We start from the raw sequence: 288,358 nt of genomic DNA on the forward strand, positions 1-288,358 counted from the left end.
AGCGTCCAAGTTTTACGTATTGAATGTAATTTTCTCACATAGAAACTGAAAATTTGGCACGGGCATTGATTATGTCATAAATAGGAAAAGCTAATGGGTCCTAACTAGATTATTCAATTATATGTGCAAAAGAAATAGCGTCTAAACTTTCCGTACGGAATGTATTTTTCTCACTTTCCAGTGTCATAGAAACGTGAAATTTGGTACGAGCATTGATTATGTCATAAACAAGAAAAGCTAATGGGTCCTAACTCGATTATTCAATTCTATGTGCAAAAGAATTAGCGTCCAAGTTTAACGTATGGAATGTAATTTTCTCACATAGAAACTTAAAATTTGGCACGGGCATTGATTATGTCATAAATAGGAAAAGCTAATGGGTCCTAACTCGATTATTCAATTCTATGTGCAAAAGAATTAGCGTCAAAATTTTACGTATGGAATGTATTTTTCTCACTTTCCAGTGTCATAGAAACGTGAAATTTGGCACGAGCATTGATTATGTCATAAATAGGAAAAGCTAATGGGTCCTAACTCGATTATTCAATTCTATGTGCAAAAGAATTAGCGTCCAAGTTTTACGTATGGAATGTAATTTTCTCACATAGAAACTTAAAATTTGGCACGGGCATTGATTATGTCATAAATAGGAAAAGCTAATGGGTCCTAACTAGATTATTCAATTCTATGTGCAAAAGAAATAGCGTCTAAATTTTACATACAGAATCCAATTTTCTCACATAGAAACTTGAAATTTAGCACGAGCATTGATTATGTCATAATTAGGAAAAGCTAATGGGTCCCAACTTCGGTATTTAATTCTATGCGCAAAAGAATTAGCACCCAAATGTTATGTACGGAATGTAATTTTTTCACATAGAAACTTAAAATTTGGAACGGGCATTGATTAAGTCATAAATAAGAAAAGCTAATGGGTCCTAACTCGATTTTTCAATTCTATGTGCAAAAGAATTAGCCTCCAAATTTTACGTACGGAATCCAATTTTCTCACATAGAAACTTGAAATTTGGCACGAGCATTGATTATGTCATAAATAGGAAAAACTAATGGGTCCCAACTCGATTATTCAATTCTATGTGCAAAAGAATTAGCCTCCAAATTTTACGTACGGAATCCAATTTTCTCACATAGAAACTTGAAATTTGGCACGAGCATTGATTATGTCATAAATAGGAAAAGCTAATGGGTCCCAACTCGATTATTCAATTCTATGCGCAAAAGAATTAGCGTCCACATTTTACGTACACAATCCAATTTTCTCACATAGAAACGTAAAATTTGGCACGGGCATTGAATATGTTCTAAATAGGAAAAACTAATGGGTCCCAACTCGATTATTCAATTCAATGCGCAAAAGAATTAGCGTCAAAATTTAACGTACGGAATGTATTTTTCTCACTTTCCAGTGTCATAGAAACGTGAAATTTGGCACGAGCATTGATTATGTCATGAATAGGAAAAGCTAATGGGTCCAACTCGATTATTCAATTCTATGTGCAAAAGAATTAGCGTCAAAATTTCACGTATGGAATGTATTTTTCTCACTTTCCAGTGTCATAGAAACATGAAATTTGGCACGAGCATTGATTATGTCATAAATAGGAAAAGCTAATGGGTCCCACCTCGATTATTCAATTCTATGTGCAAAAAAATTAGCCTCCAAATTTTATGTACGGAATCCAATTTTCTCACATAGAAACTTAAAATTTGGCACTAGCATTGATTATGTCATAAATAGGAAAAGCTAATGGGTCCCAACTCGATTTTTCAACTCTATGTGCAAAAGAATTAGCCTCCAAATTTTACGTACGGAATCCAATTTTCTCACATAGAAACTTGAAATTTGGCACGAGCATTGATTATGTCATAAATAGGAAAAGCTAATGGGTCCCAACTCGATTATTCAATTCTATGCGCAAAAGAATTAGCGTCTAAATTTTACGTACAGAATCCAATTTTCTCACATAGAAACTTAAAATTTGGCACGGGCATTGATTATGTCATTAATAGGAAAAGCTAATGGGTCCCAACTCGATTTTTCAACTCTATGTGCAAAGAATTAGCCTCCAAATTTTACGTACAGAATCCAATTTTCTCACATTGAAACTTAAAATTTGGCACGGGCATTGATTATGTCATTAATAGGAAAAGCTAATGGGTCCCAACTCGATTTTTCAACTCTATGTGCAAAAGAATTAGCCTCCGAATTTTACGTACGGAATCCAATTTTCTCACATAGAAACTTAAAATTTGGCACGGGTATTGTATATGTTCAAAATAGGAAAAACTAATGGGTCTCAACTCGATTATTCAATACTATGCGCAAAAGAATTAGCATCAAAATTTTCCGTACGGAATGTATTTTTCTCACTTTCCAGTGTCATAGAAACGTGAAATTTGGCACGAGCATTGATTATGTCATAAATAGGAAAAGCTAATGGGTCCTAACTCGATTATTCAATTCTATGTGCAAAAGAATTAGCGTCCAAGTTTTACGCATGGAATGTAATTTTCTCACATAGAAACTTAAAATTTGGCACGGGCATTGATTATGTCATAAATAGGAAAAGCTAATGGGTCCTAACTCGATTATTCAATTCTATGTGCAAAAGAAATAGCGTCTAAATTTTACATACGGAATCCAATTTTCTCACATAGAAACTTGAAATTTGGCACGAGCATTGATTATGTCATAAATAGGAAAAGCTAATGGGTCCCAACTCGATTATTCAATTCTATGTGCAAAAGAATTTGCCTCCAAATTTTACGTACGGAATCCAATTTTCTCACATAGAAATTTGAAATTTGGCACGAGCATTGATTATGTCATAAATCGGAAAAGCTAATGGGTCCCAACTCGATTATTCAATTCTATGCGCAAAAGAATTAGCGTCAAAATTTAACGTACGGAATGTATTTTTCTCACTTTCCAGTGTCATAGAAACGTGAAATTTGGCACGAGCATTGATTATGTCATAAATAGGAAAAGCTAATGGGTCCCAACTCGATTATTCAATTCTATGTGCAAAAGAATTAGCCTCCAAATTTTATGTACGGAATCCAATTTTCTCACTTAGAAACTTGAAATTTGGCACGAGCATTGAATATGTCATAAATAGGAAAAGCTAATGGGTCCCAACTCGATTTTTCAACTCTATGTGCAAAAGAATTAGCCTCCAAATTTTACGTACGGAATCCAATTTTCTCACATAGAAACTTGAAATTTGGCACGAGCATTGATTATGTCATAAATAGGAAAAGCTAATGGGTCCCAACTCGATTTTTCAACTCTATGTGCAAAAGAATTAGCTTCCAAATTTTACGTACAGAACCCAATTTTCTCACATAGAAACTTAAAATTTGGCACGGGCATTGTATATATTCAAAATAGGAAAAACTAATGGGTCTCAACTCGATTATTCAATTCTATGTGCAAAAGAATTAGCCTCCAAATTTTATGTACGGAATCCAATTTTCTCACATAGAAACTTGAAATTTGGCATGGGCATTGATTATGTCATAAATAGGAAAAGCTAAAGGGTCCCAACTCCGTTATTTAATTCTAGGCACAAAAGAATTAGCGTCCAAGTTTTACGTATTGAATGTAATTTTCTCACATAGAAACTTAAAATTTGGCACGGGCATTGATTATGTCATAAATAGGAAAAGCTAATGGGTCCTAACTAGATTATTCAATTATATGTGCAAAAGAAATAGCGTCTAAATTTTCCGTACGGAATGTATTTTTCTCACTTTCCAGTGTCATAGAAACGTGAAATTTGACACGAGCATTGATTATGTCATAAATAAGAAAAGCTAATGGGTCCTAACTCGATTATTCAATTCTATGTGCAAAAGAATTAGCGTCCAAGTTTAACGTATGGAATGTAATTTTCTCACATAGAAACTTAAAATTTGGCACGGGCATTGATTATGTCATAAATAGGAAAAGCTAATGGGTCCTAACTCGATTATTCAATTCTATGTGCAAAAGAATTAGCGTCAAAATGTTACGTATGGAATGTATTTTTCTCACTTTCCAGTGTCATAGAAACGTGAAATTTGGCACGAGCATTGATTATGTCATAAATAGGAAAAGCTAATGGGTCCCAACTCCGGTATTTAATTCTATGTGCAAAAGAATTAGCACCCAAATGTTATGTACGGAATGTAATTTTTTCACATAGAAACTTAAAATTTGGAACGGGCATTGATTAAGTCATAAATAAGAAAAGCTAATGGGTCCTAACTCGATTATTCATTTCTATGTGCAAAAGAATTAGCCTCCAAATTTTACGTACGGAATCCAATTTTCTCACATAGAAACTTGAAATTTGGCACGAGCATTGATTATGTCATAAATAGGAAAAGCTAATGGGTCCCAACTCGATTATTCAATTCTATGTGCAAAAGAATTAGCCTCCAAATTTTACGTACGGAATCCAATTTTCTCACATAGAAACTTGAAATTTGGCACGAGCATTGATTATGTCATAAATAGGAAAAGCTAATGGGTCCCAACTCGATTATTCAATTCTATGCGCAAAAGAATTAGCGTCCACATTTTACGTACACAATCCAATTTTCTCACATAGAAACGTAAAATTTGGCACGGGCATTGAATATGTTCTAAATAGGAAAAACTAATGGGTCCCAACTCGATTATTCAATTCAATGCGCAAAAGAATTAGCGTCAAAATTTAACGTACGGAATGTATTTTTCTCACTTTCCAGTGTCATAGAAACGTGAAATTTGGCACGAGCATTGATTATGTCATAAATAGGAAAAGCTAATGGGTCCCACCTCGATTATTCAATTCTATGTGCAAAAAAATTAGCCTCCAAATTTTATGTACGGAATCCAATTTTCTCACATAGAAACTTGAAATTTGGAACGAGCATTGATTATGTCATAAATAGGAAAAGCTAATGGGTCCCAACTCGATTTTTCAACTCTATGTGCAAAAGAATTAGCCTCCAAATTTTACGTACGGAATCCAATTTTCTCACATAGAAACTTGAAATTTGGCACGAGCATTGATTATGTCATAAATAGGAAAAGCTAATGGGTCCCAACTCGATTATTCAATTCTATGCGCAAAAGAATTAGCGTCCAAATTTTACGTACAGAATCCAATTTTCTCACATAGAAACTTAAAATTTGGCACGGGCATTGTATATGTTCAAAATAGGAAAAACTAATGGGTCTCAACTCGATTATTCAATTCTATGCGCAAAAAAAATTAGCGTCAAAATTTTCCGTACGGAATGTATTTTTCTCACTTTCCAGTGTCATAGAAACGTGAAATTTGGCACGAGCATTGATTATGTCATAAATAGGAAAAGCTAATGGGTCCTAACTCGATTATTCAATTCTATGTGCAAAAGAATTAGCGTCAAAATTTTACGTATGGAATGTATTTTTCTCACTTTCCAGTGTCATAGAAACGTGAAATTTGGCACGAGCATTGATTATGTCATAAATAGGAAAAGCTAATGGGTCCCAACTCGATTATTCAATTCTATGTGCAAAAGAATTAGCATCCAAATTTTACGTACGGTATCCAATTTTCTCACATAGAAACTTGAAATTTGGCACGAGCATTGATTATGTCATAAATAGGAAAAGCTAATGGGTCCCAACTCGATTATTCAATTCTATGCGCAAAAGAATTAGCATCAAAATTTAACGTACGGAAAGTATTTTTCTCACTTTCCAGTGTCATAGAAACCTGAAATTTGGCACGAGCATTGATTATGTCATAAATAGGAAAAGCTAATGGGTCCCAACTCGATTTTTCAACTCTATGTGCAAAAGAATTAGCCTCCGAATTTTACGTACGGAATCCAATTTTCTCACATAGAAACTTAAAATTTGGCACGGGCATTGATTATGTCATAAATAGGAAAAGCTAATGGGTCCTAACTCGATTATTCAATTCTATGTGCAAAAGAATTAGCGTCAAAATGTTACGTATGGAATGTATTTTTCTCACTTTCCAGTGTCATAGAAACGTGAAATTTGGCACGAGCATTGATTATGTCATAAATAGGAAAAGCTAATGGGTCCCCACTCCGGTATTTAATTCTATGTGCAAAAGAATTAGCACCCAAATGTTATGTACGGAATGTAATTTTTTCACATAGAAACTTAAAATTTGGAACGGGCATTGATTAAGTCATAAATAAGAAAAGCTAATGGGTCCTAACTCGATTATTCATTTCTATGTGCAAAAGAATTAGCCTCCAAATTTTACGTACGGAATCCAATTTTCTCACATAGAAACTTGAAATTTGGCACGAGCATTGATTATGTCATAAATAGGAAAAGCTAATGGGTCCCAACTCGATTATTCAATTCTATGTGCAAAAGAATTAGCCTCCAAATTTTACGTACGGAATCCAATTTTCTCACATAGAAACTTGAAATTTGGCACGAGCATTGATTATGTCATAAATAGGAAAAGCTAATGGGTCCCAACTCGATTATTCAATTCTATGCGCAAAAGAATTAGCGTCCACATTTTACGTACACAATCCAATTTTCTCACATAGAAACGTAAAATTTGGCACGGGCATTGAATATGTTCTAAATAGGAAAAACTAATGGGTCCCAACTCGATTATTCAATTCAATGCGCAAAAGAATTAGCGTCAAAATTTAACGTACGGAATGTATTTTTCTCACTTTCCAGTGTCATAGAAACGTGAAATTTGGCACGAGCATTGATTATGTCATAAATAGGAAAAGCTAATGGGTCCCACCTCGATTATTCAATTCTATGTGCAAAAAAATTAGCCTCCAAATTTTATGTACGGAATCCAATTTTCTCACATAGAAACTTGAAATTTGGCACGAGCATTGATTATGTCATAAATAGGAAAAGCTAATGGGTCCCAACTCGATTTTTCAACTCTATGTGCAAAAGAATTAGCCTCCAAATTTTACGTACGGAATCCAATTTTCTCACATAGAAACTTGAAATTTGGCACGAGCATTGATTATGTCATAAATAGGAAAAGCTAATGGTTCCCAACTCGATTATTCAATTCTATGCGCAAAAGAATTAGCGTCCAAATTTTACGTACAGAATCCAATTTTCTCACATAGAAACTTAAAATTTGGCACGGGCATTGTATATGTTCAAAATAGGAAAAACTAATGGGTCTCAACTCGATTATTCAATTCTATGCGCAAAAGAATTAGCGTCAAAATTTTCCGTACGGAATGTATTTTTCTCACTTTCCAGTGTCATAGAAACGTGAAATTTGGCACGAGCATTGATTATGTCATAAATAGGAAAAGCTAATGGGTCCTAACTCGATTATTCAATTCTATGTGCAAAAGAATTAGCGTCAAAATTTTACGTATGGAATGTATTTTTCTCACTTTCCAGTGTCATAGAAACGTGAAATTTGGCACGAGCATTGATTATGTCATAAATAGGAAAAGCTAATGGGTCCCAACTCGATTATTCAATTCTATGTGCAAAAGAATTAGCATCCAAATTTTACGTACGGTATCCAATTTTCTCACATAGAAACTTGAAATTTGGCACGAGCATTGATTATGTCATAAATAGGAAAAGCTAATGGGTCCCAACTCGATTATTCAATTCTATGCGCAAAAGAATTAGCATCAAAATTTAACGTACGGAAAGTATTTTTCTCACTTTCCAGTGTCATAGAAACCTGAAATTTGGCACGAGCATTGATTATGTCATAAATAGGAAAAGCTAATGGGTCCCAACTCGATTTTTCAACTCTATGTGCAAAAGAATTAGCCTCCGAATTTTACGTACGGAATCCAATTTTCTCACATAGAAACTTAAAATTTGGCACGGGCATTGATTATGTCATAAATAGGAAAAGCTAATGGGTCCTAACTCGATTATTCAATTCTATGTGCAAAAGAATTAGCGTCAAAATTTTACGTATGGAATGTATTTTTCTCACTTTCCAGTGTCATAGAAACGTGAAATTTGGCACGAGCATTGATTATGTCATAAATAGGAAAAGCTAATGGGTCCCAACTCCGGTATTTAATTCTATGTGCAAAAGAATTAGCACCCAAATGTTATGTACGGAATGTAATTTTTTCACATAGAAACTTAAAATTTGGAACGGGCATTGATTAAGTCATAAATAAGAAAAGCTAATGGGTCCTAACTCGATTATTCAATTCTATGTGCAAAAGAATTAGCCTCCAAATTTTACGTACGGAATCCAATTTTCTCACATAGAAACTTGAAATTTGGCACGAGCATTGATTATGTCATAAATAGGAAAAGCTAATGGGTCCCAACTCGATTATTCAATTCTATGTGCAAAAGAATTAGCCTCCAAATTTTACGTACGGAATCCAATTTTCTCACATAGAAACTTGAAATTTGGCACGAGCATTGATTATGTCATAAATAGGAAAAGCTAATGGGTCCCAACTCGATTATTCAATTCTATGCGCAAAAGAATTAGCGTCCACATTTTACGTACACAATCCAATTTTCTCACATAGAAACGTAAAATTTGGCACGGGCATTGAATATGTTCTAAATAGGAAAAACTAATGGGTCCCAACTCGATTATTCAATTCTATGTGCAAAAGAATTAGCGTCAAAATTTTACGTATGGAATGTATTTTTCTCACTTTCCAGTGTCATAGAAACGTGAAATTTGGCACGAGCATTGATTATGTCATAAATAGGAAAAGCTAATGGGTCCCAACTCGATTATTCAATTCTATGTGCAAAAGAATTAGCATCCAAATTTTACGTACGGTATCCAATTTTCTCACATAGAAACTTGAAATTTGGCACGAGCATTGATTATGTCATAAATAGGAAAAGCTAATGGGTCCCAACTCGATTATTCAATTCTATGCGCAAAAGAATTAGCATCAAAATTTAACGTACGGAAAGTATTTTTCTCACTTTCCAGTGTCATAGAAACCTGAAATTTGGCACGAGCATTGATTATGTCATAAATAGGAAAAGCTAATGGGTCCCAACTCGATTTTTCAACTCTATGTGCAAAAGAATTAGCCTCCGAATTTTACGTACGGAATCCAATTTTCTCACATAGAAACTTAAAATTTGGCACGGGTATTGTATATGTTCAAAATAGGAAAAACTAATGGGTCTCAACTCGATTATTCAATTCTATGCGCAAAAGAATTAGCATCAAAATTTTCCGTACGGAATGTATTTTTCTCACTTTCCAGTGTCATAGAAACGTGAAATTTGGCACGAGCATTGATTATGTCATAAATAGGAAAAGCTAATGGGTCCTAACTCGATTATTCAATTCTATGTGCAAAAGAATTAGCGTCCAAGTTTTACGTATGGAATGTAATTTTCTCACATAGAAACTTAAAATTTGGCACGGGCATTGATTATGTCATAAATAGGAAAAGCTAATGGGTCCTAACTCGATTATTCAATTCTATGTGCAAAAGAATTAGCGTCCAAGTTTTACGTATGGAATGTAATTTTCTCACATAGAAACTTAAAATTTGGCACGGGCATTGATTATGTCATAAATAGGAAAAGCTAATGGGTCCTAATTAGATTATTCAATTCTATGTGCAAAAGAAATAGCGTCTAAATTTTACATACAGAATCCAATTTTTTCACATAGAAAGTTGAAATTTGGCACGAGCATTGATTATGTCATAAATAGGAAAAGCTAATGGGTCCCAACCCTGTTATTTAATTCTATGCGCAAAAGAATTAGCGTCAAAATTTTACGTATGGAATGTATTTTTCTCACTTTCCAGTGTCATACAAACGTGAAATTTGGCACGAGCATTGATTATGTCATAAATAGGAAAAGCTAATGAGTCCTAACTCGATTATTCAATTCTATGTGCAAAAGAATTAGCGTCCAAGTTTTACGTATGGAATGTAATTTTCTCACATAGAAACTTAAAATTTGGCACGGGCATTGATTATGTCATAAATAGGAAAAGCTAATGGGTCCTAACTAGATTATTCAATTCTATGTGCAAAAGAAATAGCGTCTAAATTTTACATACAGAATCCAATTTTTTCACATAGAAAGTTGTAATTTGGCACGAGCATTGATTATGTCATAAATAGGAAAAGCTAATGGGTCCCAACTCCGTTATTTAATTCTATGCGCAAAAGAATTAGCGTCCAAATGTTACGTACGGAATGTAATTTTCTCACATAGAAACTTAAAATTTGGCACGGGCATTGATTATGTCATAAATAAGAAAAGCTAATGGGTCCTAACTCGATTATTCAATTCTATGTGCAAAAGAATTAGCCTTCAAACTTTACGTACGGAATCCAATTTTCTCACATAGAAACTTAAAATTTGGCACGAGCATTGATTATGTCATAAATAGGAAAAGCTAATGGGTCCCAACTCGATTATTCAATTCTATGTGCAAAAGAATTAACCTCCAAATTTTACGTACGGAATCCAATTTTCTCACATAGAAACTTGAAATTTGGCACGAGCATTGATTATGTCATAAATAGGAAAAGCTAATGGGTCCCAACTCGATTATTCAATTCTATGCGCAAAAGAATTAGCATCCAAATTTTACGTACACAATCCAATTTTCTCACATAGAAACGTAAAATTTGGCACGGGCATTGAATATGTTCTAAATAGGAAAAACTAATGGGTCCCAACTCGATTATTCAATTCTATGAGCAAAAGAATTAGCGTCAAAATTTAACGTACGGAATGTATTTTTCTCACTTTCCAGTGTCATAGAAACGTGAAATTTGGCACGAGCATTGATTATGTTATAAATAGGAAAAGCTAATGAGTCCAACTCGATTATTCAATTCTATGTGCAAAAGAATTAGCCTCCAAATTTTATGTACGGAATCCAATTTTCTCACATAGAAACTTGAAATTTGGCACGAGCATTGATTATGTCATAAATAGGAAAAGCTAATGGGTCCCAACTCGATTATTCAATTCTATGTGCAAAAGAATTAGCCTCCAAATTTTACGTACGGAATCCAATTTTCTCACATAGAAATTTGAAATTTGGCACGAGCATTGATTATGTCATAAATAGGAAAAGCTAATGGGTCCCAACTCGATTATTCAATTCTATGCGCAAAAGAATTAGCGTCAAAATTTAACGTACGGAATGTATTTTTCTCACTTTCCAGTGTCATAGAAACGTGAAATTTGGCACGAGCATTGATTATGTCATAAATAGGAAAAGCTAATGGGTCCCAACTCGATTTTTCAACTCTATGTGCAAAAGAATTAGCCTCCAAATTTTACGTACGGAATCCAATTTTCTCACATAGAAACTTGAAATTTGGCACGAGCATTGATTATGTCATAAATAGGAAAAGCTAATGGGTCCCAACTCGATTATTCAATTCTATGCGCAAAAGAATTAGCTTCCAAATTTTACGTACAGAACCCAATTTTCTCACATAGAAACTTAAAATTTGGCACGGGCATTGTATATGTTCAAAATAGGAAAAACTAATGGGTCTCAACTCGATTATTCAATTCTATGTGCAAAAGAATTAGCCTCCAAATTTTATGTACGGAATCCAATTTTCTCACATAGAAACTTGAAATTTGGCACGAGCATTGATTATGTCATAAATAAGAAAAGCTAATGGGTCCTAACTCGATTATTCAATTCTATGTGCAAAAGATTTAGCGTCCAAGTTTAACGTATGGAATGTAATTTTCTCACATAGAAACTTAAAATTTGGCACGGGCATTGATTATGTCATAAATAGGAAAAGCTAATGGGTCCTAACTCGATTATTCAATTCTATGTGCAAAAGAATTAGCGTCACAATTTTACGTATGGAATGTATTTTTCTCACTTTCCAGTGTCATAGAAACGTGAAATTTGGCACGAGCATTGATTATGTCATAAATAGGAAAAGCTAATGGGTCCCAACTCCGGTATTTAATTCTATGTGCAAAAGAATTAGCAGCCAAATGTTATGTACGGAATGTAATTTTTTCACATAGAAACTTAAAATTTGGAACGGGCATTGATTAAGTCATAAATAAGAAAAGCTAATGGGTCCTAACTCGATTATTCAATTCTATGTGCAAAAGAATTAGCCTCCAAATTTTACGTACGGAATCCAATTTTCTCACATAGAAACTTGAAATTTGGCACGAGCATTGATTATGTCATAAATAGGAAAAGCTAATGGGTCCCAACTCGATTATTCAATTCTATGTGCAAAAGAATTAGCCTCCAAATTTTACGTACGGAATCCAATTTTCTCACATAGAAACTTGAAATTTGGCACGAGCATTGATTATGTCATAAATAGGAAAAGCTAATGGGTCCCAACTCGATTATTCAATTCTATGCGCCAAAGAATTAGCGTCCACATTTTACGTACACAATCCAATTTTCTCACATAGAAACGTAAAATTTGGCACGGGCATTGAATATGTTCTAAATAGGAAAAACTAATGGGTCCCAACTCGATTATTCAATTCAATGCGCAAAAGAATTAGCGTCAAAATTTAACGTACGGAATGTATTTTTCTCACTTTCCAGTGTCATAGAAACGTGAAATTTGGCACGAGCATTGATTATGTCATAAATAGGAAAAGCTAATGGGTCCAACTCGATTATTCAATTCTATGTGCAAAAGAATTAGCGTCAAAATTTTACGTATGGAATGTATTTTTCTCACTTTCCAGTGTCATAGAAACGTGAAATTTGGCACGAGCATTGATTATGTCATAAATAGGAAAAGCTAATGGGTCCCACCTCGATTATTCAATTCTATGTGCAAATAAATTAGCCTCCAAATTTTATGTACGGAATCCAATTTTCTCACATAGAAACTTGAAATTTGGCACGAGCATTGATTATGTCATAAATAGGAAAAGCTAATGGGTCCCAACTCGATTTTTCAACTCTATGTGCAAAAGAATTAGCCTCCAAATTTTACGTGCGGAATCCAATTTTCTCACATAGAAACTTGAAATTTGGCACGAGCATTGATTATGTCATAAATAGGAAAAGCTAATGGGTCCCAACTCGATTATTCAATTCTATGCGCAAAAGAATTAGCGTCCAAATTTTACGTACAGAATCCAATTTTCTCACATAGAAACTTAAAATTTGGCACGGGCATTGTATATGTTCAAAATAGGAAAAACTAATGGGTCTCAACTCGATTATTCAATTCTATGCGCAAAAGAATTAGCGTCAAAATTTTCCGTACGGAATGTATTTTTCTCACTTTCCAGTGTCATAGAAACGTGAAATTTGGCACGAGCATTGATTATGTCATAAATAGGAAAAGCTAATGGGTCCTAACTCGATTATTCAATTCTATGTGCAAAAGAATTAGCGTCAAAATTTTACGTATGGAATGTATTTTTCTCACTTTCCAGTGTCATAGAAACGTGAAATTTGGCACGAGCATTGATTATGTCATAAATAGGAAAAGCTAATGGGTCCCAACTCGATTATTCAATTCTATGTGCAAAAGAATTAGCATCCAAATTTTACGTACGGTATCCAATTTTCTCACATAGAAACTTGAAATTTGGCACGAGCATTGATTATGTCATAAATAGGAAAAGCTAATGGGTCCCAACTGGATTATTCAATTCTATGCGCAAAAGAATTAGCATCAAAATTTAACGTACGGAAAGTATTTTTCTCACTTTCCAGTGTCATAGAAACCTGAAATTTGGCACGAGCATTGATTATGTCATAAATAGGAAAAGCTAATGGGTCCCAACTCGATTTTTCAACTCTATGTGCAAAAGAATTAGCCTCCGAATTTTACGTACGGAATCCAATTTTCTCACATAGAAACTTAAAATTTGGCACGGGTATTGTATATGTTCAAAATAGGAAAAACTAATGGGTCTCAACTCGATTATTCAATTCTATGCGCAAAAGAATTAGCATCAAAATTTTCCGTACGGAATGTATTTTTCTCACTTTCCAGTGTCATAGAAACGTGAAATTTGGCACGAGCATTGATTATGTCATAAATAGGAAAAGCTAATGGGTCCTAACTCGATTATTCAATTCTATGTGCAAAAGAATTAGCGTCCAAGTTTTACGTATGGAATGTAATTTTCTCACATAGAAACTTAAAATTTGGCACGGGCATTGATTATGTCATAAATAGGAAAAGCTAATGGGTCCTAACTAGATTATTCAATTCTATGTGCAAAAGAAATAGCGTCTAAATTTTACATACAGAATCCAATTTTTTCACATAGAAAGTTGAAATTTGGCACGAGCATTGATTATGTCATAAATAGGAAAAGCTAATGGGTCCCAACTCCGTTATTTAATTCTATGCGCAAAAGAATTAGCGTCCAAATGTTACGTACGGAATGTAATTTTCTCACATAGAAACTTAAAATTTGGCACGGGCATTGATTATGTCATAAATAAGAAAAGCTAATGGGTCCTAACTCGATTATTCAATTCTATGTGCAAAAGAATTAGCCTTCAAACTTTACGTACGGAATCCAATTTTCTCACATAGAAACTTGAAATTTGGCACGAGCATTGATTATGTCATAAATAGGAAAAGCTAATGGGTCCCAACTCGATTATTCAATTCTATGTGCAAAAGAATTAACCTCCAAATTTTACGTACGGAATCCAATTTTCTCACATAGAAACTTGAAATTTGGCACGAGCATTGATTATGTCATAAATAGGAAAAGCTAATGGGTCCCAACTCGATTATTCAATTCTATGCGCAAAAGAATTAGCATCCAAATTTTACGTACACAATCCAATTTTCTCACATAGAAACGTAAAATTTGGCACGGGCATTGAATATGTTCTAAATAGGAAAAACCAATGGGTCCCAACTCGATTATTCAATTCTATGAGCAAAAGAATTAGCGTCAAAATTTAACGTACGGAATGTATTTTTCTCACTTTCCAGTGTCATAGAAACGTGAAATTTGGCACGAGCATTGATTATGTTATAAATAGGAAAAGCTAATGAGTCCAACTCGATTATTCAATTCTATGTGCAAAAGAATTAGCCTCCAAATTTTATGTACGGAATCCAATTTTCTCACATAGAAACTTGAAATTTGGCACGAGCATTGATTATGTCATAAAAAGGAAAAGCTAATGGGTCCCAACTCGATTATTCAATTCTATGTGCAAAAGAATTAGCCTCCAAATTTTACGTACGGAATCCAATTTTCTCACATAGAAATTTGAAATTTGGCACGAGCATTGATTATGTCATAAATAGGAAAAGCTAATGGGTCCCAACTCGATTATTCAATTCTATGCGCAAAAGAATTAGCGTCAAAATTTAACGTACGGAATGTATTTTTCTCACTTTCCAGTGTCATAGAAACGTGAAATTTGGCACGAGCATTGATTATGTCATAAATAGGAAAAGCTAATGGGTCCCAACTCGATTATTCAATTCTATGTGCAAAAGAATTAGCCTCCAAATTTTATGTACGGAATCCAATTTTCTCACTTAGAAACTTGAAATTTGGCACGAGCATTGAATATGTCATAAATAGGAAAAGCTAATGGGTCCCAACTCGATTTTTCAACTCTATGTGCAAAAGAATTAGCCTCCAAATTTTACGTACGGAATCCAATTTTCTCACATAGAAACTTGAAATTTGGCACGAGCATTGATTATGTCATAAATAGGAAAAGCTAATGGGTCCCAACTCGATTATTCAATTCTATGCGCAAAAGAATTAGCTTCCAAATTTTACGTACAGAACCCAATTTTCTCACATAGAAACTTAAAATTTGGCACGGGCATTGTATATGTTCAAAATAGGAAAAACTAATGGGTCTCAACTCGATTATTCAATTCTATGTGCAAAAGAATTAGCCTCCAAATTTTATGTACGGAATCCAATTTTCTCACATAGAAACTTGAAATTTGGCATGGGCATTGATTATGTCATAAATAGGAAAAGCTAAAGGGTCCCAACTCCGTTATTTAATTCTAGGCACAAAAGAATTAGCGTCCAAGTTTTACGTATTGAATGTAATTTTCTCACATAGAAACTTAAAATTTGGCACGGGCATTGATTATGTCATAAATAGGAAAAGCTAATGGGTCCTAACTAGATTATTCAATTATATGTGCAAAAGAAATAGCGTCTAAATTTTCCGTACGGAATGTATTTTTCTCACTTTCCAGTGTCATAGAAACGTGAAATTTGGCACGAGCATTGATTATGTCATAAATAAGAAAAGCTAATGGGTCCTAACTCGATTATTCAATTCTATGTGCAAAAGAATTAGCGTCCAAGTTTAACGTATGGAATGTAATTTTCTCACATAGAAACTTAAAATTTGGCACGGGCATTGATTATGTCATAAATAGGAAAAGCTAATGGGTCCTAACTCGATTATTCAATTCTATGTGCAAAAGAATTAGCGTCAAAATTTTACGTATGGAATGTATTTTTCTCACTTTCCAGTGTCATAGAAACGTGAAATTTGGCACGAGCATTGATTATGTCATAAATAGGAAAAGCTAATGGGTCCTAACTCGATTATTCAATTCTATGTGCAAAAGAATTAGCGTCCAAGTTTTACGTATGGAATGTAATTTTCTCACATAGAAACTTAAAATTTGGCACGGGCATTGATTATGTCATAAATAGGAAAAGCTAATGGGTCCTAACTAGATTATTCAATTCTATGTGCAAAAGAAATAGCGTCTAAATTTTACATACAGAATCCAATTTTTTCACATAGAAAGTTGAAATTTGGCACGAGCATTGATTATGTCATAAATAGGAAAAGCTAATGGGTCCCAACTCCGTTATTTAATTCTATGCGCAAAAGAATTAGCGTCCAAATGTTACGTACGGAATGTAATTTTCTCACATAGAAACTTAAAATTTGGCACGGGCATTGATTATGTCATAAATAAGAAAAGCTAATGGGTCCTAACTCGATTATTCAATTCTATGTGCAAAAGAATTAGCCTTCAAACTTTACGTACGGAATCCAATTTTCTCACATAGAAACTTGAAATTTGGCACGAGCATTGATTATGTCATAAATAGGAAAAGCTAATGGGTCCCAACTCGATTATTCAATTCTATGTGCAAAAGAATTAACCTCCAAATTTTACGTACGGAATCCAATTTTCTCACATAGAAACTTGAAATTTGGCACGAGCATTGATTATGTCATAAATAGGAAAAGCTAATGGGTCCCAACTCGATTATTCAATTCTATGCGCAAAAGAATTAGCATCCAAATTTTACGTACACAATCCAATTTTCTCACATAGAAACGTAAAATTTGGCACGGGCATTGAATATGTTCTAAATAGGAAAAACTAATGGGTCCCAACTCGATTATTCAATTCTATGAGCAAAAGAATTAGCGTCAAAATTTAACGTACGGAATGTATTTTTCTCACTTTCCAGTGTCATAGAAACGTGAAATTTGGCACGAGCATTGATTATGTTATAAATAGGAAAAGCTAATGAGTCCAACTCGATTATTCAATTCTATGTGCAAAAGAATTAGCCTCCAAATTTTATGTACGGAATCCAATTTTCTCACATAGAAACTTGAAATTTGGCACGAGCATTGATTATGTCATGAATAGGAAAAGCTAATGGGTCCCAACTCGATTATTCAATTCTATGTGCAAAAGAATTAGCCTCCAAATTTTACGTACGGAATCCAATTTTCTCACATAGAAATTTGAAATTTGGCACGAGCATTGATTATGTCATAAATAGGAAAAGCTAATGGGTCCCAACTCGATTATTCAATTCTATGCGCAAAAGAATTAGCGTCAAAATTTAACGTACGGAATGTATTTTTCTCACTTTCCAGTGTCATAGAAACGTGAAATTTGGCACGAGCATTGATTATGTCATAAATAGGAAAAGCTAATGGGTCCCAACTCGATTATTCAATTCTATGTGCAAAAGAATTAGCCTCCAAATTTTATGTACGGAATCCAATTTTCTCACTTAGAAACTTGAAATTTGGCACGAGCATTGAATATGTCATAAATAGGAAAAGCTAATGGGTCCCAACTCGATTTTTCAACTCTATGTGCAAAAGAATTAGCCTCCAAATTTTACGTACGGAATCCAATTTTCTCACATAGAAACTTGAAATTTGGCACGAGCATTGATTATGTCATAAATAGGAAAAGCTAATGGGTCCCAACTCGATTATTCAATTCTATGCGCAAAAGAATTAGCTTCCAAATTTTACGTACAGAACCCAATTTTCTCACATAGAAACTTAAAATTTGGCACGGGCATTGTATATGTTCAAAATAGGAAAAACTAATGGGTCTCAACTCGATTATTCAATTCTATGTGCAAAAGAATTAGCCTCCAAATTTTATGTACGGAATCCAATTTTCTCACATAGAAACTTGAAATTTGGCATGGGCATTGATTATGTCATAAATAGGAAAAGCTAAAGGGTCCCAACTCCGTTATTTAATTCTAGGCACAAAAGAATTAGCGTCCAAGTTTTACGTATTGAATGTAATTTTCTCACATAGAAACTTAAAATTTGGCACGGGCATTGATTATGTCATAAATAGGAAAAGCTAATGGGTCCTAACTAGATTATTCAATTATATGTGCAAAAGAAATAGCGTCTAAATTTTCCGTACGGAATGTATTTTTCTCACTTTCCAGTGTCATAGAAACGTGAAATTTGGCACGAGCATTGATTATGTCATAAATAAGAAAAGCTAATGGGTCCTAACTCGATTATTCAATTCTATGTGCAAAAGAATTAGCGTCCAAGTTTAACGTATGGAATGTAATTTTCTCACATAGAAACTTAAAATTTGGCACGGGCATTGATTATGTCATAAATAGGAAAAGCTAATGGGTCCTAACTCGATTATTCAATTCTATGTGCAAAAGAATTAGCGTCAAAATTTTACGTATGGAATGTATTTTTCTCACTTTCCAGTGTCATAGAAACGTGAAATTTGGCACGAGCATTGATTATGTCATAAATAGGAAAAGCTAATGGGTCCTAACTCGATTATTCAATTCTATGTGCAAAAGAATTAGCGTCCAAGTTTTACGTATGGAATGTAATTTTCTCACATAGAAACTTAAAATTTGGCACGGGCATTGATTATGTCATAAATAGGAAAAGCTAATGGGTCCTAACTAGATTATTCAATTCTATGTGCAAAAGAAATAGCGTCTAAATTTTACATACAGAATCCAATTTTTTCACATAGAAAGTTGAAATTTGGCACGAGCATTGATTATGTCATAAATAGGAAAAGCTAATGGGTCCCAACTCCGTTATTTAATTCTATGCGCAAAAGAATTAGCGTCCAAATGTTACGTACGGAATGTAATTTTCTCACATAGAAACTTAAAATTTGGCACGGGCATTGATTATGTCATAAATAAGAAAAGCTAATGGGTCCTAACTCGATTATTCAATTCTATGTGCAAAAGAATTAGCCTTCAAACTTTACGTACGGAATCCAATTTTCTCACATAGAAACTTGAAATTTGGCACGAGCATTGATTATGTCATAAATAGGAAAAGCTAATGGGTCCCAACTCGATTATTCAATTCTATGTGCAAAAGAATTAACCTCCAAATTTTACGTACGGAATCCAATTTTCTCACATAGAAACTTGAAATTTGGCACGAGCATTGATTATGTCATAAATAGGAAAAGCTAATGGGTCCCAACTCGATTATTCAATTCTATGCGCAAAAGAATTAGCATCCAAATTTTACGTACACAATCCAATTTTCTCACATAGAAACGTAAAATTTGGCACGGGCATTGAATATGTTCTAAATAGGAAAAACTAATGGGTCCCAACTCGATTATTCAATTCTATGAGCAAAAGAATTAGCGTCAAAATTTAACGTACGGAATGTATTTTTCTCACTTTCCAGTGTCATAGAAACGTGAAATTTGGCACGAGCATTGATTATGTTATAAATAGGAAAAGCTAATGAGTCCAACTCGATTATTCAATTCTATGTGCAAAAGAATTAGCCTCCAAATTTTATGTACGGAATCCAATTTTCTCACATAGAAACTTGAAATTTGGCACGAGCATTGATTATGTCATGAATAGGAAAAGCTAATGGGTCCCAACTCGATTATTCAATTCTATGTGCAAAAGAATTAGCCTCCAAATTTTACGTACGGAATCCAATTTTCTCACATAGAAATTTGAAATTTGGCACGAGCATTGATTATGTCATAAATAGGAAAAGCTAATGGGTCCCAACTCGATTATTCAATTCTATGCGCAAAAGAATTAGCGTCAAAATTTAACGTACGGAATGTATTTTTCTCACTTTCCAGTGTCATAGAAACGTGAAATTTGGCACGAGCATTGATTATGTCATAAATAGGAAAAGCTAATGGGTCCCAACTCGATTATTCAATTCTATGTGCAAAAGAATTAGCCTCCAAATTTTATGTACGGAATCCAATTTTCTCACTTAGAAACTTGAAATTTGGCACGAGCATTGAATATGTCATAAATAGGAAAAGCTAATGGGTCCCAACTCGATTTTTCAACTCTATGTGCAAAAGAATTAGCCTCCAAATTTTACGTACGGAATCCAATTTTCTCACATAGAAACTTGAAATTTGGCACGAGCATTGATTATGTCATAAATAGGAAAAGCTAATGGGTCCCAACTCGATTATTCAATTGTATGCGCAAAAGAATTAGCTTCCAAATTTTACGTACAGAACCCAATTTTCTCACATAGAAACTTAAAATTTGGCACGGGCATTGTATATGTTCAAAATAGGAAAAACTAATGGGTCTCAACTCGATTATTCAATTCTATGTGCAAAAGAATTAGCCTCCAAATTTTATGTACGGAATCCAATTTTCTCACATAGAAACTTGAAATTTGGCATGGGCATTGATTATGTCATAAATAGGAAAAGCTAAAGGGTCCCAACTCCGTTATTTAATTCTAGGCACAAAAGAATTAGCGTCCAAGTTTTACGTATTGAATGTAATTTTCTCACATAGAAACTTAAAATTTGGCACGGGCATTGATTATGTCATAAATAGGAAAAGCTAATGGGTCCTAACTAGATTATTCAATTCTATGTGCAAAAGAATTAGCCTCCAAATTTTACGTACGGAATCCAATTTTCTCACATAGAAATTTGAAATTTGGCACGAGCATTGATTATGTCATAAAGAGGAAAAGCTAATGGGTCCCAACTCGATTATTCAATTCTATGCGCAAAAGAATTAGCGTCAAAATTTAACGTACGGAATGTATTTTTCTCACTTTCCAGTGTCATAGAAACGTGAAATTTGGCACGAGCATTGATTATGTCATAAATAGGAAAAGCTAATGGGTCCCAACTCGATTATTCAATTCTATGTGCAAAAGAATTAGCCTCCAAATTTTATGTACGGAATCCAATTTTCTCACTTAGAAACTTGAAATTTGGCACGAGCATTGAATATGTCATAAATAGGAAAAGCTAATGGGTCCCAGCTCGATTTTTCAACTCTATGTGCAAAAGAATTAGCCTCCAAATTTTACGTACGGAATCCAATTTTCTCACATAGAAACTTGAAATTTGGCACGAGCATTGATTATGTCATAAATAGGAAAAGCTAATGGGTCCCAACTCGATTATTCAATTCTATGCGCAAAAGAATTAGCTTCCAAATTTTACGTACAGAACCCAATTTTCTCACATAGAAACTTAAAATTTGGCACGGGCATTGTATATGTTCAAAATAGGAAAAACTAATGGGTCTCAACTCGATTATTCAATTCTATGTGCAAAAGAATTAGCCTCCAAATTTTATGTACGGAATCCAATTTTCTCACATAGAAACTTGAAATTTGGCATGGGCATTGATTATGTCATAAATAGGAAAAGCTAAAGGGTCCCAACTCCGTTATTTAATTCTAGGCACAAAAGAATTAGCGTCCAAGTTTTACGTATTGAATGTAATTTTCTCACATAGAAACTTAAAATTTGGCACGGGCATTGATTATGTCATAAATAGGAAAAGCTAATGGGTCCTAACTAGATTATTCAATTATATGTGCAAAAGAAATAGCGTCTAAATTTTCCGTACGGAATGTATTTTTCTCACTTTCCAGTGTCATAGAAACGTGAAATTTGGCACGAGCATTGATTATGTCATAAATAAGAAAAGCTAATGGGTCCTAACTCGATTATTCAATTCTATGTGCAAAAGAATTAGCGTCCAAGTTTAACGTATGGAATGTAATTTTCTCACATAGAAACTTAAAATTTGGCACGGGCATTGATTATGTCATAAATAGGAAAAGCTAATGGGTCCTAACTCGATTATTCAATTCTATGTGCAAAAGAATTAGCGTCAAAATTTTACGTATGGAATGTATTTTTCTCACTTTCAAGTGTCATAGAAACGTGAAATTTGGCACGAGCATTGATTATGTCATAAATAGGAAAAGCTAATGGGTCCTAACTCGATTATTCAATTCTATGTGCAAAAGAATTAGCGTCCAAGTTTTACGTATGGAATGTAATTTTCTCACATAGAAACTTAAAATTTGGCACGGGCATTGATTATGTCATAAATAGGAAAAGCTAATGGGTCCTAACTAGATTATTCAATTCTATGTGCAAAAGAAATAGCGTCTAAATTTTACATACAGAATCCAATTTTTTCACATAGAAAGTTGAAATTTGGCACGAGCATTGATTATGTCATAAATAGGAAAAGCTAATGGGTCCCAACTCCGTTATTTAATTCTATGCGCAAAAGAATTAGCGTCCAAATGTTACGTACGGAATGTAATTTTCTCACATAGAAACTTAAAATTTGGCACGGGCATTGATTATGTCATAAATAAGAAAAGCTAATGGGTCCTAACTCGATTATTCAATTCTATGTGCAAAAGAATTAGCCTTCAAACTTTACGTACGGAATCCAATTTTCTCACATAGAAACTTGAAATTTGGCACGAGCATTGATTATGTCATAAATAGGAAAAGCTAATGGGTCCCAACTCGATTATTCAATTCTATGTGCAAAAGAATTAACCTCCAAATTTTACGTACGGAATCCAATTTTCTCACATAGAAACTTGAAATTTGGCACGAGCATTGATTATGTCATAAATAGGAAAAGCTAATGGGTCCCAACTCGATTATACAATTCTATGCGCAAAAGAATTAGCATCCAAATTTTACGTACACAATCCAATTTTCTCACATAGAAACGTAAAATTTGGCACGGGCATTGAATATGTTCTAAATAGGAAAAACTAATGGGTCCCAACTCGATTATTCAATTCTATGAGCAAAAGAATTAGCGTCAAAATTTAACGTACGGAATGTATTTTTCTCACTTTCCAGTGTCATAGAAACGTGAAATTTGGCACGAGCATTGATTATGTTATAAATAGGAAAAGCTAATGAGTCCAACTCGATTATTCAATTCTATGTGCAAAAGAATTAGCCTCCAAATTTTATGTACGGAATCCAATTTTCTCACATAGAAACTTGAAATTTGGCACGAGCATTGATTATGTCATAAATAGGAAAAGCTAATGGGTCCCAACTCGATTATTCAATTCTATGTGCAAAAGAATTAGCCTCCAAATTTTACGTACGGAATCCAATTTTCTCACATAGAAATTTGAAATTTGGCACGAGCATTGATTATGTCATAAATAGGAAAAGCTAATGGGTCCCAACTCGATTATTCAATTCTATGCGCAAAAGAATTAGCGTCAAAATTTAACGTACGGAATGTATTTTTCTCACTTTCCAGTGTCATAGAAACGTGAAATTTGGCACGAGCATTGATTATGTCATAAATAGGAAAAGCTAATGGGTCCCAACTCGATTATTCAATTCTATGTGCAAAAGAATTAGCCTCCAAATTTTATGTACGGAATCCAATTTTCTCACTTAGAAACTTGAAATTTGGCACGAGCATTGAATATGTCATAAATAGGAAAAGCTAATGGGTCCCAACTCGATTTTTCAACTCTATGTGCAAAAGAATTAGCCTCCAAATTTTACGTACGGAATCCAATTTTCTCACATAGAAACTTGAAATTTGGCACGAGCATTGATTATGTCATAAATAGGAAAAGCTAATGGGTCCCAACTCGATTATTCAATTCTATGCGCAAAAGAATTAGCTTCCAAATTTTACGTACAGAACCCAATTTTCTCACATAGAAACTTAAAATTTGGCACGGGCATTGTATATGTTCAAAATAGGAAAAACTAATGGGTCTCAACTCGATTATTCAATTCTATGTGCAAAAGAATTAGCCTCCAAATTTAATGTACGGAATCCAATTTTCTCACATAGAAACTTGAAATTTGGCATGGGCATTGATTATGTCATAAATAGGAAAAGCTAAAGGGTCCCAACTCCGTTATTTAATTCTAGGCACAAAAGAATTAGCGTCCAAGTTTTACGTATTGAATGTAATTTTCTCACATAGAAACTTAAAATTTGGCACGGGCATTGATTATGTCATAAATAGGAAAAGCTAATGGGTCCTAACTAGATTATTCAATTATATGTGCAAAAGAAATAGCGTCTAAATTTTCCGTACGGAATGTATTTTTCTCACTTTCCAGTGTCATAGAAACGTGAAATTTGGCACGAGCATTGATTATGTCATAAATAAGAAAAGCTAATGGGTCCTAACTCGATTATTCAATTCTATGTGCAAAAGAATTAGCGTCCAAGTTTAACGTATGGAATGTAATTTTCTCACATAGAAACTTAAAATTTGGCACGGGCATTGATTATGTCATAAATAGGAAAAGCTAATGGGTCCTAACTCGATTATTCAATTCTATGTGCAAAAGAATTAGCGTCAAAATTTTACGTATGGAATGTATTTTTCTCACTTTCCAGTGTCATAGAAACGTGAAATTTGGCACGAGCATTGATTATGTCATAAATAGGAAAAGCTAATGGGTCCCAACTCCGGTATTTAATTCTATGTGCAAAAGAATTAGCATCCAAATGTTATGTACGGAATGTAATTTTTTCACATAGAAACTTAAAATTTGGAACGGGCATTGATTAAGTCATAAATAAGAAAAGCTAATGGGTCCTAACTCGATTATTCAATTCTATGTGCAAAAGAATTAGCCTCCAAATTTTACGTACGGAATCCAATTTTCTCACATAGAAACTTGAAATTTGGCACGAGCATTGATTATGTCATAAATAGGAAAAGCTAATGGGTCCCAACTCGATTATTCAATTCTATGTGCAAAAGAATTAGCCTCCAAATTTTACGTACGGAATCCAATTTTCTCACATAGAAACTTGAAATTTGGCACGAGCATTGATTATGTCATAAATAGGAAAAGCTAATGGGTCCCAACTCGATTATTCAATTCTATGCGCAAAAGAATTAGCGTCCACATTTTACGTACACAATCCAATTTTCTCACATAGAAACGTAAAATTTGGCACGGACATTGAATATGTTCTAAATAGGAAAAACTAATGGGTCCCAACTCGATTATTCAATTCAATGCGCAAAAGAATTAGCGTCAAAATTTAACGTACGGAATGTATTTTTCTCACTTTCCAGTGTCATAGAAACGTGAAATTTGGCACGAGCATTGATTATGTCATAAATAGGAAAAGCTAATGGGTCCCAACTCGATTATTCAATTCTATGCGCAAAAGAATTAGCGTCCAAATTTTACGTACAGAATCCAATTTTCTCACATAGAAACTTAAAATTTGGCACGGGCATTGTATATGTTCAAAATAGGAAAAACTAATGGGTCTCAACTCGATTATTCAATTCTATGCGCAAAAGAATTAGCGTCAAAATTTTCCGTACGGAATGTATTTTTCTCACTTTCCAGTGTCATAGAAACGTGAAATTTGGCACGAGCATTGATTATGTCATAAATAGGAAAAGCTAATGGGTCCTAACTCGATTATTCAATTCTATGTGCAAAAGAATTAGCGTCAAAATTTTACGTATGGAATGTATTTTTCTCACTTTCCAGTGTCATAGAAACGTGAAATTTGGCACGAGCATTGATTATGTCATAAATAGGAAAAGCTAATGGGTCCCAACTCGATTATTCAATTCTATGTGCAAAAGAATTAGCATCCAAATTTTACGTACGGTATCCAATTTTCTCACATAGAAATTTGAAATTTGGCACGAGCATTGATTATGTCATAAATAGGAAAAGCTAATGGGTCCCAACTCGATTATTCAATTCTATGCGCAAAAGGATTAGCATCAAAATTTAACGTACGGAAAGTATTTTTCTCACTTTCCAGTGTCATAGAAACCTGAAATTTGGCATGAGCATTGATTATGTCATAAATAGGAAAAGCTAATGGGTCCCAACTCGATTTTTCAACTCTATGTGCAAAAGAATTAGCCTCCGAATTTTACGTACGGAATCCAATTTTCTCACATAGAAACTTAAAATTTGGCACGGGTATTGTATATGTTCAAAATAGGAAAAACTAAAGGGTCTCAACTCGATTATTCAATTCTATGCGCAAAAGAATTAGCATCAAAATTTTCCGTACGGAATGTATTTTTCTCACTTTCCAGTGTCATAGAAACGTGAAATTTGGCACGAGCATTGATTATGTCATAAATAGGAAAAGCTAATGGGTCCTAACTCGATTATTCAATTCTATGTGCAAAAGAATTAGCGTCCAAGTTTTACGTATGGAATGTAATTTTCTCACATAGAAACTTAAAATTTGGCACGGGCATTGATTATGTCATAAATAGGAAAAGCTAATGGGTCCTAACTCGATTATTCAATTCTATGTGCAAAAGAATTAGCGTCAAAATTTTACGTATGGAATGTATTTTTCTCACTTTCCAGTGTCATAGAAACGTGAAATTTGGCACGAGCATTGATTATGTCATAAATAGGAAAAGCTAATGGGTCCCAACTCCGGTATTTAATTCTATGTGCAAAAGAATTAGCATCCAAATGTTATGTACGGAATGTAATTTTTTCACATAGAAACTTAAAATTTGGAACGGGCATTGATTAAGTCATAAATAAGAAAAGCTAATGGGTCCTAACTCGATTATTCAATTCTATGTGCAAAAGAATTAGCCTCCAAATTTTACGTACGGAATCCAATTTTCTCACATAGAAACTTGAAATTTGGCACGAGCATTGATTATGTCATAAATAGGAAAAGCTAATGGGTCCCAACTCGATTATTCAATTCTATGTGCAAAAGAATTAGCCTCCAAATTTTACGTACGGAATCCAATTTTCTCACATAGAAACTTGAAATTTGGCACGAGCATTGATTATGTCATAAATAGGAAAAGCTAATGGGTCCCAACTCGATTATTCAATTCTATGCGCAAAAGAATTAGCGTCCACATTTTACGTACACAATCCAATTTTCTCACATAGAAACGTAAAATTTGGCACGGACATTGAATATGTTCTAAATAGGAAAAACTAATGGGTCCCAACTCGATTATTCAATTCAATGCGCAAAAGAATTAGCGTCAAAATTTAACGTACGGAATGTATTTTTCTCACTTTCCAGTGTCATAGAAACGTGAAATTTGGCACGAGCATTGATTATGTCATAAATAGGAAAAGCTAATGGGTCCCACCTCGATTATTCAATTCTATGTGCAAAAAAATTAGCCTCCAAATTTTACGTACGGAATCCAATTTTCTCACATAGAAACTTGAAATTTGGCACGAGCATTGATTATGTCATAAATAGGAAAAGCTAATGGGTCCCAACTCGATTATTCAATTCTATGCGCAAAAGAATTAGCGTCCAAATTTTACGTACAGAATCCAATTTTCTCACATAGAAACTTAAAATTTGGCACGGGCATTGTATATGTTCAAAATAGGAAAAACTAATGGGTCTCAACTCGATTATTCAATTCTATGCGCAAAAGAATTAGCGTCAAAATTTTCCGTACGGAATGTATTTTTCTCACTTTCCAGTGTCATAGAAACGTGAAATATGGCACGAGCATTGATTATGTCATAAATAGGAAAAGCTAATGGGTCCTAACTCGATTATACAATTCTATGTGCAAAAGAATTAGCGTCAAAATTTTACGTATGGAATGTATTTTTCTCACTTTCCAGTGTCATAGAAACGTGAAATTTGGCACGAGCATTGATTATGTCATAAATAGGAAAAGCTAATGGGTCCCAACTCGATTATTCAATTCTATGTGCAAAAGAATTAGCATCCAAATTTTACGTACGGTATCCAATTTTCTCACATAGAAATTTGAAATTTGGCACGAGCATTGATTATGTCATAAATAGGAAAAGCTAATGGGTCCCAACTCGATTATTCAATTCTATGCGCAAAAGGATTAGCATCAAAATTTAACGTACGGAAAGTATTTTTCTCACTTTCCAGTGTCATAGAAACCTGAAATTTGGCACGAGCATTGATTATGTCATAAATAGGAAAAGCTAATGGGTCCCAACTCGATTTTTCAACTCTATGTGCAAAAGAATTAGCCTCCGAATTTTACGTACGGAATCCAATTTTCTCACATAGAAACTTAAAATTTGGCACGGGTATTGTATATGTTCAAAATAGGAAAAACTAAAGGGTCTCAACTCGATTATTCAATTCTATGCGCAAAAGAATTAGCATCAAAATTTTCCGTACGGAATGTATTTTTCTCACTTTCCAGTGTCATAGAAACGTGAAATTTGGCACGAGCATTGATTATGTCATAAATAGGAAAAGCTAATGGGTCCTAACTCGATTATTCAATTCTATGTGCAAAAGAATTAGCGTCCAAGTTTTACGTATGGAATGTAATTTTCTCACATAGAAACTTAAAATTTGGCACGGGCATTGATTATGTCATAAATAGGAAAAGCTAATGGGTCCTAACTCGATTATTCAATTCTATGTGCAAAAGAATTAGCGTCAAAATTTTACGTATGGAATGTATTTTTCTCACTTTCCAGTGTCATAGAAACGTGAAATTTGGCACGAGCATTGATTATGTCATAAATAGGAAAAGCTAATGGGTCCTAACTCGATTATTCAATTCTATGTGCAAAAGAATTAGCGTCCAAGTTTTACGTATGGAATGTAATTTTCTCACATAGAAACTTAAAATTTGGCACGGGCATTGATTATGTCATAAATAGGAAAAGCTAATGGGTCCTAACTAGATTATTCAATTCTATGTGCAAAAGAAATAGCGTCTAAATTTTACATACAGAATCCAATTTTTTCACAAAGAAAGTTGAAATTTGGCACGAGCATTGATTATGTCATAAATAGGAAAAGCTAATGGGTCCCAACTCCGTTATTTAATTCTATGCGCAAAAGAATTAGCATCCAAATGTTACGTACGGAATGTAATTTTCTCACATAGAAACTTAAAATTTGGCACGGGCATTGATTATGTCATAAATAAGAAAAGCTAATGGGTCCTAACTCGATTATTCAATTCTATGTGCAAAAGAATTAGCCTTCAAACTTTATGTACGGAATCCAATTTTCTCACATAGAAACTTGAAATTTGGCACGAGCATTGATTATGTCATAAATAGGAAAAGCTAATGGGTCCCAACTCGATTATTCAATTCTATGTGCAAAAGAATTAACCTCCAAATTTTACGTACGGAATCCAATTTTCTCACATAGAAACTTGAAATTTGGCACGAGCATTGATTATGTCATAAATAGGAAAAGCTAATGGGTCCCAACTCGATTATTCAATTCTATGCGCAAAAGAATTAGCATCCAAATTTTACGTACACAATCCAATTTTCTCACATAGAAACGTAAAATTTGGCACGGCATTGAATATGTTCTAAATAGGAAAAACTAATGGGTCCCAACTCGATTATTCAATTCTATGAGCAAAAGAATTAGCGTCAAAATTTAACGTACGGAATGTATTTTTCTCACTTTCCAGTGTCATAGAAACGTGAAATTTGGCACGAGCATTGATTATGTTATAAATAGGAAAAGCTAATGAGTCCAACTCGATTATTCAATTCTATGTGCAAAAGAATTAGCCTCCAAATTTTATGTACGGAATCCAATTTTCTCACATAGAAACTTGAAATTTGGCACGAGCATTGATTATGTCATAAATAGGAAAAGCTAATGGGTCCCAACTCGATTTTTCAACTCTATGTGCAAAAGAATTAGCCTCCAAATTTTACGTACGGAATCCAATTTTCTCACATAGAAACTTGAAATTTGGCACGAGCATTGATTATGTCATAAATAGGAAAAGCTAATGGGTCCCAACTCGATTATTCAATTCTATGCGCAAAAGAATTAGCGTCCAAATTTTACGTACAGAATCCAATTTTCTCACATAGAAACTTAAAATTTGGCACGGGCATTGTATATGTTCAAAATAGGAAAAACTAATGGGTCTCAACTCGATTATTCAATTCTATGCGCAAAAGAATTAGCGTCAAATTTTCCGTACGGAATGTATTTTTCTCACTTTCCAGTGTCATAGAAACGTGAAATTTGGCACGAGCATTGATTATGTCATAAATAGGAAAAGCTAATGGGTCCTAACTCAATTATTCAATTCTATGTGCAAAAGAATTAGCGACAAAATTTTACGTATGGAATGTATTTTTCTCACTTTCCAGTGTCATAGAAACGTGAAATTTGGCACGAGCATTGATTATGTCATAAATAGGAAAAGCTAATGGGTCCCAACTCGATTATTCAATTCTATGTGCAAAAGAATTAGCATCCAAATTTTACGTACGGAATCCAATTTTCTCACATAGAAACTTGAAATTTGGCACGAGCATTGATTATGTCATAAATAGGAAAAGCTAATGGGTCCCAACTCCGTTATTTAATTCTATGCGCAAAAGAATTAGCGTCCAAATGTTACGTACGGAATGTAATTTTCTCACATAGAAACTTAAAATTTGGCACGGGCATTGATTATGTCATAAATAAGAAAAGCTAATGGGTCCTAACTAGAGATGAGCGAACACCAAAATGTTCGGGTGTTCGTTATTCGTAACGAACTTCCCGTGATGCTCGAGGGTTCGTTTCGAACAACGAACCCCATTGAAGTCAATGGGCGACCAGAACATTTTTGTATTTCGCCGATGCTCGCTAAGGTTTTCATGTGTGAAAATCTGGGCAATTCAGGAAAGTGATGGGAATGACACAGTGACGGATAGGGCAGGCGAGGGGCTACATGTTGGGCTGCATCCTAAGTTCACAGGTCCCACTATTAAGCCACAATAGCGGCAAGAGTGGGCCCCCCCCCCCCCTCCCAACAACTTTTACTTCTGAAAAGCGCTCATTAGCATGGCATACCTTTGCTAAGCACCACACTACCTCCAACAAAGCACAATCACTGCCTGCATGACACTCCACTGCCACTTCTCCTGAGTTACATGCTGCCCAACCGCACCCCCTCCCCCCCACAGCGCACACCAAAGTGTCCCTGCGCAGCCTTCAGCTGCCCTCATGCCACACCACGCTCATGTCTATTTAGAATTGCGTCTGCCATGACGAGGGACCGCAGGCATACACTGCAGAGGTTGGCACGGCTAGGCAGCGACCCTCTTTAAAAGTGGCGGAGCGATAGCCCACAATGCTGTACAGAAGCAATGAGAAATAGAATCCTGTGCCACCGCCATCAGGAGCTGCACACGTGGGCATAGCAATGGGGAACCTATGTGCCACACACTATTCATTCTGTCAAGGTGTCTGCATGCCCCAGTCAGACCGGGCTTTTTAATTCATAGACACAGGCAGGTACAACTCCCTATTGTGAAGTCCCTGTCGACCCACAGCATGGGTGGCTCCCTGGAACCCACCGGCGGTACACAGAAATATCCCATTGCATTGCCCAACACAGCTGAGGTAGTAATGTCGTGCTTAATGCAGGTGGGCTTCGGCCCACACTGCATGCCCCAGTCAGACTGGGGTTCTTTACAAGTGGACACATGTAGGTTTAACTCCCTGTGGACCCACTGCCTGGGTGGGTGCCAGGAAGCCACCGGCGGTACATAGAAATATCCCATTGCATTGCCCAACACAGCTGAGGTAGTAATGTCGTGCGTAATACAGGTGGGCTTCGGCCCACACTGCATGCCCCAGTCAGACGGGTTCTTTAGAAGTGTACAGATGTATTAAAAACTCAGTGTGCACCTACAGCATGGGTGGCTCCCTGGAACCCACCGGCGGTACACAAAAATATCCCATTGCATTGCCCAACACAGCTGAGGTAGTAATGTCGTGCGTAATACAGGTGGGCTTCGGCCCACACTGCATGCCCCAGTCAGACGGGTTCTTTAGAAGTGTACAGATGTATTAAAAACTCAGTGTGCACCTACAGCATGGGTGGCTCCCTGGAACCCACCGGCGGTACACAAAAATATCCCATTGCATTGCCCAACACAGCTGAGGTAGTAATGTCGTGCGTAATACAGGTGGGCTTCGGCCCACACTGCATGCCCCAGTCAGACTGGGATTCTTTACAAGTGGACACATGTAGGTTTAACTCCCTGTGGACCCACTGCCTGGGTGGGTGCCAGGAAGCCACCGGCGGTACATAGAAATATCCCATTGCATTGCCCAACACAGCTGAGGTAACGTCAGCTGTAATGCAGGTGGGCTAAAAATTAATTTGATTACACTGTAGGCGAGGGCCCACAAAAATTGCTGTATCAACAGTACTAATGTACATCCCAAAAATTGGCCATGGCCAGCCAAGAGGGCAGGTGAAACCCATTAATCGCTTTGGTTAATGTGGCTTAAGTGGTAACTAGGCCTGGAGGCAGCCCAGTGTAACGAAAAATTGGTTCAAGTTAAAGTTCCAATGCTTTTAAGCGCATTGAAACTTATAAAAATTGTTCTGAAAAATTATTTGAGTGAGCCTTGTGGCCCTAAGAAAAATTGCCCGTTCAGCGTGATTACGTGAGGTTTCAGGAGGTGGAGCAGGAGGAGGAGGAGGAGGAATATTAGACACAGATTGATGAAGCAGAAATGTCCCCGTTTTGGATGGTGAGAGAGAACGTAGCTTCCATCCGCGGGTGCAGCCTACGTATTGCTTACGTATCGCTGCTGTCCGCTGGTGGAGAACAGAAGTCTGGGGAAATCCAGCCTTTGTTCATCTTGATGAGTGTTAGCCTGTCGGCACTGTCGGTTGACAAGCGGCTACGCTTATCTGTGATGATTCCCCCAGCCGCACTAAACACCCTCTCCGACAACACGCTAGCCGCAGGACAAGCAAGCACCTCAAGGGCATACAGGGCTAGTTCAGGCCACGTGTCCAGCTTCGACACCCAGTAGTTGTAGGGGGCAGAGGCGTCACCAAGGATGGTCGTGCGATCCGCTACGTACTCCCTCACCATCCTTTTGCAGTGCTCCCGCCGACTCAGCCGTGACTGGGGAGCGGTGACACAGTCTTGGTGGGGAGCCATAAAGCTGGCCAGGCCCTTAAAGACTGTTGCACTGCCTGGGATGTACATGCTGCTCGATCTACGCACATCCCCTGCAACATGGCCCTCGGAACTGCGCCTTCTGCCACTAGCGCTGTCGGCTGGGAATTTTACCATCAGCTTGTCCGCAAGGGTCCTGTGGTATAGCAACACTCTCGAACCCCTTTCCTCTTCGGGAATCAGAGTGGGCAGGTTCTCCTTATACCGTGGATCGAGCAGTGTGTACACCCAGTAATCCGTAGTGGCCAGAATGCGTGCAACGCGAGGGTCACGAGAAAGGCATCCTAACATGAAGTCAGCCATGTGTGCCAGGGTACCTGTACGCAACACATGGCTGTCTTCACTAGGAAGATCACTATCAGGATCCTCCTCCTCCTCCTCCTCCTCAGGCCATACACGCTGAAAGGATGACAGGCAATCAGCCGGTGTACCGTCAGCAGCGGGCCAAGCTGTCTCTTCCCCCTCCTCCTCATCCTCCTCATGCTCCTCCTCCTCCTCCTGTACGCGCTGAGAAATAGACAGGAGGGTGCCCTGACTATCCAGCGGCATACTGTCTTCCCCCGCCCCCGTTTCCGAGCGCAAAGCAGCTGCCTTTATGGTTTGCAGGGAATTTCTCAAGATGCATAGCAGAGGAATGGTGACGCTAATGATTGTAGCATCGCCGCTCACCACCTGGGTAGACTCCTCAAAATTACCAAGGACATGGCAGATGTCTGCCAACCAGGCCCACTCTTCTGAAAGGAATTGAGGAGGCTGACTCCCACTGCGCCGCCCATGTTGGAGTTGGTATTCGACTATAGCTCTACGCTGTTCATAGAGCCTGGCCAACATGTGGAGCGTAGAGTTCCACCGTGTGGGCACGTCGCACAGCAGTCGGTGCACTGGCAGCTTAAAGTGATGTTGCAGGGTGCGCAGGGTGGCAGCGTCCGTGTGGGACTTGCGGAAATGTGCGCAGAGCCGGCGCGCCTTTACGAGCAGGTCTGACAAGCGTGGGTAGCTTTTCAGAAACCGCTGAACCACCAAATTAAAGACGTGGGCCAGGCATGGCACGTGCGTGAGGCTGCCGAGCTGCAGAGCCGCCACCAGGTTACGGCCGTTGTCACACACGACCATGCCCGGTTGGAGGCTCAGCGGCGCAAGCCAGCGGTCGGTCTGCTGTGTCAGACCCTGCAGCAGTTCGTGGGCCGTGTGCCTCTTATCGCCTAAGCTGAGTAGTTTCAGCACGGCCTGCTGACGCTTGCCCACCGCTGTGCTGCCACACCGCGCGACACCGACTGCTGGCGACATGCTGCTGCTAACACATCTTGATTGTGAGACAGAGGAGGAGGAGGAGGGTGCTTTAGTGGAGGAAGCATACACCTCCGCAGATACCAGCACCGAGCTGGGGCCCGCAATTCTGGGGGTGGGTAGGACGTGAGCGGTCCCAGGCTCTGACTCTGTCCCAGCCTCCACTAAATTCACCCAATGTGCCGTCAGGGAGATGTAGTGGCCCTGCCCGCCTGTGCTTGTCCACGTGTCCGTAGTTAAGTGGACCGTGGCAGTAACCGCGTTGGTGAGGGCGCGCACAATGTTGCGGGAGACGTGGTCGTGCAGGGCTGGGACGGCACATCGGGAAAAGTAGTGGCGACTGGGAACTGAGTAGCGCGGGGCCGCCGCCTCCATGATACTTTTGAAGGACTCCGTTTCCACAACCCTATACGGCAGCATCTCAAGGCTGATGAATTTTGCGATGCGGACGGTTAACGTTTGAGCGTGCGGGTGCGTGGCGGCGTACTTGCGCTTGCGCTCGAACACTTGCGCAAGCGACGGCTGAACGGTGCGCTGAACTACACTGCTGGATGGGGCCGAGGACAGCGGAGATGAGGGTGTGGGTGCAGGCCATGAGGCGGTAGTGCCTGTGTCCTGAGAGGGGGGTTGCATCTCAGTGGCAGGTTGGGGCACAGGGGGAGAGGCAGGGGTGCAAACCGGAGGCGGTGAACGGCCTTTGTCCCACCTTGCGGGGTGCTTGGCCATCATATGTCTGCGCATGGTGGTGGTGGTGAGGCTGTTGGTGTTGGCTCCCCGGCTGAGCTTTGCGCGACAAAGGTTGCACACCACTGTTCGTCGGTCGTCAGGCGTCTCTGTGAAAAACTGCCAGACCTTAGAGCACCTCGGCCTCCACAGGGTGGCATGGCGCGAGGGGGCGCTTTGGGAAACACTTGGTGGATTATTCGGTCTGGCCCTGCCTCTACCCCTGGCCACTGCACTGCCTCTTGCAACCTGCCCTGCTGATGCCCTTGACTCCCCCTCTGAAGACCTGTCCTCCTGAGTAAGCGTTGCACACCAGGTGGGGTCAGTCACCTCATCGTCCTGCTGCTCTTCCTCCGAATCCTCTGTGCGCTGCTCCCTGGGACTTACTGCCCTTACTACTACCTCACTGCAAGACAACTGTGTCTGATCGTCATCGTCCTCCTGACCCACAGAAAGTTGTTGAGACAGTTGGCGGAAGTCCCCAGCCTCTTCCCCCGGACCCCGGGAACTTTCGAATGGTTGGGCATCAGTGACGATAAACTCCTCTGGTGGGAGAGGAACCGCTGCTGCCCAATCTAAGCAGGGGCCCGAGAACAGTTCCTGGGAGTGTTCCCGCTCCTGAGCAGGTGTCATTGTAGTGGAGTGAGGAGGCTGGGAGGAAGGAGGAGCAGCAGACAGAGGATTCGGATTGGCAGCAGTGGACGGCGCAGAACTGCGGGTAGACGATAGGTTGCTCGAAGCACTTTCTGCCATCCAGGACAGGACCTGCTCACACTGCTCATTTTCTAATAACCGTCTCCCGCGTGGACCCATTAATTGGGCGATGAATGTGGGGACGCCAGAAACGTGCCTCTCTCCTAATCGCGCAGCAGTCGGCTGCGACACACCTGGATCAGGAGCTTGGCCTGTGCCCACACCCTCACTTGGCCCTCCGCGTCCTCGGCCGCGTCCACGTCCTCTAGGCCTACCCCTACCCCTCAGTATGCTGTATTACCAGTGATTTGATTTCACAGGCAGGAAATAAATTGGCGCAAGACTGCAGGCCAAATATAATTTTTGCCCTTTTTGGAAAACGAAAGGCCCCACTGCCTCTAGTGAATGAATTATCTAAGTTTAATAACTGTGCTGTGTCCCTGCTTATGTGTCACAGAACGTGAGGGTAGCAGAGTTATTATAACTCTTGGAGAGCAGGTATTTTTTTTCCCAATTAAGGAAAGCAAATGGCGAACCCAGCAGTAAAGCGTAGCTGGCTGCGTATGATTTAGCAATGTTTTTCACGCAGCTCACACGTCTCCACAGGCGTAAGGACGGACACAGGCTGGACAAATAGATTTGTTTTCAGTTTTTTCCCACCAACAGGCAGCACTGCGTATATTCAATGAACCTGAGAAGTTTAATAACTGTGCTGTGTCCCTGCTTATGTGTCACAGAACGTGAGGGTAGCAGAGTTATTAACTGTGGCAGAGCAGGTATTTTTTTTCCCAATTAAGGAAAGCAAATGGCGAACCCAGCAGTAAAGCGTAGCTGGCTGCGTATGATTTAGCAATGTTTTTCACGCAGCTCACACGTCTCCACAGGCGTAAGGACGGATACAGGCTGGACAAATAGATTTGTTTTCAGTTTTTTCCCACCAACAGGCAGCACTGCGTATATTCAATGAACCTGAGAAGTTTAATAACTGTGCTGTGTCCCTGCTTATGTGTCACAGAACGTGAGGGTAGCAGAGTTATTAACTGTGGCAGAGCAGGTATTTTTTTTCCCAATTAAGGAAAGCAAATGGCGAACCCAGCAGTAAAGCGTAGCTGGGTGCGTATGATTTAGCAATGTTTTTCACGCAGCTCACACGTCTCCACAGGCGTAAGGACGGACACAGGCTGGACAAATAGATTTGTTTTCATTTTTTTCCCACCAACAGGCAGCACTGCGTATATTCAATGAACCTGAGAAGTTTAATAACTGTGCTGTGTCCCTGCTTATGTGTCACAGAACGTGAGGGTAGCAGAGTTATTAACTGTGGCAGAGCAGGTATTTTTTTTCCCAATTAAGGAAAGCAAATGGCGAACCCAGCAGTAAAGCGTAGCTGGGTGCGTATGATTTAGCAATGTTTTTCACGCAGCTCACACGTCTCCACAGGCGTAAGGACGGACACAGGCTGGACAAATAGATTTGTTTTCAGTTTTTTCCCACCAACAGGCAGCACTGCGTATATTCAATGAACCTGAGAAGTTTAATAACTGTGCTGTGTCCCTGCTTATGTGTCACAGAACGTGAGGGTAGCAGAGTTATTATAACTCTTGGAGAGCAGGTATTTTTTTTCCCAATTAAGGAAAGCAAATGGCGAACCCAGCAGTAAAGCGTAGCTGGCTGCGTATGATTTAGCAATGTTTTTCACGCAGCTCACACGTCTCCACAGGCGTAAGGACGGACACAGGCTGGACAAATAGATTTGTTTTCAGTTTTTTCCCACCAACAGGCAGCACTGCGTATATTCAATGAACCTGAGAAGTTTAATAACTGTGCTGTGTCCCTGCTTATGTGTCACAGAACGTGAGGGTAGCAGAGTTATTAACTGTGGCAGAGCAGGTATTTTTTTTCCCAATTAAGGAAAGCAAATGGCGAACCCAGCAGTAAAGCGTAGCTGGGTGCGTATGATTTAGCAATGTTTTTCACGCAGCTCACACGTCTCCACAGGCGTAAGGACGGACACAGGCTGGACAAATAGATTTGTTTTCAGTTTTTTCCCACCAACAGGCAGCACTGCGTATATTCAATGAACCTGAGAAGTTTAATAACTGTGCTGTGTCCCTGCTTATGTGTCACAGAACGTGAGGGTAGCAGAGTTATTATAACTCTTGGAGAGCAGGTATTTTTTTCCCAATTAAGGAAAGCAAATGGCGAACCCAGCAGTAAAGCGTAGCTGGCTGCGTATGATTTAGCAATGTTTTTCACGCAGCTCACACGTGTCCACCGCCCGTAAGGACGGACAGAGGCTGGACAAATAGATTTGTTTTCAGTTTTTTCCCACCAACAGGCAGCACTGCGTATATTCTATGAATAATAACTGTGTTGTGGCCCTGCCTATACAATTCTTTCCCTGCAGTATCAATGGAGGGTGGAATGCTCTGCAGAGGCGATTTTGAGAAGCCCAAAAAAAATGCAGCACAGCCAACAGCAGCCTGGACAGTACTGCACACGGATAAATATGGCCCTAGAAAGGACCGTTGAGGTTCTTGAAGGCTACACTCACTCCTAACACTCTCCCTGCCTATGCAGCACTTCTGTCCCTAATGCCAGGTGCAACGGTCTGCAGAGGCGATTTTGAGAAAAAAAAAAATCCCACTGCTAACAGCAGCCAACACACAGCTATCAGTGGCCCTAATAAGGACCTTTGGGGGGTCTTGAAGCCTACACTAACTACCAATTCTTTCCCTACAGCAGCTCCGGTATAAACAGCACTGTCCCTCATCTAACTCACACCGCATCTGAGGCGAGCCGCGGGAGGGGCCGACTTTTATATTAGGCGAACACCTGATCTCGCCAGCCACTCACAGCAGGGGGGTGGTATAGGGCTTAAACGTTGCAGGGGGAAGTTGTAATGCCTTCCCTGTCTTTCAATTGGCCAGAAAAGCGCGCTAACGTCTCAGGGAAGGAAGTGAAAGTAACCAGAACACCGCATGGTGTTCGTCACGAATAACGAACATCCCGAACACCCTAATATTCGCACGAATATCAAGCTCGGACGAACGCGTTCGCTCATCTCTAGTCCTAACTCGATTATTCAATTCTATGTGCAAAAGAATTAACCTTCAAATTTTACGTACGGAATCCAATTTTCTCACATAGAAACTTGAAATTTGGCACGAGCATTGATTATGTCATAAATAGGAAAAGCTAATGGGTCCCAACTCGATTATTCAATTCTATGTGCAAAAGAATTAGCCTCCAAATTTTACGTACGGAATCCAATTTTCTCACATAGAAACTTGAAATTTGGCACGAGCATTGATTATGTCATAAATAGGAAAAGCTAATGGGTCCCAACTCGATTATTCAATTCTATGCGCAAAAGAATTAGCGTCCAAATTTTACGTACACAATCCAATTTTCTCACATAGAAACGTAAAATTTGGCATGGGCATTGAATATGTTCTAAATAGGAAAAACTAATGGGTCCTAACTCGATTATTCAATTCTATGTGCAAAAGAATTAGCGTCAAAATTTTACGTATGGAATGTATTTTTCTCACTTTCCAGTGTCATAGAAACGTGAAATTTGGCACGAGCATTGATTATGTCATAAATAGGAAAAGCTAATGGGTCCCAACTCGATTATTCAATTCTATGTGCAAAAGAATAAGCATCCAAATTTTACGTACGGTATCCAATTTTCTCACATAGAAACTTGAAATTTGGCACGAGCATTGATTATGTCATAAATAGGAAAAGCTAATGGGTCCCAACTCCGTTATTTAATTCTATGCGCAAAAGAATTAGCGTCCTAATTTTACGTACAGAATCCAATTTTCTCACATAGAAACTTAAAATTTGGCACGGGCATTGTACATGTTCAAAATAGGAAAAACTAATGGGTCTCAACTCGATTATTCAATTCTATGCGCAAAAGAATTAGCGTCAAAAGTTTCCGTACGGAATGTATTTTTCTCACTTTCCAGTGTCATAGAAACGTGAAATTTGGCACGAGCATTGATTATGTCATAAATAGGAAAAGCTAATGGGTCCTAACTCAATTATTCAATTTTATGTGCAAAAGAATTAGCGTCAAAATTTTACGTATGGAATGTATTTTTCTCACTTTCCAGTGTCATAGAAACGTGAAATTTGGCACGAGCATTGATTATGTCATAAATAGGAAAAGCTAATGGGTCCCAACTCGATTATTCAATTCTATGTGCAAAAGAATTAGCCTCCAAATTTTATGTACGGAATCCAATTTTCTCACATAGAAACTTGAAATTTGGCACGAGCATTGATTATGTCATAAATAGGAAAAGCTAATGGGTCCCAACTCAATTTTTCAACTCTATGTGCAAAAGAATTAGCCTCCAAATTTTATGTACGGAATCCAATTTTCTCACAAAGAAACTTGAAATTTGGCACGAGCATTGATTATGTCATAAATAGGAAAAGCTAATGGGTCCCAACTCGATTTTTCAACTCTATGTGCAAAAGAATTAGCCTCCAAATTTTACGTACGGAATCCAATTTTCTCACATAGAAACTTGAAATTTGGCACGAGCATTGATTATGTCATAAATAGGAAAAGCTAATGGGTCCCAACTCGATTATTCAATTCTATGCGCAAAAGAATTAGCGTCCAAATTTTACGTACAGAATCCAATTTTCTCACATAGAAACTTAAAATTTGGCACGGGCATTGATTATGTCATAAATAGGAAAAGCTAATGGGTCCCAACTCGATTTTTCAACTCTATGTGCAAAAGAATTAGCCTCCAAATTTTACGTACGGAATCCAATTTTCTCACATAGAAACTTGAAATTTGGCACGAGCATTGATTATGTCATAAATAGGAAAAGCTAATGGGTCCTAACTCGATTATTCAATTCTATGTGCAAAAGAATTAGCGTCAAAATTTTACGTATGGAATGTATTTTTCTCACTTTCCAGTGTCATAGAAACGTGAAATTTGGCACGAGCATTGATTATGTCATAAATAGGAAAAGCTAATGGGTCCCAACTCGATTATTCAATTCTATGTGCAAAAGAATTAGCATCCAAATTTTACGTACGGTATCCAATTTTCTCACATAGAAACTTGAAATTTGGCACGAGCATTGATTATGTCATAAATAGGAAAAGCTAATGGGTCCCAACTCGATTATTCAATTCTATGCGCAAAAGAATTAGCATCAAAATTTAACGTACGGAAAGTATTTTTCTCACTTTCCAGTGTCATAGAAACCTGAAATTTGGCACGAGCATTGATTATGTCATAAATAGGAAAAGCTAATGGGTCCCAACTCGATTTTTCAACTCTATGTGCAAAAGAATTAGCCTCCGAATTTTACGTACGGAATCCAATTTTCTCACATAGAAATTTAAAATTTGGCACGGGTATTGTATATGTTCAAAATAGGAAAAACTAATGGGTCTCAACTCGATTATTCAATTCTATGCGCAAAAGAATTAGCATCAAAATTTTCCGTACGGAATGTATTTTTCTCACTTTCCAGTGTCATAGAAACGTGAAATTTGGCACGAGCATTGATTATGTCATAAATAGGAAAAGCTAATGGGTCCTAACTCGATTATTCAATTCTATGTGCAAAAGAATTAGCGTCCAAGTTTTACGTATGGAATGTAATTTTCTCACATAGAAACTTAAAATTTGGCACGGGCATTGATTATGTCATAAATAGGAAAAGCTAATGGGTCCTAACTCGATTATTCAATTCTATGTGCAAAAGAATTAGCGTCAAAATTTTACGTATGGAATGTATTTTTCTCACTTTCCAGTGTCATAGAAACGTGAAATTTGGCACGAGCATTGATTATGTCATAAATAGGAAAAGCTAATGGGTCCCAACTCGATTATTCAATTGTATGTGCAAAAGAATTAGCCTCCAAATTTTATGTACGGAATCCAATTTTCTCACATAGAAACTTGAAATTTGGCACGAGCATTGATTATGTCATAAATAGGAAAAGCTAATGGGTCCCAACTCAATTTTTCAACTCTATGTGCAAAAGAATTAGCCTCCAAATTTTATGTACGGAATCCAATTTTCTCACAAAGAAACTTGAAATTTGGCACGAGCATTGATTATGTCATAAATAGGAAAAGCTAATGGGTCCCAACTCGATTATTCAATTCTATGCGCAAAAGAATTAGCGTCCAAATTTTACGTACAGAATCCAATTTTCTCACATAGAAACTTAAAATTTGGCACGGGCATTGTATATGTTCAAAATAGGAAAAACTAATGGGTCTCAACTCGATTATTCAATTCTATGCGCAAAAGAATTAGCGTCAAAATTTTCCGTACGGAATGTATTTTTCTCACTTTCCAGTGTCATAGAAACGTGAAATTTGGCACGAGCATTGATTATGTCATAAATAGGAAAAGCTAATGGGTCCTAACTCGATTATTCAATTCTATGTGCAAAAGAATTAGCGTCAAAATTTTACGTATGGAATGTATTTTTCTCACTTTCCAGTGTCATAGAAACGTGAAATTTGGCACGAGCATTGATTATGTCATAAATAGGAAAAGCTAATGGGTCCCAACTGGATTATTCAATTCTATGTGCAAAAGAATTAGCCTCCAAATTTTATGTACGGAATCCAATTTTCTCACATAGAAACTTGAAATTTGGCACGAGCATTGATTATGTCATAAATAGGAAAAGCTAATGGGTCCCAACTCAATTTTTCAACTCTATGTGCAAAAGAATTAGCCTCCGAATTTTATGTACGGAATCCAATTTTCTCACAAAGAAACTTGAAATTTGGCACGAGCATTGATTATGTCATAAATAGGAAAAGCTAATGGGTCCCAACTCGATTTTTCAACTCTATGTGCAAAAGAATTAGCCTCCAAATTTTACGTACGGAATCCAATTTTCTCACATAGAAACTTGAAATTTGGCACGAGCATTGATTATGTCATAAATAGGAAAAGCTAATGGGTCCCAACTCGATTATTCAATTCTATGCGCAAAAGAATTAACCTCCAAATTTTACGTACGGAATCCAATTTTCTCACATAGAAACTTAAAATTTGGCACGGGCATTGTATATGTTCAAAATAGGAAAAACTAATGGGTCTCAACTCGATTATTCAATTCTATGCGCAAGAGAATTAGCGTCAAAATTTTCCGTACGGAATGTATTTTTCTCACTTTCCAGTGTCATAGAAACGTGAAATTTGGCACGAGCATTGATTATGTCATAAATAGGAAAAGCTAATGGGTCCTAACTCGATTATTCAATTCTATGCGCAAAAGAATTAGCGTCCAAATTTTACGTACAGAATCCAATTTTCTCACATAGAAACTTAAAATTTGGCACGGGCATTGTATATGTTCAAAATAGGAAAAACTAATGGGTCTCAACTCGATTATTCAATTCTATGCGCAAAAGAATTAGCGTCAAAATTTTCCGTACGGAATGTATTTTTCTCACTTTCCAGTGTCATAGAAACGTGAAATTTGGCACGAGCATTGATTATGTCATAAATAGGAAAAGCTAATGGGTCCCAACTCGATTATTCAATTCTATGCGCAAAAGAATTAGCGTCCAAATTTTACGTACAGAATCCAATTTTCTCACATAGAAACTTAAAATTTGGCACGGGCATTGTATATGTTCAAAATAGGAAAAACTAATGGGTCTCAACTCGATTATTCAATTCTATGCGCAAAAGAATTAGCGTCAAAATTTTCCGTACGGAATGTATTTTTCTCACTTTCCAGTGTCATAGAAACGTGAAATTTGGCACGAGCATTGATTATGTCATAAATAGGAAAAGCTAATGGGTCCTAACTCGATTATTCAATTCTATGTGCAAAAGAATTAGCGTCAAAATTTTACGTATGGAATGTATTTTTCTCACTTTCCAGTGTCATAGAAACGTGAAATTTGGCACGAGCATTGATTATGTCATAAATAGGAAAAGCTAATGGGTCCCAACTGGATTATTCAATTCTATGTGCAAAAGAATTAGCCTCCAAATTTTATGTACGGAATCCAATTTTCTCACATAGAAACTTGAAATTTGGCACGAGCATTGATTATGTCATAAATAGGAAAAGCTAATGGGTCCCAACTCAATTTTTCAACTCTATGTGCAAAAGAATTAGCCTCCGAATTTTATGTACGGAATCCAATTTTCTCACAAAGAAACTTGAAATTTGGCACGAGCATTGATTATGTCATAAATAGGAAAAGCTAATGGGTCCCAACTCGATTTTTCAACTCTATGTGCAAAAGAATTAGCCTCCAAATTTTACGTACGGAATCCAATTTTCTCACATAGAAACTTGAAATTTGGCACGGGCATTGTATATGTTCAAAATAGGAAAAACTAATGGGTCTCAACTCGATTATTCAATTCTATGCGCAAGAGAATTAGCGTCAAAATTTTCCGTACGGAATGTATTTTTCTCACTTTCCAGTGTCATAGAAACGTGAAATTTGGCACGAGCATTGATTATGTCATAAATAGGAAAAGCTAATGGGTCCTAACTCGATTATTCAATTCTATGTGCAAAAGAATTAGCGTCAAAATTTTACGTATGGAATGTATTTTTCTCACTTTCCAGTGTCATAGAAACGTGAAATTTGGCACGAGCATTGATTATGTCATAAATAGGAAAAGCTAATGGGTCCCAACTCGATTATTCAATTCTATGTGCAAAAGAATTAGCATCCAAATTTTACGTAAGGTATCCAATTTTCTCACATAGAAACTTGAAATTTGGCACGAGCATTGATTATGTCATAAATAGGAAAAGCTAATGGGTCCCAACTCGATTATTTAATTCTATGCGCAAAAGAATTAGCATCAAAATTTAACGTACGGAAAGTATTTTTCTCACTTTCCAGTGTCATAGAAACCTGAAATTTGGCACGAGCATTGATTATGTCATAAATAGGAAAAGCTAATGGGTCCCAACTCGATTTTTCAACTCTATGTGCAAAAGAATTAGCCTCCGAATTTTACGTACGGAATCCAATTTTCTCACATAGAAACTTAAAATTTGGCACGGGTATTGTATATGTTCAAAATAGGAAAAACTAATGGGTCTCAACTCGATTATTCAATTCTATGCGCAAAAGAATTAGCATCAAAATTTTCCGTACGGAATGTATTTTTCTCACTTTCCAGTGTCATAGAAACGTGAAATTTGGCACGAGCATTGATTATGTCATAAATAGGAAAAGCTAATGGGTCCTAACTCGATTATTCAATTCTATGTGCAAAAGAATTAGCGTCCAAGTTTTACGTATGGAATGTAATTTTCTCACATAGAAACTTAAAATTTGGCACGGGCATTGATTATGTCATAAATAGGAAAAGCTAATGGGTCCTAACTCGATTATTCAATTCTATGTGCAAAAGAATTAGCGTCAAAATTTTACGTATGGAATGTATTTTTCTCACTTTCCAGTGTCATAGAAACGTGAAATTTGGCACGAGCATTGATTATGTCATAAATAGGAAAAGCTAATGGGTCCCAACTCGATTATTCAATTCTATGTGCAAAAGAATTAGCCTCCAAATTTTATGTACGGAATCCAATTTTCTCACATAAAAACTTGAAATTTGGCACGAGCATTGATTATGTCATAAATAGGAAAAGCTAATGGGTCCCAACTCAATTTTTCAACTCTATGTGCAAAAGAATTAGCCTCCAAATTTTACGTACGGAATCCAATTTTCTCACATAGAAACTTGAAATTTGGCACGAGCATTGATTATGTCATAAATAGGAAAAGCTAATGAGTCCCAACTCGATTATTCAATTCTATGCGCAAAAGAATTAGCGTCCAAATTTTACGTACAGAATCCAATTTTCTCACATAGAAACTTAAAATTTGGCACGGGCATTGTATATGTTCAAAATAGGAAAAACTAATGGGTCTCAACTCGATTATTCAATTCTATGCGCAAAAGAATTAGCGTCAAAATTTTCCGTACGGAATGTATTTTTCTCACTTTCCAGTGTCATAGAAACGTGAAATTTGGCACGAGCATTGATTATGTCATAAATAGGAAAAGCTAATGGGTCCTAACTCGATTATTCAATTCTATGTGCAAAAGAATTAGCGTCAAAATTTTACGTATGGAATGTATTTTTCTCACTTTCCAGTGTCATAGAAACGTGAAATTTGGCACGAGCATTGATTATGTCATAAATAGGAAAAGCTAATGGGTCCCAACTGGATTATTCAATTCTATGTGCAAAAGAATTAGCCTCCAAATTTTATGTACGGAATCCAATTTTCTCACATAGAAACTTGAAATTTGGCACGAGCATTGATTATGTCATAAATAGGAAAAGCTAATGGGTCCCAACTCAATTTTTCAACTCTATGTGCAAAAGAATTAGCCTCCAAATTTTATGTACGGAATCCAATTTTCTCACAAAGAAACTTGAAATTTGGCACGAGCATTGATTATGTCATAAATAGGAAAAGCTAATGGGTCCCAACTCGATTTTTCAACTCTATGTGCAAAAGAATTAGCCTCCAAATTTTACGTACGGAATCCAATTTTCTCACATAGAAACTTGAAATTTGGCACGAGCATTGATTATGTCATAAATAGGAAAAGCTAATGGGTCCCAACTCGATTATTCAATTCTATGTGCAAAAGAATTAACCTCCAAATTTTACGTACGGAATCCAATTTTCTCACATAGAAACTTAAAATTTGGCACGGGCATTGTATATGTTCAAAATAGGAAAAACTAATGGGTCTCAACTCGATTATTCAATTCTATGCGCAAAAGAATTAGCGTCAAAATTTTCCGTACGGAATGTATTTTTCTCACTTTCCAGTGTCATAGAAACGTGAAATTTGGCACGAGCATTGATTATGTCATAAATAGGAAAAGCTAATGGGTCCTAACTCGATTATTCAATTCTATGTGCAAAAGAATTAGCGTCAAAATTTTACGTATGGAATGTATTTTTCTCACTTTCCAGTGTCATAGAAACGTGAAATTTGGCACGAGCATTGATTATGTCATAAATAGGAAAAGCTAATGGGTCCCAACTCGATTTTTCAACTCTATGTGCAAAAGAATTAGCCTCCGAATTTTACGTACGGAATCCAATTTTCTCACATAGAAACTTAAAATTTGGCACGGGTATTGTATATGTTCAAAATAGGAAAAACTAATGGGTCTCAACTCGATTATTCAATTCTATGCGCAAAAGAATTAGCATCAAAATTTTCCGTACGGAATGTATTTTTCTCACTTTCCAGTGTCATAGAAACGTGAAATTTGGCACGAGCATTGATTATGTCATAAATAGGAAAAGCTAATGGGTCCTAACTCGATTATTCAATTCTATGTGCAAAAGAATTAGCGTCCAAGTTTTACGTATGGAATGTAATTTTCTCACATAGAAACTTAAAATTTGGCACGGGCATTGATTATGTCATAAATAGGAAAAGCTAATGGGTCCTAACTAGATTATTCAATTCTATGTGCAAAAGAAATAGCGTCTAAATTTTACATACAGAATCCAATTTTTTCACATAGAAAGTTGAAATTTGGCACGAGCATTGATTATGTCATAAATAGGAAAAGCTAATGGGTCCCAACTCCGTTATTTAATTCTATGCGCAAAAGAATTAGCGTCCAAATGTTACGTACGGAATGTAATTTTCTCACATAGAAACTTAAAATTTGGCACGGGCATTGATTATGTCATAAATAAGAAAAGCTAATGGGTCCTAACTCGATTATTCAATTCTATGTGCAAAAGAATTAGCCTTCAAACTTTACGTACGGAATCCAATTTTCTCACATAGAAACTTGAAATTTGGCACGAGCATTGATTATGTCATAAATAGGAAAAGCTAATGGGTCCCAACTCGATTATTCAATTCTATGTGCAAAAGAATTAACCTCCAAATTTTACGTACGGAATCCAATTTTCTCACATAGAAACTTGAAATTTGGCACGAGCATTGATTATGTCATAAATAGGAAAAGCTAATGGGTCCCAACTCGATTATTCAATTCTATGCGCAAAAGAATTAGCATCCAAATTTTACGTACACAATCCAATTTTCTCACATAGAAACGTAAAATTTGGCACGGGCATTGAATATGTTCTAAATAGGAAAAACCAATGGGTCCCAACTCGATTATTCAATTCTATGAGCAAAAGAATTAGCGTCAAAATTTAACGTACGGAATGTATTTTTCTCACTTTCCAGTGTCATAGAAACGTGAAATTTGGCACGAGCATTGATTATGTTATAAATAGGAAAAGCTAATGAGTCCAACTCGATTATTCAATTCTATGTGCAAAAGAATTAGCCTCCAAATTTTATGTACGGAATCCAATTTTCTCACATAGAAACTTGAAATTTGGCACGAGCATTGATTATGTCATAAAAAGGAAAAGCTAATGGGTCCCAACTCGATTATTCAATTCTATGTGCAAAAGAATTAGCCTCCAAATTTTACGTACGGAATCCAATTTTCTCACATAGAAATTTGAAATTTGGCACGAGCATTGATTATGTCATAAATAGGAAAAGCTAATGGGTCCCAACTCGATTATTCAATTCTATGCGCAAAAGAATTAGCGTCAAAATTTAACGTACGGAATGTATTTTTCTCACTTTCCAGTGTCATAGAAACGTGAAATTTGGCACGAGCATTGATTATGTCATAAATAGGAAAAGCTAATGGGTCCCAACTCGATTATTCAATTCTATGTGCAAAAGAATTAGCCTCCAAATTTTATGTACGGAATCCAATTTTCTCACTTAGAAACTTGAAATTTGGCACGAGCATTGAATATGTCATAAATAGGAAAAGCTAATGGGTCCCAACTCGATTTTTCAACTCTATGTGCAAAAGAATTAGCCTCCAAATTTTACGTACGGAATCCAATTTTCTCACATAGAAACTTGAAATTTGGCACGAGCATTGATTATGTCATAAATAGGAAAAGCTAATGGGTCCCAACTCGATTATTCAATTCTATGCGCAAAAGAATTAGCTTCCAAATTTTACGTACAGAACCCAATTTTCTCACATAGAAACTTAAAATTTGGCACGGGCATTGTATATGTTCAAAATAGGAAAAACTAATGGGTCTCAACTCGATTATTCAATTCTATGTGCAAAAGAATTAGCCTCCAAATTTTATGTACGGAATCCAATTTTCTCACATAGAAACTTGAAATTTGGCATGGGCATTGATTATGTCATAAATAGGAAAAGCTAAAGGGTCCCAACTCCGTTATTTAATTCTAGGCACAAAAGAATTAGCGTCCAAGTTTTACGTATTGAATGTAATTTTCTCACATAGAAACTTAAAATTTGGCACGGGCATTGATTATGTCATAAATAGGAAAAGCTAATGGGTCCTAACTAGATTATTCAATTATATGTGCAAAAGAAATAGCGTCTAAATTTTCCGTACGGAATGTATTTTTCTCACTTTCCAGTGTCATAGAAACGTGAAATTTGGCACGAGCATTGATTATGTCATAAATAAGAAAAGCTAATGGGTCCTAACTCGATTATTCAATTCTATGTGCAAAAGAATTAGCGTCCAAGTTTAACGTATGGAATGTAATTTTCTCACATAGAAACTTAAAATTTGGCACGGGCATTGATTATGTCATAAATAGGAAAAGCTAATGGGTCCTAACTCGATTATTCAATTCTATGTGCAAAAGAATTAGCGTCAAAATTTTACGTATGGAATGTATTTTTCTCACTTTCCAGTGTCATAGAAACGTGAAATTTGGCACGAGCATTGATTATGTCATAAATAGGAAAAGCTAATGGGTCCTAACTCGATTATTCAATTCTATGTGCAAAAGAATTAGCGTCCAAGTTTTACGTATGGAATGTAATTTTCTCACATAGAAACTTAAAATTTGGCACGGGCATTGATTATGTCATAAATAGGAAAAGCTAATGGGTCCTAACTAGATTATTCAATTCTATGTGCAAAAGAAATAGCGTCTAAATTTTACATACAGAATCCAATTTTTTCACATAGAAAGTTGAAATTTGGCACGAGCATTGATTATGTCATAAATAGGAAAAGCTAATGGGTCCCAACTCCGTTATTTAATTCTATGCGCAAAAGAATTAGCGTCCAAATGTTACGTACGGAATGTAATTTTCTCACATAGAAACTTAAAATTTGGCACGGGCATTGATTATGTCATAAATAAGAAAAGCTAATGGGTCCTAACTCGATTATTCAATTCTATGTGCAAAAGAATTAGCCTTCAAACTTTACGTACGGAATCCAATTTTCTCACATAGAAACTTGAAATTTGGCACGAGCATTGATTATGTCATAAATAGGAAAAGCTAATGGGTCCCAACTCGATTATTCAATTCTATGTGCAAAAGAATTAACCTCCAAATTTTACGTACGGAATCCAATTTTCTCACATAGAAACTTGAAATTTGGCACGAGCATTGATTATGTCATAAATAGGAAAAGCTAATGGGTCCCAACTCGATTATTCAATTCTATGCGCAAAAGAATTAGCATCCAAATTTTACGTACACAATCCAATTTTCTCACATAGAAACGTAAAATTTGGCACGGGCATTGAATATGTTCTAAATAGGAAAAACTAATGGGTCCCAACTCGATTATTCAATTCTATGAGCAAAAGAATTAGCGTCAAAATTTAACGTACGGAATGTATTTTTCTCACTTTCCAGTGTCATAGAAACGTGAAATTTGGCACGAGCATTGATTATGTTATAAATAGGAAAAGCTAATGAGTCCAACTCGATTATTCAATTCTATGTGCAAAAGAATTAGCCTCCAAATTTTATGTACGGAATCCAATTTTCTCACATAGAAACTTGAAATTTGGCACGAGCATTGATTATGTCATGAATAGGAAAAGCTAATGGGTCCCAACTCGATTATTCAATTCTATGTGCAAAAGAATTAGCCTCCAAATTTTACGTACGGAATCCAATTTTCTCACATAGAAATTTGAAATTTGGCACGAGCATTGATTATGTCATAAATAGGAAAAGCTAATGGATCCCAACTCGATTATTCAATTCTATGCGCAAAAGAATTAGCGTCAAAATTTAACGTACGGAATGTATTTTTCTCACTTTCCAGTGTCATAGAAACGTGAAATTTGGCACGAGCATTGATTATGTCATAAATAGGAAAAGCTAATGGGTCCCAACTCGATTATTCAATTCTATGTGCAAAAGAATTAGCCTCCAAATTTTATGTACGGAATCCAATTTTCTCACTTAGAAACTTGAAATTTGGCACGAGCATTGAATATGTCATAAATAGGAAAAGCTAATGGGTCCCAACTCGATTTTTCAACTCTATGTGCAAAAGAATTAGCCTCCAAATTTTACGTACGGAATCCAATTTTCTCACATAGAAACTTGAAATTTGGCACGAGCATTGATTATGTCATAAATAGGAAAAGCTAATGGGTCCCAACTCGATTATTCAATTCTATGCGCAAAAGAATTAGCTTCCAAATTTTACGTACAGAACCCAATTTTCTCACATAGAAACTTAAAATTTGGCACGGGCATTGTATATGTTCAAAATAGGAAAAACTAATGGGTCTCAACTCGATTATTCAATTCTATGTGCAAAAGAATTAGCCTCCAAATTTTATGTACGGAATCCAATTTTCTCACATAGAAACTTGAAATTTGGCATGGGCATTGATTATGTCATAAATAGGAAAAGCTAAAGGGTCCCAACTCCGTTATTTAATTCTAGGCACAAAAGAATTAGCGTCCAAGTTTTACGTATTGAATGTAATTTTCTCACATAGAAACTTAAAATTTGGCACGGGCATTGATTATGTCATAAATAGGAAAAGCTAATGGGTCCTAACTAGATTATTCAATTCTATGTGCAAAAGAATTAGCCTCCAAATTTTACGTACGGAATCCAATTTTCTCACATAGAAATTTGAAATTTGGCACGAGCATTGATTATGTCATAAAGAGGAAAAGCTAATGGGTCCCAACTCGATTATTCAATTCTATGCGCAAAAGAATTAGCGTCAAAATTTAACGTACGGAATGTATTTTTCTCACTTTCCAGTGTCATAGAAACGTGAAATTTGGCACGAGCATTGATTATGTCATAAATAGGAAAAGCTAATGGGTCCCAACTCGATTATTCAATTCTATGTGCAAAAGAATTAGCCTCCAAATTTTATGTACGGAATCCAATTTTCTCACTTAGAAACTTGAAATTTGGCACGAGCATTGAATATGTCATAAATAGGAAAAGCTAATGGGTCCCAGCTCGATTTTTCAACTCTATGTGCAAAAGAATTAGCCTCCAAATTTTACGTACGGAATCCAATTTTCTCACATAGAAACTTGAAATTTGGCACGAGCATTGATTATGTCATAAATAGGAAAAGCTAATGGGTCCCAACTCGATTATTCAATTCTATGCGCAAAAGAATTAGCTTCCAAATTTTACGTACAGAACCCAATTTTCTCACATAGAAACTTAAAATTTGGCACGGGCATTGTATATGTTCAAAATAGGAAAAACTAATGGGTCTCAACTCGATTATTCAATTCTATGTGCAAAAGAATTAGCCTCCAAATTTTATGTACGGAATCCAATTTTCTCACATAGAAACTTGAAATTTGGCATGGGCATTGATTATGTCATAAATAGGAAAAGCTAAAGGGTCCCAACTCCGTTATTTAATTCTAGGCACAAAAGAATTAGCGTCCAAGTTTTACGTATTGAATGTAATTTTCTCACATAGAAACTTAAAATTTGGCACGGGCATTGATTATGTCATAAATAGGAAAAGCTAATGGGTCCTAACTAGATTATTCAATTATATGTGCAAAAGAAATAGCGTCTAAATTTTCCGTACGGAATGTATTTTTCTCACTTTCCAGTGTCATAGAAACGTGAAATTTGGCACGAGCATTGATTATGTCATAAATAAGAAAAGCTAATGGGTCCTAACTCGATTATTCAATTCTATGTGCAAAAGAATTAGCGTCCAAGTTTAACGTATGGAATGTAATTTTCTCACATAGAAACTTAAAATTTGGCACGGGCATTGATTATGTCATAAATAGGAAAAGCTAATGGGTCCTAACTCGATTATTCAATTCTATGTGCAAAAGAATTAGCGTCAAAATTTTACGTATGGAATGTATTTTTCTCACTTTCCAGTGTCATAGAAACGTGAAATTTGGCACGAGCATTGATTATGTCATAAATAGGAAAAGCTAATGGGTCCTAACTCGATTATTCAATTCTATGTGCAAAAGAATTAGCGTCCAAGTTTTACGTATGGAATGTAATTTTCTCACATAGAAACTTAAAATTTGGCACGGGCATTGATTATGTCATAAATAGGAAAAGCTAATGGGTCCTAACTAGATTATTCAATTCTATGTGCAAAAGAAATAGCGTCTAAATTTTACATACAGAATCCAATTTTTTCACATAGAAAGTTGAAATTTGGCACGAGCATTGATTATGTCATAAATAGGAAAAGCTAATGGGTCCCAACTCCGTTATTTAATTCTATGCGCAAAAGAATTAGCGTCCAAATGTTACGTACGGAATGTAATTTTCTCACATAGAAACTTAAAATTTGGCACGGGCATTGATTATGTCATAAATAAGAAAAGCTAATGGGTCCTAACTCGATTATTCAATTCTATGTGCAAAAGAATTAGCCTTCAAACTTTACGTACGGAATCCAATTTTCTCACATAGAAACTTGAAATTTGGCACGAGCATTGATTATGTCATAAATAGGAAAAGCTAATGGGTCCCAACTCGATTATTCAATTCTATGTGCAAAAGAATTAACCTCCAAATTTTACGTACGGAATCCAATTTTCTCACATAGAAACTTGAAATTTGGCACGAGCATTGATTATGTCATAAATAGGAAAAGCTAATGGGTCCCAACTCGATTATTCAATTCTATGCGCAAAAGAATTAGCATCCAAATTTTACGTACACAATCCAATTTTCTCACATAGAAACGTAAAATTTGGCACGGGCATTGAATATGTTCTAAATAGGAAAAACTAATGGGTCCCAACTCGATTATTCAATTCTATGAGCAAAAGAATTAGCGTCAAAATTTAACGTACGGAATGTATTTTTCTCTCTTTCCAGTGTCATAGAAACGTGAAATTTGGCACGAGCATTGATTATGTTATAAATAGGAAAAGCTAATGAGTCCAACTCGATTATTCAATTCTATGTGCAAAAGAATTAGCCTCCAAATTTTATGTACGGAATCCAATTTTCTCACATAGAAACTTGAAATTTGGCACGAGCATTGATTATGTCATAAATAGGAAAAGCTAATGGGTCCCAACTCGATTATTCAATTCTATGTGCAAAAGAATTAGCCTCCAAATTTTACGTACGGAATCCAATTTTCTCACATAGAAATTTGAAATTTGGCACGAGCATTGATTATGTCATAAATAGGAAAAGCTAATGGGTCCCAACTCGATTATTCAATTCTATGCGCAAAAGAATTAGCGTCAAAATTTAACGTACGGAATGTATTTTTCTCACTTTCCAGTGTCATAGAAACGTGAAATTTGGCACGAGCATTGATTATGTCATAAATAGGAAAAGCTAATGGGTCCCAACTCGATTATTCAATTCTATGTGCAAAAGAATTAGCCTCCAAATTTTATGTACGGAATCCAATTTTCTCACTTAGAAACTTGAAATTTGGCACGAGCATTGAATATGTCATAAATAGGAAAAGCTAATGGGTCCCAACTCGATTTTTCAACTCTATGTGCAAAAGAATTAGCCTCCAAATTTTACGTACGGAATCCAATTTTCTCACATAGAAACTTGAAATTTGGCACGAGCATTGATTATGTCATAAATAGGAAAAGCTAATGGGTCCCAACTCGATTATTCAATTCTATGCGCAAAAGAATTAGCTTCCAAATTTTACGTACAGAACCCAATTTTCTCACATAGAAACTTAAAATTTGGCACGGGCATTGTATATGTTCAAAATAGGAAAAACTAATGGGTCTCAACTCGATTATTCAATTCTATGTGCAAAAGAATTAGCCTCCAAATTTAATGTACGGAATCCAATTTTCTCACATAGAAACTTGAAATTTGGCATGGGCATTGATTATGTCATAAATAGGAAAAGCTAAAGGGTCCCAACTCCGTTATTTAATTCTAGGCACAAAAGAATTAGCGTCCAAGTTTTACGTATTGAATGTAATTTTCTCACATAGAAACTTAAAATTTGGCACGGGCATTGATTATGTCATAAATAGGAAAAGCTAATGGGTCCTAACTAGATTATTCAATTATATGTGCAAAAGAAATAGCGTCTAAATTTTCCGTACGGAATGTATTTTTCTCACTTTCCAGTGTCATAGAAACGTGAAATTTGGCACGAGCATTGATTATGTCATAAATAAGAAAAGCTAATGGGTCCTAACTCGATTATTCAATTCTATGTGCAAAAGAATTAGCGTCCAAGTTTAACGTATGGAATGTAATTTTCTCACATAGAAACTTAAAATTTGGCACGGGCATTGATTATGTCATAAATAGGAAAAGCTAATGGGTCCTAACTCGATTATTCAATTCTATGTGCAAAAGAATTAGCGTCAAAATTTTACGTATGGAATGTATTTTTCTCACTTTCCAGTGTCATAGAAACGTGAAATTTGGCACGAGCATTGATTATGTCATAAATAGGAAAAGCTAATGGGTCCCAACTCCGGTATTTAATTCTATGTGCAAAAGAATTAGCATCCAAATGTTATGTACGGAATGTAATTTTTTCACATAGAAACTTAAAATTTGGAACTGGCATTGATTAAGTCATAAATAAGAAAAGCTAATGGGTCCTAACTCGATTATTCAATTCTATGTGCAAAAGAATTAGCCTCCAAATTTTACGTACGGAATCCAATTTTCTCACATAGAAACTTGAAATTTGGCACGAGCATTGATTATGTCATAAATAGGAAAAGCTAATGGGTCCCAACTCGATTATTCAATTCTATGTGCAAAAGAATTAGCCTCCAAATTTTACGTACGGAATCCAATTTTCTCACATAGAAACTTGAAATTTGGCACGAGCATTGATTATGTCATAAATAGGAAAAGCTAATGGGTCCCAACTCGATTATTCAATTCTATGCGCAAAAGAATTAGCGTCCACATTTTACGTACACAATCCAATTTTCTCACATAGAAACGTAAAATTTGGCACGGACATTGAATATGTTCTAAATAGGAAAAACTAATGGGTCCCAACTCGATTATTCAATTCAATGCGCAAAAGAATTAGCGTCAAAATTTAACGTACGGAATGTATTTTTCTCACTTTCCAGTGTCATAGAAACGTGAAATTTGGCACGAGCATTGATTATGTCATAAATAGGGAAAGCTAATGGGTCCCACCTCGATTATTCAATTCTATGTGCAAAAAAATTAGCCTCCAAATTTTACGTACGGAATCCAATTTTCTCACATAGAAACTTGAAATTTGGCACGAGCATTGATTATGTCATAAATAGGAAAAGCTAATGGGTCCCAACTCGATTATTCAATTCTATGCGCAAAAGAATTAGCGTCCAAATTTTACGTACAGAATCCAATTTTCTCACATAGAAACTTAAAATTTGGCACGGGCATTGTATATGTTCAAAATAGGAAAAACTAATGGGTCTCAACTCGATTATTCAATTCCATGCGCAAAAGAATTAGCGTCAAAATTTTCCGTACGGAATGTATTTTTCTCACTTTCCAGTGTCATAGAAACGTGAAATTTGGCACGAGCATTGATTATGTCATAAATAGGAAAAGCTAATGGGTCCTAACTCGATTATTCAATTCTATGTGCAAAAGAATTAGCGTCAAAATTTTACGTATGGAATGTATTTTTCTCACTTTCCAGTGTCATAGAAACGTGAAATTTGGCACGAGCATTGATTATGTCATAAATAGGAAAAGCTAATGGGTCCCAACTTAATTATTCAATTCTATGTGCAAAAGAATTAGCATCCAAATTTTACGTACGGTATCCAATTTTCTCACATAGAAATTTGAAATTTGGCACGAGCATTGATTATGTCATAAATAGGAAAAGCTAATGGGTCCCAACTCGATTATTCAATTCTATGCGCAAAAGGATTAGCATCAAAATTTAACGTACGGAAAGTATTTTTCTCACTTTCCAGTGTCATAGAAACCTGAAATTTGGCACGAGCATTGATTATGTCATAAATAGGAAAAGCTAATGGGTCCCAACTCGATTTTTCAACTCTATGTGCAAAAGAATTAGCCTCCGAATTTTACGTACGGAATCCAATTTTCTCACATAGAAACTTAAAATTTGGCACGGGTATTGTATATGTTCAAAATAGGAAAAACTAAAGGGTCTCAACTCGATTATTCAATTCTATGTGCAAAAGAATTAGCATCAAAATTTTCCGTACGGAATGTATTTTTCTCACTTTCCAGTGTCATAGAAACGTGAAATTTGGCACGAGCATTGATTATGTCATAAATAGGAAAAGCTAATGGGTCCTAACTCGATTATTCAATTCTATGTGCAAAAGAATTAGCGTCCAAGTTTTACGTATGGAATGTAATTTTCTCACATAGAAACTTAAAATTTGGCACGGGCATTGATTATGTCATAAATAGGAAAAGCTAATGGGTCCTAACTCGATTATTCAATTCTATGTGCAAAAGAATTAGCGTCAAAATTTTACGTATGGAATGTATTTTTCTCACTTTCCAGTGTCATAGAAACGTGAAATTTGGCACGAGCATTGATTATGTCATAAATAGGAAAAGCTAATGGGTCCCAACTCCGGTATTTAATTCTATGTGCAAAAGAATTAGCATCCAAATGTTATGTACGGAATGTAATTTTTTCACATAGAAACTTAAAATTTGGAACGGGCATTGATTAAGTCATAAATAAGAAAAGCTAATGGGTCCTAACTCGATTATTCAATTCTATGTGCAAAAGAATTAGCCTCCAAATTTTACGTACGGAATCCAATTTTCTCACATAGAAACTTGAAATTTGGCACGAGCATTGATTATGTCATAAATAGGAAAAGCTAATGGGTCCCAACTCGATTATTCAATTCTATGTGCAAAAGAATTAGCCTCCAAATTTTACGTACGGAATCCAATTTTCTCACATAGAAACTTGAAATTTGGCACGAGCATTGATTATGTCATAAATAGGAAAAGCTAATGGGTCCCAACTCGATTATTCAATTCTATGCGCAAAAGAATTAGCGTCCACATTTTACGTACACAATCCAATTTTCTCACATAGAAACGTAAAATTTGGCACGGACATTGAATATGTTCTAAATAGGAAAAACTAATGGGTCCCAACTCGATTATTCAATTCAATGCGCAAAAGAATTAGCGTCAAAATTTAACGTACGGAATGTATTTTTCTCACTTTCCAGTGTCATAGAAACGTGAAATTTGGCACGAGCATTGATTATGTCATAAATAGGAAAAGCTAATGGGTCCCACCTCGATTATTCAATTCTATGTGCAAAAAAATTAGCCTCCAAATTTTACGTACGGAATCCAATTTTCTCACATAGAAACTTGAAATTTGGCACGAGCATTGATTATGTCATAAATAGGAAAAGCTAATGGGTCCCAACTCGATTATTCAATTCTATGCGCAAAAGAATTAGCGTCCAAATTTTACGTACAGAATCCAATTTTCTCACATAGAAACTTAAAATTTGGCACGGGCATTGTATATGTTCAAAATAGGAAAAACTAATGGGTCTCAACTCGATTATTCAATTCTATGCGCAAAAGAATTAGCGTCAAAATTTTCCGTACGGAATGTATTTTTCTCACTTTCCAGTGTCATAGAAACGTGAAATTTGGCACGAGCATTGATTATGTCATAAATAGGAAAAGCTAATGGGTCCTAACTCGATTATTCAATTCTATGTGCAAAAGAATTAGCGTCCAAGTTTTACGTATGGAATGTAATTTTCTCACATAGAAACTTAAAATTTGGCACGGGCATTGATTATGTCATAAATAGGAAAAGCTAATGGGTCCTAACTCGATTATTCAATTCTATGTGCAAAAGAATTAGCGTCAAAATTTTACGTATGGAATGTATTTTTCTCACTTTCCAGTGTCATAGAAACGTGAAATTTGGCACGAGCATTGATTATGTCATAAATAGGAAAAGCTAATGGGTCCTAACTCGATTATTCAATTCTATGTGCAAAAGAATTAGCGTCCAAGTTTTACGTATGGAATGTAATTTTCTCACATAGAAACTTAAAATTTGGCACGGGCATTGATTATGTCATAAATAGGAAAAGCTAATGGGTCCTAACTAGATTATTCAATTCTATGTGCAAAAGAAATAGCGTCTAAATTTTACATACAGAATCCAATTTTTTCACAAAGAAAGTTGAAATTTGGCACGAGCATTGATTATGTCATAAATAGGAAAAGCTAATGGGTCCCAACTCCGTTATTTAATTCTATGCGCAAAAGAATTAGCATCCAAATGTTACGTACGGAATGTAATTTTCTCACATAGAAACTTAAAATTTGGCACGGGCATTGATTATGTCATAAATAAGAAAAGCTAATGGGTCCTAACTCGATTATTCAATTCTATGTGCAAAAGAATTAGCCTTCAAACTTTACGTACGGAATCCAATTTTCTCACATAGAAACTTGAAATTTGGCACGAGCATTGATTATGTCATAAATAGGAAAAGCTAATGGGTCCCAACTCGATTATTCAATTCTATGTGCAAAAGAATTAACCTCCAAATTTTACGTACGGAATCCAATTTTCTCACATAGAAACTTGAAATTTGGCACGAGCATTGATTATGTCATAAATAGGAAAAGCTAATGGGTCCCAACTCGATTATTCAATTCTATGCGCAAAAGAATTAGCATCCAAATTTTACGTACACAATCCAATTTTCTCACATAGAAACGTAAAATTTGGCACGGCATTGAATATGTTCTAAATAGGAAAAACTAATGGGTCCCAACTCGATTTTTCAACTCTATGTGCAAAAGAATTAGCCTCCAAATTTTACGTACGGAATCCAATTTTCTCACATAGAAACTTGAAATTTGGCACGAGCATTGATTATGTCATAAATAGGAAAAGCTAATGGGTCCCAACTCGATTATTCAATTCTATGCGCAAAAGAATTAGCGTCCAAATTTTACGTACAGAATCCAATTTTCTCACATAGAAACTTAAAATTTGGCACGGGCATTGTATATGTTCAAAATAGGAAAAACTAATGGGTCTCAACTCGATTATTCAATTCTATGCGCAAAAGAATTAGCGTCAAATTTTCCGTACGGAATGTATTTTTCTCACTTTCCAGTGTCATAGAAACGTGAAATTTGGCACGAGCATTGATTATGTCATAAATAGGAAAAGCTAATGGGTCCTAACTCAATTATTCAATTCTATGTGCAAAAGAATTAGCGACAAAATTTTACGTATGGAATGTATTTTTCTCACTTTCCAGTGTCATAGAAACGTGAAATTTGGCACGAGCATTGATTATGTCATAAATAGGAAAAGCTAATGGGTCCCAACTCGATTATTCAATTCTATGTGCAAAAGAATTAGCATCCAAATTTTACGTACGGAATCCAATTTTCTCACATAGAAACTTGAAATTTGGCACGAGCATTGATTATGTCATAAATAGGAAAAGCTAATGGGTCCCAACTCCGTTATTTAATTCTATGCGCAAAAGAATTAGCGTCCAAATGTTACGTACGGAATGTAATTTTCTCACATAGAAACTTAAAATTTGGCACGGGCATTGATTATGTCATAAATAAGAAAAGCTAATGGGTCCTAACTAGAGATGAGCGAACACCAAAATGTTCGGGTGTTCGTTATTCGTAACGAACTTCCCGTGATGCTCGAGGGTTCGTTTCGAACAACGAACCCCATTGAAGTCAATGGGCGACCAGAACATTTTTGTATTTCGCCGATGCTCGCTAAGGTTTTCATGTGTGAAAATCTGGGCAATTCAGGAAAGTGATGGGAATGACACAGTGACGGATAGGGCAGGCGAGGGGCTACATGTTGGGCTGCATCCTAAGTTCACAGGTCCCACTATTAAGCCACAATAGCGGCAAGAGTGGGCCCCCCCCCCCCCCCTCCCAACAACTTTTACTTCTGAAAAGCGCTCATTAGCATGGCATACCTTTGCTAAGCACCACACTACCTCCAACAAAGCACAATCACTGCCTGCATGACACTCCACTGCCACTTCTCCTGAGTTACATGCTGCCCAACCGCACCCCCTCCCCCCCACAGCGCACACCAAAGTGTCCCTGCGCAGCCTTCAGCTGCCCTCATGCCACACCACGCTCATGTCTATTTAGAATTGCGTCTGCCATGACGAGGGACCGCAGGCATACACTGCAGAGGTTGGCACGGCTAGGCAGCGACCCTCTTTAAAAGTGGCGGAGCGATAGCCCACAATGCTGTACAGAAGCAATGAGAAATAGAATCCTGTGCCACCGCCATCAGGAGCTGCACACGTGGGCATAGCAATGGGGAACCTATGTGCCACACACTATTCATTCTGTCAAGGTGTCTGCATGCCCCAGTCAGACCGGGCTTTTTAATTCATAGACACAGGCAGGTACAACTCCCTATTGTGAAGTCCCTGTCGACCCACAGCATGGGTGGCTCCCTGGAACCCACCGGCGGTACACAGAAATATCCCATTGCATTGCCCAACACAGCTGAGGTAGTAATGTCGTGCTTAATGCAGGTGGGCTTCGGCCCACACTGCATGCCCCAGTCAGACTGGGGTTCTTTACAAGTGGACACATGTAGGTTTAACTCCCTGTGGACCCACTGCCTGGGTGGGTGCCAGGAAGCCACCGGCGGTACATAGAAATATCCCATTGCATTGCCCAACACAGCTGAGGTAGTAATGTCGTGCGTAATACAGGTGGGCTTCGGCCCACACTGCATGCCCCAGTCAGACGGGTTCTTTAGAAGTGTACAGATGTATTAAAAACTCAGTGTGCACCTACAGCATGGGTGGCTCCCTGGAACCCACCGGCGGTACACAAAAATATCCCATTGCATTGCCCAACACAGCTGAGGTAGTAATGTCGTGCGTAATACAGGTGGGCTTCGGCCCACACTGCATGCCCCAGTCAGACGGGTTCTTTAGAAGTGTACAGATGTATTAAAAACTCAGTGTGCACCTACAGCATGGGTGGCTCCCTGGAACCCACCGGCGGTACACAAAAATATCCCATTGCATTGCCCAACACAGCTGAGGTAGTAATGTCGTGCGTAATACAGGTGGGCTTCGGCCCACACTGCATGCCCCAGTCAGACTGGGATTCTTTACAAGTGGACACATGTAGGTTTAACTCCCTGTGGACCCACTGCCTGGGTGGGTGCCAGGAAGCCACCGGCGGTACATAGAAATATCCCATTGCATTGCCCAACACAGCTGAGGTAACGTCAGCTGTAATGCAGGTGGGCTAAAAATTAATTTGATTACACTGTAGGCGAGGGCCCACAAAAATTGCTGTATCAACAGTACTAATGTACATCCCAAAAATTGGCCATGGCCAGCCAAGAGGGCAGGTGAAACCCATTAATCGCTTTGGTTAATGTGGCTTAAGTGGTAACTAGGCCTGGAGGCAGCCCAGTGTAACGAAAAATTGGTTCAAGTTAAAGTTCCAATGCTTTTAAGCGCATTGAAACTTATAAAAATTGTTCTGAAAAATTATTTGAGTGAGCCTTGTGGCCCTAAGAAAAATTGCCCGTTCAGCGTGATTACGTGAGGTTTCAGGAGGTGGAGCAGGAGGAGGAGGAGGAGGAATATTAGACACAGATTGATGAAGCAGAAATGTCCCCGTTTTGGATGGTGAGAGAGAACGTAGCTTCCATCCGCGGGTGCAGCCTACGTATTGCTTACGTATCGCTGCTGTCCGCTGGTGGAGAACAGAAGTCTGGGGAAATCCAGCCTTTGTTCATCTTGATGAGTGTTAGCCTGTCGGCACTGTCGGTTGACAAGCGGCTACGCTTATCTGTGATGATTCCCCCAGCCGCACTAAACACCCTCTCCGACAACACGCTAGCCGCAGGACAAGCAAGCACCTCAAGGGCATACAGGGCTAGTTCAGGCCACGTGTCCAGCTTCGACACCCAGTAGTTGTAGGGGGCAGAGGCGTCACCAAGGATGGTCGTGCGATCCGCTACGTACTCCCTCACCATCCTTTTGCAGTGCTCCCGCCGACTCAGCCGTGACTGGGGAGCGGTGACACAGTCTTGGTGGGGAGCCATAAAGCTGGCCAGGCCCTTAAAGACTGTTGCACTGCCTGGGATGTACATGCTGCTCGATCTACGCACATCCCCTGCAACATGGCCCTCGGAACTGCGCCTTCTGCCACTAGCGCTGTCGGCTGGGAATTTTACCATCAGCTTGTCCGCAAGGGTCCTGTGGTATAGCAACACTCTCGAACCCCTTTCCTCTTCGGGAATCAGAGTGGGCAGGTTCTCCTTATACCGTGGATCGAGCAGTGTGTACACCCAGTAATCCGTAGTGGCCAGAATGCGTGCAACGCGAGGGTCACGAGAAAGGCATCCTAACATGAAGTCAGCCATGTGTGCCAGGGTACCTGTACGCAACACATGGCTGTCTTCACTAGGAAGATCACTATCAGGATCCTCCTCCTCCTCCTCCTCCTCAGGCCATACACGCTGAAAGGATGACAGGCAATCAGCCGGTGTACCGTCAGCAGCGGGCCAAGCTGTCTCTTCCCCCTCCTCCTCATCCTCCTCATGCTCCTCCTCCTCCTCCTGTACGCGCTGAGAAATAGACAGGAGGGTGCCCTGACTATCCAGCGGCATACTGTCTTCCCCCGCCCCCATTTCCGAGCGCAAAGCAGCTGCCTTTATGGTTTGCAGGGAATTTCTCAAGATGCATAGCAGAGGAATGGTGACGCTAATGATTGTAGCATCGCCGCTCACCACCTGGGTAGACTCCTCAAAATTACCAAGGACATGGCAGATGTCTGCCAACCAGGCCCACTCTTCTGAAAGGAATTGAGGAGGCTGACTCCCACTGCGCCGCCCATGTTGGAGTTGGTATTCGACTATAGCTCTACGCTGTTCATAGAGCCTGGCCAACATGTGGAGCGTAGAGTTCCACCGTGTGGGCACGTCGCACAGCAGTCGGTGCACTGGCAGCTTAAAGTGATGTTGCAGGGTGCGCAGGGTGGCAGCGTCCGTGTGGGACTTGCGGAAATGTGCGCAGAGCCGGCGCGCCTTTACGAGCAGGTCTGACAAGCGTGGGTAGCTTTTCAGAAACCGCTGAACCACCAAATTAAAGACGTGGGCCAGGCATGGCACGTGCGTGAGGCTGCCGAGCTGCAGAGCCGCCACCAGGTTACGGCCGTTGTCACACACGACCATGCCCGGTTGGAGGCTCAGCGGCGCAAGCCAGCGGTCGGTCTGCTGTGTCAGACCCTGCAGCAGTTCGTGGGCCGTGTGCCTCTTATCGCCTAAGCTGAGTAGTTTCAGCACGGCCTGCTGACGCTTGCCCACCGCTGTGCTGCCACACCGCGCGACACCGACTGCTGGCGACATGCTGCTGCTAACACATCTTGATTGTGAGACAGAGGAGGAGGAGGAGGGTGCTTTAGTGGAGGAAGCATACACCTCCGCAGATACCAGCACCGAGCTGGGGCCCGCAATTCTGGGGGTGGGTAGGACGTGAGCGGTCCCAGGCTCTGACTCTGTCCCAGCCTCCACTAAATTCACCCAATGTGCCGTCAGGGAGATATAGTGGCCCTGCCCGCCTGTGCTTGTCCACGTGTCCGTAGTTAAGTGGACCGTGGCAGTAACCGCGTTGGTGAGGGCGCGCACAATGTTGCGGGAGACGTGGTCGTGCAGGGCTGGGACGGCACATCGGGAAAAGTAGTGGCGACTGGGAACTGAGTAGCGCGGGGCCGCCGCCTCCATGATACTTTTGAAGGACTCCGTTTCCACAACCCTATACGGCAGCATCTCAAGGCTGATGAATTTTGCGATGCGGACGGTTAACGTTTGAGCGTGCGGGTGCGTGGCGGCGTACTTGCGCTTGCGCTCGAACACTTGCGCAAGCGACGGCTGAACGGTGCGCTGAACTACACTGCTGGATGGGGCCGAGGACAGCGGAGATGAGGGTGTGGGTGCAGGCCATGAGGCGGTAGTGCCTGTGTCCTGAGAGGGGGGTTGCATCTCAGTGGCAGGTTGGGGCACAGGGGGAGAGGCAGGGGTGCAAACCGGAGGCGGTGAACGGCCTTTGTCCCACCTTGCGGGGTGCTTGGCCATCATATGTCTGCGCATGGTGGTGGTGGTGAGGCTGTTGGTGTTGGCTCCCCGGCTGAGCTTTGCGCGACAAAGGTTGCACACCACTGTTCGTCGGTCGTCAGGCGTCTCTGTGAAAAACTGCCAGACCTTAGAGCACCTCGGCCTCCGCAGGGTGGCATGGCGCGAGGGGGCGCTTTGGGAAACACTTGGTGGATTATTCGGTCTGGCCCTGCCTCTACCCCTGGCCACTGCACTGCCTCTTGCAACCTGCCCTGCTGATGCCCTTGACTCCCCCTCTGAAGACCTGTCCTCCTGAGTAAGCGTTGCACACCAGGTGGGGTCAGTCACCTCATCGTCCTGCTGCTCTTCCTCCGAATCCTCTGTGCGCTGCTCCCTGGGACTTACTGCCCTTACTACTACCTCACTGCAAGACAACTGTGTCTGATCGTCATCGTCCTCCTGACCCACAGAAAGTTGTTGAGACAGTTGGCGGAAGTCCCCAGCCTCTTCCCCCGGACCCCGGGAACTTTCGAATGGTTGGGCATCAGTGACGATAAACTCCTCTGGTGGGAGAGGAACCGCTGCTGCCCAATCTAAGCAGGGGCCCGAGAACAGTTCCTGGGAGTGTTCCCGCTCCTGAGCAGGTGTCATTGTAGTGGAGTGAGGAGGCTGGGAGGAAGGAGGAGCAGCAGACAGAGGATTCGGATTGGCAGCAGTGGACGGCGCAGAACTGCGGGTAGACGATAGGTTGCTCGAAGCACTTTCTGCCATCCAGGACAGGACCTGCTCACACTGCTCATTTTCTAATAACCGTCTCCCGCGTGGACCCATTAATTGGGCGATGAATGTGGGGACGCCAGAAACGTGCCTCTCTCCTAATCGCGCAGCAGTCGGCTGCGACACACCTGGATCAGGAGCTTGGCCTGTGCCCACACCCTGACTTGGCCCTCCGCGTCCTCGGCCGCGTCCACGTCCTCTAGGCCTACCCCTACCCCTCAGTATGCTGTATTACCAGTGATTTGATTTCACAGGCAGGAAATAAATTGGCGCAAGACTGCAGGCCAAATATAATTTTTGCCCTTTTTGGAAAACGAAAGGCCCCACTGCCTCTAGTGAATGAATTATCTAAGTTTAATAACTGTGCTGTGTCCCTGCTTATGTGTCACAGAACGTGAGGGTAGCAGAGTTATTATAACTCTTGGAGAGCAGGTATTTTTTTTCCCAATTAAGGAAAGCAAATGGCGAACCCAGCAGTAAAGCGTAGCTGGCTGCGTATGATTTAGCAATGTTTTTCACGCAGCTCACACGTCTCCACAGGCGTAAGGACGGACACAGGCTGGACAAATAGATTTGTTTTCAGTTTTTTCCCACCAACAGGCAGCACTGCGTATATTCAATGAACCTGAGAAGTTTAATAACTGTGCTGTGTCCCTGCTTATGTGTCACAGAACGTGAGGGTAGCAGAGTTATTAACTGTGGCAGAGCAGGTATTTTTTTTCCCAATTAAGGAAAGCAAATGGCGAACCCAGCAGTAAAGCGTAGCTGGCTGCGTATGATTTAGCAATGTTTTTCACGCAGCTCACACGTCTCCACAGGCGTAAGGACGGATACAGGCTGGACAAATAGATTTGTTTTCAGTTTTTTCCCACCAACAGGCAGCACTGCGTATATTCAATGAACCTGAGAAGTTTAATAACTGTGCTGTGTCCCTGCTTATGTGTCACAGAACGTGAGGGTAGCAGAGTTATTAACTGTGGCAGAGCAGGTATTTTTTTTCCCAATTAAGGAAAGCAAATGGCGAACCCAGCAGTAAAGCGTAGCTGGGTGCGTATGATTTAGCAATGTTTTTCACGCAGCTCACACGTCTCCACAGGCGTAAGGACGGACACAGGCTGGACAAATAGATTTGTTTTCATTTTTTTCCCACCAACAGGCAGCACTGCGTATATTCAATGAACCTGAGAAGTTTAATAACTGTGCTGTGTCCCTGCTTATGTGTCACAGAACGTGAGGGTAGCAGAGTTATTAACTGTGGCAGAGCAGGTATTTTTTTTCCCAATTAAGGAAAGCAAATGGCGAACCCAGCAGTAAAGCGTAGCTGGGTGCGTATGATTTAGCAATGTTTTTCACGCAGCTCACACGTCTCCACAGGCGTAAGGACGGACACAGGCTGGACAAATAGATTTGTTTTCAGTTTTTTCCCACCAACAGGCAGCACTGCGTATATTCAATGAACCTGAGAAGTTTAATAACTGTGCTGTGTCCCTGCTTATGTGTCACAGAACGTGAGGGTAGCAGAGTTATTATAACTCTTGGAGAGCAGGTATTTTTTTTCCCAATTAAGGAAAGCAAATGGCGAACCCAGCAGTAAAGCGTAGCTGGCTGCGTATGATTTAGCAATGTTTTTCACGCAGCTCACACGTCTCCACAGGCGTAAGGACGGACACAGGCTGGACAAATAGATTTGTTTTCAGTTTTTTCCCACCAACAGGCAGCACTGCGTATATTCAATGAACCTGAGAAGTTTAATAACTGTGCTGTGTCCCTGCTTATGTGTCACAGAACGTGAGGGTAGCAGAGTTATTAACTGTGGCAGAGCAGGTATTTTTTTTCCCAATTAAGGAAAGCAAATGGCGAACCCAGCAGTAAAGCGTAGCTGGGTGCGTATGATTTAGCAATGTTTTTCACGCAGCTCACACGTCTCCACAGGCGTAAGGACGGACACAGGCTGGACAAATAGATTTGTTTTCAGTTTTTTCCCACCAACAGGCAGCACTGCGTATATTCAATGAACCTGAGAAGTTTAATAACTGTGCTGTGTCCCTGCTTATGTGTCACAGAACGTGAGGGTAGCAGAGTTATTATAACTCTTGGAGAGCAGGTATTTTTTTCCCAATTAAGGAAAGCAAATGGCGAACCCAGCAGTAAAGCGTAGCTGGCTGCGTATGATTTAGCAATGTTTTTCACGCAGCTCACACGTGTCCACCGCCCGTAAGGACGGACAGAGGCTGGACAAATAGATTTGTTTTCAGTTTTTTCCCACCAACAGGCAGCACTGCGTATATTCTATGAATAATAACTGTGTTGTGGCCCTGCCTATACAATTCTTTCCCTGCAGTATCAATGGAGGGTGGAATGCTCTGCAGAGGCGATTTTGAGAAGCCCAAAAAAAATGCAGCACAGCCAACAGCAGCCTGGACAGTACTGCACACGGATAAATATGGCCCTAGAAAGGACCGTTGAGGTTCTTGAAGGCTACACTCACTCCTAACACTCTCCCTGCCTATGCAGCACTTCTGTCCCTAATGCCAGGTGCAACGGTCTGCAGAGGCGATTTTGAGAAAAAAAAAAATCCCACTGCTAACAGCAGCCAACACACAGCTATCAGTGGCCCTAATAAGGACCTTTGGGGGGTCTTGAAGCCTACACTAACTACCAATTCTTTCCCTACAGCAGCTCCGGTATAAACAGCACTGTCCCTCATCTAACTCACACCGCATCTGAGGCGAGCCGCGGGAGGGGCCGACTTTTATATTAGGCGAACACCTGATCTCGCCAGCCACTCACAGCAGGGGGGTGGTATAGGGCTTAAACGTTGCAGGGGGAAGTTGTAATGCCTTCCCTGTCTTTCAATTGGCCAGAAAAGCGCGCTAACGTCTCAGGGAAGGAAGTGAAAGTAACCAGAACACCGCATGGTGTTCGTCACGAATAACGAACATCCCGAACACCCTAATATTCGCACGAATATCAAGCTCGGACGAACGCGTTCGCTCATCTCTAGTCCTAACTCGATTATTCAATTCTATGTGCAAAAGAATTAACCTTCAAATTTTACGTACGGAATCCAATTTTCTCACATAGAAACTTGAAATTTGGCACGAGCATTGATTATGTCATAAATAGGAAAAGCTAATGGGTCCCAACTCGATTATTCAATTCTATGTGCAAAAGAATTAGCCTCCAAATTTTACGTACGGAATCCAATTTTCTCACATAGAAACTTGAAATTTGGCACGAGCATTGATTATGTCATAAATAGGAAAAGCTAATGGGTCCCAACTCGATTATTCAATTCTATGCGCAAAAGAATTAGCGTCCAAATTTTACGTACACAATCCAATTTTCTCACATAGAAACGTAAAATTTGGCATGGGCATTGAATATGTTCTAAATAGGAAAAACTAATGGGTCCTAACTCGATTATTCAATTCTATGTGCAAAAGAATTAGCGTCAAAATTTTACGTATGGAATGTATTTTTCTCACTTTCCAGTGTCATAGAAACGTGAAATTTGGCACGAGCATTGATTATGTCATAAATAGGAAAAGCTAATGGGTCCCAACTCGATTATTCAATTCTATGTGCAAAAGAATAAGCATCCAAATTTTACGTACGGTATCCAATTTTCTCACATAGAAACTTGAAATTTGGCACGAGCATTGATTATGTCATAAATAGGAAAAGCTAATGGGTCCCAACTCCGTTATTTAATTCTATGCGCAAAAGAATTAGCGTCCAAATGTTACGTACGGAATGTAATTTTCTCACATAGAAACTTAAAATTTGGCACGGGCATTGATTATGTCATAAATAAGAAAAGCTAATGGGTCCCAACTCGATTATTCAATTCTATGTGCAAAAGAATTAACCTCCAAATTTTACGTACGGAATCCAATTTTCTCACATAGAAACGTAAAATTTGGCACGGGCATTGAATATGTTCTAAATAGGAAAAACTAATGGGTCCCAACTCGATCATTCAATTCTATGAGCAAAAGAATTAGCGTCAAAATTTAACGTACGGAATGTATTTTTCTCACTTTCCAGTGTCATAGAAACGTGAAATTTGGCACGAGCATTGATTATGTTATAAATAGGAAAAGCTAATGGGTCCAACTCGATTATTCAATTCTATGTGCAAAAGAATTAGCCTCCAAATTTTATGTACGGAATCCAATTTTCTCACATAGAAACTTGACATTTGGCACGAGCATTGATTATGTCATAAATAGGAAAAGCTAATGGGTCCCAACTCGATTTTTCAACTCTATGTGCAAAAGAATTAGCCTCCAAATTTTACGTACGGAATCCAATTTTCTCACATAGAAACTTGAAATTTGGCACGAGCATTGATTATGTCATAAATAGGAAAAGCTAATGGGTCCCAACTCGATTATTCAATTCTATGCGCAAAAGAATTAGCGTCCTAATTTTACGTACAGAATCCAATTTTCTCACATAGAAACTTAAAATTTGGCACGGGCATTGTACATGTTCAAAATAGGAAAAACTAATGGGTCTCAACTCGATTATTCAATTCTATGCGCAAAAGAATTAGCGTCAAAAGTTTCCGTACGGAATGTATTTTTCTCACTTTCCAGTGTCATAGAAACGTGAAATTTGGCACGAGCATTGATTATGTCATAAATAGGAAAAGCTAATGGGTCCTAACTCAATTATTCAATTTTATGTGCAAAAGAATTAGCGTCAAAATTTTACGTATGGAATGTATTTTTCTCACTTTCCAGTGTCATAGAAACGTGAAATTTGGCACGAGCATTGATTATGTCATAAATAGGAAAAGCTAATGGGTCCCAACTCGATTATTCAATTCTATGTGCAAAAGAATTAGCCTCCAAATTTTATGTACGGAATCCAATTTTCTCACATAGAAACTTGAAATTTGGCACGAGCATTGATTATGTCATAAATAGGAAAAGCTAATGGGTCCCAACTCAATTTTTCAACTCTATGTGCAAAAGAATTAGCCTCCAAATTTTATGTACGGAATCCAATTTTCTCACAAAGAAACTTGAAATTTGGCACGAGCATTGATTATGTCATAAATAGGAAAAGCTAATGGGTCCCAACTCGATTTTTCAACTCTATGTGCAAAAGAATTAGCCTCCAAATTTTACGTACGGAATCCAATTTTCTCACATAGAAACTTGAAATTTGGCACGAGCATTGATTATGTCATAAATAGGAAAAGCTAATGGGTCCCAACTCGATTATTCAATTCTATGCGCAAAAGAATTAGCGTCCAAATTTTACGTACAGAATCCAATTTTCTCACATAGAAACTTAAAATTTGGCACGGGCATTGTATATGTTCAAAATAGGAAAAACTAATGGGTCTCAACTCGATTATTCAATTCTATGCGCAAAAGAATTAGCGTCAAAATTTTCCGTACGGAATGTATTTTTCTCACTTTCCAGTGTCATAGAAACGTGAAATTTGGCACGAGCATTGATTATGTCATAAATAGGAAAAGCTAATGGGTCCTAACTCGATTATTCAATTCTATGTGCAAAAGAATTAGCGTCAAAATTTTACGTATGGAATGTATTTTTCTCACTTTCCAGTGTCATAGAAACGTGAAATTTGGCACGAGCATTGATTATGTCATAAATAGGAAAAGCTAATGGGTCCCAACTCGATTATTCAATTCTATGTGCAAAAGAATTAGCATCCAAATTTTACGTACGGTATCCAATTTTCTCACATAGAAACTTGAAATTTGGCACGAGCATTGATTATGTCATAAATAGGAAAAGCTAATGGGTCCCAACTCGATTATTCAATTCTATGCGCAAAAGAATTAGCATCAAAATTTAACGTACGGAAAGTATTTTTCTCACTTTCCAGTGTCATAGAAACCTGAAATTTGGCACGAGCATTGATTATGTCATAAATAGGAAAAGCTAATGGGTCCCAACTCGATTTTTCAACTCTATGTGCAAAAGAATTAGCCTCCGAATTTTACGTACGGAATCCAATTTTCTCACATAGAAATTTAAAATTTGGCACGGGTATTGTATATGTTCAAAATAGGAAAAACTAATGGGTCTCAACTCGATTATTCAATTCTATGCGCAAAAGAATTAGCATCAAAATTTTCCGTACGGAATGTATTTTTCTCACTTTCCAGTGTCATAGAAACGTGAAATTTGGCACGAGCATTGATTATGTCATAAATAGGAAAAGCTAATGGGTCCTAACTCGATTATTCAATTCTATGTGCAAAAGAATTAGCGTCCAAGTTTTACGTATGGAATGTAATTTTCTCACATAGAAACTTAAAATTTGGCACGGGCATTGATTATGTCATAAATAGGAAAAGCTAATGGGTCCTAACTCGATTATTCAATTCTATGTGCAAAAGAATTAGCGTCAAAATTTTACGTATGGAATGTATTTTTCTCACTTTCCAGTGTCATAGAAACGTGAAATTTGGCACGAGCATTGATTATGTCATAAATAGGAAAAGCTAATGGGTCCCAACTCGATTATTCAATTGTATGTGCAAAAGAATTAGCCTCCAAATTTTATGTACGGAATCCAATTTTCTCACATAGAAACTTGAAATTTGGCACGAGCATTGATTATGTCATAAATAGGAAAAGCTAATGGGTCCCAACTCAATTTTTCAACTCTATGTGCAAAAGAATTAGCCTCCAAATTTTATGTACGGAATCCAATTTTCTCACAAAGAAACTTGAAATTTGGCACGAGCATTGATTATGTCATAAATAGGAAAAGCTAATGGGTCCCAACTCGATTATTCAATTCTATGCGCAAAAGAATTAGCGTCCAAATTTTACGTACAGAATCCAATTTTCTCACATAGAAACTTAAAATTTGGCACGGGCATTGTATATGTTCAAAATAGGAAAAACTAATGGGTCTCAACTCGATTATTCAATTCTATGCGCAAAAGAATTAGCGTCAAAATTTTCCGTACGGAATGTATTTTTCTCACTTTCCAGTGTCATAGAAACGTGAAATTTGGCACGAGCATTGATTATGTCATAAATAGGAAAAGCTAATGGGTCCTAACTCGATTATTCAATTCTATGTGCAAAAGAATTAGCGTCAAAATTTTACGTATGGAATGTATTTTTCTCACTTTCCAGTGTCATAGAAACGTGAAATTTGGCACGAGCATTGATTATGTCATAAATAGGAAAAGCTAATGGGTCCCAACTGGATTATTCAATTCTATGTGCAAAAGAATTAGCCTCCAAATTTTATGTACGGAATCCAATTTTCTCACATAGAAACTTGAAATTTGGCACGAGCATTGATTATGTCATAAATAGGAAAAGCTAATGGGTCCCAACTCAATTTTTCAACTCTATGTGCAAAAGAATTAGCCTCCGAATTTTATGTACGGAATCCAATTTTCTCACAAAGAAACTTGAAATTTGGCACGAGCATTGATTATGTCATAAATAGGAAAAGCTAATGGGTCCCAACTCGATTTTTCAACTCTATGTGCAAAAGAATTAGCCTCCAAATTTTACGTACGGAATCCAATTTTCTCACATAGAAACTTGAAATTTGGCACGAGCATTGATTATGTCATAAATAGGAAAAGCTAATGGGTCCCAACTCGATTATTCAATTCTATGCGCAAAAGAATTAACCTCCAAATTTTACGTACGGAATCCAATTTTCTCACATAGAAACTTAAAATTTGGCACGGGCATTGTATATGTTCAAAATAGGAAAAACTAATGGGTCTCAACTCGATTATTCAATTCTATGCGCAAGAGAATTAGCGTCAAAATTTTCCGTACGGAATGTATTTTTCTCACTTTCCAGTGTCATAGAAACGTGAAATTTGGCACGAGCATTGATTATGTCATAAATAGGAAAAGCTAATGGGTCCTAACTCGATTATTCAATTCTATGTGCAAAAGAATTAGCGTCAAAATTTTACGTATGGAATGTATTTTTCTCACTTTCCAGTGTCATAGAAACGTGAAATTTGGCACGAGCATTGATTATGTCATAAATAGGAAAAGCTAATGGGTCCCAACTCGATTATTCAATTCTATGTGCAAAAGAATTAGCATCCAAATTTTACGTAAGGTATCCAATTTTCTCACATAGAAACTTGAAATTTGGCACGAGCATTGATTATGTCATAAATAGGAAAAGCTAATGGGTCCCAACTCGATTATTTAATTCTATGCGCAAAAGAATTAGCATCAAAATTTAACGTACGGAAAGTATTTTTCTCACTTTCCAGTGTCATAGAAACCTGAAATTTGGCACGAGCATTGATTATGTCATAAATAGGAAAAGCTAATGGGTCCCAACTCGATTTTTCAACTCTATGTGCAAAAGAATTAGCCTCCAAATTTTATGTACGGAATCCAATTTTCTCACAAAGAAACTTGAAATTTGGCACGAGCATTGATTATGTCATAAATAGGAAAAGCTAATGGGTCCCAACTCGATTATTCAATTGTATGTGCAAAAGAATTAGCCTCCAAATTTTATGTACGGAATCCAATTTTCTCACATAGAAACTTGAAATTTGGCACGAGCATTGATTATGTCATAAATAGGAAAAGCTAATGGGTCCCAACTCAATTTTTCAACTCTATGTGCAAAAGAATTAGCCTCCAAATTTTATGTACGGAATCCAATTTTCTCACAAAGAAACTTGAAATTTGGCACGAGCATTGATTATGTCATAAATAGGAAAAGCTAATGGGTCCCAACTCGATTATTCAATTCTATGCGCAAAAGAATTAGCGTCCAAATTTTACGTACAGAATCCAATTTTCTCACATAGAAACTTAAAATTTGGCACGGGCATTGTATATGTTCAAAATAGGAAAAACTAATGGGTCTCAACTCGATTATTCAATTCTATGCGCAAAAGAATTAGCGTCAAAATTTTCCGTACGGAATGTATTTTTCTCACTTTCCAGTGTCATAGAAACGTGAAATTTGGCACGAGCATTGATTATGTCATAAATAGGAAAAGCTAATGGGTCCTAACTCGATTATTCAATTCTATGTGCAAAAGAATTAGCGTCAAAATTTTACGTATGGAATGTATTTTTCTCACTTTCCAGTGTCATAGAAACGTGAAATTTGGCACGAGCATTGATTATGTCATAAATAGGAAAAGCTAATGGGTCCCAACTGGATTATTCAATTCTATGTGCAAAAGAATTAGCCTCCAAATTTTATGTACGGAATCCAATTTTCTCACATAGAAACTTGAAATTTGGCACGAGCATTGATTATGTCATAAATAGGAAAAGCTAATGGGTCCCAACTCAATTTTTCAACTCTATGTGCAAAAGAATTAGCCTCCGAATTTTATGTACGGAATCCAATTTTCTCACAAAGAAACTTGAAATTTGGCACGAGCATTGATTATGTCATAAATAGGAAAAGCTAATGGGTCCCAACTCGATTTTTCAACTCTATGTGCAAAAGAATTAGCCTCCAAATTTTACGTACGGAATCCAATTTTCTCACATATAAACTTGAAATTTGGCACGAGCATTGATTATGTCATAAATAGGAAAAGCTAATGGGTCCCAACTCGATTATTCAATTCTATGCGCAAAAGAATTAACCTCCAAATTTTACGTACGGAATCCAATTTTCTCACATAGAAACTTAAAATTTGGCACGGGCATTGTATATGTTCAAAATAGGAAAAACTAATGGGTCTCAACTCGATTATTCAATTCTATGCGCAAGAGAATTAGCGTCAAAATTTTCCGTACGGAATGTATTTTTCTCACTTTCCAGTGTCATAGAAACGTGAAATTTGGCACGAGCATTGATTATGTCATAAATAGGAAAAGCTAATGGGTCCTAACTCGATTATTCAATTCTATGTGCAAAAGAATTAGCGTCAAAATTTTACGTATGGAATGTATTTTTCTCACTTTCCAGTGTCATAGAAACGTGAAATTTGGCACGAGCATTGATTATGTCATAAATAGGAAAAGCTAATGGGTCCCAACTCGATTATTCAATTCTATGTGCAAAAGAATTAGCATCCAAATTTTACGTAAGGTATCCAATTTTCTCACATAGAAACTTGAAATTTGGCACGAGCATTGATTATGTCATAAATAGGAAAAGCTAATGGGTCCCAACTCGATTATTTAATTCTATGCGCAAAAGAATTAGCATCAAAATTTAACGTACGGAAAGTATTTTTCTCACTTTCCAGTGTCATAGAAACCTGAAATTTGGCACGAGCATTGATTATGTCATAAATAGGAAAAGCTAATGGGTCCCAACTCGATTTTTCAACTCTATGTGCAAAAGAATTAGCCTCCAAATTTTATGTACGGAATCCAATTTTCTCACAAAGAAACTTGAAATTTGGCACGAGCATTGATTATGTCATAAATAGGAAAAGCTAATGGGTCCCAACTCGATTATTCAATTCTATGCGCAAAAGAATTAGCGTCCAAATTTTACGTACAGAATCCAATTTTCTCACATAGAAACTTAAAATTTGGCACGGGCATTGTATATGTTCAAAATAGGAAAAACTAATGGGTCTCAACTCGATTATTCAATTCTATGCGCAAAAGAATTAGCGTCAAAATTTTCCGTACGGAATGTATTTTTCTCACTTTCCAGTGTCATAGAAACGTGAAATTTGGCACGAGCATTGATTATGTCATAAATAGGAAAAGCTAATGGGTCCTAACTCGATTATTCAATTCTATGTGCAAAAGAATTAGCGTCAAAATTTTACGTATGGAATGTATTTTTCTCACTTTCCAGTGTCATAGAAACGTGAAATTTGGCACGAGCATTGATTATGTCATAAATAGGAAAAGCTAATGTGTCCCAACTGGATTATTCAATTCTATGTGCAAAAGAATTAGCCTCCAAATTTTATGTACGGAATCCAATTTTCTCACATAGAAACTTGAAATTTGGCACGAGCATTGATTATGTCATAAATAGGAAAAGCTAATGGGTCCCAACTCAATTTTTCAACTCTATGTGCAAAAGAATTAGCCTCCAAATTTTATGTACGGAATCCAATTTTCTCACAAAGAAACTTGAAATTTGGCACGAGCATTGATTATGTCATAAATAGGAAAAGCTAATGGGTCCCAACTCGATTTTTCAACTCTATGTGCAAAAGAATTAGCCTCCAAATTTTACGTACGGAATCCAATTTTCTCACATAGAAACTTGAAATTTGGCACGAGCATTGATTATGTCATAAATAGGAAAAGCTAATGGGTCCCAACTCGATTATTCAATTCTATGCGCAAAAGAATTAACCTCCAAATTTTACGTACGGAATCCAATTTTCTCACATAGAAACTTAAAATTTGGCACGGGCATTGTATATGTTCAAAATAGGAAAAACTAATGGGTCTCAACTCGATTATTCAATTCTATGCGCAAAAGAATTAGCGTCAAAATTTTCCGTACGGAATGTATTTTTCTCACTTTCCAGTGTCATAGAAACGTGAAATTTGGCACGAGCATTGATTATGTCATAAATAGGAAAAGCTAATGGGTCCTAACTCGATTATTCAATTCTATGTGCAAAAGAATTAGCGTCAAAATTTTACGTATGGAATGTATTTTTCTCACTTTCCAGTGTCATAGAAACGTGAAATTTGGCACGAGCATTGATTATGTCATAAATAGGAAAAGCTAATGGGTCCCAACTCGATTATTCAATTCTATGTGCAAAAGAATTAGCATCCAAATTTTACGTAAGGTATCCAATTTTCTCACATAGAAACTTGAAATTTGGCACGAGCATTGATTATGTCATAAATAGGAAAAGCTAATGGGTCCCAACTCGATTATTTAATTCTATGCGCAAAAGAATTAGCATCAAAATTTAACGTACGGAAAGTATTTTTCTCACTTTCCAGTGTCATAGAAACCTGAAATTTGGCACGAGCATTGATTATGTCATAAATAGGAAAAGCTAATGGGTCCCAACTCGATTTTTCAACTCTATGTGCAAAAGAATTAGCCTCCGAATTTTACGTACGGAATCCAATTTTCTCACATAGAAACTTAAAATTTGGCACGGGTATTGTATATGTTCAAAATAGGAAAAACTAATGGGTCTCAACTCGATTATTCAATTCTATGCGCAAAAGAATTAGCATCAAAATTTTCCGTACGGAATGTATTTTTCTCACTTTCCAGTGTCATAGAAACGTGAAATTTGGCACGAGCATTGATTATGTCATAAATAGGAAAAGCTAATGGGTCCTAACTCGATTATTCAATTCTATGTGCAAAAGAATTAGCGTCCAAGTTTTACGTATGGAATGTAATTTTCTCACATAGAAACTTAAAATTTGGCACGGGCATTGATTATGTCATAAATAGGAAAAGCTAATGGGTCCTAACTCGATTATTCAATTCTATGTGCAAAAGAATTAGCGTCAAAATTTTACGTATGGAATGTATTTTTCTCACTTTCCAGTGTCATAGAAACGTGAAATTTGGCACGAGCATTGATTATGTCATAAATAGGAAAAGCTAATGGGTCCCAACTCGATTATTCAATTCTATGTGCAAAAGAATTAGCCTCCAAATTTTATGTACGGAATCCAATTTTCTCACATAAAAACTTGAAATTTGGCACGAGCATTGATTATGTCATAAATAGGAAAAGCTAATGGGTCCCAACTCAATTTTTCAACTCTATGTGCAAAAGAATTAGCCTCCAAATTTTACGTACGGAATCCAATTTTCTCACATAGAAACTTGAAATTTGGCACGAGCATTGATTATGTCATAAATAGGAAAAGCTAATGAGTCCCAACTCGATTATTCAATTCTATGCGCAAAAGAATTAGCGTCCAAATTTTACGTACAGAATCCAATTTTCTCACATAGAAACTTAAAATTTGGCACGGGCATTGTATATGTTCAAAATAGGAAAAACTAATGGGTCTCAACTCGATTATTCAATTCTATGCGCAAAAGAATTAGCGTCAAAATTTTCCGTACGGAATGTATTTTTCTCACTTTCCAGTGTCATAGAAACGTGAAATTTGGCACGAGCATTGATTATGTCATAAATAGGAAAAGCTAATGGGTCCTAACTCGATTATTCAATTCTATGTGCAAAAGAATTAGCGTCAAAATTTTACGTATGGAATGTATTTTTCTCACTTTCCAGTGTCATAGAAACGTGAAATTTGGCACGAGCATTGATTATGTCATAAATAGGAAAAGCTAATGGGTCCCAACTGGATTATTCAATTCTATGTGCAAAAGAATTAGCCTCCAAATTTTATGTACGGAATCCAATTTTCTCACATAGAAACTTGAAATTTGGCACGAGCATTGATTATGTCATAAATAGGAAAAGCTAATGGGTCCCAACTCAATTTTTCAACTCTATGTGCAAAAGAATTAGCCTCCAAATTTTATGTACGGAATCCAATTTTCTCACAAAGAAACTTGAAATTTGGCACGAGCATTGATTATGTCATAAATAGGAAAAGCTAATGGGTCCCAACTCGATTTTTCAACTCTATGTGCAAAAGAATTAGCCTCCAAATTTTACGTACGGAATCCAATTTTCTCACATAGAAACTTGAAATTTGGCACGAGCATTGATTATGTCATAAATAGGAAAAGCTAATGGGTCCCAACTCGATTATTCAATTCTATGCGCAAAAGAATTAACCTCCAAATTTTACGTACGGAATCCAATTTTCTCACATAGAAACTTAAAATTTGGCACGGGCATTGTATATGTTCAAAATAGGAAAAACTAATGGGTCTCAACTCGATTATTCAATTCTATGCGCAAAAGAATTAGCGTCAAAATTTTCCGTACGGAATGTATTTTTCTCACTTTCCAGTGTCATAGAAACGTGAAATTTGGCACGAGCATTGATTATGTCATAAATAGGAAAAGCTAATGGGTCCTAACTCGATTATTCAATTCTATGTGCAAAAGAATTAGCGTCAAAATTTTACGTATGGAATGTATTTTTCTCACTTTCCAGTGTCATAGAAACGTGAAATTTGGCACGAGCATTGATTATGTCATAAATAGGAAAAGCTAATGGGTCCCAACTCGATTATTCAATTCTATGTGCAAAAGAATTAGCATCCAAATTTTACGTAAGGTATCCAATTTTCTCACATAGAAACTTGAAATTTGGCACGAGCATTGATTATGTCATAAATAGGAAAAGCTAATGGGTCCCAACTCGATTATTTAATTCTATGCGCAAAAGAATTAGCATCAAAATTTAACGTACGGAAAGTATTTTTCTCACTTTCCAGTGTCATAGAAACCTGAAATTTGGCACGAGCATTGATTATGTCATAAATAGGAAAAGCTAATGGGTCCCAACTCGATTTTTCAACTCTATGTGCAAAAGAATTAGCCTCCGAATTTTACGTACGGAATCCAATTTTCTCACATAGAAACTTAAAATTTGGCACGGGTATTGTATATGTTCAAAATAGGAAAAACTAATGGGTCTCAACTCGATTATTCAATTCTATGCGCAAAAGAATTAGCATCAAAATTTTCCGTACGGAATGTATTTTTCTCACTTTCCAGTGTCATAGAAACGTGAAATTTGGCACGAGCATTGATTATGTCATAAATAGGAAAAGCTAATGGGTCCTAACTCGATTATTCAATTCTATGTGCAAAAGAATTAGCGTCCAAGTTTTACGTATGGAATGTAATTTTCTCACATAGAAACTTAAAATTTGGCACGGGCATTGATTATGTCATAAATAGGAAAAGCTAATGGGTCCTAACTCGATTATTCAATTCTATGTGCAAAAGAATTAGCGTCAAAATTTTACGTATGGAATGTATTTTTCTCACTTTCCAGTGTCATAGAAACGTGAAATTTGGCACGAGCATTGATTATGTCATAAATAGGAAAAGCTAATGGGTCCCAACTCGATTATTCAATTCTATGTGCAAAAGAATTAGCCTCCAAATTTTATGTACGGAATCCAATTTTCTCACATAAAAACTTGAAATTTGGCACGAGCATTGATTATGTCATAAATAGGAAAAGCTAATGGGTCCCAACTCAATTTTTCAACTCTATGTGCAAAAGAATTAGCCTCCAAATTTTACGTACGGAATCCAATTTTCTCACATAGAAACTTGAAATTTGGCACGAGCATTGATTATGTCATAAATAGGAAAAGCTAATGGGTCCCAACTCGATTATTCAATTCTATGCGCAAAAGAATTAGCGTCCAAATTTTACGTACAGAATCCAATTTTCTCACATAGAAACTTAAAATTTGGCACGGGCATTGTATATGTTCAAAATAGGAAAAACTAATGGGTCTCAACTCGATTATTCAATTCTATGCGCAAAAGAATTAGCGTCAAAATTTTCCGTACGGAATGTATTTTTCTCACTTTCCAGTGTCATAGAAACGTGAAATTTGGCACGAGCATTGATTATGTCATAAATAGGAAAAGCTAATGGGTCCTAACTCGATTATTCAATTCTATGTGCAAAAGAATTAGCGTCAAAATTTTACGTATGGAATGTATTTTTCTCACTTTCCAGTGTCATAGAAACGTGAAATTTGGCACGAGCATTGATTATGTCATAAATAGGAAAAGCTAATGGGTCCCAACTGGATTATTCAATTCTATGTGCAAAAGAATTAGCCTCCAAATTTTATGTACGGAATCCAATTTTCTCACATAGAAACTTGAAATTTGGCACGAGCATTGATTATGTCATAAATAGGAAAAGCTAATGGGTCCCAACTCAATTTTTCAACTCTATGTGCAAAAGAATTAGCCTCCAAATTTTATGTACGGAATCCAATTTTCTCACAAAGAAACTTGAAATTTGGCACGAGCATTGATTATGTCATAAATAGGAAAAGCTAATGGGTCCCAACTCGATTATTCAATTCTATGCGCAAAAGAATTAACCTCCAAATTTTACGTACGGAATCCAATTTTCTCACATAGAAACTTAAAATTTGGCACGGGCATTGTATATGTTCAAAATAGGAAAAACTAATGGGTCTCAACTCGATTATTCAATTCTATGCGCAAAAGAATTAGCGTCAAAATTTTCCGTACGGAATGTATTTTTCTCACTTTCCAGTGTCATAGAAACGTGAAATTTGGCACGAGCATTGATTATGTCATAAATAGGAAAAGCTAATGGGTCCTAACTCGATTATTCAATTCTATGTGCAAAAGAATTAGCATCAAAATTTTACGTATGGAATGTATTTTTCTCACTTTCCAGTGTCATAGAGACGTGAAATTTGGCACGAGCATTGATTATGTCATAAATAGGAAAAGCTAATGGGTCCCAACTCGATTATTCAATTCTATGTGCAAAAGAATTAGCATCCAAATTTTACGTACGGTATCCAATTTTCTCACATAGAAACTTGAAATTTGGCACGAGCATTGATTATGTCATAAATAGGAAAAGCTAATGGGTCCCAACTCGATTATTCAATTCTATGCGCAAAAGAATTAGCATCAAAATTTAACGTACGGAAAGTATTTTTCTCACTTTCCAGTGTCATAGAAACCTGAAATTTGGCACGAGCATTGATTATGTCATAAATAGGAAAAGCTAATGGGTCCCAACTCGATTTTTCAACTCTATGTGCAAAAGAATTAGCCTCCGAATTTTACGTGCGGAATCCAATTTTCTCACATAGAAACTTAAAATTTGGCACGGGTATTGTATATGTTCAAAATAGGAAAAACTAATGGGTCTCAACTCGATTATTCAATTCTATGCGCAAAAGAATTAGCATCAGAATTTTCCGTACGGAATGTATTTTTCTCACTTTCCAGTGTCATAGAAACGTGAAATTTGGCACGAGCATTGATTATGTCATAAATAGGAAAAGCTAATGGGTCCTAACTCGATTATTCAATTCTATGTGCAAAAGAATTAGCGTCCAAGTTTTACGTATGGAATGTAATTTTCTCACATAGAAACTTAAAATTTGGCACGGGCATTGATTATGTCATAAATAGGAAAAGCTAATGGGTCCTAACTCGATTATTCAATTCTATGTGCAAAAGAATTAGCGTCAAAATTTTACGTATGGAATGTATTTTTCTCACTTTCCAGTGTCATAGAAACGTGAAATTTGGCACGAGCATTGATTATGTCATAAATAGGAAAAGCTAATGGGTCCCAACTCGATTATTCAATTCTATGTGCAAAAGAATTAGCCTCCAAATTTTATGTACGGAATCCAATTTTCTCACATAAAAACTTGAAATTTGGCACGAGCATTGATTATGTCATAAATAGGAAAAGCTAATGGGTCCCAACTCAATTTTTCAACTCTATGTGCAAAAGAATTAGCCTCCAAATTTTACGTACGGAATCCAATTTTCTCACATAGAAACTTGAAATTTGGCACGAGCATTGATTATGTCATAAATAGGAAAAGCTAATGGGTCCCAACTCGATTATTCAATTCTATGCGCAAAAGAATTAGCGTCCAAATTTTACGTACAGAATCCAATTTTCTCACATAGAAACTTAAAATTTGGCACGGGCATTGTATATGTTCAAAATAGGAAAAACTAATGGGTCTCAACTCGATTATTCAATTCTATGCGCAAAAGAATTAGCGTCAAAATTTTCCGTACGGAATGTATTTTTCTCACTTTCCAGTGTCATAGAAACGTGAAATTTGGCACGAGCATTGATTATGTCATAAATAGGAAAAGCTAATGGGTCCTAACTCGATTATTCAATTCTATGTGCAAAAGAATTAGCGTCAAAATTTTACGTATGGAATGTATTTTTCTCACTTTCCAGTGTCATAGAAACGTGAAATTTGGCACGAGCATTGATTATGTCATAAATAGGAAAAGCTAATGGGTCCCAACTGGATTATTCAATTCTATGTGCAAAAGAATTAGCCTCCAAATTTTATGTACGGAATCCAATTTTCTCACATAGAAACTTGAAATTTGGCACGAGCATTGATTATGTCATAAATAGGAAAAGCTAATGGGTCCCAACTCAATTTTTCAACTCTATGTGCAAAAGAATTAGCCTCCAAATTTTATGTACGGAATCCAATTTTCTCACAAAGAAACTTGAAATTTGGCACGAGCATTGATTATGTCATAAATAGGAAAAGCTAATGGGTCCCAACTCGATTATTCAATTCTATGCGCAAAAGAATTAACCTCCAAATTTTACGTACGGAATCCAATTTTCTCACATAGAAACTTAAAATTTGGCACGGGCATTGTATATGTTCAAAATAGGAAAAACTAATGGGTCTCAACTCGATTATTCAATTCTATGCGCAAAAGAATTAGCGTCAAAATTTTCCGTACGGAATGTATTTTTCTCACTTTCCAGTGTCATAGAAACGTGAAATTTGGCACGAGCATTGATTATGTCATAAATAGGAAAAGCTAATGGGTCCTAACTCGATTATTCAATTCTATGTGCAAAAGAATTAGCATCAAAATTTTACGTATGGAATGTATTTTTCTCACTTTCCAGTGTCATAGAAACGTGAAATTTGGCACGAGCATTGATTATGTCATAAATAGGAAAAGCTAATGGGTCCCAACTCGATTATTCAATTCTATGTGCAAAAGAATTAGCATCCAAATTTTACGTACGGTATCCAATTTTCTCACATAGAAACTTGAAATTTGGCACGAGCATTGATTATGTCATAAATAGGAAAAGCTAATGGGTCCCAACTCGATTATTCAATTCTATGCGCAAAAGAATTAGCATCAAAATTTAACGTACGGAAAGTATTTTTCTCACTTTCCAGTGTCATAGAAACCTGAAATTTGGCACGAGCATTGATTATGTCATAAATAGGAAAAGCTAATGGGTCCCAACTCGATTTTTCAACTCTATGTGCAAAAGAATTAGCCTCCGAATTTTACGTGCGGAATCCAATTTTCTCACATAGAAACTTAAAATTTGGCACGGGTATTGTATATGTTCAAAATAGGAAAAACTAATGGGTCTCAACTCGATTATTCAATTCTATGCGCAAAAGAATTAGCATCAGAATTTTCCGTACGGAATGTATTTTTCTCACTTTCCAGTGTCATAGAAACGTGAAATTTGGCACGAGCATTGATTATGTCATAAATAGGAAAAGCTAATGGGTCCTAACTCGATTATTCAATTCTATGTGCAAAAGAATTAGCGTCCAAGTTTTACGTATGGAATGTAATTTTCTCACATAGAAACTTAAAATTTGGCACGGGCATTGATTATGTCATAAATAGGAAAAGCTAATGGGTCCTAACTCGATTATTCAATTCTATGTGCAAAAGAATTAGCGTCAAAATTTTACGTATGGAATGTATTTTTCTCACTTTCCAGTGTCATAGAAACGTGAAATTTGGCACGAGCATTGATTATGTCATAAATAGGAAAAGCTAATGGGTCCTAACTCGATTATTCAATTCTATGTGCAAAAGAATTAGCGTCCAAGTTTTACGTATGGAATGTAATTTTCTCACATAGAAACTTAAAATTTGGCACGGGCATTGATTATGTCATAAATAGGAAAAGCTAATGGGTCCTAACTAGATTATTCAATTCTATGTGCAAAAGAAATAGCGTCTAAATTTTACATACAGAATCCAATTTTTTCACATAGAAAGTTGAAATTTGGCACGAGCATTGATTATGTCATAAATAGGAAAAGCTAATGGGTCCCAACTCCGTTATTTAATTCTATGCGCAAAAGAATTAGCGTCCAAATGTTACGTACGGAATGTAATTTTCTCACATAGAAACTTAAAATTTGGCACGGGCATTGATTATGTCATAAATAAGAAAAGCTAATGGGTCCTAACTCGATTATTCAATTCTATGTGCAAAAGAATTAGCCTTCAAACTTTACGTACGGAATCCAATTTTCTCACATAGAAACTTGAAATTTGGCACGAGCATTGATTATGTCATAAATAGGAAAAGCTAATGGGTCCCAACTCGATTATTCAATTCTATGTGCAAAAGAATTAACCTCCAAATTTTACGTACGGAATCCAATTTTCTCACTTAGAAACTTGAAATTTGGCACGAGCATTGATTATGTCATAAATAGGAAAAGCTAATGGGTCCCAACTCGATTATTCAATTCTATGCGCAAAAGAATTAGCATCCAAATTTTACGTACACAATCCAATTTTCTCACATAGAAACGTAAAATTTGGCACGGGCATTGAATATGTTCTAAATAGGAAAAACTAATGGGTCCCAACTCGATTATTCAATTCTATGAGCAAAAGAATTAGCGTCAAAATTTAACGTACGGAATGTATTTTTCTCACTTTCCAGTGTCATAGAAACGTGAAATTTGGCACGAGCATTGATTATGTCATAAATAGGAAAAGCTAATGGGTCCTAACTCAATTATTCAATTTTATGTGCAAAAGAATTAGCGTCAAAATTTTACGTATGAAATGTATTTTTCTCACTTTCCAGTGTCATAGAAACGTGAAATTTGGCACGAGCATTGATTATGTCATAAATAGGAAAAGCTAATGGGTCCCAACTCGATTATTCAATTCTATGTGCAAAAGAATTAGCCTCCAAATTTTATGTACGGAATCCAATTTTCTCACATAATAACTTGAAATTTGGCACGAGCATTGATTATGTCATAAATAGGAAAAGCTAATGGGTCCCAACTCAATTTTTCAACTCTATGTGCAAAAGAATTAGCCTCCAAATTTTATGTACGGAATCCAATTTTCTCACAAGGAAACTTGAAATCTGGCACGGGCATTGTATATGTTCAAAATAGGAAAAACTAATGGGTCTCAACTCGATTATTCAATTCTATGCGCAAAAGAATTAGCGTCAAAATTTTCCGTACTGAATGTATTTTTCTCACTTTCCAGTGTCATAGAAACGTTAAATTTGGCACGAGCATTGATTATGTCATAAATAGGAAAAGCTAATGGGTCCTAACTCGATTATTCAATTCTATGTGCAAAAGAATTAGCGTCAAAATTTTACGTATGGAATGTATTTTTCTCACTTTCCAGTGTCATAGAAACGTGAAATTTGGCACGAGCATTGATTATGTCATAAATAGGAAAAGCTAATGGGTCCCAACTCGATTATTCAATTCTATGTGCAAAAGAATTAGCATCCAAATTTTACGTACGGAATCCAATTTTCTCACATAGAAACTTGAAATTTGGCATGAGCATTGATTATGTCATAAATAGGAAAAGCTAATGGGTCCCAACTCCGTTATTTAATTCTATGCGCAAAAGAATTAGCGTCCAAATGTTACGTACGGAATGTAATTTTCTCACATAGAAACTTAAAATTTGGCACGGGCATTGATTATGTCATAAATAAGAAAAGCTAATGGGTCCTAACTCGATTATTCAATTCTTTGTGCAAAAGAATTAGCCTTCAAATTTTACGTACGGAATCCAATTTTCTCACATAGAAACTTGAAATTTGGCATGAGCATTGATTATGTCATAAATAGGAAAAGCTAATGGGTCCCAACTCGATTATTCAATTCTATGTGCAAAAGAATTAGCCTCCAAATTTTACGTACGGAATCCAATTTTCTCACATAGAAACTTGAAATTTGGCACGAGCATTGATTATGTCATAAATAGGAAAAGCTAATGGGTCCCAACTCGATTATTCAATTCTATGCGCAAAAAAATTAGCGTCCAAATTTTACGTACACAATCCAATTTTCTCACATAGAAACGTAAAATTTGGCACGGGCATTGAATATGTTCTAAATAGGAAAAACTAATGGGTCCCAACTCGATTATTCAATTCTATGCGCAAAAGAATTAGCGTCAAAATTTAACGTACGGAATGTATTTTTCTCACTTTCCAGTGTCATAGAAACGTGAAATTTGGCACGAGCATTGATTATGTCATAAATAGGAAAAGCTAATGGGTCCAACTCGATTATTCAATTCTATGTGCAAAAGAATTAGCCTTCAAATTTTATGTACGGAATCCAATTTTCTCACATAGAAACTTGAAATTTGGCACGAGCATTGATTATGTCATAAATAGGAAAAGCTAATGGGTCCCAACTCGATTATTCAATTCTATGTGCAAAAGAATTAGCCTCCAAATTTTACGCACGGAATCCAATTTTCTCACATAGAAATTTGAAATTTGGCACGAGCATTGATTATGTCATAAATAGGAAAAGCTAATGGGTCCCAACTCGATTATTCAATTCTATGCGCAAAAGAATTAGCGTCCACATTTTACGTACACAATCCAATTTTGTCACATAGAAACGTAAAATTTGGCACGGGCATTGAATATGTTCTAAATAGGAAAAACTAATGGGTCCCAACTCGATTATTCAATTCAATGCGCAAAAGAATTAGCGTCAAAATTTAACGTACGGAATGTATTTTTCTCACTTTCCAGTGTCATAGAAACGTGAAATTTGGCACGAGCATTGATTATGTCATAAATAGGAAAAGCTAATGGGTCCAACTCGATTATTCAATTTTATGTGCAAAAGAATTAGCGTCAAAATTTTACGTATGGAATGTATTTTTCTCACTTTCCAGTGTCATAGAAACGTGAAATTTGGCACGAGCATTGATTATGTCATAAATAGGAAAAGCTAATGGGTCCCAACTCGATTATTCAATTCTATGTGCAAAAGAATTAGCCTCCAAATTTTATGTACGGAATCCAATTTTCTCACATAGAAACTTGAAATTTGGCACGAGCATTGATTATGTCATAAATAGGAAAAGCTAATGGGTCCCAACTCGATTTTTCAACTCTATGTGCAAAAGAATTAGCCTCCAAATTTTATGTACGGAATCCAATTTTCTCACAAAGAAACTTGAAATTTGGCACGGGCATTGTATATGTTCAAAATAGGAAAAACTAATGGGTCTCAACTCGATTATTCAATTCTATGCACAAAAGAATTAGCGTCAAAATTTTCCGTACGGAATGTATTTTTCTCACTTTCCAGTGTCATAGAAACGTGAAATTTGGCACGAGCATTGATTATGTCATAAATAGGAAAAGCTAATGGGTCCTAACTCGATTATTCAATTCTATGTGCAAAAGAATTAGCGTCAAAATTTTACGTATGGAATGTATTTTTCTCACTTTCCAGTGTCATAGAAACGTGAAATTTGGCACGAGCATTGATTATGTCATAAATAGGAAAAGCTAATGGGTCCCAACTCGATTATTCAATTCTATGTGCAAAAGAATTAGCATCCAAATTTTACGTACGGTATCCAATTTTCTCACATAGAAACTTGAAATTTGGCACGAGCATTGATTATGTCATAAATAGGAAAAGCTAATGGGTCCCAACTCCGTTATTAAATTCTATGCGCAAAAGAATTAGCGTCCAAATGTTACGTACGGAATGTAATTTTCTCACATAGAAACTTAAAATTTGGCACGGGCATTGATTATGTCATAAATAAGAAAAGCTAATGGGTCCTAACTCGATTATTCAATTCTATGTGCAAAAGAATTAGCCTTCAAATTTTACGTACGGAATCCAATTTTCTCACATAGAAACTTGAAATTTGGCACGAGCATTGATTATGTCATAAATAGGAAAAGCTAATGGGTTCCAACTCGATTATTCAATTCTATGTGCAAAAGAATTAGCATCCAAATTTTACGTACGGTATCCAATTTTCTCACACAGAAACTTGAAATTTGGCACGAGCATTGATTATGTCATAAATAGGAAAAGCTAATGGGTCCCAACTCCGTTATTTAATTCTATGCGCAAAAGAATTAGCGTCCAAATGTTACGTACGGAATGTAATTTTCTCACATAGAAACTTGAAATTTGGCACGAGCATTGATTATGTCATAAATAGGAAAAGCTAATGGGTCCCAACTCCGTTATTTAATTCTATGCGCAAAAGAATTAGCGTCCAAATGTTACGTACGGAATGTAATTTTCTCACATAGAAACTTAAAATTTGGCACGGGCATTAATTATGTCATAAATAAGAAAAGCTAATGGGTCCTAACTCGATTATTCAATTCTATGTGCAAAAGAATTAGCCTTCAAATTTTACGTACGGAATCCAATTTTCTCACATAGAAACTTGAAATTTGGCACGAGCATTGATTATGTCATAAATAGGAAAAGCTAATGGGTCCCAACTCGATTATTCAATTCTATGTGCAAAAGAATTAACCTCCAAATTTTACGTACGGAATCCAATTTTCGCACATAGAAACTTGAAATTTGGCACGAGCATTGATTATGTCATAAATAGGAAAAGCTAATGGGTCCCAACTCGATTATTCAATTCTATGCGCAAAAGAATTAGCGTCCAAATTTTACGTACACAATCCAACTTTCTCACATAGAAACGTAAAATTTGGCACGGGCATTGAATATGTTCTAAATAGGAAAAACTAATGGGTCCCAACTCGATTATTCAATTCTATGAGCAAAAGAATTAGCGTCAAAATTTAACGTACGGAATGTATTTTTCTCACTTTCCAGTGTCATAGAAACGTGAAATTTGGCACGAGCATTGATTATGTTATAAATAGGAAAAGCTAATGGGCCCAACTCGATTATTCAATTCTATGTGCAAAAGAATTAGCCTCCAAATTTTATGAACGGAATCCAATTTTCTCACATAGAAACTTGAAATTTGGCACGAGCATTGATTATGTCATAAATAGGAAAAGCTAATGGGTCCCAACTCGATTTTTCAACTCTATGTGCAAAAGAATTAGCCTCTAAATTTTACGTACGGAATCCAATTTTCTCACATAGAAACTTTAAATTTGGCACGAGCATTGATTATGTCATAAATAGGAAAAGCTAATGGGTCCCAACTCGATTATTCAATTCTATGCGCAAAAGAATTAGCGTCCAAATTTTACGTACAGAATCCAATTTTCTCACATAGAAACGTAAAATTTGGCACGGGCATGGAATATGTTCTAAATAGGAAAAACTAATGGGTCCCAACTCGATTATTCAATTCAATGCGCAAAAGAATTAGCGTCAAAATTTAACGTACGGAATGTATTTTTCTCACTTTCCAGTGTCATAGAAACGTGAAATTTGGCACGAGCATTGATTATGTCATAAATAGGAAAAGCTAATGGGTCCTAACTCGATTATTCAATTCTATGTGCAAAAGAATTAGCGTCAAAATTTTACGTATGGAATGTATTTTTCTCACTTTCCAGTGTCATAGAAACGTGAAATTTGGCACGAGCATTGATTATGTCATAAATAGGAAAAGCTAATGGGTCCTAACTCGATTATTCAATTCTATGTGCAAAAGAATTAGCGTCAAAATTTTACGTATGGAATGTATTTTTCTCACTTTCCAGTGTCATAGAAACGTGAAATTTGGCACGAGCATTGATTATGTCATAAATAGGAAAAGCTAATGGGTCCCAACTCGATTATTCAATTCTATGTGCAAAAGAATTAGCATCAAAATTTTACGTACGGTATCCAATTTTCTCACATAGAAACTTGAAATTTGGCACGAGCATTGATTATGTCATAAATAGGAAAAGCTAATGGGTCCCAACTCCGTTTTTTTTATTCTTTGAGCAAAAGAATTAGCGTCCAAATGTTACGTACGGAATGTAATTTTCTCACATAGAAACTTAAAATTTGGCACGGGCATTGATTATGTCATAAATAAGAAAAGCTAATGGGTCCTAACTCGATTATTCAATTCTATGTGCAAAAGAATTAGCCTTCAAATTTTACGTACGGAATCCAATTTTCTCACATAGAAACTTGAAATTTGGCACGAGCATTGATTATGTCATAAATAGGAAAAGCTAATGGGTCCCAACTCGATTATTCAATTCTATGTGCAAAAGAATTAACCTCCAAATTTTACGTACGAAATCCAATTTTCGCACATAGAAACTTGAAATTTGGCACGAGCATTGATTATGTCATAAATAGGAAAAGCTAATGGGTCCCAACTCGATTATTCAATTCTATGCGCAAAAGAATTAGCGTCCAAATTTTACGTACACAATCCAATTTTCTCACATAGAAACGTAAAATTTGGCACGGGCATTGAATATGTTCTAAATAGGAAAAACTAATGGGTCCCAACTCGATTATTCAATTCTATGAGCAAAAGAATTAGCGTCAAAATTTAACGTACGGAATGTATTTTTCTCACTTTCCAGTGTCATAGAAACGTGAAATTTGGCACGAGCATTGATTATGTTATAAATAGGAAAAGCTAATGGGTCCAACTAGATTATTCAATTCTATGTGCAAAAGAATTAGCCTCCAAATTTTATGTACGGAATCCAATTTTCTCACATAGAAACTTGAAATTTGGCACGAGCATTGATTATGTCATAAATAGGAAAAGCTAATGGGTCCCAACTCGATTTTTCAACTCTATGTGCAAAAGAATTAGCCTCCAAATTTTACGTACGGAATCCAATTTTCTCACATAGAAACTTTAAATTTGGCACGAGCATTGATTATGTCATAAATAGGAAAAGCTAATGGGTCCCAACTCGATTATTCAATTCTATGCGCAAAAGAATTAGCGTCCAAATTTTACGTACAGAATCCAATTTTCTCACATAGAAACGTAAAATTTGGCACGGGCATTGAATATGTTCTAAATAGGAAAAACTAATGGGTCCCAACTCGATTATTCAATTCAATGCGCAAAAGAATTAGCGTCAAAATTTAACGTACGGAATGTATTTTTCTCACTTTCCAGTGTCATAGAAACGTGAAATTTGGCACGAGCATTGATTATGTCATAAATAGGAAAAGCTAATGGGTCCAACTCGATTATTCAATTTTATGTGCAAAAGAATTAGCGTCAAAATTTTACGTATGGAATGTATTTTTCTCACTTTCCAGTGTCATAGAAACGTGAAATTTGGCACGAGCATTGATTATGTCATAAATAGGAAAAGCTAATGGGTCCCAACTCGATTATTCAATTCTATGTGCAAAAGAATTAGCCTCCAAATTTTATGTACGGAATCCAATTTTCTCACATAGAAACTTGAAATTTGGCACGAGCATTGATTATGTCATAAATAGGAAAAGCTAATGGGTCCCAACTCGATTTTTCAACTCTATGTGCAAAAGAATCAGCCTCCAAATTTTATGTACGGAATCCAATTTTCTCACATAGAAACTTGAAATTTGGCACGGGCATTGTATATGTTCAAAATAGGAAAAACTAATGGGTCTCAACTCGATTATTCAATTCTATGCGCAAAAGAATTAGCGTCAACATTTTCCGTACGGAATGTATTTTTCTCACTTTCCAGTGTCATAGAAACGTGAAATTTCGCACGAGCATTGATTATGTCATAAATAGGAAAAGCTAATGGGTCCTAACTCGATTATTCAATTCTATGTGCAAAAGAATTAGCGTCAAAATTTTACGTATGGAATGTATTTTTCTCACTTTCCAGTGTCATAGAAACGTGAAATTTGGCACGAGCATTGATTATGTCATAAATAGGAAAAGCTAATGGGTCCCAACTCGATTATTCAATTCTATGTGCAAAAGAATTAGCGTCAAAATTTTACGTACGGTATCCAATTTTCTCACATAGAAACTTGAAATTTGGCACGAGCATTGATTATGTCATAAATAGGAAAAGCTAATGGGTCCCAACTCCGTTATTTAATTCTATGCGCAAAAGAATTAGCGTCCAAAAGTTACGTACGGAATGTAATTTTCTCACATAGAAACTTAAAATTTGGTACGGGCATTGATTATGTCATAAATAAGAAAAGCTAATGGGTCCTAACTCGATTATTCAATTCTATGTGCAAAAGAATTAGCCTTCAAATTTTACGTACGGAATCCAATTTTCTCACATAGAAACTTGAAATTTGGCACGAGCATTGATTATGTCATAAATAGGAAAAGCTAATGGGTCCCAACTCGATTATTCAATTCTATGTGCAAAAGAATTAACCTCCAAATTTTACGTACGGAATCCAATTTTCTCACATAGAAACTTGAAATTTGGCACGAGCATTGATTATGTCATAAATAGGAAAAGCTAATGGGTCCCAACTCGATTATTCAATTCTATGCGCAAAAGAATTAGCGTCCAAATTTTACGTACACAATCCAATTTTCTCACATAGAAACGTAAAATTTGGCACGGGCATTGAATATGTTCTAAATAGGAAAAACTAATGGGTCCCAACTCGATTATTCAATTCTATGAGCAAAAGAATTAGCGTCAAAATTTAACGTACGGAATGTATTTTTCTCACTTTCCAGTGTCATAGAAACGTGAAATTTGGCACGAGCATTGATTATGTTATAAATAGGAAAAGCTAATGGGTCCAACTCGATTATTCAATTCTATGTGCAAAAGAATTAGCCTCCAAATTTTATGTACGGAATCCAATTTTCTCACATAGAAACTTGAAATTTGGCACGAGCATTGATTATGTCATAAATAGGAAAAGCTAATGGGTCCCAACTCGATTTTTCAACTCTATGTGCAAAAGAATTAGCCTCCAAATTTTACGTACGGAATCCAATTTTCTCACATAGAAACTTGAAATTTGGCACGAGCATTGATTATGTCATAAATAGGAAAAGCTAATGGGTCCCAACTCGATTATTCAATTCTATGCGCAAAAGAATTAGCGTCCAAATTTTACGTACAGAATCCAATTTTCTCACATAGAAACTTAAAATTTGGCACGGGCATTGTATATGTTCAAAATAGGAAAAACTAATGGGTCTCAACTCGATTATTCAATTCTATGCGCAAAAGAATTAGCGTCAAAATTTTCCGTACGGAATGTATTTTTCTCACTTTCCAGTGTCATAGAAACGTGGATTTGGCACGAGCATTGATTATGTCATAAATAGGAAAAGCTAATGGGTCCTAACTCAATTATTCAATTCTATGTGCAAAAGAATTAGCGTCAAAATTTTACGTATGGAATGTATTTTTCTCACTTTCCAGTGTCATAGAAACATGAAATTTGGCACGAGCATTGATTATGTCATAAATAGGAAAAGCTAATGGGTCCCAACTCGATTATTCAATTCTATGTGCAAAAGAATTAGCATCCAAATTTTACGTACGGAATCCAATTTTCTCACATAGAAACTTGAAATTTGGCACGAGCATTGATTATGTCATAAATAGGAAAAGCTAATGGGTCCCAACTCCGTTATTTAATTCTAGGCGCAAAAGAATTAGCGTCCAAATGTTACGTACGGAATGTAATTTTCTCAAATAGAAACTTAAAATTTGGCACGGGCATTGATTATGTCATAAATAAGAAAAGCTAATGGGTCCTAACTCGATTATTCAATTCTATGTGCAAAAGAATTAGCCTTCAAATTTTACGTACGGAATCCAATTTTCTCACATAGAAACTTGAAATTTGGCACGAGCATTGATTATGTCATAAATAGGAAAAGCTAATGGGTCCCAACTCGATTATTCAATTCTATGTGCAAAAGAATTAACCTCCAAATTTTACGTACGGAATCCAATTTTCTCACATAGAAACTTGAAATTTGGCACGAGCATTGATTATGTCATAAATAGGAAAAGCTAATGGGTCCCAACTCGATTATTCAATTCTATGCGCAAAAGAACTAGCGTCCAAATTTTACGTACACAATCCAATTTTCTCACATAGAAACGTAAAATTTGGCACGGGCATTGAATATGTTCTAAATAGGAAAAACTAATGGGTCCCAACTCGATTATTCAATTCTATGAGCAAAAGAATTAGCGTCAAAATTTAACGTACGGAATGTATTTTTCTCACTTTCCAGTGTCATAGAAACGTGAAATTTGGCACGAGCATTGATTATGTTATAAATAGGAAAAGCTAATGGGTCCAACTCGATTATTCAATTCTATGTGCAAAAGAATTAGCCTCCAAATTTTATGTACGGAATCCAATTTTCTCACATAGAAACTTGAAATTTGGCACGAGCATTGATTATGTCATAAATAGGAAAAGCTAATGGGTCCCAACTCGATTTTTCAACTCTATGTGCAAAAGAATTAGCCTCCAAATTTTACGTACGGAATCCAATTTTCTCACATAGAAACTTGAAATTTGGCACGAGCATTGATTATGTCATAAATAGGAAAAGCTAATGGGTCCCAACTCGATTATTCAATTCTATGCGCAAAAGAATTAGCGTCCAAATTTTACGTACAGAATCCAATTTTCTCACATAGAAACTTAAAATTTGGCACGGGCATTGTATATGTTCAAAATAGGAAAAACTAATGGGTCTCAACTCGATTATTCAATTCTATGCGCAAAAGAATTAGCGTCAAAATTTTCCGTACGGAATGTATTTTTCTCACTTTCCAGTGTCATAGAAACGTGGATTTGGCACGAGCATTGATTATGTCATAAATAGGAAAAGCTAATGGGTCCTAACTCAATTATTCAATTCTATGTGCAAAAGAATTAGCGTCAAAATTTTACGTATGGAATGTATTTTTCTCACTTTCCAGTGTCATAGAAACATGAAATTTGGCACGAGCATTGATTATGTCATAAATAGGAAAAGCTAATGGGTCCCAACTCGATTATTCAATTCTATGTGCAAAAGAATTAGCATCCAAATTTTACGTACGGAATCCAATTTTCTCACATAGAAACTTGAAATTTGGCACGAGCATTGATTATGTCATAAATAGGAAAAGCTAATGGGTCCCAACTCCGTTATTTAATTCTAGGCGCAAAAGAATTAGCGTCCAAATGTTACGTACGGAATGTAATTTTCTCACATAGAAACTTAAAATTTGGCACGGGCATTGATTATGTCATAAATAAGAAAAGCTAATGGGTCCTAACTCGATTATTCAATTCTATGTGCAAAAGAATTAGCCTTCAAATTTTACGTACGGAATCCAATTTTCTCACATAGAAACTTGAAATTTGGCACGAGCATTGATTATGTCATAAATAGGAAAAGCTAATGGGTCCCAACTCGATTATTCAATTCTATGTGCAAAAGAATTAACCTCCAAATTTTACGTACGGAATCCAATTTTCTCACATAGAAACTTGAAATTTGGCACGAGCATTGATTATGTCATAAATAGGAAAAGCTAATGGGTCCCAACTCGATTATTCAATTCTATGCGCAAAAGAATTAGCGTCCAAATTTTACGTACACAATCCAATTTTCTCACATAGAAACGTAAAATTTGGCACGGGCATTGAATATGTTCTAAATAGGAAAAACTAATGGGTCCCAACTCGATTATTCAATTCTATGAGCAAAAGAATTAGCGTCAAAATTTAACGTACGGAATGTATTTTTCTCACTTTCCAGTGTCATAGAAACGTGAAATTTGGCACGAGCATTGATTATGTTATAAATAGGAAAAGCTAATGGGTCCAACTCGATTATTCAATTCTATGTGCAAAAGAATTAGCCTCCAAATTTTATGTACGGAATCCAATTTTCTCACATAGAAACTTGAAATTTGGCACGAGCATTGATTATGTCATAAATAGGAAAAGCTAATGGGTCGCAACTCGATTTTTCAACTCTATGTGCAAAAGAATTAGCCTCCAAATTTTACGTACGGAATCCAATTTTCTCACATAGAAACTTGAAATTTGGCACGAGCATTGATTATGTCATAAATAGGAAAAGCTAATGGGTCCCAACTCGATTATTCAATTCTATGCGCAAAAGAATTAGCGTCCAAATTTTACGTACAGAATCCAATTTTCTCACATAGAAACTTAAAATTTGGCACGGGCATTGTATATGTTCAAAATAGGAAAAACTAATGGGTCTCAACTCGATTATTCAATTCTATGCGCAAAAGAATTAGCGTCAAAATTTTCCGTACGGAATGTATTTTTCTCACTTTCCAGTGTCATAGAAACGTGGATTTGGCACGAGCATTGATTATGTCATAAATAGGAAAAGCTAATGGGTCCTAACTCAATTATTCAATTCTATGTGCAAAAGAATTAGCGTCAAAATTTTACGTATGGAATGTATTTTTCTCACTTTCCAGTGTCATAGAAACATGAAATTTGGCACGAGCATTGATTATGTCATAAATAGGAAAAGCTAATGGGTCCCAACTCGATTATTCAATTCTATGTGCAAAAGAATTAGCATCCAAATTTTACGTACGGAATCCAATTTTCTCACATAGAAACTTGAAATTTGGCACGAGCATTGATTATGTCATAAATAGGAAAAGCTAATGGGTCCCAACTCCGTTATTTAATTCTAGGCGCAAAAGAATTAGCGTCCAAATGTTACGTACGGAATGTAATTTTCTCACATAGAAACTTAAAATTTGGCACGGGCATTGATTATGTCATAAATAAGAAAAGCTAATGGGTCCTAACTCGATTATTCAATTCTATGTGCAAAAGAATTAGCCTTCCAATTTTACGTACGGAATCCAATTTTCTCACATAGAAACTTGAAATTTGGCACGAGCATTGATTATGTCATAAATAGGAAAAGCTAATGGGTCCCAACTCGATTATTCAATTCTATGTGCAAAAGAATTAACCTCCAAATTTAACGTACGGAATCCAATTTTCTCACATAGAAACTTGAAATTTGGCACGAGCATTGATTATGTCATAAATAGGAAAAGCTAATGGGTCCCAACTCGATTATTCAATTCTATGCGCAAAAGAATTAGCGTCCAAATTTTACGTACACAATCCAATTTTCTCACATAGAAACGTAAAATTTGGCACGGGCATTGAATATGTTCTAAATAGGAAAAACTAATGGGTCCCAACTCGATTATTCAATTCTATGAGCAAAAGAATTAGCGTCAAAATTTAACGTACGGAATGTATTTTTCTCACTTTCCAGTGTCATAGAAACGTGAAATTTGGCACGAGCATTGATTATGTTATAAATAGGAAAAGCTAATGGGTCCAACTCGATTATTCAATTCTATGTGCAAAAGAATTAGCCTCCAAATTTTATGTACGGAATCCAATTTTCAAACATAGAAACTTGAAATTTGGCACGAGCATTGATTATGTCATAAATAGGAAAAGCTAATGGGTCCCAACTCGATTTTTCAACTCTATGTGCAAAAGAATTAGCCTCCAAATTTTACGTACGGAATCCAATTTTCTCACATAGAAACTTAAAATTTGGCACGGGCATTGATTATGTCATAAATAGGAAAAGCTAATGGGTCTCAACTCGATTATCCAATTCTATGCGCAAAAGAATTAGCGTCAAAATTTTCCGTACGGAATGTATTTTTCTCACTTTCCAGTGTCATAGAAACGTGAAATTTGGCACGAGCATTGATTATGTCATAAATAGGAAAAGCTAATGGGTCCTAACTCGATTATTCAATTCTATGTGCAAAAGAATTAGCGTCAAAATTTTACGTATGGAATGTATTTTTCTCACTTTCCAGTGTCATAGAAACGTGAAATTTGGCACGAGCATTGATTATGTCATAAATAGGAAAAGCTAATGGGTCCCAACTCTATTATTCAATTCTATGTGCAAAAGAATTAGCGTCCAAAGTTTACGTACGGAATCCAATTTTCTCACATAGAAACTTGAAATTTGGCACGAGCATTGATTATGTCATAAATAGGAAAAGCTAATGGGTCCCAACTCCGGTTTTTAATTCTAGGCACTAAAGAATTAGCGTCCAAGTTTTACGTACGGAATGTAATTTTCTCACATAGAAACTTAAAATTTGACACGGGCATTGATTATGTCATAAATAGGAAAAGCTAATGGGTCCTAACTCGATTATTCAATTCTATGTGCAAAAGAATTAGCCTCCAAATTTTATGTACGGAATCCAATTTTCTCACATAGAAACTTGAAATTTGGCACGGGCATTGATTATGTCATAAATAGGAAAAGCTAAAGGGTCCCAACTCCGTTATTTAATTCTAGGCACAAAAGAATTAGCGTCCAAGTTTTATGTATGGAATGTAATTTTCTCACATAGAAACTTAAAATTTGGCACGGGCATTGATTATGTCATAAATAGGAAAAGCTAATGGGTCCTAACTAGATTATTCAATTCTATGTGCAAAAGAAATAGCGTCTAAATGTTACATACAGAATCCAATTTTCTCACATAGAAACTTGAAATTTGGCACGGGCATTGATTATGTCATAAATAGGAAAAGCTAATGGGTCCCAACTCCGTTATTTAATTCTAGGCACTAAAGAATTAGCGTCCAAGTTTTACGTACGGAATGTAATTTTCTCACATAGAAACTTAAAATTTGGCACGGGCATTGATTATGTCATAAATAGGAAAAGCTAATGGGTCCTAACTAGATTATTCAATTCTATGTGCAAAAGAAATAGCGTCTAAATTTTACATACAGAAATCAATTTTCTCACATAGAAACTTGAAATTTAACACGAGCATTGATTATGTCATAAATAGGAAAAGCTAATGGGTCCCAACTCGATTTTTCAACTCTATGTGCAAAGAATTAGCCTCCAAATTTTACGTACGGAATCCAATTTTCTCACATAGAAACTTGAAATTTGGCACAAGCATTGATTATGTCATAAATAGGAAATGCTAATGGGTCCCAACTCGATTATTCAATTCTATGCGCAAAAGAATTAGCGTCCAAATTTTACGTACAGAATCCAATTTTCTCACATAGAAACTTAAAATTTGGCACGGGCATTGTATATGTTCAAAATAGGAAAAACTAATGGGTCACAACTCGATTATTCAATTCTATGCGCAAAAGAATTAGCATCAAAATTTTATGTACGGAATCCAATTTTCTCACATAGAAACTTGAAATTTGGCACGGGCATTGATTATGTCATAAATAGGAAAAGCTAAAGGGTCCCAACTCCGTTATTTAATTCTAGGCACAAAAGAATTAGCGTCCAAGTTTTATGTATGAAATGTAATTTTCTCACATAGAAACCTAAAATTTGGCACGGGCATTGATTATGTCATAGATAGGAAAAGCTAATGGGTCCTAACTAGATTATTCAATTCCATGTGCAAAAGAAATAGCGTCTAAATTTTACATACAGAATCCAATTTTCTCACATAGAATCTTGAACTTTGGCACGGGCATTGATTATGTCATAAATAGGAAAAGCTAATGGGTCCCAACTCCGTTATTTAATTCTAGGCACTAAAGAATTAGCGTCCAAGTTTTACGTACGGAATGTAATTTTCTCACATAGAAACTTAAAATTTGGCATGGGCATTGATTATGTCATAAATAGGAAAAGCTAATAGGTCCCAACTCGATTTTTCAATTCTATGTGCAAAAGAATTAGCCTCCAAATTTTATGTACGGAATCCAATTTTCTCACATAGAAACTTGAAATTTGGCACGGGCATTGATTATGTCATAAATAGGAAAAGCTAAAGGGTCCCAACTCTGATATTTAATTCTAGGCACAAAAAAATTAGCGTCCATGTTTTACGTATGGAATGTAATTTTCTCACATAGAAACTTAAAATTTGGCACGAGCATTGATTATGTCATAAATAGGAAAAGCTAATGGGTCCCAACTCGATTTTTCAACTCTATGTGCAAAAGAATTAGCCTCCAAATTTTACGTACGGAATCCAATTTTCTCACATAGAAACTTGAAATTTGGAACGAGCATTGATTATGTCATAAATAGGAAAAGCTAATGGGTCCCAACTCGATTATTCAATTCTATGCGCAAAAGAATTAGCGTCCAAATTTAACGTACAGAATCCAATTTTCTCACATAGAAACGTGAAATTTGGCACGGGCATTGTATATGTTCAAAATAGGAAAAACTAATGGGTCACAACTCGATTATTCAATTCTATGCGCAAAAGAATTAGCATCAAAATTTTACGTACGGAATGTATTTTTCTCACTTTCCAGTGTCATAGAAACGTGAAATTTGGCACGAGCATTGATTATGTCATAAATAGGAAAAGCTAATGGGTCCAACTCGATTATTCAATTCTATGTGCAAAAGAATTAGCCTCCAAATTTTATGTACGGAATCCAATTTTCTCTCATAGAAACTTGAAATTTGGCACGAGCATTGATTATGTCATAAATAGGAAAAGCTAATGGGTCCCAACTCGATTATTCAATTCTATGTGCAAAAGAATTAGCATCCAAATTTTACGTATGGTATCCAATTTTCTCACACAGAAACTTGAAATTTGGCACGAGCATTGATTATGTCATAAATAGGAAAAGCTAATGGGTCCCAACTCCGTTATTTAATTCTATGCGCAAAAGAATTAGCGTCCAAATGTTACGTACGGAATGTAATTTTCTCACATAGAAACTTAAAATTTGGCACGGGCATTGATTATGTCATAAATAAGAAAAGCTAATGGGTCCTAACTCGATTATTCAATTCTATGTGCAAAAGAATTAGCCTTCAAATTTTACGTACGGAATCCAATTTTCTCACATAAAAACTTGAAATTTGGCACGAGCATCGATTATGTCATAAATAGGAAAAGCTAATGGGTCCAACTCGATTATTCAATTCTATGTGCAAAAGAATTAGCCTCCAAATTTTATGTACGGAATCCAATTTTCTCACATAGAAACTTGAAATTTGGCACGAGCATTGATTATGTCATAAATAGGAAAAGCTAATGGGTCCCAACTCGATTATTCAATTCTATGCGCAAAAGAATTAGCATCAAAATTTAACGTACGGAATGTATTTTTCTCACTTTCCAGTGTCATAGAAACGTGAAATTTGGCACGAGCATTGATTATGTCATAAATATGAAAAGCTAATGGGTCCCAACTCGATTATTCAATTCTATGCGCAAAAGAATTAGCATCAAAATTTAACGTACGGAATGTATTTTTCTCACTTTCCAGTGTCATAGAAACGTGAAATTTGGCACGAGCATTGATTATGTCATAAATAGGAAAAGCTAATGGGTCCCAACTCGATTATTCAATTCTATGCGCAAAAGAATTAGCGTCCAAATTTTACGTACACAATCCAATTTTCTCACATAGAAACGTAAAATTTGGCACGGGCATTGAATATGTTCTAAATAGGAAAAACTAATGGGTCCCAACTCGATTGTTCAATTCTATGCGCAAAAGAATTAGCATCAAAATTTAACGTACGGAATGTATTTTTCTCACTTTCCAGTGTCATAGAAACGTGAAATTTGGCACGAGCATTGATTATGTCATAAATAGGAAAAGCTAATGGGTCCCAACTCGATTATTCAATTCTATGTGCAAAAGAATTAGCCTCCAAATTTTATGTACGGAATCCAATTTTCTCACATAGAAACTTGAAATTTGGCACGAGCATTGATTATGTCATAAATAGGAAAAGCTAATGGGTCCCAACTCGATTTTTCAACTCTATGTGCAAAAGAATTAGCCTCCAAATTTTATGTACGGAATCCAATTTTCTCACATAGAAACTTGAAATTTGGCACGGGCATTGTATATGTTCAAAATAGGAAAAACTAATGGGTCTCAACTCGATTATTCAATTCTATGCGCAAAAGAATTAGCGTCAAAATTTTCCGTACGGAATGTATTTTTCTCACTTTCCAGTGTCATAGAAACGTGAAATTTGGCACGAGCATTGATTATGTCATAAATAGGAAAAGCTAATGGGTCCTAACTCGATTATTCAATTCTATGTGCAAAAGAATTAGCGTCAAAATTTTACGTATGGAATGTATTTTTCTCACTTTCCAGTGTCATAGAAACGTGAAATTTGGCACGAGCATTGATTATGTCATAAATAGGAAAAGCTAATGGATCCCAACTCGATTATTCAATTCTATGTGCAAAAGAATTAGCATCCAAATTTTACGTACGGTATCCAATTTTCTCACATAGAAACTTGAAATTTGGCACGAGCATTGATTATGTCATAAATAGGAAAAGCTAATGGGTCCCAACTCCGTTATTTAATTCTATGCGCAAAACAATTAGCGTCCAAATGTTACGTACGGTATGTAATTTTCTCACATAGAAACTTAAAATTTGGCACGGGCATTGATTATGTCATAAATAAGAAAAGCTAATGGGTCCTAACTCGATTATTCAATTCTATGTGCAAAAGAATTAGCCTTCAAATTTTACGTACGGAATCCAATTTTCTCACATAGAAACTTGAAATTTGGCACGAGCATTGATTATGTCATAAATAGGAAAAGCTAATGGGTCCCAACTCGATTATTCAATTCTATGCGCAAAAGAATTAGCGTCCAAATTTTACGTACACAATCCAATTTTCTCACATAGAAACGTAAAATTTGGCACGGGCATTGAATATGTTCTAAATAGGAAAAACTAATGGGTCCCAACTCGATTATTCAATTCTATGAGCAAAAGAATTAGCGTCAAAATTTAACGTACGGAATGTATTTTTCTCACTTTCCAGTGTCATAGAAACGTGAAATTTGGCACGAGCATTGATTATGTTATAAATAGGAAAAGCTAATGGGTCCAACACGATTATTCAATTCTATGTGCAAAAGAATTAGCCTCCAAATTTTATGTACGGAATCCAATTTTCTCACATAGAAACTTGAAATTTGGCACGAGCATTGATTATGTCATAAATAGGAAAAGCTAATGGGTCCCAACTCGATTTTTCAACTCTATGTGCAAAAGAATTAGCCTCCAAATTTTACGTACGGAATCCAATTTTCTCACATAGAAACTTGAAATTTGGCACGAGCATTGATTATGTCATAAATAGGAAAAGCTAATGGGTCCCAACTCGATTATTCAATTCTATGCGCAAAAGAATTAGCGTCCAAATTTTACGTACAGAATCCAATTTTCTCACATAGAAACTTAAAATTTGGCACGGGCATTGTATATGTTCAAAATAGGAAAAACTAATGGGTCTCAACTCGATTATTCAATTTTATGCGCAAAAGAATTAGCGTCAAAATTTTCCGTACGGAATGTATTTTTCTCACTTTCCAGTGTCATAGAAACGTGAAATTTGGCACGAGCATTGATTATGTCATAAATAGGAAAAGCTAATGGGTCCTAACTCAATTATTCAATTCTATGTGCAAAAGAATTAGCGTCAAAATTTTACGTATGGAATGTATTTTTCTCACTTTCCAGTGTCATAGAAACATGAAATTTGGCACGAGCATTGATTATGTCATAAATAGGAAAAGCTAATGGGTCCCAACTCGAATATTCAATTCTATGTGCAAAAGAATTAGCATCCAAATTTTACGTACGGAATCCAATTTTCTCACATAGAAACTTGAAATTTGGCACGAGCATTGATTATGTCATAAATAGGAAAAGCTAATGGGTCCCAACTCCGTTATTTAATTCTATGCGCAAAAGAATTAGCGTCCAAATGTTACGTACGGAATGTAATTTTCTCACATAGAAACTTAAAATTTGGCACGGGCATTGATTATGTCATAAATAAGAAAAGCTAATGGGTCCTAACTCGATTATTCAATTCTATGTGCAAAAGAATTAGCCTTCAAATTTTTCGTACGGAATCCAATTTTCTCACATAGAAACTTGAAATTTGGCACGAGCATTGATTATGTCATAAATAGGAAAAGCTAATGGGTCCCAACTCGATTATTCAATTCTATGTACAAAAGAATTAACCTCCAAATTTTACGTACGGAATCCAATTTTCTCACATAGAAACTTGAAATTTGGCACGAGCATTGATTATGTCATAAATAGGAAAAGCTAATGGGTCCCAACTCGATTATTCAATTCTATGCGCAAAAGAATTAGCGTCCAAATTTTACGTACACAATCCAATTTTCTCACATAGAAACGTAAAATTTGGCACGGGCATTGAATATGTTCTAAATAGGAAAAACTAATGTGTCCCAACTCGATTATTCAATTCTATGCGCAAAAGAATTAGCGTCAAAATTTAACGTACGGAATGTATTTTTCTCACTTTCCAGTGTCATAGAAACGTGAAATTTGGCACGAGCATTGATTATGTCATAAATAGGAAAAGCTAATGGGTCCTAACTCGATTATTCAATTCTCTGTGCAAAAGAATTAGCGTCAAAATTTTACGTATGGAATGTATTTTTCTCACTTTCCAGTGTCATAGAAACGTGAAATTTGGCACGAGCATTGATTATGTCATAAATAGGAAAAGCTAATGGGTCCCAACTCTATTATTCAATTATATGTGCAAAAGAATTAGCGTCCAAAGTTTACGTACGGAATCCAATTTTCTCACATAGAAACTTGAAATTTGGCACGGGCATTGATTATGTCATAAATAGGAAAAGCTAAAGGGTCCCAACTCCATTATTTAATTCTAGGCACAATAGAATTAGCGTCCAAGTTTTATGTATGGAATGTAATTTTCTCACATAGAAACTTAAAATTTGGCACGGGCATTGATTATGTCATAAATAGGAAAAGCTAATGGGTCCCAGCTCGATTATTCAATTCTATGTGCAAAAGAATTAGCCTCCAAATTTTATGTATGGAATCCAATTTTCTCACATAGAAACTTGAAATTTGGCACGGGCATTGATTATGTCATAAATAGGAAAAGCTAAAGGGTCCCAACTCCGTTATTTAATTCTAGGCACAAAAGAATTAGCGTCCAAGTTTTATGTATGGAATGTAATTTTCTCACATAGAAACTTAAAATTTGGCACGGGCATTGATTATGTCATAAATAGGAAAAGCTAATGGGTCCTAACTAGATTATTCAATTCTATGTGCAAAAGAAATAGCGTCTAAATTTTACATACAGAATCCAATTTTCTCACATAGAAACTTGAAATTTGGCACGGGCATTGATTATGTCATAAATAAGAAAAGCTAATGGGTCCTAACTCGATTATTCAATTCTATGTGCAAAAGAACTAGCCTTCAAATTTTTCGTACGGAATCCAATTTTCTCACATAGAAACTTGAAATTTGGCACGAGCATTGATTATGTCATAAATAGGAAAAGCTAATGGGTCCCAACTCGATTATTCAATTCTATGTACAAAAGAATTAACCTCCAAATTTTACGTACGGAATCCAATTTTCTCACATAGAAACTTGAAATTTGGCACGAGCATTGATTATGTCATAAATAGGAAAAGCTAATGGGTCCCAACTCGATTATTCAATTCTATGCGCAAAAGAATTAGCGTCCAAATTTTACGTACACAATCCAATTTTCTCACATAGAAACGTAAAATTTGGCACGGGCATTGAATATGTTCTAAATAGGAAAAACTAATGTGTCCCAACTCGATTATTCAATTCTATGCGCAAAAGAATTAGCGTCAAAATTTAACGTACGGAATGTATTTTTCTCACTTTCCAGTGTCATAGAAACGTGAAATTTGGCACGAGCATTGATTATGTCATAAATAGGAAAAGCTAATGGGTCCTAACTCGATTATTCAATTCTCTGTGCAAAAGAATTAGCGTCAAAATTTTACGTATGGAATGTATTTTTCTCACTTTCCAGTGTCATAGAAACGTGAAATTTGGCACGAGCATTGATTATGTCATAAATAGGAAAAGCTAATGGGTCCCAACTCTATTATTCAATTATATGTGCAAAAGAATTAGCGTCCAAAGTTTACGTACGGAATCCAATTTTCTCACATAGAAACTTGAAATTTGGCACGGGCATTGATTATGTCATAAATAGGAAAAGCTAAAGGGTCCCAACTCCATTATTTAATTCTAGGCACAATAGAATTAGCGTCCAAGTTTTATGTATGGAATGTAATTTTCTCACATAGAAACTTAAAATTTGGCACGGGCATTGATTATGTCATAAATAGGAAAAGCTAATGGGTCCCAGCTCGATTATTCAATTCTATGTGCAAAAGAATTAGCCTCCAAATTTTATGTACGGAATCCAATTTTCTCACATAGAAACTTGAAATTTGGCACGGGCATTGATTATGTCATAAATAGGAAAAGCTAAAGGGTCCCAACTCCGTTATTTAATTCTAGGCACAAAAGAATTAGCGTCCAAGTTTTATGTATGGAATGTAATTTTCTCACATAGAAACTTAAAATTTGGCACGGGCATTGATTATGTCATAAATAGGAAAAGCTAATGGGTCCTAACTAGATTATTCAATTCTATGTGCAAAAGAAATAGCGTCTAAATTTTACATACAGAATCCAATTTTCTCACATAGAAACTTGAAATTTGGCACGGGCATTGATTATGTCATAAATAGGAAAAGCTAATGGGTCCCAACTCCGTTATTTAATTCTAGGCACTAAAGAATTAGCGTCCAAGTTTTACGTACGGAATGTAATTTTCTCACATAGAAACTTAAAATTTGGCATGGGCATTGATTATGTCATAAATAGGAAAAGCTAATGGGTCCCAACTCGATTTTTCAATTCTATGTGCAAAAGAATTAGCCTCCAAATTTTATGTACGGAATCCAATTTTCTCACATAGAAACTTGAAATTTGGCACGGGCATTGATTATGTCATAAATAGGAAAAGCTAAAGAGTCCCAACTCTGATATTTAATTCTAGGCACAAAAGAATTAGCGTCCAAGTTTTACGTATGGAATGTAATTTTCTCACATAGAAACTTAAAATTTGGCACGAGCATTGATTATGTCATAAATAGGAAAAGCTAATGGGTCCCAACTCGATTTTTCAACTCTATGTGCAAAAGAATTAGCCTCCAAATTTTACGTACGGAATCCAATTTTCTCACATAGAAACTTGAAATTTGGCACGAGCATTGATTATGTCATAAATAGGAAAAGCTAATGGGTCCCAACTCGATTTTTCAACTCTATGTGCAAAGAATTAGCCTCCAAATTTTACGTACGGAATCCAATTTTTTCACATAGAAACTTGAAATTTGGCACGAGCATTGATTATGTCATAAATAGGAAATGCTAATGGGTCCCAACTCGATTATTCATTTCTTTGCGCAAAAGAATTAGCGTCCAAATTTTACGTACACAATCCAATTTTCTCACATAGAAACTTAAAATTTGGCACAGGCATTGTATATGTTCAAAATAGGAAAAACTAATGGGTCACAACTCGATTATTCAATTCTATGCGCAAAAGAATTAGCATCAAAATTTTATGTACGGAATCCAATTTTCTCACATAGAAACTTGAAATTTGGCACGGGCATTGATTATGTCATAAATAGGAAAAGCTAAAGGGTCCCAACTCCGTTATTTAATTCTAGGCACAAAAGAATTAGCGTCCAAGTTTTATGTATGGAATGTAATTTTCTCACATAGAAACTTAAAATTTGGCACGGGCATTGATTATGTCATAAATAGGAAAAGCTAATGGGTCCTAACTAGATTATTCAATTCTATGTGCAAAAGAAATAGCGTCTAAATTTTACATACAGAATCCAATTTTCTCACATAGAAACTTGAAATTTGGCACGGGCATTGATTATGTCATAAATAAGAAAAGCTAATGGGTCCCAACTCCGTTATTTAATTCTAGGCACTAAAGAATTAGCGTCCAAGTTTTATGTACGGAATGTAATTTTCTCACATAGAAACTTAAAATTTGGCACGGGCATTGATTATGTCATAAATAAGAAAAGCTAATGGGTCCTAACTCGATTATTCAATTCTATGTGCAAAAGAATTAGCCTTCAAATTTTACGTACGGAATCCAATTTTCTCACATAGAAACTTGAAATTTGGCACGAGCATTGATTATGTCATTAATAGGAAAAGCTAATGGGTCCCAACTCGATTATTCAATTCTATGTGCAAAAGAATTAACCTCCAAATTTTACGTACGGAATCCAATTTTCTCACATAGAAACTTGAAATTTGGCACGGGCATTGTATATGTTCAAAATAGGAAAAACTAATGGGTCTCAACTCGATTATTCAATTCTATGCGCAAAAGAATTAGCGTCAAAATTTTCCGTACGGAATGTATTTTTCTCACTTTCCAGTGTCATAGAAACGTGAAATTTGGCACGAGCATTGATTATGTCATAAATAGGAAAAGCTAATGGGTCCTAACTCGATTATTCAATTCTATGTGCAAAAGAATTAGCGTCAAAATTTTACGTATGGAATGTATTTTTCTCACTTTCCAGTGTCATAGAAACGTGAAATTTGGCACGAGCATTGATTATGTCATAAATAGGAAAAGCTAATGGGTCCAACTCGATTATTCAATTCTATGTGCAAAAGAATTAGCCTCCAAATTTTATGTACGGAATCCAATTTTCTCACATAGAAACTTGAAATTTGGCACGAGCATTGATTATGTCATAAATAGGAAAAGCTAATGGGTCCAACTCGATTATTCAAATCTATGTGCAAAAGAATTAGCGTCAAAATTTTACGTATGGAATGTATTTTTCTCACTTTCCAGTGTCATAGAAACGTGAAATTTGGCACGAGCATTGATTATGTCATAAATAGGAAAAGCTAATGGGTCCCAACTCGATTATTCAATTCTATGTGCAAAAGAATTAGCCTCCAAATTTTATGTACGGAATCCAATTTTCTCACATAGAAACTTGAAATTTGGCACGAGCATTGATTATGTCTAGAGATGAGCGAACGCGTTCGTCCGAGCTTGATATTCGTGCGAATATTAGGGTGTTCGGGATGTTCGTTATTCGTAACGAACACCATGCGGTGTTCTGGTTACTTTCACTTCCTTCCCTGAGACGTTAGCGCGCTTTTCTGGCCAATTGAAAGACAGGGAAGGCATTACAACTTCCCCCTGCAACGTTTAAGCCCTATACCACCCCCCTGCTGTGAGTGGCTGGCGAGATCAGGTGTTCGCCTAATATAAAAGTCGGCCCCTCCCGCGGCTCGCCTCAGATGCGGTGTGAGTTAGATGAGGGACAGTGCTGTTTATACCGGAGCTGCTGTAGGGAAAGAATTGGTAGTTAGTGTAGGCTTCAAGACCCCCCAAAGGTCCTTATTAGGGCCACTGATAGCTGTGTGTTGGCTGCTGTTAGCAGTGGGATTTTTTTTTTCTCAAAATCGCCTCTGCAGACCGTTGCACCTGGCATTAGGGACAGAAGTGCTGCATAGGCAGGGAGAGTGTTAGGAGTGAGTGTATCCTTCAAGAACCTCAACGGTCCTTTCTAGGGCCATATTTATCCGTGTGCAGTACTGTCCAGGCTGCTGTTAGCTGTGCTGCATTTTTTTTGGGCTTCTCAAAATCGCCTCTGCAGAGCATTCCACCCTCCATTGATACTGCAGGGAAAGAATTGTATAGGCAGGGCCACAACACAGTTATTATTCATAGAATATACGCAGTGCTGCCTGTTGGTGGGAAAAAACTGAAAACAAATCTATTTGTCCAGCCTCTGTCCGTCCTTACGCCTGTGGAGACGTGTGAGCTGCGTGAAAAACATTGCTAAATCATACGCACCCAGCTACGCTTTACTGCTGGCTTCGCCATTTGCTTTCCTTAATTGGGAAAAAAATACCTGCTCTGCCAGAGTTATAATAACTCTGCTACCCTCACGTTCTGTGACACGTAAGCAGGGACACAGCACAGTTATTAAACTTCTCATGTTCATTGAATATACGCAGTGCTGCCTGTTGGTGGGAAAAAACTGAAAACAAATCTATTTGTCCAGCCTCTGTCCGTCCTAACGCCTGTGGACACGTGTGAGCTGCGTGAAAAACATTGCTAAATCATACGCACCCAGCTACGCTTTACTGCTGGCTTCGCCATTTGCTTTCCTTAATTGGGAAAAAAATACCTGCTCTGCCAGAGTTATAATAACTCTGCTACCCTCACGTTCTGTGACACATAAGCAGGGACACAGCACAGTTATTAAACTTCTCATGTTCATTGAATATACGCAGTGCTGCCTGTTGGTGGGAAAAAACTGAAAACAAATCTATTTGTCCAGCCTCTGTCCGTCCTTACGCCTGTGGAGACGTGTGAGCTGCGTGAAAAACATTGCTAAATCATACGCACCCAGCTACGCTTTACTGCTGGCTTCGCCATTTGCTTTCCTTAATTGGGAAAAAAATACCTGCTCTGCCAGAGTTATAATAACTCTGCTACCCTCACGTTCTGTGACACATAAGCAGGGACACAGCACAGTTATTAAACTTCTCATGTTCATAGAATATACGCAGTGCTGCCTGTTGGTGGGAAAAAACTGAAAACAAATCTATTTGTCCAGCCTCTGTCCGTCCTTACGCCTGTGGAGACGTGTGAGCTGCGTGAAAAACATTGCTAAATCATACGCACCCAGCTACGCTTTACTGCTGGCTTCGCCATTTGCTTTCCTTAATTGGGAAAAAAATACCTGCTCTGCCAGAGTTATAATAACTCTGCTACCCTCACGTTCTGTGACACATAAGCAGGGACACAGCACAGTTATTAAACTTCTCATGTTCATAGAATATACGCAGTGCTGCCTGTTGGTGGGAAAAAACTGAAAACAAATCTATTTGTCCAGCCTCTGTCCGTCCTTACGCCTGTGGAGACGTGTGAGCTGCGTGAAAAACATTGCTAAATCATACGCACCCAGCTACGCTTTACTGCTGGCTTCGCCATTTGCTTTCCTTAATTGGGAAAAAAATACCTGCTCTGCCAGAGTTATAATAACTCTGCTACCCTCACGTTCTGTGACACATAAGCAGGGACACAGCACAGTTATTAAACTTCTCATGTTCATTGAATATACGCAGTGCTGCCTGTTGGTGGGAAAAAACTGAAAACAAATCTATTTGTCCAGCCTCTGTCCGTCCTTACGGGCGGTGGAGACGTGTGAGCTGCGTGAAGAACAGTGCTAAATCATACGCACCCAGCTACGCTTTACTGCTGGCTTTGCCATTTGCTTTCCTTAATTGGGAAAAAAATACCTGCTCTCCATGAGTTATAATAACTCTGCTACCCTCACGTTCTGTGACACATAAGCAGGGACACAGCACAGTTATTAAACTTAGATAATTCATTCACTAGAGGCAGTGGGGCCTTTCGTTTTCCAAAAAGGGCAAAAATTATATTTGGCCTGCAGTCTTGCGCCAATTTATTTCCTGCCTGTGAAATCAAATCACTGGTAATACAGCATGCTGAGGGGTAGGGGTAGGCCTAGAGGACGTGGACGCGGCCGAGGACGCGGAGGGCCAAGTCAGGGTGTGGGCACAGGCCAAGCTCCTGATCCAGGTGTGTCGCAGCCGACTACTGCGCGATTAGGAGAGAGGCACGTTTCTGGCGTCCCCACATTCATCGCCCAATTAATGGGTCCACGCGGGAGACGGTTATTAGAAAATGAGCAGTGTGAGCAGGTCCTGTCCTGGATGGCAGAAAGTGCTTCGAGCAACCTATCGTCTACCCGCAGTTCTGCGCCGTCCACTGCTGCCAATCCGAATCCTCTGTCTGCTGCTCCTCCTTCCTCCCAGCCTCCTCACTCCACTACAATAACACCTGCTCAGGAGCGGGAGCACTCCCAGGAACTGTTCTCGGGCCCCTGCTTAGATTGGGCAGCAGCGGTTCCTCTCCCACCAGAGGAGTTTATCGTCACTGATGCCCAACCATTCGAAAGTTCCCGGGGTCCGGGGGAAGAGGCTGGGGACTTCCGCCAACTGTCTCAACAACTTTCTGTGGGTCAGGAGGACGATGACGATCAGACACAGTTGTCTTGCAGTGAGGTAGTAGTAAGGGCAGTAAGTCCCAGGGAGCAGCGCACAGAGGATTCGGAGGAAGAGCAGCAGGACGATGAGGTGACTGACCCCACCTGGTGTGCAACGCTTACTCAGGAGGACAGGTCTTCAGAGGGGGAGTCAAGGGCATCAGCAGGGCAGGTTGCAAGAGGCAGAGCGGTGTCCAGGGCCAGGGGTAGAGGCAGGGCCAGACCGAATAATCCACCAAGTGTTTCCCAAAGCGCCCCCTCGCGCCATGCCACCCTGCGGAGGCCGAGGTGCTCTAAGGTCTGGCAGTTTTTCACAGAGACGCCTGACGACCGACGAACAGTGGTGTGCAACCTTTGTCGCGCAAAGCTCAGCCGGGGAGCCAACACCAACAGCCTCACCACCACCACCATGCGCAGACATATGATGGCCAAGCACCCCGCAAGGTGGGACAAAGGCCGTTCACCGCCTCCGGTTTGCACCCCTGCCTCTCCCCCTGTGCCCCAACCTGCCACTGAGATGCAACCCCCCTCTCAGGACACAGGCACTACCGCCTCATGGCCTGCACCCACACCCTCATCTCCGCTGTCCTCGGCCCCATCCAGCAGTGTAGTTCAGCGCACCGTTCAGCCGTCGCTTGCGCAAGTGTTCGAGCGCAAGCGCAAGTACGCCGCCACGCACCCGCACGCTCAAACGTTAACCGTCCGCATCGCAAAATTCATCAGCCTTGAGATGCTGCCGTATAGGGTTGTGGAAACGGAGTCCTTCAAAAGTATCATGGAGGCGGCGGCCCCGCGCTACTCAGTTCCCAGTCGCCACTACTTTTCCCGATGTGCCGTCCCAGCCCTGCACGACCACGTCTCCCGCAACATTGTGCGCGCCCTCACCAACGCGGTTACTGCCACGGTCCACTTAACTACGGACACGTGGACAAGCACAGGCGGGCAGGGCCACTACATCTCCCTGACGGCACATTGGGTGAATTTAGTGGAGGCTGGGACAGAGTCAGAGCCTGGGACCGCTCACGTCCTACCCACCCCCAGAATTGCGGGCCCCAGCTCGGTGCTGGTATCTGCGGAGGTGTATGCTTCCTCCACTAAAGCACCCTCCTCCTCCTCCTCTGTCTCACAATCAAGATGTGTTAGCAGCAGCATGTCGCCAGCAGTCGGTGTCGCGCGGTGTGGCAGCACAGCGGTGGGCAAGCGTCAGCAGGCCGTGCTGAAACTACTCAGCTTAGGCGATAAGAGGCACACGGCCCACGAACTGCTGCAGGGTCTGACACAGCAGACCGACCGCTGGCTTGCGCCGCTGAGCCTCCAACCGGGCATGGTCGTGTGTGACAACGGCCGTAACCTGGTGGCGGCTCTGCAGCTCGGCAGCCTCACGCACGTGCCATGCCTGGCCCACGTCTTTAATTTGGTGGTTCAGCGCTTTCTGAAAAGCTACCCACTCTTGTCAGACCTGCTCGTAAAGGCGCGCCGGCTCTGCGCACATTTCCGCAAGTCCCACATGGACGCTGCCACCCTGCGCACCCTGCAACATCACTTTAAGCTGCCAGTGCACCGACTGCTGTGCGACGTGCCCACACGGTGGAACTCTACGCTCCACATGTTGGCCAGGCTCTATGAACAGCGTAGAGCTATAGTCGAATACCAACTCCAACATGGGCGGCGCAGTGGGAGTCAGCCTCCTCAATTCCTTTCAGAAGAGTGGGCCTGGTTGGCAGACATCTGCCATGTCCTTGGTAATTTTGAGGAGTCTACCCAGGTGGTGAGCGGCGATGCTACAATCATTAGCGTCACCATTCCTCTGCTATGCATCTTGAGAAATTCCCTGCAAACCATAAAGGCAGCTGCTTTGCGCTCGGAAACGGGGGCGGGGGAAGACAGTATGCCGCTGGATAGTCAGGGCACCCTCCTGTCTATTTCTCAGCGCGTACAGGAGGAGGAGGAGGAGCATGAGGAGGATGAGGAGGAGGGGGAAGAGACAGCTTGGGCCGCTGCTGACGGTACACCGGCTGATTGCCTGTCATCCTTTCAGCGTGTATGGCCTGAGGAGGAGGAGGAGGAGGAGGAGGAGGATCCTGAAAGTGATCTTCCTAGTGAAGACAGCCATGTGTTGCATACAGGTACCCTGGCACACATGGCTGACTTCATGTTAGGATGCCTTTCTCGTGACCCTCGCGTTGCACGCATTCTGGCCACTACGGATTACTGGGTGTACACACTGCTCGATCCACGGTATAAGGAGAACCTGCCCACTCTGATTCCCGAAGAGGAAAGGGGTTCGAGAGTGTTGCTATACCACAGGACCCTTGCGGACAAGCTGATGGTAAAATTCCCAGCCGACAGCGCTAGTGGCAGAAGGCGCAGTTCCGAGGGCCATGTTGCAGGGGATGTGCGTAGATCGAGCAGCATGTACATCCCAGGCAGTGCAACAGTCTTTAAGGGCCTGGCCAGCTTTATGGCTCCCCACCAAGACTGTGTCACCGCTCCCCAGTCACGGCTGAGTCGGCGGGAGCACTGCAAAAGGATGGTGAGGGAGTACGTAGCGGATCGCACGACCATCCTTGGTGACGCCTCTGCCCCCTACAACTACTGGGTGTCGAAGCTGGACACGTGGCCTGAACTAGCCCTGTATGCCCTTGAGGTGCTTGCTTGTCCTGCGGCTAGCGTGTTGTCGGAGAGGGTGTTTAGTGCGGCTGGGGGAATCATCACAGATAAGCGTAGCCGCTTGTCAACCGACAGTGCCGACAGGCTAACACTCATCAAGATGAACAAAGGCTGGATTTCCCCAGACTTCTGTTCTCCACCAGCGGACAGCAGCGATACGTAAGCAATACGTAGGCTGCACCCGCGGATGGAAGCTACGTTCTCTCTCACCATCCAAAACGGGGACATTTCTGCTTCATCAATCTGTGTCTAATATTCCTCCTCCTCCTCCTCCTGCTCCTCCTCCTGAAACCTCACGTAATCACGCTGAACGGGCAATTTTTCTTAGGGCCACAAGGCTCACTCAAATAATTTTTCAGAACAATTTTTATAAGTTTCAATGCGCTTAAAAGCATTGGAACTTTAACTTGAACCAATTTTTCGTTACACTGGGCTGCCTCCAGGCCTAGTTACCACTTAAGCCACATTAACCAAAGCGATTAATGGGTTTCACCTGCCCTCTTGGCTGGCCATGGCCAATTTTTGGGATGTACATTAGTACTGTTGATACAGCAATTTTTGTGGGCCCTCGCCTACAGTGTAATCAAATTAATTTTTAGCCCACCTGCATTACAGCTGACGTTACCTCAGCTGTGTTGGGCAATGCAATGGGATATTTCTATGTACCGCCGGTGGCTTCCTGGCACCCACCCAGGCAGTGGGTCCACAGGGAGTTAAACCTACATGTGTCCACTTGTAAAGAACCCCAGTCTGACTGGGGCATGCAGTGTGGGCCGAGGCCCACCTGTATTACGCATGACATTACTACCTCAGCTGTGTTGGGCAATGCAATGGGATATTTTTGTGTACCGCCGGTGGGTTCCAGGGAGCCACCCATGCTGTAGGTGCACACTGAGTTTTTAATACATCTGTACACTTCTAAAGAACCCGTCTGACTGGGGCATGCAGTGTGGGCCGAAGCCCACCTGTATTACGCACGACATTACTACCTCAGCTGTGTTGGGCAATGCAATGGGATATTTCTATGTACCGCCGGTGGCTTCCTGGCACCCACCCAGGCAGTGGGTCCACAGGGAGTTTAACCTACATGTGTCCACTTGTAAAGAAACGCAGTCTGACTGGGGCATGCAGTGTGGGCCGAAACCCACCTGCATTAACCCTTTCCAGTCCACTGTGTGACCTGTGAAGACATTAGGGTTTAAGGCTGTACAGCTCCGTTGTTGGTAGACGTCCGTCGGGGTTCTCTTACTGTATATTGCCAGCCTCTCTGCTGTCGGAGCCTATCCTACGTGTCAGCTCATGCAGTACTGGCTTTAGCCAGCATATAGCGCCGTTGTATAACAGCAGAAAAAGAGTAAGCCCCCTAGGAAAACCATATACAAATTGGATTGGAAAGGGTTAAGCACAACATTACTACCTCAGCTGTGTTGGGCAATGCAATGGGATATTTCTATGTACCGCCGGTGGCTTCCTGGCACCCACCCATGCTGTAGGTGCACACGGAGTTTTTACTACATCTGTACACTTATAAAGAACCCCAGTCAGACTGGGGCATGCAGTGTGGGCCGAAGCCCACCTGCATTAAGCACGACATTACTACCTCAGCTGTGTTGGGCAATGCAATGGGATATTTCTGTGTACCGCCGGTGGGTTCCAGGGAGCCACCCATGCTGTGGGTCGACAGGGACTTCACAATAGGGAGTTGTACCTGCCTGTGTCTATGAATTAAAAAGCCCGGTCTGACTGGGGCATGCAGACACCTTGACAGAATGAATAGTGTGTGGCACATAGGTTCCCCATTGCTATGCCCACGTGTGCAGCTCCTGATGGCGGTGGCACAGGATTCTATTTCTCATTGCTTCTGTACAGCATTGTGGGCTATCGCTCCGCCACTTTTAAAGAGGGTCGCTGCCTAGCCGTGCCAACCTCTGCAGTGTGTGCCTGCGGTCCCTCGTCATGGCAGACGCAATTCTAAATAGACATGAGCGTGGTGTGGCATGAGGGCAGCTGAAGGCTGCGCAGGGACACTTTGGTGTGCGCTGTGGGGGGGAGGGGGGGCGGTTGGGCAGCATGTAACCCAGGAGAAGTGTCAGTGGAGTGTCATGCAGGCAGTGATTGTGCTTTGTTGGAGGTAGTGTGGTGCTTAGCAAAGGTATGCCATGCTAATGAGGGCTTTTCAGAAGTAAAAGTTGTTGGGAGGGGGGGGGGCCCACTCTTGCCGGTATTGTGGCTTAATAGTGGGACCTGGGAACTTGAGATGCAGCCCAACATGTAGCCCCTCGCCTGCCCTATCCGTCACTGTGTCATTCCCATCACTTTCCTGAATTGCCCAGATTTTCACACATGAAAACCTTAGCGAGCATCGGCGAAATACAAAAATGTTCTGGTCGCCCATTGACTTCAATGGGGTTCGTTGTTCGAAACGAACCCTCGAGCATCACGGGAAGTTCGTTACGAATAACGAACACCCGAACATTTTGGTGTTCGCTCATCTCTAATTATGTCATAAATAGGAAAAGCTAATGGGTCCCAACTCGATTTTTCAACTCTATGTGCAAAAGAATTAGCCTCCAAATTTTATGTGCGGAATCCAATTTTCTCACATAGAAACTTGAAATTTGGCACGGGCATTGTATATGTTCAAAATAGGAAAAACTAATGGGTCTCAACTCGATTATTCAATTCTATGCGCAAAAGAATTAGCGTCAAAATTTTCCGTACGGAATGTATTTTTCTCACTTTCCAGTGTCATAGAAACGTGAAATTTGGCACGAGCATTGATTATGTCATAAATAGGAAAAGCTAATGGGTCCTAACTCGATTATTCAATTCTATGTGCAAAAGAATTAGCGTCAAAATTTTACGTATGGAATGTATTTTTCTCACTTTCCAGTGTCATAGAAACGTGAAATTTGGCACGAGCATTGATTATGTCATAAATAGGAAAAGCTAATGGGTCCCAACTCGATTATTCAATTCTATGTGCAAAAGAATTAGCATCCAAATTTTACGTACGGTATCCAATTTTCTCACATAGAAACTTGAAATTTGGCACGAGCATTGATTATGTCATAAATAGGAAAAGCTAATGGGTCCCAACTCCGTTATTTAATTCTATGCGCAAAAGAATTAGCGTCCAAATGTTACGTACGGAATGTAATTTTCTCACATAGAAACTTAAAATTTGGCACGGGCATTGATTATGTCATAAATAAGAAAAGCTAATGGGTCCTAACTCGATTATTCAATTCTATGTGCAAAAGAATTAGCCTTCAAATTTTACGTACGGAATCCAATTTTCTCACATAGAAACTTGAAATTTGGCACGAGCATTGATTATGTCATAAATAGGAAAAGCTAATGGGTCCCAACTCGATTATTCAATTCTATGTGCAAAAGAATTAACCTCCAAATTTTACGTACGGAATCCAATTTTCGCACATAGAAACTTGAAATTTGGCACAAGCATTGATTATGTCATAAATAGGAAAAGCTAATGGGTCCCAACTCGATTATTCAATTCTATGAGCAAAAGAATTAGCGTCCAAATTTTACGTACACAATCCAATTTTCTCACATAGAAACGTAAAATTTGGCACGGGCATTGAATATGTTCTAAATAGGAAAAACTAATGGGTCCCAACTCGATTATTCAATTCTATGAGCAAAAGAATTAGCGTCAAAATTTAACGTACGGAATGTATTTTTCTCACTTTCCAGTGTCATAGAAACGTGAAATTTGGCACGAGCATTGATTATGTTATAAATAGGAAAAGCTAATGGGTCCAACTCGATTATTCAATTCTATGTGCAAAAGAATTAGCCTCCAAATTTTATGTACGGAATCCAATTTTCTCACATAGAAACTTGAAATTTGGCACGAGCATTGATTATGTCATAAATAGGAAAAGCTAATGGGTCCCAACTCGATTTTTCAACTCTATGTGCAAAAGAATTAGCCTCCAAATTTTACGTACGGAATCCAATTTTCTCACATAGAAACTTTAAATTTGGCACGAGCATTGATTATGTCATAAATAGGAAAAGCTAATGGGTCCCAACTCGATTGTTCAATTCTATGCGCAAAAGAATTAGCGTCCAAATTTTACGTACAGAATCCAATTTTCTCACATAGAAACGTAAAATTTGGCACGGGCATTGAATATGTTCTAAATAGGAAAAACTAATGGGTCCCAACTCGATTATTCAATTCAATGCGCAAAAGAATTAGCGTCAAAATTTAACGTACGGAATGTATTTTTCTCACTTTCCAGTGTCATAGAAACGTGAAATTTGGCACGAGCATTGATTATGTCATAAATAGGAAAAGCTAATGGGTCCAACTCGATTATTCAATTTTATGTGCAAAAGAATTAGCGTCAAAATTTTACGTATGGAATGTATTTTTCTCACTTTCCAGTGTCATAGAAACGTGAAATTTGGCACGAGCATTGATTATGTCATAAATAGGAAAAGCTAATGGGTCCCAACTCGATTATTCAATTCTATGTGCAAAAGAATTAGCCTCCAAATTTTATGAACGGAATCCAATTTTCTCACATAGAAACTTGAAATTTGGCACGAGCATTGATTATGTCATAAATAGGAAAAGCTAATGGGTCCCAACTCGATTTTTCAACTCTATGTGCAAAAGAATTAGCCTCCAAATTTTATGTACGGAATCCAATTTTCTCACATAGAAACTTGAAATTTGGCACGGGCATTGTATATGTTCAAAATAGGAAAAACTAATGGGTCTCAACTCGATTATTCAATTCTATGCGCAAAAGAATTAGCGTCAACATTTTCCGTACGGAATGTATTTTTCTCACTTTCCAGTGTCATAGAAACGTGAAATTTCGCACGAGCATTGATTATGTCATAAATAGGAAAAGCTAATGGGTCCTAACTCGATTATTCAATTCTATGTGCAAAAGAATTAGCGTCAAAATTTTACGTATGGAATGTATTTTTCTCACTTTCCAGTGTCATAGAAACGTGAAATTTGGCACGAGCATTGATTATGTCATAAATAGGAAAAGCTAATGGGTCCCAACTCGATTATTCAATTCTATGTGCAAAAGAATTAGCATCCAAATTTTACGTACGGTATCCAATTTTCTCACATAGAAACTTGAAATTTGGCACGAGCATTGATTATGTCATAAATAGGAAAAGCTAATGGGTCCCAACTCCGTTATTTAATTCTATGCGCAAAAGAATTAGCGTCCAAATGTTACGTACGGAATGTAATTTTCTCACATAGAAACTTAAAATTTGGCACGGGCATTGATTATGTCATAAATAAGAAAAGCTAATGGGTCCTAACTCGATTATTCAATTCTATGTGCAAAAGAATTAGCCTTCAAATTTTACGTACGGAATCTAATTTTCTCACATAGAAACTTGAAATTTGGCACGAGCATTGATTATGTCATAAATAGGAAAAGCTAATGGGTCCCAACTCGATTATTCAATTCTATGTGCAAAAGAATTAACCTCCAAATTTTACGTACGGAATCCAATTTTCTCACATAGAAACTTGAAATTTGGCACGAGCATTGATTATGTCATAAATAGGAAAAGCTAATGGGTCCCAACTCGATTATTCAATTCTATGCGCAAAAGAATTAGCGTCCAAATTTTACGTACACAATCCAATTTTCTCACATAGAAACGTAAAATTTGGCACGGGCATTGAATATGTTCTAAATAGGAAAAACTAATGGGTCCCAACTCGATTATTCAATTCTATGAGCAAAAGAATTAGCGTCAAAATTTAACGTACGGAATGCATTTTTCTCACTTTCCAGTGTCATAGAAACGTGAAATTTGGCACGAGCATTGATTATGTTATAAATAGGAAAAGCTAATGGGTCCAACTCGATTATTCAATTCTATGTGCAAAAGAATTAGCCTCCAAATTTTATGTACGGAATCCAATTTTCTCACATAGAAACTTGAAATTTGGCACGAGCATTGATTATGTCATAAATAGGAAAAGCTAATGGGTCCCAACTCGATTTTTCAACTCTATGTGCAAAAGAATTAGCCTCCAAATTTTACGTACGGAATCCAATTTTCTCACATAGAAACTTAAAATTTGGCACGGGCATTGATTATGTCATAAATAGGAAAAACTAATGGGTCTCAACTCGATTATCCAATTCTATGCGCAAAAGAATTAGCGTCAAAATTTTCCGTACGGAATGTATTTTTCTCACTTTCCAGTGTCATAGAAACGTGAAATTTGGCACGAGCATTGATTATGTCATAAATAGGAAAAGCTAATGGGTCCTAACTCGATTATTCAATTCTATGTGCAAAAGAATTAGCGTCAAAATTTTACGTATGGAATGTATTTTTCTCACTTTCCAGTGTCATAGAAACGTGAAATTTGGCACGAGCATTGATTATGTCATAAATAGGAAAAGCTAATGGGTCCCAACTCTATTATTCAATTCTATGTGCAAAAGAATTAGCGTCCAAAGTTTACGTACGGAATCCAATTTTCTCACATAGAAACTTGAAATTTGGCACGAGCATTGATTATGTCATAAATAGGAAAAGCTAATGGGTCCCAACTCCGGTTTTTAATTCTAGGCACTAAAGAATTAGCGTCCAAGTTTTACGTACGGAATGTAATTTTCTCACATAGAAACTTAAAATTTGGCACGGGCATTGATTATGTCATAAATAGGAAAAGCTAATGGGTCCCAACTCGATTATTCAATTCTATGTGCAAAAGAATTAGCCTCCAAATTTTATGTACGGAATCCAATTTTCTCACATAGAAACTTGAAATTTGGCACGGGCATTGATTATGTCATAAATAGGAAAAGCTAAAGGGTCCCAACTCCGTTATTTAATTCTAGGCACAAAATAATTAGCGTCCAAGTTTTATGTATGGAATGTAATTTTCTCACATAGAAACTTAAAATTTGGCACGGGCATTGATTATGTCATAAATAGGAAAAGCTAATGGGTCCTAACTAGATTATTCAATTCTATGTGCAAAAGAAATAGCGTCTAAATTTTACATACAGAATCCAATTTTCTCACATAGAAACTTGAAATTTGGCACGGGCATTGATTATGTCATAAATAGGAAAAGCTAATGGGTCCCAACTCCGTTATTTAATTCTAGGCACTAAAGAATTAGCGTCCAAGTTTTACGTACGGAATGTAATTTTCTCACATAGAAACTTAAAATTTGGCACGGGCATTGATTATGTCATAAATAGGAAAAGCTAATGGGTCCTAACTAGATTATTCAATTCTATGTGCAAAAGAAATAGCGTCTAAATTTTACATACAGAATCCAATTTTCTCACATAGAAACTTGAAATTTGGCATGGGCATTGATTATGTCATAAATAGGAAAAGCTAATGGGTCCCAACTCGATTATTCAATTCTATGCGCAAAAGAATTAGCGTCCAAATTTTACGTACAGAATCCAATTTTCTCACATAGAAACTTAAAATTTGGCACGGGCATTGTATATGTTCAAAATAGGAAAAACTAATGGGTCACAACTCGATTATTCAATTCTATGCGCAAAAGAATTAGCATCAAAATTTTATGTACGGAATCCAATTTTCTCACATAGAAACTTGAAATTTGGCACGGGCATTGATTATGTCATAAATAGGAAAAGCTAAAGGGTCCCAACTCCGTTATTTAATTCTAGGCACAAAAGAATTAGCGTCCAAGTTTTATGTATGGAATGTAATTTTCTCACATAGAAACTTAAAATTTGGCACGGGCATTGATTATGTCATAAATAGGAAAAGCTAATGGGTCCTAACTAGATTATTCAATTCTATGTGCAAAAGAAATAGCGTCTAAATTTTACATACAGAATCCAATTTTCTCACATAGAATCTTGAAATTTGGCACGGGCATTGATTATGTCATAAATAGGAAAAGCTAATGGGTCCCAACTCCGTTATTTAATTCTAGGCACTAAAGAATTAGCGTCCAAGTTTTAAGTACGGAATGTAATTTTCTCACATAGAAACTTAAAATTTGGCATGGGCATTGATTATGTCATAAATAGGAAAAGCTAATAGGTCCCAACTCGATTTTTCAATTCTATGTGCAAAAGAATTAGCCTCCAAATTTTATGTACGGAATCCAATTTTCTCACATAGAAACTTGAAATTTGGCACGGGCATTGATTATGTCATAAATAGGAAAAGCTAAAGGGTCCCAACTCTGATATTTAATTCTAGGCACAAAAGAATTAGCGTCCAAGTTTTACGTATGGAATGTAATTTTCTCACATAGAAACTTAAAATTTGGCACGAGCATTGATTATGTCATAAATAGGAAAAGCTAATGGGTCCCAACTCGATTTTTCAACTCTATGTGCAAAAGAATTAGCCTCCAAATTTTACGTACGGAATCCAATTTTCTCACATAGAAACTTGAAATTTGGAACGAGCATTGATTATGTCATAAATAGGAAAAGCTAATGGGTCCCAACTCGATTATTCAATTCTATGCGCAAAAGAATTAGCGTCCAAATTTAACGTACAGAATCCAATTTTCTCACATAGAAACGTGAAATTTGGCACGGGCATTGTATATGTTCAAAATAGGAAAAACTAATGGGTCACAACTCGATTATTCAATTCTATGCGCAAAAGAATTAGCATCAAAATTTTACGTACGGAATGTATTTTTCTCACTTTCCAGTGTCATAGAAACGTGAAATTTGGCACGAGCATTGATTATGTCATAAATAGGAAAAGCTAATGGGTCCAACTCGATTATTCAATTCTATGTGCAAAAGAATTAGCCTCCAAATTTTATGTACGGAATCCAATTTTCTCACATAGAAACTTGAAATTTGGCACGAGCATTGATTATGTCATAAATAGGAAAAGCTAATGGGTCCCAACTCGATTATTCAATTCTATGCGCAAAAGAATTAGCGTCAAAATTTAACGTACGGAATGTATTTTTCTCACTTTCCAGTGTCATAGAAACGTGAAATTTGGCACGAGCATTGATTATGTCATAAATAGGAAAAGCTAATGGGTCCCAACTCGATTATTCAATTCTATGCGCAAAAGAATTAGCGTCAAAATTTAACGTACGGAATGTATTTTTCTCACTTTCCAGTGTCATAGAAACGTGAAATTTGGCACGAGCATTGATTATGTCATAAATAGGAAAAGCTAATGGGTCCCAACTCGATTATTCAATTCTATGTGCAAAAGAATTAGCATCCAAATTTTACGTATGGTATCCAATTTTCTCACACAGAAACTTGAAATTTGGCACGAGCATTGATTATGTCATAAATAGGAAAAGCTAATGGGTCCCAACTCCGTTATTTAATTCTATGCGCAAAAGAATTAGCGTCCAAATGTTACGTACGGAATGTAATTTTCTCACATAGAAACTTAAAATTTGGCACGGGCATTGATTATGTCATAAATAAGAAAAGCTAATGGGTCCTAACTCGATTATTCAATTCTATGTGCAAAAGAATTAGCCTTCAAATTTTACGTACGGAATCCAATTTTCTCACATAGAAACTTGAAATTTGGCACGAGCATCGATTATGTCATAAATAGGAAAAGCTAATGGGTCCAACTCGATTATTCAATTCTATGTGCAAAAGAATTAGCCTCCAAATTTTATGTACGGAATCCAATTTTCTCACATAGAAACTTGAAATTTGGCACGAGCATTGATTATGTCATAAATAGGAAAAGCTAATGGGTCCCAACTCGATTATTCAATTCTATGCGCAAAAGAATTAGCATCAAAATTTAACGTACGGAATGTATTTTTCTCACTTTCCAGTGTCATAGAAACGTGAAATTTGGCACGAGCATTGATTATGTCATAAATATGAAAAGCTAATGGGTCCCAACTCGATTATTCAATTCTATGCGCAAAAGAATTAGCGTCAAAATTTAACGTACAGAATGTATTTTTCTCACTTTCCAGTGTCATAGAAACGTGAAATTTGGCACGAGCATTGATTATGTCATAAATAGGAAAAGCTAATGGGTCCCAACTCGATTATTCAATTCTATGCGCAAAAGAATTAGCGTCCAAATTTTACGTACACAATCCAATTTTCTCACATAGAAACGTAAAATTTGGCACGGGCATTGAATATGTTCTAAATAGGAAAAACTAATGGGTCCCAACTCGATTATTCAATTCTATGCGCAAAAGAATTAGCATCAAAATTTAACGTACGGAATGTACTTTTCTCACTTTCCAGTGTCATAGAAACGTGAAATTTGGCACAAGCATTGATTATGTCATAAATAGGAAAAGCTAATGGGTCCCAACTCGATTATTCAATTCTATGTGCAAAAGAATTAGCCTCCAAATTTTATGTACGGAATCCAATTTTCTCACATAGAAACTTGAAATTTGGCACGAGCATTGATTATGTCATAAATAGGAAAAGCTAATGGGTCCCAACTCGATTTTTCAACTCTATGTGCAAAAGAATTAGCCTCCAAATTTTATGTACGGAATCCAATTTTCTCACATAGAAACTTGAAATTTGGCACGGGCATTGTATATGTTCAAAATAGGAAAAACTAATGGGTCTCAACTCGATTATTCAATTCTATGCGCAAAAGAATTAGCGTCAAAATTTTCCGTACGGAATGTATTTTTCTCACTTTCCAGTGTCATAGAAACGTGAAATTTGGCACGAGCATTGATTATGTCATAAATAGGAAAAGCTAATGGGTCCTAACTCGATTATTCAATTCTATGTGCAAAAGAATTAGCGTCAAAATTTTACGTATGGAATGTATTTTTCTCACTTTCCAGTGTCATAGAAACGTGAAATTTGGCACGAGCATTGATTATGTCATAAATAGGAAAAGCTAATGGGTCCCAACTCGATTATTCAATTCTATGTGCAAAAGAATTAGCATCCAAATTTTACGTACGGTATCCAATTTTCTCACATAGAAACTTGAAATTTGGCACGAGCATTGATTTTGTCATAAATAGGAAAAGCTAATGGGTCCCAACTCCGTTATTTAATTCTATGCGCAAAACAATTAGCGTCCAAATGTTACGTACGGTATGTAATTTTCTCACATAGAAACTTAAAATTTGGCACGGGCATTGATTATGTCATAAATAAGAAAAGCTAATGGGTCCTAACTCGATTATTCAATTCTATGTGCAAAAGAAATAGCGTCTAAATTTTACATACAGAATCCAATTTTCTCACATAGAATCTTGAAATTTGGCACGGGCATTGATTATGTCATAAATAGGAAAAGCTAATGGGTCCCAACTCCGTTATTTAATTCTAGGCACTAAAGAATTAGCGTCCAAGTTTTACGTACGGAATGTAATTTTCTCACATAGAAACTTAAAATTTGGCATGGGCATTGATTATGTCATAAATAGGAAAAGCTAATAGGTCCCAACTCGATTTTTCAATTCTATGTGCAAAAGAATTAGCCTCCAAATTTTATGTACGGAATCCAATTTTCTCACATAGAAACTTGAAATTTGGCACGGGCATTGATTATGTCATAAATCGGAAAAGCTAATGGGTCCCAACTCGATTATTCAATTCTATGCGCAAAAGAATTAGCATCAAAATTTAACGTACGGAATGTATTTTTCTCACTTTCCTGTGTCATAGAAACGTGAAATTTGGCACGAGCATTGATTATGTCATAAATATGAAAAGCTAATGGGTCCCAACTCGATTATTCAATTCTATGCGCAAAAGAATTAGCGTCAAAATTTAACGTACAGAATGTATTTTTCTCACTTTCCAGTGTCATAGAAACGTGAAATTTGGCACGAGCATTGATTATGTCATAAATAGGAAAAGCTAATGGGTCCCAACTCGATTATTCAATTCTATGCGCAAAAGAATTAGCGTCCAAATTTTACGTACACAATCCAATTTTCTCACATAGAAACGAAAATTTGGCATGGGCATTGAATATGTTCTAAATAGGAAAAACTAATGGGTCCCAACTCGATTATTCAATTCTATGCGCAAAAGAATTAGCATCAAAATTTAACGTACGGAATGTATTTTTCTCACTTTCCAGTGTCATAGAAACGTGAAATTTGGCACGAGCATTGATTATGTCATAAATAGGAAAAGCTAATGGGTCCCAACTCGATTATTCAATTCTATGTGCAAAAGAATTAGCCTCCAAATTTTATGTACGGAATCCAATTTTCTCACATAGAAACTTGAAATTTGGCACGAGCATTGATTATGTCATAAATAGGAAAAGCTAATGGGTCCCAACTCGATTTTTCAACTCTATGTGCAAAAGAATTAGCCTCCAAATTTTATGTACGGAATCCAATTTTCTCACATAGAAACTTGAAATTTGGCACGGGCATTGTATATGTTCAAAATAGGAAAAACTAATGGGTCTCAACTCGATTATTCAATTCTATGCGCAAAAGAATTAGCGTCAAAATTTTCCGTACGGAATGTATTTTTCTCACTTTCCAGTGTCATAGAAACGTGAAATTTGGCACGAGCATTGATTATGTCATAAATAGGAAAAGCTAATGGGTCCTAACTCGATTATTCAATTCTACGTGCAAAAGAATTAGCGTCAAAATTTTACGTATGGAATGTATTTTTCTCACTTTCCAGTGTCATAGAAACGTGAAATTTGGCACGAGCATTGATTATGTCATAAATAGGAAAAGCTAATGGGTCCCAACTCGATTATTCAATTCTATGTGCAAAAGAATTAGCATCCAAATTTTACGTATGGTATCCAATTTTCTCACACAGAAACTTGAAATTTGGCACGAGCATCGATTATGTCATAAATAGGAAAAGCTAATGGGTCCAACTCGATTATTCAATTCTATGTGCAAAAGAATTAGCCTCCAAATTTTATGTACGGAATCCAATTTTCTCACATAGAAACTTGAAATTTGGCACGAGCATTGATTATGTCATAAATAGGAAAAGCTAATGGGTCCCAACTCGATTATTCAATTCTATGCGCAAAAGAATTAGCATCAAAATTTAACGTACGGAATGTATTTTTCTCACTTTCCTGTGTCATAGAAACGTGAAATTTGGCACGAGCATTGATTATGTCATAAATATGAAAAGCTAATGGGTCCCAACTCGATTATTCAATTCTATGCGCAAAAGAATTAGCGTCAAAATTTAACGTACAGAATGTATTTTTCTCACTTTCCAGTGTCATAGAAACGTGAAATTTGGCACGAGCATTGATTATGTCATAAATAGGAAAAGCTAATGGGTCCCAACTCGATTATTCAATTCTATGCGCAAAAGAATTAGCGTCCAAATTATACGTACACAATCCAATTTTCTCACATAGAAACGAAAATTTGGCACGGGCATTGAATATGTTCTAAATAGGAAAAACTAATGGGTCCCAACTCGATTATTCAATTCTATGCGCAAAAGAATTAGCATCAAAATTTAACGTACGGAATGTATTTTTCTAACTTTCCAGTGTCATAGAAACGTGAAATTTGGCACGAGCATTGATTATGTCATAAATAGGAAAAGCTAATGGGTCCCAACTCGATTATTCAATTCTATGTGCAAAAGAATTAGCCTCCAAATTTTATGTACGGAATCCAATTTTCTCACATAGAAACTTGAAATTTGGCACGAGCATTGATTATGTCATAAATAGGAAAAGCTAATGGGTCCCAACTCGATTCTTCAACTCTATGTGCAAAAGAATTATCCTCCAAATTTTATGTACGGAATCCAATTTTCTCACATAGAAACTTGAAATTTGGCACGGGCATTGTATATGTTCAAAATAGGAAAAACTAATGGGTCTCAACTCGATTATTCAATTCTATGCGCAAAAGAATTAGCGTCAAAATTTTCCGTACGGAATGTATTTTTCTCACTTTCCAGTGTCATAGAAACGTGAAATTTGGCACGAGCATTGATTATGTCATAAATAGGAAAAGCTAATGGGTCCTAACTCGATTATTCAATTCTATGTGCAAAAGAATTAGCGTCAAAATTTTACGTATGGAATGTATTTTTCTCACTTTCCAGTGTCATAGAAACGTGAAATTTGGCACGAGCATTGATTATGTCATAAATAGGAAAAGCTAATGGGTCCCAACTCGATTATTCAATTCTATGTGCAAAAGAATTAGCATCCAAATTTTACGTACGGTATCCAATTTTCTCACATAGAAACTTGAAATTTGGCACGAGCATTGATTATGTCATAAATAGGAAAAGCTAATGGGTCCCAACTCCGTTATTTAATTCTATGCGCAAAAGAATTAGCGTCCAAATGTTACGTACGGTATGTAATTTTCTCACATAGAAACTTAAAATTTGGCACGGGCATTGATTATGTCATAAATAAGAAAAGCTAATGGGTCCTAACTCGATTATTCAATTCTATGTGCAAAAGAATTAGCCTTCAAATTTTACGTACGGAATCCAATTTTCTCACATAGAAACTTGAAATTTGGCACGAGCATTGATTATGTCATTAATAGGAAAAGCTAATGGGTCCCAACTCGATTATTCTTTTCTATGTGCAAAAGAATTAACCTCCAAATTTTACGTACGGAATCCAATTTTCTCACATAGAAACTTGAAATTTGGCACGAGCATTGATTATGTCATAAATAGGAAAAGCTAATGGGTCCCAACTCGATTATTCAATTCTATGCGCAAAAGAATTAGCGTCCAAATTTTACGTACACAATCCAATTTTCTCACATAGAAACGTAAAATTTGGCACGGGCATTGAATATGTTCTAAATAGGAAAAACTAATGGGTCCCAACTCGATTATTCAATTCTATGAGCAAAAGAATTAGCGTCAAAATTTAACGTACGGAATGTATTTTTCTCACTTTACAGTGTCATAGAAACGTGAAATTTGGCACGAGCATTGATTATGTTATAAATAGGAAAAGCTAATGGGTCCAACACGATTATTCAATTCTATGTGCAAAAGAATTAGCCTCCAAATTTTATGTACGGAATCCAATTTTCTCACATAGAAACTTGAAATTTGGCACGAGCATTGATTATGTCATAAATAGGAAAAGCTAATGGGTCCCAACTCGATTTTTCAACTCTATGTGCAAAAGAATTAGCCTCCAAATTTTACGTACGGAATCCAATTTTCTCACATAGAAACTTGAAATTTGGCACGAGCATTGATTATGTCATAAATAGGAAAAGCTAATGGGTCCCAACTCGATTATTCAATTCTATGCGCAAAAGAATTAGCGTCCAAATTTTATGTACAGAATCCAATTTTCTCACATAGAAACTTTAAATTTGGCACGGGCATTGTATATGTTCAAAATAGGAAAAACTAATGGGTCTCAACTCGATTATTCAATTTTATGCGCAAAAGAATTAGCGTCAAAATTTTCCGTACGGAATGTATTTTTCTCACTTTCCAGTGTCATAGAAACGTGAAATTTGGCACGAGCATTGATTATGTCATAAATAGGAAAAGCTAATGGGTCCTAACTCAATTATTCAATTCTATGTGCAAAAGAATTAGCGTCAAAATTTTACGTATGGAATGTATTTTTCTCACTTTCCAGTGTCATAGAAACATGAAATTTGGCACGAGCATTGATTATGTCATAAATAGGAAAAGCTAATGGGTCCCAACTCGAATATTCAATTCTATGTGCAAAAGAATTAGCATCCAAATTTTACGTACGGAATCCAATTTTCTCACATAGAAACTTGAAATTTGGCACGAGCATTGATTATGTCATAAATAGGAAAAGCTAATGGGTCCCAACTCCGTTATTTAATTCAATGCGCAAAAGAATTAGCGTCCAAATGTTACGTACGGAATGTAATTTTCTCACATAGAAACTTAAAATTTGGCACGGGCATTGATTATGTCATAAATAAGAAAAGCTAATGGGTCCTAACTCGATTATTCAATTCTATGTGCAAAAGAATTAGCCTTCAAATTTTTCGTACGGAATCCAATTTTCTCACATAGAAACTTGAAATTTGGCACGAGCATTGATTATGTCATAAATAGGAAAAGCTAATGGGTCCCAACTCGATTATTCAATTCTATGTACAAAATAATTAACCTCCAAATTTTACGTACGGAATCCAATTTTCTCACATAGAAACTTGAAATTTGGCACGAGCATTGATTATGTCATAAATAGGAAAAGCTAATGGGTCCTAACTCGATTATTCAATTCTATGTGCAAAAGAATTAGCGTCAAAATTTTACGTATGGAATGTATTTTTCTCACTTTCCAGTGTCATAGAAACGTGAAATTTGGCACGAGCATTGATTATGTCATAAATAGGAAAAGCTAATGGGTCCCAACTCTATTATTCAATTCTATGTGCAAAAGAATTAGCGTCCAAAGTTTACGTACGGAATCCAATTTTCTCACATAGAAACTTGAAATTTGGCACGGGCATTGATTATGTCATAAATAGGAAAAGCTAAAGGGTCCCAACTCCGTTATTTAATTCTAGGCACAAAAGAATTAGCGTCCAAGTTTTATGTATGGAATGTAATTTTCTCACATAGAAACTTAAAATTTGGCACGGGCATTGATTATGTCATAAATAGGAAAAGCTAATGGGTCCCAACTCGATTATTCAATTCTATGTGCAAAAGAATTAGCCTCCAAATTTTATGTACGGAATCCAATTTTCTCACATAGAAACTTGAAATTTGGCACGGGCATTGATTATGTCATAAATAGGAAAAGCTAAAGGGTCCCAACTCCGTTATTTAATTCTAGGCACAAAAGAATTAGCGTCCAAGTTTTATGTATGGAATGTAATTTTCTCACATAGAAACTTAAAATTTGGCACGGGCATTGATTATGTCATAAATAGGAAAAGCTAATGGGTCCTAACTAGATTATTCAATTCTATGTGCAAAAGAAATAGCGTCTAAATTTTACATACAGAATCCAATTTTCTCACATAGAAACTTGAAATTTGGCACGGGCATTGATTATGTCATAAATAGGAAAAGCTAATGGGTCCCAACTCCGTTATTTAATTCTAGGCACTAAAGAATTAGCATCCAAGTTTTACGTACGGAATGTAATTTTCTCACATAGAAACTTAAAATTTGGCATGGGCATTGATTATGTCATAAATAGGAAAAGCTAATGGGTCCCAACTCGATTTTTCAATTCTATGTGCAAAAGAATTAGCCTCCAAATTTTATGTACGGAATCCAATTTTCTCACATAGAAACTTGAAATATGGCACGGGCATTGATTATGTCATAAATAGGAAAAGCTAAAGAGTCCCAACTCTGATATTTAATTCTAGGCACAAAAGAATTAGCGTCCAAGTTTTACGTATGGAATGTAATTTTCTCACATAGAAACTTAAAATTTGGCACGAGCATTGATTATGTCATAAATAGGAAAAGCTAATGGGTCCCAACTCGATTTTTCAACTCTATGTGCAAAAGAATTAGCCTCCAAATTTTACGTACGGAATCCAATTTTCTCACATAGAAACTTGAAATTTGGCACGAGCATTGATTATGTCATAAATAGGAGAAGCTAATGGGTCCCAACTCGATTTTTCAACTCTATGTGCAAAGAATTAGCCTCCAAATTTTACGTACGGAATCCAATTTTCTCACATAGAAACTTGAAATTTGGCACGAGCATTGATTATGTCATAAATAGGAAATGCTAATGGGTCCCAACTCGATTATTCAATTCTATGCGCAAAAGAATTAGCGTCCAAATTTTACGTACACAATCCAATTTTCTCACATAGAAACTTAAAATTTGGCACGGGCATTGTATATGTTCAAAATAGGAAAAACTAATGGGTCACAACTCGATTATTCAATTCTATGCGCAAAAGAATTAGCATCAAAATTTTATGTACGGAATCCAATTTTCTCACATAGAAACTTGAAATTTGGCACGGGCATTGATTATGTCATAAATAGGAAAAGCTAAAGGGTCCCAACTCCGTTATTTAATTCTAGGCACAAAAGAATTAGCGTCCAAGTTTTATGTATGGAATGTAATTTTCTCACATAGAAACTTAAAATTTGGCACGGGCATTGATTATGTCATAAATAGGAAAAGCTAATGGGTCCTAACTAGATTATTCAATTCTATGTGCAAAAGAAATAGCGTCTAAATTTTACATACAGAATCCAATTTTCTCACATAGAAACTTGAAATTTGGCACGGGCATTGATTATGTCATAAATAGGAAAAGCTAATGGGTCCCAACTCCGTTATTTAATTCTAGGCACTAAAGAATTAGCGTCCAAGTTTTACGTACGGAATCCAATTTTCTCACATAGAAACTTGAAATTTGGCACGAGCATTGATTATGTCATTAATAGGAAAAGCTAATGGGTCCCAACTCGATTATTCAATTCTATGTGCAAAAGAATTAACCTCCAAATTTTACGTACGGAATCCAATTTTCTCACATAGAAACTTGAAATTTGGCACGAGCATTGATTATGTCATAAATAGGAAAAGCTAATGGGTCCCAACTCGATTATTCAATTCTATGCGCAAAAGAATTAGCGTCCAAATTTTACGTACACAATCCAATTTTCTCACATAGAAACGTAAAATTTGGCACGGGCATTGAATATGTTCTAAATAGGAAAAACTAATGGGTCCCAACTCGATTATTCAATTCTATGCGCAAAAGAATTAGCATCAAAATTTAACGTACGGAATGTATTTTTCTCACTTTCCAGTGTCATAGAAACGTGAAATTTGGCACGAGCATTGATTATGTCATAAATAGGAAAAGCTAATGGGTCCAACTCGATTATTCAATTCTATGTGCAAAAGAATTAGCCTCCAAATTTTATGTACGGAATCCAATTTTCTCACATAGAAACTTGAAATTTGGCACGAGCATTGATTATGTCATAAATAGGAAAAGCTAATGGGTCCAACTCGATTATTCAAATCTATGTGCAAAAGAATTAGCGTCAAAATTTTACGTATGGAATGTATTTTTCTCACTTTCCAGTGTCATAGAAACGTGAAATTTGGCACGAGCATTGATTATGTCATAAATAGGAAAAGCTAATGGGTCCCAACTCGATTATTCAATTCTATGTGCAAAAGAATTAGCCTCCAAATTTTATGTACGGAATCCAATTTTCTCACATAGAAACTTGAAATTTGGCACGAGCATTGATTATGTCTAGAGATGAGCGAACGCGTTCGTCCGAGCTTGATATTCGTGCGAATATTAGGGTGTTCGGGATGTTCGTTATTCGTAACGAACACCATGCGGTGTTCTGGTTACTTTCACTTCCTTCCCTGAGACGTTAGCGCGCTTTTCTGGCCAATTGAAAGACAGGGAAGGCATTACAACTTCCCCCTGCAACGTTTAAGCCCTATACCACCCCCCTGCTGTGAGTGGCTGGCGAGATCAGGTGTTCGCCTAATATAAAAGTCGGCCCCTCCCGCGGCTCGCCTCAGATGCGGTGTGAGTTAGATGAGGGACAGTGCTGTTTATACCGGAGCTGCTGTAGGGAAAGAATTGGTAGTTAGTGTAGGCTTCAAGACCCCCCAAAGGTCCTTATTAGGGCCACTGATAGCTGTGTGTTGGCTGCTGTTAGCAGTGGGATTTTTTTTTTCTCAAAATCGCCTCTGCAGACCGTTGCACCTGGCATTAGGGACAGAAGTGCTGCATAGGCAGGGAGAGTGTTAGGAGTGAGTGTAGCCTTCAAGAACCTCAACGGTCCTTTCTAGGGCCATATTTATCCGTGTGCAGTACTGTCCAGGCTGCTGTTAGCTGTGCTACATTTTTTTTGGGCTTCTCAAAATCGCCTCTGCAGAGCATTCCACCCTCCATTGATACTGCAGGGAAAGAATTGTATAGGCAGGGCCACAACACAGTTATTATTCATAGAATATACGCAGTGCTGCCTGTTGGTGGGAAAAAAATGAAAACAAATCTATTTGTCCAGCCTCTGTCCGTCCTTACGGGCGGTGGACACGTGTGAGCTGCGAGAAAAACATTGCTAAATCATACGCACCCAGCTACGCTTTACTGCTGGCTTCGCCATTTGCTTTCCTTAATTGGGAAAAAAATACCTGCTCTGCCAGAGTTATAATAACTCTGCTACCCTCACGTTCTGTGACACGTAAGCAGGGACACAGCACAGTTATTAAACTTCTCATGTTCATTGAATATACGCAGTGCTGCCTGTTGGTGGGAAAAAACTGAAAACAAATCTATTTGTCCAGCCTCTGTCCGTCCTAACGCCTGTGGACACGTGTGAGCTGCGTGAAAAACATTGCTAAATCATACGCACCCAGCTACGCTTTACTGCTGGCTTCGCCATTTGCTTTCCTTAATTGGGAAAAAAATACCTGCTCTGCCAGAGTTATAATAACTCTGCTACCCTCACGTTCTGTGACACATAAGCAGGGACACAGCACAGTTATTAAACTTCTCATGTTCATTGAATATACGCAGTGCTGCCTGTTGGTGGGAAAAAACTGAAAACAAATCTATTTGTCCAGCCTCTGTCCGTCCTTACGCCTGTGGAGACGTGTGAGCTGCGTGAAAAACATTGCTAAATCATACGCACCCAGCTACGCTTTACTGCTGGCTTCGCCATTTGCTTTCCTTAATTGGGAAAAAAATACCTGCTCTGCCAGAGTTATAATAACTCTGCTACCCTCACGTTCTGTGACACATAAGCAGGGACACAGCACAGTTATTAAACTTCTCATGTTCATTGAATATACGCAGTGCTGCCTGTTGGTGGGAAAAAACTGAAAACAAATCTATTTGTCCAGCCTCTGTCCGTCCTTACGGGCGGTGGAGACGTGTGAGCTGCGTGAAGAACAGTGCTAAATCATACGCACCCAGCTATGCTTTACTGCTGGCTTCGCCATTTGCTTTCCTTAATTGGGAAAAAAAATACCTGCTCTGCCAGAGTTATAATAACTCTGCTACCCTCACGTTCTGTGACACATAAGCAGGGACACAGCACAGTTATTAAACTTCTCATGTTCATTGAATATACGCAGTGCTGCCTGTTGGTGGGAAAAAACTGAAAACAAATCTATTTGTCCAGCCTCTGTCCGTCCTTACGGGCGGTGGAGACGTGTGAGCTGCGTGAAGAACAGTGCTAAATCATACGCACCCAGCTACGCTTTACTGCTGGCTTCGCCATTTGCTTTCCTTAATTGGGAAAAAAATACCTGCTCTCCAAGAGTTATAATAACTCTGCTACCCTCACGTTCTGTGACACATAAGCAGGGACACAGCACAGTTATTAAACTTAGATAATTCATTCACTAGAGGCAGTGGGGCCTTTCGTTTTCCAAAAAGGGCAAAAATTATATTTGGCCTGCAGTCTTGCGCCAATTTATTTCCTGCCTGTGAAATCAAATCACTGGTAATACAGCATGCTGAGGGGTAGGGGTAGGCCTAGAGGACGTGGACGCGGCCGAGGACGCGGAGGGCCAAGTCAGGGTGTGGGCACAGGCCAAGCTCCTGATCCAGGTGTGTCGCAGCCGACTACTGCGCGATTAGGAGAGAGGCACGTTTCTGGCGTCCCCACATTCATCGCCCAATTAATGGGTCCACGCGGGAGACGGTTATTAGAAAATGAGCAGTGTGAGCAGGTCCTGTCCTGGATGGCAGAAAGTGCTTCGAGCAACCTATCGTCTACCCGCAGTTCTGCGCCGTCCACTGCTGCCAATCCGAATCCTCTGTCTGCTGCTCCTCCTTCCTCCCAGCCTCCTCACTCCACTACAATAACACCTGCTCAGGAGCGGGAGCACTCCCAGGAACTGTTCTCGGGCCCCTGCTTAGATTGGGCAGCAGCGGTTCCTCTCCCACCAGAGGAGTTTATCGTCACTGATGCCCAACCATTCGAAAGTTCCCGGGGTCCGGGGGAAGAGGCTGGGGACTTCCGCCAACTGTCTCAACAACTTTCTGTGGGTCAGGAGGACGATGACGATCAGACACAGTTGTCTTGCAGTGAGGTAGTAGTAAGGGCAGTAAGTCCCAGGGAGCAGCGCACAGAGGATTCGGAGGAAGAGCAGCAGGACGATGAGGTGACTGACCCCACCTGGTGTGCAACGCTTACTCAGGAGGACAGGTCTTCAGAGGGGGAGTCAAGGGCATCAGCAGGGCAGGTTGCAAGAGGCAGTGTGGTGTCCAGGGCCAGGGGTAGAGGCAGGGCCAGACCGAATAATCCACCAAGTGTTTCCCAAAGCGCCCCCTCGCGCCATGCCACCCTGCGGAGGCCGAGGTGCTCTAAGGTCTGGCAGTTTTTCACAGAGACGCCTGACGACCGACGAACAGTGGTGTGCAACCTTTGTCGCGCAAAGCTCAGCCGGGGAGCCAACACCAACAGCCTCACCACCACCACCATGCGCAGACATATGATGGCCAAGCACCCCGCAAGGTGGGACAAAGGCCGTTCACCGCCTCCGGTTTGCACCCCTGCCTCTCCCCCTGTGCCCCAACCTGCCACTGAGATGCAACCCCCCTCTCAGGACACAGGCACTACCGCCTCATGGCCTGCACCCACACCCTCATCTCCGCTGTCCTCGGCCCCATCCAGCAGTGTAGTTCAGCGCACCGTTCAGCCGTCGCTTGCGCAAGTGTTCGAGCGCAAGCGCAAGTACGCCGCCACGCACCCGCACGCTCAAACGTTAACCGTCCGCATCGCAAAATTCATCAGCCTTGAAATGCTGCCGTATAGGGTTGTGGAAACGGAGTCCTTCAAAAGTATCATGGAGGCGGCGGCCCCGCGCTACTCAGTTCCCAGTCGCCACTACTTTTCCCGATGTGCCGTCCCAGCCCTGCACGACCACGTCTCCCGCAACATTGTGCGCGCCCTCACCAACGCGGTTACTGCCACGGTCCACTTAACTACGGACACGTGGACAAGCACAGGCGGGCAGGGCCACTACATCTCCCTGACGGCACATTGGGTGAATTTAGTGGAGGCTGGGACAGAGTCAGAGCCTGGGACCGCTCACGTCCTACCCACCCCCAGAATTGCGGGCCCCAGCTCGGTGGTGGTATCTGCGGAGGTGTATGCTTCCTCCACTAAAGCACCCTCCTCCTCCTCCTCCTCCTCTGTCTCACAATCAAGATGTGTTAGCAGCAGCATGTCGCCAGCAGTCGGTGTCGCGCGGTGTGGCAGCACAGCGGTGGGCAAGCGTCAGCAGGCCGTGCTGAAACTACTCAGCTTAGGCGATAAGAGGCACACGGCCCACGAACTGCTGCAGGGTCTGACACAGCAGACCGACCGCTGGCTTGCGCCGCTGAGCCTCCAACCGGGCATGGTCGTGTGTGACAACGGCCGTAACCTGGTGGCGGCTCTGCAGCTCGGCAGCCTCACGCACGTGCCATGCCTGGCCCACGTCTTTAATTTGGTGGTTCAGCGCTTTCTGAAAAGCTACCCACGCTTGTCAGATCTGCTCGTAAAGGCGCGCCGGCTCTGCGCACATTTCCGCAAGTCCCACATGGACGCTGCCACCCTGCGCACCCTGCAACATCACTTTAAGCTGCCAGTGCACCGACTGCTGTGCGACGTGCCCACACGGTGGAACTCTACGCTCCACATGTTGGCCAGGCTCTATGAACAGCGTAGAGCTATAGTCGAATACCAACTCCAACATGGGCGGCGCAGTGGGAGTCAGCCTCCTCAATTCCTTTCAGAAGAGTGGGCCTGGTTGGCAGACATCTGCCATGTCCTTGGTAATTTTGAGGAGTCTACCCAGGTGGTGAGCGGCGATGCTACAATCATTAGCGTCACCATTCCTCTGCTATGCATCTTGAGAAATTCCCTGCAAACCATAAAGGCAGCTGCTTTGCGCTCGGAAACGGGGGCGGGGGAAGACAGTATGCCGCTGGATAGTCAGGGCACCCTCCTGTCTATTTCTCAGCGCGTACAGGAGGAGGAGGAGGAGCATGAGGAGGATGAGGAGGAGGGGGAAGAGACAGCTTGGGCCGCTGCTGACGGTACACCGGCTGATTGCCTGTCATCCTTTCAGCGTGTATGGCCTGAGGAGGAGGAGGAGGAGGAGGAGGAGGAGGAGGAGGAGGAGGAGGATCCTGAAAGTGATCTTCCTAGTGAAGACAGCCATGTGTTGCGTACAGGTACCCTGGCACACATGGCTGACTTCATGTTAGGATGCCTTTCTCGTGACCCTCGCGTTGCACGCATTCTGGCCACTACGGATTACTGGGTGTACACACTGCTCGATCCACGGTATAAGGAGAACCTGCCCACTCTGATTCCCGAAGAGGAAAGGGGTTCGAGAGTGTTGCTATACCACAGGACCCTTGCGGACAAGCTGATGGTAAAATTCCCAGCCGACAGCGCTAGTGGCAGAAGGCGCAGTTCCGAGGGCCATGCTGCAGGGGATGTGCGTAGATCGAGCAGCATGTACATCCCAGGCAGTGCAACAGTCTTTAAGGGCCTGGCCAGCTTTATGGCTCCCCACCAAGACTGTGTCACCGCTCCCCAGTCACGGCTGAGTCGGCGGGAGCACTGCAAAAGGATGGTGAGGGAGTACGTAGCGGATCGCACGACCATCCTTGGTGACGCCTCTGCCCCCTACAACTACTGGGTGTCGAAGCTGGACACGTGGCCTGAACTAGCCCTGTATGCCCTTGAGGTGCTTGCTTGTCCTGCGGCTAGCGTGTTGTCGGAGAGGGTGTTTAGTGCGGCTGGGGGAATCATCACAGATAAGCGTAGCCGCTTGTCAACCGACAGTGCCGACAGGCTAACACTCATCAAGATGAACAAAGGCTGGATTTCCCCAGACTTCTGTTCTCCACCAGCGGACAGCAGCGATACGTAAGCAATACGTAGGCTGCACCCGCGGATGGAAGCTACGTTCTCTCTCACCATCCAAAACGGGGACATTTCTGCTTCATCAATCTGTGTCTAATATTCCTCCTCCTCCTCCTCCTGCTCCTCCTCCTGAAACCTCACGTAATCACGCTGAACGGGCAATTTTTCTTAGGGCCACAAGGCTCACTCAAATAATTTTTCAGAACAATTTTTATAAGTTTCAATGCGCTTAAAAGCATTGGAACTTTAACTTGAACCAATTTTTCGTTACACTGGGCTGCCTCCAGGCCTAGTTACCACTTAAGCCACATTAACCAAAGCGATTAATGGGTTTCACCTGCCCTCTTGGCTGGCCATGGCCAATTTTTGGGATGTACATTAGTACTGTTGATACAGCAATTTTTGTGGGCCCTCGCCTACAGTGTAATCAAATTAATTTTTAGCCCACCTGCATTACAGCTGACGTTACCTCAGCTGTGTTGGGCAATGCAATGGGATATTTCTATGTACCGCCGGTGGCTTCCTGGCACCCACCCAGGCAGTGGGTCCACAGGGAGTTAAACCTACATGTGTCCACTTGTAAAGAACCCCAGTCTGACTGGGGCATGCAGTGTGGGCCGAGGCCCACCTGTATTACGCACGACATTACTACCTCAGCTGTGTTGGGCAATGCAATGGGATATTTTTGTGTACCGCCGGTGGGTTCCAGGGAGCCACCCATGCTGTAGGTGCACACTGAGTTTTTAATACATCTGTACACTTCTAAAGAACCCGTCTGACTGGGGCATGCAGTGTGGGCCGAAGCCCACCTGTATTACGCACGACATTACTACCTCAGCTGTGTTGGGCAATGCAATGGGATATTTCTATGTACCGCCGGTGGCTTCCTGGCACCCACCCAGGCAGTGGGTCCACAGGGAGTTAAACCTACATGTGTCCACTTGTAAAGAACCCCAGTCTGACTGGGGCATGCAGTGTGGGCCGAAACCCACCTGCATTAACCCTTTCCAGTCCACTGTGTGACCTGTGAAGACATTAGGGTTTAAGGCTGTACAGCTCCGTTGTTGGTAGACGTCCGTCGGGGTTCTCTTACTGTATATTGCCAGCCTCTCTGCTGTCGGAGCCTATCCTACGTGTCAGCTCATGCAGTACTGGCTTTAGCCAGCATATAGCGCCGTTGTATAACAGCAGAAAAAGAGTAAGCCCCCTAGGAAAACCATATACAAATTGGATTGGAAAGAGTTAAGCACAACATTACTACCTCAGCTGTGTTGGGCAATGCAATGGGATATTTCTATGTACCGCCGGTGGCTTCCTGGCACCCACCCATGCTGTAGGTGCACACGGAGTTTTTACTACATCTGTACACTTATAAAGAACCCCAGTCAGACTGGGGCATGCAGTGTGGGCCGAAGCCCACCTGCATTAAGCACGACATTACTACCTCAGCTGTGTTGGGCAATGCAATGGGATATTTCTGTGTACCGCCGGTGGGTTCCAGGGAGCCACCCATGCTGTGGGTCGACAGGGACTTCACAATAGGGAGTTGTACCTGCCTGTGTCTATGAATTAAAAAGCCCGGTCTGACTGGGGCATGCAGACACCTTGACAGAATGAATAGTGTGTGGCACATAGGTTCCCCATTGCTATGCCCACGTGTGCAGCTCCTGATGGCGGTGGCACAGGATTCTATTTCTCATTGCTTCTGTACAGCATTGTGGGCTATCGCTCCGCCACTTTTAAAGAGGGTCGCTGCCTAGCCGTGCCAACCTCTGCAGTGTGTGCCTGCGGTCCCTCGTCATGGCAGACGCAATTCTAAATAGACATGAGCGTGGTGTGGCATGAGGGCAGCTGAAGGCTGCGCAGGGACACTTTGGTGTGTGCTGTGGGGGGGAGGGGGGGCGGTTGGGCAGCATGTAACCCAGGAGAAGTGTCAGTGGAGTGTCATGCAGGCAGTGATTGTGCTTTGTTGGAGGTAGTGTGGTGCTTAGCAAAGGTATGCCATGCTAATGAGGGCTTTTCAGAAGTAAAAGTTGTTGGGAGGGGGGGGGGCCCACTCTTGCCGGTATTGTGGCTTAATAGTGGGACCTGGGAACTTGAGATGCAGCCCAACATGTAGCCCCTCGCCTGCCCTATCCGTCACTGTGTCATTCCCATCACTTTCCTGAATTGCCCAGATTTTCACACATGAAAACCTTAGCGAGCATCGGCGAAATACAAAAATGTTCTGGTCGCCCATTGACTTCAATGGGGTTCGTTGTTCGAAACGAACCCTCGAGCATCACGGGAAGTTCGTTACGAATAACGAACACCCGAACATTTTGGTGTTCGCTCCTCTCTAATTATGTCATAAATAGGAAAAGCTAATGGGTCCCAACTCGATTTTTCAACTCTATGTGCAAAAGAATTAGCCTCCAAATTTTATGTGCGGAATCCAATTTTCTCACATAGAAACTTGAAATTTGGCACGGGCATTGTATATGTTCAAAATAGGAAAAACTAATGGGTCTCAACTCGATTATTCAATTCTATGCGCAAAAGAATTAGCGTCAAAATTTTCCGTACGGAATGTATTTTTCTCACTTTCCAGTGTCATAGAAACGTGAAATTTGGCACGAGCATTGATTATGTCATAAATAGGAAAAGCTAATGGGTCCTAACTCGATTATTCAATTCTATGTGCAAAAGAATTAGCGTCAAAATTTTACGTATGGAATGTATTTTTCTCACTTTCCAGTGTCATAGAAACGTGAAATTTGGCACGAGCATTGATTATGTCATAAATAGGAAAAGCTAATGGGTCCCAACTCGATTATTCAATTCTATGTGCAAAAGAATTAGCATCCAAATTTTACGTACGGTATCCAATTTTCTCACATAGAAACTTGAAATTTGGCACGAGCATTGATTATGTCATAAATAGGAAAAGCTAATGGGTCCCAACTCCTTTATTTAATTCTATGCGCAAAACAATTAGCGTCCAAATGTTACGTACGGTATGTAATTTTCTCACATAGAAACTTAAAATTTGGCACGGGCATTGATTATGTCATAAATAAGAAAAGCTAATGGGTCCTAACTCGATTATTCAATTCTATGTGCAAAAGAATTAGCCTTCAAATTTTACGTACGGAATCCAATTTTCTTACATAGAAACTTGAAATTTGGCATGAGCATTGATTATGTCATTAATAGGAAAAGCTAATGGGTCCCAACTCGAAAATTCTTTTCTATGTGCAAAAGAATTAACCTCCAAATTTTACGTACGGAATCCAATCTTCTCACATAGAAACTTGAAATTTGGCACGAGCATTGATTATGTCATAAATAGGAAAAGCTAATGGGTCCCAACTCGATTATTCAATTCTATGCGCAAAAGAATTAGCGTCCAAATTTTACGTACACAATCCAATTTTCTCACATAGAAACGTAAAATTTGGCACGGGCATTGAATATGTTCTAAATAGGAAAAACTAATGGGTCCCAACTCGATTATTCAATTCTATGAGCAAAAGAATTAGCGTCAAAATTTAACGTACGGAATGTATTTTTCTCACTTTCCAGTGTCATAGAAACGTGAAATTTGGCACGAGCATTGATTATGTTATAAATAGGAAAAGCTAATGGGTCCAACACGATTATTCAATTCTATGTGCAAAAGAATTAGCCTCCAAATTCTATGTACGGAATCCAATTTTCTCACATAGAAACTTGAAATTTGGCACGAGCATTGATTATGTCATAAATAGGAAAAGCTAATGGGTCCCAACTCGATTATTCAATTCTATGCGCAAAAGAATTAGCGTCAAAATTTTCCGTACGGAATGTATTTTTCTCACTTTCCAGTGTCATAGAAACGTGAAATTTGGCACGAGCATTGATTATGTCATAAATAGGAAAAGCTAATGGGTCCCAACTCGATTTTTCAACTCTATGTGCAAAAGAATTAGCCTCCAAATTTTACGTACAGAATCCAATTTTCTCACATAGAAACTTAAAATTTGGCACGGGCATTGTATATGTTCAAAATAGGAAAAACTAATGGGTCTCAACTCGATTATTCAATTCTATGCGCAAAAGAATTAGCGTCAAAATTTTCCGTACGGAATGTATTTTTCTCACTTTCCAGTGTCATAGAAACTTGAAATTTGGCACGAGCATTGATTATGTCATAAATAGGAAAAGCTAATGGGTCCCAACTCCTTTATTTAATTCTATGCGCAAAACAATTAGCGTCGAAATGTTACGTACGGTATGTAATTTTCTCACATAGAAACTTAAAATTTGGCACGGGCATTGATTATGTCATAAATAAGAAAAGCTAATGGGTCCTAACTCGATTATTCAATTCTATGTGCAAAAGAATTAGCCTTCAAATTTTACGTACGGAATCCAATTTTCTCACATAGAAACTTGAAATTTGGCATGAGCATTGATTATGTCATTAATAGGAAAAGCTAATGGGTCCCAACTCGATTATTCTTTTCTATGTGCAAAAGAATTAACCTCCAAATTTTACGTACGGAATCCAATTTTCTCACATAGAAACTTGAAATTTGGCACGAGCATTGATTATGTCATAAATAGGAAAAGCTAATGGGTCCCAACTCGATTATTCAATTCTATGCGCAAAAGAATTAGCGTCCAAATTTTACGTACACAATCCAATTTTCTCACATAGAAACGTAAAATTTGGCACGGGCATTGAATATGTTCTAAATAGGAAAAACTAATGGGTCCCAACTCGATTATTCAATTCTATGAGCAAAAGAATTAGCGTCAAAATTTTCCGTACGGAATGTATTTTTCTCACTTTCCAGTGTCATAGAAACGTGAAATTTGGCACGAGCATTGAGTATGTTATAAATAGGAAAAGCTAATGGGTCCAACACGATTATTCAATTCTATGTGCAAAAGAATTAGCCTCCAAATTTTATGTACGGAATCCAATTTTCTCACATAGAAACTTGAAATTTGGCACGAGCATTGATTATGTCATAAATAGGAAAAGCTAATGGGTCCCAACTCGATTATTCAATTCTATGCGCAAAAGAATTAGCGTCAAAATTTTCCGTACGGAATGTATTTTTCTCACTTTCCAGTGTCATAGAAACGTGAAATTTGGCACGAGCATTGATTATGTCATAAATAGGAAAAGCTAATGGGTCCCAACTCGATTTTTCAACTCTATGTGCAAAAGAATTAGCCTCCAAATTTTACGTACAGAATCCAATTTTCTCACATAGAAACTTAAAATTTGGCACGGGCATTGTATATGTTCAAAATAGGAAAAACTAATGGGTCTCAACTCGATTATTCAATTCTATGCGCAAAAGAATTAGCGTCAAAATTTTCCGTACGGAATGTATTTTTCTCACTTTCCAGTGTCATAGAAACGTGAAATTTGGCACGAGCATTGATTATGTCATAAATAGGAAAAGCTAATGGGTCCTAACTCAATTATTCAATTCTATGTGCAAAAGAATTAGCGTCAAAATTTTACGTATGGAATGTATTTTTCTCACTTTCCAGTGTCATAGAAACATGAAATTTGGCACGAGCATTGATTATGTCATAAATAGGAAAAGCTAATGGGTCCCAACTCGATTTTTCAACTCTATGTGCAAAAGAATTAGCATCCAAATTTTACGTACGGAATCCAATTTTCTCACATAGAAACTTGAAATTTGGCACGAGCATTGATTATGTCATAAATAGGAAAAGCTAATGGGTCCCAACTCCGTTATTTAATTCTATGCGCAAAAGAATTAGCGTCCAAATGTTACGTACGGAATGTAATTTTCTCACATAGAAACTTAAAATTTGGCACGGGCATTGATTATGTCATAAATAAGAAAAGCTAATGGGTCCTAACTCGATTATTCAATTCTATGTGCAAAAGAATTAGCCTTCAAATTTTTCGTACGGAATCCAATTTTCTCACATAGAAACTTGAAATTTGGCACGAGCATTGATTATGTCATAAATAGGAAAAGCTAATGGGTCCCAACTCGATTATTCAATTCTATGTGCAAAAGAATTAACCTCCAAATTTTACGTACGGAATCCAATTTTCTCACATAGAAACTTGAAATTTGGCACGAGCATTGATTATGTCATAAATAGGAAAAGCTAATGGGTCCCAACTCGATTATTCAATTCTATGCACAAAAGAATTAGCGTCCAAATTTTACGTACACAATCCAATTTTCTCACATAGAAACGTAAAATTTGGCACGGGCATTGAATATGTTCTAAATAGGAAAAACTAATGTGTCCCAACTCGATTATTCAATTCTATGCGCAAAAGAATTAGCGTCAAAATTTAACGTACGGAATGTATTTTTCTCACTTTCCAGTGTCATAGAAACGTGAAATTTGGCACGAGCATTGATTATGTCATAAATAGGAAAAGCTAATGGGTCCAAACTCGATTATTCAATTCTATGTGCAAAAGAATTAGCGTCAAAATTTTACGTATGGAATGTATTTTTCTCACTTTCCAGTGTCATAGAAACGTGAAATTTGGCACGGGCATTGATTATGTCATAAATAGGAAAAGCTAATGGGTCCCAACTCTATTATTCAATTCTATGTGCAAAAGAATTAACGTCCAAAGTTTACGTACGGAATCCAATTTTCTCACATAGAAACTTGAAATTTGGCACGGGCATTGATTATGTCATAAATAGGAAAAGCTAAAGGCTCCCAACTCCGTTATTTAATTCTAGGCACAAAAGAATTAGCGTCCAAGTTTTATGTATGGAATGTAATTTTCTCACATAGAAACTTAAAATTTGGCACGAGCATTGATTATGTCATAAATAGGAAAAGCTAATAGGTCCCAACTCGATTATTCAATTCTATGTGCAAAAGAAATAGCGTCTAAATTTTACATACAGAATCCAATTTTCTCACATAGAAACTTGAAATTTGGCACGGGCATTGATTATGTCATAAATAGGAAAAGCTAATGGGTCCCAACTCCGTTATTTAATTCTAGGCACTAAAGAATTAGCGTCCAAGTTTTACGTACGGAATGTAATTTTCTCACATAGAAACTTAAAATTTGGCATGGGCATTGATTATGTCATAAATAGGAAAAGCTAATGGGTCCCAACTCGATTTTTCAATTCTATGTGCAAAAGAATTAGCCTCCAAATTTTATGTACGGAATCCAATTTTCTCACATAGAAACTTGAAATTTGGCACGGGCATTGATTATGTCATAAATAGGAAAAGCTAAAGAGTCCCAACTTTGATATTTAATTCTAGGCACAAAAGAATTAGCGTCCAAGTTTTACGTATGGAATGTAATTTTCTCACATAGAAACTTAAAATTTGGCACGAGCATTGATTATGTCATAAATAGGAAAAGCTAATGGGTCCCAACTTGATTTTTCAACTCTATGTGCAAAAGAATTAGCGTCCAAATTTTACGTACAGTATCCAATTTTCTCACATAGAAACGTGAAATTTGGCACGGGCATTGTATATGTTCAAAATAGGAAAAACTAATGGGTCACAACTCGATTATTCAATTCTATGCGCAAAAGAATTAGCATCAAAATTTAACGTACGGAATGTATTTTTCTCACTTTCCAGTGTCATAGAAACGTGAAATTTGGCACGAGCATTGATTATGTCATAAATAGGAAAAGCTAATGGGTCCAACTCGATTATTCAATTCTATGTGCAAAAGAATTAGCCTCCAAATTTTACGTACGGAATCCAATTTTCTCACATAGAAACTTGAAATTTGGCACGAGCATTGATTATGTCATAAATAGGAAAAGCTAAAGGGTCCAACTCGATTATTCAATTCTATGTGCAAAAGAATTAGCCTCCAAATTTTATGTGCGGAATCCAATTTTCTCACATAGAAACTTGAAATTTGGCACGGGCATTGTATATGTTCAAAATAGGAAAAACTAATGGGTCTCAACTCGATTATTCAATTCTATGCGCAAAAGAATTAGCGTCAAAATTTTCCGTACGGAATGTATTTTTCTCACTTTCCAGTGTCATAGAAACGTGAAATTTGGCACGAGCATTGATTATGTCATAAATAGGAAAAGCTAATGGGTCCTAACTCGATTATTCAATTCTATGTGCAAAAGAATTAGCGTCAAAATTTTACGTATGGAATGTATTTTTCTCACTTTCCAGTGTCATAGAAACGTGAAATTTGGCACGAGCATTGATTATGTCATAAATAGGAAAAGCTAATGGGTCCCAACTCGATTATTCAATTCTATGTGCAAAAGAATTAGCATCCAAATTTTACGTACGGTATCCAATTTTCTCACATAGAAACTTGAAATTTGGCACGAGCATTGATTATGTCATAAATAGGAAAAGCTAATGGGTCCCAACTCCTTTATTTAATTCTATGCGCAAAACAATTAGCGTCCAAATGTTACGTACGGTATGTAATTTTCTCACATAGAAACTTAAAATTTGGCACGGGCATTGATTATGTCATAAATAAGAAAAGCTAATGGGTCCTAACTCGATTATTCAATTCTATGTGCAAAAGAATTAGCCTTCAAATTTTACGTACGGAATCCAATTTTCTCACATAGAAACTTGAAATTTGGCATGAGCATTGATTATGTCATTAATAGGAAAAGCTAATGGGTCCCAACTCGATTATTCTTTTCTATGTGCAAAAGAATTAACCTCCAAATTTTACGTACGGAATCCAATTTTCTCACATAGAAACTTGAAATTTGGCACGAGCATTGATTATGTCATAAATAGGAAAAGCTAATGGGTCCCAACTCGATTATTCAATTCTATGCGCAAAAGAATTAGCGTCCAAATTTTACGTACACAATCCAATTTTCTCACATAGAAACGTAAAATTTGGCACGGGCATTGAATATGTTCTAAATAGGAAAAACTAATGGGTCCCAACTCGATTATTCAATTCTATGAGCAAAAGAATTAGCGTCAAAATTTAACGTACGGAATGTATTTTTCTCACTTTCCAGTGTCATAGAAACGTGAAATTTGGCACGAGCATTGATTATGTTATAAATAGGAAAAGCTAATGGGTCCAACACGATTATTCAATTCTATGTGCAAAAGAATTAGCCTCCAAATTTTATGTACGGAATCCAATTTTCTCACATAGAAACTTGAAATTTGGCACGAGCATTGATTATGTCATAAATAGGAAAAGCTAATGGGTCCCAACTCGATTATTCAATTCTATGCGCAAAAGAATTAGCGTCAAAATTTTCCGTACGGAATGTATTTTTCTCACTTTCCAGTGTCATAGAAACGTGAAATTTGGCACGAGCATTGATTATGTCATAAATAGGAAAAGCTAATGGGTCCCAACTCGATTTTTCAACTCTATGTGCAAAAGAATTAGCCTCCAAATTTTACGTACAGAATCCAATTTTCTCACATAGAAACTTAAAATTTGGCACGGGCATTGTATATGTTCAAAATAGGAAAAACTAATGGGTCTCAACTCGATTATTCAATTCTATGCGCAAAAGAATTAGCGTCAAAATTTTCCGTACGGAATGTATTTTTCTCACTTTCCAGTGTCATAGAAACGTGAAATTTGGCACGAGCATTGATTATGTCATAAATAGGAAAAGCTAATGGGTCCTAACTCAATTATTCAATTCTATGTGCAAAAGAATTAGCGTCAAAATTTTACGTATGGAATGTATTTTTCTCACTTTCCAGTGTCATAGAAACATGAAATTTGGCACGAGCATTGATTATGTCATAAATAGGAAAAGCTAATGGGTCCCAACTCGATTTTTCAACTCTATGTGCAAAAGAATTAGCATCCAAATTTTACGTACGGAATCCAATTTTCTCACATAGAAACTTGAAATTTGGCACGAGCATTGATTATGTCATAAATAGGAAAAGCTAATGGGTCCCAACTCCGTTATTTAATTCTATGCGCAAAAGAATTAGCGTCCAAATGTTACGTACGGAATGTAATTTTCTCACATAGAAACTTAAAATTTGGCACGGGCATTGATTATGTCATAAATAAGAAAAGCTAATGGGTCCTAACTCGATTATTCAATTCTATGTGCAAAAGAATTAACCTCCAAATTTTACGTACGGAATCCAATTTTCTCACATAGAAACTTGAAATTTGGCACGAGCATTGATTATGTCATAAATAGGAAAAGCTAATGGGTCCCAACTCGATTATTCAATTCTATGCGCAAAAGAATTAGCGTCCAAATTTTACGTACACAATCCAATTTTCTCACATAGAAACGTAAAATTTGGCACGGGCATTGAATATGTTCTAAATAGGAAAAACTAATGGGTCCCAACTCGATTATTCAATTCTATGAGCAAAAGAATTAGCGTCAAAATTTAACGTACGGAATGTATTTTTCTCACTTTCCAGTGTCATAGAAACGTGAAATTTGGCACGAGCATTGATTATGTTATAAATAGGAAAAGCTAATGGGTCCAACACGATTATTCAATTCTATGTGCAAAAGAATTAGCCTCCAAATTTTATGTACGGAATCCAATTTTCTCACATAGAAACTTGAAATTTGGCACGAGCATTGATTATGTCATAAATAGGAAAAGCTAATGGGTCCCAACTCGATTATTCAATTCTATGCGCAAAAGAATTAGCGTCAAAATTTTCCGTACGGAATGTATTTTTCTCACTTTCCAGTGTCATAGAAACGTGAAATTTGGCACGAGCATTGATTATGTCATAAATAGGAAAAGCTAATGGGTCCCAACTCGATTTTTCAACTCTATGTGCAAAAGAATTAGCCTCCAAATTTTACGTACAGAATCCAATTTTCTCACATAGAAACTTAAAATTTGGCACGGGCATTGTATATGTTCAAAATAGGAAAAACTAATGGGTCTCAACTCGATTATTCAATTCTATGCGCAAAAGAATTAGCGTCAAAATTTTCCGTACGGAATGTATTTTTCTCACTTTCCAGTGTCATAGAAACGTGAAATTTGGCACGAGCATTGATTATGTCATAAATAGGAAAAGCTAATGGGTCCTAACTCAATTATTCAATTCTATGTGCAAAAGAATTAGCGTCAAAATTTTACGTATGGAATGTATTTTTCTCACTTTCCAGTGTCATAGAAACATGAAATTTGGCACGAGCATTGATTATGTCATAAATAGGAAAAGCTAATGGGTCCCAACTCGATTTTTCAACTCTATGTGCAAAAGAATTAGCATCCAAATTTTACGTACGGAATCCAATTTTCTCACATAGAAACTTGAAATTTGGCACGAGCATTGATTATGTCATAAATAGGAAAAGCTAATGGGTCCCAACTCCGTTATTTAATTCTATGCGCAAAAGAATTAGCGTCCAAATGTTACGTACGGAATGTAATTTTCTCACATAGAAACTTAAAATTTGGCACGGGCATTGATTATGTCATAAATAAGAAAAGCTAATGGGTCCTAACTCGATTATTCAATTCTATGTGCAAAAGAATTAGCCTTCAAATTTTTCGTACGGAATCCAATTTTCTCACATAGAAACTTGAAATTTGGCACGAGCATTGATTATGTCATAAATAGGAAAAGCTAATGGGTCCCAACTCGATTATTCAATTCTATGTGCAAAAGAATTAACCTCCAAATTTTACGTACGGAATCCAATTTTCTCACATAGAAACTTGAAATTTGGCACGAGCATTGATTATGTCATAAATAGGAAAAGCTAATGGGTCCCAACTCGATTATTCAATTCTATGCACAAAAGAATTAGCGTCCAAATTTTACGTACACAATCCAATTTTCTCACATAGAAACGTAAAATTTGGCACGGGCATTGAATATGTTCTAAATAGGAAAAACTAATGTGTCCCAACTCGATTATTCAATTCTATGCGCAAAAGAATTAGCGTCAAAATTTAACGTACGGAATGTATTTTTCTCACTTTCCAGTGTCATAGAAACGTGAAATTTGGCACGAGCATTGATTATGTCATAAATAGGAAAAGCTAATGGGTCCAAACTCGATTATTCAATTCTATGTGCAAAAGAATTAGCGTCAAAATTTTACGTATGGAATGTATTTTTCTCACTTTCCAGTGTCATAGAAACGTGAAATTTGGCACGGGCATTGATTATGTCATAAATAGGAAAAGCTAATGGGTCCCAACTCGATTATTCAATTCTATGTGCAAAAGAATTAGCCTCCAAATTTTACGTACGGAATCCAATTTTCTCACATAGAAACTTGAAATTTGGCACGAGCATTGATTATGTCATAAATAGGAAATGCTAATGGGTCCCAACTCGATTATTCAATTCTATGCGCAAAAGAATTAGCGTCCAAATTTTACGTACAGAATCCAATTTTCTCACATAGAAACTTAAAATTTGGCACGGGCATTGTATATGTTCAAAATAGGAAAAACTAATGGGTCACAACTCGATTATTCAATTCTATGCGCAAAAGAATTAGCATCAAAATTTTATGTACGGAATCCAATTTTCTCACATAGAAACTTGAAATTTGGCACGGGCATTGATTATGTCATAAATAGGAAAAGCTAAAGGGTCCCAACTCCGTTATTTAATTCTAGGCACAAAAGAATTAGCGTCCAAGTTTTATGTATGGAATGTAATTTTCTCACATAGAAACTTAAAATTTGGCACGGGCATTGATTATGTCATAAATAGGAAAATCTAATGGGTCCTAACTAGATTATTCAATTCTATGTGCAAAAGAAATAGCGTCTAAATTTTACATACAGAATCCAATTTTCTCACATAGAAACTTGAAATTTGGCACGGGCATTGATTATGTCATAAATAGGAAAAGCTAATGGGTCCCAACTCCGTTATTTAATTCTAGGCACTAAAGAATTAGCGTCCAAGTTTTACGTACGGAATGTAATTTTCTCACATAGAAACTTAAAATTTGGCATGGGCATTGATTATGTCATAAATAGGAAAAGCTAATGGGTCCCAACTCGATTTTTCAATTCTATGTGCAAAAGAATTAGCCTCCAAATTTTATGTACGGTATCCAATTTTCTCACATAGAAACTTGAAATTTGGCACGAGCATTGATTATGTCATAAATAGGAAAAGCTAATGGGTCCCAACTCCGTTATTTAATTCTATGCGCAAAACAATTAGCGTCCAAATGTTACGTACGGAATGTAATTTTCTCACATAGAAACTTAAAATTTGGCACGGGCATTGATTATGTCATAAATAAGAAAAGCTAATGGGTCCTAACTCGATTATTCAATTCTATGTGCAAAAGAATTAGCCTTCAAATTTTACGTACGGAATCCAATTTTCTCACATAGAAACTTGAAATTTGGCACGAGCATTGATTATGTCATTAATAGGAAAAGCTAATGGGTCCCAACTCGATTTTTCAATTCTATGTGCAAAAGAATTACCCTCCAAATTTTACGTACGGAATCCAATTTTCTCACATAGAAACTTGAAATTTGGCACGAGCATTGATTATGTCATAAATAGGAAAAGCTAATGGGTCCCAACTCGATTATTCAATTCTATGCGCAAAAGAATTAGCGTCCAAATTTTACGTACACAATCCAATTTTCTCACATAGAAACGTAAAATTTGGCACGGGCATTGAATATGTTCTAAATAGGAAAGACTAATGGGTCCCAACTCGATTATTCAATTCTATGAGCAAAAGAATTAGCGTCAAAATTTAACGTACGGAATGTATTTTTCTCACTTTCCAGTGTCATAGAAACGTGAAATTTGGCACGAGCATTGATTATGTTATAAATAGGAAAAGCTAATGGGTCCAACACGATTATTCAATTCTATGTGCAAAAGAATTAGCCACCAAATTTTATGTACGGAATCCAATTTTCTCACATAGAAACTTGAAATTTGGCACGAGCATTGATTATGTCATAAATAGGAAAAGCTAATGGGTCCCAACTCGATTTTTCAACTCTATGTGCAAAAGAATTAGCCTCCAAATTTTACGTACGGAATCCAATTTTCTCACATAGAAACTTGAAATTTGGCACGAGCATTGATTATGTCATAAATAGGAAAAGCTAATGGGTCCCAACTCGATTATTCAATTCTATGCGCAAAAGAATTAGCGTCCAAATTTTACGTACAGAATAAAATTTTCTCACATAGAAACTTAAAATTTGGCACGGGCATTGTATATGTTCAAAATAGGAAAAACTAATGGGTCTCAACTCGATTATTCAATTCTATGCGCAAAAGAATTAGCGTCAAAATTTTCCGTACGGAATGTATTTTTCTCACTTTCCAGTGTCATAGAAACGTGAAATTTGGCACGAGCATTGATTATGTCATAAATAGGAAAAGCTAATGGGTCCTAACTCAATTATTCAATTCTATGTGCAAAAGAATTAGCGTCAAAATTTTACGTATGGAATGTATTTTTCTCACTTTCCAGTGTCATAGAAACATGAAATTTGGCACGAGCATTGATTATGTCATAAATAGGAAAAGCTAATGGGTCCCAACTCGATTTTTCAACTCTATGTGCAAAAGAATTAGCATCCAAATTTTACGTACGGAATCCAATTTTCTCACATAGAAACTTGAAATTTGGCACGAGCATTGATTATGTCATAAATAGGAAAAGCTAATGGGTCCCAACTCCGTTATTTAATTCTATGCGCAAAAGAATTAGCGTCCAAATGTTACGTACGGAATGTAATTTTCTCACATAGAAACTTAAAATTTGGCACGGGCATTGATTATGTCATAAATAAGAAAAGCTAATGGGTCCTAACTCGATTATTCAATTCTATGTGCAAAAGAATTAGCCTTCAAATTTTTCGTACGGAATCCAATTTTCTCACATAGAAACTTGAAATTTGGCACGAGCATTGATTATGTCATAAATAGGAAAAGCTAATGGGTCCCAACTCGATTATTCAATTCTATGTGCAAAAGAATTAACCTCCAAATTTTACGTACGGAATCCAATTTTCTCACATAGAAACTTAAAATTTGGCACGAGCATTGATTATGTCATAAATAGGAAAAGCTAATGGGTCCCAACTCGATTATTCAATTCTATGCACAAAAGAATTAGCGTCCAAATTTTACGTACACAATCCAATTTTCTCACATAGAAACGTAAAATTTGGCACTGGCATTGAATATGTTCTAAATAGGAAAAACTAATGTGTCCCAACTCGATTATTCAATTCTATGCGCAAAAGAATTAGCGTCAAAATTTAACGTACGGAATGTATTTTTCTCACTTTCCAGTGTCATAGAAACGTGAAATTTGGCACGAGCATTGATTATGTCATAAATAGGAAAAGCTAATGGGTCCAAACTCGATTATTCAATTCTATGTGCAAAAGAATTAGCGTCAAAATTTTACGTATGGAATGTATTTTTCTCACTTTCCAGTGTCATAGAAACGTGAAATTTGGCACGGGCATTGATTATGTCATAAATAGGAAAAGCTAATGGGTCCCAACTCTATTATTCAATTCTATGTGCAAAAGAATTAACGTCCAAAGTTTACGTACGGAATCCAATTTTCTCACATAGAAACTTGAAATTTGGCACGGGCATTGATTATGTCATAAATAGGAAAAGCTAAAGGGTCCCAACTCCGTTATTTAATTCTAGGCACAAAAGAATTAGCGTCCAAGTTTTATGTATGGAATGTTATTTTCTCACATAGAAACTTAAAATTTGGCACGAGCATTGATTATGTCATAAATAGGAAAAGCTAATAGGTCCCAACTCGATTATTCAATTCTATGTGCAAAAGAAATAGCGTCTAAATTTTACATACAGAATCCAATTTTCTCACATAGAAACTTGAAATTTGGCACGGGCATTGATTATGTCATAAATAGGAAAAGCTAATGGGTCCCAACTCCGTTATTTAATTCTAGGCACTAAAGAATTAGCGTCCAAGTTTTACGTACGGAATGTAATTTTCTCACATAGAAACTTAAAATTTGGCATGGGCATTGATTATGTCATAAATAGGAAAAGCTAATGGGTCCCAACTCGATTTTTCAATTCTATGTGCAAAAGAATTAGCCTCCAAATTTTATGTACGGAATCCAATTTTCTCACATAGAAACTTGAAATTTGGCACGGGCATTGATTATGTCATAAATAGGAAAAGCTAAAGAGTCCCAAGTCTGATATTTAATTCTAGGCACAAAAGAATTAGCCTCCAAATTTTACGTACGGAATCCAATTTTCTCACATAGAAACTTGAAATTTGGCACGAGCATTGATTATGTCATAAATAGGAAAAGCTAATGGGTCCCAACTCGATTATTCAATTCTATGCGCAAAAGAATTAGCGTCCAAATTTTACGTACAGTATCCAATTTTCTCACATAGAAACGTGAAATTTGGCACGGGCATTGTATATGTTCAAAATAGGAAAAACTAATGGGTCACAACTCGATTATTCAATTCTATGCGCAAAAGAATTAGCATCAAAATTTTACGTACGGAATGTATTTTTCTCACTTTCCAGTGTCATAGAAACGTGAAATTTGGCACGAGCATTGATTATGTCATAAATAAGAAAAGCTAATGGGTCCAACTCGATTATTCAATTCTATGTGCAAAAGAATTAGCCTCCAAATTTTACGTACGGAATCCAATTTTCTCACATAGAAACTTGAAATTTGGCACGAGCATTGATTATGTCATAAATAGGAAAAGCTAATGGGTCCCAACTCGATTATTCAATTCTATGCGCAAAAGAATTAGCGTCAAAATTTAACGTACGGAATGTATTTTTCTCACTTTCCAGTGTCATAGAAACGTGAAATTTGGCACGAGCATTGATTATGTCATAAATAGGAAAAGCTAATGGGTCCCAACTCGATTATTCAATTCTATGCGCAAAAGAATTAGCGTCAAAATTTAACGTACGGAATGTATTTTTCTCACTTTCCAGTGTCATAGAAACGTGAAATTTGGCACGAGCATTGATTATGTCATAAATAGGAAAAGCTAATGGGTCCCAACTCGATTATTCAATTCTATGTGCAAAAGAATTAGCATCCAAATTTTACGTATTGTATCCAATTTTCTCACACAGAAACTTGAAATTTGGCACGAGCATTGATTATGTCATAAATAGGAAAAGCTAATGGGTCCCAACTCCGTTATTTAATTCTATGCGCAAAAGAATTAGCGTCCAAATGTTACGTACGGAATGTAATTTTCTCACATAGAAACTTAAAATTTGGCACGGGCATTGATTATGTCATAAATAAGAAAAGCTAATGGGTCCTAACTCGATTATTCAATTCTATGTGCAAAAGAATTAGCCTTCAAATTTTACGTACGGAATCCAATTTTCTCACATAGAAACTTGAAATTTGGCACGAGCATTGATTATGTCATAAATAGGAAAAGCTAAAGGGTCCAACTCGATTATTCAATTCTATGTGCAAAAGAATTAGCCTCCAAATTTTATGTACGGAATCCAATTTTCTCACATAGAAACTTGAAATTTGGCACGAGCATTGATTATGTCATAAATAGGAAAAGCTAATGGGTCCCAACTCGATTATTCAATTCTATGCGCAAAAGAATTAGCGTCAAAATTTAACGTACGGAATGTATTTTTATCACTTTCCAGTGTCATAGAAACGTGAAATTTGGCACGAGCATTGATTATGTCATAAATAGGAAAAGCTAATGGGTCCCAACTCGATTATTCAATTCTATGCGCAAAAGAATTAGCGTCAAAATTTAACGTACAGAATGTATTTTTCTCACTTTCCAGTGTCATAGAAACGTGAAATTTGGCACGAGCATTGATTATGTCATAAATAGGAAAAGCTAATGGGTCCCAACTCGATTATTCAATTCTATGTGCAAAAGAATTAGCATCCAAATTTTACGTACGGTATCCAATTTTCTCACACAGAAACTTGAAATTTGGCACGAGCATTGATTATGTCATAAATAGGAAAAGCTAATGGGTCCCAACTCGATTATTCAATTCTATGCGCAAAAGAATTAGCGTCCAAATTTTACGTACACAATCCAATTTTCTCACATAGAAACGTAAAATTTGGCACGGGCATTGAATATGTTCTAAATAGGAAAAACTAATGGGTCCCAACTCGATTATTCAATTCTATGCGCAAAAGAATTAGCGTCAAAATTTAACGTACGGAATGTATTTTTCTCACTTTCCAGTGTCATAGAAACGTGAAATTTGGCACGAGCATTCATTATGTCATAAATAGGAAAAGCTAATGGGTCCAACTCGATTATTCAATTCTATGTGCAAAAGAATTAGCCTCCAAATTTTATGTACGGAATCCAATTTTCTCACATAGAAACTTGAAATTTGGCACGGGCATTGATTATGTCATAAATAGGAAAAGCTAATGGGTCCCAACTCCGTTATTTAATTCTAGGCACAAAAGAATTAGCGTCCAAGTTTTATGTATGGAATGTAATTTTCTCACATAGAAACTTAAAATTTGGCACGAGCATTGATTATGTCATAAATAGGAAAAGCTAATGGGTCCCAACTCGATTATTCAATTCTATGTGCAAAAGAAATAGCGTCTAAATTTTACATACAGAATCCAATTTTCTCACATAGAAACTTGAAATTTGGCACGGGCATTGATTATGTCATAAATAGGAAAAGCTAATGGGTCCCAACTCCGTTATTTAATTCTAGGCACTAAAGAATTAGCGTCCAAGTTTTACGTACGGAATGTAATTTTCTCACATAGAAACTTAAAATTTGGCATGGGCATTGATTATGTCATAAATAGGAAAAGCTAATGGGTCCCAACTCGATTTTTCAATTCTATGTGCAAAAGAATTAGCCTCCAAATTTTATGTACGGAATCCAATTTTTTCACATAGAAACTTGAAATTTGGCACGGGCATTGATTATGTCATAAATAGGAAAAGCTAAAGAGTCCCAACTCTGATATTTAATTCTAGGCACAAAAGAATTAGCGTCCAAGTTTTACGTACGGAATGTAATTTTCTCACATAGAAACTTAAAATTTGGCACGAGCATTGATTATGTCATAAATAGGAAAAGCTAATGGGTCCCAACTCGATTATTCAATTCTATGTGCAAAAGAATTAGCATCCAAATTTTACGTACGGTATCCAATTTTCTCACATAGAAACTTGAAATTTGGCACGAGCATTGATTATGTCATAAATACGAAAAGCTAATGGGTCCCAACTCGATTATTCAATTCTATGTGCAAAAGAATTAGCCTCCAAATTTTACGCACGGAATCCAATTTTCTCACATAGAAATTTGAAATTTGGCACGAGCATTGATTATGTCATAAATAGGAAAAGCTAATGGGTCCCAACTCGATTATTCAATTCAATGCGCAAAAGAATTAGCGTCAAAATTTTCCGTACGGAATGTATTTTTCTCACTTTCCAGTGTCATAGAAACGTGAAATTTGGCACGAGCATTGATTATGTCATAAATAGGAAAAGCTAATGGGTCCAACTCGATTATTCAATTCTATGTGCAAAAGAATTAGCGTCAAAATTTTACGCATGGAATGTATTTTTCTCACTTTCCAGTGTCATAGAAACGTGAAATTTGGCACGAGCATTGATTATGTCATAAATAGGAAAAGCTAATGGGTCCCAACTCGATTATTCAATTCTATGTGCAAAAGAATTAGCCTCCAAATTTTATGTACGGAATCCAATTTTCTCACATAGAAACTTGAAATTTGGCACGAGCATTGATTATGTCATAAATAGGAAAAGCTAATGGGTCCCAACTCGATTTTTCAACTCTATGTGCAAAAGAATTAGCCTCCAAATTTTACGTACGGAATCCAATTTTCTCAGATAGAAACTTGAAATTTGGCACGGGCATTGTATATGTTCAAAATAGGAAAAACTAATGGGTCTCAACTCGATTATTCAATTCTATGTGCAAAAGAATTAGCGTCAAAATTTTACGTATGGAATGTATTTTTCTCACTTTCCAGTGTCATTGAAACGTGAAATTTGGCACGAGCATTGATTATGTCATAAATAGGAAAAGCTAATGGGTCCCAACTCGATTATTCAATTCTATGTGCAAAAGAATTAGCATCCAAATTTTACGTACGGTATCCAATTTTCTCACATAGAAACTTGAAATTTGGCACGAGCATTGATTATGTCATAAATAGGAAAAGCTAATGGGTCCCAACTCCGTTATTTAATTCTATGTGCAAAACAATTAGCGTCCAAATGTTACGTACGGAATGTAATTTTCTCACATAGAAACTTAAAATTTGGCACGGGCATTGATTATGTCATAAATAAGAAAAGCTAATGGGTCCCAACTCGATTATTCAATTCTATGTGCAAAAGAATTAACCTCCAAATTTTACGTACGGAATCCAATTTTCTCACATAGAAACTTGAAATTTGGCACGAGCATTGATTATGTCATAAATAGGAAAAGCTAATGGGTCCCAACTCGATTTTTCAACTCTATGAGCAAAAGAATTAGCGTCAAAATTTAACGTACGGAATGTATTTTTCTCACTTTCCAGTGTCATAGAAACGTGAAATTTGGCACGAGCATTGATTATGTTATAAATAGGAAAAGCTAATGGGTCCAACTCGATTATTCAATTCTATGTGCAAAAGAATTAGCCTCCAAATTTTATGTACGGAATCCAATTTTCTCACATAGAAACTTGAAATTTGGCACGAGCATTGATTATGTCATAAATAGGAAAAGCTAATGGGTCCCAACTTCGTTATTTAATTCTATGCGCAAAAGAATTAGCGTCCAAATTTTACGTACAGAATCCAATTTTCTCACATAGAAACTTAAAATTTGGCATGGGCATTGTATATGTTCAAAATAGGAAAAACTAATGGGTCCCAACTCGATTATTCAATTCTATGTGCAAAAGAATTAGCATCCAAATTTTACGTACGTAATCCAATTTTCTCACATAGAAACTTGAAATTTGGCACGAGCATTGATTATGTCATAAATAGGAAAAGCTAATGGGTCCCAACTTCGTTATTTAATTCTATGCGCAAAAGAATTAGCGTCCAAATTTTACGTACAGAATCCAATTTTCTCACATAGAAACTTAAAATTTGGCATGGGCATTGTATATGTTCAAAATAGGAAAAACTAATGGGTCCCAACTCGATTATTCAATTCTATGTGCAAAAGAATTAGCATCCAAATTTTACGTACGGAATCCAATTTTCTCACATAGAAACTTGAAATTTGGCACGAGCATTGATTATGTCATAAATAGGAAAAGCTAATGGGTCCCAACTCCGTTATTTAATTCTATGCGCAAAAGAATTAGCGTCCAAATGTTATGTACGGAATGTAATTTTCTCACATAGAAACTTAAAATTTGGCGCGGGCATTGATTATGTCATAAATAAGAAAAGCTAATGGGTCCTAACTCGATTATTCAATTCTATGTGCAAAAGAATTAGCCTTCAAATTTTTCGTACGGAATCCAATTTTCTCACATAGAAACTTGAAATTTCGCACGAGCATTGATTATGTCATAAATAGGAAAAGCTAATGGGTCCCAACTCGATTATTCAATTCTATGTGCAAAAGAATTAACCTCCAAATTTTACGTACGGAATCCAATTTTCTCACATAGAAACTTGAAATTTGGCACGAGCATTGATTATGTCATAAATAGGAAAAGCTAATGGGTCCCAACTCGATTATTCAATTCTATGCGCAAAAGAATTAGCGTCCAAATTTTACGTACACAATCCAATTTTCTCACATAGAAACGTAAAATTTGGCACGGGCATTGAATATGTTCTAAATAGGAAAAACTAATGTGTCCCAACTCGATTATTCAATTCTATGCGCAAAAGAATTAGCGTCAAAATTTAACGTACGGAATGTATTTTTCTCACTTTCCAGTGTCATAGAAACGTGAAATTTGGCACGAGCATTGATTATGTTATAAATAGGAAAAGCTAATGGGTCCAACTCGATTATTCAATTCTATGTGCAAAAGAATTAACCTCCAAATTTTACGTACGGAATCCAATTTTCTCACATAGAAACTTGAAATTTGGCACGAGCATTGATTATGTCATAAATAGGAAAAGCTAATGGGTCCCAACTCGATTATTCAATTCTATGTGCAAAAGAAATAGCGTCTAAATTTTACATACAGAATCCAATTTTCTCACATAGAAACTTGAAATTTGGCACGGGCATTGATTATGTCATAAATAGGAAAAGCTAATGGGTCCCAACTCCGTTATTTAATTCTAGGCACTAAAGAATTAGCGTCCAAGTTTTACGTACGGAATGTAATTTTCTCACATAGAAACTTAAAATTTGGCATGGGCATTGATTATGTCATAAATAGGAAAAGCTAATGGGTCCCAACTCGATTTTTCAATTCTATGTGCAAAAGAATTAGCCTCCAAATTTTATGTACGGAATCCAATTTTTTCACATAGAAACTTGAAATTTGGCACGGGCATTGATTATGTCATAAATAGGAAAAGCTAAAGAGTCCCAACTCTGATATTTAATTCTAGGCACAAAAGAATTAGCGTCCAAGTTTTACGTACGGAATGTAATTTTCTCACATAGAAACTTAAAATTTGGCACGAGCATTGATTATGTCATAAATAGGAAAAGCTAATGGGTCCCAACTCGATTATTCAATTCTATGTGCAAAAGAATTAGCATCCAAATTTTACGTACGGTATCCAATTTTCTCACATAGAAACTTGAAATTTGGCACGAGCATTGATTATGTCATAAATACGAAAAGCTAATGGGTCCCAACTCGATTATTCAATTCTATGTGCAAAAGAATTAGCCTCCAAATTTTACGCACGGAATCCAATTTTCTCACATAGAAATTTGAAATTTGGCACGAGCATTGATTATGTCATAAATAGGAAAAGCTAATGGGTCCCAACTCGATTATTCAATTCAATGCGCAAAAGAATTAGCGTCAAAATTTTCCGTACGGAATGTATTTTTCTCACTTTCCAGTGTCATAGAAACGTGAAATTTGGCACGAGCATTGATTATGTCATAAATAGGAAAAGCTAATGGGTCCAACTCGATTATTCAATTCTATGTGCAAAAGAATTAGCGTCAAAATTTTACGCATGGAATGTATTTTTCTCACTTTCCAGTGTCATAGAAACGTGAAATTTGGCACGAGCATTGATTATGTCATAAATAGGAAAAGCTAATGGGTCCCAACTCGATTATTCAATTCTATGTGCAAAAGAATTAGCCTCCAAATTTTATGTACGGAATCCAATTTTCTCACATAGAAACTTGAAATTTGGCACGAGCATTGATTATGTCATAAATAGGAAAAGCTAATGGGTCCCAACTCGATTTTTCAACTCTATGTGCAAAAGAATTAGCCTCCAAATTTTACGTACGGAATCCAATTTTCTCAGATAGAAACTTGAAATTTGGCACGGGCATTGTATATGTTCAAAATAGGAAAAACTAATGGGTCTCAACTCGATTATTCAATTCTATGTGCAAAAGAATTAGCGTCAAAATTTTACGTATGGAATGTATTTTTCTCACTTTCCAGTGTCATTGAAACGTGAAATTTGGCACGAGCATTGATTATGTCATAAATAGGAAAAGCTAATGGGTCCCAACTCGATTATTCAATTCTATGTGCAAAAGAATTAGCATCCAAATTTTACGTACGGTATCCAATTTTCTCACATAGAAACTTGAAATTTGGCACGAGCATTGATTATGTCATAAATAGGAAAAGCTAATGGGTCCCAACTCCGTTATTTAATTCTATGTGCAAAACAATTAGCGTCCAAATGTTACGTACGGAATGTAATTTTCTCACATAGAAACTTAAAATTTGGCACGGGCATTGATTATGTCATAAATAAGAAAAGCTAATGGGTCCCAACTCGATTATTCAATTCTATGTGCAAAAGAATTAACCTCCAAATTTTACGTACGGAATCCAATTTTCTCACATAGAAACTTGAAATTTGGCACGAGCATTGATTATGTCATAAATAGGAAAAGCTAATGGGTCCCAACTCGATTTTTCAACTCTATGAGCAAAAGAATTAGCGTCAAAATTTAACGTACGGAATGTATTTTTCTCACTTTCCAGTGTCATAGAAACGTGAAATTTGGCACGAGCATTGATTATGTTATAAATAGGAAAAGCTAATGGGTCCAACTCGATTATTCAATTCTATGTGCAAAAGAATTAGCCTCCAAATTTTATGTACGGAATCCAATTTTCTCACATAGAAACTTGAAATTTGGCACGAGCATTGATTATGTCATAAATAGGAAAAGCTAATGGGTCCCAACTTCGTTATTTAATTCTATGCGCAAAAGAATTAGCGTCCAAATTTTACGTACAGAATCCAATTTTCTCACATAGAAACTTAAAATTTGGCATGGGCATTGTATATGTTCAAAATAGGAAAAACTAATGGGTCCCAACTCGATTATTCAATTCTATGTGCAAAAGAATTAGCATCCAAATTTTACGTACGTAATCCAATTTTCTCACATAGAAACTTGAAATTTGGCACGAGCATTGATTATGTCATAAATAGGAAAAGCTAATGGGTCCCAACTTCGTTATTTAATTCTATGCGCAAAAGAATTAGCGTCCAAATTTTACGTACAGAATCCAATTTTCTCACATAGAAACTTAAAATTTGGCATGGGCATTGTATATGTTCAAAATAGGAAAAACTAATGGGTCCCAACTCGATTATTCAATTCTATGTGCAAAAGAATTAGCATCCAAATTTTACGTACGGAATCCAATTTTCTCACATAGAAACTTGAAATTTGGCACGAGCATTGATTATGTCATAAATAGGAAAAGCTAATGGGTCCCAACTCCGTTATTTAATTCTATGCGCAAAAGAATTAGCGTCCAAATGTTATGTACGGAATGTAATTTTCTCACATAGAAACTTAAAATTTGGCGCGGGCATTGATTATGTCATAAATAAGAAAAGCTAATGGGTCCTAACTCGATTATTCAATTCTATGTGCAAAAGAATTAGCCTTCAAATTTTTCGTACGGAATCCAATTTTCTCACATAGAAACTTGAAATTTCGCACGAGCATTGATTATGTCATAAATAGGAAAAGCTAATGGGTCCCAACTCGATTATTCAATTCTATGTGCAAAAGAATTAACCTCCAAATTTTACGTACGGAATCCAATTTTCTCACATAGAAACTTGAAATTTGGCACGAGCATTGATTATGTCATAAATAGGAAAAGCTAATGGGTCCCAACTCGATTATTCAATTCTATGCGCAAAAGAATTAGCGTCCAAATTTTACGTACACAATCCAATTTTCTCACATAGAAACGTAAAATTTGGCACGGGCATTGAATATGTTCTAAATAGGAAAAACTAATGTGTCCCAACTCGATTATTCAATTCTATGCGCAAAAGAATTAGCGTCAAAATTTAACGTACGGAATGTATTTTTCTCACTTTCCAGTGTCATAGAAACGTGAAATTTGGCACGAGCATTGATTATGTTATAAATAGGAAAAGCTAATGGGTCCAACTCGATTATTCAATTCTATGTGCAAAAGAATTAACCTCCAAATTTTACGTACGGAATCCAATTTTCTCACATAGAAACTTGAAATTTGGCACGAGCATTGATTATGTCATAAATAGGAAAAGCTAATGGGTCCCAACTCGATTTTTCAACTCTATGAGCAAAAGAATTAGCGTCAAAATTTAACGTACGGAATGTATTTTTCTCACTTTCCAGTGTCATAGAAACGTGAAATTTGGCACGAGCATTGATTATGTTATAAATAGGAAAAGCTAATGGGTCCAACTCGATTATTCAATTCTATGTGCAAAAGAATTAGCCTCCAAATTTTATGTACGGAATCCAATTTTCTCACATAGAAACTTGAAATTTGGCACGAGCATTGATTATGTCATAAATAGGAAAAGCTAATGGGTCCCAACTCGATTTTTCAACTCTATGTGCAAAGAATTAGCCTCCAAATTTTACGTACGGAATCCAATTTTCTCACATAGAAACTTGAAATTTGGCACGAGCATTGATTATGTCATAAATAGGAAAAGCTAATGGGTCCCAACTCGATTATTCAATTCTATGCGCAAAAGAATTAGCGTCCAAATTTTACGTACAGAATCCAATTTTCTCACATAGAAACTTAAAATTTGGCATGGGCATTGTATATGTTCAAAATAGGAAAAACTAATGGGTCTCAACTCGATTATTCAATTCTATGCGCAAAAGAATTAGCATCCAAATTTTACGTACGGAATCCAATTTTCTCACATAGAAACTTGAAATTTGGCACGAGCATTGATTATGTCATAAATAGGAAAAGCTAATGGGTCCCAACTTCGTTATTTAATTCTATGCGCAAAAGAATTAGCGTCCAAATTTTACGTACAGAATCCAATTTTCTCACATAGAAACTTAAAATTTGGCATGGGCATTGTATATGTTCAAAATAGGAAAAACTAATGGGTCCCAACTCGATTATTCAATTCTATGTGCAAAAGAATTAGCATCCAAATTTTACGTACGGAATCCAATTTTCTCACATAGAAACTTGAAATTTGGCACGAACATTGATTATGTCATAAATAGGAAAAGCTAATGGGTCCCAACTCCGTTATTTAATTCTATGCGCAAAAGAATTAGCGTCCAAATGTTATGTACGGAATGTAATTTTCTCACATAGAAACTTAAAATTTGGCGCGGGCATTGATTATGTCATAAATAAGAAAAGCTAATGGGTCCTAACTCGATTATTCAATTCTATGTGCAAAAGAATTAGCCTTCAAATTTTTCTTACGGAATCCAATTTTCTCACATAGAAACTTGAAATTTCGCACGAGCATTGATTATGTCATAAATAGGAAAAGCTAATGGGTCCCAACTCGATTATTCAATTCTATGTGCAAAAGAATTAACCTCCAAATTTTACGTACGGAATCCAATTTTCTCACATAGAAACTTGAAATTTGGCACGAGCATTGATTATGTCATAAATAGGAAAAGCTAATGGGTCCCAACTCGATTATTCAATTCTATGCGCAAAAGAATTAGCGTCCAAATTTTACGTACACAATTCAATTTTCTCACATAGAAACGTAACATTTGGCACGGGCATTGAATATGTTCTAAATAGGAAAAACTAATGTGTCCCAACTCGATTATTCAATTCTATGCGCAAAAGAATTAGCGTCAAAATTTAACGTACGGAATGTATTTTTCTCACTTTCCAGTGTCATAGAAACGTGAAATTTGGCACGAGCATTGATTATGTTATAAATAGGAAAAGCTAATGGGTCCAACTCGATTATTCAATTCTATGTGCAAAAGAATTAGCCTCCAAATTTTATGTACGGAATCCAATTTTCTCACATAGAAACTTAAAATTTGGCACGGGCATTGATTATGTCATAAATAGGAAAAACTAATGGGTCTCAACTCGATTATCCAATTTTATGTGCAAAAGAATTAGCGTCAAAATTTTCCGTACGGAATGTTATTTTCTCACTTTCCAGTGTCATAGAAACGTGAAATTTGGCACGAGCATTGATTATGTCATAAATAGGAAAAGCTAATAAGTCCTAACTCGATTATTCAATTCTATGTGCAAAAGAATTAGCGTCAAAATTTTACGTATGGAATGTATTTTTCTCACTTGCCAGTGTCATAGAAACGTGAAATTTGGCACGAGCATTGATTATGTCATAAATAGGAAAAGCTAATGGGTCCTAACTAGATTATTCAATTCTATGTGCAAAAGAAATAGCGTCTAAATTTTACATACAGAATCCAATTTTCTCACATAGAAACTTGAAATTTGGCACAAGCATTGATTATGTCATAAATAGGAAAAGCTAATGGGTCCCAACTCCGTTATTTAATTCTAGGCACTAAAGAATTAGCGTCCAAGTTTTACGTACGGAATGTAATTTTGTCACATAGAAACTTAAAATTTGGCATGGGTATTGATTATGTCATAAATAGGAAACGCTAATGGGTCCCAACTCGATTTTTCAATTCTATGTGCAAAAGAATTAGCCTCCAAATTTTATGTACGGAATCCAATTTTCTCACATAGAAACTTGAAATTTGGCACGGGCATTGATTATGTCATAAATAGGAAAAGCTAAAGGGTCCCAACTCTGATATTTAATTCTAGGCACAAAAGAATTAGCGTCCAAGTTTTACGTATGGAATGTAATTTTCTCACATAGAAACTTAAAATTTGGCACGAGCATTGATTATGTCATAAATAGGAAAAGCTAATGGGTCCCAACTCGATTTTTCAACTCTATGTGCAAAGAATTAGCCTCCAAATTTTATGTACGGAATCCAATTTTCTCACATAGAAACTTGAAATTTGGCACGAGCATTGATTATGTCATAAATAGGAAATGCTAATGGGTCCCAACTCGATTATTCAATTCTATGCGCAAAAGAATTAGCGTCCAAATTTTACGTACAGAATCCAATTTTCTCACATAGAAACTTAAAATTTGGCACGGGCATTGTATATGTTCAAAATAGGAAAAACTAATGGGTCACAACTCGATTATTCAATTCTATGCGCAAAAGAATTAGCATCAAAATTTTATGTACGGAATCCAATTTTCTCACATAGAAACTTGAAATTTGGCACGGGCATTGATTATGTCATAAATAGGAAAAGCTAAAGGGTCCCAACTCTGATATTTAATTCTAGGCACAAAAGAATTAGCGTCCAAGTTTTATGTATGGAATGTAATTTTCTCACATAGAAACTTAAAATTTGGCACGGGCATTGATTATGTCATAAATAGGAAAAGCTAATGGGTCCTAACTAGATTATTCAATTCTATGTGCAAAAGAAATAGCGTCTAAATTTTACATACAGAATCCAATTTTCTCACATAGAAACTTGAAATTTGGCACGGGCATTGATTATGTCATAAATAGGAAAAGCTAATGGGTCCCAACTCCGTTATTTAATTCTAGGCACTAAAGAATTAGCGTCCAAGTTTTACGTACGGAATGTAATTTTCTCACATAGAAACTTAAAATTTGGCATGGGCATTGATTATGTCATAAATAGGAAAAGCTAATGGGTCCCAACTCGATTTTTCAATTCTATGTGCAAAAGAATTAGCCTCCAAATTTTATGTACGGAATCCAATTTTCTCACATAGAAACTTGAAATTTGGCACGGGCATTGATTATGTCATAAATAGGAAAAGCTAAAGGGTCCCAACTCTGATATTTAATTCTAGGCACAAAAGAATTAGCGTCCAAGTTTTACGTATGGAATGTAATTTTCTCACATAGAAACTTAAAATTTGGCACGAGCATTGATTATGTCATAAATAGGAAAAGCTAATGGGTCCCAACTCGATTTTTCAACTCTATGTGCAAAAGAATTAGCCTCCAAATTTTACGTACGGAATCAAATTTTCTCACATAGAAACTTGAAATTTGGCACGAGCATTGATTATGTCATAAGTAGGAAAAGCTAATGGGTCCCAACTCGATTTTTCAACTCTATGTCCAAAGAATTAGCCTCCAAATTTTACGTACGGAATCCAATTTTCTCACATAGAAACTTGAAATTTGGCACGAGCATTGATTATGTCATAAATAGGAAAAGCTAATGGGTCCCAACTCGATTATTCAATTCTATGCGCAAAAGAATTAGCGTCCAAATTTTACGTACAGAATCCAATTTTCTCACATAGAAACGTGAAATTTGGCACGGGCATTGTATATGTTCAAAATAGGAAAAACTAATGGGTCACAACTCGATTATTCAATTCAATGCGCAAAAGAATTAGCATCAAAATTTTACGTACGGAATGTATTTTTCTCACTTTCCAGTGTCATAGAAACGTGAAATTTGGCACGAGCATTGATTATGTCATAAATAGGAAAAGCTAATGGGTCCAACTCGATTATTCAATTCTATGTGCAAAAGAATTAGCCTCCAAATTTTATGTACGGAATCCAATTTTCTCACATAGAAACTTGAAATTTGGCACGAGCATTGATTATGTCATAAATAGGAAAAGCTAATGGGTCCCAACTCGATTATTCAATTCTATGCGCAAAAGAATTAGCGTCAAAATTTAACGTACGGAATGTATTTTTCTCACTTTCCAGTGTCATAGAAACGTGAAATTTGGCACGAGCATTGATTATGTCATAAATAGGAAAAGCTAATGGGTCCCAACTCGATTATTCAATTCTATGCGCAAAAGAATTAGCGTCAAAATTTAACCTACGGAATGTATTTTTCTCACTTTCCAGTGTCATAGAAACGTGAAATTTGGCACGAGCATTGATTATGTCATAAATAGGAAAAGCTAATTGGTCCCAACTCGATTATTCAATTCTATGTGCAAAAGAATTAGCATCCAAATTTTACGTACGGTATCCAATTTTCTCACACAGAAACTTGAAATTTGGCACGAGCATTGATTATGTCATAAATAGGAAAAGCTAATGGGTCCCAACTCCGTTATTTAATTCTATGCGCAAAAGAATTAGCATCCAAATGTTACGTACGGAATGTAATTTTCTCACATAGAAACTTGAAATTTGGCACGAGCATTGATTATGTCATAAATAGGAAAAGCTAATGGGTCCCAACTCGATTATTCAATTCTATGCGCAAAAGAATTAGCGTCCAAATTTTACGTACACAATCCAATTTTCTCACATAGAAACGTAAAATTTGGCACGGGCATTGAATATGTTCTAAATAGGAAAAACTAATGGGTCCCAACTCGATTATTCAATTCTATGCGCAAAAGAATTAGCGTCAAAATTTAACGTACGGAATGTATTTTTCTCACTTTCCAGTGTCATAGAAACGTGAAATTTGGCACGAGCATTCATTATGTCATAAATAGGAAAAGCTAATGGGTCCAACTCGATTATTCAATTCTATGTGCAAAAGAATTAGCCTCCAAATTTTATGTACGGAATCCAATTTTCTCACATAGAAACTTGAAATTTGGCACGGGCATTGATTATGTCATAAATAGGAAAAGCTAATGGGTCCCAACTCCGTTATTTAATTCTAGGCACAAAAGAATTAGCGTCCAAGTTTTATGTATGGAATGTAATTTTCTCACATAGAAACTTAAAATTTGGCACGAGCATTGATTATGTCATAAATAGGAAAAGCTAATGGGTCCCAACTCGATTATTCAATTCTATGTGCAAAAGAAATAGCGTCTAAATTTTACATACAGAATCCAATTTTCTCACATAGAAACTTGAAATTTGGCACGGGCATTGATTATGTCATAAATAGGAAAAGCTAATGGGTCCCAACTCCGTTATTTAATTCTAGGCACTAAAGAATTAGCGTCCAAGTTTTACGTACGGAATGTAATTTTCTCACATAGAAACTTAAAATTTGGCATGGGCATTGATTATGTCATAAATAGGAAAAGCTAATGGGTCCCAACTCGATTTTTCAATTCTATGTGCAAAAGAATTAGCCTCCAAATTTTATGTACGGAATCCAATTTTTTCACATAGAAACTTGAAATTTGGCACGGGCATTGATTATGTCATAAATAGGAAAAGCTAAAGAGTCCCAACTCTGATATTTAATTCTAGGCACAAAAGAATTAGCGTCCAAGTTTTACGTACGGAATGTAATTTTCTCACATAGAAACTTAAAATTTGGCACGAGCATTGATTATGTCATAAATAGGAAAAGCTAATGGGTCCCAACTCGATTATTCAATTCTATGTGCAAAAGAATTAGCATCCAAATTTTACGTACGGTATCCAATTTTCTCACATAGAAACTTGAAATTTGGCACGAGCATTGATTATGTCATAAATACGAAAAGCTAATGGGTCCCAACTCGATTATTCAATTCTATGTGCAAAAGAATTAGCCTCCAAATTTTACGCACGGAATCCAATTTTCTCACATAGAAATTTGAAATTTGGCACGAGCATTGATTATGTCATAAATAGGAAAAGCTAATGGGTCCCAACTCGATTATTCAATTCAATGCGCAAAAGAATTAGCGTCAAAATTTTCCGTACGGAATGTATTTTTCTCACTTTCCAGTGTCATAGAAACGTGAAATTTGGCACGAGCATTGATTATGTCATAAATAGGAAAAGCTAATGGGTCCAACTCGATTATTCAATTCTATGTGCAAAAGAATTAGCGTCAAAATTTTACGCATGGAATGTATTTTTCTCACTTTCCAGTGTCATAGAAACGTGAAATTTGGCACGAGCATTGATTATGTCATAAATAGGAAAAGCTAATGGGTCCCAACTCGATTATTCAATTCTATGTGCAAAAGAATTAGCCTCCAAATTTTATGTACGGAATCCAATTTTCTCACATAGAAACTTGAAATTTGGCACGAGCATTGATTATGTCATAAATAGGAAAAGCTAATGGGTCCCAACTCGATTTTTCAACTCTATGTGCAAAAGAATTAGCCTCCAAATTTTATGTACGGAATCCAATTTTCTCAGATAGAAACTTGAAATTTGGCACGGGCATTGTATATGTTCAAAATAGGAAAAACTAATGGGTCTCAACTCGATTATTCAATTCTATGTGCAAAAGAATTAGCGTCAAAATTTTACGTATGGAATGTATTTTTCTCACTTTCCAGTGTCATTGAAACGTGAAATTTGGCACGAGCATTGATTATGTCATAAATAGGAAAAGCTAATGGGTCCCAACTCGATTATTCAATTCTATGTGCAAAAGAATTAGCATCCAAATTTTACGTACGGTATCCAATTTTCTCACATAGAAACTTGAAATTTGGCACGAGCATTGATTATGTCATAAATAGGAAAAGCTAATGGGTCCCAACTCCGTTATTTAATTCTATGTGCAAAACAATTAGCGTCCAAATGTTACGTACGGAATGTAATTTTCTCACATAGAAACTTAAAATTTGGCACGGGCATTGATTATGTCATAAATAAGAAAAGCTAATGGGTCCCAACTCGATTATTCAATTCTATGTGCAAAAGAATTAACCTCCAAATTTTACGTACGGAATCCAATTTTCTCACATAGAAACTTGAAATTTGGCACGAGCATTGATTATGTCATAAATAGGAAAAGCTAATGGGTCCCAACTCGATTTTTCAACTCTATGAGCAAAAGAATTAGCGTCAAAATTTAACGTACGGAATGTATTTTTCTCACTTTCCAGTGTCATAGAAACGTGAAATTTGGCACGAGCATTGATTATGTTATAAATAGGAAAAGCTAATGGGTCCAACTCGATTATTCAATTCTATGTGCAAAAGAATTAGCCTCCAAATTTTATGTACGGAATCCAATTTTCTCACATAGAAACTTGAAATTTGGCACGAGCATTGATTATGTCATAAATAGGAAAAGCTAATGGGTCCCAACTCGATTTTTCAACTCTATGTGCAAAGAATTAGCCTCCAAATTTTACGTACGGAATCCAATTTTCTCACATAGAAACTTAAAATTTGGCATGGGCATTGTATATGTTCAAAATAGGAAAAACTAATGGGTCTCAACTCGATTATTCAATTCTATGCGCAAAAGAATTAGCATCCAAATTTTACGTACGTAATCCAATTTTCTCACATAGAAACTTGAAATTTGGCACGAGCATTGATTATGTCATAAATAGGAAAAGCTAATGGGTCCCAACTTCGTTATTTAATTCTATGCGCAAAAGAATTAGCGTCCAAATTTTACGTACAGAATCCAATTTTCTCACATAGAAACTTAAAATTTGGCATGGGCATTGTATATGTTCAAAATAGGAAAAACTAATGGGTCCCAACTCGATTATTCAATTCTATGTGCAAAAGAATTAGCATCCAAATTTTACGTACGGAATCCAATTTTCTCACATAGAAACTTGAAATTTGGCACGAGCATTGATTATGTCATAAATAGGAAAAGCTAATGGGTCCCAACTCCGTTATTTAATTCTATGCGCAAAAGAATTAGCGTCCAAATGTTATGTACGGAATGTAATTTTCTCACATAGAAACTTAAAATTTGGCGCGGGCATTGATTATGTCATAAATAAGAAAAGCTAATGGGTCCTAACTCGATTATTCAATTCTATGTGCAAAAGAATTAGCCTTCAAATTTTTCGTACGGAATCCAATTTTCTCACATAGAAACTTGAAATTTCGCACGAGCATTGATTATGTCATAAATAGGAAAAGCTAATGGGTCCCAACTCGATTATTCAATTCTATGTGCAAAAGAATTAACCTCCAAATTTTACGTACGGAATCCAATTTTCTCACATAGAAACTTGAAATTTGGCACGAGCATTGATTATGTCATAAATAGGAAAAGCTAATGGGTCCCAACTCGATTATTCAATTCTATGCGCAAAAGAATTAGCGTCCAAATTTTACGTACACAATCCAATTTTCTCACATAGAAACGTAAAATTTGGCACGGGCATTGAATATGTTCTAAATAGGAAAAACTAATGTGTCCCAACTCGATTATTCAATTCTATGCGCAAAAGAATTAGCGTCAAAATTTAACGTACGGAATGTATTTTTCTCACTTTCCAGTGTCATAGAAACGTGAAATTTGGCACGAGCATTGATTATGTTATAAATAGGAAAAGCTAATGGGTCCAACTCGATTATTCAATTCTATGTGCAAAAGAATTAACCTCCAAATTTTACGTACGGAATCCAATTTTCTCACATAGAAACTTGAAATTTGGCACGAGCATTGATTATGTCATAAATAGGAAAAGCTAATGGGTCCCAACTCGATTTTTCAACTCTATGAGCAAAAGAATTAGCGTCAAAATTTAACGTACGGAATGTATTTTTCTCACTTTCCAGTGTCATAGAAACGTGAAATTTGGCACGAGCATTGATTATGTTATAAATAGGAAAAGCTAATGGGTCCAACTCGATTATTCAATTCTATGTGCAAAAGAATTAGCCTCCAAATTTTATGTACGGAATCCAATTTTCTCACATAGAAACTTGAAATTTGGCACGAGCATTGATTATGTCATAAATAGGAAAAGCTAATGGGTCCCAACTCGATTTTTCAACTCTATGTGCAAAGAATTAGCCTCCAAATTTTACGTACGGAATCCAATTTTCTCACATAGAAACTTGAAATTTGGCACGAGCATTGATTATGTCATAAATAGGAAAAGCTAATGGGTCCCAACTCGATTATTCAATTCTATGCGCAAAAGAATTAGCGTCCAAATTTTACGTACAGAATCCAATTTTCTCACATAGAAACTTAAAATTTGGCATGGGCATTGTATATGTTCAAAATAGGAAAAACTAATGGGTCTCAACTCGATTATTCAATTCTATGCGCAAAAGAATTAGCATCCAAATTTTACGTACGGAATCCAATTTTCTCACATAGAAACTTGAAATTTGGCACGAGCATTGATTATGTCATAAATAGGAAAAGCTAATGGGTCCCAACTTCGTTATTTAATTCTATGCGCAAAAGAATTAGCGTCCAAATTTTACGTACAGAATCCAATTTTCTCACATAGAAACTTAAAATTTGGCATGGGCATTGTATATGTTCAAAATAGGAAAAACTAATGGGTCCCAACTCGATTATTCAATTCTATGTGCAAAAGAATTAGCATCCAAATTTTACGTACGGAATCCAATTTTCTCACATAGAAACTTGAAATTTGGCACGAACATTGATTATGTCATAAATAGGAAAAGCTAATGGGTCCCAACTCCGTTATTTAATTCTATGCGCAAAAGAATTAGCGTCCAAATGTTATGTACGGAATGTAATTTTCTCACATAGAAACTTAAAATTTGGCGCGGGCATTGATTATGTCATAAATAAGAAAAGCTAATGGGTCCTAACTCGATTATTCAATTCTATGTGCAAAAGAATTAGCCTTCAAATTTTTCTTACGGAATCCAATTTTCTCACATAGAAACTTGAAATTTCGCACGAGCATTGATTATGTCATAAATAGGAAAAGCTAATGGGTCCCAACTCGATTATTCAATTCTATGTGCAAAAGAATTAACCTCCAAATTTTACGTACGGAATCCAATTTTCTCACATAGAAACTTGAAATTTGGCACGAGCATTGATTATGTCATAAATAGGAAAAGCTAATGGGTCCCAACTCGATTATTCAATTCTATGCGCAAAAGAATTAGCGTCCAAATTTTACGTACACAATTCAATTTTCTCACATAGAAACGTAACATTTGGCACGGGCATTGAATATGTTCTAAATAGGAAAAACTAATGTGTCCCAACTCGATTATTCAATTCTATGCGCAAAAGAATTAGCGTCAAAATTTAACGTACGGAATGTATTTTTCTCACTTTCCAGTGTCATAGAAACGTGAAATTTGGCACGAGCATTGATTATGTTATAAATAGGAAAAGCTAATGGGTCCAACTCGATTATTCAATTCTATGTGCAAAAGAATTAGCCTCCAAATTTTATGTACGGAATCCAATTTTCTCACATAGAAACTTAAAATTTGGCACGGGCATTGATTATGTCATAAATAGGAAAAACTAATGGGTCTCAACTCGATTATCCAATTTTATGTGCAAAAGAATTAGCGTCAAAATTTTCCGTACGGAATGTTATTTTCTCACTTTCCAGTGTCATAGAAACGTGAAATTTGGCACGAGCATTGATTATGTCATAAATAGGAAAAGCTAATAAGTCCTAACTCGATTATTCAATTCTATGTGCAAAAGAATTAGCGTCAAAATTTTACGTATGGAATGTATTTTTCTCACTTGCCAGTGTCATAGAAACGTGAAATTTGGCACGAGCATTGATTATGTCATAAATAGGAAAAGCTAATGGGTCCTAACTAGATTATTCAATTCTATGTGCAAAAGAAATAGCGTCTAAATTTTACATACAGAATCCAATTTTCTCACATAGAAACTTGAAATTTGGCACAAGCATTGATTATGTCATAAATAGGAAAAGCTAATGGGTCCCAACTCCGTTATTTAATTCTAGGCACTAAAGAATTAGCGTCCAAGTTTTACGTACGGAATGTAATTTTGTCACATAGAAACTTAAAATTTGGCATGGGTATTGATTATGTCATAAATAGGAAACGCTAATGGGTCCCAACTCGATTTTTCAATTCTATGTGCAAAAGAATTAGCCTCCAAATTTTATGTACGGAATCCAATTTTCTCACATAGAAACTTGAAATTTGGCACGGGCATTGATTATGTCATAAATAGGAAAAGCTAAAGGGTCCCAACTCTGATATTTAATTCTAGGCACAAAAGAATTAGCGTCCAAGTTTTACGTATGGAATGTAATTTTCTCACATAGAAACTTAAAATTTGGCACGAGCATTGATTATGTCATAAATAGGAAAAGCTAATGGGTCCCAACTCGATTTTTCAACTCTATGTGCAAAGAATTAGCCTCCAAATTTTATGTACGGAATCCAATTTTCTCACATAGAAACTTGAAATTTGGCACGAGCATTGATTATGTCATAAATAGGAAATGCTAATGGGTCCCAACTCGATTATTCAATTCTATGCGCAAAAGAATTAGCGTCCAAATTTTACGTACAGAATCCAATTTTCTCACATAGAAACTTAAAATTTGGCACGGGCATTGTATATGTTCAAAATAGGAAAAACTAATGGGTCACAACTCGATTATTCAATTCTATGCGCAAAAGAATTAGCATCAAAATTTTATGTACGGAATCCAATTTTCTCACATAGAAACTTGAAATTTGGCACGGGCATTGATTATGTCATAAATAGGAAAAGCTAAAGGGTCCCAACTCTGATATTTAATTCTAGGCACAAAAGAATTAGCGTCCAAGTTTTATGTATGGAATGTAATTTTCTCACATAGAAACTTAAAATTTGGCACGGGCATTGATTATGTCATAAATAGGAAAAGCTAATGGGTCCTAACTAGATTATTCAATTCTATGTGCAAAAGAAATAGCGTCCAAATTTTACATACAGAATCCAATTTTCTCACATAGAAACTTGAAATTTGGCACGGGCATTGATTATGTCATAAATAGGAAAAGCTAATGGGTCCCAACTCCGTTATTTAATTCTAGGCACTAAAGAATTAGCGTCCAAGTTTTACGTACGGAATGTAATTTTCTCACATAGAAACTTAAAATTTGGCATGGGCATTGATTATGTCATAAATAGGAAAAGCTAATGGGTCCCAACTCGATTTTTCAATTCTATGTGCAAAAGAATTAGCCTCCAAATTTTATGTACGGAATCCAATTTTCTCACATAGAAACTTGAAATTTGGCACGGGCATTGATTATGTCATAAATAGGAAAAGCTAAAGGGTCCCAACTCTGATATTTAATTCTAGGCACAAAAGAATTAGCGTCCAAGTTTTACGTATGGAATGTAATTTTCTCACATAGAAACTTAAAATTTGGCACGAGCATTGATTATGTCATAAATAGGAAAAGCTAATGGGTCCCAACTCGATTTTTCAACTCTATGTGCAAAAGAATTAGCCTCCAAATTTTACGTACGGAATCAAATTTTCTCACATAGAAACTTGAAATTTGGCACGAGCATTGATTATGTCATAAGTAGGAAAAGCTAATGGGTCCCAACTCGATTTTTCAACTCTATGTCCAAAGAATTAGCCTCCAAATTTTACGTACGGAATCCAATTTTCTCACATAGAAACTTGAAATTTGGCACGAGCATTGATTATGTCATAAATAGGAAAAGCTAATGGGTCCCAACTCGATTATTCAATTCTATGCGCAAAAGAATTAGCGTCCAAATTTTACGTACAGAATCCAATTTTCTCACATAGAAACGTGAAATTTGGCACGGGCATTGTATATGTTCAAAATAGGAAAAACTAATGGGTCACAACTCGATTATTCAATTCAATGCGCAAAAGAATTAGCATCAAAATTTTACGTACGGAATGTATTTTTCTCACTTTCCAGTGTCATAGAAACGTGAAATTTGGCACGAGCATTGATTATGTCATAAATAGGAAAAGCTAATGGGTCCAACTCGATTATTCAATTCTATGTGCAAAAGAATTAGCCTCCAAATTTTATGTACGGAATCCAATTTTCTCACATAGAAACTTGAAATTTGGCACGAGCATTGATTATGTCATAAATAGGAAAAGCTAATGGGTCCCAACTCGATTATTCAATTCTATGCGCAAAAGAATTAGCGTCAAAATTTAACGTACGGAATGTATTTTTCTCACTTTCCAGTGTCATAGAAACGTGAAATTTGGCACGAGCATTGATTATGTCATAAATAGGAAAAGCTAATGGGTCCCAACTCGATTATTCAATTCTATGTGCAAAAGAATTAGCATCCAAATTTTAAGTATGGTATCCAATTTTCTCACACAGAAACTTGAAATTTGGCACGAGCATTGATTATGTCATAAATAGGAAAAGCTAATAGGTCCCAACTCCGTTATTTAATTCTATGCACAAAAGAATTAGCGTCCAAATGTTACGTACGGAATGTAATTTTCTCACATAGAAACTTAAAATTTGGCACGGGCATTGATTATGTCATAAATAAGAAAAGCTAATGGGTCCTAACTCGATTATTCAATTCTATGTGCAAAAGAATTAGCCTTCAAATTTTACGTACGGAATCCAATTTTCTCACATAGAAACTTGAAATTTGGCACGAGCATTGAATATGTCATAAATAGGAAAAGCTAATGGGTCCAACTCGATTATTCAATTCTATGTGCAAAAGAATTAGCCTCCAAATTTTATGTACGGAATCCAATTTTCTCACATAGAAACTTGAAATTTGGCACGAGCATTGATTATGTCATAAATAGGAAAAGCTAATGGGTCCCAACTCGATTATTCAATTCTATGCGCAAAAGAATTAGCGTCAAAATTTAACATACGGAATGTATTTTTCTCACTTTCCAGTGTCATAGAAACGTGAAATTTGGCACGAGCATTGATTATGTCATAAATAGGAAAAGCTAATGGGTCCCAACTCGATTATTCAATTCTATGTGCAAAAGAATTAGCATCCAAATTTTACGTACGGTATACAATTTTCTCACACAGAAACTTGAATTTTGGCACGAGCATTGATTATGTCATAAATAGGAAAAGCTAATGGGTCCCAACTCGGTTATTCAATTCTATGCGCAAAAGAATTAGCGTCAAAATTTAACGTACGGAATGTATTTTTCTCACTTTCCAGTGTCATAGAAACGTGAAATTTGGCACGAGCATTGATTATGTCATAAATAGGAAAAGCTAATGGGTCCCAACTCGATTATTCAATTCTATGTGCAAAAGAATTAGCGTCAAAATTTAACGTACGGAATGTATTTTTCTCACTTTCCAGTGTCATAGAAACGTGAAATTTGGCACGAGCATTGATTATGTCATAAATAGGAAAAGCTAATGGGTCCCAACTCTATTATTCAATTCTATGTGCAAAAGAATTAGCGTCCAAAGTTTACGTACGGAATCCAATTTTCTCACATAGAAACTTGAAATTTGGCACGAGCATTGATTATGTCATAAATAGGAAAAGCTAAAGGGTCCCAACTCCGGTTTTTAATTCTAGGCACTAAAGAATTAGCGTCCAAGTTTTACGTACGGAATGTAATTTTCTCACATAGAAACTTAAAATTTGGCACGGGCATTGATTATGTCATAAATAGGAAAAGCTAATGGGTCCCAACTCGATTATTCAATTCTATGTGCAAAAGAATTAGCCTCCAAATTTTATGTACGGAATCCAATTTTCTCACATAGAAACTTGAAATTTGGCACGGGCATTGATTATGTCATAAATAGGAAAAGCTAAAGGGTCCCAACTCCGTTATTTAATTCTAGGCACAAAAGAATTAGCGTCCAAGTTTTATGTATGGAATGTAATTTTCTCACATAGAAACTTAAAATTTGGCACGGGCATTGATTATGTCATAAATAGGAAAAGCTAATGGGTCCTAACTAGATTATTCAATTCTATGTGCAAAAGAAATAGCGTCTAAATTTTACATACAGAATCCAATTTTCTCACATAGAAACTTGAAATTTGGCACGGGCATTGATTATGTCATAAATAGGAAAAGCTAAAGGGTCCCAACTCTGATATTTAATTCTAGGCACAAAAGAATTAGCGTCCAAGTTTTACGTATGGAATGTAATTTTCTCACATAGAAACTTAAAATTTGGCACGAGCATTGATTATGTCATAAATAGGAAAAGCTAATGGGTCCCAACTCGATTTTTCAACTCTATGTGCAAAAGAATTAGCCTCCAAATTTTACGTATGGAATCCAATTTTCTCACATAGAAACTTGAAATTTGGCACGAGCATTGATTATGTCATAAATAGGAAAAGCTAATGGGTCCCAACTCGATTTTTCAACTCTATGTCCAAAGAATTAGCCTCCAAATTTTACGTACGGAATCCAATTTTCTCACATAGAAACTTGAAATTTGGCACGAGCATTGATTATGTCATAAATAGGAAAAGCTAATGGGTCCCAACTCGATTATTCAATTCTATGCGCAAAAGAATTAGCGTCCTAATTTTACGTACAGAATCCAATTTTCTCACATAGAAACGTGAAATTTGGCACGGGCATTGTATATGTTCAAAATAGGAAAAACTAATGGGTCACAACTCGATTATTCAATTCTATGCGCAAAAGAATTAGCATCAAAATTTTACGTACGGAATGTATTTTTCTCACTTTCCAGTGTCATAGAAACGTGAAATTTGGCACGAGCATTGATTATGTCATAAATAGGAAAAGCTAATGGGTCCCAACTCGATTATTCATTTCTATGCGCAAAAGAATTAGCGTCAAAATTTAACGTACGGAATGTATTTTTCTCACTTTCCAGTGTCATAGAAACGTGAAATTTGGCACGAGCATTGATTATGTCATAAATAGGAAAAGCTAATGGGTCCCAACTCGATTATTCAATTCTATGTGCAAAAGAATTAGCATCCAAATTTTACGTACGGTATCCAATTTTCTCAAACAGAAACTTGAAATTTGGCACGAGCATTGATTATGTCATAAATAGGAAAAGCTAATGGGTCCCAACTCGATTATTCAATTCTATGCGCAAAAGAATTAGCGTCAAAATTTAACGTACGGAATGTATTTTTCTCACTTTCCAGTGTCATAGAAACGTGAAATTTGGCACGAGCATTGATTATGTCATAAATAGGAAAAGCTAATGGGTCCCAACTCGATTATTCAATTCTATGCGCAAAAGAATTAGCGGCAAAATTTTACGTACGGAATGTATTTTTCTCACTTTCCAGTGTCATAGAAACGTGAAATTTGGCACGAGCATTGATTATGTCATAAATAGGAAAAGCTAATGGGTCCCAACTCTATTATTCAATTCTATGTGCAAAAGAATTAGCGTCCAAAGTTTACGTACGGAATCCAATTTTCTCACATAGAAACTTGAAATTTGGCACGAGCATTGATTATGTCATAAGTAGGAAAAGCTAATGGGTCCCAACTCCGGTTTTTAATTCTAGGCACTAAAGAATTAGCGTCCAAGTTTTACGTACGGAATGTAATTTTCTCACATAGAAACTTAAAATTTGGCACGGGCATTGATTATGTCATAAATAGGAAAAGCTAATGGGTCCCAACTCGATTATTCAATTCTATGTGCAAAAGAAATAGCGTCTAAATTTTACATACAGAATCCAATTTTCTCACATAGAAACTTGAAATTTGGCACGGGCATTGATTATGTCATAAATAGGAAAAGCTAATGGGTCCCAACTCCGTTATTTAATTCTAGGCACTAAAGAATTAGCGTCCAAGTTTTACGTACGGAATGTAATTTTCTCACATAGAAACTTAAAATTTGGCATGGGCATTGATTATGTCATAAATAGGAAAAGCTAATGGGTCCCAACTCGATTTTTCAACTCTATGTCCAAAGAATTAGCCTCCAAATTTTACGTACGGAATCCAATTATCTCACATAGAAACTTGAAATTTGGCACGAGCATTGATTATGTCATAAATAGGAAAAGCTAATGGGTCCCAACTCGATTATTCAATTCTATGCGCAAAAGAATTAGCGTCCAAATTTTACGTACAGAATCCAATTTTCTCACATAGAAACGTGAAATTTGGCACGGGCATTGTATATGTTCAAAATAGGAAAAACTAATGGGTCTCAACTCGATTATTCAATTCTATGCGCAAAAGAATTAGCATCAAAATTTTACGTACGGAATGTATTTTTCTCACTTTCCAGTGTCATAGAAACATGAAATTTGGCACGAGCATTGATTATGTCATAAATAGGAAAAGCTAATGGGTCCAACTCGATTATTCAATTCTATGTGCAAAAGAATTAGCCTCCAAATTTTATGTACGGAATCCAATTTTCTCACATAGAAACTTGAAATTTGGCACGAGCATTGATTATGTCATAAATAGGAAAAGCTAATGGGTCCCAACTTGATTATTCAATTCTATGCGCAAAAGAATTAGCCTCCAAGTTTTACGTACGGAATCCAATTTTCTCACATAGAAACTTAAAATTTGGCACGGGCATTGATTATGTCATAAATAGGAAAAACTAATGGGTCTCAACTCGATTATCCAATTCTATGCGCAAAAGAATTAGCGTCAAAATTTTCCGTACGGAATGTATTTTTCTCACTTTCCAGTGTCATAGAAACGTGAAATTTGGCACGAGCATTGATTATGTCATAAATAGGAAAAGCTAATGGGTCCTAACTAGAGATGAGCGAACACCAAAATGTTCGGGTGTTCGTTATTCGGAACGAACTTCCCGTGATGCTCGAGGGTTCGTTTCGAACAACGAACCCCATTGAAGTCAATGGGCGACCAGAACATTTTTGTATTTCGCCGATGCTCGCTAAGGTTTTCATGTGTGAAAATCTGGGCAATTCAGGAAAGTGATGGGAATGACACAGTGACGGATAGGGCAGGCGAGGGGCTACGTGTTGGGCTGCATCTCAAGTTCACAGGTCCCACTATTAAGCCACAATACCGGCAAGAGTGGGCCCCCCCCTCCCAACAACTTTTACTTCTGAAAAGCCCTCATTAGCATGGCATACCTTTGCTAAGCACCACGCTACCTCCAACAAAGCACAATCACTGCCTGCATGACACTCCACTGACACTTCTCCTGGGTTACATGCTGCCCAACCGCCCCCCCTCCCCCCCCCCCCCCCACAGCGCACACCAAAGTGTCCCTGGGCAGCCTTCAGCTGCCCTCATGCCACACCACGCTCATGTCTATTTAGAATTGCGTCTGCCATGACGAGGGACCGCAGGCACACACTGCAGAGGTTGGCACGGCTAGGCAGCGACCCTCTTTAAAAGTGGCGGAGCGATAGCCCACAATGCTGTACAGAAGCAATGAGAAATAGAATCCTGTGCCACCGCCATCAGGAGCTGCACACGTGGGCATAGCAATGGGGAACCTATGTGCCACACACTATTCATTCTGTCAAGGTGTCTGCATGCCCCAGTCAGACCGGGCTTTTTAATTCATAGACACAGGCAGGTACAACTCCCTATTGTGAAGTCCCTGTCGACCCACAGCATGGGTGGCTCCCTGGAACCCACCGGCGGTACACAGAAATATCCCATTGCATTGCCCAACACAGCTGAGGTAGTAATGTCGTGCTTAATGCAGGTGGGCTTCGGCCCACACTGCATGCCCCAGTCTGACTGGGGTTCTTTATAAGTGTACAGATGTAGTAAAAACTCCGTGTGCACCTACAGCATGGGTGGGTGCCAGGAAGCCACCGGCGGTACATAGAAATATCCCATTGCATTGCCCAACACAGCTGAGGTAGTAATGTTGTGCTTAACCCTTTCCAATCCAATTTGTATATGGTTTTCCTAGGGGGCTTACTCTTTTTCTGCTGTTATACAACGGCGCTATATGCTGGCTAAAGCCAGTACTGCATGAGCTGACACGTAGGATAGGCTCCGACAGCAGAGAGGCTGGCAATATACAGTAAGAGAACCCCGACGGACGTCTACCAACAACGGAGCTGTACAGCCTTAAACCCTAATGTCTTCACAGGTCACACAGTGGACTGGAAAGGGTTAATGCAGGTGGGTTTCGGCCCACACTGCATGCCCCAGTCAGACTGGGGTTCTTTACAAGTGGACACATGTAGGTTTAACTCCCTGTGGACCCACTGCCTGGGTGGGTGCCAGGAAGCCACCGGCGGTACATAGAAATATCCCATTGCATTGCCCAACACAGCTGAGGTAGTAATGTCGTGCGTAATACAGGTGGGCTTCGGCCCACACTGCATGCCCCAGTCAGACGGGTTCTTTAGAAGTGTACAGATGTATTAAAAACTCAGTGTGCACCTACAGCATGGGTGGCTCCCTGGAACCCACCGGCGGTACATAAAAATATCCCATTGCATTGCCCAACACAGCTGAGGTAACGTCAGCTGTAATGCAGGTGGCCTAAAAATTAATTTGATTACACTGTAGGCGAGGGCCCACAAAAATTGCTGTATCAACAGTACTAATGTTCATCCCAAAAATTGGCCATGGCCAGCCAAGAGGGCAGGTGAAACCCATTAATCGCTTTGGTTAATGTGGCTTAAGTGGTAACTAGGCCTGGAGGCAGCCCAGTGTAACGAAAAATTGGTTCAAGTTAAAGTTCCAATGCTTTTAAGCGCATTGAAACTTATAAAAATTGTTCTGAAAAATTATTTGAGTGAGCCTTGTGGCCCTAAGAAAAATTGCCCGTTCAGCGTGATTACGTGAGGTTTCAGGAGGAGGAGCAGGAGGAGGAGGAGGATGAATATTAGACACAGATTGATGAAGCAGAAATGTCCCCGTTTTGGATGGTGAGAGAGAACGTAGCTTCCATCCGCGGATGCAGCCTACGTATTGCTTACGTATCGCTGCTGTCCGCTGGTGGAGAACAGAAGTCTGGGGAAATCCAGCCTTTGTTCATCTTGATGAGTGTTAGCCTGTCGGCACTGTTGGTTGACAAGCGGCTACGCTTATCTGTGATGATTCCCCCAGCCACACTAAACACCCTCTCCGACAAGACGCTAGCCGCAGGACAAGCAAGCACCTCCAGGGCATACAGCTCTAGTTCAGGCCACATGTCCAGCTTCGACACCCAGTAGTTGTAGGGGGCAGAGGCGTCACCAAGGATGGTCGTGCGATCCGCTACGTACTCCCTCACCATCCTTTTACAGTGCTCCCGCCGACTCAGCCGTGACTGGGGAGCGGTGACACAGTCTTGGTGGGGAGCCATAAAGCTGGCCAGGCCCTTAAAGACTGTTGCACTGCCTGGGATGTACATGCTGCTCGATCTACGCACATCCCCTGCTACCTTGCCCTCGGTACTGCGCCTTCTGCCACTAGCGCTGTCGGCTGGGAATTTTACCATCAGCTTGTCCGCAAGGGTCCTGTGGTATAGCAACACTCTCGAACCCCTTTCCTCTTCGGGAATCAGAGTGGGCAGGTTCTCCTTATACCGTGGATCGAGCAGTGTGTACACCCAGTAATCCGTAGTGGCCAGAATGCGTGCAACGCGAGGGTCACGAGAAAGGCATCCTAACATGAAGTCAGCCATGTGTGCCAGGGTACCTGTACGCAACACATGGCTGTCTTCACTAGGAAGATCACTTTCAGGATCCTCCTCCTCCTCCTCCTCCTCCTCAGGCCATACACGCTGAAAGGATGACAGGCAATCAGCCGGTGTACCGTCAGCAGCGGCCCAAGCTGTCTCTTCCCCCTCCTCCTCATCCTCCTCATGCTCCTCCTCCTCCTCCTGTACGCGCTGAGAAATAGACAGGAGGGTGCCCTGACTATCCAGCGGCATACTGTCTTCCCCCGCCCCCGTTTCCGAGCGCAAAGCAGCTGCCTTTATGGTTTGCAGGGAATTTCTCAAGATGCATAGCAGAGGAATGGTGACGCTAATGATTGTAGCATCGCCGCTCACCACCTGGGTAGACTCCTCAAAATTACCAAGGACATGGCAGATGTCTGCCAACCAGGCCCACTCTTCTGAAAGGAATTGAGGAGGCTGACTCCCACTGCGCCGCCCATGTTGGAGTTGGTATTCGACTATAGCTCTACGTTGTTCATAGAGCCTGGCCAACATGTGGAGCGTAGAGTTCCACCGTGTGGGCACGTCGCACAGCAGTCGGTGCACTCTCAGCTTAAAGTGATGTTGCAGGGTGCGCAGGGTGGCAGCGTCCGTGTGGGACTTGCGGAAATGTGCGCAGAGCCGGCGCGCCTTTACGAGCAGGTCTGACAAGCGTGGGTAGCTTTTCAGAAACCGCTGAACCACCAAATTAAAGACGTGGGCCAGGCATGGCACGTGCGTGAGGCTGCCAAGCTGCAGAGCCGCCACCAGGTTACGGCCGTTGTCACACACGACCATGCCCGGTTGGAGGCTCAGCGGCGCAAGCCAGCGGTCGGTCTGCTGTGTCAGACCCTGCAGCAGTTCGTGGGCCGTGTGCCTCTTATCGCCTAAGCTGAGTAGTTTCAGCACGGCCTGCTGACGCTTGCCCACCGCTGTGCTGCCACACCGCGCGACACCGACTGCTGGCGACATGCTGCTGCTAACACATCTTGATTGCGAGACAGAGGAGGAGGAGGAGGAGGAGGAGGAGGGTGCTTTAGTGGAGGAAGCATACACCTCCGCAGATACCAGCACCGAGCTGGGGCCCGCAATTCTGGGGGTGGGTAGGACGTAAGCGGTCCCAGGCTCTGACTCTGTCCCAGCCTCCACTAAATTCACCCAATGTGCCGTCAGGGAGATGTAGTGGCCCTGCCCGCCTGTGCTTGTCCACGTGTCCGTAGTTAAGTGGACCGTGGCAGTAACCGCGTTGGTGAGGGCGCGCACAATGTTGCGGGAGACGTGGTCGTGCAGGGCTGGGACGGCACATCGGGAAAAGTAGTGGCGACTGGGAACTGAGTAGCGCGGGGCCGCCGCCTCCATGATACTTTTGAAGGACTCAGTTTCCACAACCCTATACGGCAGCATCTCAAGGCTGATGAATTTTGCTATGCGGACGGTTAACGTTTGAGCGTGCGGGTGCGTGGCGGCGTACTTGCGCTTGCGCTCGAACACTTGCGCAAGCGACGGCTGAACGGTGCGCTGAACTACACTGCTGGATGGGGCCGAGGACAGCGGAGATGAGGGTGTGGGTGCAGGCCATGAGGCGGTAGTGCCTGTGTCCTGAGAGGGGGGTTGCATCTCAGTGGCAGGTTGGGGCACAGGGGGAGAGGCAGGGGTGCAAACCGGAGGCGGTGAACGGCCTTTGTCCCACCTTGCGGGGTGCTTGGCCATCATATGTCTGCGCATGGTGGTGGTGGTGAGGCTGTTGGTGTTGGCTCCCCGACTGAGCTTTGCGCGACAAAGGTTGCACACCACTGTTCGTCGGTCGTCAGGCGTCTCTGTGAAAAACTGCCAGACCTTAGAGCACCTCGGCCTCCGCAGGGTGGCATGGCGCGAGGGGGCGCTTTGGGAAACACTTGGTGGATTATTCGGTCTGGCCCTGCCTCTACCCCTGGCCCTGGACACCGCACTGCCTCTTGCAACCTGCCCTGCTGATGCCCTTGACTCCCCCTCTGAAGACCTGTCCTCCTGAGTAAGCGTTGCACACCAGGTGGGGTCAGTCACCTCATCGTCCTGCTGCTCTTCCTCCGAATCCTCTGTGGGCTGCTCCCTGGGACTTACTGCCCTTACTACTACCTCACTGCAAGACAACTGTGTCTGATCGTCATCGTCCTCCTGACCCACAGAAAGTTGTTGAGACAGTTGGCGGAAGTCCCCAGCCTCTTCCCCCGGACCCCGGGAACTTTCGAATGGTTGGGCATCAGTGACGATAAACTCCTCTGGTGGGAGAGGAACCGCTGCTGCCCAATCTAAGCAGGGGCCCGAGAACAGTTCCTGGGAGTGCTCCCGCTCCTGAGCAGGTGTTATTGTAGTGGAGTGAGGAGGCTGGGAGGAAGGAGGAGCAGCAGACAGAGGATTCGGATTGGCAGCAGTGGACGGCGCAGAACTGCGGGTAGACGATAGGTTGCTCGAAGCACTTTCTGCCATCCAGGACAGGACCTGCTCACACTGCTCATTTTCTAATAACCGTCTCCCGCGTGGACCCATTAATTGGGCGATGAATGTGGGGACGCCAGAAACGTGCCTCTCTCCTAATCGCGCAGTAGTCGGCTGCGACACACCTGGATCAGGAGCTTGGCCTGTGCCCACACCCTGACTTGGCCCTCCGCGTCCTCGGCCGCGTCCACGTCCTCTAGGCCTACCCCTACCCCTCAGCATGCTGTATTACCAGTGATTTGATTTCACAGGCAGGAAATAAATTGGCGCAAGACTGCAGGCCAAATATAATTTTTGCCCTTTTTGGAAAACGAAAGGCCCCACTGCCTCTAGTGAATGAATTATCTAAGTTTAATAACTGTGCTGTGTCCCTGCTTATGTGTCACAGAACGTGAGGGTAGCAGAGTTATTATAACTCTTGGAGAGCAGGTATTTTTTTCCCAATTAAGGAAAGCAAATGGCGAAGCCAGCAGTAAAGCGTAGCTGGGTGCGTATGATTTAGCACTGTTCTTCACGCAGCTCACACGTCTCCACCGCCCGTAAGGACGGACAGAGGCTGGACAAATAGATTTGTTTTCAGTTTTTTCCCACCAACAGGCAGCACTGCGTATATTCAATGAACATGAGAAGTTTAATAACTGTGCTGTGTCCCTGCTTATGTGTCACAGAACGTGAGGGTAGCAGAGTTATTATAACTCTGGCAGAGCAGGTATTTTTTTTCCCAATTAAGGAAAGCAAATGGCGAAGCCAGCAGTAAAGCGTAGCTGGGTGCGTATGATTTAGCACTGTTCTTCACGCAGCTCACACGTCTCCACCGCCCGTAAGGACGGACAGAGGCTGGACAAATAGATTTGTTTTCAGTTTTTTCCCACCAACAGGCAGCACTGCGTATATTCAATGAACATGAGAAGTTTAATAACTGTGCTGTGTCCCTGCTTATGTGTCACAGAACGTGAGGGTAGCAGAGTTATTATAACTCTGGCAGAGCAGGTATTTTTTTCCCAATTAAGGAAAGCAAATGGCGAAGCCAGCAGTAAAGCGTAGCTGGGTGCGTATGATTTAGCAATGTTTTTCACGCAGCTCACACGTGTCCACAGGCATTAGGACGGACAGAGGCTGGACAAATAGATTTGTTTTCAGTTTTTTCCCACCAACAGGCAGCACTGCGTATATTCAATGAACATGAGAAGTTTAATAACTGTGCTGTGTCCCTGCTTATGTGTCACAGAACGTGAGGGTAGCAGAGTTATTATAACTCTGGCAGAGCAGGTATTTTTTTCCCAATTAAGGAAAGCAAATGGCGAAGCCAGCAGTAAAGCGTAGCTGGGTGCGTATGATTTAGCAATGTTTTTCACGCAGCTCACACGTCTCCACAGGCGTAAGGACGGACAGAGGCTGGACAAATAGATTTGTTTTCATTTTTTTCCCACCAACAGGCAGCACTGCGTATATTCAATGAACATGAGAAGTTTAATAACTGTGCTGTGTCCCTGCTTATGTGTCACAGAACGTGAGGGTAGCAGAGTTATTATAACTCTGGCAGAGCAGGTATTTTTTTCCCAATTAAGGAAAGCAAATGGCGAAGCCAGCAGTAAAGCGTAGCTGGGTGCGTATGATTTAGCAATGTTTTTCACGCAGCTCACACGTCTCCACAGGCGTAAGGACGGACAGAGGCTGGACAAATAGATTTGTTTTCAGTTTTTTCCCACCAACAGGCAGCACTGCGTATATTCAATGAACATGAGAAGTTTAATAACTGTGCTGTGTCCCTGCTTATGTGTCACAGAACGTGAGGGTAGCAGAGTTATTATAACTCTGGCAGAGCAGGTATTTTTTTCCCAATTAAGGAAAGCAAATGGCGAAGCCAGCAGTAAAGCGTAGCTGGGTGCGTATGATTTAGCAATGTTTTTCACGCAGCTCACACGTCTCCACAGGCGTTAGGACGGACAGAGGCTGGACAAATAGATTTGTTTTCAGTTTTTTCCCACCAACAGGCAGCACTGCGTATATTCAATGAACATGAGAAGTTTAATAACTGTGCTGTGTCCCTGCTTATGTGTCACAGAACGTGAGGGTAGCAGAGTTATTATAACTCTGGCAGAGCAGGTATTTTTTTCCCAATTAAGGAAAGCAAATGGCGAAGCCAGCAGTAAAGCGTAGCTGGGTGCGTATGATTTAGCAATGTTTTTCACGCAGCTCACACGTGTCCACAGGCGTTAGGACGGACAGAGGCTGGACAAATAGATTTGTTTTCAGTTTTTTCCCACCAACAGGCAGCACTGCGTATATTCTATGAATAATAACTGTGTTGTGGCCCTGCCTATACAATTCTTTCCCTGCAGTATCAATGGAGGGTGGAATGCTCTGCAGAGGCGATTTTGAGAAGCCCAAAAAAAATGCAGCACAGCTAACAGCAGCCTGGACAGTACTGCACACGGATAAATATGGCCCTAGAAAGGACCGTTGAGGTTCTTGAAGGCTACACTCACTCCTAACACTCTCCCTGCCTATGCAGCACTTCTGTCCCTAATGCCAGGTGCAACGGTCTGCAGAGGCGATTTTGAGAAAAAAAAAAATCCCACTGCTAACAGCAGCCAACACACAGCTATCAGTGGCCCTAATAAGGACCTTTGGGGGGTCTTGAAGCCTACACTAACTACCAATTCTTTCCCTACAGCAGCTCCGGTATAAACAGCACTGTCCCTCATCTAACTCACACCGCATCTGAGGCGAGCCGCGGGAGGGGCCGACTTTTATATTAGGCGAACACCTGATCTCGCCAGCCACTCACAGCAGGGGGGTGGTATAGGGCTTAAACGTTGCAGGGGGAAGTTGTAATGCCTTCCCTGTCTTTCAATTGGCCAGAAAAGCGCGCTAACGTCTCAGGGAAGGAAGTGAAAGTAACCAGAACACCGCATGGTGTTCGTTACGAATAACGAACATCCCGAACACCCTAATATTCGCACGAATATCAAGCTCGGACGAACGCGTTCGCTCATCTCTAGACATAATCAATGCTCGTGCCAAATTTCAAGTTTCTATGTGAGAAAATTGGATTCCGTACATAAAATTTGGAGGCTAATTCTTTTGCACATAGAATTGAATAATCGAGTTGGGACCCATTAGCTTTTCCTATTTATGACATAATCAATGCTCGTGCCAAATTTCACGTTTCTATGACACTGGAAAGTGAGAAAAATACATTCCATACGTAAAATTTTGACGCTAATTCTTTTGCACATAGATTTGAATAATCGAGTTGGACCCATTAGCTTTTCCTATTTATGACATAATCAATGCTCGTGCCAAATTTCAAGTTTCTATGTGAGAAAATTGGATTCCGTACATAAAATTTGGAGGCTAATTCTTTTGCACATAGAATTGAATAATCGAGTTGGACCCATTAGCTTTTCCTATTTATGACATAATCAATGCTCGTGCCAAATTTCACGTTTCTATGACACTGGAAAGTGAGAAAAATACATTCCGTACGTTAAATTTTGATGCTAATTCTTTTGCGCATAGAATTGAATAATCGAGTTGGGACCCATTAGTTTTTCCTATTTAGAACATATTCAATGCCCGTGCCAAATTTTACGTTTCTATGTGAGAAAATTGGATTGTGTACGTAAAATTTGGACGCTAATTCTTTTGCGCATAGAATTGAATAATCGAGTTGGGACCCATTAGCTTTTCCTGTTTATGACATAATCAATGCTCGTGCCAAATTTCAAGTTTCTATGTGAGAAAATTGGATTCTGTACGTAAAATTTAGACGCTAATTCTTTTGCACATAGAATTGAATAATCGAGTTGGGACCCATTGGCTTTTCCTATTTATGACATATTCAATGCTCGTGCCAAATTTCACGTTTCCTGTGACACTGGAAAGTGAGAAAAATACATTCCGTACGGAAAATTTTGACGCTAATTCTTTTGCGCATAGAATTGAATAATCGAGTTGGAACCCGTTAGTTTTTCCTATTTAGGACATATTCAATGCTCGTGCCAAATTTTAAGTTTCCATGTGAGAAAATTGGATTATGTACGTAAATTTGGACGCTAATTCTTTTGCACATAGAATTGAATAATCGAGTTGGGACCCATTAGCTTTTCCTATTTATGACATAATCAATGCCCATTCCAAATTTACAGTTTCTATGTGAGAAAATTGGATTCCGTACGTAAAATTTGGACGCTAATTCTTTTGTGCATTGAATTAAATAACGGAGTTGGGACCCATTAGCTTTTCCTATTTATGACATAATCAATGCTCGTGCTAAATTTCAAGTTTCTATGTGAGAAAATTGGATTCTGTACGAAAAATTTAGACGCTAATTCTTTTGCACATAGAATTGAATAATCGAGTTGGGACCCATTAGCTTTTCCTATTTATGACATAATCAATGCTCGTGCCAAATTTCAAGTTTCTATGTGAGAAAAATACATTCCGTACGTAAAATTTTGACGCTATTTGTTTTGCGCATAGAATTGAAAAATCGAGTTGGGACCCGTTAGTTTTTCCTATTTATGACATAATCAATGCTCGTGCCAAATTTCAAGTTTCTATGTGAGAAAATTACACTCCGCACATAAAACTTGGACGCTAATTCTTTTGTGGCTAGAATTAAATTACGGAGTTGGGACTTATTAGCTTTTCCTATTTATGACAATCAATGCTCGTGCCAAATTTCAAGTTTCTATGTGAGAAAATTGGATTCCGTACGTAAAATTTTGACGCTAATTCTTTTGCACATAGAATTGAATAATCGAGTTAGGACCCATTAGCTTTTCGTATTTATGACATAATCAATGCCCATGCCAAATTTTAAGTTTCTACGTGAGAAAATTACATTCCGTACATAAAATTTGGACGCTAATTCTTTTGCGCATAGAATTGAGTAATCGAGTTGGGACCCATTAGCTTTTCGTATTTATGACATAATCAATGCCCATGCCAAATTTTAAGTTTCTATGTGAGAAAATTACACTCCGTACATAAAACTTGGACGCTAATTCTTTTGTGCTTAGAATTAAATAACGGAGTTGGGACCCATTAGGTTTTCCTATTTATGACATAATCAATGCTCGTGCCAAACTTCAAGTTTCTATGTGAGAAAATTGGATTCCGTACGTAAAATTTTGACGCTAATTCTTTTGCACATAGAATTGAATAATCGAGTTAGGACCCATTAGCTTTTCCTATTTATGACATAATCAATGCCCGTGCCAAATTTTAAGTTTCTACGTGAGAAAATTACATTCCGTACGTAAAATTTGGACGCTAATTCTTTTGCGCATAGAATTGAGTAATCGAGTTGGGACCCATTAGCTTTTCCTATTTATGACATAATCAATGCCCATGCCAAATTTTAAGTTTCTATGTGAGAAAATTACACTCCGTACATAAAACATGGACGCTAATTTTTTGTGCCTAGAATTAAATAACGGAGTTGGGACCCATTAGCTTTTCCTATTTATGACATAATATATGCTCGTGCCAAATTTCAAGTTTCTATGACACTGGAAAGTGAGAAAAATACATTCCGTACGTAAATTTTTGACGCTAATTCTTTTGCGCATAGAATTGAATAATCGAGTTGGGACCCATTACTTTTTCCTATTTAGGATATATCCAATGCCCGTGCCAAATTTTAAGTTTCTATGTGAGAAAATTGGATTCTGTACGTAAAATTTGGACGCTTTATTCTTTTGCGCATAGAATTGAATAATCGAGTTGGGAACCATTAGCTTTTCCTATTTATGACATAATCAATGCTCGTGCCAAATTTCAAGTTTCCATGTGAGAAAATTGGATTCTGTACGTAAAATTTGGACGCTAATTCTTTTGCGCATAGAATTAAATAACGGAGTTGGGACCCATTAGCTTTTCCTATTTATGACATAATCAATGCTCGTGCCAAATTTCAAGTTTCTATGTGAGAAAATTGGATTCTGTACGTAAAATTTAGACGCTAATTCTTTTGCACATAGAATTGAATAATCGAGTTGGGACCCATTGGCTTTTCCTACTTATGACATATTCAATGCTCATGCCAAATTTCACGTTTCCTGTGACACTGGAAAGTGAGAAAAATACATTCCGTACGGAAAATTTTGACGCTAATTCTTTTGCGCATAGAATTGAAAAATCGAGTTGGGACCCGTTAGTTTTTCCTATTTAGGACATATTCAATGCCCGTGCAAAATTTTAAGTTTCTATGTGAGAAAATTGGATTCTGTACGTAAAATTTTGACGCTAATTCTTTTGCACATAGAATTGAATAATCGAGTTAGGACCCATTAGCTTTTCCTATTTATGACATAATCAATGCCCGTGCCAAATTTTAAGTTTCTACGTGAGAAAATTACATTCCGTACGTAAAATTTGGACGCTAATTCTTTTGCGCAAAGAATTGAGTAATCGAGTTGGGACCCATTAGCTTTTCGTATTTATGACATAATCAATGCCCATGCCTAATTTTAAGTGTCTATGTGAGAAAATTACACTCCGTACATAAAACTTGGACGCTAATTCTTTTGTGCCTAGAATTAAATAACGGAGTTGGGACCCATTAGGTTTTCCTATTTATGACATAATCAATGCTCGTGCCAAATTTCAAGTTTCTATGACACTGGAAAGTGAGAAAAATACATTCCGTATGTAAAATTTTGACGCTAATTCTTTGGCGCATAGAATTGAATAATCGAGTTGGGACCCGTTAGTTTTTCCTGTTTAGGACATTTTCAATGCCCGTGCCAAATTTTCAGTTTCTATTTGAGAAAATTGGACTCTGTACGTAAAATTTGCACGCTAATTCTTTTGCACATAGAATTGAATAATCGAGTTGGGACCCATTAGCTTTTCCTATTTATGACATAATCAATGCTCGTGCCAAATTTCAAGTTTCTATGACACTGGAAAGTGAGAAAAATACATTCCGTACGTAAATTTTTGACGCTAATTCTTTTGCGCATAGAATTGAATAATCGAGTTGGGACCCGTTAGTTTTTCCTATTTAGGATATATCCAATGCCCGTGCCAAATTTTAAGTTTCTATGTGAGAAAATTGGATTCTGTACGTAAAATTTGGACGCTTTATTCTTTTGCGCATAGAATTGAATAATCGAGTTGGGAACCATTAGCTTTTCCTATTTATGACATAATCAATGCTCGTGCCAAATTTCAAGTTTCCATGTGAGAAAATTGGATTCTGTACGTAAAATTTGGACGCTAATTCTTTTGCACATAGAATTGAATAATCGAGTTAGGACCCATTAGCTTTTCCTATTTATTACATAATCAATGCCCGTGCCAAATTTTAAGTTTCTATGTGAGAAAATTACATTCCGTACATAAAATTTGGACGCTAATTCTTTTGCGCATAGAATTAAATAACGGAGTTGGGACCCATTAGCTTTTCCTATTTATGACATAATCAATGCTCGTGCCAAATTTCAAGTTTCTATGTGAGAAAATTGGATTCTGTACGTAAAATTTAGACGCTAATTCTTTTGCACATAGAATTGAATAATCGAGTTGGGACCCATTGGCTTTTCCTATTTATGACATATTCAATGCTCGTGCCAAATTTCACGTTTCCTGTGACACTGGAAAGTGAGAAAAATACATTCCGTACGGAAAATTTTGACGCTAATTCTTTTGCGCAAAGAATTGAATAATCGAGTTAGGACCCATTAGCTTTTCCTATTTATGACATAATCAATGCCCGTGCCAAATTTTAAGTTTCTACGTGAGAAAATTACATTCCGTACGTAAAATTTGGACGCTAATTCTTTTGCACATAGATTTGAATAATCGAGTTGGGACCCATTAGCTTTTCCTATTTATGACATAATCAGTGCTCGTGCCTAATTTCACGTTTCTATGACACTGGAAAGTGAAAAAAATACATTCCGTACGTAAAATTTTGACGCTAATTCTTTTGCGCATAGAATTGAATTTTCGAGTTGGGACCCGTTAGTTTTTCCTATTTAGGACATATTCAATGCTCGTGCCAAATTTTAAGTTTCTATGTGAGAAAATTGGATTCTGTACGTAAAATTGGGACGCTAATTCTTTTGCGCATAGAATTGAATAATCGAGTTGGGACCCATTGGCTTTTCCTATTTATGACATATTCAATGCTCGTGCCAAATTTCACGTTTCCTGTGACACTGGACAGTGAGAAAAATACATTCCGTACGGAAAATTTTGACGCTAATTCTTTTGCGCATAGAATTGAAAAATCGAGTTGGAACCCGTTAGTTTTTCCGATTTAGGACATATTCAATGCCCGTGCAAAATTTTAAGTTTCTATGTGAGAAAATTGGATTCTGTACGTAAAATTTGGACGCTAATTCTTTTGCGCATAGAATTGAATAATCGAGTTGGGACCCATTATCTTTTCCTATTTATGACATAATCAATGCTCGTGCCAAATTTTAAGTTTCCATGTGAGAAAATTGGATTATGTACGTAAATTTGGACGCTAATTCTTTTGCACATAGAATTGAATAATCGAGTTGGGACCCATTAGCTTTTCCTATTTATGACATAATCAATGCCCATGCCAAATTTAAAGTTTCTATGTGAGAAAATTGGATTCCGTACGTAAAATTTGGACGCTAATTCTTTTGCGCATAGAATTAAATAACGGAGTTGGGACCCATTAGCTTTTCCTATTTATGACATAATCAATGCTCGTGCCAAATTTCAAGTTTCTATGTGAGAAAATTGGATTCCGTACGTAAAATTTTGACGCTAATTCTTTTGCACATAGAATTGAATAATCGAGTTAGGACCCATTAGCTTTTCGTATTTATGACATAATCAATGCCCGTGCCAAATTTTAAGTTTCTACGTGAGAAAATTACATTCCGTACGTAAAATTTGGACGCTAATTCTTTTGCGCATAGAATTGAATAATCGAGTTGGAACCCCTTAGCTTTTCCTATTTATGACATAATCAATGCTCGTGCCAAATTTCACGCTTCTATGACACACGAAAGTGAGAAAAATACATTCCGTACGTAAAATTTTGACGCTATTTGTTTTGCGCATAGAATTGAAAAATCGAGTTGGGACCCGTTAGTTTTTCCTATTTATGACATAATCAATGCTCGTGCCAAATTTTAAGTTTCTATGTGAGAAAATTACACTCCGTACATAAAACTTGGACGCTAATTCTTTTGTGCTTAGAATTAAATAACGGAGTTGGGACCCATTAGGTTTTCCTATTTATGACATAATCAATGCTCGTGCCAAATTTCAAGTTTCTATGTGAGAAAATTGGATTCCGTACGTAAAATTTTGACGCTAATTCTTTTGCACATAGAATTGAATAATCGAGTTAGGACCCATTAGCTTTTCCTATTTATGACATAATCAATGCCCGTGCCAAATTTTAAGCTTCTACGTGAGAAAATTACATTCCGTACGTAAAATTTGGACGCTAATTCTTTTGCGCATAGAATTGAGTAATCGAGTTGGGTTCCATTAGCTTTTCCTATTTATGACATAATCAATGCTCGTGCCAAATTTCAAGTTTCTATGACACTGGAAAGTGAGAAAAATACATTCCGTACGTAAATTTTTGACGCTAATTCTTTTGCGCATAGAATTGAATAATCGAGTTGGGACCCGTTAGTTTTTCCTATTTAGGATATATCCAATGCCCGTGCCAAATTTTAACTTTCTGTGTGAGAAAATTGGATTCTGTATGTAAAATTTGGACGCTTTATTCTTTTGCGCATAGAATTGAATAATCGAGTTGGGAACCATTAGCTTTTCCTATTTATGACATAATCAATGCTCGTGCCAAATTTCAAGTTTCCATGTGAGAAAATTGGATTCTGTACGTAAAATTTGGACGCTAATTCTTTTGCACATAGAATTGAATAATCGAGTTAGGACCCATTAGCTTTTCCTATTTATTACATAATCAATGCCCGTGCCAAATTTTAAGTTTCTATGTGAGAAAATTACATTCCGTACATAAAATTTGGACGCTAATTCTTTTGCGCATAGAATTGAATAATCGAGTTAGGACCCATTAGCTTTTCCTATTTATGACATAATCAATGCTCGTGCCAAATTTCAAGTTTCTATGTGAGAAAATTGGATTCCGTACATAAAATTTGGACGCTAATTCTTTTGCACATAGAATTGAATAATCGATTTGGGACCCATTAGCTTTTCCTATTTATGACATAATCAATGCCCGTGCCAAATTTTAAGTTTCTACGTGAGAAAATTACATTCCGTACGTAAAATTTGGACGCTAATTCTTTTGCGCATAGAATTGAGTAATCGAGTTGGGACCCATTAGCTTTTCGTATTTATGACATAATCAATGCCCATGCCAAATTTTAAGTTTCTATGTGAGAAAATTACACTCCGTAAATAAAACTTGGACGCTAATTCTTTTGTGGCTAGAATTAAATAACGGAGTTGGGACCCATTAGCTTTTCCTATTTATGACATAATCAATGCTCGTGCCAAATTTCAAGTTTCTATGTGAGAAAATTGGATTCCGTACGTAAAATTTTGACGCTAATTCTTTTGCACATAGAATTGAATAATCGAGTTAGGACCCATTAGCTTTTCGTATGTATGACATAATCAATGCCCGTGCCAAATTTTAAGTTTCTACGTGAGAAAATTACATTCCGTACGTAAAATTTGGACGCTAATTCTTTTGCGCATAGAATTGAGTAATCGAGTTGGGACCCATTAGCTTTTCGTATTTATGACATATTCAATGCCCATGCCAAATTTTAAGTTTCTATGTGAGAAAATTACACTCCGTACATAAAACTTGGACGCTAATTCTTTTGTGCCTAGAATTAAATAACGGAGTTGGGACCCATTAGGTTTTCCTATTTATGACATAATCAATGCTCGTGCCAAATTTCAAGTTTCTATGTGAGAAAATTGGATTCCGTACGTAAAATTTTGACGCTAATTCTTTTGCACATAGAATTGAATAATCGAGTTAGGACCCATTAGCTTTTCCTATTTATGACATAATCAATGCCCGTGCCAAATTTTAAGTTTCTACGTGAGAAAATTACTTTCCGTACGTAAAATTTGGACGCTAATTCTTTTGCGCATAGAATTGGGTAATCGAGTTGGGACCCATTAGCTTTTCGTATTTATGACATAATCAATGCCCATGCCAAATTTTAAGTTTCTATGTGAGAAAATTACACTCCGTACATAAAACTTGGACGCTAATTCTTTTGTGCCTAGAATTAAATAACGGAGTTGGGACCCATTAGGTTTTCCTATTTATGACATAATCAATGCTCGTGCCAAATTTCAAGTTTCTATGTGAGAAAATTGGATTCCGTACGTAAAATTTTGACGCTAATTCTTTTGCACATAGAATTGAATAATCGAGTTAGGACCCATTAGCTTTTCCTATTTATGACATAATCAATGCCCGTGCCAAATTTTAAGTTTCTACGTGAGAATATTACATTTCGTACATAAAATTTGGACGCTAATTCTTTTGCGCATAGAATTGAGTAATCGAGTTGGGACCCATTAGCTTTTCCTATTTATGACATAATCAATGCCCATGCCAAATTTTAAGTTTCTATGTGAGAAAATTACACTCCGTAAATAAAACTTGGACGCTAATTCTTTTGTGCCTAGAATTAAATAACGGAGTTGGGACCCATTAGCTTTTCCTATTTATGATATAATCAATGCTCGTGCCAAATTTCAAGTTTCTATGTGAGAAAATTGGATTCCGTACGTAAAATTTGGACGCTAATTCTTTTGCACATAGAATTGAATAATCGATTTGGGACCCATTAGCTTTTCCTATTTATGACATAATCAATGCCCATGCCAAATTTTAAGTTTCTATGTGAGAAAATTACACTCCGTAAATAAAACTTGGACGCTAATTCTTTTGTGCCTAGAATTAAATAACGGAGTTGGGACCCATTAGCTTTTCCTATTTATGATATAATCAATGCTCGTGCCAAATTTCAAGTTTCTATGTGAGAAAATTGGATTCCGTACGTAAAATTTTGACGCTAATTCTTTTGCACATAGAATTGAATAATCGAGTTAGGACCCATTAGCTTTTCGTATGTATGACATAATCAATGCCCGTGCCAAATTTTAAGTTTCTACGTGAGAAAATTACATTCCGTACGTAAAATTTGGACGCTAATTCTTTTGCGCATAGAATTGAGTAATCGAGTTGGGACCCATTAGCTTTTCGTATTTATGACATAATCAATGCCCATGCCAAATTTTAAGTTTCTATGTGAGAAAATTACACTCCGTAAATAAAACTTGGACGCTAATTCTTTTGTGGCTAGAATTAAATAACGGAGTTGGGACCCATTAGCTTTTCCTATTTATGACATAATCAATGCTCGTGCCAAATTTCAAGTTTCTATGTGAGAAAATTGGATTCCGTACGTAAAATTTTGACGCTAATTCTTTTGCACATAGAATTGAATAATCGAGTTAGGACCCATTAGCTTTTCGTATGTATGACATAATCAATGCCCGTGCCAAATTTCAAGTTTCTATGTGAGAAAATTGGATTCCGTACGTAAAATTTTGACGCTAATTCTTTTGCACATAGAATTGAATAATCGAGTTAGGACCCATTAGCTTTTCCTATTTATGACATAATCAATGCCCGTGCCAAATTTTAAGTTTCTACGTGAGAATATTACATTTCGTAGATAAAATTTGGACGCTAATTCTTTTGCGCATAGAATTGAGTAATCGAGTTGGGACCCATTAGCTTTTCCTATTTATGACATAATCAATGCCCATGCCAAATTTTAAGTTTCTATGTGAGAAAATTACACTCCGTAAATAAAACTTGGACGCTAATTTTTTGTGCCTAGAATTAAATAACGGAGTTGGGACCCATTAGCTTTTCCTATTTATGACATAATCAATGCTCGTGCCAAATTTCAAGTTTCTATGATACTGGAAAGTGAGAAAAATACATTCCGTATGTAAAATTTTGACGCTAATTCTTTTGCGCATAGAATTGAATAATCGAGTTGGGACCCGTTAGTTTTTCCTGTTTAGGACATTTTCAATGCCCGTGCCAAATTTTCAGTTTCTATGTGAGAAAATTGGATTCTGTACGTAAAATTTGCACGCTAATTCTTTTGCACATAGAATTGAATAATCGAGTTGGGACCCATTAGCTTTTCCTATTTATGACATAATAAATGCTCGTGCCAAATTTCACGTTTCTATGACACTGGAAAGTGAGAAAAATACATTCCGTATGTAAAATTTGGACGCTAATTCTTTTGCGCATAGAATTGAATAATCGAGTTGGGACCCATTATCTTTTCCTATTTATGACATAATCAATGCTCGTGCCAAATTTTAAGTTTCCATGTGAGAAAATTGGATTCTGTACGTAAATTTGGACGCTAATTCTTTTGCACATAGAATTGAATAATCGAGTTGGGACCCATTAGCTTTTCCTATTTATGACATAATCAATGCCCATGCCAAATTTAAAGTTTCTATGTGAGAAAATTGGATTCCGTACATAAAATTTGGACGCTAATTCTTTTGCGCATAGAATTAAATAACGGAGTTGGGACCCATTAGCTTTTTCCTATTTATGACATAATCAATGCTCGTGCCAAATTTCAAGTTTCTATGTGAGAAAATTGGATTCTGTACGAAAAATTTAGACGCTAATTCTTTTGCACATAGAATTGAATAATCGAGTTGGGACCCATTAGCTTTTCCTATTTATGACATAATCATTGCTCGTGCCAAATTTCACGCTTCTATGACACTGGAAAGTGAGATTAATACATTCCGTACTTAAAATTTTGACGCTATTTGTTTTGCGCATAGAATTGAAAAATCGAGTTGGGACCCGTTAGTTTTTCCTATTTATGACATAATCAATGCTCTTGCCAAATTTCAAGTTTCTATGTGAGAAAATTGGATTCCGTACATAAAATTTGGACGCTAATTCTTTTGCACATAGAATTGAATAATCGATTTGGGACCCATTAGCTTTTCCTATTTATGACATAATCAATGCCCATGCCAAATTTTAAGTTTCTATGTGAGAAAATTACACTCCGTAAATAAAACTTGGACGCTAATTCTTTTGTGGCTAGAATTAAATAACGGAGTTGGGACCCATTAGCTTTTCCTATTTATGACATAATCAATGCTCGTGCCAAATTTCAAGTTTCTATGTGAGAAAATTGGATTCCGTACGTAAAATTTTGACGCTAATTCTTTTGCACATAGAATTGAATAATCGAGTTAGGACCCATTAGCTTTTCGTATGTATGACATAATCAATGCCCGTGCCAAATTTTAAGTTTCTACGTGAGAAAATTACATTCCGTACGTAAAATTTGGACGCTAATTCTTTTGCGCATAGAATTGAGTAATCGAGTTGGGACCCATTAGCTTTTCGTATTTATGACATAATCAATGCCCATGCCAAATTTTAAGTTTCTATGTGAGAAAATTACACTCCGTACATAAAACTTGGACGCTAATTCTTTTGTGCCTAGAATTAAATAACGGAGTTGGGACCCATTAGGTTTTCCTATTTATGACATAATCAATGCTCGTGCCAAATTTCAAGTTTCTATGTGAGAAAATTGGATTCCGTACGTAAAATTTTGACGCTAATTCTTTTGCACATAGAATTGAATAATCGAGTTAGGACCCATTAGCTTTTCCTATTTATGACATAATCAATGCTCGTGCCAAATTTCAAGTTTCTATGTGAGAAAATTGGATTCCGTACATAAAATTTGGACGCTAATTCTTTTGCACATAGAATTGAATAATCGATTTGGGACCCATTAGCTTTTCCTATTTATGACATAATCAATGCCCGTGCCAAATTTTAAGTTTCTACGTGAGAAAATTACATTCCGTACGTAAAATTTGGACGCTAATTCTTTTGCGCATAGAATTGAGTAATCGAGTTGGCACCCATTAGCTTTTCGTATTTATGACATAATCAATGCCCATGCCAAATTTTAAGTTTCTATGTGAGAAAATTACACTCCGTAAATAAAACTTGGACGCTAATTCTTTTGTGGCTAGAATTAAATAACGGAGTTGGGACCCATTAGCTTTTCCTATTTATGACATAATCAATGCTCGTGCCAAATTTCAAGTTTCTATGTGAGAAAATTGGATTCCGTACGTAAAATCTTGACGCTAATTCTTTTGCATATAGAATTGAATAATCGAGTTAGGACCCATTAGCTTTTCGTATGTATGACATAATCAATGCCCGTGCCAAATTTCAAGTTTCTATGTGAGAAAATTGGATTCCGTACGTAAAATTTTGACGCTAATTCTTTTGCACATAGAATTGAATAATCGAGTTAGGACCCATTAGCTTTTCCTATTTATGACATAATCAATGCCCGTGCCAAATTTTAAGTTTCTACGTGAGAATATTACATTTCGTACATAAAATTTGGACGCTAATTCTTTTGCGCATAGAATTGAGTAATCGAGTTGGGACCCATTAGCTTTTCCTATTTATGACATAATCAATGCCCATGCCAAATTTTAAGTTTCTATGTGAGAAAATTACACTCCGTAAATAAAACTTGGACGCTAATTTTTTGTGCCTAGAATTAAATAACGGAGTTGGGACCCATTAGCTTTTCCTATTTATGACATAATCAATGCTCGTGCCAAATTTCAAGTTTCTATGATACTGGAAAGTGAGAAAAATACATTCCGTATGTAAAATTTTGACGCTAATTCTTTTGCGCATAGAATTGAATAATCGAGTTGGGACCCGTTAGTTTTTCCTGTTTAGGACATTTTCAATGCCCGTGCCAAATTTTCAGTTTCTATGTGAGAAAATTGGATTCTGTACGTAAAATTTGCACGCTAATTCTTTTGCACATAGAATTGAATAAGCGAGTTGGGACCCATTAGCTTTTCCTATTTATGACATAATCAATGCTCGTGCCAAATTTCAAGTTTCTATGACACTGGAAAGTGAGAAAAATACATTCCGTACGTAAATTTTTGACGCTAATTCTTTTGCGCATAGAATTGAATAATCGAGTTGGGACCCGTTAGTTTTTCCTATTTATTACATAATCAATGCCCGTGCCAAATTTTAAGTTTCTATGTGAGAAAATTACATTCCGTACATTAAATTTGGACGCTAATTCTTTTGCGCATAGAATTAAATAACGGAGTTGGGACCCATTAGCTTTTCCTATTTATGACATAATCAATGCTCGTGCCAAATTTCAAGTTTCCATGTGAGAAAATTGGATTCTGTACGTAAAATTTGGACGCTAATTCTTTTGCACATAGAATTGAATAATCGAGTTAGGACCCATTAGCTTTTCCTATTTATTACATAATCAATGCCCGTGCCAAATTTTAAGTTTCTATGTGAGAAAATTACATTCCGTACATTAAATTTGGACGCTAATTCTTTTGCGCATAGAATTAAATAACGGAGTTGGGACCCATTAGCTTTTCCTATTTATGACATAATCAATGCTCGTGCCAAATTTCAAGTTTCTATGTGAGAAAATTGGATTCTGTACGTAAAATTTAGACGCTAATTCTTTTGCACATAGAATTGAATAATCGAGTTGGGACCCATTGGCTTTTCCTATTTATGACATTTTCAATGCTCGTGCCAAATTTCACGTTTCCTGTGACACTGGAAAGTGAGAAAAATACATTCCGTACGGAAAATTTTGACGCTAATTCTTTTGCGCATAGAATTGAATAATCGAGTTGGGACCCATTAGCTTTTCCTATTTATGACATAATCAATGCCCATTCCAAATTTACAGTTTCTATGTGAGAAAATTGGATTCCGTACGTAAAATTTGGACGCTAATTCTTTTGTGCATAGAATTAAATAACGGAGTTGGGACCCATTAGCTTTTCCTATTTATGACATAATCAATGCTCGTGCTAAATTTCAAGTTTCTATGTGAGAAAATTGGATTCTGTACGAAAAATTTAGACGCTAATTCTTTTGCACATAGAATTGAATAATCGAGTTGGGACCCATTAGCTTTTCCTATTTATGACATAATCAATGCTCGTGCCAAATTTCACGCTTCTATGACACACGAAAGTGAGAAAAATACATTCCGTACGTAAAATTTTGACGCTATTTGTTTTGCGCATAGAATTGAAAAATCGAGTTGGGACCCGTTAGTTTTTCCTATTTATGACATAATCAATGCTCGTGCCAAATTTCAAGTTTCTATGTGAGAAAATTACACTCCGTACATAAAACTTGGACGCTAATTCTTTTGTGGCTAGAATTAAATAACGGAGTTGGGACCCATTAGCTTTTCCTATTTATGACATAATCAATGCTCGTGCCAAATTTCAAGTTTCTATGTGAGAAAATTGGATTCCGTACGTAAAATTTTGACGCTAATTCTTTTGCACATAGAATTGAATAATCGAGTTAGGACCCATTAGCTTTTCCTATTTATGACATAATCAATGCCCATGCCAAATTTTAAGTTTCCACGTGAGAAAATTACATTCCATACGTAAAATTTGGACGCTAATTCTTTTGCGCATAGAATTGAGTAATCGAGTTGGGACCCATTAGCTTTTCCTATTTATGACATAATCAATGCCCATGCCAAATTTTAAGTTTCTATGTGAGAAAATTACACTCCGTACATAAAACATGGACGCTAATTTTTTGTGCCTAGAATTAAATAACGGAGTTGGGACCCATTAGCTTTTCCTATTTATGACATAATATATGCTCGTGCCAAATTTCAAGTTTCTATGACACTGGAAAGTGAGAAAAATACATTCCGTACGTAAATTTTTGACGCTAATTCTTTTGCGCATAGAATTGAATAATCGAGTTGGGACCCATTACTTTTTCCTATTTAGGATATATCCAATGCCCGTGCCAAATTTTAAGTTTCTATGTGAGAAAATTGGATTCTGTACGTAAAATTTGGACGCTTTATTCTTTTGCGCATAGAATTGAATAATCGAGTTGGGAACCATTAGCTTTTCCTATTTATGACATAATCAATGCTCGTGCCAAATTTCAAGTTTCCATGTGAGAAAATTGGATTCTGTACGTAAAATTTGGACGCTAATTCTTTTGCACATAGAATTGAATAATCGAGTTAGGACCCATTAGCTTTTCCTATTTATTACATAATCAATGCCCGTGCCAAATTTTAAGTTTCTATGTGAGAAAATTACATTCCGTACATAAAATTTGGACGCTAATTCTTTTGCGCATAGAATTAAATAACGGAGTTGGGACCCATTAGCTTTTCCTATTTATGACATAATCAATGCTCGTGCCAAATTTCAAGTTTCTATGTGAGAAAATTGGATTCTGTACGTAAAATTTAGACGCTAATTCTTTTGCACATAGAATTGAATAATCGAGTTGGGACCCATTGGCTTTTCCTACTTATGACATATTCAATGCTCATGCCAAATTTCACGTTTCCTGTGACACTGGAAAGTGAGAAAAATACATTCCGTACGGAAAATTTTGACGCTAATTCTTTTGCGCATAGAATTGAAAAATCGAGTTGGGACCCGTTAGTTTTTCCTATTTAGGACATATTCAATGCCCGTGCAAAATTTTAAGTTTCTATGTGAGAAAATTGGATTCTGTACGTAAAATTTGGACGCTTTATTCTTTTGCGCATAGAATTGAATAATCGAGTTGGGAACCATTAGCTTTTCCTATTTATGACATAATCAATGCTCGTGCCAAATTTCAAGTTTCCATGTGAGAAAATTGGATTCTGTACGTAAAATTTGGACGCTAATTCTTTTGCACATAGAATTGAATAATCGAGTTAGGACCCATTAGCTTTTCCTATTTATTACATAATCAATGCCCGTGCCAAATTTTAAGTTTCTATGTGAGAAAATTACATTCCGTACATAAAATTTGGACGCTAATTCTTTTGCGCATAGAATTAAATAACGGAGTTGGGACCCATTAGCTTTTCCTATTTATGACATAATCAATGCTCGTGCCAAATTTCAAGTTTCTATGTGAGAAAATTGGATTCTGTACGTAAAATTTAGACGCTAATTCTTTTGCACATAGAATTGAATAATCGAGTTGGGACCCATTGGCTTTTCCTACTTATGACATATTCAATGCTCATGCCAAATTTCACGTTTCCTGTGACACTGGAAAGTGAGAAAAATACATTCCGTACGGAAAATTTTGACGCTAATTCTTTTGCGCATAGAATTGAAAAATCGAGTTGGGACCCGTTAGTTTTTCCTATTTAGGACATATTCAATGCCCGTGCAAAATTTTAAGTTTCTATGTGAGAAAATTGGATTCTGTACGTAAAATTTTGACGCTAATTCTTTTGCACATAGAATTGAATAATCGAGTTAGGACCCATTAGCTTTTCCTATTTATGACATAATCAATGCCCGTGCCAAATTTTAAGTTTCTACGTGAGAAAATTACATTCCGTACGTAAAATTTGGACGCTAATTCTTTTGCGCATAGAATTGAGTAATCGAGTTGGGACCCATTAGCTTTTCCTATTTATGACATAATCAATGCCCATGCCAAATTTTAAGTGTCTATGTGAGAAAATTACACTCCGTACATAAAACTTGGACGCTAATTCTTTTGTGCCTAGAATTAAATAACGGAGTTGGGACCCATTAGGTTTTCCTATTTATGACATAATCAATGCTCGTGCCAAATTTCAAGTTTCTATGTGAGAAAATTGGATTCCGTACGTAAAATTTTGACGCTAATTCTTTTGCATATAGAATTGAATAATCGAGTTACGACCCATTAGCTTTTCCTATTTATGACATAATCAATGCCCGTGCCAAATTTTAAGTTTCTACGTGAGAAAATTACATTCCGTACGTAAAATTTGGACGCTAATTCTTTTGCGCATAGAATTGAGTAATCGAGTTAGGACCCATTAGCTTTTCCTATTTATGACATAATCAATGCCCATGCCAAATTTTAAGTTTCTATGTGAGGAAATTACACTCCGTACATAAAACTTGGACGCTAATTCTTTTGTGGCTAGAATTAAATAACGGAGTTGGGACCCATTAGGTTTTCCTATTTATGACATAATCAATGCTCGTGCCAAATTTCAAGTTTCTATGACACTGGAAAGTGAGAAAAATACATTCCGTATGTAAAATTTTGACGCTAATTCTTTTGCGCATAGAATTGAATAATCGAGTTGATACCCGTTAGTTTTTCCTGTTTAGGACATTTTCAATGCCCGTGCCAAATTTTCAGTTTCTATGTGAGAAAATTGGATTCTGTACGTAAAATTTGCACGCTAATTCTTTTGCACATAGAATTGAATAATCGAGTTGGGACCCATTAGCTTTTCCTATTTATGACATAATCAATGCTCGTGCCAAATTTCAAGTTTCCATGTGAGAAAATTGGATTCTGTACGTAAAATTTGGACGCTAATTCTTTTGCGCAGAGAATTGAGTAATCGAGTTGGGTTCCATTAGCTTTTCCTATTTATGACATAATCAATGCTCGTGCCAAATTTCAAGTTTCTATGACACTGGAAAGTGAGAAAAATACATTCCGTACGTAAATTTTTGACGCTAATTCTTTTGCGCATAGAATTGAATAATCGAGTTGGGACCCGTTAGTTTTTCCTATTTATGACATAATCAATGCTCGTGCCAAATTTCAAGTTTCCATGTGAGAAAATTGGATTCTGTACGTACAATTTGGACGCTAATTCTTTTGCACATAGAATTGAATAATCGAGTTGGGACCCGTTAGTTTTTCCTATTTATTACATAATCAATGCCCGTGCCAAATTTTAAGTTTCTATGTGAGAAAATTACATTCCGTACATAAAATTTGGACGCTAATTCTTTTGCGCATAGAATTAAATAACGGAGTTGGGACCCATTAGCTTTTCCTATTTATGACATAATCAATGCTCGTGCCAAATTTCAAGTTTCTATGTGAGAAAATTGGATTCTGTACGTAAAATTTAGACGCTAATTCTTTTGCACATAGAATTGAATAATCGAGTTGGGACCCATTGGCTTTTCCTATTTATGACATATTCAATGCTCGTGCCAAATTTCACGTTTCCTGTGACACTGGAAAGTGAGAAAAATACATTCCGTACGGAAAATTTTGACGCTAATTCTTTTGCGCATAGAATTGAATAATCGAGTTAGGACCCATTAGCTTTTCCTATTTATGACATAATCAATGCCCGTGCCAAATTTTAAGTTTCTAAGTGAGAAAATTACATTCCGTACGTAAAATTTGGACGCTAATTCTTTTGCGCATAGAATTGAATAATCGAGTTGGGACCCGTTAGTTTTTCCTATTTATTACATAATCAATGCCCGTGCCAAATTTTAAGTTTCTATGTGAGAAAATTACATTCCGTACATAAAATTTGGACGCTAATTCTTTTGCGCATAGAATTAAATAACGGAGTTGGGACCCATTAGCTTTTCCTATTTATGACATAATCAATGCTCGTGCCAAATTTCAAGTTTCTATGTGAGAAAATTGGATTCTGTACGTAAAATTTAGACGCTAATTCTTTTGCACATAGAATTGAATAATCGAGTTGGGACCCATTGGCTTTTCCTATTTATGACATATTCAATGCTCGTGCCAAATTTCACGTTTCCTGTGACACTGGAAAGTGAGAAAAATACATTCCGTACGGAAAATTTTGACGCTAATTCTTTTGCGCATAGAATTGAATAATCGAGTTAGGACCCATTAGCTTTTCCTATTTATGACATAATCAATGCCCGTGCCAAATTTTAAGTTTCTAAGTGAGAAAATTACATTCCGTACGTAAAATTTGGACGCTAATTCTTTTGCACATAGATTTGAATAATCGAGTTGGGACCCATTAGCTTTTCCTATTTATGACATAATCAGTGCTCGTGCCAAATTTCACGTTTCTATGACACTGGAAAGTGAGAAAAATACATTCCGTACGTAAAATTTTGACGCTAATTCTTTTGCGCATAGAATTGAATTTTCGAGTTGGGACCCGTTAGTTTTTCCTATTTAGGACATATTCAATGCCCGTGCCAAATTTTAAGTTTCTATGTGAGAAAATTGGATTCTGTACGTAAAATTGGGACGCTAATTCTTTTGCGCATAGAATTGAATAATCGAGTTGGGACCCATTGGCTTTTCCTATTTATGACATATTCAATGCTCGTGCCAAATTTCACGTTTCCTGTGACACTGGACAGTGAGAAAAATACATTCCGTACGGAAAATTTTGACGCTAATTCTTTTGCGCATAGAATTGAATAATCGAGTTGGAACCCGTTAGTTTTTCCGATTTAGGACATATTTAATGCCCGTGCAAAATTTTAAGTTTCTATGTGAGAAAATTGGATTCCGTACGTAAATTTGGACGCTAATTCTTTTGCACATAGAATTGAATAATCGAGTTGGGACCCATTAGCTTTTCCTATTTATGACATAATCAATGCCCATGCCAAATTTAAAGTTTCTATGTGAGAAAATTGGATTCCGTACGTAAAATTTGGACGCTAATTCTTTTGCGCATAGAATTAAATAACGGAGTTGGGACCCATTAGCTTTTCCTATTTATGACATAATCAATGCTCGTGCCAAATTTCAAGTTTCTATGTGAGAAAATTGGATTCCGTACGTAAAATTTTGACGCTAATTCTTTTGCACATAGAATTGAAAAATCGAGTTAGGACCCATTAGCTTTTCGTATTTATGACATAATCAATGCCCGTGCCAAATTTTAAGTTTCTACGTGAGAAAATTACATTCCGTACGTAAAATTTGGACGCTAATTCTTTTGCGCATAGAATTGAATAATCGAGTTGGAACCCCTTAGCTTTTCCTATTTATGACATAATCAATGCTCGTGCCAAATTTCACGCTTCTATGACACACGAAAGTGAGAAAAATACATTCCGTACGTAAAATTTTGACGCTATTTGTTTTGCGCATAGAATTGAAAAATCGAGTTGGGACCCGTTAGTTTTTCCTATTTATGACATAATCAATGCTCGTGCCAAATTTCAAGTTTCTATGTGAGAAAATTGGATTCCGTACATAAAATTTGGACGCTAATTCTTTTGCACATAGAATTGAATAATCGAGTTAGGACCCATTAGCTTTTCGTATTTATGACATAATCAATGCCCGTGCCAAATTTTAAGTTTCTACGTGAGAAAATTACATTCCGTACGTAAAATTTGGACGCTAATTCTTTTGCGCATAGAATTGAGTAATCGAGTTGGGACCCATTAGCTTTTCGTATTTATGACATAATCAATGCCCATGCCAAATTTTAAGTTTCTATGTGAGAAAATTACACTCCGTACATAAAACTTGGACGCTAATTCTTTTGTGCTTAGAATTAAATAACGGAGTTGGGACCCATTAGGTTTTCCTATTTATGACATAATCAATGCTCGTGCCAAATTTCAAGTTTCTATGTGAGAAAATTGGATTCCGTACGTAAAATTTTGACGCTAATTCTTTTGCACATAGAATTGAATAATCGAGTTAGGACCCATTAGCTTTTCCTATTTATGACATAATCAATGCCCGTGCCAAATTTTAAGCTTCTACGTGAGAAAATTACATTCCGTACGTAAAATTTGGACGCTAATTCTTTTGCGCATAGAATTGAGTAATCGAGTTGGGTTCCATTAGCTTTTCCTATTTATGACATAATCAATGCTCGTGCCAAATTTCAAGTTTCTATGACACTGGAAAGTGAGAAAAATACATTCCGTACGTAAATTTTTGACGCTAATTCTTTTGCGCATAGAATTGAATAATCGAGTTGGGACCCGTTAGTTTTTCCTATTTAGGATATATCCAATGCCCGTGCCAAATTTTAACTTTCTATGTGAGAAAATTGGATTCTGTACGTAAAATTTGGACGCTTTATTCTTTTGCGCATAGAATTGAATAATCGAGTTGGGAACCATTAGCTTTTCCTATTTATGACATAATCAATGCTCGTGCCAAATTTCAAGTTTCCATGTGAGAAAATTGGATTCTGTACGTAAAATTTAGACGCTAATTCTTTTGCACATAGAATTGAATAATCGAGTTGGGACCCATTGGCTTTTCCTATTTATGACATATTCAATGCTCGTGCCAAATTTCACGTTTCCTGTGACACTGGAAAGTGAGAAAAATACATTCCGTACGGAAAATTTTGACGCTAATTCTTTTGCGCATAGAATTGAATAATCGAGTTAGGACCCATTAGCTTTTCCTATTTATGACATAATCAATGCTCGTGCCAAATTTCAAGTTTCTATGTGAGAAAATTGGATTCGTACATAAAATTTGGACGCTAATTCTTTTGCACATAGAATTGAATAATCGATTTGGGACCCATTAGCTTTTCCTATTTATGACATAATCAATGCCCGTGCCAAATTTTAAGTTTCTACGTGAGAAAATTACATTCCGTACGTAAAATTTGGACGCTAATTCTTTTGCGCATAGAATTGAGTAATCGAGTTGGGACCCATTAGCTTTTCGTATTTATGACATAATCAATGCCCATGCCAAATTTTAAGTTTCTATGTGAGAAAATTACACTCCGTAAATAAAACTTGGACGCTAATTCTTTTGTGGCTAGATTTATATAACGGAGTTGGGACCCATTAGCTTTTCCTATTTATGACATAATCAATGCTCGTGCCAAATTTCAAGTTTCTATGTGAGAAAATTGGATTCCGTACGTAAAATTTTGACGCTAATTCTTTTCCACATAGAATTGAATAATCGAGTTAGGACCCATTAGCTTTTCGTATGTATGACATAATCAATGCCCGTGCCAAATTTTAAGTTTCTACGTGAGAAAATTACATTCCGTACGTAAAATTTGGACGCTAATTCTTTTGCGCATAGAATTGAGTAATCGAGTTGGCACCCATTAGCTTTTCGTATTTATGACATAATCAATGCCCATGCCAAATTTTAAGTTTCTATGTGAGAAAATTACACTCCGTACATAAAACTTGGACGCTAATTCTTTTGTGGCTAGAATTAAATAACGGAGTTGGGACCCATTAGCTTTTCCTATTTATGACATAATCAATGCTCGTGCCAAATTTCAAGTTTCTATGTGAGAAAATTGGATTCCGTACGTAAAATTTTGACGCTAATTCTTTTGCACATAGAATTGAATAATCGAGTTAGGACCCATTAGCTTTTCGTATGTATGACATAATCAATGCCCGTGCCAAATTTTAAGTTTCTACGTGAGAAAATTACATTCCGTACGTAAAATTTGGACGCTAATTCTTTTGCGCATAGAATTGAGTAATCGAGTTGGGACCCATTAGCTTTTCGTATTTATGACATAATCAATGCCCATGCCAAATTTTAAGTTTCTATGTGAGAAAATTACACTCCGTAAATAAAACTTGGACGCTAATTCTTTTGTGGCTAGAATTAAATAACGGAGTTGGGACCCATTAGCTTTTCCTATTTATGACATAATCAATGCTCGTGCCAAATTTCAAGTTTCTATGTGAGAAAATTGGATTCCGTACGTAAAATTTTGACGCTAATTCTTTTGCACATAGAATTGAATAATCGAGTTAGGACCCATTAGCTTTTCGTATGTATGACATAATCAATGCCCGTGCCAAATTTTAAGTTTCTACGTGAGAAAATTACATTCCGTACGTAAAATTTGGACGCTAATTCTTTTGCGCATAGAATTGAGTAATCGAGTTGGGACCCATTAGCTTTTCGTATTTATGACATAATCAATGCCCATGCCAAATTTTAAGTTTCTATGTGAGAAAATTACACTCCGTAAATAAAACTTGGACGCTAATTCTTTTGTGGCTAGAATTAAATAACGGAGTTGGGACCCATTAGCTTTTCCTATTTATGACATAATCAATGCTCGTGCCAAATTTCAAGTTTCTATGTGAGAAAATTGGATTCCGTACGTAAAATTTTGACGCTAATTCTTTTGCACATAGAATTGAATAATCGAGTTAGGACCCATTAGCTTTTCGTATGTATGACATAATCAATGCCCGTGCCAAATTTCAAGTTTCTATGTGAGAAAATTGGATTCCGTACGTAAAATTTTGACGCTAATTCTTTTGCACATAGAATTGAATAATCGAGTTAGGACCCATTAGCTTTTCCTATTTATGACATAATCAATGCCCGTGCCAAATTTTAAGTTTCTACGTGAGAATATTACATTTCGTACATAAAATTTGGACGCTAATTCTTTTGCGCATAGAATTGAGTAATCGAGTTGGGACCCATTAGCTTTTCCTATTTATGACATAATCAATGCCCATGCCAAATTTTAAGTTTCTATGTGAGAAAATTACACTCCGTAAATAAAACTTGGACGCTAATTTTTTGTGCCTAGAATTAAATAACGGAGTTGGGACCCATTAGCTTTTCCTATTTATGACATAATCAATGCTCGTGCCAAATTTCAAGTTTCTATGATACTGGAAAGTGAGAAAAATACATTCCGTATGTAAAATTTTGACGCTAATTCTTTTGCGCATAGAATTGAATAATCGAGTTGGGACCCGTTAGTTTTTCCTGTTTAGGACATTTTCAATGCCCGTGCCAAATTTTCAGTTTCTATGTAAGAAAATTGGATTCTGTACGTAAAATTTGCACGCTAATTCTTTTGCACATAGAATTGAATAATCGAGTTGGGACCCATTAGCTTTTCCTATTTATGACATAATCAATGCTCGTGCCAAATTTCACGTTTCTATGACACTGGAAAGTGAGAAAAATACATTCCGTATGTAAAATTTTGACGCTAATTCTTTTGCGCATAGAATTGAATAATCGAGTTGGGACCCGTTAGTTTTTCCTATTTAGGACATATTCAATGCCCGTGCCAAATTTTAAGTTTCTATGTGAGAAAATTGGATTCTGTACGTAAAATTGGGACGCTAATTCTTTTGCGCATAGAATTGAATAATCAAGTTGGGACCCATTGGCTTTTCCTATTTATGACATATTCAATGCTCGTACCAAATTTCACGTTTCCTGTGACACTGGAAAGTGAGAAAAATACATTCCGTACGGAAAATTTTGATGCTAATTCTTTTGTGCATAGAATTGAAAAATCGAGTTGGGACCCGTTAGTTTTTCCTATTTAGGACATATTCAATGCCCGTGCCAAATTTTAAGTTTCTATGTGAGAAAATTGGATTCTGTACGTAAAATTTGGACGCTAATTCTTTTGCGCATAGAATTGAATAATCGAGTTGGGACCCATTATCTTTTCCTATTTATGACATAATCAATGCTCGTGCCAAATTTTAAGTTTCCATGTGAGAAAATTGGATTCTGTACGTAAATTTGGACGCTAATTCTTTTGCACATAGAATTGAATAATCGAGTTGGGACCCATTAGCTTTTCCTATTTATGACATAATCAATGCCCATGCCAAATTTAAAGTTTCTATGTGAGAAAATTGGATTCCGTACATAAAATTTGGACGCTAATTCTTTTGCGCATAGAATTAAATAACGGAGTTGGGACCCATTAGCTTTTTCCTATTTATGACATAATCAATGCTCGTGCCAAATTTCAAGTTTCTATGTGAGAAAATTGGATTCTGTACGAAAAATTTAGACGCTAATTCTTTTGCACATAGAATTGAATAATCGAGTTGGGACCCATTAGCTTTTCCTATTTATGACATAATCATTGCTCGTGCCAAATTTCACGCTTCTATGACACTGGAAAGTGAGATTAATACATTCCGTACTTAAAATTTTGACGCTATTTGTTTTGCGCATAGAATTGAAAAATCGAGTTGGGACCCGTTAGTTTTTCCTATTTATGACATAATCAATGCTCGTGCCAAATTTCAAGTTTCTATGTGAGAAAATTGGATTCCGTACATAAAATTTGGACGCTAATTCTTTTGCACATAGAATTGAATAATCGATTTGGGACCCATTAGCTTTTCCTATTTATGACATAATCAATGCCCATGCCAAATTTTAAGTTTCTATGTGAGAAAATTACACTCCGTAAATAAAACTTGGACGCTAATTCTTTTGTGGCTAGAATTAAATAACGGAGTTGGGACCCATTAGCTTTTCCTATTTATGACATAATCAATGCTCGTGCCAAATTTCAAGTTTCTATGTGAGAAAATTGGATTCCGTACGTAAAATTTTGACGCTAATTCTTTTGCACATAGAATTGAATAATCGAGTTAGGACCCATTAGCTTTTCGTATGTATGACATAATCAATGCCCGTGCCAAATTTTAAGTTTCTACGTGAGAAAATTACATTCCGTACGTAAAATTTGGACGCTAATTCTTTTGCGCATAGAATTGAGTAATCGAGTTGGGACCCATTAGCTTTTCGTATTTATGACATAATCAATGCCCATGCCAAATTTTAAGTTTCTATGTGAGAAAATTACACTCCGTACATAAAACTTGGACGCTAATTCTTTTGTGCCTAGAATTAAATAACGGAGTTGGGACCCATTAGGTTTTCCTATTTATGACATAATCAATGCTCGTGCCAAATTTCAAGTTTCTATGTGAGAAAATTGGATTCCGTACGTAAAATTTTGACGCTAATTCTTTTGCACATAGAATTGAATAATCGAGTTAGGACCCATTAGCTTTTCCTATTTATGACATAATCAATGCTCGTGCCAAATTTCAAGTTTCTATGTGAGAAAATTGGATTCCGTACATAAAATTTGGACGCTAATTCTTTTGCACATAGAATTGAATAATCGATTTGGGACCCATTAGCTTTTCCTATTTATGACATAATCAATGCCCGTGCCAAATTTTAAGTTTCTACGTGAGAAAATTACATTCCGTACGTAAAATTTGGACGCTAATTCTTTTGCGCATAGAATTGAGTAATCGAGTTGGGACTAGAGATGAGCGAACGCGTTCGTCCGAGCTTGATATTCGTGCGAATATTAGGGTGTTCGGGATGTTCGTTATTCGTGACGAACACCATGCGGTGTTCTGGTTACTTTCACTTCCTTCCCTGAGACGTTAGCGCGCTTTTCTGGCCAATTGAAAGACAGGGAAGGCATTACAACTTCCCCCTGCAACGTTTAAGCCCTATACCACCCCCCTGCTGTGAGTGGCTGGCGAGATCAGGTGTTCGCCTAATATAAAAGTCGGCCCCTCCCGCGGCTCGCCTCAGATGCGGTGTGAGTTAGATGAGGGACAGTGCTGTTTATACCGGAGCTGCTGTAGGGAAAGAATTGGTAGTTAGTGTAGGCTTCAAGACCCCCCAAAGGTCCTTATTAGGGCCACTGATAGCTGTGTGTTGGCTGCTGTTAGCAGTGGGATTTTTTTTTTCTCAAAATCGCCTCTGCAGACCGTTGCACCTGGCATTAGGGACAGAAGTGCTGCATAGGCAGGGAGAGTGTTAGGAGTGAGTGTAGCCTTCAAGAACCTCAACGGTCCTTTCTAGGGCCATATTTATCCGTGTGCAGTACTGTCCAGGCTGCTGTTGGCTGTGCTGCATTTTTTTTGGGCTTCTCAAAATCGCCTCTGCAGAGCATTCCACCCTCCATTGATACTGCAGGGAAAGAATTGTATAGGCAGGGCCACAACACAGTTATTATTCATAGAATATACGCAGTGCTGCCTGTTGGTGGGAAAAAACTGAAAACAAATCTATTTGTCCAGCCTCTGTCCGTCCTTACGGGCGGTGGACACGTGTGAGCTGCGTGAAAAACATTGCTAAATCATACGCACCCAGCTACGCTTTACTGCTGGCTTCGCCATTTGCTTTCCTTAATTGGGAAAAAAAATACCTGCTCTCCAAGAGTTATAATAACTCTGCTACCCTCACGTTCTGTGACACATAAGCAGGGACACAGCACAGTTATTAAACTTCTCAGGTTCATTGAATATACGCAGTGCTGCCTGTTGGTGGGAAAAAACTGAAAACAAATCTATTTGTCCAGCCTCTGTCCGTCCTTACGCCTGTGGAGACGTGTGAGCTGCGTGAAAAACATTGCTAAATCATACGCACCCAGCTACGCTTTACTGCTGGCTTCGCCATTTGCTTTCCTTAATTGGGAAAAAAAATACCTGCTCTCCAAGAGTTATAATAACTCTGCTACCCTCACGTTCTGTGACACATAAGCAGGGACACAGCACAGTTATTACACTTCTCAGGTTCATTGAATATACGCAGTGCTGCCTGTTGGTGGGAAAAAACTGAAAACAAATCTATTTGTCCAGCCTGTGTCCGTCCTTACGCCTGTGGAGACGTGTGAGCTGCGTGAAAAACATTGCTAAATCATACGCAGCCAGCTACGCTTTACTGCTGGGTTCGCCATTTGCTTTCCTTAATTGGGAAAAAAAATACCTGCTCTCCAAGAGTTATAATAACTCTGCTACCCTCACGTTCTGTGACACATAAGCAGGGACACAGCACAGTTATTAAACTTCTCAGGTTCATTGAATATACGCAGTGCTGCCTGTTGGTGGGAAAAAACTGAAAACAAATCTATTTGTCCAGCCTCTGTCCGTCCTTACGCCTGTGGAGACGTGTGAGTTGCGTGAAAAACATTGCTAAATCATACACACCCAGCTACGCTTTACTGCTGGCTTCGCCATTTGCTTTCCTTAATTGGGAAAAAAAAAAACCTGCTCTGCCACAGTTAATAACTCTGCTACCCTCACGTTCTGTGACACATAAGCAGGGACACAGCACAGTTATTAAACTTAGATAATTCATTCACTAGAGGCAGTGGGGCCTTTCGTTTTCCAAAAAGGGCAAAAATTATATTTGGCCTGCAGTCTTGCGCCAATTTATTTCCTGCCTGGGAAATCTAATCACTGGTAATACAGCATGCTGAGGGGTAGGGGTAAGCCTAGAGGACGTGGACGTGGACGTGGCCGAGGACGCGGAGGGCCAAGTGAGGGTGTGGGCACAGGCCAAGCTCCTGATCCAGGTGTGTCGCAGCTGTCTGCTGCGCGATTAGGAGAGAGGCACGTTTCTGGCGTCCCCACATTCATCGCCCAATTAATGGGTCCACGCGGGAGACGGTTATTAGAAAATGAGCAGTGTGAGCAGGTCCTGTCCTGGATGGCAGAAAGTGCTTCGAGCAACCTATCGTCTACCCGCAGTTCTGCGCCGTCCACTGCTGCCAATCCGAATCCTCTGTCTGCTGCTCCTCCTTCCTCCCAGCCTCCTCACTCCACTACAATGACACCTGCTCAGGAGCGGGAACACTCCCAGGAACTGTTCTCGGGCCCCTGCTTAGATTGGGCAGCAGCGGTTCCTCTCCCACCAGAGGAGTTTATCGTCACTGATGCCCAACCATTCGAAAGTTCCCGGGGTCCGGGGGAAGAGGCTGGGGACTTCCGCCAACTGTCTCAACAACTTTCTGTGGGTGAGGAGGACGATGACGATCAGACACAGTTGTCTTGCAGTGAGGTAGTAGTAAGGGCAGTAAGTCCCAGGGAGCAGCGCACAGAGGATTCGGAGGAAGAGCAGCAGGACGATGAGGTGACTGACCCCACCTGGTGTGCAACGCTTACTCAGGAGGACAGGTCTTCAGAGGGGGAGTCAAGGGCATCAGCAGGGCAGGTTGCAAGAGGCAGTGCGGTGGCCAGGGGTAGAGGCAGGGCCAGACCGAATAATCCACCAAGTGTTTCCCAAAGCGCCCCCTCGCGCCATGCCACCCTGCGGAGGCCGAGGTGCTCTAAGGTCTGGCAGTTTTTCACAGAGACGCCTGACGACCGACGAACAGTGGTGTGCAACCTTTGTCGCGCAAAGCTCAGCCGGGGAGCCAACACCAACAGCCTCACCACCACCACCATGCGCAGACATATGATGGCCAAGCACCCCGCAAGGTGGGACGAAGGCCGTTCACCGCCTCCGGTTTGCACCCCTGCCTCTCCCCCTGTGCCCCAACCTGCCACTGAGATGCAACCCCCCTCTCAGGACACAGGCACTACCGCCTCATGGCCTGCACCCACACCCTCATCTCCGCTGTCCTCGGCCCCATCCAGCAGTGTAGTTCAGCGCACCGTTCAGCCGTCGCTTGCGCAAGTGTTCGAGCGCAAGCGCAAGTACGCCGCCACGCACCCGCACGCTCAAACGTTAACCGTCCGCATCGCAAAATTCATCAGCCTTGAGATGCTGCCGTATAGGGTTGTGGAAACGGAGTCCTTCAAAAGTATCATGGAGGCGGCGGCCCCGCGCTACTCAGTTCCCAGTCGCCACTACTTTTCCCGATGTGCCGTCCCAGCCCTGCATGACCACGTCTCCCGCAACATTGTGCGCGCCCTCACCAACGCGGTTACTGCCACGGTCCACTTAACTACGGACACGTGGACAAGCACAGGCGGGCAGGGCCACTACATCTCCCTGACGGCACATTGGGTGAATTTAGTGGAGGCTGGGACAGAGTCAGAGCCTGGGACCGCTCACGTCCTACCCACCCCCAGAATTGCGGGCCCCAGCTCGGTGCTGGTATCTGCGGAGGTGTATGCTTCCTCCACTAAAGCACCCTCCTCCTCCTCCTCCTCCTCTGTCTCACAATCTAGATGTGTTAGCAGCAGCATGTCGCCAGCAGTCGGTGTCGCGCGGTGTGGCAGCACAGCGGTGGGCAAGCGTCAGCAGGCCGTGCTGAAACTACTCAGCTTAGGCGATAAGAGGCACACGGCCCACGAACTGCTGCAGGGTCTGACACAGCAGACCGACCGCTGGCTTGCGCCGCTGAGCCTCCAACCGGGCATGGTCGTGTGTGACAACGGCCGTAACCTGGTGGCGGCTCTGCAGCTCGGCAGCCTCACGCACGTGCCATGCCTGGCCCACGTCTTTAATTTGGTGGTTCAGCGCTTTCTGAAAAGCTACCCACTCTTGTCAGACCTGCTCGTAAAGGCGCGCCGGCTCTGCGCACATTTCCGCAAGTCCCACATGGACGCTGCCACCCTGCGCACCCTGCAACATCACTTTAAGCTGCCAGTGCACCGACTGCTGTGCGACGTGCCCACACGGTGGAACTCTACGCTCCACATGTTGGCCAGGCTCTATGAACAGCGTAGAGCTATAGTCGAATACCAACTCCAACATGGGCGGCGCAGTGGGAGTCAGCCTCCTCAATTCCTTTCAGAAGAGTGGGCCTGGTTGGCAGACATCTGCCATGTCCTTGGTAATTTTGAGGAGTCTACCCAGGTGGTGAGCGGCGATGCTACAATCATTAGCGTCACCATTCCTCTGCTATGCATCTTGAGAAATTCCCTGCAAACCATAAAGGCAGCTGCTTTGCGCTCGGAAACGGGGGCGGGGGAAGACAGTATGCCGCTGGATAGTCAGGGCACCCTCCTGTCTATTTATCAGCGCGTACAGGAGGAGGAGGAGGAGGAGGAGGAGCATGAGGAGGAGGGGGAAGAGACAGCTTGGGCCGCTGCTGACGGTACACCGGCTGATTGCCTGTCATCCTTTCAGCGTGTATGGCCTGAGGAGGAGGAGGAGGAGGAGGAGGAGGAGGATCCTGAAAGTGATCTTCCTAGTGAAGACAGCCATGTGTTGCGTACAGGTACCCTGGCACACATGGCTGACTTCATGTTAGGATGCCTTTCTCGTGACCCTCGCGTTGCACGCATTCTGGCCACTACGGATTACTGGGTGTACACACTGCTCGATCCACGGTATAAGGAGAACCTGCCCACTCTGATTCCCGAAGAGGAAAGGGGTTCGAGAGTGTTGCTATACCACAGGACCCTTGCGGACAAGCTGATGGTAAAATTCCCAGCCGACAGCGCTAGTGGCAGAAGGCGCAGTTCCGAGGGCCATGTTGCAGGGGATGTGCGTAGATCGAGCAGCATGTACATCCCAGGCAGTGCAACAGTCTTTAAGGGCCTGGCCAGCTTTATGGCTCCCCACCAAGACTGTGTCACCGCTCCCCAGTCACGGCTGAGTCGGCGGGAGCACTGCAAAAGGATGGTGAGGGAGTACGTAGCGGATCGCACGACCATCCTTGGTGACGCCTCTGCCCCCTACAACTACTGGGTGTCGAAGCTGGACACGTGGCCTGAACTAGCCCTGTATGCCCTTGAGGTGCTTGCTTGTCCTGCGGCTAGCGTGTTGTCGGAGAGGGTGTTTAGTGCGGCTGGGGGAATCATCACAGATAAGCGTAGCCGCTTGTCAACCGACAGTGCCGACAGGCTAACACTCATCAAGATGAACAAAGGCTGGATTTCCCCAGACTTCTGTTCTCCACCAGCGGACAGCAGCGATACGTAAGCAATACGTAGGCTGCACCCGCGGATGGAAGCTACGTTCTCTCTCACCATCCAAAACGGGGACATTTCTGCTTCATCAATCTGTGTCTAATATTCCTCCTCCTCCTCCTCCTGCTCCTCCTCCTGAAACCTCACGTAATCACGCTGAACGGGCAATTTTTCTTAGGGCCACAAGGCTCACTCAAATAATTTTTCTGAACAATTTTTATAAGTTTCAATGCGCTTAAAAGCATTGGAACTTTAACTTGAACCAATTTTTCGTTACACTGGGCTGCCTCCAGGCCTAGTTACCACTTAAGCCACATTAACCAAAGCGATTAATGGGTTTCACCTGCCCTCTTGGCTGGCCATGGCCAATTTTTGGGATGTACATTAGTACTGTTGATACAGCAATTTTTGTGGGCCCTCGCCTACAGTGTAATCAAATTAATTTTTAGCCCACCTGCATTACAGCTGACGTTACCTCAGCTGTGTTGGGCAATGCAATGGGATATTTTTATGTACCGCCGGTGGGTTCCAGGGAGCCACCCATGCTGTAGGTGCACACTGAGTTTTTAATACTTCTGTACACTTCTAAAGAACCCGTCTGACTGGGGCATGCAGTGTGGGCCGAAGCCCACCTGTATTACGCACGACATTACTACCTCAGCTGTGTTGGGCAATGCAATGGGATATTTCTATGTACCGGCCGTGGCTTCCTGGCACCCACCCAGGCAGTGGGTCCACAGGGAGTTAAACCTACATGTGTCCACTTGTAAAGAACCCCAGTCTGACTGGGGCATGCAGTGTGGGCCGAAGCCCACCTGCATTACGCACGACATTACTACCTCAGCTGTGTTGGGCAATGCAATGGGATATTTTTGTGTACCGCCGGTGGGTTCCAGGGAGCCACCCATGCTGTAGGTGCACACTGAGTTTTTAATACTTCTGTACACTTCTAAAGAACCCGTCTGACTGGGGCATGCAGTGTGGGCCGAAGCCCACCTGTATTACGCACGACATTACTACCTCAGCTGTGTTGGGCAATGCAATGGGATATTTCTATGTACCGCCGGTGGCTTCCTGGCACCCACCCAGGCAGTGGGTCCACAGGGAGTTAAACCTACATGTGTCCACTTGTAAAGAACCCCAGTCTGACTGGGGCATGCAGTGTGGGCCGAAGCCCACCTGCATTACGCACGACATTACTACCTCAGCTGTGTTGGGCAATGCAATGGGATATTTTTGTGTACCGCCGGTGGGTTCCAGGGAGCCACCCATGCTGTAGGTGCACACTGAGTTTTTAATACTTCTGTACACTTCTAAAGAACCCGTCTGACTGGGGCATGCAGTGTGGGCCGAAGCCCACCTGTATTACGCACGACATTACTACCTCAGCTGTGTTGGGCAATGCAATGGGATATTTCTATGTACCGCCGGTGGCTTCCTGGCACCCACCCAGGCAGTGGGTCCACAGGGAGTTAAACCTACATGTGTCCACTTGTAAAGAACCCCAGTCTGACTGGGGCATGCAGTGTGGGCCGAAACCCACCTGCATTAACCCTTTCCAGTCCACTGTGTGACCTGTGAAGACATTAGGGTTTAAGGCTGTACAGCTCCGTTGTTGGTAGACGTCCGTCGGGGTTCTCTTACTGTATATTGCCAGCCTCTCTGCTGTCGGAGCCTATCCTACGTGTCAGCTCATGCAGTACTGGCTTTAGCCAGCATATAGCGCCGTTGTATAACAGCAGAAAAAGAGTAAGCCCCCTAGGAAAACCATATACAAATTGGATTGGAAAGGGTTAAGCACAACATTACTACCTCAGCTGTGTTGGGCAATGCAATGGGATATTTCTATGTACCGCCGGTGGCTTCCTGGCACCCACCCATGCTGTAGGTGCACACGGAGTTTTTACTACATCTGTACACTTATAAAGAACCCCAGTCAGACTGGGGCATGCAGTGTGGGCCGAAGCCCACCTGCATTAAGCACGACATTACTACCTCAGCTGTGTTGGGCAATGCAATGGGATATTTCTGTGTACCGCCGGTGGGTTCCAGGGAGCCACCCATGCTGTGGGTCGACAGGGACTTCACAATAGGGAGTTGTACCTGCCTGTGTCTATGAATTAAAAAGCCCGGTCTGACTGGGGCATGCAGACACCTTGACAGAATGAATAGTGTGTGGCACATAGGTTCCCCATTGCTATGCCCACGTGTGCAGCTCCTGATGGCGGTGGCACAGGATTCTATTTCTCATTGCTTCTGTACAGCATTGTGGGCTATCGCTCCGCCACTTTTAAAGAGGGTCGCTGCCTAGCCGTGCCAACCTCTGCAGTGTGTGCCTGCGGTCCCTCGTCATGGCAGACGCAATTCTAAATAGACATGAGCGTGGTGTGGCATGAGGGCAGCTGAAGGCTGCGCAGGGACACTTTGGTGTGCGCTGTGGGGGGGAGGGGGGGCGGTTGGGCAGCATGTAACCCAGGAGAAGTGTCAGTGGAGTGTCATGCAGGCAGTGATTGTGCTTTGTTGGAGGTAGTGTGGTGCTTAGCAAAGGTATGCCATGCTAATGAGGGCTTTTCAGAAGTAAAAGTTGTTGGGAGGGGGGGGGCCCACTCTTGCCGGTATTGTGGCTTAATAGTGGGACCTGTGAACTTGAGATGCAGCCCAACATGTAGCCCCTCGCCTGCCCTATCCGTCACTGTGTCATTCCCATCACTTTCCTGAATTGCCCAGATTTTCACACATGAAAACCTTAGCGAGCATCGGCGAAATACAAAAATGTTCTGGTCGCCCATTGACTTCAATGGGGTTCGTTGTTCGAAACGAACCCTCGAGCATCACGGGAAGTTCGTTACGAATAACGAACACCCGAACATTTTGGTGTTCGCTCATCTCTAGTTGGGACCCATTAGCTTTTCGTATTTATGACATAATCAATGCCCATGCCAAATTTTAAGTTTCTATGTGAGAAAATTACACTCCGTAAATAAAACTTGGACGCTAATTCTTTTGTGGCTAGAATTAAATAACGGAGTTGGGACCCATTAGCTTTTCCTATTTATGACATAATCAATGCTCGTGCCAAATTTCAAGTTTCTATGTGAGAAAATTGGATTCCGTACGTAAAATTTTGACGCTAATTCTTTTGCACATAGAATTGAATAATCGAGTTAGGACCCATTAGCTTTTCGTATGTATGACATAATCAATGCCCGTGCCAAATTTCAAGTTTCTATGTGAGAAAATTGGATTCCGTACGTAAAATTTTGACGCTAATTCTTTTGCACATAGAATTGAATAATCGAGTTAGGACCCATTAGCTTTTCCTATTTATGACATAATCAATGCCCGTGCCAAATTTTAAGTTTCTACGTGAGAATATTACATTTCGTACATAAAATTTGGACGCTAATTCTTTTGCGCATAGAATTGAGTAATCGAGTTGGGACCCATTAGCTTTTCCTATTTATGACATAATCAATGCCCATGCCAAATTTTAAGTTTCTATGTGAGAAAATTACACTCCGTAAATAAAACTTGGACGCTAATTTTTTGTGCCTAGAATTAAATAACGGAGTTGGGACCCATTAGCTTTTCCTATTTATGACATAATCAATGCTCGTGCCAAATTTCAAGTTTCTATGATACTGGAAAGTGAGAAAAATATATTCCGTATGTAAAATTTTGACGCTAATTCTTTTGCGCATAGAATTGAATAATCGAGTTGGGACCCGTTAGTTTTTCCTGTTTAGGACATTTTCAATGCCCGTGCCAAATTTTCAGTTTCTATGTGAGAAAATTGGATTCTGTACGTAAAATTTGCACGCTAATTCTTTTGCACATAGAATTGAATAAGCGAGTTGGGACCCATTAGCTTTTCCTATTTATGACATAATCAATGCTCGTGCCAAATTTCAAGTTTCTATGACACTGGAAAGTGAGAAAAATACATTCCGTACGTAAATTTTTGACGCTAATTCTTTTGCGCATAGAATTGAATAATCGAGTTGGGACCCGTTAGTTTTTCCTATTTATTACATTATCAATGCCCGTGCCAAATTTTAAGTTTCTATGTGAGAAAATTACATTCCGTACATTAAATTTGGACGCTAATTCTTTTGCGCATAGAATTAAATAACGGAGTTGGGACCCATTAGCTTTTCCTATTTATGACATAATCAATGCTCGTGCCAAATTTCAAGTTTCCATGTGAGAAAATTGGATTCTGTACGTAAAATTTGGACGCTAATTCTTTTGCACATAGAATTGAATAATCGAGTTAGGACCCATTAGCTTTTCCTATTTATTACATAATCAATGCCCGTGCCAAATTTTAAGTTTCTATGTGAGAAAATTACATTCCGTACATTAAATTTGGACGCTAATTCTTTTGCGCATAGAATTAAATAACGGAGTTGGGACCCATTAGCTTTTCCTATTTATGACATAATCAATGCTCGTGCCAAATTTCAAGTTTCTATGTGAGAAAATTGGATTCTGTACGTAAAATTTAGACGCTAATTCTTTTGCACATAGAATTGAATAATCGAGTTGGGACCCATTGGCTTTTCCTATTTATGACATTTTCAATGCTCGTGCCAAATTTCACGTTTCCTGTGACACTGGAAAGTGAGAAAAATACATTCCGTACGGAAAATTTTGACGCTAATTCTTTTGCGCATAGAATTGAATAATCGAGTTGGGACCCATTAGCTTTTCCTATTTATGACATAATCAATGCCCATTCCAAATTTACAGTTTCTATGTGAGAAAATTGGATTCCGTACGTAAAATTTGGACGCTAATTCTTTTGTGCATAGAATTAAATAACGGAGTTGGGACCCATTAGCTTTTCCTATTTATGACATAATCAATGCTCGTGCTAAATTTCAAGTTTCTATGTGAGAAAATTGGATTCTGTACGAAAAATTTAGACGCTAATTCTTTTGCACATAGAATTGAATAATCGAGTTGGGACCCATTAGCTTTTCCTATTTATGACATAATCAATGCTCGTGCCAAATTTCACGCTTCTATGACACACGAAAGTGAGAAAAATACATTCCGTACGTAAAATTTTGACGCTATTTGTTTTGCGCATAGAATTGAAAAATCGAGTTGGGACCCGTTAGTTTTTCCTATTTATGACATAATCAATGCTCGTGCCAAATTTCAAGTTTCTATGTGAGAAAATTACACTCCGTACATAAAACTTGGACGCTAATTCTTTTGTGGCTAGAATTAAATTACGGAGTTGGGACCCATTAGCTTTTCCTATTTATGACATAATCAATGCTCGTGCCAAATTTCAAGTTTCTATGTGAGAAAATTGGATTCCGTACGTAAAATTTTGACGCTAATTCTTTTGCACATAGAATTGAATAATCGGGTTAGGACCCATTAGCTTTTCCTATTTATGACATAATCAATGCCCATGCCAAATTTTAAGTTTCCACGTGAGAAAATTACATTCCATACGTAAAATTTGGACGCTAATTCTTTTGCGCATAGAATTGAGTAATCGAGTTGGGACCCATTAGCTTTTCCTATTTATGACATAATCAATGCCCATGCCAAATTTTAAGTTTCTATGTGAGAAAATTACACTCCGTACATAAAACATGGACGCTAATTTTTTGTGCCTAGAATTAAATAACGGAGTTGGGACCCATTAGCTTTTCCTATTTATGACATAATATATGCTCGTGCCAAATTTCAAGTTTCTATGACACTGGAAAGTGAGAAAAATACATTCCGTACGTAAATTTTTGACGCTAATTCTTTTGCGCATAGAATTGAATAATCGAGTTGGGACCCATTACTTTTTCCTATTTAGGATATATCCAATGCCCGTGCCAAATTTTAAGTTTCTATGTGAGAAAATTGGATTCTGTACGTAAAATTTGGACGCTTTATTCTTTTGCGCATAGAATTGAATAATCGAGTTGGGAACCATTAGCTTTTCCTATTTATGACATAATCAATGCTCGTGCCAAATTTCAAGTTTCCATGTGAGAAAATTGGATTCTGTACGTAAAATTTGGACGCTAATTCTTTTGCACATAGAATTGAATAATCGAGTTAGGACCCATTAGCTTTTCCTATTTATTACATAATCAATGCCCGTGCCAAATTTTAAGTTTCTATGTGAGAAAATTACATTCCGTACATAAAATTTGGACGCTAATTCTTTTGCGCATAGAATTAAATAACGGAGTTGGGACCCATTAGCTTTTCCTATTTATGACATAATCAATGCTCGTGCCAAATTTCAAGTTTCTATGTGAGAAAATTGGATTCTGTACGTAAAATTTAGACGCTAATTCTTTTGCACATAGAATTGAATAATCGAGTTGGGACCCATTGGCTTTTCCTACTTATGACATATTCAATGCTCATGCCAAATTTCATGTTTCCTGTGACACTGGAAAGTGAGAAAAATACATTCCGTACGGAAAATTTTGACGCTAATTCTTTTGCGCATAGAATTGAAAAATCGAGTTGGGACCCGTTAGTTTTTCCTATTTAGGACATATTCAATGCCCGTGCAAAATTTTAAGTTTCTATGTGAGAAAATTGGATTCTGTACGTAAAATTTTGACGCTAATTCTTTTGCACATAGAATTGAATAATCGAGTTAGGACCCATTAGCTTTTCCTATTTATGACATAATCAATGCCCGTGCCAAATTTTAAGTTTCTACGTGAGAAAATTACATTCCGTACGTAAAATTTGGACGCTAATTCTTTTGCGCATAGAATTGAGTAATCGAGTTGGGACCCATTAGCTTTTCCTATTTATGACATAATCAATGCCCATGCCAAATTTTAAGTGTCTATGTGAGAAAATTACACTCCGTACATAAAACTTGGACGCTAATTCTTTTGTGCCTAGAATTAAATAACGGAGTTGGGACCCATTAGGTTTTCCTATTTATGACATAATCAATGCTCGTGCCAAATTTCAAGTTTCTATGTGAGAAAATTGGATTCCGTACGTAAAATTTTGACGCTAATTCTTTTGCATATAGAATTGAATAATCGAGTTACGACCCATTAGCTTTTCCTATTTATGACATAATCAATGCCCGTGCCAAATTTTAAGTTTCTACGTGAGAAAATTACATTCCGTACGTAAAATTTGGACGCTAATTCTTTTGCGCATAGAATTGAGTAATCGAGTTAGGACCCATTAGCTTTTCCTATTTATGACATAATCAATGCCCATGCCAAATTTTAAGTTTCTATGTGAGGAAATTACACTCCGTACATAAAACTTGGACGCTAATTCTTTTGTGGCTAGAATTAAATAACGGAGTTGGGACCCATTAGGTTTTCCTATTTATGACATAATCAATGCTCGTGCCAAATTTCAAGTTTCTATGACACTGGAAAGTGAGAAAAATACATTCCGTATGTAAAATTTTGACGCTAATTCTTTTGCGCATAGAATTGAATAATCGAGTTGGGACCCGTTAGTTTTTCCTGTTTAGGACATTTTCAATGCCCGTGCCAAATTTTCAGTTTCTATGTGAGAAAATTGGATTCTGTACGTAAAATTTGCACGCTAATTCTTTTGCACATAGAATTGAATAATCGAGTTGGGACCCATTAGCTTTTCCTATTTATGACATAATCAATGCTCGTGCCAAATTTCAAGTTTCCATGTGAGAAAATTGGATTCTGTACGTAAAATTTGGACGCTAATTCTTTTGCGCAGAGAATTGAGTAATCGAGTTGGGTTCCATTAGCTTTTCCTATTTATGACATAATCAATGCTCGTGCCAAATTTCAAGTTTCTATGACACTGGAAAGTGAGAAAAATACATTCCGTACGTAAATTTTTGACGCTAATTCTTTTGCGCATAGAATTGAATAATCGAGTTGGGACCCGTTAGTTTTTCCTATTTAGGATATATCCAATGCCCGTGCCAAATTTTAAGTTTCTATGTGAGAAAATTGGATTCTGTACATAAAATTTGGACGATTTATTCTTTTGCGCATAGAATTGAATAATCGAATTGGGAACCATTAGCTTTTCCTATTTATGACATAATCAATGCTCGTGCCAAATTTCAAGTTTCCATGTGAGAAAATTGGATTCTGTACGTAAAATTTGGACGCTAATTCTTTTGCACATAGAATTGAATAATCGAGTTAGGACCCATTAGCTTTTCCTATTTATTACATAATCAATGCCCGTGCCAAATTTTAAGTTTCTATGTGAGAAAATTACATTCCGTACATAAAATTTGGACGCTAATTCTTTTGCGCATAGAATTAAATAACGGAGTTGGGACCCATTAGCTTTTCCTATTTATGACATAATCAATGCTCGTGCCAAATTTCAAGTTTCTATGTGAGAAAATTGGATTCTGTACGTAAAATTTAGACGCTAATTCTTTTGCACATAGAATTGAATAATCGAGTTGGGACCCATTGGCTTTTCCTATTTATGACATATTCAATGCTCGTGCCAAATTTCACGTTTCCTGTGACACTGGAAAGTGAGAAAAATACATTCCGTACGGAAAATTTTGACGCTAATTCTTTTGCGCATAGAATTGAATAATCGAGTTAGGACCCATTAGCTTTTCCTATTTATGACATAATCAATGCCCGTGCCAAATTTTAAGTTTCTAAGTGAGAAAATTACATTCCGTACGTAAAATTTGGACGCTAATTCTTTTGCACATAGATTTGAATAATCGAGTTGGGACCCATTAGCTTTTCCTATTTATGACATAATCAGTGCTCGTGCCAAATTTCACGTTTCTATGACACTGGAAAGTGAGAAAAATACATTCCGTACGTAAAATTTTGACGCTAATTCTTTTGCGCATAGAATTGAATTTTCGAGTTGGGACCCGTTAGTTTTTCCTATTTAGGACATATTCAATGCCCGTGCCAAATTTTAAGTTTCTATGTGAGAAAATTGGATTCTGTACGTAAAATTGGGACGCTAATTCTTTTGCGCATAGAATTGAATAATCGAGTTGGGACCCATTGGCTTTTCCTATTTATGACATATTCAATGCTCGTGCCAAATTTCACGTTTCCTGTGACACTGGACAGTGAGAAAAATACATTCCGTACGGAAAATTTTGACGCTAATTCTTTTGCGCATAGAATTGAAAAATCGAGTTGGAACCCGTTAGTTTTTCCGATTTAGGACATATTTAATGCCCGTGCAAAATTTTAAGTTTCTATGTGAGAAAATTGGATTATGTACGTAAATTTGGACGCTAATTCTTTTGCACATAGAATTGAATAATCGAGTTGGGACCCATTAGCTTTTCCTATTTATGACATAATCAATGCCCATGCCAAATTTAAAGTTTCTATGTGAGAAAATTGGATTCCGTACGTAAAATTTGGACGCTAATTCTTTTGCGCATAGAATTAAATAACGGAGTTGGGACCCATTAGCTTTTCCTATTTATGACATAATCAATGCTCGTGCCAAATTTCAAGTTTCTATGTGAGAAAATTGGATTCCGTACGTAAAATTTTGACGCTAATTCTTTTGCACATAGAATTGAATAATCGAGTTAGGACCCATTAGCTTTTCGTATTTATGACATAATCAATGCCCGTGCCAAATTTTAAGTTTCTACGTGAGAAAATTACATTCCGTACGTAAAATTTGGACGCTAATTCTTTTGCGCATAGAATTGAATAATCGAGTTGGAACCCCTTAGCTTTTCCTATTTATGACATAATCAATGCTCGTGCCAAATTTCACGCTTCTATGACACACGAAAGTGAGAAAAATACATTCCGTACGTAAAATTTTGACGCTATTTGTTTTGCGCATAGAATTGAAAAATCGAGTTGGGACCCGTTAGTTTTTCCTATTTATGACATAATCAATGCTCGTGCCAAATTTCAAGTTTCTATGTGAGAAAATTGGATTCCGTACATAAAATTTGGACGCTAATTCTTTTGCACATAGAATTGAATAATCGAGTTAGGACCCATTAGCTTTTCGTATTTATGACATAATCAATGCCCGTGCCAAATTTTAAGTTTCTACGTGAGAAAATTACATTCCGTACGTAAAATTTGGACGCTAATTCTTTTGCGCATAGAATTGAGTAATCGAGTTGGGACCCATTAGCTTTTCGTATTTATGACATAATCAATGCCCATGCCAAATTTTAAGTTTCTATGTGAGAAAATTACACTCCGTACATAAAACTTGGACGCTAATTCTTTTGTGCTTAGAATTAAATAACGGAGTTGGGACCCATTAGGTTTTCCTATTTATGACATAATCAATGCTCGTGCCAAATTTCAAGTTTCTATGTGAGAAAATTGGATTCCGTACGTAAAATTTTGACGCTAATTCTTTTGCACATAGAATTGAATAATCGAGTTAGGACCCATTAGCTTTTCCTCTTTATGACATAATCAATGCCCGTGCCAAATTTTAAGCTTCTACGTGAGAAAATTACATTCCGTACGTAAAATTTGGACGCTAATTCTTTTGCGCATAGAATTGAGTAATCGAGTTGGGTTCCATTAGCTTTTCCTATTTATGACATAATCAATGCTCGTGCCAAATTTCAAGTTTCTATGACACTGGAAAGTGAGAAAAATACATTCCGTACGTAAATTTTTGACGCTAATTCTTTTGCGCATAGAATTGAATAATCGAGTTGGGACCCGTTAGTTTTTCCTATTTAGGATATATCCAATGCCCGTGCCAAATTTTAACTTTCTATGTGAGAAAATTGGATTCTGTACGTAAAATTTGGACGCTTTATTCTTTTGCGCATAGAATTGAATAATCGAGTTGGGAACCATTAGCTTTTCCTATTTATGACATAATCAATGCTCGTGCCAAATTTCAAGTTTCCATGTGAGAAAATTGGATTCTGTACGTAAAATTTAGACGCTAATTCTTTTGCACATAGAATTGAATAATCGAGTTGGGACCCATTGGCTTTTCCTATTTATGACATATTCAATGCTCGTGCCAAATTTCACGTTTCCTGTGACACTGGAAAGTGAGAAAAATACATTCCGTACATAAAATTTGGACGCTAATTCTTTTGCACATAGAATTGAATAATCGATTTGGGACCCATTAGCTTTTCCTATTTATGACATAATCAATGCCCGTGCCAAATTTTAAGTTTCTACGTGAGAAAATTACATTCCGTACGTAAAATTTGGACGCTAATTCTTTTGCGCATAGAATTGAGTAATCGAGTTGGGACCCATTAGCTTTTCGTATTTATGACATAATCAATGCCCATGCCAAATTTTAAGTTTCTATGTGAGAAAATTACACTCCGTAAATAAAACTTGGACGCTAATTCTTTTGTGGCTAGATTTATATAACGGAGTTGGGACCCATTAGCTTTTCCTATTTATGACATAATCAATGCTCGTGCCAAATTTCAAGTTTCTATGTGAGAAAATTGGATTCCGTACGTAAAATTTTGACGCTAATTCTTTTCCACATAGAATTGAATAATCGAGTTAGGACCCATTAGCTTTTCGTATGTATGACATAATCAATGCCCGTGCCAAATTTTAAGTTTCTACGTGAGAAAATTACATTCCGTACGTAAAATTTGGACGCTAATTCTTTTGCGCATAGAATTGAGTAATCGAGTTGGCACCCATTAGCTTTTCGTATTTATGACATAATCAATGCCCATGCCAAATTTTAAGTTTCTATGTGAGAAAATTACACTCCGTACATAAAACTTGGACGCTAATTCTTTTGTGCCTAGAATTAAATAACGGAGTTGGGACCCATTAGGTTTTCCTATTTATGACATAATCAATGCTCGTGCCAAATTTCAAGTTTCTATGTGAGAAAATTGGATTCCGTACGTAAAATTTTGACGCTAATTCTTTTGCACATAGAATTGAATAATCGAGTTAGGACCCATTAGCTTTTCCTATTTATGACATAATCAATGCCCGTGCCAAATTTTAAGTTTCTACGTGAGAAAATTACTTTCCGTACGTAAAATTTGGACGCTAATTCTATTGCGCATAGAATTGGGTAATCGAGTTGGGACCCATTAGCTTTTCGTATTTATGACATAATCAATGCCCATGCCAAATTTTAAGTTTCTATGTGAGAAAATTACACTCCGTACATAAAACTTGGACGCTAATTCTTTTGTGCCTAGAATTAAATAACGGAGTTGGGACCCATTAGGTTTTCCTATTTATGACATAATCAATGCTCGTGCCAAATTTCAAATTTCTATGTGAGAAAATTGGATTCCGTACGTAAAATTTTGACGCTAATTCTTTTGCACATAGAATTGAATAATCGAGTTAGGACCCATTAGCTTTTCCTATTTATGACATAATCAATGCCCGTGCCAAATTTTAAGTTTCTACGTGAGAATATTACATTTCGTACATAAAATTTGGACGCTAATTCTTTTGCGCATAGAATTGAGTAATCGAGTTGGGACCCATTAGCTTTTCCTATTTATGACATAATCAATGCCCATGCCAAATTTTAAGTTTCTATGTGAGAAAATTACACTCCGTAAATAAAACTTGGACGCTAATTTTTTGTGCCTAGAATTAAATAACGGAGTTGGGACCCATTAGCTTTTCCTATTTATGACATAATCAATGCTCGTGCCAAATTTCAAGTTTCTATGATACTGGAAAGTGAGAAAAATACATTCCGTATGTAAAATTTTGACGCTAATTCTTTTGCGCATAGAATTGAATAATCGAGTTGGGACCCGTTAGTTTTTCCTGTTTAGGACATTTTCAATGCCCGTGCCAAATTTTCAGTTTCTATGTGAGAAAATTGGATTCTGTACGTAAAATTTGCACGCTAATTCTTTTGCACATAGAATTGAATAATCGAGTTGGGACCCATTAGCTTTTCCTATTTATGACATAATCAATGCTCGTGCCAAATTTCACGTTTCTATGACACTGGAAAGTGAGAAAAATACATTCCGTATGTAAAATTTTGACGCTAATTCTTTTGCGCATAGAATTGAATAATCGAGTTGGGACCCGTTAGTTTTTCCTATTTAGGACATATTCAATGCCCGTGCCAAATTTTAAGTTTCTATGTGAGAAAATTGGATTCTGTACGTAAAATTGGGACGCTAATTCTTTTGCGCATAGAATTGAATAATCAAGTTGGGACCCATTGGCTTTTCCTATTTATGACATATTCAATGCTCGTACCAAATTTCACGTTTCCTGTGACACTGGAAAGTGAGAAAAATACATTCCGTACGGAAAATTTTGATGCTAATTCTTTTGTGCATAGAATTGAAAAATTGAGTTGGGACCCGTTAGTTTTTCCTATTTAGGACATATTCAATGCCCGTGCCAAATTTTAAGTTTCTATGTGAGAAAATTGGATTCTGTACGTAAAATTTTGACGCTAATTCTTTTGCGCATAGAATTGAATAATCGAGTTGGGACCCATTATCTTTTCCTATTTATGACATAATCAATGCTCGTGCCAAATTTTAAGTTTCCATGTGAGAAAATTGGATTCTGTACGTAAATTTGGACGCTAATTCTTTTGCACATAGAATTGAATAATCGAGTTGGGACCCATTAGCTTTTCCTATTTATGACATAATCAATGCCCATGCCAAATTTAAAGTTTCTATGTGAGAAAATTGGATTCCGTACATAAAATTTGGACGCTAATTCTTTTGCGCATAGAATTAAATAACGGAGTTGGGACCCATTAGCTTTTTCCTATTTATGACATAATCAATGCTCGTGCCAAATTTCAAGTTTCTATGTGAGAAAATTGGATTCTGTACGAAAAATTTAGACGCTAATTCTTTTGCACATAGAATTGAATAATCGAGTTGGGACCCATTAGCTTTTCCTATTTATGACATCATCAATGCTCGTGCCAAATTTCACGCTTCTATGACACTGGAAAGTGAGATTAATACATTCCGTACTTAAAATTTTTACGCTATTTGTTTTGCGCATAGAATTGAAAAATCGAGTTGGGACCCGTTAGTTTTTCCTATTTATGACATAATCAATGCTCGTGCCAAATTTCAAGTTTCTATGTGAGAAAATTGGATTCCGTACATAAAATTTGGACGCTAATTCTTTTGCACATAGAATTGAATAATCGATTTGGGACCCATTAGCTTTTCCTATTTATGACATAATCAATGCCCATGCCAAATTTTAAGTTTCTATGTGAGAAAATTACACTCCGTAAATAAAACTTGGACGCTAATTCTTTTGTGGCTAGAATTAAATAACGGAGTTGGGACCCATTAGCTTTTCCTATTTATGACATAATCAATGCTCGTGCCAAATTTCAAGTTTCTATGTGAGAAAATTGGATTCCGTACGTAAAATTTTGACGCTAATTCTTTTGCACATAGAATTGAATAATCGAGTTAGGACCCATTAGCTTTTCGTATGTATGACATAATCAATGCCCGTGCCAAATTTTAAGTTTCTACGTGAGAAAATTACATTCCGTACGTAAAATTTGGACGCTAATTCTTTTGCGCATAGAATTGAGTAATCGAGTTGGGACCCATTAGCTTTTCGTATTTATGACATAATCAATGCCCCTGCCAAATTTTAAGTTTCTATGTGAGAAAATTACACTCCGTACATAAAACTTGGACGCTAATTCTTTTGTGCCTAGAATTAAATAACGGAGTTGGGACCCATTAGGTTTTCCTATTTATGACATAATCAATGCTCGTGCCAAATTTCAAGTTTCTATGTGAGAAAATTGGATTCCGTACGTAAAATTTTGACGCTAATTCTTTTGCACATAGAATTGAATAATCGAGTTAGGACCCATTAGCTTTTCCTATTTATGACATAATCAATGCCCGTGCCAAATTTTAAGTTTCTACGTGAGAAAATTACTTTCCGTACGTAAAATTTGGACGCTAATTCTTTTGCGCATAGAATTGGGTAATCGAGTTGGGACCCATTAGCTTTTCGTATTTATGACATAATCAATGCCCATGCCAAATTTTAAGTTTCTATGTGAGAAAATTACACTCCGTACATAAAACTTGGACGCTAATTCTTTTGTGCCTAGAATTAAATAACGGAGTTGGGATCCATTAGGTTTTCCTATTTATGACATAATCAATGCTCGTGCCAAATTTCAAGTTTCTATGTGAGAAAATTGGATTCCGTACGTAAAATTTTGACGCTAATTCTTTTGCACATAGAATTGAATAATCGAGTTAGGACCCATTAGCTTTTCCTATTTATGACATAATCAATGCCCGTGCCAAATTTTAAGTTTCTACGTGAGAATATTACATTTCGTACATAAAATTTGGACGCTAATTCCTTTGCGCATAGAATTGAGTAATCGAGTTGGGACCCATTAGCTTTTCCTATTTATGACATAATCAATGCCCATGCCAAATTTTAAGTTTCTATGTGAGAAAATTAAACTCCGTAAATAAAACTTGGACGCTAATTTTTTGTGCCTAGAATTAAAAAACGGAGTTGGGACCCATTAGCTTTTCCTATTTATGACATAATCAATGCTCGTGCCAAATTTCAAGTTTCTATGACACTGGAAAGTGAGAAAAATACATTCCGTATGTAAAATTTTGACGCTAATTCTTTGCGCATAGAATTGAATAATCGAGTTGGGACCCGTTAGTTTTTCCTGTTTAGGACATTTTCAATGCCCGTGCCAAATTTTCAGTTTCTATGTGAGAAAATTGGATTCTGTACGTAAAATTTGCACGCTAATTCTTTTGCACATAGAATTGAATAATCGAGTTGGGACCCATTAGCTTTTCCTATTTATGACATAATCAATGCTCGTGCCAAATTTCACGTTTCTATGACACTGCAAAGTGAGAAAAATACATTCCGTATGTAAAATTTTGACGCTAATTCTTTTGCGCATAGAATTGAATAATCGAGTTGGGACCCGTTAGTTTTTCCTATTTAGGACATATTCAATGCCCGTGCCAAATTTTAAGTTTCTATGTGAGAAAATTGGATTCTGTACGTAAAATTGGGACACTAATTCTTTTGCGCATAGAATTGAATAATCGAGTTGGGACCCATTGGCTTTTCCTATTTATGACATATTCAATGCTCGTACCAAATTTCACGTTTCCTGTGACACTGGAAAGTGAGAAAAATACATTCCGTACGGAAAATTTTGATGCTAATTCTTTTGTGCATAGAATTGAAAAATCGAGTTGGGACCCGTTAGTTTTTCCTATTTAGGACATATTCAATGCCCGTGCCAAATTTTAAGTTTCTATGTGAGAAAATTGGATTCTGTGCGTAAAATTTGGACGCTAATTCTTTTGCGCATAGAATTGAATAATCGAGTTGGGACCCATTATCTTTTCCTATTTATGACATAATCAATGTTCGTGCCAAATTTTAAGTTTCCATGTGAGAAAATTGAATTCCGTACGTAAAATTTGGACGCTAATTCTTTTGCGCATAGAATTAAATAACGGAGTTGGGACCCATTAGCTTTTTCCTATTTATGACATAATCAATGCTCGTGCCAAATTTCAAGTTTCTATGTGAGAAAATTGGATTCTGTACGAAAAATTTAGACGCTAATTCTTTTGCACATAGAATTGAATAATCGAGTTGGGACCCATTAGCTTTTCCTATTTATGACATAATCAATGCTCGTGCCAAATTTCACGCTTCTATGACACTGGAAAGTAAGATTAATACATTCCGTACATAAAATTTGGACGCTAATTCTTTTGCACATAGAATTGAATAATCGAGTTGGGACCCATTAGCTTTTCCTATTTATGACATAATCAATGCCCATGCCAAATTTTAAGTTTCTATGTGAGAAAATTACACTCCGTACATAAAACTTGGACGCTAATTCTTTTGTGGCTAGAATTAAATAACGGAGTTGGGACCCATTAGCTTTTCCTATTTATGACATAATCAATGCTCGTGCCAAATTTCACGCTTCTATGACACACGAAAGTGAGAAAAATACATTCCGTACGTAAAATTTTGACGCTATTTGTTTTGCGCATAGAATTGAAAAATCGAGTTGGGACCCGTTAGTTTTTCCTATTTATGACATAATCAATGCTCGTGCCAAATTTCAAGTTTCTTTGTGAGAAAATTGGATTCCGTACATAAAATTTGGACGCTAATTCTTTTGCACATAGAATTGAATAATCGAGTTGGGACCCATTAGCTTTTCGTATTTATGACATAATCAATGCCCATGCCAAATTTTAAGTTTCTATGTGAGAAAATTACACTCCGTACATAAAACTTGGACGCTAATTCTTTTGTGCTTAGAATTAAATAACGGAGTTGGGACCCATTAGGTTTTCCTATTTATGACATAATCAATGCTCGTGCCAAATTTCAAGTTTCTATGTGAGAAAATTGGATTCCGTACGTAAAATTTTGACGCTAATTCTTTTGCACATAGAATTGAATAATCGAGTTAGGACCCATTAGCTTTTCCTATTTATGACATAATCAATGCCCGTGCCAAATTTTAAGCTTCTACGTGAGAAAATTACATTCCGTACGTAAAATTTGGACGCTAATTCTTTTGCGCATAGAATTGAGTAATCGAGTGGGGTTCCATTAGCTTTTCCTATTTATGACATAATCAATGCTCGTGCCAAATTTCAATTTTCTATGACACTGGAAAGTGAGAAAAATACATTCCGTACGTAAATTTTTGACGCTAATTCTTTTGCGCATAGAATTGAATAATCGAGTTGGGTCCCGTTAGTTTTTCCTATTTAGGATATATCCAATGCCCGTGCCAAATTTTAACTTTCTATGTGAGAAAATTGGATTCTGTACGTAAAATTTGGACGCTTTATTCTTTTGCGCATAGAATTGATTAATCGAGTTGGGAACCATTAGCTTTTCCTATTTATGACATAATCAATGCTCGTGCCAAATTTCAAGTTTCCATGTGAGAAAATTGGATTCTGTACGTAAAATTTGGACGCTAATTCTTTTGCACATAGAATTGAATAATCGAGTTAGGACCCATTAGCTTTTCCTATTTATTACATAATCAATGCCCGTGCCAAATTTTAAGTTTCTATGTGAGAAAATTACATTCCGTACATAAAATTTGGACGCTAATTCTTTTGCGCATAGAATTAAATAACGGAGTTGAGACCCATTAGCTTTTCCTATTTATGACATAATCAATGCTCGTGCCAAATTTCAAGTTTCTATGTGAGAAAATTGGATTCTGTACGTAAAATTTAGACGCTAATTCTTTTGCGCATAGAATTGAATAATCGAGTTGGGACCCATTATCTTTTCCTATTTATGACATAATCAATGCTCGTGCCAAATTTTAAGTTTCCATGTGAGAAAATTGGATTATGTACGTAAATTTGGACGCTAATTCTTTTGCACATAGAATTGAATAATCGAGTTGGGACCCATTAGCTTTTCCTATTTATGACATAATCAATGCCCATGCCAAATTTAAAGTTTCTATGTGAGAAAATTGGATTCCGTACATAAAATTTGGACGCTAATTCTTTTGCGCATAGAATTAAATAACGGAGTTGGGACCCATTAGCTTTTCCTATTTATGACATAATCAATGCTCGTGCCAAATTTCAAGTTTCCATGTGAGAAAATTGGATTCTGTACGTAAAATTTGGAGGTTAATTCTTTTGCACATAGAATTGAATAATCGAGTTAGGACCCATTAGCTTTTCCTATTTATTACATAATCAATGCCCGTGCCAAATTTTAAGTTTCTATGTGAGAAAATTACATTCCGTACATAAAATTTGGACGCTAATTCTTTTGCGCATAGAATTAAATAACGGAGTTGGGACCCATTAGCTTTTCCTATTTATGACATAATCAATGCTCGTGCCAAATTTCAAGTTTCTATGTGAGAAAATTGGATTCTGTACGTAAAATTTAGACGCTAATTCTTTTGCACATAGAATTGAATAATCGAGTTGGGACCCATTGGCTTTTCCTATTTATGACATATTCAATGCTCGTGCCAAATTTCACGTTTCCTGTGACACTGGAAAGTGAGAAAAATACATTCCGTACGGAAAATTTTGATGCTAATTCTTTTGCGCATAGAATTGAATAATCGAGTTAGGACCCATTAGCTTTTCCTATTTATGACATAATCAATGCTCGTGCCAAATTTCAAGTTTCTATGTGAGAAAATTGGATTCCGTACATAAAATTTGGACGCTAATTCTTTTGCACATAGAATTGAATAATCGTTTTGGGACCCATTAGCTTTTCTTATTTATGACATAATCAATGCCCGTGCCAAATTTTAAGTTTCTACGTGAGAAAATTACATTCCGTATGTAAAATTTGGACGCTAATTCTTTTGCGCATAGAATTGAGTAATCGAGTTGGGACCCATTAGCTTTTCGTATTTATGACATAATCAATGCCCATGCCAAATTTTAAGTTTCTATGTGAGAAAATTACACTCCGTAAATAAAACTTGGACGCTAATTCTTTTGTGGCTAGAATTAAATAACGGAGTTGGGACCCATTAGCTTTTCCTATTTATGACATAATCAATGCTCGTGCCAAATTTCAAGTTTCTATGTGAGAAAATTGGATTCCGTACGTAAAATTTTGACGCTAATTCTTTTGCACATAGAATTGAATAATCGAGTTAGGACCCATTAGCTTTTCGTATGTATGACATAATCAATGCCCGTGCCAAATTTTAAGTTTCTACGTGAGAAAATTACATTCCGTACGTAAAATTTGGACGCTAATTCTTTTGCGCATAGAATTGAGTAATCGAGTTGGGACCCATTAGCTTTTCGTATTTATGACATAATCAATGCCCATGCCAAATTTTAAGTTTCTATGTGAGAAAATTACACTCCGTACATAAAACTTGGACGCTAATTCTTTTGTGCCTAGAATTAAATAACGGAGTTGGGACCCATTAGGTTTTCCTATTTATGACATAATCAATGCTCGTGCCAAATTTCAAGTTTCTATGTGAGAAAATTGGATTCCGTACGTAAAATTTTGACGCTAATTCTTTTGCACATAGAATTGAATAATCGAGTTAGGACCCATTAGCTTTTCCTATTTATGACATAATCAATGCCCGTGCCAAATTTTAAGTTTCTACGTGAGAAAATTACTTTCCGTACGTAAAATTTGGACGCTAATTCTTTTGCGCATAGAATTGGGTAATCGAGTTGGGACCCATTAGCTTTTCGTATTTATGACATAATCAATGCCCATGCCAAATTTTAAGTTTCTATGTGAGAAAATTACACTCCGTACATAAAACTTGGACGCTAATTCTTTTGTGCCTAGAATTAAATAACGGAGTTGGGATCCATTAGGTTTTCCTATTTATGACATAATCAATGCTCGTGCCAAATTTCAAGTTTCTATGTGAGAAAATTGGATTCCGTACGTAAAATTTTGACGCTAATTCTTTTGCACATAGAATTGAATAATCGAGTTAGGACCCATTAGCTTTTCCTATTTATGACATAATCAATGCCCGTGCCAAATTTTAAGTTTCTACGTGAGAATATTACATTTCGTACATAAAATTTGGACGCTAATTCCTTTGCGCATAGAATTGAGTAATCGAGTTGGGACCTATTAGCTTTTCCTATTTATGACATAATCAATGCCCATGCCAAATTTTAAGTTTCTATGTGAGAAAATTAAACTCCGTAAATAAAACTTGGACGCTAATTTTTTGTGCCTAGAATTAAAAAACGGAGTTGGGACCCATTAGCTTTTCCTATTTATGACATAATCAATGCTCGTGCCAAATTTCAAGTTTCTATGACACTGGAAAGTGAGAAAAATACATTCCGTATGTAAAATTTTGACGCTAATTCTTTGCGCATAGAATTGAATAATCGAGTTGGGACCCGTTAGTTTTTCCTGTTTAGGACATTTTCAATGCCCGTGCCAAATTTTCAGTTTCTATGTGAGAAAATTGGATTCTGTACGTAAAATTTGCACGCTAATTCTTTTGCACATAGAATTGAATAATCGAGTTGGGACCCATTAGCTTTTCCTATTTATGACATAATCAATGCTCGTGCCAAATTTCACGTTTCTATGACACTGCAAAGTGAGAAAAATACATTCCGTATGTAAAATTTTGACGCTAATTCTTTTGCGCATAGAATTGAATAATCGAGTTGGGACCCGTTAGTTTTTCCTATTTAGGACATATTCAATGCCCGTGCCAAATTTTAAGTTTCTATGTGAGAAAATTGGATTCTGTACGTAAAATTGGGACGCTAATTCTTTTGCGCATAGAATTGAATAATCGAGTTGGGACCCATTGGCTTTTCCTATTTATGACATATTCAATGCTCGTACCAAATTTCACGTTTCCTGTGACACTGGAAAGTGAGAAAAATACATTCCGTACGGAAAATTTTGATGCTAATTCTTTTGTGCATAGAATTGAAAAATCGAGTTGGGACCCGTTAGTTTTTCCTATTTAGGACATATTCAATGCCCGTGCCAAATTTTAAGTTTCTATGTGAGAAAATTGGATTCTGTGCGTAAAATTTGGACGCTAATTCTTTTGCGCATAGAATTGAATAATCGAGTTGGGACCCATTATCTTTTCCTATTTATGACATAATCAATGTTCGTGCCAAATTTTAAGTTTCCATGTGAGAAAATTGAATTCCGTACGTAAAATTTGGACGCTAATTCTTTTGCGCATAGAATTAAATAACGGAGTTGGGACCCATTAGCTTTTTCCTATTTATGACATAATCAATGCTCGTGCCAAATTTCAAGTTTCTATGTGAGAAAATTGGATTCTGTACGAAAAATTTAGACGCTAATTCTTTTGCACATAGAATTGAATAATCGAGTTGGGACCCATTAGCTTTTCCTATTTATGACATAATCAATGCTCGTGCCAAATTTCACGCTTCTATGACACTGGAAAGTAAGATTAATACATTCCGTACATAAAATTTGGACGCTAATTCTTTTGCACATAGAATTGAATAATCGAGTTGGGACCCATTAGCTTTTCCTATTTATGACATAATCAATGCCCATGCCAAATTTTAAGTTTCTATGTGAGAAAATTACACTCCGTACATAAAACTTGGACGCTAATTCTTTTGTGGCTAGAATTAAATAACGGAGTTGGGACCCATTAGCTTTTCCTATTTATGACATAATCAATGCTCGTGCCAAATTTCACGCTTCTATGACACACGAAAGTGAGAAAAATACATTCCGTACGTAAAATTTTGACGCTATTTGTTTTGCGCATAGAATTGAAAAATCGAGTTGGGACCCGTTAGTTTTTCCTATTTATGACATAATCAATGCTCGTGCCAAATTTCAAGTTTCTTTGTGAGAAAATTGGATTCCGTACATAAAATTTGGACGCTAATTCTTTTGCACATAGAATTGAATAATCGAGTTAGGACCCATTAGCTTTTCGTATTTATGACATAATCAATGCCCGTGCCAAATTTTAAGTTTCTACGTGAGAAAATTACATTCCGTACGTAAAATTTGGACGCTAATTCTTTTGCGCATAGAATTGAGTAATCGAGTTGGGACCCATTAGCTTTTCGTATTTATGACATAATCAATGCCCATGCCAAATTTTAAGTTTCTATGTGAGAAAATTACACTCCGTACATAAAACTTGGACGCTAATTCTTTTGTGCTTAGAATTAAATAACGGAGTTGGGACCCATTAGGTTTTCCTATTTATGACATAATCAATGCTCGTGCCAAATTTCAAGTTTCTATGTGAGAAAATTGGATTCCGTACGTAAAATTTTGACGCTAATTCTTTTGCACATAGAATTGAATAATCGAGTTAGGACCCATTAGCTTTTCCTATTTATGACATAATCAATGCCCGTGCCAAATTTTAAGCTTCTACGTGAGAAAATTACATTCCGTACGTAAAATTTGGACGCTAATTCTTTTGCGCATAGAATTGAGTAATCGAGTGGGGTTCCATTAGCTTTTCCTATTTATGACATAATCAATGCTCGTGCCAAATTTCAATTTTCTATGACACTGGAAAGTGAGAAAAATACATTCCGTACGTAAATTTTTGACGCTAATTCTTTTGCGCATAGAATTGAATAATCGAGTTGGGACCCGTTAGTTTTTCCTATTTAGGATATATCCAATGCCCGTGCCAAATTTTAACTTTCTATGTGAGAAAATTGGATTCTGTACGTAAAATTTGGACGCTTTATTCTTTTGCGCATAGAATTGATTAATCGAGTTGGGAACCATTAGCTTTTCCTATTTATGACATAATCAATGCTCGTGCCAAATTTCAAGTTTCCATGTGAGAAAATTGGATTCTGTACGTAAAATTTGGACGCTAATTCTTTTGCACATAGAATTGAATAATCGAGTTAGGACCCATTAGCTTTTCCTATTTATTACATAATCAATGCCCGTGCCAAATTTTAAGTTTCTATGTGAGAAAATTACATTCCGTACATAAAATTTGGACGCTAATTCTTTTGCGCATAGAATTAAATAACGGAGTTGAGACCCATTAGCTTTTCCTATTTATGACATAATCAATGCTCGTGCCAAATTTCAAGTTTCTATGTGAGAAAATTGGATTCTGTACGTAAAATTTAGACGCTAATTCTTTTGCGCATAGAATTGAATAATCGAGTTGGGACCCATTATCTTTTCCTATTTATGACATAATCAATGCTCGTGCCAAATTTTAAGTTTCCATGTGAGAAAATTGGATTATGTACGTAAATTTGGACGCTAATTCTTTTGCACATAGAATTGAATAATCGAGTTGGGACCCATTAGCTTTTCCTATTTATGACATAATCAATGCCCATGCCAAATTTAAAGTTTCTATGTGAGAAAATTGGATTCCGTACATAAAATTTGGACGCTAATTCTTTTGCGCATAGAATTAAATAACGGAGTTGGGACCCATTAGCTTTTCCTATTTATGACATAATCAATGCTCGTGCCAAATTTCAAGTTTCTATGTGAGAAAATTGGATTCCGTACGTAAAATTTTGACGCTAATTCTTTTGCACATAGAATTGAATAATCGAGTTAGGACCCATTAGCTTTTCGTATTTATGACATAATCAATGCTCGTGCCAAATTTCAAGTTTCCATGTGAGAAAATTGGATTCTGTACGTAAAATTTGGAAGCTAATTCTTTTGCACATAGAATTGAATAATCGAGTTAGGACCCATTAGCTTTTCCTATTTATTACATAATCAATGCCCGTGCCAAATTTTAAGTTTCTATGTGAGAAAATTACATTCCGTACATAAAATTTGGACGCTAATTCTTTTGCGCATAGAATTAAATAACGGAGTTGGGACCCATTAGCTTTTCCTATTTATGACATAATCAATGCTCGTGCCAAATTTCAAGTTTCTATGTGAGAAAATTGGATTCTGTACGTAAAATTTAGACGCTAATTCTTTTGCACATAGAATTGAATAATCGAGTTGGGACCCATTGGCTTTTCCTATTTATGACATATTCAATGCTCGTGCCAAATTTCACGTTTCCTGTGACACTGGAAAGTGAGAAAAATACATTCCGTACGGAAAATTTTGATGCTAATTCTTTTGCGCATAGAATTGAATAATCGAGTTAGGACCCATTAGCTTTTCCTATTTATGACATAATCAATGCTCGTGCCAAATTTCAAGTTTCTATGTGAGAAAATTGGATTCCGTACATAAAATTTGGACGCTAATTCTTTTGCATATAGAATTGAATAATCGTTTTGGGACCCATTAGCTTTTCTTATTTATGACATAATCAATGCCCGTGCCAAATTTTAAGTTTCTACGTGAGAAAATTACATTCCGTATGTAAAATTTGGACGCTAATTCTTTTGCGCATAGAATTGAGTAATCGAGTTGGGACCCATTAGCTTTTCGTATTTATGACATAATCAATGCCCATGCCAAATTTTAAGTTTCTATGTGAGAAAATTACACTCCGTAAATAAAACTTGGACGCTAATTCTTTTGTGGCTAGAATTAAATAACGGAGTTGGGACCCATTAGCTTTTCCTATTTATGACATAATCAATGCTCGTGCCAAATTTCAAGTTTCTATGTGAGAAAATTGGATTCCGTACGTAAAATTTTGACGCTAATTCTTTTGCACATAGAATTGAATAATCGAGTTAGGACCCATTAGCTTTTCGTATGTATGACATAATCAATGCCCGTGCCAAATTTTAAGTTTCTACGTGAGAAAATTACATTCCGTACGTAAAATTTGGACGCTAATTCTTTTGCGCATAGAATTGAGTAATCGAGTTGGGACCCATTAGCTTTTCGTATTTATGACATAATCGATGCCCATGCCAAATTTTAAGTTTCTATGTGAGAAAATTACACTCCGTACATAAAACTTGGACGCTAATTCTTTTGTGCCTAGAATTAAATAACGGAGTTGGGACCCATTAGGTTTTCCTATTTATGACATAATCAATGCTCGTGCCAAATTTCAAGTTTCTATGTGAGAAAATTGGATTCCGTACGTAAAATTTTGACGCTAATTCTTTTGCACATAGAATTGAATAATCGAGTTAGGACCCATTAGCTTTTCCTATTTATGACATAATCAATGCCCGTGCCAAATTTTAAGTTTCTACGTGAGAAAATTACTTTCCGTACGTAAAATTTGGACGCTAATTCTTTTGCGCATAGAATTGGGTAATCGAGTTGGGACCCATTAGCTTTTCGTATTTATGACATAATCAATGCCCATGCCAAATTTTAAGTTTCTATGTGAGAAAATTACACTCCGTACATAAAACTTGGACGCTAATTCTTTTGTGCCTAGAATTAAATAACGGAGTTGGGACCCATTAGGTTTTCCTATTTATGACATAATCAATGCTCGTGCCAAATTTCAAATTTCTATGTGAGAAAATTGGATTCCGTACGTAAAATTTTGACGCTAATTCTTTTGCACATAGAATTGAATAATCGAGTTAGGACCCATTAGCTTTTCCTATTTATGACATAATCAATGCCCGTGCCAAATTTTAAGTTTCTACGTGAGAATATTACATTTCGTACATAAAATTTGGACGCTAATTCTTTTGCGCATAGAATTGAGTAATCGAGTTGGGACTCATTAGCTTTTCGTATTTATGACATAATCAATGCCCATGCCAAATTTTCAGTTTCTATGTGAGAAAATTGGATTCTGTACGTAAAATTTGTACGCTAATTCTTTTGCACATAGAATTGAATAATCGAGTTGGGACCCATTAGCTTTTCCTATTTATGACATAATCAATGCTCGTGCCAAATTTCACGTTTCTATGACACTGGAAAGTGAGAAAAATACATTCCGTATGTAAAATTTTGACGCTAATTCTTTTGCGCATAGAATTGAATAATCGAGTTGGGACCCGTTAGTTTTTCCTATTTAGGACATATTCAATGCCCGTGCCAAATTTTAAGTTTCTATGTGAGAAAATTGGATTCTGTACGTAAAATTGGGACGCTAATTCTTTTGCGCATAGAATTGAATAATCGAGTTGGGACCCATTGGCTTTTCCTATTTATGACATATTCAATGCTCGTACCAAATTTCACGTTTCCTGTGACACTGGAAAGTGAGAAAAATACATTCCGTACGGAAAATTTTGATGCTAATTCTTTTGTGCATAGAATTGAAAAATCGAGTTGGGACCCGTTAGTTTTTCCTATTTATGACATAATCAATGCTCGTGCCAAATTTTAAGTTTCTATGTGAGAAAATTGGATTCTGTACGTAAAATTTGGACGCTTATTCTTTTGCGCATAGAATTGAATAATCGAGTTGGGACCCATTATCTTTTCCTATTTATGACATAATCAATGCTCGTGCCAAATTTTAAGTTTCCATGTGAGAAAATTGGATTCTGTACGTAAATTTGGACGCTAATTCTTTTGCACATAGAATTGAATAATCGAGTTGGGACCCATTAGCTTTTCCTATTTATGACATAATCAATGCCCATGCCAAATTTAAAGTTTCTATGTGAGAAAATTGGATTCCGTACGTAAAATTTGGACGCTAATTCTTTTGCGCATAGAATTAAATAACGGAGTTGGGACCCATTAGCTTTTTCCTATTTATGACATAATCAATGCTCGTGCCAAATTTCAAGTTTCTATGTGAAAAAATTGGATTCTGTACGAAAAATTTAGACGCTAATTCTTTTGCACATAGAATTGAATAATCGAGTTGGGACCCATTAGCTTTTCCTATTTATGACATAATCAATGCTCGTGCCAAATTTCACGCTTCTATGACACTGGAAAGTAAGATTAATACATTCCGTACGTAAAATTTTGACGCTATTTGTTTTGCACATAGAATTGAAAAATCGAGTTGGGACCCGTTAGTTTTTCCTATTTATGACATAATCAATGCTCGTGCCAAATTTCAAGTTTCTATGTGAGAAAATTGGATTCCGTACATAAAATTTGGACGCTAATTCTTTTGCACATAGAATTGAATAATCGATTTGGGACCCATTAGCTTTTCCTATTTATGACATAATCAATGCCCATGCCAAATTTTAAGTTTCTATGTGAGAAAATTACACTCCGTACATAAAACTTGGACGCTAATTCTTTTGTGGCTAGAATTAAATAACGGAGTTGGGACCCATTAGCTTTTCCTATTTATGACATAATCAATGCTCGTGCCAAATTTCACGCTTCTATGACACACGAAAGTGAGAAAAATACATTCCGTACGTAAAATTTTGACGCTATTTGTTTTGCGCATAGAATTGAAAAATCGAGTTGGGACCCGTTAGTTTTTCCTATTTATGACATAATCAATGCTCGTGCCAAATTTCAAGTTTCTATGTGAGAAAATTACACTCCGTACATAAAACTTGGACGCTAATTCTTTTGTGGCTAGAATTAAATTACAGAGTTGGGACCCATTAGCTTTTCCTATTTATGACATAATCAATGCTCGTGCCAAATTTCAAGTTTCTATGTGAGAAAATTGGATTCCGTACGTAAAATTTTGACGCTAATTCTTTTGCACATAGAATTGAATAATCGAGTTAGGACCCATTAGCTTTTCGTATTTATGACATAATCAATGCCCGTGCCAAATTTTAAGTTTCTACGTGAGAAAATTACATTCCGTACGTAAAATTTTGACGCTAATTCTTTTGCGCATAGAATTGAATAATCGAGTTGGGACCCATTAGCTTTTCCTATTTATGACATAATCAATGCTCGTGCCAAATTTCACGCTTCTATGACACACGAAAGTGAGAAAAATACATTCCGTACGTAAAATTTTGACGCTATTTGTTTTGCGCATAGAATTGAATAATCGAGTTGGGACCCGTTAGTTTTTCCTATTTATGACATAATCAATGCTCGTGCCAAATTTCAAGTTTCTATGTGAGAAAATTGGATTCCGTACATAAAATTTAGACGCTAATTCTTTTGCACATAGAATTGAATAATCGATTTGGGACCCATTAGCTTTTCCTATTTATGACATAATCAATGCCCATGCCAAATTTTAAGTTTCTATGTGAGAAAATTACACTCCGTACATAAAACTTGGACGCTAATTCTTTTGTGGCTAGAATTAAATTACGGAGTTGGGACCCATTAGCTTTTCCTATTTATGACATAATCAATGCTCGTGCCAAATTTCAAGTTTCTATGTGAGAAAATTGGATTCCGTACGTAAAATTTTGACGCTAATTCTTTTGCACATAGAATTGAATAATCGAGTTAGGACCCATTAGCTTTTCGTATTTATGACATAATCAATGCCCGTGCCAAATTTTAAGTTTCTACGTGAGAAAATTACATTCCGTACGTAAAATTTGGACGCTAATTCTTTTGCGCATAGAATTGAGTAATCGAGTTGGGACCCATTAGCTTTTCGTATTTATGACATAATCAATGCCCATGCCAAATTTTAAGTTTCTATGTGAGAAAATTACACTCCGTACATAAAACTTGGACGCTAATTCTTTTGTGCTTAGAATTAAATAACGGAGTTGGGACCCATTAGGTTTTCCTATTTATGACATAATCAATGCTCGTGCCAAATTTCAAGTTTCTATGTGAGAAAATTGGATTCCGTACGTAAAATTTTGACGCTAATTCTTTTGCACATAGAATTGAATAATCGAGTTAGGACCCATTAGCTTTTCCTATTTATGACATAATCAATGCCCGTGCCAAATTTTAAGTTTCTATGTGAGAAAATTACACTCCGTACATAAAACATGGACGCTAATTTTTTGTGCCTAGAATTAAATAACGGAGTTGGGACCCATTAGCATTTCCTATTTATGACAAAATCAATGCTCGTGCCAAATTTCAAGTTTCTATGACACTGGAAAGTGAGAAAAATACATTCCGTACGTAAATTTTGACGCTAATTCTTTTGCGCATAGAATTGAATAATCGAGTTGGGACACGTTAGTTTTTCCTATTTAGGACATATCCAATGCCCGTGCCAAATTTTAAGTTTCTATGTGAGAAAATTGGATTCTGTACGTAAAATTTGGACGCTTTATTCTTTTGCGCATAGAATTGAATAATCGAGTTGGGAACCATTAGCTTTTCCTATTTATGACATAATCAATGCTCGTGCCAAATTTCAAGTTTCCATGTGAAAAAATTGGATTCTGTACGTAAAATTTGGACGCTATTTGTTTTGCGCATAGAATTGAATAATCGAGTTGGGACCCGTTAGCTTTTCCTATTTATGACATAATCAATGCTCGTGCCAAATTTTAAGTTTCTATGTGAGAAAATTGGATACCGTACATAAAATTTAGACGCTAATTCTTTTGCACATAGAATTGAATAATCGATTTGGGACCCATTAGCTTTTCCTATTTATGACATAATCAATGCCCATGCCAAATTTTAAGTTTCTATGTGAGAAAATTACACTCCGTACATAAAACTTGGACGCTAATTCTTTTGTGGCTAGAATTAAATTACGGAGTTGGGACCCATTAGCTTTTCCTATTTATGACATAATCAATGCTCGTGCCAAAATTCAAGTTTCTATGTGAGAAAATTGGATTCCGTACGTAAAATTTTGACGCTAATTCTTTTGCACATAGAATTGAATAATCGAGTTAGGACCCATTAGCTTTTCGTATTTATGACATAATCAATGCCCGTGCCAAATTTTAAGTTTCTACGTGAGAAAATTACATTCCGTACGTAAAATTTGGACGCTAATTCTTTTGCGCATAGAATTGAGTAATCGAGTTGGGACCCATTAGCTTTTCGTATTTATGACATAATCAATGCCCATGCCAAATTTTAAGTTTCTATGTGAGAAAATTACACTCCGTACATAAAACTTGGACGCTAATTCTTTTGTGCTTAGAATTAAATAACGGAGTTGGGACCCATTAGGTTTTCCTATTTATGACATAATCAATGCTCGTGCCAAATTTCAAGTTTCTATGTGAGAAAATTGGATTCCGTACGTAAAATTTTGACGCTAATTCTTTTGCACATAGAATTGAATAATCGAGTTAGGACCCATTAGCTTTTCCTTTTTATGACATAATCAATGCCCGTGCCAAATTTTAAGTTTCTATGTGAGAAAATTGGATTCTGTACGAAAAATTTAGACGCTAATTCTTTTGCACATAGAATTGAATAATCGAGTTGGGACCCATTAGCTTTTCCTATTTATGACATAATCAATGCTCGTGCCAAATTTCACGCTTCTATGACACTGGAAAGTAAGATTAATACATTCCGTACGTAAAATTTTGACGCTATTTGTTTTGCACATAGAATTGAAAAATCGAGTTGGGACCCGTTAGTTTTTCCTATTTATGACATAATCAATGCTCGTGCCAAATTTCAAGTTTCTATGTGAGAAAATTGGATTCCGTACATAAAATTTGGACGCTAATTCTTTTGCACATAGAATTGAATAATCGATTTGGGACCCATTAGCTTTTCCTATTTATGACATAATCAATGCCCATGCCAAATTTTAAGTTTCTATGTGAGAAAATTACACTCCGTACATAAAACTTGGACGCTAATTCTTTTGTGGCTAGAATTAAATAACGGAGTTGGGACCCATTAGCTTTTCCTATTTATGACATAATCAATGCTCGTGCCAAATTTCACGCTTCTATGACACACGAAAGTGAGAAAAATACATTCCGTACGTAAAATTTTGACGCTATTTGTTTTGCGCATAGAATTGAAAAATCGAGTTGGGACCCGTTAGTTTTTCCTATTTATGACATAATCAATGCTCGTGCCAAATTTCAAGTTTCTATGTGAGAAAATTACACTCCGTACATAAAACTTGGACGCTAATTCTTTTGTGGCTAGAATTAAATTACAGAGTTGGGACCCATTAGCTTTTCCTATTTATGACATAATCAATGCTCGTGCCAAATTTCAAGTTTCTATGTGAGAAAATTGGATTCCGTACGTAAAATTTTGACGCTAATTCTTTTGCACATAGAATTGAATAATCGAGTTAGGACCCATTAGCTTTTCGTATTTATGACATAATCAATGCCCGTGCCAAATTTTAAGTTTCTACGTGAGAAAATTACATTCCGTACGTAAAATTTTGACGCTAATTCTTTTGCGCATAGAATTGAATAATCGAGTTGGGACCCATTAGCTTTTCCTATTTATGACATAATCAATGCTCGTGCCAAATTTCACGCTTCTATGACACACGAAAGTGAGAAAAATACATTCCGTACGTAAAATTTTGACGCTATTTGTTTTGCGCATAGAATTGAATAATCGAGTTGGGACCCGTTAGTTTTTCCTATTTATGACATAATCAATGCTCGTGCCAAATTTCAAGTTTCTATGTGAGAAAATTGGATTCCGTACATAAAATTTAGACGCTAATTCTTTTGCACATAGAATTGAATAATCGATTTGGGACCCATTAGCTTTTCCTATTTATGACATAATCAATGCCCATGCCAAATTTTAAGTTTCTATGTGAGAAAATTACACTCCGTACATAAAACTTGGACGCTAATTCTTTTGTGGCTAGAATTAAATTACGGAGTTGGGACCCATTAGCTTTTCCTATTTATGACATAATCAATGCTCGTGCCAAATTTCAAGTTTCTATGTGAGAAAATTGGATTCCGTACGTAAAATTTTGACGCTAATTCTTTTGCACATAGAATTGAATAATCGAGTTAGGACCCATTAGCTTTTCGTATTTATGACATAATCAATGCCCGTGCCAAATTTTAAGTTTCTACGTGAGAAAATTACATTCCGTACGTAAAATTTGGACGCTAATTCTTTTGCGCATAGAATTGAGTAATCGAGTTGGGACCCATTAGCTTTTCGTATTTATGACATAATCAATGCCCATGCCAAATTTTAAGTTTCTATGTGAGAAAATTACACTCCGTACATAAAACTTGGACGCTAATTCTTTTGTGCTTAGAATTAAATAACGGAGTTGGGACCCATTAGGTTTTCCTATTTATGACATAATCAATGCTCGTGCCAAATTTCAAGTTTCTATGTGAGAAAATTGGATTCCGTACGTAAAATTTTGACGCTAATTCTTTTGCACATAGAATTGAATAATCGAGTTAGGACCCATTAGCTTTTCCTATTTATGACATAATCAATGCCCGTGCCAAATTTTAAGTTTCTATGTGAGAAAATTACACTCCGTACATAAAACATGGACGCTAATTTTTTGTGCCTAGAATTAAATAACGGAGTTGGGACCCATTAGCTTTTCCTATTTATGACAAAATCAATGCTCGTGCCAAATTTCAAGTTTCTATGACACTGGAAAGTGAGAAAAATACATTCCGTACGTAAATTTTGACGCTAATTCTTTTGCGCATAGAATTGAATAATCGAGTTGGGACACGTTAGTTTTTCCTATTTAGGACATATCCAATGCCCGTGCCAAATTTTAAGTTTCTATGTGAGAAAATTGGATTCTGTACGTAAAATTTGGACGCTTTATTCTTTTGCGCATAGAATTGAATAATCGAGTTGGGAACCATTAGCTTTTCCTATTTATGACATAATCAATGCTCGTGCCAAATTTCAAGTTTCCATGTGAAAAAATTGGATTCTGTACGTAAAATTTGGACGCTATTTGTTTTGCGCATAGAATTGAATAATCGAGTTGGGACCCGTTAGCTTTTCCTATTTATGACATAATCAATGCTCGTGCCAAATTTCAAGTTTCTATGTGAGAAAATTGGATACCGTACATAAAATTTAGACGCTAATTCTTTTGCACATAGAATTGAATAATCGATTTGGGACCCATTAGCTTTTCCTATTTATGACATAATCAATGCCCATGCCAAATTTTAAGTTTCTATGTGAGAAAATTACACTCCGTACATAAAACTTGGACGCTAATTCTTTTGTGGCTAGAATTAAATTACGGAGTTGGGACCCATTAGCTTTTCCTATTTATGACATAATCAATGCTCGTGCCAAAATTCAAGTTTCTATGTGAGAAAATTGGATTCCGTACGTAAAATTTTGACGCTAATTCTTTTGCACATAGAATTGAATAATCGAGTTAGGACCCATTAGCTTTTCGTATTTATGACATAATCAATGCCCGTGCCAAATTTTAAGTTTCTACGTGAGAAAATTACATTCCGTACGTAAAATTTGGACGCTAATTCTTTTGCGCATAGAATTGAGTAATCGAGTTGGGACCCATTAGCTTTTCGTATTTATGACATAATCAATGCCCATGCCAAATTTTAAGTTTCTATGTGAGAAAATTACACTCCGTACATAAAACTTGGACGCTAATTCTTTTGTGCTTAGAATTAAATAACGGAGTTGGGACCCATTAGGTTTTCCTATTTATGACATAATCAATGCTCGTGCCAAATTTCAAGTTTCTATGTGAGAAAATTGGATTCCGTACGTAAAATTTTGACGCTAATTCTTTTGCACATAGAATTGAATAATCGAGTTAGGACCCATTAGCTTTTCCTATTTATGACAAAATCAATGCTCGTGCCAAATTTCAAGTTTCTATGACACTGGAAAGTGAGAAAAATACATTCCGTACGTAAAATTTTGACGCTAATTCTTTTGCGCATAGAATTGAATTTTCGAGTTGGGACCCGTTAGTTTTTCCTATTTAGGACATATTCAATACCCGTGCCAAATTTTAAGTTTCTATGTGAGAAAATTGGATTCTGTACGTAAAATTGGGACGCTAATTCTTTTGCGCATAGAATTGAATAATCGAGTTGGGACCCATTGGCTTTTCCTATTTATGACATATTCAATGCTCGTGCCAAATTTCACGTTTCCTGTGACACTGGAAAGTGAGAAAAATACATTCTATACGGAAAATTTTGACGCTAATTCTTTTGCGCATAGAATTGAAAAATCGAGTTGGAACCCGTTAGTTTTTCCTATTTAGGAAATGTTCAATGCCCGTGCAAAATTTTAAGTTTCTATGTGAGAAAATTGGATTCTGTACGTAAAATTTGGACGCTAATTCTTTTGCGCATAGAATTGAATAATCGAGTTGGGACCCATTATCTTTTCCTATTTATGACATAATCAATGCTCGTGCCAAATTTTTAAGTTTCCATGTGAGAAAATTGGATTATGTACGTAAATTTGGACGCTAATTCTTTTGCACATAGAATTGAATAATCGAGTTGGGACCCATTAGCTTTTCCTATTTATGACATAATCAATGCCCATGCCAAATTTAAAGTTTCTATGTGAGAAAATTGGATTCCGTACGTAAAATTTGGACGCTAATTCTTTTGCGCATAGAATTAAATAACGGAGTTGGGACCCATTAGCTTTTCCTATTTATGACATAATCAATGCTCGTGCCAAATTTCAAGTTTCTATGTGAAAAAATTGGATTCTGTACGAAAAATTTAGACGCTAATTCTTTTGCACATAGAATTGAATAATCGAGTTGGGACCCATTAGCTTTTCCTATTTATGACATAATCAGTGCTCGTGCCAAATTTCACGCTTCTATGACACACGAAAGTGAGAAAAATACATTCCGTACGTAAAATTTTGACGCTATTTGTTTTGCGCATGGAATTGAAAAATCGAGTTGGGACCCGTTAGTTTTTCCTATTTATGACATAATCAATGCTCGTGCCAAATTTCAAGTTTCTATGTGAGAAAATTGGATTCCGTACATAAAATTTGGACGCTAATTCTTTTGCACATAGAATTGAATAATCGATTTGGGACCCATTAGCTTTTCGTATTTATGACATAATCAATGCCCGTGCCAAATTTTAAGTTTCTACGTGAGAAAATTACATTCCGTACGTAAAATTTGGACGCTAATTCTTTTGCGCATAGAATTGAGTAATCGAGTTGGGACCCATTAGCTTTTCGTATTTATGACAAAATCAATGCCCATGCCAAATTTTAAGTTTCTATGTGAGAAAATTACACTCCGTACATAAAACTTGGACGCTAATTCTTTTGTGCTTAGAATTAAATAACGGAGTTGGGACCCATTAGGTTTTCCTATTTATGACATAATCAATGCTCGTGCCAAATTTCAAGTTTCTATGTGAGAAAATTGGATTCCGTACGTAAAATTTTGACGCTAATTCTTTTGCACATAGAATTGAATAATCGAGTTAGGACCCATTAGCTTTTCCTATTTATGACATAATCAATGCCCGTGCCAAATTTTAAGCTTCTACGTGAGAAAATTACATTCCGTACGTAAAATTTGGACGCTAATTCTTTTGCGCATAGAATTGAGTAATCGAGTTGGGTTCCATTAGCTTTTCCTATTTATGACATAATCAATGCTCGTGCCAAATTTCAAGTTTCTATGACACTGGAAAGTGAGAAAAATACATTCCGTACGTAAATTTTTGACGCGAATTCTTTTGCGCATAGAATTGAATAATCGAGTTGGGACCCGTTAGTTTTTCCTATTTAGGATATATCCAATGCCCGTGCCAAATTTTAAGTTTCTATGTGAGAAAATTGGATTCTGTTCGTAAAATTTGGACGCTTTATTCTTTTGCGCATAGAATTGAATAATCGAGTTGGGAACCATTAGCTTTTCCTATTTATGACATAATCAATGCTCGTGCCAAATTTCAAGTTTCTATGACACTGGAAAGTGAGAAAAATACATTCCGTATGTAAAATTTTGACGCTAATCCTTTTGCGCATAGAATTGAATAATCGAGTTGGGACCCGTTAGTTTTTCCTGTTTAGGACATTTTCAATGCCCGTGCCAAATTTTCAGTTTCTATGTGAGAAAATTGGATTCTGTACGTAAAATTTGCACGCTAATTCTTTTGCACATAGAATTGAATAATCGAGTTGGGACCCATTAGCTTTTCCTATTTATGACATAATCAATGCTCGTGCCAAATTTCACGTTTCTATGACACTGGAAAGTGAGAAAAATACATTCCGTATGTAAAATTTTGACGCTAATTCTTTTGCGCATAGAATTGAATAATCGAGTTGGGACTAGAGATGAGCGAACACCAAAATGTTCGGGTGTTCGTTATTCGTAACGAACTTCCCGTGATGCTCGAGGGTTCGTTTCGAACAACGAACCCCATTGAAGTCAATGGGCGACCAGAACATTTTTGTATTTCGCCGATGCTCGCTAAGGTTTTCATGTGTGAAAATCTGGGCAATTCAGGAAAGTGATGGGAATGACACAGTGACGGATAGGGCAGGCGAGGGGCTACATGTTGGGCTGCATCTCAAGTTCCCAGGTCCCACTATTAAGCCACAATACCGGCAAGAGTGGGCCCCCCCCCCTCCCAACAACTTTTACTTCTGAAAAGCCCTCATTAGCATGGCATACCTTTGCTAAGCACCACACTACCTCCAACAAAGCACAATCACTGCCTGCATGACACTCCACTGACACTTCTCCTGGGTTACATGCTGCCCAACCGCCCCCCCTCCCCCCCACAGCGCACACCAAAGTGTCCCTGCGCAGCCTTCAGCTGCCCTCATGCCACACCACGCTCATGTCTATTTAGAATTGCGTCTGCCATGACGAGGGACCGCAGGCACACACTGCAGAGGTTGGCACGGCTAGGCAGCGACCCTCTTTAAAAGTGGCGGAGCGATAGCCCACAATGCTGTACAGAAGCAATGAGAAATAGAATCCTGTGCCACCGCCATCAGGAGCTGCACACGTGGGCATAGCAATGGGGAACCTATGTGCCACACACTATTCATTCTGTCAAGGTGTCTGCATGCCCCAGTCAGACCGGGCTTTTTAATTCATAGACACAGGCAGGTACAACTCCCTATTGTGAAGTCCCTGTCGACCCACAGCATGGGTGGCTCCCTGGAACCCACTGGCGGTACACAGAAATATCCCATTGCATTGCCCAACACAGCTGAGGTAGTAATGTCGTGCTTAATGCAGGTGGGCTTCGGCCCACACTGCATGCCCCAGTCTGACTGGGGTTCTTTATAAGTGTACAGATGTAGTAAAAACTCCGTGTGCACCTACAGCATGGGTGGGTGCCAGGAAGCCACCGGCGGTACATAGAAATATCCCATTGCATTGCCCAACACAGCTGAGGTAGTAATGTTGTGCTTAACCCTTTCCAATCCAATTTGTATATGGTTTTCCTAGGGGGCTTACTCTTTTTCTGCTGTTATACAACGGCGCTATATGCTGGCTAAAGCCAGTACTGCATGAGCTGACACGTAGGATAGGCTCCGACAGCAGAGAGGCTGGCAATATACAGTAAGAGAACCCCGACGGACGTCTACCAACAACGGAGCTGTACAGCCTTAAACCCTAATGTCTTCACAGGTCACACAGTGGACTGGAAAGGGTTAATGCAGGTGGGTTTCGGCCCACACTGCATGCCCCAGTCAGACTGGGGTTCTTTACAAGTGGACACATGTAGGTTTAACTCCCTGTGGACCCACTGCCTGGGTGGGTGCCAGGAAGCCACCGGCGGTACATAGAAATATCCCATTGCATTGCCCAACACAGCTGAGGTAGTAATGTCGTGCGTAATACAGGTGGGCTTCGGCCCACACTGCATGCCCCAGTCAGACGGGTTCTTTAGAAGTGTACAGAAGTATTAAAAACTCAGTGTGCACCTACAGCATGGGTGGCTCCCTGGAACCCACCGGCGGTACACAAAAATATCCCATTGCATTGCCCAACACAGCTGAGGTAACGTCAGCTGTAATGCAGGTGGGCTAAAAATTAATTTGATTACACTGTAGGCGAGGGCCCACAAAAATTGCTGTATCAACAGTACTAATGTACATCCCAAAAATTGGCCATGGCCAGCCAAGAGGGCAGGTGAAACCCATTAATCGCTTTGGTTAATGTGGCTTAAGTGGTAACTAGGCCTGGAGGCAGCCCAGTGTAACGAAAAATTGGTTCAAGTTAAAGTTCCAATGCTTTTAAGCGCATTGAAACTTATAAAAATTGTTCAGAAAAATTATTTGAGTGAGCCTTGTGGCCCTAAGAAAAATTGCCCGTTCAGCGTGATTACGTGAGGTTTCAGGAGGAGGAGCAGGAGGAGGAGGAGGAGGAATATTAGACACAGATTGATGAAGCAGAAATGTCCCCGTTTTGGATGGTGAGAGAGAACGTAGCTTCCATCCGCGGGTGCAGCCTACGTATTGCTTACGTATCGCTGCTGTCCGCTGGTGGAGAACAGAAGTCTGGCGAAATCCAGCCTTTGTTCATCTTGATGAGTGTTAGCCTGTCGGCACTGTCGGTTGACAAGCGGCTACGCTTATCTGTGATGATTCCCCCAGCCGCACTAAACACCCTCTCCGACAACACGCTAGCCGCAGGACAAGCAAGCACCTCAAGGGCATACAGGGCTAGTTCAGGCCACGTGTCCAGCTTCGACACCCAGTAGTTGTAGGGGGCAGAGGCGTCACCAAGGATGGTCGTGCGATCCGCTACGTACTCCCTCACCATCCTTTTGCAGTGCTCCCGCCGACTCAGCCGTGACTGGGGAGCGGTGACACAGTCTTGGTGGGGAGCCATAAAGCTGGCCAGGCCCTTAAAGACTGTTGCACTGCCTGGGATGTACATGCTGCTCGATCTACGCACATCCCCTGCAACATGGCCCTCGGAACTGCGCCTTCTGCCACTAGCGCTGTCGGCTGGGAATTTTACCATCAGCTTGTCCGCAAGGGTCCTGTGGTATAGCAACACTCTCGAACCCCTTTCCTCTTCGGGAATCAGAGTGGGCAGGTTCTCCTTATACCGTGGATCGAGCAGTGTGTACACCCAGTAATCCGTAGTGGCCAGAATGCGTGCAACGCGAGGGTCACGAGAAAGGCATCCTAACATGAAGTCAGCCATGTGTGCCAGGGTACCTGTACGCAACACATGGCTGTCTTCACTAGGAAGATCACTTTCAGGATCCTCCTCCTCCTCCTCCTCCTCAGGCCATACACGCTGAAAGGATGACAGGCAATCAGCCGGTGTACCGTCAGCAGCGGGCCAAGCTGTCTCTTCCCCCTCCTCCTCATCCTCCTCATGCTCCTCCTCCTCCTCCTGTACGCGCTGAGAAATAGACAGGAGGGTGCCCTGACTATCCAGCGGCATACTGTCTTCCCCCGCCCCCGTTTCCGAGCGCAAAGCAGCTGCCTTTATGGTTTGCAGGGAATTTCTCAAGATGCATAGCAGAGGAATGGTGACGCTAATGATTGTAGCATCGCCGCTCACCACCTGGGTAGACTCCTCAAAATTACCAAGGACATGGCAGATGTCTGCCAACCAGGCCCACTCTTCTGAAAGGAATTGAGGAGGCTGACTCCCACTGCGCCGCCCATGTTGGAGTTGGTATTCGACTATAGCTCTACGCTGTTCATAGAGCCTGGCCAACATGTGGAGCGTAGAGTTCCACCGTGTGGGCACGTCGCACAGCAGTCGGTGCACTGGCAGCTTAAAGTGATGTTGCAGGGTGCGCAGGGTGGCAGCGTCCGTGTGGGACTTGCGGAAATGTGCGCAGAGCCGGCGCGCCTTTACGAGCAGGTCTGACAAGCGTGGGTAGCTTTTCAGAAACCGCTGAACCACCAAATTAAAGACGTGGGCCAGGCATGGCACGTGCGTGAGGCTGCCGAGCTGCAGAGCCGCCACCAGGTTACGGCCGTTGTCACACACGACCATGCCCGGTTGGAGGCTCAGCGGCGCAAGCCAGCGGTCGGTCTGCTGTGTCAGACCCTGCAGCAGTTCGTGGGCCGTGTGCCTCTTATCGCCTAAGCTGAGTAGTTTCAGCACGGCCTGCTGACGCTTGCCCACCGCTGTGCTGCCACACCGCGCGACACCGACTGCTGGCGACATGCTGCTGCTAACACATCTTGATTGTGAGACAGAGGAGGAGGAGGAGGAGGGTGCTTTAGTGGAGGAAGCATACACCTCCGCAGATACCACCACCGAGCTGGGGCCCGCAATTCTGGGGGTGGGTAGGACGTGAGCGGTCCCAGGCTCTGACTCTGTCCCAGCCTCCACTAAATTCACCCAATGTGCCGTCAGGGAGATGTAGTGGCCCTGCCCGCCTGTGCTTGTCCACGTGTCCGTAGTTAAGTGGACCGTGGCAGTAACCGCGTTGGTGAGGGCGCGCACAATGTTGCGGGAGACGTGGTCGTGCAGGGCTGGGACGGCACATCGGGAAAAGTAGTGGCGACTGGGAACTGAGTAGCGCGGGGCCGCCGCCTCCATGATACTTTTGAAGGACTCCGTTTCCACAACCCTATACGGCAGCATCTCAAGGCTGATGAATTTTGCGATGCGGACGGTTAACGTTTGAGCGTGCGGGTGCGTGGCGGCGTACTTGCGCTTGCGCTCGAACACTTGCGCAAGCGACGGCTGAACGGTGCGCTGAACTACACTGCTGGATGGGGCCGAGGACAGCGGAGATGAGGGTGTGGGTGCAGGCCATGAGGCGGTAGTGCCTGTGTCCTGAGAGGGGGGTTGCATCTCAGTGGCAGGTTGGGGCACAGGGGGAGAGGCAGGGGTGCAAACCGGAGGCGGTGAACGGCCTTTGTCCCACCTTGCGGGGTGCTTGGCCATCATATGTCTGCGCATGGTGGTGGTGGTGAGGCTGTTGGTGTTGGCTCCCCGGCTGAGCTTTGCGCGACAAAGGTTGCACACCACTGTTCGTCGGTCGTCAGGCGTCTCTGTGAAAAACTGCCAGACCTTAGAGCACCTCGGCCTCCGCAGGGTGGCATGGCGCGAGGGGGCGCTTTGGGAAACACTTGGTGGATTATTCGGTCTGGCCCTGCCTCTACCCCTGGCCACTGCACTGCCTCTTGCAACCTGCCCTGCTGATGCCCTTGACTCCCCCTCTGAAGACCTGTCCTCCTGAGTAAGCGTTGCACACCAGGTGGGGTCAGTCACCTCATCGTCCTGCTGCTCTTCCTCCGAATCCTCTGTGCGCTGCTCCCTGGGACTTACTGCCCTTACTACTACCTCACTGCAAGACAACTGTGTCTGATCGTCATCGTCCTCCTCACCCACAGAAAGTTGTTGAGACAGTTGGCGGAAGTCCCCAGCCTCTTCCCCCGGACCCCGGGAACTTTCGAATGGTTGGGCATCAGTGACGATAAACTCCTCTGGTGGGAGAGGAACCGCTGCTGCCCAATCTAAGCAGGGGCCCGAGAACAGTTCCTGGGAGTGTTCCCGCTCCTAAGCAGGTGTCATTGTAGTGGAGTGAGGAGGCTGGGAGGAAGGAGGAGCAGCAGACAGAGGATTCGGATTGGCAGCAGTGGACGGCGCAGAACTGCGGGTAGACGATAGGTTGCTCGAAGCACTTTCTGCCATCCAGGACAGGACCTGCTCACACTGCTCATTTTCTAATAACCGTCTCCCGCGTGGACCCATTAATTGGGCGATGAATGTGGGGACGCCAGAAACGTGCCTCTCTCCTAATCGCGCAGCAGTCGGCTGCGACACACCTGGATCAGGAGCTTGGCCTGTGCCCACACCCTGACTTGGCCCTCCGCGTCCTCGGCCGCGTCCACGTCCTCTAGGCCTACCCCTACCCCTCAGCATGCTGTATTACCAGTGATTTGATTTCACAGGCAGGAAATAAATTGGCGCAAGACTGCAGGCCAAATATAATTTTTGCCCTTTTTGGAAAACGAAAGGCCCCACTGCCTCTAGTGAATGAATTATCTAAGTTTAATAACTGTGCTGTGTCCCTGCTTATGTGTCACAGAACGTGAGGGTAGCAGAGTTATTAACTGTGGCAGAGCAGGTATTTTTTTTCCCAATTAAGGAAAGCAAATGGCGAACCCAGCAGTAAAGCGTAGCTGGGTGCGTATGATTTAGCAATGTTTTTCACGCAGCTCACACGTCTCCACAGGCGTAAGGACGGACAGAGGCTGGACAAATAGATTTGTTTTCAGTTTTTTCCCACCAACAGGCAGCACTGCGTATATTCAATGAACATGAGAAGTGTAATAACTGTGCTGTGTCCCTGCTTATGTGTCACAGAACGTGAGGGTAGCAGAGTTATTATAACTCTGGCAGAGCAGGTATTTTTTTTCCCAATTAAGGAAAGCAAATGGCGAAGCCAGCAGTAAAGCGTAGCTGGGTGCGTATGATTTAGCAATGTTTTTCACGCAGCTCACACGTGTCCACAGGCGTTAGGACGGACAGAGGCTGGACAAATAGATTTGTTTTCAGTTTTTTCCCACCAAAAGGCAGCACTGCGTATATTCAATGAACATGAGAAGTGTAATAACTGTGCTGTGTCCCTGCTTATGTGTCACAGAACGTGAGGGTAGCAGAGTTATTATAACTCTGGCAGAGCAGGTATTTTTTTTCCCAATTAAGGAAAGCAAATGGCGAAGCCAGCAGTAAAGCGTAGCTGGCTGCGTATGATTTAGCAATGTTTTCACGCAGCTCACACGTGTCCACAGGCGTTAGGACGGACAGAGGCTGGACAAATAGATTTGTTTTCAGTTTTTTCCCACCAAAAGGCAGCACTGCGTATATTCAATGAACATGAGAAGTGTAATAACTGTGCTGTGTCCCTGCTTATGTGTCACAGAATGTGAGGGTAGCAGAGTTATTATAACTCTTGGAGAGCAGGTATTTTTTTCCCCAATTAAGGAAAGCAAATGGCGAACCCAGCAGTAAAGCGTAGCTGGCTGCGTATGATTTAGCAATGTTTTTCACGCAGCTCACACGTCTCCACAGGCGTAAGGACGGACAGAGGCTGGACAAATAGATTTGTTTTCAGTTTTTTCCCACCAACAGGCAGCACTGCGTATATTCAATGAACCTGAGAAGTTTAATAACTGTGCTGTGTCCCTGCTTATGTGTCACAGAACGTGAGGGTAGCAGAGTTATTATAACTCTTGGAGAGCAGGTATTTTTTTTCCCAATTAAGGAAAGCAAATGGCGAACCCAGCAGTAAAGCGTAGCTGGCTGCGTATGATTTAGCAATGTTTTTCACGCAGCTCACACGTCTCCACAGGCGTAAGGACGGACAGAGGCTGGACAAATAGATTTGTTTTCAGTTTTTTCCCACCAACAGGCAGCACTGCGTATATTCAATGAACCTGAGAAGTTTAATAACTGTGCTGTGTCCCTGCTTATGTGTCACAGAACGTGAGGGTAGCAGAGTTATTATAACTCTTGGAGAGCAGGTATTTTTTTTCCCAATTAAGGAAAGCAAATGGCGAACCCAGCAGTAAAGCGTAGCTGGCTGCGTATGATTTAGCAATGTTTTTCACGCAGCTCACACGTCTCCACAGGCGTAAGGACGGACAGAGGCTGGACAAATAGATTTGTTTTCAGTTTTTTCCCACCAACAGGCAGCACTGCGTATATTCAATGAACCTGAGAAGTTTAATAACTGTGCTGTGTCCCTGCTTATGTGTCACAGAACGTGAGGGTAGCAGAGTTATTATAACTCTTGGAGAGCAGGTATTTTTTTTCCCAATTAAGGAAAGCAAATGGCGAACCCAGCAGTAAAGCGTAGCTGGCTGCGTATGATTTAGCAATGTTTTTCACGCAGCTCACACGTCTCCACAGGCGTAAGGACGGACAGAGGCTGGACAAATAGATTTGTTTTCAGTTTTTTCCCACCAACAGGCAGCACTGCGTATATTCAATGAACCTGAGAAGTTTAATAACTGTGCTGTGTCCCTGCTTATGTGTCACAGAACGTGAGGGTAGCAGAGTTATTATAACTCTTGGAGAGCAGGTATTTTTTTTCCCAATTAAGGAAAGCAAATGGCGAACCCAGCAGTAAAGCGTAGCTGGCTGCGTATGATTTAGCAATGTTTTTCACGCAGCTCACACGTGTCCACCGCCCGTAAGGACGGACAGAGGCTGGACAAATAGATTTGTTTTCAGTTTTTTCCCACCAAAAGGCAGCACTGCGTATATTCAATGAACATGAGAAGTGTAATAACTGTGCTGTGTCCCTGCTTATGTGTCACAGAATGTGAGGGTAGCAGAGTTATTATAACTCTTGGAGAGCAGGTATTTTTTTTCCCAATTAAGGAAAGCAAATGGCGAACCCAGCAGTAAAGCGTAGCTGGCTGCGTATGATTTAGCAATGTTTTTCACGCAGCTCACACGTCTCCACAGGCGTAAGGACGGACAGAGGCTGGACAAATAGATTTGTTTTCAGTTTTTTCCCACCAACAGGCAGCACTGCGTATATTCAATGAACCTGAGAAGTTTAATAACTGTGCTGTGTCCCTGCTTATGTGTCACAGAACGTGAGGGTAGCAGAGTTATTATAACTCTTGGAGAGCAGGTATTTTTTTTCCCAATTAAGGAAAGCAAATGGCGAACCCAGCAGTAAAGCGTAGCTGGCTGCGTATGATTTAGCAATGTTTTTCACGCAGCTCACACGTCTCCACAGGCGTAAGGACGGACAGAGGCTGGACAAATAGATTTGTTTTCAGTTTTTTCCCACCAACAGGCAGCACTGCGTATATTCAATGAACCTGAGAAGTTTAATAACTGTGCTGTGTCCCTGCTTATGTGTCACAGAACGTGAGGGTAGCAGAGTTATTATAACTCTTGGAGAGCAGGTATTTTTTTTCCCAATTAAGGAAAGCAAATGGCGAACCCAGCAGTAAAGCGTAGCTGGCTGCGTATGATTTAGCAATGTTTTTCACGCAGCTCACACGTCTCCACAGGCGTAAGGACGGACAGAGGCTGGACAAATAGATTTGTTTTCAGTTTTTTCCCACCAACAGGCAGCACTGCGTATATTCAATGAACCTGAGAAGTTTAATAACTGTGCTGTGTCCCTGCTTATGTGTCACAGAACGTGAGGGTAGCAGAGTTATTATAACTCTTGGAGAGCAGGTATTTTTTTTCCCAATTAAGGAAAGCAAATGGCGAACCCAGCAGTAAAGCGTAGCTGGCTGCGTATGATTTAGCAATGTTTTTCACGCAGCTCACACGTGTCCACCGCCCGTAAGGACGGACAGAGGCTGGACAAATAGATTTGTTTTCAGTTTTTTCCCACCAACAGGCAGCACTGCGTATATTCTATGAATAATAACTGTGTTGTGGCCCTGCCTATACAATTCTTTCCCTGCAGTATCAATGGAGGGTGGAATGCTCTGCAGAGGCGATTTTGAGAAGCCCAAAAAAAATGCAGCACAGCTAACAGCAGCCTGGACAGTACTGCACACGGATAAATATGGCCCTAGAAAGGACCGTTGAGGTTCTTGAAGGCTACACTCACTCCTAACACTCTCCCTGCCTATGCAGCACTTCTGTCCCTAATGCCAGGTGCAACGCTCTGCAGAGCCGATTTTGAGAAGAAAAAAAAATCCCACTGCTAACAGCAGCCAACACACAGCTATCAGTGGCCCTAATAAGGACCTTTGGGGGTCTTGAAGCCTACACTAACTACCAATTCTTTCCCTACAGCAGCTCCGGTACAAACAGCACTGTCCCTCATCTAACTCACACCGCATCTGAGGCGAGCCGCGGGAGGGGCCGACTTTTATATTAGGCGAACACCTGATCTCGCCAGCCACTCACAGCAGGGGGGTGGTATAGGGCTTAAACATTGCAGGGGGAAGTTGTAATGCCTTCCCTGTCTTTCAATTGGCCAGAAAAGCGCGCTAACGTCTCAGGGAAGGAAGTGAAAGTAACCAGAACACCGCATGGTGTTCGTCACGAATAACGAACATCCCGAACACCCTAATATTCGCACGAATATCAAGCTCGGACGAACGCGTTCGCTCATCTCTAGTTGGGACCCGTTAGTTTTTCCTATTTAGGACATATTCAATGCCCGTGCCAAATTTTAAGTTTCTATGTGAGAAAATTGGATTCTGTACGTAAAATTGGGACGCTAATTCTTTTGCGCATAGAATTGAATAATCAAGTTGGGACCCATTGGCTTTTCCTATTTATGACATATTCAATGCTCGTGCCAAATTTCACGTTTCCTGTGACACTGGAAAGTGAGAAAAATACATTCCGTACGGAAAATTTTGATGCTAATTCTTTTGTGCATAGAAATGAAAAATCGAGTTGGGACCCATTATCTTTTCCTATTTATGACATAATGAATGCTCGTGCCAAATTTTAAGTTTCCATGTGAGAAAATTGGATTCTGTACGTAAATTTGGACGCTAATTCTTTTGCACATAGAATTGAATAATCGAGTTGGGACCCATTAGCTTTTCCTATTTATGACATAATCAATGCCCATGCCAAATTTAAAGTTTCTATGTGAGAAAATTGGATTCCGTACATAAAATTTGGACGCTAATTCTTTTGCGCATAGAATTAAATAACGGAGTTGGGACCCATTAGCTTTTTCCTATTTATGACATAATCAATGCTCGTGCCAAATTTCAAGTTTCTATGTGAGAAAATTGGATTCTGTACGAAAAATTTAGACGCTAATTCTTTTGCACATAGAATTGAATAATCGAGTTGGGACCCATTAGCTTTTCCTATTTATGACATAATCAATGCTCGTGCCAAATTTCACGCTTCTATGACACTGGAAAGTGAGATTAATACATTCCGTACTTAAAATTTTGACGCTATTTGTTTTGCGCATAGAATTGAAAAATCGAGTTGGGACCCGTTAGTTTTTCCTATTTATGACATAATCAATGCTCGTGCCAAATTTCAAGTTTCTATGTGAGAAAATTGGATTCCGTACATAAAATTTGGACGCTAATTCTTTTGCACATAGAATTGAATAATCGATTTGGGACCCATTAGCTTTTCCTATTTATGACATAATCAATGCCCATGCCAAATTTTAAGTTTCTATGTGAGAAAATTACACTCCGTAAATAAAACTTGGACGCTAATTCTTTTGTGGCTAGAATTAAATAACGGAGTTGGGACCCATTAGCTTTTCCTATTTATGACATAATCAATGCTCGTGCCAAATTTCAAGTTTCTATGTGAGAAAATTGGATTCCGTACGTAAAATTTTGACGCTAATTCTTTTGCACATAGAATTGAATAATCGATTTGGGACCCATTAGCTTTTCGTATTTATGACATAATCAATGCCCGTGCCAAATTTTAAGTTTCTACGTGAGAAAATTACATTCCGTACGTAAAATTTGGACGCTAATTCTTTTGCGCATAGAATTGAGTAATCGAGTTGGGACCCATTAGGTTTTCCTATTTATGACATAATCAATGCTCGTGCCAAATTTCAAGTTTCTATGTGAGAAAATTGGATTCCGTACGTAAAATTTTGACGCTAATTCTTTTGCACATAGAATTGAATAATCGAGTTAGGACCCATTAGCTTTTCCTATTTATGACATAATCAATGCCCGTGCCAAATTTTAAGTTTCTACGTGAGAAAATTACTTTCCGTACGTAAAATTTGGACGCTAATTCTTTTGCGCATAGAATTGGGTAATCGAGTTGGGACCCATTAGCTTTTCGTATTTATGACATAATCAATGCCCATGCCAAATTTTAAGTTTCTATGTGAGAAAATTACACTCCGTACATAAAACTTGGACGCTAATTCTTTTGTGCCTAGAATTAAATAACGGAGTTGGGACCCATTAGGTTTTCCTATTTATGACATAATCAATGCTCGTGCCAAATTTCAAGTTTCTATGTGAGAAAATTGGATTCCGTACGTAAAATTTTGACGCTAATTCTTTTGCACATAGAATTAAATAATCGAGTTAGGACCCATTAGCTTTTCCTATTTATGACATAATCAATGCCCGTGCCAAATTTTAAGTTTCTACGTGAGAATATTACATTTCATACATAAAATTTGGACGCTAATTCTTTTGCGCATAGAATTGAGTAATCGAGTTGGGACCCATTAGCTTTTCCTATTTATGACATAATCAATGCCCATGCCAAATTTTAAGTTTCTATGTGAGAAAATTACACTCCGTAAATAAAACTTGGACGCTAATTTTTTGTGCCTAGAATTAAATAACGGAGTTGGGACCCATTAGCTTTTCCTATTTATGACATAATCAATGCTCGTGCCAAATTTCAAGTTTCTATGACACTGGAAAGTGAGAAAAATACATTCCGTATGTAAAATTTTGACGCTAATTCTTTTGCGCATAGAATTGAATAATCGAGTTGGGACCCGTTAGCTTTTCCTGTTTAGGACATTTTCAATGCCCGTGCCAAATTTTCAGTTTCTATGTGAGAAAATTGGATTCTGTACGTAAAATTTGCACGCTAATTCTTTTGCACATAGAATTGAATAATCGAGTTGGGACCCATTAGCTTTTCCTATTTATGACATAATCAATGCTCGTGCCAAATTTCACGTTTCTATGACACTGGAAAGTGAGAAAAATACATTCCGTACGTAAAATTTGGATGCTAATTCTTTTGCGCATAGAATTAAATAACGGCGTTGGGACCCATTAGCTTTTCCTATTTATGACATAATCAATGCTCGTGCCAAATTTCAAGTTTCTATGTGAGAAAATTGGATTCTGTACGTAAAATTTAGACGCTAATTCTTTTGCACATAGAATTGACTAATCGAGTTGGGACCCATTGGCTTTTCCTATTTATGACATATTCAATGCTCGTGCCAAATTTCACGTTTCCTGTGACACTGGAAAGTGAGAAAAATACATTCCGTACGGAAAATTTTGACGCTAATTCTTTTGCACATAGAATTGAATAATCGAGTTAGGACCCATTAGCTTTTCCTATTTATGACATAATCAATGCCCGTGCCAAATTTTAAGTTTCTACGTGAGAAAATTACATTCCGTACGTAAAATTTGGACGCTAATTCTTTTGCACATAGATTTGAATAATCGAGTTGGGACCCATTAGCTTTTCCTATTTATGACATAATCAGTGCTCGTGCCAAATTTCACGTTTCTATGACACTGGACAGTGAGAAAAATACATTCCGTACGGAAAATTTTGACGCTAATTCTTTTGCGCATAGAATTGAAAAATCGAGTTGGAACCCGTTAGTTTTTCCGATTTAGGACATATTCAATGCCCGTGCAAAATTTTAAGTTTCTATGTGAGAAAATTGGATTCTGTACGTAAAATTTGGACGCTAATTCTTTTGCGCATAGAATTGAATAATCGAGTTGGGACCCATTATCTTTTCCTATTTATGACATAATCAATGCTCGTGCCAAATTTTAAGTTTCCATGTGAGAAAATTGGATTATGTACGTAAATTTGGACGCTAATTCTTTTATTCAATTCTATGTGCAATCGAGTTGGGACCCATTAGCTTTTCCTATTTATGACATAATCAATGCCCATGCCAAATTTAAAGTTTCTATGTGAGAAAATTGGATTCCGTACGTAAAATTTGGACGCTAATTCTTTTGCGCATAGAATTAAATAACGGAGTTGGGACCCATTAGCTTTTCCTATTTATGACATAATCAATGCTCGTGCCAAATTTCAAGTTTCTATGTGAGAAAATTGGATTCCGTACGTAAAATTTTGACGCTAATTCTTTTGCACATAGAATTGAATAATCGAGTTAGGACCCATTAGCTTTTCGTATTTATGACATAATCAATGCCCGTGCCAAATTTTAAGATTCTACGTGAGAAAATTACATTCCGTACGTAAAATTTGGACGCTAATTCTTTTGCGCATAGAATTGAATAATCGAGTTGGAACCCCTTAGCTTTTCCTATTTATGACATAATCAATGCTCGTGCCAAATTTCACGCTTCTATGACACACGAAAGTGAGAAAAATACATTCCGTACGTAAAATTTTGACGCTATTTGTTTTGCGCATAGAATTGAAAAATCGAGTTGGGACCCGTTAGTTTTTCCTATTTATGACATAATCAATGCTCGTGCCAAATTTCAAGTTTCTATGTGAGAAAATTGGATTCCGTACATAAAATTTGGACGCTAATTCTTTTGCACATAGAATTGAATAATCGATTTGGGACCCATTAGCTTTTCCTATTTATGACATAATCAATGCCCATGCCAAATTTTAAGTTTCTATGTGAGAAAATTACACTCCGTACATAAAACTTGGACGCTAATTCTTTTGTGGCTAGAATTAAATTACGGAGTTGGGACCCATTAGCTTTTCCTATTTATGACATAATCAATGCTCGTGCCAAATTTCAAGTTTCTATGTGAGAAAATTGGATTCCGTACGTAAAATTTTGACGCTAATTCTTTTGCACATAGAATTGAATAATCGAGTTAGGACCCATTAGCTTTTCGTATTTATGACATAATCAATGCCCGTGCCAAATTTTAAGTTTCTACGTGAGAAAATTACATTCCGTACGTAAAATTTGGACGCTAATTCTTTTGCGCATAGAATTGAGTAATCGAGTTGGGACCCATTAGCTTTTCGTATTTATGACATAATCAATGCCCATGCCAAATTTTAAGTTTCTATGTGAGAAAATTACACTCCGTACATAAAACTTGGACGCTAATTCTTTTGTGCTTAGAATTAAATAACGGAGTTGGGACCCATTAGGTTTTCCTATTTATGACATAATCAATGCTCGTGCCAAATTTCAAGTTTCTATGTGAGAAAATTGGATTCCGTACGTAAAATTTTGACGCTAATTCTTTTGCACATAGAATTGAATAATCGAGTTAGGACCCATTAGCTTTTCCTATTTATGACATAATCAATGCCCGTGCCAAATTTTAAGCTTCTACGTGAGAAAATTACATTCCGTACGTAAAATTTGGACGCTAATTCTTTTGCGCATAGAATTGAGTAATCGAGTTGGGTTCCATTAGCTTTTCCTATTTATGACATAATCAATGCTCGTGCCAAATTTTAAGTTTCTATGACACTGGAAAGTGAGAAAAATACATTCCGTACGTAAATTTTTGACGCTAATTCTTTTGCGCATAGAATTGAATAATCGAGTTGGGACCCGTTAGTTTTTCCTATTTAGGATATATTCAATGCCCGTGCCAAATTTTAACTTTCTATGTGAGAAAATTGGATTCTGTACGTAAAATTTGGAGGCTTTATTCTTTTGCGCATAGAATTGAATAATCGAGTTGGGAACCATTAGCTTTTCCTATTTATGACATAATCAATGCTCGTGCCAAATTTCAAGTTTCCATGTGAGAAAATTGGATTCTGTACGTAAAATTTGGACGCTAATTCTTTTGCACATAGAATTGAATAATCGAGTTAGGACCCATTAGCTTTTCCTATTTATTACATAATCAATGCCCGTGCCAAATTTTAAGTTTCTATGTGAGAAAATTACATTCCGTACATAAAATTTGGACGCTAATTCTTTTGCGCATAGAATTAAATAACGGAGTTGGGACCCATTAGCTTTTCCTATTTATGACATAATCAATGCTCGTGCCAAATTTCAAGTTTCTATGTGAGAAAATTGGATTCTGTACGTAAAATTTAGACGCTAATTCTTTTGCACATAGAATTGAATAATCGAGTTGGGACCCATTGGCTTTTCCTATTTATGACATATTCAATGCTCGTGCCAAATTTCACGTTTCCTGTGACACTGGAAAGTGAGAAAAATACATTCCGTATGGAAAATTTTGACGCTAATTCTTTTGCGCATAGAATTGAATAATCGAGTTAGGACCCATTAGCTTTTTCTATTTATGACATAATCAATGCCCTTGCCAAATTTTAAGTTTCTACGTGAGAAAATTACATTCCGTACGTAAAATTTGGACGCTAATTCTTTTGCGCATAGAATTGAGTAATCGAGTTGGGACCCATTAGCTTTTCCTATTTATGACATAATCAATGCCCATGCCAAATTTTAAGTTTCTATGTGAGGAAATTACACTCCGTACATAAAACTTGGACGCTAATTCTTTTGTGGCTAGAATTAAATAACGGAGTTGGGACCCATTAGGTTTTCCTATTTATGACATAATCAATGCTCGTGCCAAATTTCAAGTTTCTATGACACTGGAAAGTGAGAAAAATACATTCCGTATGTAAAATTTTGACGCTAATTCTTTTGCGCATAGAATTGAATAATCGAGTTGGGACCCGTTAGTTTTTCCTGTTTAGGACATTTTCAATGCCCGTGCTAAATTTTCAGTTTCTATGTGAGAAAATTGGATTCTGTACGTAAAATTTGCACGCTAATTCTTTTGCACATAGAATTGAATAATCGAGTTGGGACCCATTAGCTTTTCCTATTTATGACATAATCAATGCTCGTGCCAAATTTCACGTTTCTATGACACTGGAAAGTGAGAAAAATACATTCCGTATGTAAAATTTTGACGCTAATTCTTTTGCGCATAGAATTGAATAATCGAGTTGGGACCCGTTAGTTTTTCCTATTTAGGACATATTCAATGCCCGTGCCAAATTTTAAGTTTCTATGTGAGAAAATTGGATTCTGTACGTAAAATTGGGACGCTAATTCTTTTGCGCATAGAATTGAATAATCAAGTTGGGACCCATTGGCTTTTCCTATTTATGACATATTCAATGCTCGTACCAAATTTCACGTTTCCTGTGACACTGGAAAGTGAGAAAAATACATTCCGTACGGAAAATTTTGATGCTAATTCTTTTGTGCATAGAAATGAAAAATCGAGTTGGGACCCGTTAGTTTTTCCTATTTAGGACATATTCAATGCCCGTGCCAAATTTTAAGTTTCTATGTGAGAAAATTGGATTCTGTACGTAAAATTTGGACGCTAATTCTTTTGCGCATAGAATTGAATAATCGAGTTGGGACCCATTATCTTTTCCTATTTATGACATAATCAATGCTCGTGCCAAATTTTAAGTTTCCATGTGAGAAAATTGGATTCTGTACTTAAATTTGGACGCTAATTCTTTTGCACATAGAATTGAATAATCGAGTTGGGACCCATTAGCTTTTCCTATTTATGACATAATCAATGCCCATGCCAAATTTAAAGTTTCTATGTGAGAAAATTGGATTCCGTACATAAAATTTGGACGCTAATTCTTTTGCGCATAGAATTAAATAACGGAGTTGGGACCCATTAGCTTTTTCCTATTTATGACATAATCAATGCTCGTGCCAAATTTCAAGTTTCTATGTGAGAAAATTGGATTCTGTACGAAAAATTTAGACGCTAATTCTTTTGCACATAGAATTGAATAATCGAGTTGGGACCCATTAGCTTTTCCTATTTATGACATAATCAATGCTCGTGCCAAATTTCACGCTTCTATGACACTGGAAAGTGAGATTAATACATTCCGTACTTAAAATTTTGACGCTATTTGTTTTGCGCATAGAATTGAATAATCGAGTTAGGACCCATTAGCTTTTCGTATGTATGACATAATCAATGCCCGTGCCAAATTTTAAGTTTCTACGTAAGAAAATTACATTCCGTACGTAAAATTTGGACGCTAATTCTTTTGCGCATAGAATTGAGTAATCGAGTTGGGACCCATTAGCTTTTCGTATTTATGACATAATCAATGCCCATGCCAAATTTTAAGTTTCTATGTGAGAAAATTACACTCCGTACATAAAACTTGGACGCTAATTCTTTTGTGCCTAGAATTAAATAACGGAGTTGGGACCCATTAGGTTTTCCTATTTATGACATAATCAATGCTCGTGCCAAATTTCAAGTTTCTATGTGAGAAAATTGGATTCCGTACGTAAAATTTTGACGCTAATTCTTTTGCACATAGAATTGAATAATCGAGTTAGGACCCATTAGCTTTTCCTATTTATGACATAATCAATGCCCGTGCCAAATTTTAAGTTTCTACGTGAGAATATTACATTTCGTACGTAAAATTTTGACGCTAATTCTTTTGCACATAGAATTGAATAATCGAGTTAGGACCCATTAGCTTTTCCTATTTATGACATAATCAATGCCCATGCCAAATTTTAAGTTTCTATGTGAGAAAATTACACTACGTAAATAAAACTTGGACGCTAATTTTTTGTGCCTAGAATTAAATAACGGAGTTGGGACCCATTAGCTTTTCCTATTTATGACATAATCAATGCTCGTGCCAGATTTAAAGTTTTTATGACACTGGAAAGTGAGAAAAATACATTCCGTATGTAAAATTTTGACGCTAATTCTTTTGCGCATAGAATTGAATAATCGAGTTAGGACCCGTTAGTTTTTCCTGTTTAGGACATTTTCAATGCCCGTGCCAAATTTTCAGTTTCTATGTGAGAAAATTGGATTCTGTACGTAAAATTTGCACGCTAATTCTTTTGCACATAGAATTGAATAATCGAGTTGGGACCCATTAGCTTTTCCTATTTATGACATAATCAATGCTCGTGCCAAATTTCACGTTTCTATGACACTGGAAAGTGAGAAAAATACATTCCGTATGTAAAATTTTGACGCTAATTCTTTTGCGCATAGAATTGAATAATCGAGTTGGGACCCATTAGCTTTTCCTATTTAGGACATATTCAATGCCCGTGCCAAATTTTAAGTTTCTATGTGTGAAAATTGGATTCTGTACGTAAAATTGGGACGCTAATTCTTTTGCGCATAGAATTGAATAATCAAGTTGGGACCCATTGGCTTTTCCTATTTATGACATATTCAATGCTCGTACCAAATTTCACGTTTCCTGTGACACTGGAAAGTGAGAAAAATACATTCCGTACGGAAAATTTTGAAGCTAATTCTTTTGTGCATAGAATTGAAAAATCGAGTTGGGACCCGTTAGTTTTTCCTATTTAGGACATATTCAATGCCCGTGCCAAATTTTAAGTTTCTATGTGAGAAAATTGGATTCTGTACGTAAAATTTGGACGCTAATTCTTTTGCGCATAGAATTGAATAATCGAGTTGGGACCCATTATCTTTTCCTATTTATGACATAATCAATGCTCGTGCCAAATTTAAAGTTTCTATGTGAGAAAATTGGATTCCGTACATAAAATTTGGACGCTAATTCTTTTGCGCATAGAATTAAATAACGGAGTTGGGACCCATTAGCTTTTTCCTATTTATGACATAATCAATGCTCGTGCCAAATTTCAAGTTTCTATGTGAGAAAATTGGATTCTGTACGAAAAATTTAGACGCTAATTCTTTTGCACATAGAATTGAATAATCGAGTTGGGACCCATTAGCTTTTCCTATTTATGACATAATCAATGCTCGTGCCAAATTTCACGCTTCTATGACACTGGAAAGTGAGATTAATACATTCCGTACTTAAAATTTTGACGCTATTTGTTTTGCGCATAGAATTGAAAAATCGAGTTGGGACCCGTTAGTTTTTCCTATTTATGACATAATCAATGCTCGTGCCAAATTTCAAGTTTCTATGTGAGAAAACTGGATTCCGTACATAAAATTTGGACGCTAATTCTTTTGCACATAGAATTGAATAATCGATTTGGGACCCATTAGCTTTTCCTATTTATGACATAATCAATGCCCATGCCAAATTTTAAGTTTCTATGTGAGAAAATTACACTCCGTAAATAAAACTTGGACGCTAATTCTTTTGTGGCTAGAATTAAATAACGGAGTTGGGACCCATTAGCTTTTCCTATTTATGACATAATCAATGCTCGTGCCAAATTTCAAGTTTCTATGTGAGAAAATTGGATTCCGTACGTAAAATTTTGACGCTAATTCTTTTGCACATAGAATTGAATAATCGAGTTAGGACCCATTAGCTTTTCGTATGTATGACATAATCAATGCCCGTGCCAAATTTTAAGTTTCTACGTGAGAAAATTACATTCCGTACGTAAAATTTGGACGCTAATTCTTTTGCGCATAGAATTGAGTAATCGAGTTGGGACCCATTAGCTTTTCGTATTTATGACATAATCAATGCCCATGCCAAATTTTAAGTTTCTATGTGAGAAAATTACACTCCGTACATAAAACTTGGACGCTAATTCTTTTGTGCCTAGAATTAAATAACGGAGTTGGGATCCATTAGGTTTTCCTATTTATGACATAATCAATGCTCGTGCCAAATTTCAAGTTTCTATGTGAGAAAATTGGATTCCGTACGTAAAATTTTGACGCTAATTCTTTTGCACATAGAATTGAATAATCGAGTTAGGACCCATTAGCTTTTCCTATTTATGACATAATCAATGCCCGTGCCAAATTTTAAGTTTCTACGTGAGAATATTACATTTCGTACATAAAATTTGGACGCTAATTCTTTTGCGCATAGAATTGAGTAATCGAGTTGGGACCCATTAGCTTTTCCTATTTATGACATAATCAATGCCCATGCCAAATTTTAAGTTTCTATGTGAGAAAATTACACTCCGTAAATAAAACTTGGACGCTAATTTTTTGTGCCTAGAATTAAATAACGGAGTTGGGACCCATTAGCTTTTCCTATTTATGACATAATCAATGCTCGTGCCAAATTTCAAGTTTCTATGACACTGGAAAGAGAGAAAAATACATTCCGTATGTAAAATTTTGACGCTAATTCTTTTGCGCATAGAATTGAATAATCGAGTTGGGACCCGTTAGTTTTTCCTGTTTAGGACATTTTCAATGCCCGTGCCAAATTTTCAGTTTCTATGTGAGAAAATTGGATTCTGTACGTAAAATTTGCACGCTAATTCTTTTGCACATAGAATTGAATAATCGAGTTGGGACCCATTAGCTTTTCCTATTTATGACATAATCAATGCTCGTGCCAAATTTCACGTTTCTATGACACTGGAAAGTGAGAAAAATACATTCCGTATGTAAAATTTTGACGCTAATTCTTTTGCACATAGAATTGAATAATCGAGTTGGGACCCGTTAGTTTTTCCTATTTAGGACATATTCAATGCCCGTGCCAAATTTTAAGTTTCTATGTGAGAAAATTGGATTCTGTACGTAAAATTGGGACGCTAATTCTTTTGCGCATAGAATTGAATAATCGAGTTGGGACCCATTGGCTTTTCCTATTTATGACATATTCAATGCTCGTACCAAATTTCACGTTTCCTGTGACACTGGAAAGGGAGAAAAATACATTCCGTACGGAAAATTTTGATGCTAATTCTTTTGTGCATAGAATTGAAAAATCGAGTTGGGACCCGTTAGTTTTTCCTATTTAGGACATATTCAATGCCCGTGCCAAATTTTAAGTTTCTATGTGAGAAAATTGGATTCTGTACGTAAAATTTGGACGCTAATTCTTTTGCGCATAGAATTGAATAATCGAGTTGGGACCCATTATCTTTTCCTATTTATGACATAATCAATGCTCGTGCCAAATTTTATGTTTCCATGTGAGAAAATTGGATTCTGTACGTAAATTTGGACGCTAATTCTTTTGCACATAGAATTGAATAATCGAGTTGGGACCCATTAGCTTTTCCTATTTATGACATAATCAATGCCCATGCCAAATTTAAAGTTTCTATGTGAGAAAATTGGATTCCGTACGTAAAATTTGGACGCTAATTCTTTTGCGCATAGAATTAAATAACGGAGTTGGGACCCATTAGCTTTTTCCTATTTATGACATAATCAATGCTCGTGCCAAATTTCACGCTTCTATGACACTGGAAAGTGAGATTAATACATTCCGTACGTAAAATTTTGACGCTATTTGTTTTGCGCATAGAATTGAAAAATCGAGTTGGGACCCGTTAGTTTTTCCTATTTATGACATAATCAATGCTCGTGCCAAATTTCAAGTTTCTATGTGAGAAAATTGGATTCCGTACATAAAATTTGGACGCTAATTCTTTTGCACATAGAATTGAATAATCGATTTGGGACCCATTAGCTTTTCCTATTTATGACATAATCAATGCCCATGCCAAATTTTAAGTTTCTATGTGAGAAAATTACACTCCGTACATAAAACTTGGACGCTAATTCTTTTGTGGCTAGAATTAAATAACGGAGTTGGGACCCATTAGCTTTTCCTATTTATGACATAATCAATGCTCGTGCCAAATTTCACGCTTCTTTGACACACGAAAGTGAGAAAAATACATTCCGTACGTAAAATTTTGACGCTATTTGTTTTGCGCATAGAATTGAAAAATCGAGTTGGGACCCGTTAGTTTTTCCTATTTATGACATAATCAATGCTCGTGCCAAATTTCAAGTTTCTATGTGAGAAAATTACACTCCGTACATAAAACTTGGACGCTAATTCTTTTGTGGCTAGAATTAAATAACGGAGTTGGGACCCATTAGCTTTTCCTATTTATGACATAATCAATGCTCGTGCCAAATTTCAAGTTTCTATGTGAGAAAATTGGATTCCGTACGTAAAATTTTGACGCTAATTCTTTTGCACATAGAATTGAATAATCGAGTTAGGACCCATTAGCTTTTCGTATTTATGACATAATCAATGCCCGTGCCAAATTTTAAGTTTCTACGTGAGAAAATTACATTCCGTACGTAAAATTTTGACGCTAATTCTTTTGCGCATAGAATTGAATAATCGAGTTGGGACCCGTTAGTTTTTCCTGTTTAGGACATTTTCAATGCCCGTGCCAAATTTTCAGTTTCTATGTGAGAAAATTGGATTCTGTACGTAAAATTTGCACGCTAATTCTTTTGCACATAGAATTGAATAATCGAGTTGGGACCCATTAGCTTTTCCTATTTATGACATAATCAATGCTCGTGCCAAATTTCACGTTTCTATGACACTGGAAAGTGAGAAAAATACATTCCGTACGTAAAATTTTGACGCTAATTCTTTTGCGCATAGAATTGAATAATCGAGTTGGGACCCGTTAGTTTTTCCTATTTAGGACATATTCAATGCCCGTGCCAAATTTAAAGTTTCTATGTGAGAAAATTGGATTCTGTACGTAAAATTGGGACGCTAATTCTTTTGCGCATAGAATTGAATAATCGAGTTGGGACCCATTGGCTTTTCCTATTTATGACATAATCAATGCCCATGCCAAATTTAAAGTTTCTATGTGAGAAAATTGGATTCCGTACGTAAAATTTGGACGCTAATTCTTTTGCGCATAGAATTAAATAACGGACTTGGGACCCATTAGTTTTTCCTATTTATGACATAATCAATGCTCGTGCCAAATTTCACGTTTCTATGACACTGGAAAGTGAGAAAAATACATTCCGTACGGAAAATTTGGACGCTAATTCTTTTGCGCATAGAATTGAATAATCGAGTTGGGACCCATTATCTTTTCCTATTTATGACATAATCAATGCTCGTGCCAAATTTTAAGTTTCCATGTGAGAAAATTGGATTCTGTACTTAAATTTGGACGCTAATTCTTTTGCACATAGAATTGAATAATCGAGTTGGGACCCATTAGCTTTTCCTATTTATGACATAATCAATGCCCATGCCAAATTTAAAGTTTCTATGTGAGAAAATTGGATTCCGTACGTAAAATTTGGACGCTAATTCTTTTGCGCATAGAATTAAATAACGGAGTTGGGACCCATTAGCTTTTCCTATTTATGACATAATCAATGCTCGTGCCAAATTTCAAGTTTCTATGTGAGAAAATTGGATTCTGTACGAAAAATTTAGACGCTAATTCTTTTGCACATAGAATTGAATAATCGACTTGGGACCCATTAGCTTTTCCTATTTATGACATAATCAATGCTCGTGCCAAATTTCACGCTTCTATGACACACGAAAGTGAGAAAAATACATTCCGTACGGAAAATTTTGACGCTAATTCTTTTGCGCATAGAATTGAATAATCGAGTTAGGACCCATTAGCTTTTCCTATTTATGACATAATCAATGCCCGTGCCAAATTTTAAGTTTCTACGTGAGAAAATTACATTCCGTACGTAAAATTTGGACGCTAATTCTTTTGCGCATAGAATTGAGTAATCGAGTTGGGACCCATTAGCTTTTCCTATTTATGACATAATCAATGCCCATGCCAAATTTTAAGTTTCTATGTGAGGAAATTACACTCCGTACATAAAACTTGGACGCTAATTCTTTTGTGGCTAGAATTAAATAACGGAGTTGGGACCCATTAGGTTTTCCTATTTATGACATAATCAATGCTCGTGCCAAATTTCAAGTTTCTATGTGAGAAAATTGGATTCCGTACGTAAAATTTTGACGCTAATTCTTTTGCACATAGAATTGAATAATCGAGTTAGGACCCATTAGCTTTTCCTATTTATGACATAATCAATGCCCGTGCCAAATTTTAAGTTTCTACGTGAGAAAATTACATTCCGTACGTAAAATTTGGACGCTAATTCTTTTGCGCATAGAATTGAGTAATCGAGTTGGGACCCATTAGCTTTTCGTATTTATGACATAATCAATGCCCATGCCAAATTTTAAGTTTCTATGTGAGAAAATTACACTCCGTACATAAAACTTGGACGCTAATTCTTTTGTGCTTAGAATTAAATAACAGAGTTGGGACCCATTAGGTTTTCCTATTTATGACATAATCAATGCTCGTGCCAAATTTCAAGTTTCTATGTGAGAAAATTGGATTCCGTACGTAAAATTTTGACGCTAATTCTTTTGCACATAGAATTGAATAATCGAGTTAGGACCCATTAGCTTTTCGTATTTATGACATAATCAATGCCCGTGCCAAATTTTAAGTTTCTATGTGAGAAAATTACACTCCGTAAATAAAACTTGGACGCTAATTTTTTGTGCCTAGAATTAAATAACGGAGTTGGGACCCATTAGCTTTTCCTATTTATGACATAATCAATGCTCGTGCCAAATTTCAAGTTTCTATGACACTGGAAAGTGAGAAAAATACATTCCGTATGTAAAATTTTGACGCTAATTCTTTTGCGCATAGAATTGAATAATCGAGTTGGGACCCATTAGTTTTTCCTATTTAGGACATATTCAATGCCCGTGCCAAATTTTCAGTTTCTATGTGAGAAAATTGGATTCTGTACGTAAAATTTGCACGCTAATTCTTTTGCACATAGAATTGAATAATCGAGTTGGGACCCATTAGCTTTTCCTATTTCTGACATAATCAGTGCTCGTGCCAAATTTCACGTTTCTATGACACTGGAAAGTGAGAAAAATACATTCCGTACGTAAAATTTTGACGCTAATTCTTTTGCGCATAGAATTGAATTTTCGAGTTGGGACCCGTTAGTTTTTCCTATTTAGGACATATTCAATGCTCGTGCCAAATTTTAAGTTTCTATGTGAGAAAATTGGATTCTGCACGTAAAATTGGGACGCTAATTCTTTTGCGCATAGAATTGAATAATCGAGTTGGGACCCATTGGCTTTTCCTATTTATGACATATTCAATGCTCGTGCCAAATTTCACGTTTCCTGTGACACTGGAAAGTGAGAAAAATACATTCCGTACGGAAAATTTTGACGCTAATTCTTTTGCGCATAGAATTGAAAAATCGAGTTGGAACACGTTAGTTTTTCCTATTTAGGACATATTCAATGCCCGTGCAAAATTTTAAGTTTCTATGAGAGAAAATTGGATTCTGTACGTAAAATTTGGACGCTAATTCTTTTGCGCATAGAATTGAATAATCGAGTTGGGACCCATTATCTTTTCCTATTTATGACATAATCAATGCTCGTGCCAAATTTTAAGTTTCCATGTGAGAAAATTGGATTCTGTACGTAAATTTGGACGCTAATTCTTTTGCACATAGAATTGAATAATCGAGTTGGGACCCATTAGCTTTTCCTATTTATGACATAATCAATGCCCATGCCAAATTTAAAGTTTCTATGTGAGAAGATTGGATTCCGTACGTAAAATTTGGACGCTAATTCTTTTGCGCATAGAATTAAATAACGGAGTTGGGACCCATTAGCTTTTCCTATTTATGACATAATCAATGCTCGTGCCAAATTTCAAGTTTCTATGTGAGAAAATTGGATTCTGTACGAAAAATTTAGACGCTAATTCTTTTGCACATAGAATTGAATAATCGAGTTGGGACCCATTAGCTTTTCCTATTTATGACATAATCAATGCTCGTGCCAAATTTCACGCTTCTATGTCACTGGAAAGTGAGAAAAATACATTCCGAACGTAAAATTTTGACGCTATTTGTTTTGCGCATAGAATTGAAAAATCGAGTTGGGACCCGTTAGTTTTTCCTATTTATGACATAATCAATGCTCGTGCCAAATTTCTAGTTTCTATGTGAGAAAATTGGATTCCGTACATAAAATTTGGACGCTAATTCTTTTGCACATAGAATTGAATAATCGATTTGGGACCCATTACCTTTTCCTATTTATGACATAATCAATGCCCATGCCAAATTTTAAGTTTCTATGTGAGAAAATTACACTCCGTACATAAAACTTGGACGCTAATTCTTTTGTGGCTAGAATTAAATAACGGAGTTGGGAGCCATTAGCTTTTCCTATTTATGACATAATCAATGCTCGTGCCAAATTTCAAGTTTCTATGTGAGAAAATTGGATTCCGTACGTAAAATTTTGACGCTAATTCTTTTGCACATAGAATTGAATAATCGAGTTAGGACCCATTAGCTTTTCCTATTTATGACATAATCAATGCCCATGCCAAATTTTAAGTTTCTATGTGAGAAAATTACACTCCGTACATAAAACTTGGACGCTAATTTTTTGTGCCTAGAATTAAATAGCGGAGTTGGGACCCATTAGCTTTTCCTATTTATGACATAATCAATGCTCGTGCCAAATTTCAAGTTTCTATGACACTGGAAAGTGAGAAAAATACATTCCGTGCGTAAATTTTTGACGCTAATTCTTTTGCGCATAGAATTGAATAATTGAGTTGGGACCCGTTAGTTTTTCCTATTTAGGACATATCCAATGCCCGTGCCAAATTTTAAGTTTCTATGTGAGAAAATTGGATTCTGTACGTAAAGTTTGGACGCTTTTTTCATATGCGCATAGAATTGAATAATCGAGTTGGGAACCATTGGCTTTTCCTATTTATGACATAATCAATGCTCGTGCCAAATTTCAAGTTTCCATGTGAGAAAATTGGATTCTGTACGTAAAATTTGGACGCTAATTCTTTTGCACATAGAATTGAATAATCGAGTTAGGACCCATTAGCTTTTCCTATTTATTACATAATCAATGCCCGTGCCAAATTTTAAGTTTCTGTGTGAGAAAATTGGATTCTGTACGTAAAATTTAGACGC

Source organism: Eleutherodactylus coqui, chromosome 8 (genome assembly GCF_035609145.1).
Source record: "Eleutherodactylus coqui strain aEleCoq1 chromosome 8, aEleCoq1.hap1, whole genome shotgun sequence".
Taxonomy (NCBI): Eukaryota; Metazoa; Chordata; class Amphibia; order Anura; family Eleutherodactylidae; genus Eleutherodactylus; species Eleutherodactylus coqui.